The sequence below is a fragment of the Phyllostomus discolor genome, chromosome 1 (assembly GCF_004126475.2).
Source record: "Phyllostomus discolor isolate MPI-MPIP mPhyDis1 chromosome 1, mPhyDis1.pri.v3, whole genome shotgun sequence".
Classification (NCBI taxonomy): domain Eukaryota; kingdom Metazoa; phylum Chordata; class Mammalia; order Chiroptera; family Phyllostomidae; genus Phyllostomus; species Phyllostomus discolor.
In genome coordinates this window covers 160,668,630-160,956,987 of record NC_040903.2, presented here as the reverse complement: position 1 = coordinate 160,956,987, position 288,358 = coordinate 160,668,630, and the positions used below count along the sequence as shown (strand labels likewise).

Genomic DNA, 288,358 nt, shown 5'->3' with positions numbered 1-288,358 from the left:
TTATCTTTCTTTCTGTTACTTTGCCATGAGGTCTGTCACACTGTAGCTTTTTTACACCTTTGTTGAATGAATAAAGAAAAGGGGTTGTTACGGACTTTTGAGTCACTTAACTATTCCGAGGACTAATAGAATTAAGATTCAGAGAAAACTGAACAAGTGCATAAACCTGAAAAGAGATTAGCAATGGGAGAAACTGAAGCAAAGTAAAAGGTATCCTAGCACAGACCAACAGGTAATATAGAGCAAGAGCATCCTGGAACCCAAAGAGCAGAAACTGACCAGAGCGGCATAGAGACCTTTCCCTTGGCTTCACTGCAGAGGCTCATTGCCAACTCTGTAGTGCAGCGTAATAGGAAACATGTAAGAAACACATTCCAAATGAGTATGTATAGTTCACTGAACTGACATCTACGTGTCAGTTCAGTTGTTTTAACAAGTCTTTATGTGCTCCTGGGTAAGTGTGAATTAATGAACCTCTTGATGGTTATGTGCTGGGGATATCTACATAACCAGAGTGAAGAATCTTGTGAGTGAAGCTGAACTGTCCCTTACTCCTTAAAGCATTCTGTTGGAGGAATGTGTGTGCAACTGCTGTGTTGCTTAATGAAATGTACTGGTGGTGAATTGAATAGTAGTATGATAATATATCAAAATAATAAATGAATAAAGCCAGCGTATATTGAATGCTTACTATGTAGCAGGAACTGTGCTAAGGACATTATGTCATGTAATTCTTACAACAACTCTGGAAAGTTTTAACCACAGTTTTTTATTTTTTACTGTTGTTCAAGTACATTTTGTAGATCAGAAAAGTCAGACTCAGAGAGAGTAACTAACCAGCTCAAGGCGGTACAGCTCGTGCGTGGCAGTGCAGACGCAAACCCAGATCTGTCTTCCTCCTCAGCCTGTGTTCTTAACCACTCTGGCAAGGGGAGTGGTGACTAATTGTCTAATCCTTTCCCCAGCCCTTAATTATTACTTTCTGCTTCTTTGTGGCCTGAGCTTTATTTTAATTTTTCCTGTGGTTGATGGTCCACATTCATATACTACAATTGCAAAAAAAATCATGTGGATGGCCAAGAAAAACTTCCCCTTCGGATTGCAATCACTGGGAAACATTTGCCTTTACTCTCTAAGCTCTCATTTATGGTTGGAATGCATAAGTAGTCCTAGTTATTCTGCTTATTCATTTACTTAAAATTGTTTAGTGCATATTGTGTGTCAGGCAGCATTCTAGACATTGAGAATATCATCCAAGTACCTTCTCATTGAAGGAGATAAACAATTAAATTTAAATTCAACATATATAATATGAAAAGTGGTAATGAGTAAAATAATAAGGAAAGCAATTTTGGGAAATAGTGATAGCTGTATATGTATGTCATTGTGTAATGTATTTTTTCTAGGGCGGTCAGGAAGGACTTTTATGACAGGATGACATTGAGCAAGGACATTAAAAAAATGAAAGAGGGAGAGAGTCCTCTGGGTATGTGTGGTAGCATTTTCTAGGCTGAGGACCAGCTGCTATAAAGGCCCTGACATAGAAGTGAACTTGGCTTCTTTGAAAAACAGTAAGGAGGTCAAAATAAGTGAAATAAAGTGAGTGATGGGGAAATGATAAAGATAAGGGCATGAAACTCTAGGGTCTTATGGGACTTTACCTTTATTCAAAGTGAGACATTATAGAGTCTTTATCAAAGGAGTTGTATGATCTGATTTACTTTTTTGGAAGGATCACTCAAGTTGCTGGATGAAGGCTATAAAAGGGAGCAAAAATGGAAGCCATGCCATAGAGGAGGCTGTGGCAGCACACCACGTGTAATAGGGATTCGATTAGCATGGTGATGGTCGAAGTGGAGAAGAGGTGGGATCCTGGACACAATGTGAAGATCAGCCTGTAGGGTGTGGAGTTCAGGTGAGTGGACAGAACTGGAGATATTTAAGGGCAGTTGTTGCATAGAGCTGGAACTGAATGAGATGTCTAAAGAGGGAATGTAGACAGAAGAAAGAAGAGATCCTAGAGTCAAACTCTGGTACACCACAATGATTATAGGTTGGAAAGGTGAGGTGGGGTCAGCCAAAATAACTGAGAAGGAATGGACAGTGATGGACAAGGAAAACCAAAACACTGGCATCTTGTAAAGAGAGTGTTTCATGAAGGAGAGAGATGAACTACATCAAATACTGCTAGGGATAGAGTAGGATGGGTGGGATGATTGAGGATTAACCACGGGATTTGACAATGTTGCAGTGGTTGACAGTTGGTAAGAGCTGTTTAGGGAAGTAGTGGCATTGAATGAATGGGAGAAGAAGGCATGGAGGTAGCAAGTAAAGGAGCTCCTTCTTGGGGTTTTACAGAGAAATGGACTGGAGGAGGATATTGATAAAGACATTTCTAAACTTGGTTTTTAAAGAGAGAAGAAATATAGCATGTCTGAGTAGGGATGATCCAACACAGAGAGAGATGTTAGCCTTAAGCATAGGAGGCAGTTTGTCTGCCTCTGAAATGGGAGGGAAGGCAATATCCAGGGTCATAAATGCAGGTGAATGATAGAGTTAGTGAAGGGGTGCATGTAGATTTACCTTTTTGATAGCTTTTATTTTCTCAATAAAATAATGACCAAGGTTAGCAAATAAGAGTTAAGGACACAAACCATTGCAGGTTTGAGAAGAAAGGAGAAAGTATGGAATTGAACTGAACAGGAAAATGTAGGGGTTCTAGGCAGTACTGAGGGCTCAGGAATTCAAATGAAAACAAATGAATATGGTGGTGTGATTTTCTCCACCTCTACTCAGCTGCTTGGGTGCAGGCCTGGGGGAGTAGGTAAAGAGATGGATTTGTCAGGATTGTGGTTAGCCAGGCAAGCACATGAAAGTTTTCCAGGCAGAAAACTTACAGACAGACAGAGCGATGGGAGTTGGAGTAAATGTGAGAGAATAGTTATAATGATTTTTCCATGGTGTCCAAACTGGGTAAGAAAGGAAATAAGTCAACAGATTGATGGACAGTAAATAGGTGACAGGGTCAATAGGTTGGATGTCTGGTGGGGCTGAAGAACTAACAGAGTTGAGGTGCTAAAGAGACAGAGGGAAATATGGGAATGTGGTGGTCAGAGAATAGAATGCTGGTGACTGAGATTATAAAAGGACCCAATTATTGGTAATGGTTCATACTTGTCTAAACTGCAACCTGGCTGTTCTTGAACAATGGCCCATAATGTTAAAGTAGTCAGGCATTCCTTGGTTGCAGATAACCTACTACTTAGTTATTAAAACTATTACTTTATGAAATATATTATGAAAATATTATTTTCCAAGAGCATGAACTTAATATGATTGTATTACTAAGTCTTTTTTCAAAAAATTTTAATTAAAATATTAAAAAAAATAATGGCTTCCTTTTGACCCAGGAATTCCATATTTGGAAGATAATTAGAGATGTGTACTAAGATGTATATTCATACTATTCAGCACAAAATTAATTATAATAGCAAAATTTGGGGAAAAGCCTCTTGGGCTTTAAAAATATTTTATGCCATATATTGATTAAACATATTATGGAATGTTTATACAGTGGAATATTATAAAGACACTAAAATACTCTATGGAAAAATATTTTTTGGCATGAGATATACTCCTATTCACCATAAATCACTAAAAAAAGCAGGAGGTATATTATGAGATTTTTTGATAAACCATATAGGTCTGTTTACATAAAAATACTGGACAGAAATAATAGCAGTAGTTAACTTAGGTTGGTGGCATTTAGAAGATATATTTTTCCTCTTTGTGAAAGAGGTCATCTTTGATATTCTAGAGTTTTGAGCATGCACTACTCTTGAAATTAGAAGTTAAAACAGACAATAGTTGCTATTTTAAAAATTCTATGTTTGTAGTAAACTATATCTATTAACAACAGCCAATTTATAATCTGTTTTTTCCCTTAAGCTTGAGCAGAACAATTTATCCCAAGTTATCCTTAGTTTGATTAGGGCTCCTAAGCTTATCAATAGCTAAACTTTACATTTTTAGAATAGTTATTCAACTCCTATTTCACCTGAGAGATTTTCCATGGCAATGAACTTTTTCACTCTTCTAATTATATCTGTTTCCATCTATCACTTCTCATGTGGCCTGAAAAAAATAATGGAGCAATATAGATTTCAAGTAAATTTTAAAGTACATCTAAAGAAAGAAATCCTCTTACTCCTCTTCTGGTCATAAAAATGTGTTTTTCTTCTCAAAAGAAAACCCATCTTATTTCTAGCCTCAGATATTTAGCTGATCAGTGTTTACTGATAGATTTCCTGATTGTGAATATAATGGGCATCTTTGCCAACGGTGATTGCAGGCTTCCAGACCATTTCCAAAGCAGGCTCTTTTTAAGAGATCTATCTCATTGTCACTTCTGGAAACAAAGTATTTAAAAACCATATTTAATCAAAACCAACCATAGTTTCATTTTTATTTAAAGAAAATCTAACAATGTCTTAACAACCTCATTGGGTTGTTATAAGTATTCATTGTTTTTTTTTTTTTTAATGGCCTGGTTGTTTCTGATTTCTTTGTTGCTTAATATCCTGGGTCATAGAGCCAAGTACATGTTCTCAGCATTCAACTATATTCTGTATGCCCTAGGAAATGTGAAATGTGTCAAATCTACTGAAGGACTGTACCTTCACCATGGAGTCTTCTTCATTTGAACATCTACTTTTGTTTATCAGTGTTAAGATTCTATTTTCTTTTACAGTCTAAGGTAGGTAGAATAGTTCCTCTGAGTCCCTTATTTTAATATTGGGTTTTCCAAACTGAACTTGCTCTTACCTGTGTACACTTCTAGATTTAAATATGATGTAAAAATTTTACTGTTTTTGTGGTTTGGTTTGATGTTTTTTCTGTGTTATAAGCAAGGTTGAAATGGCAGAATTTTCTTCCCATCAGTGGCTAGTGGACAAATAATGAAGTCAAATTTACATAACACTTACTGGATGGCCATCTACAAGAAGACACTGAATACTTTATGAAGATGATGCCAGATTAATAATTATTTTCTTTGGTTTGACAATCTGACTAACCCTCGACTTCCTTTGTGTACATGTGTGCATGCACACATGTGTGTTTCTTTCTGTGTGTGTGATTTCTACCACCAGCTGTACATACTTTTCCAACTATAAAAGGAATTGCTAAAGTACTAAATGTTTCATTTCTCTGAATTCCCTTTGAATACTTGTCCAGATGTATTAATTTTAGCAGAGCTACAATCATATGCATACATCTTCTCACTTCAACCTACACTGTCATCACTTAGTGAAAACAAATTGTGGAAAAGACAATCCTGAATGAGTGAAAACTTTAAATTGCAGAATATTTAAGAAACTTGTTTCAGAGGCATTGAGTCAAGGCTGTTTAGTGGTGCTCTGCAGGGTTTTTTCTTCACTGAGTAACCGAGTTATTTATAATCAATTTCTCAAGTGTTAATTGTTCTCAAAGTGAGCAATGATGCTTTAAAAAGTCTGCATTTCTTTCTTTGATTTCTATTGGCTCTCTAATGTACTTACTAAAATGCAACTTATACTTCCAGTTTAAGCTCTGATTGTAAAGAGCTTAGAACTTGTCACTCCTGCCTTTACAACAAGGAAAAGCTGAAACAAACTAAAAATGAGCACTTTTTGGACCCTCCAGAAAACTTGACAAATCACTACCTTGAAATCTGAAGAGGCAGGCAAATCCAGAGAGTCATGGCTGAGATCTGCTTATCTGGGGAGCTACTGGGATTATAGACTGATATGAAAGTCTTAAGTGGTCATTTTGATTTTTGAGCTGGAGGCTGACTGTGGACTATGAGAGTTAAAACCTCTTTGAGGGTATAGTCTTAAGAAGGGTGTCTACATTTTATGGAATGTCACCATAGTCTCATGGTGAAGGGCCAGGAAAGGTCCCCTTGTAGCTCTAACAGGGAAAAGGGAAAAGCAACTATTGTGAAATATGATCAAACTTTCTCCATCACAAAAGCCTGTTCTCCAGGGCAGGGAGAAACATTACCAGAGTCTTAACGTACCTGGAGGAAGGGCATTTCTTTGATGATATAACTCCTGCTGTCTATCTTCCCTGTGTCACCTAAGCAAGATGGCAGAGATAGGAAATGAACGTTGGAGAAGGTTCCAGCGCAGGGACACAGGCCTGCTGAAGGACAGACTTAATCCCTTGGCCATCACACCATTGGGGCTTCAGTGGATTATGACTGAAAGAGCTGTAAGATTCAGAGTCTATCTGAATGGAAGTTCTTAGGAAAACCCAGGACAGACATAAACAAAGACTCTCAAAGAATTGGAAGACCTTGGCATCTATAGCTACAGCAAACACTAAACACAGTCCAATCCTAGCCAGATAAACATAAAAACTCACACTAAAGGCCTATGTACCTCAGTTCCCAGTACCCAATACTGTATGCTTTCAACACAAAATTATAATTTACAGTAAAATGCAAGAAAAACACTATCTGAAGAGACAAAGCAAGCATCAGAACCGGACTTAGGTATGACACAAATTTGAAATGATCAGATAGGGTATTTTAAATGACTATGGTTAATGTATTAAGCACTCCAGTGGTAAAAGTAAAAAAAATGCAAGGACAGATGGATAGTATAAGCAAAAAGAGGGAAGCTGTAAGAAAGAATAAAAAAGAAGTGGAAGTAAAAAACACTGTAATAGAAAAAGAGAATGCTTTCAGTGGACTTAGTAGTAGTAGACTAGACACAGATGAGGAGAGAATCAATGAGCTTGAAGAGATGGCAATGGAAATTTCTCAAACTGAAATACAAAGTGAAAATAAGAATGGAAAAAAAAACAATGAAAACATAGTATGTCAAACTTGTGGTACAATTTCAAAAGGTGTAACATATGTGTAACTGGAATATCATAGAGCAGAAGAAATATTTGCAGTAGTAATGACCAACCATTTTCCAAAGTTAATTGCAGACACCAAACCATAGAATCAGAAGCCCAGAGAACAACCAGCAGGATGAATGCTAAAAGACTAACTTGCACATATATTCACACGGCAGACAAAGAGAAAGCCTTTTTTAAAAATCCTCACCTGAGGACATTTTTCCTTTGTTTTTAGAGAGAGGAAGGAAGAGTGAGCAAGTGATAGAGAGAGGAACATCAATGTGAGAGAGAAACATTGATCAGTTGCCTCTTGTGTGTTCCACGACTGGGGGCTGAAGCAAAAACCCAGGTATATGCCCTGACCAGGGATTGAACCAGCAACCTTTTGGTTTATGGTGTGACACTCCAACCAACTGAGCCTCACTGGCCAGGGTGAGAAAATCTTGAAAGAACCCAAAGGAAGAACTCTTTACCTACAGAGGAACAATGACAAAAATTACAACAGACCTCTTATCAGAAATTATATGAGAGTGAAGTACTTAAAAGTAATGATAGAAAAAAAACACTCCACCAATCTAAATTGTATATCCAGTGAAATTATCCTTCTAAAGTGAAGGAGAAATAAGGCTTTCTCAGGAAAACAAAACTGAGGGAATCCATGGCCACTGGAGCTGTCCTACAAGAAATTTTAAAGGAAGTTCTCTAGGGAATAGGAAATTGATATTGTCAGAAACTTCACTGTATATAAAGAAAGGGAAAGCATCAGAGAACGAATAATTTTCTTTGAAAGAAATATAATTGATATGTAAAGAAAATAAAGTGGAATTATACAAAATGTTCAGCAAATACCAGAGAAGACAAAAAAAAGAGGAAAAAAGAACAAATACAATAAATCAAGACAGTTATAAACATGATAAATAAATTTACATTATATGCCTTCGGTTAAAGTGAAATATGTAGAACTTGCCCTTGCCTTTTTTACATGGACTTTTTTATTACCTTCCAGATCTCAGTTTCAAACAGGCCAGGTGTGAGTGCACCTGCGCATGTGTGGGACACTTGGAGTGACAGTGCCCTCAGTTTGGGTTCTTTTGCCTATTCCTGGGCTTCTTTCTCCTCTGCTGCCTCCTTTGCACAATTGACTTGAACAGAACCCCATGTTAGACCAGAGGAAAACCCTGGACCAATTTTGGAGTTCTTTCTGCCAGAATTACTATTCTATTCATTCCTTTGCCCGACAGAGCCCTCAGGAAAGATGTCTCACTCAGATTTATCTGGTAAGCTAATAGATCCTCAGGGAAATAATCATATGATTTTATATCCTGGAATTCCATGACACCATTGACTCATGAGAATAACAAGTGAGTTCTGGCTCCCTGCCTCCCCCACTGGAATAGTTTAATTTCTAGGTGCATTTATCAAATCTCAGTTTTGCTGTAAAGCACATACCATAAAGACCTGATATTGATCTAATAAGTGCTCATTGGATAACCACGGTTAGTTGACATAATGGTATTCATACAGAGGAAGTAAAAGTATTCTCAGCATGATGTGACCTTCAGAAAGATCTTGATGCTATTTCTCATCAGGCATATCCTTCCAATCATGCCTTTCCACCTACCCTTTCTTGATGAATATTCTATTTTAATCAATTTTTACTGTGAAATTAACATATGCTTATTTTGTCACAGTAAAAATATGCACATGATTCACTCTCATATTTATTTGTCACTTATTTGGGTCCATTCTGCATGCCTTATATAAAATTAGCATTTAACTTGCTCACAAAAAGTGTGCTTTCTAGTACAGAAAGATGAGTGCCTAGTGTTGTAACATTCCTGAGCGACATAAGTTCCAGTTTTCACCAGTTTTTCCTAGGGATTCCAAGAATGGCTGTTAGGCAAAAAAAAAAAAAAAAAAAAAAAAAAGGATCTGCCTTTATCACCCATTTAACAAATATTGGTTAGTTTATTTGCCTTCAGGGGTCCATCAAATGTTTATCATTGTAAATTATTACAGCTTCAAGTTCCTTGGAGGACATTTTAAATATTTTCCAATATTTTAATATACTCAGATGTTTTTATACAATTAGACTAACATTTCCTAAATCAATGTTCCATGAATGTTAATAGTTTGCAACAAAAGTTTATTGCTAAAATATTTTTGAGATATTGTATTAAAATAACTTTAAAAGATTTTAATATACTAATATTCATAATAAATTTATGAAAAGTGGTATATTGTTAAGTACTTGGGCAGTGTTTAATAGGACACTCACTAGAAGTCCCTGAATGATTAATTTAGCAATAAACAGGGAGTTTTATTTTTAATTTTTAGTAGATAAACCATGATGTTATATTAAAATTCAAGAAGTCTGAGCACACATGCAAAACTCCCTTAGTGGTCTTGTTTGTGTTGTGTTTGTTTTGTGCATGTGGCACTTACCAGTCTTGTAGGGATTGAGCTTGAAGATAACATGGTAAGGTTTGTGATACAACCATATTCTGGCCTATTAGAAGAGATGAAAAGATTCTTAGGACAGATCAGAGTAGGAAGCTGGGGGGTTTTGGAGGAGATGGAGATTCTTGATGAAGAATTTGGAAGTTGGAAATATGTCAAGGGATTGTGAAAAGAAGAAAAGAAGAAAAAATGACATGACTGAAGCTATGTGGAAGATCAGAGAAGCTGGATCTGTAGAGAGAACATCCAGAAATGAAGCAGGAGCATCCATGCTTGCTCAAAAACATTAAGGTGCCTTCCCAGGTGTTGGCAGTTTATGGAATTGTATTATCAGCTCAGAGAGGAAGAGACATATCCATGGCGGTTGGTGTAGACTCCTTGCTGAAAAGAAGGGAAGTGGCCAGAGGGAGCCCACATGTAGTAAACAGGCAAGAGTGTATTTCTCCTGGAGTCTGTTTCTAAAACAGGATGGCCAGTGCTAACCCAAGTTGCTGCTGTGCACTTCAGCAGGTCCAGGAGGAACAAATCACGTTGCCATAGGGCAGACACATGTGCTGTTCATCGTGGTTGCACTCCTGAGAAGAAGCTAAGGACATGTAGCAAAATATGAACTTTGGAGTGAAAAATCTGGGTCCCAATCCTATGACATGCTTACAAGTAGTATGATTTGGGACATGTTACTTATTTAGCCTTCCTAAATCTTAGTTTTGTTCGTTTCTAAAACAGGGGTGATGTCTGCTTCTTCGGAACATATGAGATGTCTGTAGTAGAATTTTGTACATAGAAACCTCTCGTGTAAATACATTTTTAAAAGCTCCATATAGCTTTAACTTAGCTTTAATTAAAATTAAAGTGAGGCCCATAAATTATTTCAAGTAAGAAACTTTAAGATCAAGAAGCAGCTTGTTAAAAAGAAATAAAGCATGATATTCTGGAAACAGAAAAACTCTGGGATAGTTAAAAGATCAGTGTTTGACAGTGAGGACAGGTGACAAATTAGCAGAGCACAGAGGATTTCTAGGGCAGTAAACATACTCTGCATGATACCATTATGGTGGCTACATGTCATTGTATATTTGTCCACATTGCTAGAACACACAACGCCAAGAGTGAGCTGCAATGTAAACACAAATATACCGTGCTGGGGTAGGGCCAGTTAATGGTGGGGAAGGCTATGCATGTGCCGGTGGGGGTATTGGGAAATCTTTTTACCTTCCCCTCAATTTTGCTGTGAACCTAAAATGGCCCTAAAAATAAAGTCTCAATAAAAATATAATCAAAGCACTAGGTCAGTCATTAGATTTTTTTTGAGAAAAGATAGCAAATATTTGTATACCAATTACCTCAAAATTTACTTCATATCTTGTTATTGTAAAGTTGAGTTTCTATTTACATCTGTTTGCAAAAATATTTTTATTTTAATGCTTTAAGGACTATTGAATTGTGACTATAAATGTTTGTTATGGGAAATTATATTTGTTAAAATGTATGTGGAAAACTGTTCAGTTAAAATAGTTACCATGTCTTAAGAGGTTGATATCACCCACCACAGCAACCTAGTGAAAATCAACCCACTAACTCCATTTTGACTGGTTTGTTGTATAAAGTAACTGCATGGTATATGACTGAAAGCCCTTTAGGCATTTCCTGTTTGAAAAATTTGCCTAACATATAAAAGTGGCTAAAACATATTAATCTAAAATGCAATGCAGAAACACAATTTTCCTCAACATATGTAAATATTTTTCTTAATCAGTCAAGTCTGCAACCTCTTCCTTATATCTTGAAACTCAGTTTCCACATAGCTCATGCTCTGGCCAAACCTCAACAATTCTAAATTAAATATTTTAAATTCTAAATAGAGGAGGACAACCCTACTTTTTCTCATTATATCCTTGCTTCCAAGGTGTTATAACCTACCTGTTCGGCTGTTCACTGGTTTTAGAGCCATTCTAACTTACCTGGGAGAGGAAGGACAAGGGGGAGCTTATATGCAGATTCTGGGCAGTTACAGTCATCTTACTGTTACATGAAGTTTTCATTATCTCCGGGTTTGCTGCTGACTCTTTTCTGATAGGACTCTTCTGTACTGGGGTGTGTATATGTGTGTAGTGAGAGAGAGAGAGAGAGAGAGAGAGAGAGAATGATAAAGCAAACTGATGAAAATGTTAATAATTGTTGCACATGGGTATGTTTTTTGTTCTATTCTTACATTTTTAATGTTTAAAACTATTTCAAAATAAAAAGTTAAAAAAGAAGCATGCCCCAATTCCATGTGAGAATCTTCTCCAACTTCTCAGGCTGGCTGGTAGGTTGGTTCGCGCACAGAAGACCTCTAAGAGATATCACTGCCTAACTTTCTGTGTCAGCTCTGAGTCAGCTGAGGCACTAGGTACATGCAGATGAGGAGTCCGTGACCTAGAAAGAAAGATGACTTACCTAAAAGACCTACTACATCTCTGGTCTTCAAAAAAGCTGAGGGATATATCTAGGCTTCCTAATCCTGACTTTATGAAGGTTATAACAACTAGACAGGTCTGAGAAAGCCAAATGGACCTCTGCCATTCAACTTCAAACCCTAATGAAGTTTTCTTACAAGGAAGAGAGGAATAGTTGTGGTGTGTGTGTGTGTGTGTGTGTGTTTGTGTTTTGGTAGGGGTGTGGCCTGAACCATTTTTCCACAACAAGCCCAGTCTTGTTCTTTCGGTGCACAGTCTCAGTGCTCACGTTTTCCTCCTAGTCACCCTCATCCCTGACATACTTTCCTTTTAGGAATGGTTTCTGGCTCTGGAGGGTTCCACCTTAACGTGGCCCAGGTACTTATGCTCTGAATAGCCATGAAATTTCATCCAGGAGCATGAGTCAGCTGAGGCCCTGGAGGGGACACATGTTGCAACAGCCTGATGCTGGAGCCTGGGTGCAGCACAGGTGACCAGTGAGATGACAGCACAGCAGCAGGTGGCCTGGTGGACAATGTGGTTTTCTCTGTGTCCACACGTTTCTCAGCACCCTTCCTGGAGAGCTTCAGGCAGGACTATCTGCCTCCTTTCCTTAGGCAGTTCTATTAGTTGGCAATCAACCTTGGGCTCAAAATTGACTAATGCTTTAAAATATAGCATACTAATAAAAAATTGGGATATAGTAAGACAAATATATATGGAAGTGATTGCCATTGAAAAGATAGTTTATTACTCACAGTTCCCAAGAAGAGGGGGCACTCCACGTCATGGCCAGGGTGGGGTCGGTGGGACACATGGGGAAGCATCAGGGTTGTTTAAGAGGCAGAGGGAAAGGGAGGAGTTGTTGGCAGGAGCCTTTATTATGGTTTCCACAGGGATTTATAATTTGCATCAAAAGCATTGTCATGTCTTCCATCTAACTGGATAATTCGTGTTGTGTGCCCATCGCATCACTGGTTTCCTGATGCACCACAATATTAAACATAATGTAAAAGGTTCTAATTATAATAGAGTTAGCAGCAAACCCAGAGGCACAAGAAACTTTTATGTAAAGGTAGGATTGCTTTGATTGTTCAGAATCTGTTTAATGTCTAACGAGGAGGAGAATTCTGACCTTTCTGTGAAGTTAAAAGCAGGTGGAGTTCAGAGACGTAAGATGGCAGGTGACATACTTGTGGACCTCACAGAGTAAGCTATATATGAATGAGAGTTTGAATTAAGTGAACTCTATACCCTGTCCTGCTATGGGGACCATAAGATAGTAGATGGAACCACTCAAGAGGAGGAAACTATAGGCCAGCAGACTCCTCAGTCCAAGTTTTGCCTTCCATCTCATGAGTACCAGGCCACAGAGAGCTAGGCACCATGCTGGTCACTGTAGAGCCAGAACATTGGTTGTGTTTCCACAGAGATCAGTTGCTGCTGACAACAGCCCCGCCATGCCATGACTTGGGTGGCCAAAGAGCCCCAGACAAGTCTAGCTGGGAAACTGCAGGTAGAATGATCCACACTAGAAAGTGATCAGAGGCAATGGGACAACGTTGTAATAGGACAGAGGATCCCCAGACAAAGGGAGGGTTCTCGTGGTGGTGTCCCTAACATGGCACATTTCCCCCTGGTTTTCTGGCATTTATGTACCTGCTTTTACTTCTATAGCACTTTATAACAAAGAGAAGGCTGAATGGGTGGAGAGCACCAGTCTAAGCGCCTGCAGGGACGGCCTCTTCTCCTGACTCTGTGAGTCCTTGTCTTGGATCCTTCCCACTCCCTCATATTCCCCTAAAAATACCTAATTCATGGCTGGCCCTCTAGAGAGTCTGAACAACATTTTATACTAAATGCATTGGTCAGTTCTGTGAAATCAGTTGGGGGCTTTGCACTGTTGAATCATTTGTTTTCATGTTGGGCGACCTAAGAAGGCACTGGCCATACTGATATCTAAGTTTTCTCTTTCCTCTGTGAGGTCTGGCTTCACCCTTCTTGTGATACCTCAGAGTAAATGCCCCCTAAATTTCTTTTGGCCACCCAACTGCAGGCTAGAACCAAGACTTGGATATCCTGGGTGGCAAAATTTAATAAGTAGATTTTATTAATGCCTAGATAATAAAATGTTAAAGTGTCTTCAGTTGCACTTAAAAATGTCATGGATTTTTTTTTTACACATGTGAACTATGAAATAATGGCAATAGTGATGTGTTTAAAACCGTTAAATCATGTAGCTGGCTGAAAGTGTACCATAAAATAGAGTGGGAGTAATAACTGTAGGTCAAGTTGAATTTTGAAAGATGACCACACAGGGACTAGGAAGGCTCAAGAACGCAAATATAGTCTGAGGCAGAAATCATTTTAATGCAATTTCCCAAGGTTCACAGAGAACATATGTAGACAAAAATAGTATGAAGGTTCAGATATTTAATAATTGATGTAGAGGTCAAATAGGATGGCCTACTGTGATGGCCCTTCCGTAGTAAATCAGTGTTTGACAAGTCCTCTGTGTAAAGGAGTAGGGTAGGCACTGAGGAATTCAGAGTTAATTTGTTCTAAGGGTTTTTTTTGCATCCCATTCAGTTCTTTCATGAACCCTACTGAGGTATGCAGAGCAAATAGTTGTCTCTCTATCTCACAGATGAAGAAATTGACATTTAAACCTTGTGGTGCCTCTCAAATTTTAATGCACATATGTATGAAACAATTGGAACTTCTATTAAACTGCAGATTCTGCTACAGTAGGTCCAGAGTGAAGCCTGAAATTTCGCATTTCTAACAAGTTTCCAGATGATACTGATGCTTCTTTGTGTGGTAAGATCTCATAGGACATGAATGGTTTCTAATGGTGTTGGCAGGAAAAATCAGAATGTTTCAAGGCATAGTGGACAATAAATGGGCATCATATGTTTGCTAAGTTAGTATCCTGATGCCATAGGCTAATATTTAAAAGATATGTGGTACAGACCGCCACAATAGATCTTACCATGAGGAAATGTGACTTACTGAACACTGTGCTGCTTCCTTGAGCAGCCTGTAGGTTCACTGGGGAGAAGTGATGGTGGTGGTGGCAGTAAGGGGTGAGGTGGTCGTAGGTAGTGACACAGATGATGATCCTGATGACAAGAGCTAAAATTTATTGAGTAGGTTGCCTTGTGTCAGACATTGCACTAAGTCCTTCACATTACTGTCCTTAATGTTTACCATAGTTTTGTTGTGGGGTAAGTACTGTCATTCCCTAACATACAAAAGAAGAACTTAAGTTCTTCTTTTAAGTAGTTAAAACACAACTCAGATGTGTTTCATTCAAGACAGGGACCATATCTACTAGTCTTTGTCTTTTGAGAGTTGACATAGAACTGGGGAGGGGTAGATTTTGTTCCTGTGAAATGGTATTTTGGACCAAGAAGAGTTTGGGCTTCCTCATAACTGCTGCAAAAAGAGAATGAGCTTCCCTGATGGAGTGAGTGCCCTGATTCTAAGAATTCTTGATCTGGGTGGGCAACTGGACTAACTCAGTGGTTTTCAAATTGTTTTACAGATTTGCTTCAGAGGTGACCTGAATGGGGTTAAGGAATGAGGCCCAAATGGCAGCCTCTGGACCCTCCTCTGCTTTTACTAGACTAGCACTGTTTTATTAACTGATTTATATATTGGGGTTCTTTGTAAGGTTGTATTTGAAAAAAAGGTTTCTGATGATTATAAAATGTTTGAAGTCTTTGGATCAAGTGATCTCTAAGATCTCATTTAAAATTAACTTTGTATAATTTGGTCAAGGTCTCATTCCCGTGAGTGGCAGAGCTTGGACTAGATTTGGGTAAAGTGGCTCTCTCTTCTAAGTCATGCTATCCTGACGCCCAGACCTAGTACCTTTCTCAGATAAATCACTGTCAAAGTTATTGCTCCAAGGCCCAGTAGTTCAGGGAAAAGAACTAAAAGTTGGGTGACTTTGGTACAAAACCTGACTTCTCCACTAATTAGCTGTGAAAACTGGAACAGTCCTTTATCTATCCTTCAGATGTTTATTCCGCCCCACCATGGACCAGGCACAGTTCGGTGCACTGAGAATATGGTGGTGAACGAGGCAGAAAGAGTGCCTGCTCTCATCAAACTCACATTTAAAGAGGCGATACAGATAACAAAATAAATAGATAAACAAGAAAATATCTCCTTCTAGGGACCTCCATAAACAGAAAAAGAAAATAAAAGAGGTAAGAACAGACAGTGGAAGTAAGAACCTTAGAATGAGGATTTGCCTTGGGCTATAGCAGAGGCTCACAGAGTTTTTTTTTTTTTTTTTTTCATTTTCCAACAGGGGAGGAAATTCTCTCAGCTTGAAACAAAACAAGGAGATCCACCGCCCTTCCCAGTTGGATCCATCCTTTTGGTGTTGGCTGCACCACACTCAATGGGAAGGAGCAGATGCACTCAGATTATGTGACTCCATCTTCAGAAGGCCTGCTCAGGACACCAGGGCACTCAAAGATACTTCAGTAGGAACGAGAAAGCCCCACGTGTGGCTCTGAAGTGTTCTGGGTCTCCCTCCCTCTTGGGTTTCACAGCCTGCATGAGCTGTAAGCAAATTGCCTAAGAAGCCAACATCGGCTTCCAGGTGTTTTTGCTGTTTCCTCCTTCTTCCTTGTCTTATCAGGAAGTTCGCTTTAGTAAAAGGAACACTCCACCTGAAGACCTGAGTTCCAGGTAGAGATTTGTCACTAACTAGTTGGGTGCTCTTGGTGAGTTCTAAAATGTTAGAGCACAACCAGATCATTGGGGAATTCTTCATTTTATAGACAAGGAAATTAAATTCCAAGCAGCCAACCTTCATTCAAGGTCATTTGGTGTATGCAGTCAGGTCTAGAGCCTCAGATCTCATGATTTCTAGTGCAGTGTTCTATCACAAAATGTTCTTGCTTCTTCTCTGGGCCTTCGGTATCCCATCTGTAAACTGAGGGTTGAGTTGGCTCAGGGGCCTAACCAGTGAACAGATGAACTTGGTCTGGTCAGCATGGGGTTGTAAAGTCCTTTGATGTGAATCCTTGGGGTGGCTTATCACATCTGCAGTTTGACACAGATCCTGTCGTTCCCTTTCACCATATTCTCTGTCATCTGTCTAGCCTTTGTTTACATGAGATTAGGACCCTGGACCAGAAGATCTCAAAGATCCCTTCTAACCTTGAACATGCCTGATCTTGAGTCTTCTCCTCTCACACTTTTAGACAACAGGCTGCGTTTCTGATGGGAAGAGAGAAGCCTTTGGACTGACTTTGTCCCATTCTGGCAGAAATATCACCCATCAAATCAGAGAGGAGTGAGAAATTACAAAAGTTTAGTCATCTCAACCCAGAGAGGCCAAAGTCTGACTAAAGACAGCCTCAGCTTATTAAGTTTAACTCATAGACAACCACCCAACAAGATTAAGAGGGCTAACCCCATTAGACTTAGACATGAAGGCCCCCTTTTGGCTGTAACTCCACCCTTTCAGGGAGACCCCTGTATCACACATCCAGAAAGTATGTGAGGCTGGAACACTGTGTTTTCTGGGATGGCAGTGTCCCAGTGGATCCAATCTGAAGCTTAGTGCTGGGAGGAGCCATGTTGGCTACAGATATTGGCCTTGAATGAAACAATGACTATGCATGCTTTAGGGAATTTTACTAAGTATGAGATCACCCTGGCTGTGCTGGGCTTTCTTCACACAGCCTGTTATCTATAACAAGGGAGTTAGGAAAAACAATGATTTTAAATATCCCAGGGAGTCTTTCTCCTACCCTACAGAGCGAAGCTCCGTCTCTAGCCCTGCCATACCCCTGCCCACGGAACACTGGCCTTGGGTCCAGGAAGGATTACCTCATGTCTCTCTGCCATAGAAATGTGATTTGTGTGGTTTGTTCTGTCAAGAACCTGTGTGGCCCAGGCAACAAAACATCAGTTTTGTCATATCTCATCTACCTGATCTCTTCATTCATCCATTTACTCGTTTTATTCAACAAATATTTTTTGAGGGTTTACTATGTATTGCTATTATTCTAGTGCTTAGGATACATGAATGAACAGATCAAGAAAGAAAATCTTGTGTTCACAGTGCTTGCAGTCTATTTATGCAACAGGTGGCTATTCTCTATGGATCTTTAAAAACAGCTCAAGTTTTATGAGTACCTTAGTTACCTGGCAGTCTCTCTGGTGGCATATTAAGGGATCAAAAACATGTTTTCTCCCACTCACTTTTCTTCTCACACCCACAATGACTGTGAGGTACAAAACTATGATTTTCCAGATTCTATGGCTCTTTTCTTCCTCTAATCCTATAACCATTGTGGAGCCTCGAGGCTTAACCATCATCACCTCAACTCTCACCCTTGATCTCTGAATGCCAAAGATAGGATTTTTAGCCCCCCTGACTTATATCTGGAGCTTAAAAATACTTCTTGGATGCCCATGTGAATACTTAGGAGGTCCATGAACGAACTGGTCTCTCTACAACCAGCTATCCATCCTGGTTTTGATATCTCTGTTATCAACACTAGGTTTTCTTCTCTCATCTTGTACATTTGAAACCTTGTCTTCAGTCAATTCTGATATCTCTGATACTCAGTCAGCTAATTTACTGACTTCTTTCATCCTGTTCCTTGTGTCTGTTTCTGTCTCCCTCTTGTCACTGTCCCCCACCCCCAGCTCCTCTGTAGCTCATTCTTGGATCAGTAAATCGACTCCCAGGGAACCTCCCCGACTTCGGCCTCCCCTGCTCTAATCTGTCTTGCACGTGGACACCAGATGAGTGTTCCTTACACATTGCTTTCATCTTACCACTCCCTACTATCAAGCATAAATCCCTTGCCAGGTTTCTGAGGCCCCTCATGGTCTCACTTCCCTCTACTGGTCCAACAGCTTTTTCCATTTTCCTTTACACGTACTCTCTGCTCTCCATCAGGTGGGTCTCTGAATGCCCTTCAGGCTTCCAGAGCTCACTCCACGTACACTTTTCCTCCTCAGCCTGGATGGCCCATTCTTCCTTTAGCCCACATAGATCACACATCTGTCATTTGGAGTATAGTTCAGATGTCATCTCCTCCACAGAGCCATCGCTGACCAACTAAGAACTCTCTTCCTGTGAACTTCCACAGGTCTATAATTTGCCTATAGTGTTTAGCAATCACTTACATTCATCTTCAATGGTTTGTCCATTGTTTCACATGTTAATCACATCTCCTTAAATGAATCAGAGCCCCTTGACCAGGAACTACAGACTATGCTGTAAAATATATACTCTATTTTACTGCACTATTCCACACTGCATAACACTATGGTATCAAAAGCTTAGATACACTAATTTTGTATCTCAGCTTTTGAGCCTGAGGTTTTGGGTTGATTGTATTTAGGTAAATTCTACCCCACCCTACATTCCTCCGGGAAATAGGATGCTATTGCATTTCATTGTCCTCTCATAACTTCACTGTGTCAAAGTTAACTATTGATTTTTATTATATATAACTAGCCATGTTCATTCCATCTTCGAGAATCCTTACTTATTAACAACAAAAAGCACAGATGCATTATGAATTTTCAGGGAAAGGTTTATTCTGTTGTTGTTAGCCATATCTTTTATAGTCATTTGAAAATATTAATTAAATTAGTTGATTAATTAAACCCCTTACTCTTTTCTTAAAATCCACTTGTCATCTGATGTCAGAGGAGAAAAATAATTTCCTGTGAAGGAGCTAAGATTTTATAATCATTTACACAGAAGAACAGTCACTTTATGCCGGTCAACATGAAAATAATTTGCCTGGGAGAAATGGGAATATGCTTGTTTATTTTTTGGCAATATATGCAACTTCAAACTCAATAAGCTAAAATCTGTTCCTTTCAGAATATAAATTGACTGTCAAGAATCTGTGTACCAAATGATTATGTTGCTGCATATTTCTCTCTTAATTCATGCACACCATGTATTGTATAACATTACCTCATATGCTGTAATCATCATGTGTCACATGCAAGATACATAAAATACATCATGAACGTCCCACTAGATATCAAAGCCGTCCAAGTCTAATTAACTTATTTTACAGACTGTTTCTAGTTCTTGTCTCAGAACATACAAACATCAGAAATCAGAAGTCAGTCTAAATGTAGGAATACCCTATTGTAAATCATAATATCTTAGTTTGCTATTCTTTGGTTATCTGGATTTCTTCCAAACATACTTCTTGTTTTTTCTAATATCACTTTGGAGCAATTTAAAAGATGATACAAACAGCAACTCCTTTTTGTATTCATATTGAATACATTCATGAACTGTGAACTATTGCATGTGGATCGGTCACCATTTTAATCCACTATAGGTTTTTCCAGAGTCAAAAAGTCATACTTCCCCACAAAGCAAAAGTCATACTCCTTTTAATTGAGAAGAGTCCATAGGTGATTGATAGAAAAATCTACAAAAGAGAACAGAGCTGATTTTCTTCACAAATCTCATGGATATATTGAAATTCTAGCTGTTTGGGATCTGAGCTGCTTCGGAGGAAGTTAATACCCTGAACTTGGAGAGCACAGAAGAAAAGCGGGTGGTGTGACTCAGCCCGCATTATCTTTTCAGTGTGGGGTGATCGTATCCCCAGAGCTTAGACCACAGAGAATATGAGCTCTGACCCATGGCTTTGTGCATGTCCCTTACTCACCAAGGCACAGCCTTGTAAACACATTCCTCCACCCCACATGCAATTGCCTCTTCTGACATGCCTTCCTTACCCTCAACTTTCCCCATGTGCATTAGGGTCTGAACAACATAGGGAGAGTGTGGGCCTGGCATGTTGGGGAGACTCTGTGTCGACAACAGTTATGTGTCTCTTTCCTGCCTTGGGAAAAATAAAAAATTTTCCTCTCATGAAAACTTGCTGCATTCAAACAACAAGATGTAAGAATAAGAAGTAGTCCTTACTCCTCAGAGGCCCTTATCTGTTCTTATTTTAAAAAGCGGGACCTGTGCTTTTTGACACAAAACCCTCAGGTCAGGGAGGTCCAGGATGTCACTCAGACACCTGTTGCCGTCCAGGAATCAGTGGCTGTGTATCAGGGCTCACCGACCATCTTGCCCGAGGTAGCTGGCTGTCTTCATGCTCATCCTGGTCGGGCCTGCTAGAGAGATGCCCAGTCTCAGGGTGGAGGAAGCCCTGAGCCTTCCCAGAAGGCCGCAAAGGCTAGGAAAACGCTAAGAAATCCTGCCAGCTTGGATTGTAATTTCAGCACTTTTATGACAAATTCCTGTAATGTTTATTCATTTTTCCCAAATTTTCCCAGAAAAGGGTATATATCTGCCTCCCAGGGTTTCACAAGTAATGCTGACACATTTTTGTAGCAGCTGTCATTGAATGATACTTTTCTCTCAGTTTTCATCATGAAATTAGAATTCATTGAAGTGGGACATAGGAAGTTTTTTTCCTGTGGGTTTGAGACCATATTGAGGCAACAGCCATAAAGGAAATGGGTGGGGAATTGTTATTAACTGTACTGAACTTGAGTTCTCGCAAACCGAACACATTGTCTTTCTAGAAAGTTGCTCTGAGTTCTCTAAACACCACATTCTTTCCCTTTTACTTTCTACAAATTTTCTCTTCTGTTTTTAACTAATCTGGAATATGAATTATTTTCATAATAGAGTGTTTTTTAACTTCCCATTATATTGTCAGCATTTTCCCACATCCTTAATGGCATGATTTTTAATAGGCATATCATATAGTCATATTTATACATTTAACTGTTACCCTCTTGCTAGTTAACAAGATTATTTCTAATATTTCAGTATGATAAATATTGGAATAAGGATGCTGTGACCATTCTTATATATAAATCTGTTTTTAGTTCTGAGTGTTTCTTTAGGATTGATTTTTGGAATTGAAATCACTGGGTAAAGGTATATTTGCCTTATAAGGTGTATTCTTATTTTTAAAAGAAATGGCAGAATAGTATAGTGAAACTCATGTACCCATCACTCAGCTTCAACAATGGTCAACTTATGAGCATCTCACTTCTCCTCCACCACCAATCCGACCCCCTCCCCTGTTATTTTGAAGGAGATCCCAGACACCTGGCCATTTCATCCTAGAACTCATCTTTGACTTCTTGCCTTGGTCGCACACACAGTGATCCATCAGCATGTCTCACTGGGGCACGTTTCAAAATAACCCTTGACTGTGTCCACTCTCTCCATCTCCATGGGTGCTACTCTCATCCAAGCTACCACCATCCCTTGCCTAGACCACTCCAGTAATCTTCTAATTGGTTTCCCTACTCCTGCTCTTGCCTACTTATCTTAAGGTAAGTATCTAATACTTCCAATAATGATTTTAAGACTATTTTCTAAAAAACTCATAATAAATTGATCTTGTCTAATTCTTTAAACTTTCCTGTTGAACATATTTTTTAAAACGGGATTGTAAAATGTGTCCAACCTATTTCAAAGCGGTTAAGTGCAACAAACAACAAGTAACCTCTTGATAGAGAAATGGGGAGAATATTTATAATTATATGCAAGGTTTGTCCAGTAGGTATCCAGACTTTTAGTATGAAAAATAGAGATATTTATTGAAGAAGATACAAGATACAAGAAACACTGTATATAGGACAATGACACCACAGTCCCCTTCAAAGTAGGCACCTTGGGACCTCACACAGTTCTCCCAATTGCCATCACCTGCTCCATTCTATTTTCCTGAATCTCATCACTGGTCTGAAATCTCTTTCCTTTCAAAGGTGATTTTAGTTTTAGGAAAAGCTGCAAGTCACAGGGCACCAAATCTGGGCTGTAGGGGGGCTGAGTCACCTGGGTGATTTGATAGTTTGCCAAAAAACTTTGCATGAATGAGATGCATGAGCGGGTGCGTTGTTCTGATGAAGCTGCCAATCACCAGTTACCCATAGCTGTGGCCTTCTGAATCATCTAAATAGTTTCTGTGGGGAATGTTTAAGCTTAATGCAAAATATGATGCAGATTCATTGCTCTATTCACTCAATCATTTTGAATGTGATGGCCACACAGTACACATGCTCATTCAATGGCACCTACTGCCCCTACGGACTAGCCCAATGAAGTCGTCATTGTTTGCACATGTGCATTCCAGTCCACTCTCCTTGGCTGTCCGTTTACATCAATATTGTGCACACTGTTCTTGTTACATTAACAGTAACTAGACTTTTCCAGATAGATCTTGTATATCTAGACTATGGAAATAGATATATTGCTAAAATTAGTCACTATATGATAGCTAAGATTAGTATGTCTGGGAGTCTTCTAAAATGACACATACAATATATAATTATATATGTAATTATATGTAGATATAGATTATGAAAACAAATAGATGGAAATATATTGCCAAAATCAGTCACTAAGTGCTATCTAAATTTAGTATATCAGGAAGTCTTTAAAAATTATATATCTATAATACATATATATTAGTTTGAATAGTTTTGTCTGGAGAGAGGTAGTTAAATTAAATAACTCACTAAAATTTCTTCTAGCTACTAAATTCTTGGAGTCTATAACATTTCTTGATGTAACATAAATTTACAGGTAAAAATTGAACATTCGGTAGGAGTGTCCACCCTTCAGCCCATGGGCTACATGTGACTCAGGATGGCTAAGAATGCAGCCCAACACAAAATCATAAATTCACTTAAAACATTATGAGATTTTTTTGTGATTACATGTCACAATGTATCTAATGTGTGGCCTAAGACAACTCTTCTCTTTCCAGTGTGGCCCAGAGACACCAAAAGGTAGGACACCCCTGGTTTATTGCTTCTGAAGACACAATAAAGTTATAAGGCTAAGGCCAAAAAGAGTTCAATTAAGTGAATGATGGTGATGCTCACTTAACTGCTAAATAAAATATGTAGATTTACACCGTGTCTGTCCTGTGGTTATTGAAGCCACTGCTGTCATGGAAAATGTAGAGAGATTGAGACATGATAATTTGTTGTGGTTGGTGGAAATTTGACTGTGTTGACTCCTCAAATTAGAAGACAGCTTCTATTGCTTCCATAGATTTCAGACTATGTCAGACGGTTAGTACTTAAGTAACACTTGCAATATCTCTGTGTCCTTAATCTGCATGGCAGCAACTCTTAGCAGCCTCCCTTCAGCTTCTGCCACTGCAGTGGTATAGCCTCTCCATCAAGTGGGCCCCATGGCTGCTTCATGCCCCTCTCACCTCTTGCATACACCTACATCCCAGAAAAGTTCACTCTAAGCCCATTCTAGAAGAATAAAGGAGTTAATTCCTTGTGGGGCAAAACCTTATGGATTGTCAGGCAAAGTAGTTTCTAGGGCACAATGTGACCAATGCCGTCTTAGAGGCAAGTGGCTCTCAGTGGCCGCCAGTTCACCCCAGGAGAGGTGGGCTTGTATTATATGAAAAGGATGTTCCCACACAGAAACGTAGGCCCATGAAGTTGTTCATTGCTTTGGAACATACAGTGTTTAACAAGCAAGTGCCACTGGGCTACAAGCCCCTATCCTTTTCTCATGTAGAGATCCACCATCTTGTAGACTCCCAAAACTCTACTACTGTCCCTAAGTTCCCTTAATAAACACTCTGTTTGATTCTGGAGTTTTAAGCCTTTTTGTTCAGTCTCTCAGCCCAGTCCCTCTTTGGAGGTTGGTTTTAGTACACCTGGGGAAATTTTTTCAACATGGGTGAATGTTCTCCCTTTCTTTTCTTGGACACAGTTCTGAGAAGCATTTTGTGGTGTTCTTGTCCACTTGCTAACACATCTTGTACTGACTCTCTTTCCCTATGCTGTGCCCTCTCCCCACCCAAATGGCCTCCGTGTCCTGCCTCATGGTGTCCATGCCCTTGGGTAATTCTTGTTCCTGGAGTGTGGGCTGGACATAGTGACTCTTCTTTTTTATTATTTTAAAAAAATTTTCATTGTAGTTTTTTCCTTTACCATTTAGTCCCCTTAAGCCCCTCTCCCCACCGCAGTTACCACACTGTCGTCCATGTCCATGAGTTCAAACTACACGACAACAGTGGTAGAATTCTGAGATTAGGATATAAGGAGACTCTGACTTTGGTCTTGTTTGCCCTCTTTTGTTCTCTTTCTCCCTTGGAAGCCCTAGTTCTGGTGAAAGCTACCTGCCATATTGTGCGAGCAGCCTCGTGGAGAGACCCAATGGCAGAGAACCAAGGTTATCATCAATAGTTGGTGGAGTGAAGGCTACCAACATGCCTGTGTAAGGTTGGGAGCAGATTCTCCCCCAGACCTGTGTTGAGGTGGGGGACTACAGTCTTATGAGAGACCCTGAGATAGGGGCATTCAGCTAAGTAGCTCCTAGTTCTCTGACCCAGTGATACTGTGAGATAAGAGATGCATTGTTATAAGTGGCTAAGTCTGGGGCTATAATGTGGCATTGTAATACAGCAATAAATAGTAAAAGCATTCTACACCCAGTATTACCCCCAATCCTTCACTCTTGCTCTCTGGAATCACAATCCCCAATTAAGTGTCACATATAGGATTTTGATTCACACTGTGTTTTCTGGGGAACCTAAGACAATTTTCATGTTCTCTGGTATTTATTTGTTTATTAGCTCATTCTTTATGCTACATGCAAGCCTCTTTTAATTGTTTTTATTATTTAGCCTAAGATAAGGTAAATCCTTTTGATTTGCTCACTCCCTCTTTTCTCAGCCCAGGTTAATTTTTCTCAGCGGTGTTTTTGGCTGTTGTTTCTGTACCAGGTTCTCTCATTACTCTCCTAGGAACACTTACAAGTTTTTCACATGAATGTCCATTTCCTGCCCTCCCTGGCTGTTATCTTCTCTCTCATCTATCTTCTTTTTCTCTTTAAAAAAAAATTCCTTTGCTTCCTGAAGTAGGCCCTCATGTTGGTTTTTCATATTTCTGACTCAGTTTTCAACTAAGTTACTTATTTTCATTACTAGCTCCAAATGATGGTAACTTCTAGAATTGACAAAGATACCTTTTTTGAAAAACCTTTGGATATTTCTAACTAAAATTTATATTTCCTTGTGGTTTAGATAGGGAAGATATAGTAAAAGCCTAGAACCCTGGGGAGCTCAGAAGGGCAAATCAACACGGAACCACGTGGCAATGACTTAAGGACAGTGTAGAGAGAGGGAAGGGGGTGCTGTTCGCTTGCTGTAATAGCAAGCACAATTATATTATGTGCAGTCTTTGCTTCTCATGTGATTTCACCATAAGTGCCAGTTGGACAGTACCATCCACCTGTGTGGAAAACACCATCCACTTGCAACCCCTAGGGCTGCAGGTTGCCTTTCTGTGATTTATTGTCTCCATCGAAGCTACACTTGATATTCATTTGAATTAGGTTTTATTTACGTCAGAATATTTAGGGTGGGACCACACTACCATGATTTATTCCAGGTTTCACCCTTTCCCAGGAATGGCTTTGAAAGTAAGTAAGCAGTGTCTTTATTACCCAGCTGGGAAAAAAAGAACTGGTTCATAGGGAAGTTCAGAATTTATCCTAGATCAAAAATTGAAGAGAATGGCAATGAACTTTTTTTCTTTTGGCAAAGAACTTTTAACAGTCTCCTATGTGCAAAAATTATTCATTTTGACAATTACAGTTTTGAAATCAGGTATACTTGAAAGTTTTAAAGTTTAAATTTGGGTTGACTTTTGGTGAAGTTCTCAAAATTTGTCTTCAATATGTCCAGTTTAACATTTCTGTATTTTTCCTGCTCTTTCCCTCTTTTCCACTTCTGCCTATCTGTGTTGTTTCAACTGAATATCTTTTATCAAAACCTGGTCTAAGCAAAGGAGCTGAGTCTATACCCTCACAGTAGAGAAGTATTTGTTAATGTTTAAGGTATTACATCTCCTTAAAAGTGATGAATAAATGAATTTCTAATTGTGGAACTTTGAGACTCCAAAAATCAGGATTGACTTGGTTAGAGAACCAATGTGAAGAGTAGGGGAAGAAGTTTGAAAAAAAAAAAACATATTTTTTTGGTTCCTGGAACAGATGGAAGCTCTACTCATTTCTCTGGTGGTGGAACGAGCCTTGTGGTGATTAGCAGGGTGTGCCAGGGAGAGTACATCAGAAATAGTTACACTACTTGCTCAGGCTTACCTATATTTCTTTTTTTTTTTTAAAAGATTTTATTTATTTATTTTTAGAGAGGGAAGGGAGGGAGGGGGGAGACAGAGAGAGAGAGAGAGAGAGAGAAACATCAATGTGCGGTTGCTGGGGGTTATGGCCTGCAACCCAGGAATGTACCCTGGCTGGGAATCGAACCTGGGATACTTTGGTTCCCAGCCTGTGCTCAATCCACTGAGCTACGCCAGCCAGACCCTATATTTCTTTTAAATAGACAATTTTTAGAGAAGTTTTAGGTTCACAGCAAAAATGAAGGGAAAGTTTGAGAGCTTCCATGTATTTGCCAACTGCCACCATGTATAACCTCCGCCATTGTCAACGTCCTGCAGCAGAATGGGACACTTGTTAAAACTGAAGTTTGTTGTTTACTTTAGGGTTGCTCTTGGTGTTACACATTCTATGCATTTGGACAAATGTATAATGACATGTCTCGTTTATTATAGTATCATACAGAATAGTTTTATTGCCCTAAAAGTCCTCTGAGCTCCACCTATTCATCCCTCTCTCCCCTGAGCCAATGGCAGTTGTTGATCTCAAAACTGTCTCCATAGTTTTGCCTTTTCTGGAATGTCAATAGTTGGAATCATATAGAAGGTAGGCTTTTCAGATTGGCTACTCTCACTTGGTAATAACATTTAAGGTTCCTCCATGTCTTTTCATGGCTTGATAGCTCATTTAATTTTAGTGCTGAATAATATTCCATTATTCTAGATATACCACAGTTTATTTATCCATCCTACTAAAGAACATTTGGTTGCCTCCAAGATTTGGCACTAGGAATAAAGCTTTTATAAGCATCTATGTGCAAGTCTTTGTGTGGAATAAGTTTTTAAGTAGAGTGTGATTGTTGTATTATATGGGAAAAGCATGTTTAGTTTTGTAAGAAACTGCCAAACTATCTTCCAAAGTGGCTGCACCATTTTGGATTCCCACCAGGAATGAAATAAATGTTCCTCTTGCTCCACATGCTTGTCAGCATTTGATGTCAGTATTTTAGATTTTGGCCATTCTAAAATCTAGGTGTGCAGTGGTATCTCATTGATGCTTTACTTTGCAATTCTGTAATGACATATGATGTGGAACATCTTTTTTTTAAAAAATGTATTTTATTGATTATGCTATTACAGTTGTCCCATTTCCCCCTTTTCTTCCCCTCTGCCCTGCACATCCCCTCCCACACACATTCCCCCCCTTTAGTTCATGTTCATGGGTCATACATATAAGTTATTTGGCTTCTACATTTCCTATACTGTTCTTAACCTCCCCCGGTCTATTTTCTACCTACCATCTATGCTACTTATTCTCTGTACCTTTTCCCCCTCTCTCCCCTTCCCACTCCCCTGTTGATAACCTTCCATGTGATCTCCATTTCTGTGGTTCTGTTCGTGTTCTAGTTGTTTGCCTAGTTTGCTTTTGTTTTTGTTTTAGGTGTGGTTGTTAATAACTATGAGTTTGCTGTCAGTTTACTGTTCATATTTTTTATCTTCTTTTTCTTAGATAAATCCCTTTAACATTTCATATAATAAAAACTTGGTGATGATGAACTCTAACTTGACCTTACCTGAGAAGCACTTTATCTGCCCTTCCATTCTAAATGATAGCTTTGCTGGATAGAGTAATCGTGGATGTAGGTCCTTGCCTTTCATGCCTTGGAATACTTCTTTCCAGCCCTTTCTTGCCTGTAAGGTCTCTTTTGAGAAATCAGCTGACAGACTTATGGGAACTCCTTTGTAGGTAACTGTCTTCTTTTCTCTTGCTGCTTCTAAGATTCTCTCATTTTTAATCTTGGGTAATGTAATTATGATGTGCCTTCATGTGCTCCTCCTTGGGTCTAAATTCTCTGGGACTCTCTGAGCTTCCTGGACTTCCTGGAAGTCTATTTCCTTGGCCAGATTGGGGAAGTTCTCCTTCATTATTTGTTCAAATAAGTTTTCAATTTCTTGCTCTTCCTCTTCTCCTTTTGGCACCTCTATAATTTGGATATTGGAATGTTTAAAGATGTTCTGGAAGTTTCTAAGCCTCTCCTCAGTTTTTTGAATTCTTGTTTCTTCATTCTTTTCTGGTTGAATGTTTCTTTCTTCCTTCTGATCCACACCATTGATTTGAGTCCCAGTTTCCTTCCCATCACTATGGGTTCCCTTTGCATTTTCCTTTATTTCACTTAGCATTGCCTTCATTTTTTCATCTAATTTGTGACCAAATTCAACCTATCCTGTGAGCATCCTGATTATCAGTGTTTTTAACTGTGCATGTGTCAGGTTGGCTATCTCTTTGTCACTTAGTTGTATTTTTTCTGGAGCTTTGATCTGTTCTTTCATTCGGTGTGCCTGTTACATAGCTAGGGGTATAGCCTTAGGTGTTCACCAGGGCGGGGCAACCCACATTGCTGCTTTGTGACACTATATGTAGGGAAGGGGTTGAGAGGGAACAATGGCACTTGCTCTGCTCTCTGCCAGATTTCAGTCACTTCCCCTGCTTCCCACAAGCAAAGTGGGCCCTTCCGGTGCTGATTCCTGGGTGGGTAGGCTTGTATATGTTCTAGGACCCTGTGGGTCTCTCCAATGAACTCTCCTGTGAGGCTGAGAGTTTCTCCTGCTTCCACTTCAACATCCACAGATGTTTTCAATCGGTGGTTTGAGGCTTTATCTCCCCATGCTGGGACCCCAGGTTGTGAGGTCTGCCTCGCTCCCCAGATGTTCCTCCTGATTTATCCACACATGAATGTGGGACCACCCACTCTGCCAGCTGCTGCCTTGCCCACTCTGGTCCTCTACTGCCACTTTGCCTCGAGTCCTCTCAGCCCAGCTGCCCATCTCCGTCCCTCCCACTGGTCTGGATGGATGTTTTTTCTTTAACTCCTTGGTTGTCAGACTTCCACACAGTTCGATTTTCTGTCAGTTCTGGTTGTTTTTTTGTCTTTAAGTTGTTGTTGTCCTTCTTTGGGTTGTGTGAGGAGGCACAGTGTGTCTACCTACACCTCCATCTTGGCTGGAAGTCCTGGAGCATCTTTTTATATGCTTATTAGCCATTGTCTGTTCTGGAGTTTTGCCCATTTTAAAATTGTGTGTACCTATTTTTACTGTACAAGTTTAAGAGATGTTTGGTATATTTTGAATAGAAATCCTTTATCAGATGCCTTTTGCAAATATATTCTCCCAGTGTGTGGCTTGTCTTTTCATTCTCTTGAGGATCATGTTTTTACATATGGAAAATCATTTATTTTTTTTTCATGTTCATTTACTTCCTGGTTTCTGAGAAGCAGCTAACAAAGCTGAGATGGCATGAAAAGAACATCATGTTCTGGTATCCATGGGGTATTCAAATCCTAAAATGCGCATTTTATTTCTTGCCTGTTTTGAGCTGCTGCATTCCATACTAGTCACTAGTAGCTTATACAAAGGGACTGAGGAATGGAGTATGTGGCCTCTGAGATGGAAGTTACCCCTAGGATTTCTGTTACATATTCCTTGGAACTTCAGGGCCTTATTGCTCTTGGAAGTTTCAGATTCCAACTCTGTGTATAGGCATTGGCTGCAGGACCAGCCCAATTTCACAGGGTTACTTATTAATAAAGTGAATTAATTCCCCCAGTATGTAGTGATCAGGTTGTGGTTTTAATTTGCATTTCCCTGATAACTAATGATGCTGCATATCATTTCATATGCTACTTATATATATATTCTTTTGTGAAATTTAAGTATTTTGTACACTTTACAACTGGGTTGTTTTCTTATTTTGAGTTATAGGGTTCATTACATATTCTAATATAAGCCCTATGTCATATATATCTCTTAACCATTTCTTTTTTTGCCCTTAATTTTTTTCACAATGTCTTTGATAAACAAAAGTTTTAAATTATGATGTTCAAGTTATCAATTTTTTCTTTTCTGATTAGTGCTTTTGATTTCCTTGTCTAAAAAAATCTTTGCCTACCCAAAGTTCACAAAGATATTCCCTTATATTTTAATCTCAAATTTTTTAAAATTTATTTTTTACATAGCTCTGTTTTGAGTCAAATTTTTCATATGGTGTGAGATAAAGGTCAAGGCTCATTTTTATCCATGTAGCTATCAGTTTTCTGGCATCATTTATTGACAAGATTATCCTTTCTTTTTTGATTTACATTGGTACCTCTATCAAAAATTAATGGCTTACACACATGTGGACCTACTTCTGGACTCTTGTTTATTTCAGTTTTGTTTACTGTCTTGATTACTTAATTACAGTATACATCCTTTAAGTTTGAGATTTCTGTTTTGAAATTATTTGGGTGAACTTCTAGTTTGTCCAAGATTGTGTAGCCCCATTCCACCCAGGTCTTTCCCCTCACAACTAACAATTCCTGGGCATGACACAACCATGAGCACAGGGAGTCTCTGAAAGGTAGAAGGAGGAAGACGGGTTACCTAGAGACCTCAGGACTTAAGGAAGAACAAGGTGGTAAGTTTTGGAATTTCCCTATAGACTCTCATATATCTTGAACAGGGAACTCAGAAACCTCAAACCAAGAAACACCAATAGGCATAGACAAGGAAACTCTCCAAATCCCCCCTCTACAAAAAAAGCAAATAACAAATAACTCTATTCCCCTTTGTTGAAGAATTAAAAGAAGGGTGGCCTAACAACAAAAAGTGTTTTTTGGCAATGCCCACCCTACTTCATCCAAACACCAACAGAAAACCCACAGCCCACTCTCTCACCCCATAAAAACAGACTGTGTGTTCCAATTCCCTAGTCTGTCAGCAGGGCTGAGCAGGATGTTGATCTTCATTTCCCATCCAGTGGAAGCCAACAGTGCTCTGATTTCCACAACAGGGTGGTGTCTGCAGAGTCCAGTGGTGAACTGAGCCTTCATGCACATATAGAAGCAACAAGAATTAAGGAGACAATGGGAGGCAGTGCTGGGCAGCGCCAGGCAGTGCTCGTTACCACTAGGTTGGAAGGAGAGAGACAAATCCACATTTCTAGTTGGAGACTTCAATCACTCACTCTTAGCAATTCGTAGAATTACTAAACAGAAAAATATGTTGATTATTCTAGGTTCTTGGTATTTTCTTTGTAAATTTTGAGTCAGTCTTTCAGTTTCTGCATAATAGTCTACTGGGATTTTATCAGTTGCAGATTTATAGGTCAATTTAGGAAGAATTGACTTCTTAATATTGAGTATTTCAACCTAACATAGACTGTGATACCTTTCCATTTACTTAAGTAATTTCTTTTAGGGATATTTTATAATTTTTAGTATAAAGGTCTTGCATATATTTTATTAAATTTATTTTATACATTTTTAAAGATTTTATTTATTTAATTTTTAGAGAGAGAGGAAGGAAAAGGGAAAGAGGGGGAGAGAAATATCAGTGTGTGGTTGCCTCTTGCATGTCCCCCAATGGGGACCTGGCCTGCAACCCAAGCATGTGCCCTGACTGGGAATTGAACTGGCAACCCTTTGGTTTGCAGGCTGGCACTCCATCTGCTGAGCCACAGAAGCCAGGGCTATTTTATGTTTTTGATGGTATTTTAAATATCTTTTAAAAATGAAAGTGTGTTTGGCATTCAAGTTATTTTTGCTAGGTATAGAATTTTGGGCTGACAATTTTTTTTGTTTCAACACTCTAAGGATATTGTTCCATATATTTCTTGCCTCCATTGTTTCTCATAAGTCACTATTCATTAGTGTCATTGTTCCCTGATATATAATATGTAATTTCTTTGTCTTATTTTAAGATTTTCTCTTTATCTTTGATTTTCAGCATCAGTATAGTTTTCTTCATATTTATTTTTCTTAGGGTTTGCTGAGCACTTTTAATCTATAAATATAACTGTCTCCAAAATTAGGAAATTTTGGTCATTATTATTCAAAAGTTTTATGATCTCTCCTCTCTTTCTTCTCCTCTGTAACTTCAAATACATGCATGTTAGACCTTTTAATGTTTTCCCCGAGTCCTGGAGGCTCTGTAATTTTTTCCAGTCTATTTTCTTTGTGTTCTTCATATTGGATAATTTCTGTTTATTGATATTCAAGTTTCCTGACTCTTTCCTCTGTCATCTCAATTCTACTATTAAGCTCATCCAGTACCTTTTTAATTTCAAATATTATATTAATCAGTCCTAGTATTACTCATTGGTTCTTTTTCATCATTCCTATTCCTCTGCCTTTTCATTCATTATGGGCATGTTTTCATTTGCTTCACTGATCAGAATTATACCTGGTTTAAAAATGTTATATGCTAATTCTAACATCTAGATCATCTTGGGCTTTGACTCTAGTGATTGCCTCTATTCCTGAAAATTGCTTGCATTTTTTCTGTTTCTTTGTTATGTTGAGAATTTTGGAATGTATCCTGAACATGGTGAAAGTTAAGTTGTGAAGACTTTTGATTTTGTTATATTTCTCCAAAGAGAGTTGTGGTTTTACTTTGTTTGGTTTAATAAGCAATTAACTTTGTTGGACCCAAACAATGAATTCTGTCTCCTGGGCAGGAGTTCAAATCACAGTTCAATTTTCATATCCTTAACTGGGTTGTTTGCAATCTGTCCAAGAATTAGGCAGATATTTGGGATGAATACATACACAAAATGTGTGACTCTCCCTCTCTTGTACTTCACTTTTGGAATTCCACCCTCACTTTTCAGTGGTTGTGTTGGGCCAAACTTTGTGCTCTGTTTCTTCATTCCAGAAAGATTGTAGGCTTTTTTCTCAAAGTTTTAGTCACATTGCTATTTGCAGCCTGTCTTTTGACCCAAAGACGTAAGAAATGGGATACTCACCCTGTGCATTTCCTTCCTTTAGGTGACAACTTCTCTCCAGAATCTACCTGCTTTTGTTCACACTCCAGTCCTTTAGATAATTTTGTTGTTATTATTGTTGTTTTGTTTTTATATATATTTTTTCAGAGATTATTGTTATTAACAGTGGAGGGGTTAGTCAAGTAGGAGCCTACTCAGCCAAACTATTTAAGTAGACTACCATAGGATATTGTTTTAAAAATATTTTTTAAAAATCTATAATTTTTTCCCTGGAACATAGAATTCTAATGACCTTGTGTCCTGTGTTCTTGCTGAATTTACTTTATAGTTCTAGTCATTTTTTTGGGTAAATCCTTAGTGTATTTTATGTACATGATCATTTTATCTGCGTCGCTTTTACTTCTTCCTCTCCAATCTGTATGTCCATATGCTCTTCATTTCTTTTTCTCACCTGATAACACTGGGGTACAACTTCCAATGCAAAGTTGAATGCAAGTGGTAAGACCAGATATGCCTCCTTTGGGATATCTGGTGAGATCTAAAGGTGACAACATTTGGCCTTTCAGTGTTAAAGGTGATGCTAGTATAGGTTTTTCATAGATGCCCTTCATCAGGACATCCTCTTTTATTCCTAGTTTGCCAAAAGCTTTTTATTATAATTTGGTGTTAAATTTTGTCAAGTGCTTTTTCTACATCTGTTGAGATGATCATGTGAGGATTCTCTTTTAATCTGATAATATGGTTAATGACACTGATTTTTTAAAAAACTTTATTGATTTTTGAAGAAAGAGGGGAAGGTAGGGGGAGAGAGAAAGAGAAAGAGAGAAAGAGAGAGAGAGAGAGATTTGTTGTTCCACTTATTTATGCATTCATTAGCTGATTCTTGCATATGCCTTGTTGGTGATAAAACCCTCAACCTTGGATCACTGGGACAATGATCTAGACAACCGATGTACCCAATCTATTACATTGATTTTTGAATGTTAAACCAACCTTACCTTCTGGAATAAACTCCATTTGTTCATGATACATTTTTCTTTCTACACATTGTTTGATTTAATTTGCTAAATTTTGTTTAAGATTATTGCCCAATATTTTTAAAGGACACGGACTTGTGTTCTATTCTTTTAAAGTCTTTGTTTGTTTGGGTGTCAGGAGAATGATGAGCTCATAAAATTAATTGGGAAGTGTTTGCTTCTCTTCTGTTTCCTGAATGAGTTTTTACAAAGTTGTTAATATTTTTTCATAAAAATCTTATCCTAGTAAAACTATTTATACTTGATGTTTTCTATGTGCAAATATTTTAATCATGAATTTAATTTCTTCATTAGCTATAAATAGCTTCAACTTTTCTATTATTTTCATGTCATTTCTATAAATTTTTGGTAATTTATGACTTTCATGTATCTATGGGCACAAATTATTCATAATACCCTTTAATGTCTGTAGGATTTTTAATAACATCCACTCTTTTATTCCTGATATTGGTAATTTGTGTTTTCTCTTCTTTTATCTTGAAGAAATGTTGAACTTATATCACTCATAGCAGGCTTTTAGGAATGTTAAAAATATTGGACCACATCCCAGGAAAAGGTGTCACCTTGGGTTAGGCTGTTCCCTTCAGCCAGGGCAGTGTTCACTTAGGGACATAGCTGTTAGCAGTTAACATTCCCAGCAACTGGGGGATGGGTACATGAGCCTAGAAAAGGAGAACTTAGCAGAGAATAGCATTATTCACTTTGGAAGAAAAAACACAATTTGAGTATGAGAAAGTTTGAGCAAAAGCAAGGTGTTGAATAGCAAGAGACTTGCAGAGACAATATGGAATTTGACTTGGTGAGGGCCAAGGGGCAGAGAAGCAAATGTGGAAGGGCCCTGAACAGTGCCCACTATCTTGGGTTCCCTGAGTTCTAGAGACCTAGGAAACTCATAATGTCAATCGTAGGAACAGTGGTAACTGCCCAACTAACTATATCAACTTTACATCCTAATGCTGTTTATTTCATGCTGATGAGCAGCAGACTAGTGGAAATGGATATTCACTTTGCTTAATATAGAATAAAATCATTTAAAGCACAAGTCTCTGGTGAAAACTTAATAAAGGAAGCCATTAGTGGTAAAAAGTTGGAGGTTACTGGCCTGGAGCCTTAGGTGAAAGCATTTTGGTTTAAAATCAGCACTAGGAATTTAGCTCTAGGTTTCTGACCAAGAGAGCAATTCTAATGTATTCTCAATCTTAAGTACAGAGCTGCAAATTTGACTCTGGCAATGTAAACTTGTTATTGTGTATTATAGAAAGATTTTAAACAAAGATTTATATCTTAAAAGAATAAAAAATCTTTGCATAGCTTTCTTCAATTGATTATCCACTCTCAATTATATTTGTCATTCACAAATCATCCCAAAGTGAATGCGATACGTGGATGTAATTTCTTAATCATCTGCCAGAATTCCAACCACCATTCCTACTGGTGATGTGCAGGTCTTTTTTTCTGCTGGTGTTTGCCAGGAGCAGAGTCCCTTTCTGGTATTTAGAAGGTGTTCCTCATTGCCTCTTTAATTACTCCAAATTTCTACCCTGCTTGCCTTTAGAATCTCTTCCCAAGAATATATCTGAGATTCAAAGAACAAATGCTGGTTAACAAGAGGGTTATCCATCTCCTCCAGATTGATTTGAAGGTTTATTAGAAATCAAAACTAGCCTGTGGAAAATGCGATTTTAATTAGCTAGTGAAATATAATTTCTTACAGATGCTCCCAAATCTGTTAAATTCCAAGTGCCTCAAAGCAGCCCTCTCTGCATCTCCTTTGCTTACGGGCTACTCCACCTTGGCTGAGCTGCCCTCAGAGTTGCCGCATATAACAAGCATCACACTAGACATCCTCTCCCTTCCATATGCCAATTTCTTCCCCCCTTCCTCATTTCTGTTTATACCACATCCAATCAGTTTCACACCTCCATGTCATCTTTGGCTTCCCCCAGCCATGACCATTTTACCAGGGACTCACACACTAATTTTTCTATTCTGCTTCAATCTGCTGCCACATCCCTGGAGCATACCCTCATCACCAATATCCCAAGTTGGTACAAGTGTTCTACCTCCTTTCTTTAAAGACTTCTGTTTTTTGGTCCCTGCAGCAGGATGACAAAAAATCAATTTTCTAAATCATAATATTCCCATGCTCTAAAATCTTTAATGAGGTATATATTTCCCTACAGTCCTCAATGTTCTGGTCCCAACTCACTTTCTAATCTTATCTTACACTTCTTCCCTTCTACATAGCCCACTGGTTTTGTCTACCTTCTAAACAAGTTGTGTAATTATTTGCCTGTCTTTGGCCTTCCTTTTTCAAGAGCTTTTTATCCCTTGGGAAAGGAGGGCCCTACTGTTCACTTGTAAAAGATTTTCAGGTAGGAACAAGTTTTCAACCTTGGATGTTTATCTCCTGTCTTCTCCATGGCCTCTCTAGCACAGAGATCTCTTTTTTTCCTCTAAACAAGGAGAAATCCAATTCTCTGTTTACTTAGAATTTAGATATGTGTATATCTTAGATTGTTAGTTCCATTTCCTTAGTGTACAGGGTTAAAGTATTGTTATTAGCCATAACTAGGACCCTTCAAATGAAATGGATCCCAGGTTTTCTTTGGTAGAAAACAGTAGAAGCTGAGAGAAGAGGGTTGGGAACTCTACCTAACAAAGGTCTTGTGGGCCAGCGGGATGGGCTGAAGAATCCTAGGAGAGAGGAGAGGGGAGGGGAGGAAGTGAACCAGGTGAGGGCTGGTGAAGTGCTTGATTTGAGAGATTTGGAGGGAGGGAAAATATGGTTTGTGGGAGAGTTTTTATAATAGTGAGAGTCTTGCTGTATGTGATGTGGCACAAAATTCCCTTCACACCTTAAGAGAGCTTCAGGAAATTCTTACCTAGTTTTACTGACTTTTGTGTCAGATATTTTCTTATTTAGTTAGATTGTTTCTTTTTCATGTGCATGGTGGACTGAATGTTTGTGTTCCCTCCAAGTTCATACAGTGAAGTGCTAACCCCCAGTGGATGGTATTTGGAGATGGAGTTGTTGGGAAGTCATTAGGGTTAGATGAGGTTATGAGGGTGGGGCACCATGACATGATTTGTGGTTTTATAAGGAAACAATGAGCCAGAGATCACTGGCTCTCTGCCACGTGAAGAAACAGAGAGAAGACCGCTCTTTGTAACCCAGGAAAATGGCCCTCACCAGGAACTGAATCAGACAGCACTTTGATCTTGGACTTCCCAGTCTCTAGAACTGTGAAAAATACATGTCTGTTGTTTAAGTCACCCAGTCTGTGGTATTTTGTTATGGTAACATGAACAGACAAATACAATGTGACATTGTGTTGTGACAGGCCTTCAGGTGGGAATAAGAAGGCCTAGCTCTGTGCTCCCGCGCGCACACACACACACACACACATTCTTGTGTCATCTGTAAATTCTTTTGGAACAATAGCTTTTACTTCTGAGTATTCCATGCAATGCCAAGCAATACTGTGACTATAAGAAGTGCACCTAGCCTGACTGTTTGTCTTTGGTATTCCTGGACCTTTGTGTCCCTCTTCACCCAATTCCAGTACACCTGTCATGGCCTCCAGTGGCTCTCCCAGTGATGTGCATGTGTGTCCCAGTGACTATGCAAAGAGGTCCATTAGGGTTTGGGAAGAGAATAAAATGAGAAAAAAACCCCACAAACAACTCCCACACACATATACACACATGCACAAGTTCATCCTTTAATATCTGTTTTTTGTTTGTTTTATAATATACATGCAAAATAGAATTAACATATAATAGAAACTGTTTGGAAATTACAGTATTAGAATTTAAATATCCTTTGGCAGGCTCTAGTTCAATAATTCCATACCTGGATAAATTTCAAGAAGCTGGCCACTTTAGAAACAGATTTCTAAGTTCTATCTCAGACCTACTGAATCAGCATGGGGTAAGTTTGGGGCAAGAATCTGAAGTTTAACAAACTCCCAGTTCATCCTGAAGCAATCCATCCATGGTTCTGCTATCCATTGATATCTAACCCTCTCATTTTGTTGAAGAGGAAAGTGACTCTTAAAGAAGTAAAATGACTTGCCGAGGGCATAGCCAATTAGTAGCAAGGCCTAGACCAGGACCCACATCTCTGCCTTCTAATTCCATGCTTGTTCTATCCCACATAAAATGTGGTTGATTTTTCAAGCTATGGGTATAGTTTTCAAGTTTCCCAGACTCTTCTTTCTCCTATTCTATCATCTGGACACTTCCCAGGGGTTTGTTATCTGCAGAAAGACATCCAGGATGATGTCATATTCGTTACTAGCAGAATCATGCAGAAATTGAGACAGTTCAAGCTGTAGCATGTGATGTTGCACAAATGGCTTGATTTTCAGATAGAACTCACAGGGGGAAAATTTTAAGCTTACTAAGTTATATTGATTGTGACTGGAAAATACAAAAAGCTTTTGAACTTTTATAGATGCAAGGAACACAAATTAAGGGCCTCTAACAAACCTATTGTCAGCATGGGTGAGTGGATGCATGGTGGTCCTAGCAATTAAAATAGAGAATTTAGGGGGAGGAACAGGTTTAGGGAGTTTGCTGGTACATTAGTAAAGTATTTTTATGGAACAGATTACCTCAGAATTTAGCAGCTTAAAACCCCACATCACCTCACAGTATCTGTGGATCACCCATCAGGCATTGCTGAGCTAGGCGCCTTGGGCTGAGCATCTCTCACAGATGCAGTCAAGGTGTTGGCTGGGGTTGCAGTCCTGGCTGAAGACTTCTAAGCTCACTCATGTGGTTGTCAGCAGAATTTAGTTCACCCAGGGCTGTTGGACTGAGAGCCTTAGGTCCTTATGGGCTGTTGGCCTGGGGCCTCCCTCTGTTCCTTGCCATAGGGCAGCTCAGAATACGGCAGCTGGCTTCCAGCAGTGTGAGGACTCAGGAGAATAAGAAAGGGAAAGCAAGATGGAATCTAGTCTTTTTGTAAATTAATATTAAAAGAAGCAACACCCCTTCATCTCTGCCTTACTCTATCTGCTAGAATTGAGTCACTAGGTCCAGCCCACACTCAAGAGAAGGGTATTTACCCAAGGGTGTGAGTATCAAGAAGTAGGGATTACTGATCACTGGGAGATAACTTGGCAGTTGGAGGACTAGGTGGAGACACCCAGCAGGAATTTGGACATCTGTGTGAAGCTCTAGGGATGTGTCTACTGGAGATACAGATCTGGGAGTTAGTAGCATTTCATGAATAGGAGATGAAATCATGGGAATAGATAAGTCAGCCAGAAAGAACTTTTTTTAAAGGTATCCACTAATTACTAGTATTGACTAATTACTAAGTCCTTAGAGAAAGTTCAGATTGAAATTTAAAACAAAATATACATAGAAAAAGATAAATGTCACTAGCCACAGCCACTGGTTACTCCTAACTTGATGAGCTGCAGGGCATAATGAAATTTAATAGTATTTGTATAATAGGGTTACCAGAAGGAAAGGAAGAGGAGCAAGGGATAAAAAACCTGTTTGAAAAAGTAATGATGGAAAACTTCCCTAATTTGATGAGAGGAAAAGTTACACAAATCCAGGAAGCACAGAGGATCCCAATCAAGAGGAACCCAAAGAGGCCTACTCCAAGACACAACATAATTAAAATGGCAAAATTCAAAGACAAAGAATCCTAAAGGCAGCAAGGGAGAAATAGACAGTAACATACAAGGAAGCCCTGATAAGGCTAGCAGCTGACTTCTCAACATAAACACTACAAGCCAGATGGGAATGACAAAAAATATTCCAAGTAATGAAAAGAAAGGCATGCAACTGAGACTACTCTAGCAAAGCCCTCAATTAAAATGGAAGGTGAAATAAAGAGTTTTCCAGACAAAAGAAGGCTCAAGGAATACACCTCCACCAAACCAGCACTGCAAGACATGCTAAAGTGACTGCTTTAAGAAGAGCAAGAAAAAGAGTGAAAGAGAGAGAAACTCAGGTACAAAGGGCGTAAAATGGCAATGAATTAGTACCTATCAATAATAACCTTAAATGTAAATGGATTAAATGCTCCAATCAAAAGACATAGGGTAGCTGAATGGATAAGAAAACATGACCCATACATATGCTCCCTACAAGAGACCCACCTAAGAACAAAAGACCTACACAGACTGAAAGTGAAGGGCTGGGAAAAAATATTCCAAGCAAATGGACAAGAAATAAAAAATCCGGGGTAGCAATACTTGTATCAACCAAAATAGACTTAAAAACAAATGCCATAAAAAGAGACCCAGAAGGACACTCCATAATACTCAAGGGAAGAATCCAGCAAGAAGACATAAACATATAAACATATATACACCCAACATAAGAGCACCCAAATATATAAGGAAAATCTTGGAGGACTTCAAGAAAGATCTAGACAGCAACAGACTTATACTGGGGGATTTTAACACCCCATTGTCAAAAATGGATATGTCTTCCAAACAAAATGTCAACAAGGATATTGCAGCATTGAACAATGCCCTAGATCAAACTGACTTAACTAATATATATATATAGAACTGTTCATCTCAAAGAAGTAAAATATACATTCTTTTCAAACACACATGGAACATTTTCAAAGACAGACCATATGATAGTACACAAAACAAGCCTCAACAAATTCAAGAAAACTGAAATCATACCAAGCATTTTCTTGGACCACAAGGGTGTGAAACTAGAAACCAACTTAAGTGAAAAACTCAAAAACACTCGAATTTGCAGACATTGAATAGCATGATATTAAACAATGAATGGGTAAGTAATGAGATCAAGGAAGAAATAAAAAAGTTTCTGGAAACAAATGAACACACAACAGTCCAAAACTTATGACACACAGTGAAGGCATTCCTGAGAGGGAAGTTCATAGTGATACAAGCCTACCTAGAAAAGATAGAAACGTTTCAAATAAACAACCTAACTCTACATCTATAAGAACTGCAGGAACAACAACAAACAAAGCCCAGAGAGAGTAGAAGGAAGCAAATAACTAAGATCAGAGCAGAATTAAATGACAAAGAGACTAAAACAACAATTCAAAGATCAATACATCCAGGAGCTGGTTCTTTGAAAAGATAAACAAAATTGACAGGTCTTTAAGCAGATTCACCAAGAGAAAAAGAGAGAATCCAAGTAAACAAAATTAGATGTGAAAGAGGAGAGATTACAACTGATACCATAGAAATAAAAAGGATTGTAAGAAATTACTATGAAGAACTGTATGCCAAGAAATTTGAAAACCTAGGTGAAATGAACAAATTTCTAGAAAAATATAATCTTCCAAAACTGAGTGAAGAAGCAGAAAGCCTGAACAGACAGATAACAGCTGGTGAAATTGAAGCAATAATCAAAAAACTCCCAGCACACAAAAGCCCTGGATTGGACTATTTCACAGGAGAATTTTCCAAAACATTTAAGGAAGAGCTAACCCCTATCCTTCACAGACTATTCCAAAAAACCCAGAAAGAGAACTCCCAAACTCTTTTTTTGCATCCAGCATCATCCTAATCCCAAAACCAGATAAAGACACAAGAAAGAAAGAAAACTACAGGCCAATATCACTGATGAATATAGACACTAAAATCCTCAACAAAATATTGGCAAACTGCATCCAGAAGTACATTAAAAAATCACACACCATGACCAAGTGGGATTCATTCCAGTGATGCAAAGATGGTACAATATTCTCAAATCAATACATGTAATACATCACATAAACAAAAGGAAAGGCAAAAATCACATGATCATATCAATAGATGCAGAAAAAGCATTTGATAAGGTACAGCACCCATTTATGATAAAAACACTCAGCAAAGTGGGAGTAGAGGGAATGTGCCTCAACATAATAAAAGCCATACATGAGAAAACCACTGCCAACATCATACCCAATGGGAAAAAAACTAAAAGCTTTCTCACTAAGTTCAGGAATAAGAGCAGGATGTCTGCTTTTACCACTTCTATTCAACTAGTATTGGAAGTCCTAGCCACAGTGATCAGACAAGAAAAAGAAATCATAGGCATCTAAATTGGAAAGGAGGAAGCAAAACTGTCATTGTTTGCAGATGACATAATAGTGTACATAGAAAATCCTATAGACTCCACCAAAAAACTACTTGACTTAATATGTGAATTTGGAAAAACAGTGGGATACAAAGTAGATATTCAGAAATTGAAGGCATTTTTGTATATCAACCACAAAATATCAGAAACAGAAATCAGGAAAAAATCCCATTTGCTGTAACAACAAGAAAAATAAAGTACCTAGGAATAAACCCAACTAAGGTGGTAAAAGACTTTTACTCAGAAAACTACACAATATTGAAGAAAGAAATTAAGGAAGACAAAAATGGAAGCATATGCCATGTTCATTGATTGAAAGAATTAACAGCATCAAAATGTCCATACTACCCAAAGTAATTTATAGATTCAATGCAATGCCTATTAAAATACTAATGACATATTTCACAAATATAGAACAAACAGTTCAAAAAATTTTATGGAACCATAAATGACCCTGAATAGCTGCAGCAATTTTGAGAAAGAAAAACAAAGTAGGAGGGATCACAATACCTGATATTAAACTGTATTACAAGGCCACTGTAATCAAAGCAGTCAGTCACCAGTGTAAGAACAAACACATAGATCAATGGAACAGAATAAAGAGCCCAGAAATAAATCCAAGTCACTATGATCAATTAATATTTGACAAAGGGGACAGAAGCATAAAATGGAGTAAAAATAGCCTCTTCAACAAATGGTGTTGGGAGATCTGGACAGCTACGTGCAAAAAAAAAAAAAAAAAAGAAAAGAAAAGGAAAAGAAACTCAACCACTAACTTATACCATACATAAAAATAAACTCAAGATGATAAAAGACTTAAATATAAGTTGCAACACCATAAAAGTTCTATAGGAGAATATGGGCAGGAAAATCTCAGATATTACATGCAACAGTATTTTCACTGATATGTCCCCTGGAGCAAGGGAAATAAGGGAAAGAATAAACAAATGGGGCTTCATCAGAATAAAAAGCTTCTGCATGACTAAAGAATACATCAGCAAAATGAAAAGGGAACTAACTGTATGGGAAAATAGTACCTCAGAAAAGGGTTTGATCTCCAAAATATATAAAGAATTCACATGACTCCACTCTAAGAAGACAAACAACCCAATTAAAAAATGGGCAAAGGACCTGAACAGACACTTCTCCAAGAAGGACATACAGAGGGCTTAGAGACATATGAAAGGACGCTCAGTATCACTGGCCATCAAAGAGATGCAAATTAAAACCACAATGAGAAACACCAGTCAGAATGACCATCATAAACAAATCAACAAACAACAAGTGCTGGCAAGGTTGTCGAGAAAAGGGAATCCTAGTACACTGTTGGTGGGAATGCTGACTGGTGCAGCCACTGTGGAAAACAGTATGGAATTTTCTCAGGAAACTAAAAATGGAACTGCCTTTTGACCTGGCTATTCCACTGCTGGGATTATACCCTTAGAATTCTGAAACAGCAATTCAAAACCATCTACGCACCCCAATGTTCATAGCAGTGTTATTTACAATAGCCAAGTGCTGGAAGCAACCTAAGTGCCCATCAGTAAATGAGTGGATCAAAAAACTGTGGTACATTTACACAATGGAATACTATGCAGCAGAAAGAAAGAAGGAGCTCCTACCCTTCCCAACAGCATGGATAGAACTGGAGAGCATTATGCTAAGTGAAATAAGCCAGGTGGTGAAAGACAAACACTGTATGATCTCATCTATAAGTAGAAACTAATCAACAAAACAACTAAGTAAAATATACCCAGAGACATTGAAATAAAGAACAAACTGACAGTAATTAGAGGGGACTGGGAAAGGAATAATGGGAAGGGAATAAGGAAGGGTGTCAAGGAACGTGTATAAAGGACTCATGGACAAAGCCAAAGGGGAGTAAGATGGAGTGTGGAAGATGGGGATGGGTGGGGCAGGGGGCAGTCGTGGGGGGAAAATGGAGACAACTGTACTTGAACAACAATAAAAAATTATAAAAAAATAAAAATAAAAAACAATGAAAAATAAAACCAACCTCCCCCCCACCCCCACAAAATAACAACATCAAAAAAAGACTTCCAGATTGGCCCTAAACATTTGGGTTAGTTCATGTGGCATCTTCTGGTATGACTAGAATATTATTAAGTTTCTGAGAACAAGCTTATTCTCCACAACAATTCCTTAAAATAGGTGACTAATTGAAACCTGGAAAATCTCCTGATGAAGAAAAATAAAGTCTAGTTTGTCCTCCATTTTTAAACTACAGATCTGATGGATCTCAGTGTTTTCAACCAGTTTTGGGTGATGCATATTATAAATATTCATATAGCATGATTAATTATAGTCATTTAAAGGCCTATTCCCATGGGCCCACAATACTCCTCCCCTTCATAAATACCCAGCTCAGGGTGTGTCATAGAACCCTTGGAGAGCTAGAAGTATGTCACTGTAAAGAATGGTGAAATATCTCATGTTTTATTGGCCATGATCTTTCCTCCATCTGTGTCTTTGCCTCATTCTCATCACTTCTGCCTGGAATGTTCTCCCCTGACTGTTCCAGGCAGCAAGGTCCTACCTTCCCTTCAAGGCTCTGCTCAGATCTCATCTCTTCCATTAAGTCTCCCTTACTGGACCAGCCCACCCTACCTCTCCTCTCTGGACTCCTGTCTTGGTGCCACCCATTTTGGGGACAAATTCCAAGCCATTTTCCATTCTTTCCTTTGTCTTATTCATCAGTCCATGAGGCAAATCTGACCCCACTGCCAGCTGCTATGTGTCCTGCACGCTAAGAATGGTCATTACATTTTAAAATTGTTGAAAAAAAAATCAAAAGAAGAATAGTATTAGTTACAAGGGAAAATTATATGAAATTCAAATTCAACATCAATAAATCAAGTTTTATTTTGTCAATAAAACACTTGTGGAGATTTTCTTTCTTTTGCCTTTAGTCTCACAAAGCCAAAAATATTTATTATTTCTCACTTTATAGCAAGTATGCTGACCCCTGCTACATGCACTTGCTTTTCTCTTTCCATGAGGACACAGTACTGACACTTTCTGGTAGCTTCTGCAGGGTCTCTCATAATCCAAAGCGGAGCTTGTGTCTGGTGAATACTGTTGAATAGATCTGAGAGAGAATGTGTTTTTAATTTGTGATGGATACAGCGTTATGTCCTTTCTTGCTGTCCAGGCCTTTTTTTTTTATTTCCCTCTGCTGTTGGGCTGGTATCTGTTATGTCTGGTAGAAAAAATGACAGGGAATACCAGGGTGGGTCCCAAAACTCATGGAAAACACAAATGAAATAAAGTCTGGGAACCAGAGCTTTTGTTTTGGGTGGAGAGGATCTGTTTGCTTTTGGGGATTGAGGTAATGAAAGTTATTTCAATAACATAATTTAACAGTTGTACATGCTTTCTGCCAGAAGAACCACTAGGCAAACCTCACCCAGAAACCCCATCTGCAAAACGCAAAGGTCAAACACTGAAACACTGAGCAATTCTTCTCCCTGTACAGCAGAACACGAAGCTGCACACGCACCTTGGCTACACCATGTAAGATGCTCTGTATGGCTAAAAATGAGAGGGGGAACCGAAAGAATAAAAAGTTTTATTAGAATGATAGAATTATGGGGAAAATACCTAAAAACAACTTTAAGTAGCTAAAATATTTCTATAATAAAATATCTGAAAATGAAAATATTTCTTCTTCTCCAGCATACAAAATTTTTGTTTTTTCTCCACCTGTCCCCCTCACAAAACCAGAATTTTACATCAAAGTAGGAATTTCCTAGGATCTTGAGTGTAAGTACAGGCAAAAACATGTACAAATTTTCCCTAAAAGAAGTATCTATTTATGTCATTTGAAACTGCTCTTCACTGGGGAGGGGGGTGGGCTGGGATGGGAATAAAAGACAGAAAACTGTACTGGGACAACAATAAAAAATAAAAAAACATAAAAGAAACTGCTCTTAAAATCCACAAATAGTGTCTGAGGGTCCCTTTTCTCCACATCTTCACCAACACTTGTTATTTGTTAATTTTTTGATGATTGTCTTTCTGGCAGGTATGAGGTGATATTTCATTGTGGTTTTAATTTCTATTTCCCTGATGATTAGTGACATTGAGAATCTTTTCATATGTCTGTAAGCCATCTGTATATCTTTGAAGAAATGTCTATTCAGGTCCTCTGCCTATTTTTTTAATCAAATTGTTTTTTTATGTTCAAATGTATAAATTCCTTATTTTAGATATTATCCCCTTATCAGATGTATCATTTGTGGATATCTTTTTCCATTCTCCCAAAAGCATGTTGTCTAAACTGCTTTTCCTTAAACCTTAAACTCTCTAAAACTGTAAAATAAGAACATTACTAATGTCCCACTTAACACAGTTCCTGTACAACCAAAGCTTACTAATGGTCGTTGTCATTGTAAGGCACTCTTCCAATGCCCTAGACCTTGTGATTATTATTGGAGGAAATGACATCTCCTTGATGGTTCAAGCCTCAGCTTTTGACACACTATCGGGCACACAGTGCCTGGGTTTCCATTAAAATTGGTTCAAAGAGTAAATGAACTAAACAATAATGTTTTAAAAAAGAAATGGGACATCCATAGAGGTACTCCACTAGCAAGCAGGCAGCTTAATTTGACCTTGTGTTCTTTTTCACAGCTAAGACCAATTCATTCATACCACCTCCTAAGAGTGACTGATGGAACTTCTGAAGTACAATAAGATAATGTGATATACAAGGGGCACCATCAGTGGCTGGAGAGCTTAAGGCCTTTCTTTAATACACAAAGTGATAAGGAAGAAGAGGGTACATTTTTAAAGTTGCCATTATCATCATTTTGACAAATCTGTTCATTTGACAAACATTCCTTGAGTATCTGTTATGTATAAGGAATTGTTCTGTGTGACAAGGATGTGAATGGGAACTAGAAACTGAGGCAGAGGCAGGGACATTGTTATGATCCTTTCATTGCCTGGGGGGACTTAGTGACTAGAAAGTGGAATAAATGGGGCTCTCAAACAGGCTGTGATGTAGGTTCACATAGCAATGAAGGGTAAGGGATCGATTCTTAGCTCCCCAGAAGACACCAGAGAAGTGTCATGGATACTGGGAGGGGCTCTAGTCTACATCAACCCTGGGTCTTGACTGAGATTTTTGTGGCAGATGGATGAGGTAGGTGTGAAGAAATGAAAGATACTGCTGACTTGTTTTAAAGGCATGTTTTGAATCCAGCCCTGCCTCTAGCACTAGTTTTATGGATTTGAACAAATTTCTCAACTATTCTGAATGGGAGTTTATTCATCTCATAATACTGAGGCAGAAGTGTTTTCCTTCATAAGTTTGTATTATCTATTCCTGTATAACAGACCACTCAAATAATTAAGTGGCTTAAAATTATGATGATATAATTATTCTTTGGGTTTCCTGGGGAATGCTTCTGCTGATCTCCTGGACTCACACTTGGGGCTGCATATAGTGGTGGCTTAGCAAGGGTCTCAACTTAGATGAGACATGGTTTTTCATCCTGCACTTCTTCATGGCATGACATTCTCAGAGCAACATCTAAGGGTGAAGGAGGAAGCTTCAGGGTCTCTTAATGCCCAGCCTTGGAAGTCATAAAATGTCACTTCCACCATATTCTATTGGTCAGAAAAAGTCACAGACCAGCTCAGATTCAAAGGGCTGGGAAATATCTACTTCTTGATGGAAGATGATAGGAATTATTGTGGCTATATTTTTCTATCTGTCATAGGGTTGTGGTGAGGATTAAATGAGACTATGTGAAAACACTATTATTCTGACATAAGTAGGCATGGTTTCTGATAGCTGTTATGCATATGTTGTATTTTTACAACTGCAAAATTCTACAACACTCACTAAGAGTCAAGAGCCAGTTCTTGATGATATAGCTGATTGGATCATGAATGACCTATTTGCCACCATCAGTGGAGGGAACTGGGGATACCTGAGAGCCTAGTTAACTCATTTCATGAAGTAATGCTTTAGCTTGCATTGGAAAACCTAGAATCAGATTTTAGAGTATACTTCTTATGCCCTTAGAAGTGTTTTATCTCAGTAAACTAGACATCCTCAAAAGTTCTTGAGAGGTTGTAGTGGACATCTGGACATTTGTGTGCGTGCGTGCATGCGTGTGTGTGTGTGTGTGTGTGTGCACCTGACAAGAATCTACTCTCCAATTTTTGGTAATAAGAGTTTTGGTCATCCTTTATGGAAAAACCCCTTTCCCATAGCATGCATTCTTGTCGGGATCATACAACAAGATTCTCCATCACCCCCTGGCCAGAACTTCCTTAAACAAGCAAGACCAACTGGACCCTAGCCTTTGAATATGAACCCTGAGAAGGGTGGAAGAAGGACCAAATAGTTGGAATTGATTCACTCAAAGAGTATCACATTGAAGAAATTCTCCATTTGTTGTTGCTGCCTCTACTCGGAACTGAGCTAGTCTCCATTTTATTACAAAGCTAGGTCCAATGAGCCATCTTATGACCTGATAATACTTTAAGAAGTTTTTAGCTTAAATTGTCCAGAGTTAGTTTCCTTGCTTGTCGACAGAACCCTTGCTGACACAGATATTCTAGAGATCTCAAGTGGTGAGAGTGGTCTCGAAGCTAAAATGCCAGAAAATTCCAGTTGCTCAAACAACAACCAATTAACTAGTTATCTTTTGTAATAGTTTTTAGGAAACTGTATAAGTCTCCTTGAATAAGGAATGCAACCTTGCCCTCAAGGATCCCTAATCCAGCTAGAGGACAACAAGTACAATGACTGCAGAAAAAATAGAGTTCACTATAACAATATAATAAATATCCCAGGCGTCAGCACCCGAAAGTGCTTGGCACGTAGTAGGCATACTGTAATGATATATTACAATTAAGAAACTATTAAATGAACACTTCAGTTAATAAGTGCAATAAGAGAGAGACCTCATGAGCTAAAACTCCTCAGGAACAAGGAAGAATTTCAGCAGATGCTTTTAGAATAGATGGAGTTCTTTGAAATGAAAGGGAAGGATAAGGGTATTCTTGCCTATGAACTATTTTTGGTTATTTCATAGCCAAATGAACTGTGATAAGTATAAGACAGGTGGCTTCTGAATCAGCTGGCATCAATGAAATCTTATTGCGAAGACATGGATTTTCTTTGAACTTTGTTACTGGTAGCAATCTTATATATGTTGATTACCTAGATAATGGGAATATTTCTTATATATTTAAAATGCATTTCCCTTTCAGTAGTCAGGTTTTTGCCCCTTCCCCTTCATATCCTTTATTATTATGAGTAACGGTGGAAGTCATGAGACTTATTCCCCAAAGAAGGGAGGACATGGGCTACAGCTCCCACCCCAGGTGAAGAGGATGCAGAAAGTCTTTTCTCTAACAGAGGGAGAAAAGACAAGAAAAAAGGGACAAAAGGCAGAAGCAACATTTAATCTAAATCTCTCCCTTGGAGGTGAAATCCTGAAAGGTAATTTAGGAGTTAATAGAAATGTCTAGAAATATTGGACCGGGGGACTTGCAGGGCACAGGATTTGCTCTTTGCTTTGTGGGCAAAAGTCTTAGAAAAGGTCTGTGTCTGGTTGCTGCTGTCCAACATGTCACTGGGTGGAGGACTCTAAGTGAGTACAGAGTGTCTCCCACATTAGTGGAGTGTGGGGAAAGCAGGCCTCTGGAGTTTCCAGGTATCCCCAGAGGGTGCAGAACAGCCCAGACAACTGATAGACAGGACAAAACCTCCCTGGACCTCCAGTAGGCCTGCTTTTCCTGAGCCATGGTCCCTCTGCTCAAACCCCTTTCCCAATCTGAGTAATCCCTGTACCTCTTCCTGCTCAGGGAGGTTTTAAAAAATGCCCTAGCGAAGGCTCCACTCCAGGCTATTTAAATCAGAAGCTGCAGCGGTTGGGTCCTGGAGTCAGTTTTTTCTTGAAATTCCTAGGTCATTATACTGTATAGCCAGGGTTGAGAAGCACTACCTTAAGTGAAGTCTAGTCATGTGTTTGGAATTAAACATCACTTCCTCATGGAAGCCTTCCTTGATAGGCCCTAACCTAGGTCAAGTCCCCCTTCTATACATCCTTCAAGCAAACACCCAGTACATCTCCCTCTTGGCATTTAACAATTAGGTCATTATTTATTTCAAGCCTGGCTTTCCCTGCAGACTGCCTGGAGAGAAACACTTCTGCCTTGCTCACCAAGGAGCCTGTTTTGACCGTGCACCAACTGGTCCAGTCAATGCTCAGTAAATAACTTCTTGAATGAATGATCACCTTGACTCAAACAAGGGTGTGCCATTGAGGCTCCCATTCACAACTCTGCTAAGAGAATTTTTTAACCTTAAACTAGACCCCACATACAAGCAATTGTAGGACTATGATTTTAAAAGGGCTCATAGTTTTGACAACTTTATTGTTTTCTTCACCTTCATGTGTGGTAACACTTCAGCAGGCTCATCATCACCACTACAGTCCTGTGGTCCACATTGTCATTCCCATCTTGCAATTGGAAAGAGGCTCAATAACTTGCCCAGGTGCTTATACCCTATTATCTGGGCACAAACAATTGCAAATAAGGAAACCCCCCTTCAACAGGATTCCTGTTTGTGTTGAGCTGTGATTTCTGGCTTGACAACTGGTGGCTGATAGACGGGGATTTTCTGGGGGTCTCCAGTTCCAATGGCCAAGGCCAGGGTGTGACTTCCTGCCCTCCTAAACCATTACAGGGTGCAGACAACACCGGGCCTTGTCCATATAAAGATGCCATAAATACTATATTCTCCAAAGTCACTGTGCTTTGCTGTTCTGGAGAAGCAGCCAGTGTGTGTATGTGTGTGTAGGAGTGCGTTTGGGGGAGTCGAAATAGGTTCATCCAGGACAACTCCAGTCTTAGCTTTGCGCTGGACAAGAGAACCATCCCTTCGCGGCCCCTACCCCAAAAGTCCCAGGTTCCCACATTCACAGGCCTCTGGGTCAGAATCGCACTCAGTCTGCAGGAGTATCCCGGGTCCAGCCCGGGCGTCTTGAACCGTGCCTCAGGAAGAGCCGCGGCTGGAGCAGCCTCTGGACGCCGGGGCGGCAAGTGGCAGCAGCGAAGTCCCTCCCCCTCCCGCACACCAGCTCCTGTGGCGGCCGGCGACGCTCCCGGCCCCAGGCTCCGGGCCTCTAGCCTCCGCTTGGTGCCCAGCCAGGGAGGCGCAGTGAGGAGGCGCGGGCAGCGACAGGTCTCCTCCCGCGCCGGGGCCGCCTGGGCCTCCCGAGCCGCAGTCTCCAGCGCGCGTTCGTGATGCAGGTGGCACAGCTTTCCAAGCGGGCCAGGCTTACCAGATCACGGGAGAGGCTAATCTTGGGTCTTGATCTCCCAGCCCCAAAGCGGGCTAAACCGCTACTCCACTTCTTCCCATTCCTTCAACTCCTCACCCCCAAACGAACAATCCCAGGCCAGGCAGGACCGGATCACCTCTGCCTCCTCCCACTGCTCTAATCCTGCGAGCGAGGGAGGCCCCTGCGCCGAGGCGGTGGCTGGCAAAGGGGAGTGGAAAGGGGGGAAGGATGGGGCCGAGGGGTGGGGTGGTGATGAGGGGGATGTAGGAGGGGGTGTCATTTTCTTTTTCTTTCTTTTTTTTTAAAAAAGTATTTCTCTCGCGAGAAACCGCTGCGCAGACGATACTTGAAGAGGTGGGGAAAGGAGGGGGCGCGGGAGCCGCAGCAGAAACTGTGGGTGCCGCGGGCGGACAGGCGGCCACAGCTGGGACAGCTGCGGGCGGAGTCGGGCAGCGGCTGCCGCGGCCAGGACCGAGGGACAGCCGCCGCCGCCTCGGGAGCCGGAGCCGCCGCTTTTCCAGTGGGTTCAGCCGAGGTCCCGACAGGGGTCGGGTGGCCACAGGGGCTAGAGTTCCAGCCACGGAGGCGTTTGCGTTTGCGCCGCGCTGAGGACAGGGACGGGGGTGAGGGGCTGTCCCGGAACGTCCACAGCTGGCGCTGGCCCTCCCCTGCCTGACAGCTTCCTGGCCTGGGTCTCCCGGTGCCGGGCTCCGCGTCAGATGTTTGGGGGGCGGTGGCAGTGCCCGTAGCCGGCCGGGGACGGCGCGGCGGGCTCCAGCCCAGCGGCTTGGGAAGAGGACAGGCTAGGGAGCTTAGGGCGTTCAGAGCGCGCGTCGCGCGCAATTTGTGCCATTAAAATAAACCCAGTGAACTCGCCCGGGGGCTTAGGACCTCTCGGGACACGGGTGCTTTGCGGAGCCCTTTTCAGGCAGCGTCCAGTGGCGCGTGGGGTTGGCTGGATCCACCGCCGCCGGGGGCCTGGGTTTTTCAGCCAGCTGTGGACCAAACGGTCTTCACTTACCCAAAATAAATGCGCCACGCGCAGGCGGCGCGCGCGGGCTAGGCTCGGGAATGGGGACCATGCAGCTTCAGCATCCCGATGCACTGAATGTCTCCCCGCCTGGGCGATTTGTCTGTTGCAGCTGGCACGGGCCGCCTGAAGTGGGAGCAGCGCCTGGAGAAGGCGGGAGGAGCCCGGCCCGGGGGACGGGCGGCGGGAGAGCGGGACCCCGGCGGCGCGGCGCGCTTAAGGGCGCAGCGGCGGCCGCGGAGCAGCCCCGGGCGCGGCGAGAGGCGGCGGGAACCGGCGGCCGCTCGACAACATGCGGCGAGGGGGGCTGCTGGAGGTCGCCCTAGGATTTACCGTACTCTTAGCGTCCTACACGAGCCATGGGGCGGATACCAATTTGGAGGCTGGGAACACGAAGGAAACCAGGGCCAGCCGATCCAAGAGAAGAGGCGGTGGAGGACACGACGCGCTTAAAGGGTAATGGAACGGGTCGGCTCCTTCGGTGTGGGTCTCCCCTCCCTCCTCCAGAATCTGACCGGGTCGACGCAGGATAGGTGAAGGATCCCTGACAAGACCTGTGGAGGCACCTTAGAAGGGCAAGGGTTACCCAATCCTCAACACGTCCGAGGACAAACACTCTAAGGATTTCTGCCCCAGAGGCGAGGTCATGGTTAAAAGGAATCTTGGACCATTGTTGAGGCAGATTTTGGGAGGCCAGAAGGGTTCTTTGAGGAAGAAGGGGAGGAGCTGCTGCGACTGAGAGAAGAGGAAAAGTCCATTCCTTTCCCTTCACACCAATTCCGGTTGGGTTTAGGGGAAAGTGCTTTTCCTGTGGGCACCTTTGCAGATGGTCCATTTGTAAGGCAGCAAGGAAAGGAAGGGATTCCAATGGCAGACTGTCAAAGAAGACATACAGTTCACAGTTGGCTGTCCTCTACGTTATGCTTATTAAAATCAGGGACTGGGTTTTCTGAGTGGTTCTGCTCTTCAGATGTCTACACTGGAAGCACAGCAGGGCGAGAGTCTATGAGAACTTGTTTTGGGGTTGTAAGGAGCTCTTCATTTCACTGGGGCAGTAACCCTGCTGTGACCCACCGTTAAACGCGTGTTTTAAACCAGTGGTGGGTGTGTGTTATGTACATGCAATTGAGCATTTCACCAGCTGCTTATGCCCCTACTACAGAAAATGTTTCAGCAGGAAATACTTACTCAAATTAGGCGGATTGACTGTATCTGGATTGTCAGTTCCCTGAATTGAAGAAGGGTGGGAATACACTTCTTTTACAATTGTTCAGCTTGAAAAAGATATCTTCCTGAGATTAAATTCAAGCCTCCATAGAAGTAGGAGGATGGACCATAAATGACCCACTTTATCTCCTTGGAGGAGCCTGTGAAAAGAACTCAGACAGGAAATATTCAGAGGTTTTCTATTAAGTTCTTAGGATTCTCATTGTTGCCCTCTCTCTCTCTCTTTTGATTAGTTCTGTAACTTGATTGTAGGGCTTTGAGTGACCAAATGATGTTTGCTGGGCTATGTGGCTGAACATTACTACTACTACTACTAATACTACTACTATTCTTCTTCTTCTTTCTTCTTTCTTCTTTTGTCTTTTTCTTTCTTTCTTTCTTTTTTTTTTTGGTGCTATAAGCTGTTTTAATTATACATGTAGTGAAATTTGTGTCTGTATAGCCCAGGTGGGGAATTGAAAGTGCAGTGAACTGACAGACCAGGTTTTGAGTCCTGGTCTAGCCTGGGGACAAGATGATGGTCAGAGCCAGCTCTCAGGCTGTGGTAAGATATGCTTGATTTTCAGACCCTAGGAAATAGTTGTGATTGATTTGGTTCCACCTTGGCCTCTGTGGAAAGTAAACCTGGGATTCCTACAGTGTTGGGAAGAAAACTTGCGTATCACAGTAAGCCCAACCCTGATCAGGCCGCAGACATTTACTGCCCTGTGTGTGAGGCCTGTGGCAAGTTCATTGAAGGGACTGAAGCTCTGGTTTTCATGTGTTCTCCAAAGGACCTCATTTAGTGCAGCACTTTTCCTTTGAAAACATTTCTGCTCTATACAATATTATCTTAATATCTAAGCTTGCTGCCATTGTTGAGAGAGAGAGAGAGAGAGAGAGAGAGAGAGAGAGAGAGAGAGAGAGAGAGGAAGTGGGGGTTTAATTCTGCGGATGGAAATCTGCAGGGAAACATTAAGCCTGGCCAGACGTTTGTCTCATCTCTGTGTGCTATCGCCAACCAGTATGTTTCCTGGGGAGGCACAGACTCAGTGTGCAAACAGAAACTAAGCTCTGCTGCTTAACAGCATGTCCACACTTTTACTCACACCAGCACTTGCTTCTGTTGGGTTTCACATGTTTTATGACTGTGGAGAGATTACCCTCTCTGTTCTTCATAGCATTTGGTCACTAAAACAGATGTTACCCTATGGCAAACTATTTATAAAGCCTTCCCCAAAATGTGGTATTAAATACAACACCAATCATGACTATTCCTAATTCTCATGTCCTTTTTAAGGTTTTACATATATAAAGGCTTTTAAAATAATTACAATGAACCCTTGCAGTATATTATATGTTAATATAATGAAACTTTATAATGTAAGGATTTTTATTTTTATCATTCTCATATTATCTATAAGGTTTTATATAGATAGGTAAAAATGATAATTTAAAAAGATATACATTTAAAAGGATTTCTCTACTTACCACTCAGACACTATATTCTTGTGCATTTAAAAAAATATGGGCATATATGCATACATATACAAATACATATACACATAAATATATATGTATATGTACACACATATATACATGTATCCTTTTTAATACATGGAAGGTACCGTACATCCTGTTTTGAACCTTGTTCACCTTTAAATATCTTTAGTGCATCCATCTATTAAATCATATGGATATACCTCATGTATTCTCTTGGCATATAGAATTCCTTAATGTGGCTGAAACAGTTCCCTAATACAATCTTTAGATCATATTAATTTTTTGCAGTTACCAACATTCTTCTACATAACTGTGATATGTGTAATGTACATGTACAAGTTGACATGTGGTATAAATTAATAAAAATAGAATTACTGGGTCAAAAATTTTCAGATTCATTTTAAACAATTTCCAATTCTGATGTTAAATTTGAGTGGCATTTATTTAAAATGTATTCTCTCTGCTTATTGCTATTACAGTCTCACATGAATAAGTCTTTGAACCATGCCCTGCTGCATAAATCATCAGGGAGAGCAGTTGTATGTTACATTTTTTCCAGTTATTGCTGAAAATTTCTATTTTTGCTAGTTAAAATATTACCAGCTTTAAAACTAACCTCTTTGACTACAGTAAAGCCTGTTTACCATTTTGATGGAAGTGCACCATTTATGAAGTGAAAGTGATTTGTAACCCCTAAGTCTGCCTGATGCCCAGTTGGTGGCAGCAACTTTCAGCACCTCACTAATATTTCCTCTAGTTAAAAGGTACTTTAAGCTCATCAGTGTCTGCTGTGCCCTGGTCTAGTCTTTCCTACAAATACTGCCTTCTTGTCCTTCTGCGATGTGACAGGTGACTACAGAATCTGCCTTGGAGTTCGTTCGTCTTGGTGTACGTCTTCCTGTCCTGTCAGCTGCCCCACTCCACACACTAGGGAAACCTGCCTAGTCCTTCCCCGTCTGGATGTATAGTCCTAGCTTGTCTTCCTCCCCTCCCATCCTGTTGCAGGTGTTTTTTTTTTTTTCCCTTTCCCACTGGGCAGCAGAAGTTGTTCCACAGTGGAAATTTAAGCATCCTCAAGTTTCTTCCCAGTTTTTGCTGTGTTTTCTTAGAGAAAATCGCCAATTTCTGTTTTCGCAGGATTTTTTTTTCATGGAATGAGTGTGGTCCACTTTCACTCTACAAAAATTACATTTTTCTCAATTTTGAAATGAGAATTTTGCAAGTTTCAAAATGTTTTCAAGTAATAAATACATAGTAGTTTTCCTTTGCTTGCGTGTTGCTTTACATGGGTGAAATGACTTTATGAGAAATAATAAAATTTTAGCTTTATTGTTTAAATTTTACTCCATCACAAATTTTCTCAGCCAAATTCTTAACTTGTGTGATTAGGCACAGACTGTGGGAAATAATCCAATAAAAAACACACACACACACAACTCGACTCGAAGAGCAGTTGTTATGTACCATTTATTTATGATTGCCTTATTGCTTTAGCTTCCAAATACAGGACTATTATGGTTCCCTGTCAAAGGGAAAAAATAGTTACAGTGGAACCCCATTTCCCCAAATCTCTGATAAGATGGATTGAGAAGTTCCGTCCTTGTTGCCTGGTTTATAAGTGTATGGGACTGGTGGTATTTCACACAATTTGTCCCCTTGTGCGTGATTCCTTTTGGTCTTTGTTTATTTGTTTATTTTCTCCAGAGGTCTTGTTCCCAGAAAAATACACATGGAACAGTTCATACACAGGGTAGATTATGTGACGGCAAACTCCTAGGGATTAATTACACAGAAGCCTGTTATTAAAATAAAGAACGTTAACAGGGAACACAGAAAAAGTTCTGTAGACTTTATAAAGCCCATTTTACTTTACAAAGAGGACTTTAAGACTCCATCTGAAGTCAGATAGGCTAATAATTAAATGTCGGTAAAAGACTCCTGCAGTGCTATGGTTTATCCTTCTATTTATTGAAAAAATTATGTTAAAATGTTGAGACACCATTGAAAAAGATGCTCTTAAGTAGAAGCCTTCAGCAATCCCACATTTTAAACATGTAGATGGAGAAAAAATGTTTATTTATGTGACTCATTTCATAACATTTAAGACACAGAGGTCGTTTACCAAGATGCATAAGTTGTTGGTGTTACAAATTAATTAAAACATGCACCAGACTCCAGTGAGATGAGGTCAGGATGATGGAAATGGAAGTACAGATATCTCTCCAAGCTGATTTGGAATTTTAAAGAACAGTGAAACGTTTCTTTGTTGTCTTGTGTAGCAGGCACTTAAACAGATTATATTATTATGCCAGTGACTCTGAGCAAGCAAAACACCGGACAAATTATTAGGCTATTCATACACTAGTTTGCTTTTCCCTACAATCAACCAAACAACCAACTTACCTAATTTGGGAATGTTAGCCTTAATTTTCAAAGTGAAAATAAGATTTTAAATGTTTTCTTGAAAGAGAAATAAGTTCTACTAACAATTTCTCTGTTTCTAGAAATGAACCCAATAAATGGACCCATTCAAGCAACTTAGAACGTTTTTCCATGATTTTTTTTTTTGAGAAAGCTGAAATCAACAATATATCAGGCCTGAGCTATATGACAGGCATATGAGAGTTTAGTGTTTCGAGAGTGTCAAGGTTGGTTTTCCCATTACATTAGAAAATCATCCAAGGCAAGAAACCTATTGTAAGCATTTAACATTAACTTATTATTTGATGGGATTTCAAAGAGCTCATTCATTCAGGAATCCTTAATTGAATGCCATCCTGAATTTAGCTGTGTGGAGCGCCAGAGATGTACACCCCATGGCCTACTGGGGCTTAGGATTTGCTAGCAGAATCAGGTGCATTGTAGGAACCAAGAGTCGACCGAAAGGTTGTGGAGGGCCTGGGGTCTAGGATTAAGTGAAAACAAATAAGAATACAATTGTCGCAGTCACAGGTGACATTCAGATGACGCTTACGTACCAGGCACTGCTTTCAGTGTTTCGTGAATACATATGATACCTCACTGGGTGCCCACAACATCTCTATGAAATGAGTCCATTAGCTTCCTTTTACAGCTATAAGAGCTGAGGCACACAGAAGTTAAGTTTTAAAGACAAATTCTGAACATTAAATTTTATTTCTCCATCAATTTTAGTTATGGTTGTGGTTTTTCATTCCATGGGAGTAAAATGTGGGACTAAGACATTGTAAAATTCCACTTAAAATTCCTAATATTTCTTTGTTCATTAATCCCAGGCATAGTTACTAACATGAGAATATTTTGTCAAACAAGAATATTTATTTAACTTTTTCGCAATGACATAATAAAACAGGAGGAATGAAACAATGTCGGAACTGGTGGGGTCTTTGGATGGCACATATCCTGTACTTTAGTTTCACCCTTGACTGCCATTGAGAGTGGTAGGTGACCCTCACTTGGGGTCACCTACCACTCTTGGAGTGGTGTTCTCCTGCACCACCTGGGCTTCCGTGCTGTAGGTGTCTCTCATTGTGTAGGTGTCTCATTGTGTCCTTCAGAATCTCTTGCTCTCATGTGCCATGTGAGAAGTTTTTCTCTGAATAAAGTTGCAAGAGAGATTTCTCTTTCCAGGTGGGGCTGGTATGCATGTTAAGTCCTTAAGACACAATATGATGAGTTCTTTTTTAACTTTCAGCATCATTTTTAAGTTGATTGTCTGTGATATATAGTTTTTATATTAAATTGCTGCAATAATGGCAAAGAATAGCAAGCTCTGATATGTCACTCACTATTGCCCTTCAGATATATTAATTAATTTAACACATACTTCCTTGATGAGAGGGGTTATACTTTCTTGCCCATTTAACACGTGGAGGAGCAAAGGAATGCAGACTTTTAGAAATTATTCCAGAGATGTATTCTAGTAGGAGATAGAACTGGGAAGTCTGGCTTCACAGTCTGTGTTCTTAACTAATGTCGTAACAATCTGTTGTAATAAGTCTTATACCTGGTAAGTTTATTCTTCTTTGAAAGTATCTCTTGATACTTTCATTTCCCCAACAACTTCTCCTACCACTGTTGTGGGGGGAGACTGAACATTTATTGAAGACAGATGCAGTCACAAGGCAAAGGAAGCATCACTGTGGAAATGGGACTAATAAAAAAGACTTCTCAGAGAAAGTGTACCAGGGGTCAGCAAACGGAGGACCAAGCTTCTTGTTTTCAGGAAGAAAGTTTTATCAAGACAAAGCCATGCCCACTTGCTTACCGATTATCTGCGTGTGCTTTCACACTGCAGGGACAGAGTGGAAGAGTTGAGGCCGAGACTGTATAGCCTGGCAACAGAGAAAGTGGGCCGGCCTCTGGTCAGTGTGACAAATTGGTGCCCATTTATTAGGACTGAGAACTTCTTGAAGGCAGGGTTCTTGTCTGTTTTATTTATTACTAGGGGTACCTAGGAGCTGGGCACATGGTAGGTGTTCAGTAGACAATTTTTGAATGACCAGTTCTGATGGACTGTGCAACTGGAGAAGGTAAATTATATAAATTAGAACTTGGAGTAAATATATGAGAGAAAAATTTGAATGAAAAAGGCATGAAGTGAAAAGAATATGAAGTGTTTGCGATTGAGGGATGTTGAGTGCAGTAGGGCAGGATTTGCACTGCGTGCCACTTGGGGGCCCAGGTCTTCAAGTGGCCTGTGAGTGAGGCACCCCCGGAGTTGTACAGAATGCAACCCTGTGAGCCTGTCTGCAGGTAGGGACATTGTCAGGGCGAGAGAGGGACTGACAGACACATAGTGTTACTATCTGGTTGTTGTGGAAGGTGACAATGGTGAGTTATTAAAGGATTCTAAGATGGGAACACGATCATGTCTTTGCCACTCTGGCAGGGCTGTGAAGGGTGTACGGTTGAGAGAGTAGAGAGACTAGAGGCAGGGAGATTTGGGCGGCTAACAGGGGAGTCACGGTGGGTGTGGACGATGGCCTGAGCAATGGCAATGGAGGGGGAAGGAGAGGCCCACCCAAGTGGTGTTCCAGGAGTAACACGGGCAGTACTCGACCGCTAGGTTGTGAGAGGCAAGGGGGCAAGGCACTGAGGATGCTTCCACCTCCTTATGTTAAAACTTCCTACACATAAAAATATTAGAGCACCATTAATGAGAAACAAAATCATTCCTAGTCCCTCTACTATAAGGAAACAAGCTATTTTCATGTGTGAGTGTTTTGGTTATCTTATTGCTATGTAACAAATTACCCCCAAACTGAGTGGCTTAAAAGAACAACAATTTTATTATTTCTTATGATTCTGCAGGCTAGGAATTTGGACAGGGCCCAGTGGGGAACCTTGCCTCTGCTGCCTACAGTGTCACTGGGGCTGGAATGAGCGAGAGGCCTTCTTCACGAGTTTCTGGTTCTGTGATTGTGGACCGGCGCCCACAGGCCTGTTTACTTTGGTGTGGTTTAACTGAATGGGCAGATAGAAAAGGGAGTAAAGGAAGCCAAGGGTCGCTGGTCTGACTCTGTTGGGGGACTTCCAGGTTTTAAAGCTCTGTCCTGTGTGATCTCCTGCCTGGGCCTGCCCCTGGGGATGGAGCCACGTAGTGTGTCTCTTCAAATGGGGAAACTGAGCCACAGGTGCAGTGAACAGGCCTTGCTCAGGGTGTCTGTTGGGGCTGGATCTCGAACAAGAGCCACATGCTTTAACCTCATATGTTGGCTGTAGAACTGACTCGAATGGCTGTAAGCTGGCTGAAAGGGCTCAGCGGGCTCATGTGTTCATTGTTCGCCGCAGCCTTCAGTTCTCCTTCACGTAGTCTCATATCGCCCCCCTCTCCACATGGCCTTGTGATATGGAGGTTCCAGCAGCATAGCCAGACTTTTTACATGGTAGCTCAGGATCTCAAGGGCATGAAAGTGGAAGCTCCCTGACTTTCCTTAAACTTAGCTTGGAACTGCATGCAAGTCATAGGCCTTGCCCAGGTTCAAGGGTGTGGACAAAAAACCTTACTCCTATTTATCTATTTATTTATTATTTAAAAATCTTTTTTATTGTTCAGTTACAGTTGTCTCCACTTTCCCACATTACTCTCCCCTGCCCTACATACCCCCTACCTTCTACTTTCAGTCCTGCCCCCACCCCCCAATGCATTGACTTTGTCCCTGGGTCCTTCACACACGTTCCTTGACTTGACCCTTCCTCTTCTTTCCCCCATTATCCTCTTCCTCCTTTCCTCTGGTCACTGTCAGTTTGTTCTTTATTTCCATGTCTCTGGGTCTATTTTGCTCACTTGTTTGCTTTGTCGATTAGGTTCTACTTATAGATGAGATCATATGGTATTTGTCTTTTACTGCTTGGCTTATTTCACTTAGCATAATGCTCTCCAGAGCCATCCATGCTGTGTCTTGAAGGGTGGGAGTTCCTACTTTCTGCTGCATAGTATTCCATTGTGTAAATGTGCCACAGTTTTTTGATTCACTCATTTACTGATGGGTACTTCAGCTGTTTCCAGCACTTGGCTATTGTAAATAGCACTGCTATGAACATAGGGATGCATAAGTTCTTTTGAATTAGTGATTCAGGATTCTTAGGATATATTCCCAGCAGTGGAATCGCCAGGTCAAAAGGCAGTCCTATTTCTAGTTTTTTGAGGAAATTCCATACTGTTTTCCACAGTGGGTGCACCAGTCTGCATTCCCACCAACAGTGCACTAGGGTTCCCTTTTCTCTACAACCTCCCCAACTCTTGTTTGTTGATTTGTTTATGATGGCAATTCTGACCGGTGTGACGTGTATCTCATTATGGTTTTAATTTGCATCTCTCTGATGGCTAGTGATGCTGAGCATCTTTTCATGTGTCTCTGGGCCCTCTGTGTGTCCTCCTTGTGAAGAGCAGCATGTGCATGTGTCTGCAGGAAGGGGAGGAATTTGTGCAGACATCTTTGGAGACTGGCTATCAAAGTGAAGGAAAGGTCTTTGGAGAAGGATTGATGTTTTCAGTTTTAATTCTAATTTGATTAGCTTCGTTCCCCACTAAAGATCCTTCATGGTATTTTGCTACTGTGACCTCATAATGAAAAATGAACAATGTCTCCATGTTCTGTTAGGTCACAGGTGGCAAACACAAGGCCCGCAGGCTGATTCCAGCCCTCCACCTTGTTTTATCCAGCCCTGCACCTTGTTTCTACCCAGCGGCAGCACAGAGCTCTCACTTAACTGTTAAGGAGCAGTTACATTTGTACAGTCCTAAAATTCCATTCAGCCCTTTGAAGGCAACTGCGAGGCTGATGTGGCCCCCTGTGAAAATGAATGTGACACCCCTGTGTTAGGTGAATGTTAAGGGTGCTGTTCTTAGCTTGTCCACAGTTCTACATTTAAAGAATTCACAAACCCTAGCAATAATATTACAGTTCTAATAAACTGGCCAGTTTTATTTTGTTTATATGTAAGAATCATGAAACTCCTAACTTCCCCCCTTGTCCTTTCTTTCTAAGAAACTCAGGAAGAATGTTACTTTTTAAAGTATATTTTATTGATTATGCTATTACAGTTGTCCCAGTTTTTCCTCTTCTTTATTCCCCTCCACTGTGCACCACCCCCACCAGCATTTCCCACCCTTACCCTTAGTTCATGTCCATGGGTTGTACATGTAAGCTCTTTGGCTTCTCCATTTCCTATACTGTTCTTAACCTCCCCTTGTCTATTTTGTGCCTACCAATTATGCTTCCTATTCCCTGTACCTTTTCCCTCATTCCCCGCTGATAACCCTCCATGAGACCTCCATTTCTGTGATTCTGTTCTCAGGAACAAATTTAATGCACAGTCACTTTAACTTATTATTTTAGGTATTTGGTTTGTTTTGCCTTCCTTTTATATGGGATTTTACTTTCAATTTCTATTAATAGCCTAATTTTTATATATCTATTCTTGTAATTTATCTCAAAAGTGTTTTTTTAGAATCAGGGGTTATCATTAATAAAAAAACAGTTTATAGTTGCCAATGAAATTGGTGTTGTAGGGAGCTAAAATCTATTCTTTTTGTCATAAATGGAGTAGCCACATTGGTAATAGAATAAAACTGGATTAGGAATACAATCAAGTTTTTATCGTAGATCTAGTACCATTGAATTCTAGTTTGCAGTCCTTGTGACTTTAACACTTTCTCAAGTGGCGTTTTTGTTGCAGTTATTGCTGCACCATTTATCAGCACCCTCAGGTTGGAAAGGAGAGAGGGCGATTCCCAGGCCAAGACGTATTCCGCATGTCAGGTGGGCTCCGAGCGGGAGAGCTGTTCAATTAGACAAGTTACTTGGTTCAGAGTTCTGAAGGGTTGTAAATTCCTAGACCATCAGTCATACTTACATTCAAATATAAGTATCCAAACACATTAAGTCCAAATATAGCGCCACCATTTCATGATGTTGGTGCCGGGAGACAGGATTTATGTCTGCCCTATGGACACGTTATATCTGCTGTTGAGTTCTTAAGTTCATGGTTTTGAACTCAACTATTCTGATATCTCTATTAATAAAGAGGATATATTCTGGAGACAGGCTTTTGTTTTGTTTTCTTTTGTTTTTCTTCTTCTTCTTTTCCTCTATTTTCCTCTTTTCCTTCTTCTTTGTTATCAATGCTTTCTCCTTTGTACTCTGCTTTATCATCATCATCCTATCTCATCTTTTCTGTCTTCTTGAAACTTTATCAGCTGAACTTCAAATAAAATAGGGATGATAGGTATATCAAATAAGGGTAAAGCATTAAGAAAATTAAATTCTAAGTAAAATGTTAAATTTTCACCTGGGGGTTCTGGGGTGTTCAAAAAGAAAAAAATAGGGGTCAGGTTGTTGTTAGGGGAGAGAAGGAGAAAGATGGAGGGAGGCAGCTGAAGATAGTTGGAGAAAGTTCTGGAGTGACACATCTGGTCAGCCAGTGACCTGGGCTGGACACCGCAGGTGCTGGGGTGCCTACAGATACTAATGACAGCTCCCTCACTCCTGGCAGGCTTAGTGCTAGGTGACCTGTGGCCTTAACCTGATTGTTCAGGGGACCAAGGGCTTTTGGAGGAGAGTCAGGGCATGAAAGAAAGACGGACACTTGAATGCCAGAAAGGATTCCTGTAAACAGAAATTAGAGGAATTCAGTGAAAAAATCAGATCAATCCATCACTTATTATTATGCACCAGTGTATGTGGCACTACGTAAAGTTTGGTGCAACATGCTCTCCTCATGAATAATGGTTCATTGTCTGCCATTTCCCTCACACATTTGATGCTAAATTATTATTGTGTAATCAGACCTTCATAGGTGCCTTTGATGAATAACTTCTAAAAACTCTTCTTGTTTTTAACTTTTTTCGCATATGAAACATGACTCAGATTTTTCTCTATAGCCAGGCCATCCATCTCTGTAAAAATATTACAAGTTAGTACACTAGTAGGACAGACATTAAAAATTTGTAAATGCTGAAACCAAGGCCCAGAGAGAGTTCATTGAAAAGTGCTCGTTATTTTTTTTTTTGTTACTATGAACTAGAAAGGTGTGGAAGCTGAGTGACACAGTGGCAAGAGCTGATTTAAGTAGGCGTGTGTCGTTGCATTGGAGATTATGCCTCCTCTTCGTGTTCATACCCCAGAGAGGGTGATGGGTACCTGCAAGTCCTCAGCTGGGCTGCCAGTAAACACACCTGCACCCTGGGGGCACGGGCGTTTTCTTGTTCTCGCTGATTTGGCCATCGGTAGAGCAATCAGCCTCTCAGTGGTCAGCACTGGTGGGAGGCCGGGCACCAGAGTTTTAGCTCCTCAGTGCTACCTTGCAATCAGTGGAAGTCTCCAGATTAGGTGGAGTTGAGTGGGATGGGGCTTTTAAAGGAAGGTAGGTATCTGTGTGGGTAGCAGTGAGGGGGTGGGAGAAGGAGTGAGGGAGCCTTCTCTCAGAGTCTGAGGGGTAACTGCCCCCCACCTCCACCCCACTGTCTCACTTCTGATTAGCAATTAGAATAGCAAATGTTCTGAGGTGGGCCATGGCAATTCTAGGTCTGTACACTTGGACTCTTGTTAAAACTTGCTGACTCAGTTATCCAAACTACTAATTGACACATTTAGGTTCTGTGTAATAAGTGTGCCAATGAAGAAAAAGCTCAGATTCTTGTCTTCTATATCATCTCTCCCAGTAATTTTGCAGAACATCTGCCTACTATAATTGACAACTCTTTATTGAGCATTAGCCGTGTTTGAATTGGACCTGATGCTTAATTCTCAGAGTGAACACCCTGACTCAAGCCTGTTGATACTATGATCCTCTTTCCAACAATTGTAGACAGAACCATATTGGTAATATCTTTCTATGCTTTTGCTGATGAGGTGAACATCTGAGATGATGTGGACAAGTGCTCTGCCAGGAAGGACTTGATATGCAACCTTCAGGTGGACAAAAAGTTTTGAATCTCTCATGGGCTGCTGCTGCTTCACACCCCAAAGTTTAGGCCATTGACCTCAGGTTTGCAAATTTTATATCCCATTACCACCCTGTGAGCTCTGTACTCTCCAGGGCCACATAGCTGATGTTTTAGCTGGAATCTGAGTAAGTGTCTGAACATTTCCTGAAGAGTTGGCGAGGAGTGATTTGGCAGGTCAGTCATAAAAACCCAGAGCTAGTGGCTGGGGTATACGTTCTAATTACTGTGCACTGTTTCCCATTTGAGCCTGGTTGTGGGTGGCTGGGTAGTGTGGTATGGCTTGTGGGACCGACTGTATTTTAAAGAATCGAGGAGTCATTTTCAATGAACGCTAATAAGCATTGGCCATGTTTTCAGAGAAGCTTGAGAGTGCAGACATAGGCATGCTTGGAGCTTACTAGGATGAACCTCAGACAAGTGGCTTGACCTATCTGAGCCTCAGTTTCCTCACTTGTAAAACAGGATTGTAATGCCTTTCTGTGTTGTCCCGAGGCTTAATGAAATCATACATTTCCAGTTCCTACTATAGTGCCTGGTGTGTTCAGCTGTGGTGATGAAGTTGGTGATAATTTTGATGCACATCAGGAAAATGAGGGATGGAGTCATATAAAGAGGCTGGATTTTTATGGCCAATGCAAAAAGTTAGATGATCATTAGTATCTGGATACCACAGTCTCCACTTCCTCTTCTTGGAACCGATTATTTTCAGAAATAAAAGGAAGCAAATATGAACTTCAACATTTAAAAAAATGTAATTTTAATGGAAACTTACTTTGTCTGTGGAGCTCTGGTTATACCTAAAGGCAGTGTGCACTTGAGGTTTTTATTTTTAAATGTCCCCTCCCCCAGATTGTGTTGCCTTCTTTGGGAAATAAACTTACTAAGTAGTATTCCTTATTAATATGCCCATTTCAACTCCTCCAAAGAAGTTTGCATTGTTTTATTGGCAGATGTAGCAAACAGGCCCTGTCTCTTTCCTAAGGGACACTTTTTTTTTTCTCCAAGAGCCTTTGTGAAAGGAATTTGTATTTTAGGAAATGGAAAGACTGGCCCCAAACCATTTTCTTTGGCAGTAGTGTAAAGAGCACCCTGAAAGATAATACTGTTTTGCGGTGAGGTGCTTGGCCATTTTTTGAAATGTGCTTTCATTGGTTACGATCAAGTAGATAAGAAGCCACACTACCTTTCAGCTCATGATCTCAGAGGTACAGAGGTGCACTCTTTCCCAGCTTCTACACATCCATCCCCAGGAGAAGTCTGGCACTGCTCCTGTTTCTCTGCCCATCCCTGTGGCCAAGGAGATGGGGCACTTGGACCGGCCAGGTCTGAGCCATGTGGAATGAATTCCTCTTAGGAAAGAGGAGTTTGGCCAGCACCGAAGAGGAAGGAATGCTAGGTGGGTAAGCAACACATCTGCACCCAAACCAAGAAAGCTCTCTTTTTCATCCACCCAGCACTTCTTCAGTTTGCTCCCCTATTACTGTTCTCTCTGGGCACTTTGTGGGCAGGCCTTGCTTGCGTGATTTGGTTGGGGTCAGGCTGACACAGATTGGCCACCCCTGAGAAGAGCCATGGCCTTCACTTTCCAACTGAGCATTCCCTTTCTTTGGCTTCACCCTTTGTAGCAATGTAATGCTCACTCAGTACAAAGGGATTCTTATTTGTTGTTGTTTTACTTCTGTGCCTTATTTCTCTTGAGAAATTGGAAATATTTTTATTTTCTTTTAATGATTCTCATTTTGGTTTTAATGAGAGTTGACTTTCAAGAGATCTTAAACTATTGAACATCCGGGAAAGTGGAACAAAACATACATTATCTTAATTGAGGCAAAGCTTTGGCAGAGTTCCTAAACCCCGCCCCCTTACATACCATCCCTGGTTAACTGATGGGCAATAAACTCTATGAAGTTGTGGTTGCTTCATACTCATTCACAGCCTGTAATAATAAGAGTGCTTTAAGTAAGGAATGGTTTCAACAGATAATATGTATTTTTCTAATTGTCATTAAAAATGTTCAAATTATCTGATACTTCTCGTCCCCTTTGGGTAAATAAGACAACCACTAATACAATCAAAGTTTACAAAGAAGCAAAAATATAAAAAACAGTGCAACAAATACCAGGTACTTTCTATACTCTACTAACTTCTCAAGAAAGAAAGAAATCTCAAATAAGAAAACAAACTTTTGAAAGTTTTGAAAACTTTCAGGAATTTTATAACAATATGCGAGCCATTTTTTTCCTTCTTTTTTGACTTAATATTAAGAGATATTGTTGACCATTCAACAGAATTCTAGACAGCAGGGTTTCCTTTGACCTTGGGTTGACTTATCTGTTCATTTGCCTTTGGGCCCTTCCTTGAAAAGAGTTTAACACATACTCTCTTATAGTGAAGAACTGGAAAACATACCAGGATTTCTTGCTAAATGGTTTCCCTCATTTGTTTCATATACCCCATGACTATAAGAATTCTTTCATTTGTGAATAGAAAAACCAAAATTCAGCCCTTTTATAGACCTGATACAAATCAACCCCTCAAATTTATTATTATTTTTTGTTAATGGATGTTAACGTAACTTTTGTTATGTTTTTTTATTAAGAAAGTTAAAGTATTCTTATGAAAACGAATCATGTCAAAAAGTGGTTGTAATGCCCAAGGGAGCCCGTTTCCTGGGCTGACATGCTTAACTATTTGTACAATGTAGTTAAGTCATTTGCTCTTGGATTCCTTGTCTAATGAACAATAACCTTATTTTAGTCACACACTTGAAATTTGTGCAAGCACTTGAGTTAGTTTTTGCCTCTTATTTAAGATGGCAAATGTGTTGGAAATGTGTTATCACCTCTAAATGGAGAGTCCCATCCCTCTTAAGAATGTTGAGTTAAATAACAGTAAATGTGGCTCTTTAAATGCATGATGTCATGATGGTGTGTAAGAGAGTGCGGTGATCAGGATGGATGGAGCCAAATGCAGTTCCACAGTTGTTTTTAACTTTCTTTTTAATGTGGAGAGTCCAGTAGATGTACAGATAAAGCTCCAGCTTCTGCAGTTACCTATTAATGGTCAGTCTTGTTTTATCGATTTCCTCCCTTCCCCCAAATATTTTGAAGCAAACCCTAAAAAATAATTTGGTGAGCATTTCAATATGCATTTTCTAAAACATAAGGAATATTTAAGAAACATAAACATGATACCACCATCACATTTAACATTAACATTAATTTAAAATATCATCAGATCTCCAGGATTTAAGTTTTACTGTTAGGTCATACATTTTATTTATTTATTTATTACAATTAGTTCAAATCGGGATTCAAGTAAAGTTCATATTTTGTAGCTGGTTGATATATTTCTTAAATGTTTTTAAATATGTAGCTTCCCTTTGCCATTTTACCTTGTAATTTATTTATTGAAGAAATGTTTTCATGCTGTAAGACATGATTTATATGTGGAATCTGAAAGTCTGACAAACTCAGAGTAGAGTGGTGGTTACCAGGGACCGCTGGGGGGGGGGTGGAGTGGAGAGAGAGTGCCCAAAGGATATAAACTTATGGTTATAGGATAAATTTGGGGATCTAATGTACAGCATAGTGATTATAGCGAATAATACTCTTATATACTTGAAGTGCTAAGAGAGCAGAGATGAGATGTTCTCACCACAAAAGGAAGTAGTCACTATGTGACGGGATGGACATATTACCAAATGCTATGGTGGTGATCATTTTGCAATATATAAATGTATCAAATCAATGCATTGTGCTCCTTAAACTTATACAGTGTTACATGTCATTTATATCTCACTAAAGCTGGAAAATAAGGAATTGGTTCATGTCCTGTAGAGCACTGCTACTTAAAATGCCAGTCCATAAACCATTTATTGCCAGTTTGTAACAAGATGAGAAGCATGTGCCAGAGTGGAAATTCAGTATGTCACTAAGCACACTATTTAGCTCAGCTGATATTTTTTTCATAGCAAGACTTTCTCCATGAAGGAAGCAGTGGGGTAATTTATTCCATCATAAGCTCCTTATCTCATTATAGACCTGAATACATAGTGTGTGGACCAGCACTGGCCAGCCCTGGGACCACGCTTGGAGTGCACTGCTGTTGAGTTTCTCAGGCTGCTGATGACTGCACTGCACTCCAGTGGTGGCGGTACTTACTGGGTTCCTCTGTCTCCTGTGTTTGCTGTGACTTGCTTGTTGGCACTAGAGGCAGATCCAGTTCAGAATCATTCTTTTGGCAAGAAGGCTTTGTAACTGGTATGTGTACTCCTATTAGGAAGCCCTCCATGCCTGCTCGTATCTCTTTTTGTGATGTTAACAGCCATTGATGATCACTGTCTAGCTCCATTAATTTTTTAGGGTAGCCATATGGGCATATGTGAATGTCGTCATTTCCTATTTATTATTAATACTGTAAAGTTCTACACATGGTTTTGAACTTATACTCATTGCTTCACAGCCAGCAGTGTCTATGATGCTGCCAGGTCTGATTTTTCTGCATTCATCCAAACTGACCCATGACTTTGAGAGTTTGGAAAAATTATTTACTATCTAATACTAAGGGTTAGCAATTATTAGGTATAAAATTGTGGAAAACTTATACAGAGGAACCCAGCACTAGAGGGGGCAGAAAACAAGGATATAATTATGCAAGTGTCTATTCCTCTCCCCTTACCCAGTGATTTTTGTTTAAATGTCAAGATGGAGAAACTCGGTGTGTTACTTTTATTTCACAGTAAGAGTTTCAGGCCAGGGTCTTATGAAAAGATGGTAAGATTTTTGGACTATGGGTGGAAAGCAGATGTTTGCAGATATCTTAACAGTCAGGAGTGAGTACTTGTATTCTCATTTCATCATTGCTTTCTCAGGAGTGCTCCTTTTTTATTTAAGAAATAGTAACTTTTAAATAAACTTATTGTGGTAATCATGTCACAATAGTTGTAAGTCAAATCATTATGCTGTTTACCTTAAACTTATACCATGCTGCATGTCAGTTATGTCAACAAAACTGGAAAACAAACAAAAAGAAACAGTAAAACTTCTTTAAATTTTTACTTTTTTAACATTTTTAAGTGTTATTCCATTATAGTTGTCCCAATTTTTCCCCTTTTGCCCTCTTCCACCTAGCCCGCTCGCTCCCCTGTTCCCATAGTGAACCCCCACACTGTTGCCCATGTCCATGGGCAATACATACATGTTCTTTGACTAGTTCCTCCCCTTTCTTTCCACCATTATCCCCCTCCGCCCTCCCCTCTGGGTGCTGTCAGTCTGTTCCATGTGTCTATGCCTCTGGTTCTATTTTGCTCATTAGTTTATTTTGTTCACTAGATTCCTCTTATAGGTGAGATCATATGGTACTTGTCTTTCTAAAGAAACCATCATCAAAATGAGAACTGACTGTGTGGAGAACATATTTGCCAATGATACATCAGACAAGAGTTTGATCTTCAAAATATATAAAGAACTCATCTGACTCAATGCCAGGAAGACAAACACCCAATTAAAAAATGGGCAAATGACCTGAACAGACACTTCTCCAAGGATGACATACAGAGGGCCCATAGACACATGAAAGGATGCTCAGTATCACTAGCCATCAGAGAGATGCAAATTAAAACCACAATGAGATGCCTCACATCAGTCAGAATGGCCATTATTAATAAATCAACAAACAAGTGCTGGTGAGGATATGGAGAAAAGAGAACTCTGGTGCACTGTTGGTGGGAATGCAGACTGGTACAGCCACTGTGGAAACAGTATGGAGTTTCCTCAGAAAACCAAAAATGGAACTGCCTTTTGACTTAGCACTTCCACTGCTGGGAATATGCCCTAAGAGTCCTGAATTCAAAAGAACTTATGCACCCCAATGTTCATAGCAATGTTATTTACAGTAGCCAAGTGCTGGAAACAGCCTAAGTGCCCATCAGTAAATAAGTGAATCAAAAAACTGTGGTACATTTACACAATGGAATACTATGCAGTAGAAAGAAAGAAGGAACTTCTACCTTTTGCAACAGCATGGATAGAACTGGAGAATATTAAGCTAAGTGAAATAAATAGTTGGTGAAATAGTAAAACTTTAGTGATGAAATGAGATTTTTGAAAAACATTGGTATATCCAGATCCCCATGGGGAAAAGTGCAGCGACAAGAGCAGCTCCAGCAGCTTCCTTCTGAACATTCGTGGGGGAAGTGTGTGTGTGTTTGTGTGTGTGTGTAAGTCACATTTCCTGTGTGAGTTTCAGGTCAGTGAGAAAGGTGTGCACAGTGCCTGTGGACTGATGTATTTTTACTGCCTAAAGTCAAACTTGCAGGTAAACCGACAGGGTTTTAGATCAGAGGCTTTGTCCTTGGGAGCTGCTGCAGAGACTTGGAAACCTTTCAGGTACGTTAGGAGGCAGAATGGGTGGACATGCTTCACTGCTTTGCCTGCCCATCTCTTTCTCAGAGGCTGTCACTATGCTGAAGTTTTGTGCTGACAGCATCACCCTCTGTGCGAAATTATAGCTTGAAACATGAAAACTGTCACACCGTGCCCAGATCTCAGAAGGTGTTGCAAGGATGGTGCTGGCATCACTCAGGCAGAGAGAGAGATCTTTTGGGTTGAATTTCAGGGAAGTGCTGTGCTGGCATTTGGAATGAGCTGCCACTCTCCCTGTACATTGGACAGAGTGCTGGTAGCCTCTTCATTGTCACAGAGCTGTGACACTGTTAGGGATTTGCAGAGCATCATCTTGGTCACCTTGGCCTTTATGCACTGGGTCAGATATTTGTCTGCATGACCTGATGATTCTGCTTCAAGCAGCTTTTCAAAAGACAAGACATGCCCCTGTTGAGTGTACATACAAAACACATTCCAATGGAGCTATGAGTAGGTTTTGAATTATCTACATTTTGAATCTGCACATTGCTCCCCACCCACCCATTCCCCCGAACACGGAACATGTTAAGAGCCAACTGCTATTTCTTTTGTCATCATTTTCCTTTTCCAGTCTACTTTGCAAGATTGGTCTTCAAATTTTTTATTTTGCATACCTAAGAAAAGAAAACCAGAATGTAAAAAATGATGCACAAATTAGTTTATATGAAGGTATGCATTCTTTTTGGGATATTTGTGGGAACACCTGTCTAATTGCTAATCTAAAAAACTTCAGTATTAACCTTGGGATGTCTTATGAGTAAATTCTTTTGTTTTTTAATTAGTGATTTCTGACATGCTTCCATTGTGTAGCCTTTGGACAATTACTTCTCTCAATTTTAGTCTCCTCATCTAAAAATGAGGACAAAAACACATTATCTTGATAGAATTTGGGGGAAGGGTCACATGATTATTTTGTAAATTATAAAGCTCTCTAAAATTTGCTAATAATTTTTATTCTACAGTGTGATTTCACATGGGCTAGATAAATTCCTTAGTCAGATTCCCTTAAATTTAAATTAGACTATTTTCGTTAAAAGTTTTCCAATATGTAAATGTTTAGAAATAAATACTTACACCTTTGCTGCAAATGTAATTGGAAAATTAGAAAAATAAACTTCTCAAGCTTTTGACCCCTAATGTTCTGAACTGTTAATTTCTATGAAATAATCTCAACAACTGCCTGCTTTCAGCTAACCTCCTCTGACTTCTTAAAAACCTAAACTCTGTCAATGTTTTTTGTTGTTGTTGTTCCTTAGGAACAATGTTGTCTCTGTTCTCATGCAAGAGTTGGGGAGAGAAATGTTTTGAGAGACTCACTGCCCCTTGACTCCTATGAAGTAGAATTAGAAATATAAGACCTCTGAAACTTTGTAACTATAAAGTGTTTCTAAATAATACATCTGAGACATGGGGAAACCTAACTCTCTACCCCATGAATTCCACTTATGAGTATCATTTGTTATGTTTTGGTTTTTTAGTTTAATTTTTTATAATTCAAAAGAGTGAATGAAATTAATTTATTTCTTAGTACTAGTTATCCTTTTCATTCCTTTATTTTATTATTGAGTTTCTTCTAAGCATATTTACATTTTCAGTAAATTCAATACTACTCTGACAGAATTCTAGCTTATGTTTTCTTCGTTAGGTGTACATTTGACACTCCACACCTTCATTTACCATCTGAGATTCAGGTACCATGCTGGGTGGTGAAGATAAATCTGAACTTTCTATCTTTAAGGAACTCACATTGCAAAAGAAAGGGTAATTTTTTGGTTTCAGGGGATCTGAAATGCTCGAATAACTTGGGTGTAAAATTAAAGCCACAAAATAGAGTTCAAATCTGACTTGCTTCCTTGTTTCACCTGGAAGCTACTCCTTCTTGGAAATGGCTCACTGGACCCTTGTACTGTGAACCAGTCCTGGGGATTGATTTTATTGTGCCGTAGTTGGGGCTGGGGTGGGATCCTTTGGTCTCTAAAAGAAGTCAGGTACACTGAGAATTAGAGTATCCAGTTGTTCCACAGTTGTTAAGTCCCTACTTTGTGGATGTACAGGCATCCCATACTGACCCTAACGGTCTCTTGTGCTGGGGGCAGGGGCCGGCACTGGGCCCAGGGCTGAGAGAGCTCAGATTCTGGCCTCGCTCTTAGAGCTGTGTGGAGTGGCCTGAGTTTAAGGTGTTTAGTTCTCGTTGTTCTCTGGGCAGCTTATGATAGCTGCAGGGACCATGGATTCGAGTGGCCAAGTTTCCCTCTGGTTGCCTGCTGTGGAATGTGTTTTCCCATAGAAACAACATTTTAAGCTGTGGTCAGGTTCCCAGACCAGCCTATAATAGCCTATTTAGCTGATAATGTAGCACAGAGACTGCTATTTGACTAGCCTGGGGACCAAACCACCACCTATTAACATTGTTTCTATTGGAAAAGCCATTCTGAGTTCTAAATACCAATATAGAAATGACATTTTTGGAGCCCTTCCTGTTTGTCAGTTGGGAGCTGCCAGGGCTCAGAACTGGAATATCGCATCACCCTGCACTCCCAGCTCCTGAAGAACCCCATTCATTCCCCTGAGCCTGACCCCACTGGCTGGTCTCCCTGTCTTTTCCTGGGGCTGCCAGTACGTTCAGAAGATATCACCGCCCTGGACAGAGCTCTTGCTTTGAGAATTTCTGGGAAGCAGCAAGAGTCAGGGTTTCTGTCCCCAGTTTCTTCTGTGGGTGATGAAGAGGAGGGAAGGAGGTGAGGGAGCCGAGGTGAGCAGTGAATTCTGTAGACACAACCCTGAGCCGACCTCTCACTAGGCAGATCTGGACCACCTCCTTAGTTTTCCTGTTTGTGTTTCAGTAATTTTTATAATTTTGCCAGCCTTCAGGAGAGTACAGCATTGACTTCAGCTTGAGTAGCTGGAGCAAATATCCCAGCAAAAGAAAATGCTGGGCTAGTCCTGGAAGTCATAGGTCAAGCCAAGGGGTTGCAGGGTTCTGGGAAGCAGCACTGTAGAAGCTGTGCGTTTGCATGGTGTCATTGGACCGACCCTCTCAGATGCTGGGGAGATGCACATTTGAGGCATGCTGGTCTTTAGGTTTTGAGGAAACCCTTCCTCAACTATATAGGTTCAAATAGAAAAGTCCAAACTTTGTGAACAGATACACCCCTCTCCATGTTTCGATGGGAACACCTTTTACATAACCAACCAGGGGTGGGATGCCGGTGGGCCAGCACAGACCCCTTCCCTTGAGAGCAGTAGGTCCAGTGCAGACTGTGACAGCAGGTTAGCCAGGTCATTGCCCTTAGAAGTCTGGGGGCCACGTGGCTGGTTTAGTAGTTTGTGCAGAGTTTGGTGTTCTCAGTTTTGCTTAATCCAGAGCACCAGAGGCAGAAAGAGCCCAGAGCTTCAGCGGGATCAGGACTTGCTGCACATGGCCATGTGCTTCCGGTCTTCATGGTTCCTTCCTGTGACATTGCACCCGGTGGCTTTAAATCCCTCCTTTCTTTTTTTCAAAGACAATCACATCACACACACATGTTTTGGTCACCTATAAAAGGTTTCCACAGGATTAAGTTGGCTGCCAGTCTAAAATGACCTCCAGATTTGGGGAACTGCCTTTGCTGCTGTTTCTTCAGCTTCTTAGGCTGTGTGTGTGTGTGTGTGTGTGTGTGTGTGTGTGTCTTTAATAGTGTGACCTAAATTCTTTGGTTCTTAAGTTCTTGGGCTATTGCTTTTGATCAACACACAGTTCCCTCCAAAACACAGTTTGGGGCAGACAGCAAATGAAAGTGTTGGTGCAACAGCCTCTGTGTGCGGCCTGTACTGTGAGTTACCCCACTCAGCAGTGGGAGGAGCCTCTGTCCAAACAGCACATCCAGACAGACCTTCCAAGGCTGCCCTGTGAATGTGTGATGGGTGTGGTTAGTGGCTGGCCATGTATGGCAGCTTCCATCTATGGCTTTGGTCAGTGGCACCAACCTGCCAAAATAAAATGTGCACTGATTTTGTGAACTGAAAACTTTTGTTTCATTGCTTTTGGGATTTGGGGGTTTCTTTTGCCAAAGAAATAGGTAGAACCAGATATTCACATATGATTTTGTCTACATTGATTTTGTATTTTTCTCAAAGGAAATGTATTGAATCCTGAGTTGTAAACACTGATAACTTCACTGATCAGAATGAATTAATGATCAGCATGCCAACAAAGTAACCAAGGCATGAAACCATTATATGCTATTGTCTAAATGCCTGTTGCCTTTCAGATAGGCATGAAGCCTTCTCCCTTTAAATAGATTAATTTATAAGAAATAGTTCTCACCATTAGACATATTTCTATGTTGGTGGCGTTTATAGGTGGCCTCTATATGACACCCAAAGGGATAGTATTCATCTTTGTTAACTGTACTTTATATTTAATAATGCATTTAGTTCTGTGTGCTTTTAAAAAGATTCCAGGATATTCTAGACATAACAGACACTGTTTCTTTGCTTGAAGAACTGTGAGTCTTGGACCAGAGTGGGTGGGGGCAGGTTTCAGGGATGAGAATGTAGACAAATAATTCCTTAAAATTTATAATTACAATATAGGACATGTAGGTTTTTGAGAGGTATGTCCGGAACTGTGTTGGTTGGTTGCAAGGTGGACGGGATTAATCAGAAAGTAGGGACTAACACCATGGAGAGAGATGAAATGACGCATTCTGAGGGAACAATGGAAGGAGAGTTCAGACTTAGCATGTGTGTGTGATGGCGTGGGGCGTGTGCGGGAGTGAGGGCTGAGACGGTGAAGAGGAGCCCCGTGGGAGGGTGGAGATTGGTGAAGATGAGAGTGACAGGTAGGGTAGGCCTGCCGGGTAGAGATCTGCAGCTAATAAGATGTTTCACATTTTGTGGAGGGTGAAGGTCTGTCCCCAGATCATAGTACAGAATTAATCAGGGTGACTATGGGAACATACTTAGCTACACTGTCCTAGTGGGATGGAGGGGAACTGGGGAGTCAGGAAAATAAATGTGGTATTGGTCAACAGTGAAACACCAGAATTTGGACAAGGGATTTGCTAATGGAGTTAGAGAATTTAAGGGAAATTTTAGCAGTGGGATGAAATAAAATGAGTGACTCCTCTCAGCAGCTGGGAAACATTAACTCATAGCTCAGATGGTCTCCTTCTGAGGCTGCTCTGGGTTGGGCAGCTGGTCCCTGCTCTGGACTCCTTCCTCTCCTGGGCTGGCCTTAATGTCCATGTCCTACCTTTTCTGTCGACACTCTGTGCTGTACTGACATACGTGCCCATGTTCCTTCAGGAGCAAACACTGTCTTAGTCATTTTGGGGGGCATGGTAACAATTTTTTTAGTGATATCATGGTTATGAATTATTATTATTTTCTTTCTTAATAAGCTTTTCATTTTAGATTTCCAAAAATTCACCAGGGTGCTACAGAGAGTCCTCTTATACTCTGGACACATTTCCCTCAATTGACATCGTATACTAGTATAATTAATGAACCAATAGTGATACATTATTAACTATAGTGCATTCTTTGATCAAATTTGCTTCGAATGCCCAGGATCCCACCCAGGATCCCACATTACATTTAGTTGGCATGTCTTCTTAGGCTGTGACAATTTCTCAGACTTCCCTTGTGTTTGGTGACCTTGACAGTTTTGATGGATATTGGTCAGGAGTTCTGTAAATTGTCTCCTAATTGCAATTCCTTTGGAAGGAAGTCACTATGCACAGCCCACGCATAAGGAATGGAGAGTTCTTCTCGACCTCCTTGAAAGCAGAGTATCTATATAAATTATTTGGAATTTTCTAGCACAAGAGATTAGTTTTTTCTCTCCCATTTGCTTATTTATCCAGTCATTTATTTATCACTATAGACTCATGGACAGTTATTTTATATTTTGGATTATAATCCAATACAACTTTTGTTATTTTGTTGCTCAAATGGTTCTAGCTTTGGCTTTTGGGAGCTTTCATTTGGCCCCTGTGTCCTTTAACATGCCTCTATTGCCGTGTTTTTGTTTGTTTGTTTAGTACTTTCTCATTTTCTGTTACTGCAAGATGCTCCAGGCTCATCTTGTATATTTCCTGTCCAGTTCTAGAATCAGCCATTTATCCCAGGACAAATGTTCCTCCTACTGGAAAAATGGTATCAGAAACCAAGATCTGGGAGATAGGTTTGCTCATCTTTGTCATTTTTCTTTCTTATGTAATAATAGAGTGCCTGGCATATAATAGGTTCTCACTAAATACTGCTTAGCAGCTTTGTACTTGTGGGCATGGTGATTAAATTATGTGTGCTGTTGCATGCCCAACAGTGAACTTACTGGCTACACAGGAAGATGAGCTGTGTAATCTTGGTTACATTGAGTTTGAAGTAGAATGCTTGGTTTTAAATGCCCTGAGAGTAGGAACTAAGAGAGGGAAAAAGGAAAGGAGAAAAGGAAGGAGGGAGGGAGGAAGGAAGAGGGAAATAGATGGATATTGGCTTTAGAAGAAAAGGTAATGGAGTCACTAATCTACTGGGGATGGAAGAGAGCAAGAAGAGGTTAAAGGCTTGCAAACCAGAGTACGAAATTGTTCTTTTTTTTCTGTTCTTTTTAACTGCATGAAGTAGGTCAGAGAGGTTGGCTGGCTTGTGTCTTCAAAGAAGGAAACCTGGATTGTCCATATGCCAGCCAGTGTTGACCCAGACAATCCAGAAATGAATCCCTGGGTCTGGATTGCCCAGCTGAAGCTTGAGGAGGCCATGGAAGCTGTTTTCATTACCAGGGGTTGAAGTTTCATTACTCAAGTTGTTGTGACTGGCAGATGGGCTGGAACAGTCACATGTGGTATTCAAATCACTTCTGGGAGATCTGACCTCTCTCTTCAGTGAAGAGGGCCAGAGTAAAGGCACTAAAATAAGGAGGAGCCTTTGCAAAATTATTGGAGCAGTGGTGGGGTCCTTTCATCCAATAGTAAGCATGTTTTTCTTTCCTTTTTCCTTTTTCTCTTGATAAAAATTTTGTCAGAGAACTAATACAACCAATATGTGTGGCTCACAATGTATGTAGCTTATTTGTATATTATTGCACTATAATTTTTCATCATCTATCACATTGTTGACACTGAAAATTAATTGCTTGTAACACTGGAGAACAGTGGCATGTTAGGATATTGCCTTGAGGCATGTCACATGGGTGGTTGGGCCTTCTTCATTATGTGGGAGCAAATGCCTTTTGATATCTCTCCATAATGACACTCAAGGGGACTGAATCATAATTCTCTTCCCCAAAAGTCAAAAAACCAGGCAACTCATGGAGGTGTCCGCCTCATTCACTGTTATCTAATGTTTAGCATCCTCCTTGCCCAAGGATTTAATCACTTCACAGCTTAAGAAATGTATGCATATGCAGTAAGAGCCCCCTGAACTTGGTTTTATTTTCCCAGTCTTGTCTGAAAGGAGTTTGCACTGGGGAGAGGAAGCAGAAAGGCTATCTTACTGTCAGAGGGGCCAGACTTGCAGAAGTGGGTTCTGGCTAAGGGATCTGGACACACTGCAGACATTTTGCACAGAGGCCAATTCCTGCAGTGATGTGGTCAGATGTGGTAGAGCCCAGCTGTTTGCTCCATTGAGAGGGGCTTTAGCTAGCCCACACAATCTTTGAGTGCTGCGTCTGAACTGGATCCAAATATCCAGCCTGCGGAGGCTCACCCATCCCCCAGAGTGATTGGAAGTGGGCTGCTGCAGAGCACAATATTCACAGCAGTTTATAAGAGAAGTTACTGATAAGGACTTAGCAATCTACAAAATGTAATGTACAGGGATGATGTGGAATATAAATGTATTTTCCCCTTTCCCCCACGAACTATTAGAGTACAGCTAGAAATTGTTTATGCTTAATCTTCAGTCTACTGATGGACATTTTGTGATTTTTGTTACTCATGCTACCATGAATGCTACTGGGTGAAATGTCATCTTGTTTCCTAACTACATCTGTGCCTTAACGTAGGGGTAAAGAGGGCATATTTCTAGGTATGGTTTCCTGAGTTCAAGTCCCCATTCTCTACCTCCTAGCTATGGGACTTTGGCTAGGGTATGTAACCTTCCTAAACCATAGTTTCTTTAGTGTTAAGGACAACAATAATAGAACTTACCCATGGGGTTGCTACGAGGATCAAATGAAGTAATGTGTCTGTAGCATTTAGCGTGAAGTTCTTTTCCCTTTAATTTGCCGAATACCACTACTGCCACTTGCATGGAGCTTTAACTCTGAGGGTTTTGTTTTGTTTTGTTTTGTTTTGTTTTTGGCGGCAGGATAATGGATACGGCTGATGCAGTGAAAAGGAAGAGAAAGAGGTATAAGAATCCTTCACTTCCATTTACACAGAAAGGGAACTTCATTAAAAAGACTTACCTTCTTTGTTAATACTTTTTGTGCTGAAACCTTAAAGTCTTTTACAATGGAAATAGTCCAATATGTCTACTTTTGACTTTACATGTCTTGGTGCTTTCCAACTTAAATAAGACATTCATCTATTTCCAGAATTAGAGCTGTTTTTTTTCTATGTGTAAGTAGAACAGATGCCACCCAGCTTGTCTGAACGAGCTCTGTTAGTGTGCAGTTCTCTAGACCAGAGTCATCAGAGGAGAGACCTTACACCTTTGTAATACTTTGCATGTAGCCGTGGAACCTAGTAGTGTTTAGTGGTAGAGGGTGAATGGTGAGACTAAAACAGTCATCCTGGGAGGATGTTAGTTGAAATAGCTGAAGTTAAATTATAGATGACTTATTATAAACTTGTGAATCTCACAATAAAAAATCAGAGCACACCAACTAAATAAGTCACAATTCAACATTACCCAGAATCTTAAGAAATGCAGTGGAATAAGATGTGATAATCAGTGAAAGGGACTGTGATAACTGACTAATAAAGCAGAAAGCACCCTGTTAATGAGAGAAGATCTTCATACTTTTAAAGTGAGTTTTTGCTTTAAATAAAAATGATGATCAAAGTATAACAGTGTATATTTAAAAATGAACAGTTATGGTGGACTTTAAAGTGAGAAAGAGAAAGAATTCTCTCTGCAGAAAATTCTTCCCCAGATCCTCAACTCTTAAGGCAGCCAGTTTCAACCATTTGTTTTTCGTTTTTATATTTATCTGCATGACACCATCTACTCTGCTTGCACCTCGATGCCTGGAATTAAACGGTAACCACTGGCTTCTTGCCATGAAAGGTGGGGACATAGCTCACTAAGATGTAACTGCTACCATGTTTTGTCTGTGGGTTGATTTTAAACACTGCAAACACAATAAAGAATGATGATATTTCTATGATTTTTAAATATACCTTGGAAAACGTTTTGAATATCATGCTTTGTAGGACTGAAATGACTGATTCTGGACTCTTTGTTTCTCAACTTCTCCCTGTTAGGTGTGTTGTTACTCCATGAATACACTCATTCTTGTCAGACAGTTTGCCCTGATTTTTGTTTGAAAAACACAGTGATCCTGAGCAAAGGACCCCCTGTCCAGGCGCAAGGGGCCTCTGCAGCTATTCCAGGGTTTGGTGTGGGATTGGGCTGGGTGCAGTGGGGTTCTTGGAAACGGGTCATTGGTGGGGAAGGTTCTGAGGTGGCTGACTTTAGCCCAGATTGTCATTTTAGATCAAGAGAACATTTATGACATTTGGAAAGGTGGAGTGCCTCTCCCCACCCCACCCCAGCACAGCCCCTTACCTTCTCTCTTCTCTCACTCTCTTTCCAAGATTTTGAGTTGCCCTAGGAAATTCTTTGCACTCTGACCTGAAGTTTTGGGCACTACTTTGTCACAGGAGGGGTGGGGTATTGACAGCCGTTGGTTAAGAATTCTTAATAAAGTCTTCCTTCCTTTATTTCTTATGGTTCCTTTGCCTGAGTAGGTACTATAAGTCAGAAGATGCTACATTGTATTTTCATTGTCCTTTTCATGTATGAAGCTTTTCACATCCCTTATTTCATCTAATGCACACACACAAACATGATGTATACCAGGCAGATATTTTATTATCCCAATGTGTAGAGAAATAAACTAAGGCACAGAGAGGCCTTAAAGTCACGTAATATACATACATCAAGTCTCTAGTCAATTATTCTCTGTTTACCCTCAGAGAAGCCCTGGGCAGTTGGGTATGGATTTAGGACCATTTGCCTGGCCCTTCCGTCGTTCTTCCTACTTCTCTTTCTGACCTCAGCGTCAGTCAGTCTGGTGTATGCATTTTGCTCTGCAGAGTGTTCCAGGTTCTCTTGGGCTGTCAAAGGAGTACAGGACGGGGCAACAACCTCACCTTTGTTCTCAATCCTGCATGTGGTCCATGAAGTGAGTTCAGAGGAAATGCAGTAGGGTTCTGTCCAATTACAAATGGTCTGCATGTATAGGGAGAATGTGTGAGTGCACCCCAACTGAAAATACATTTTAGCCGTGCATTTTAAAAGGCTTATGCTTATGGGACTGTTATACCAGGAAGCCTTGGAATAGCTCCTAGTTTGTGAAATTGATTGCAAAACATTCGACCTTCCATAGTCATCTCTGAACTCCAGGAACGAGCATTAATGTGTAGGCCTGTAGATATGGTGAAGTAAAGGGAATGGTTTCTTCTGGGTCTCTGTGTTCTATTCTCTGCCTTAGTTTCCACCATAGAAGTAGCTAGACCCTTACCCAGTTGGTCCCTTAAATTTTTAAACATGGGTCATCTGGATTTTGAATGAAGGCTTTGGACTAAGACGAGTGGTGAACTGTCTGTAAACAAGAAACCCCAGAGGGGTGTTGGTCTTATTTTCCCGTAACTGCTGGTATCAACCATGTTTCCAAACTTTGGCTAAAGAAATATTTATGTGTTTTGGCTTTTATTTATTCTGACTAATTTCAGGATTTGCATTCCTGTAATTCTAGTGAAAGGAGGAATGTGGTCATTCTTTCTTTCAAGAGGTGAGCTGGGCCACAGGAAAAAATATACCAAACTTCAATGAATAGAAGTTTAAAGCCTTACATGCAATAGATTTTTGTGATGACCTTTCTTAACTAGATTAGTAGGAAGTTTGTTGTTTAAATTTCAGTCATGTAGCTACACGAGTATTTGTACTGTGTCTTGTGATAGAGGTCCCTGCAGCTTGCATCCCTGGTTTCTATCTTCCCGATGCGCTACATGCACAGGTGACATGAAGGAATATCCTTATTGATACCATCATGTTAAAGTGTCTCAAACTAAGAAGCCAGCATTGAGTCCCATGAGTTTGCTTTTCTCAAAGATTCATCTTGTTCTTATAACTCAGGATTTTTTGCTTTTATTTGGTCATAAGTTATGTTTTTTTTTTAAAAAAAAAAACCTGTGGACTTCTTATAATGGAACTTTTTTTTTTTTTTGCTTTTGTTTCAGACCCAATGTCTGTGGATCACGGTTTAATGTTTACTGTTGCCCTGGGTGGAAAACCTTACCTGGTGGAAATCAGTGTATTGTTCGTAAGTAAATAGACAATCTGTCATTCTGCATATTCTCCTTTTGTTGTTTTGGTTGCACAATGATTTTTAGTACTTGGTCCTTTGTAACTGCTTACCAGTAATGTGTTCATTGAAGAGCATTCCAGCTCTAAGATTTTCCGACTTTCTCTGAATTCAGGTTGGGAAATATATTGACATGGTCAAACCACTGTTATACTTTAGTCCAGTGACTTCTTTTAGGATATTTCTGAGCTATAAGGAAGAGGGCCGTAGAGCACTGGGATTCTTTGGTCAGCGTTGCATGTTGTTACATATGCTGTGCCTGGCTGCACAGATGATGGAATCACTTTGGGGGATTTTGAAAAAAATGCTACCATTGCTGCTTTCCTTACGGTAACCTCTAACTTTGTTGGCCACCCACATGCCTACCCAAACCTTGTACATTGAATTAGGGTGGTCAAGGCCAAAGGCAGACATCACTGTTAGACAAAGGGGAGAGGAAGCAGAGAGGGCATCAGATGATGACCAGTGGGAAGACTAGGGGAGAATGCAAATGATCCCAGAGATTCTTCTCTGGACCCCGCCACTGTGGCAAACTGCCTTATTCTCAAAATATCCCCCAAATGTTGAGTGACACCTCACATACCAGACAAGATATATTTAATGGAGAGACTAAGCTCACTTAGTTATGGCATCTGTCCTCCTTGAACATTTATAGTCATCATATCTATGAAATAATCTTCAGTTTCCAAAGTACTCTATTAGTATAACAGGCAGAATTCGGAGCTGACAGGACATTAAGGAGTCACTTAACCCACCTTCTCACTGGGCCAACAGTGATCTGTGGAAAAGGATAGATTATTCCAACCAATATTCTCTTGGTGACCCGAAAAAGTTTATCGTTTTCCCAATTCTTGATTTTGACCAAAGGCAACTTATTTGTTTGTAACATTGTGGTGTATTTCAAAATCAAAGTTGAGTCAGTAAGAAAGGGGTATAATGGTATTTGGAGTTTCCTAAATGAACTTAACGACAGAAACCTTTCCTTGGCATTCTGTAGAATCTCTGAGAAATGCTGTCTTCAGGTATTTAAATAAATGTTTATAGGGTCCTTTGACAGCTTCTTTCTTAATAGTTTTCAATCTCCATCCATAGGTATGTTAATGTTTCAGTGAATTTTCTGTCAAGTGTATTATATTTAGCCTTTGCTCATCTCATTTGCCTCTTGCAAGGTTGTGTAGGAGTTTGAGGAAAGGGCCATGCCTATGAACATAAAAAGTAGTGACCAAGTCTTAGTTTGATGATAAATATGAGTCATTTGCCATTTAAGCTTACTCCTTTGGCCACTAGCAAAGCATTTGGTACCAGTATGATATCCGTCTCCGGGTGTCATGAAAATGTTAATAGTTCTCTAAAAGTGAGCAGCTTTCCGACTGTGGAATCAGGACAACCGCAGTGGATTTCAAACATCCCTCAGACTGGCGATGTAATTCACGGTTGGACTAAATGTAGGATAAAAGCTGTTCCATAGGTCGTATGTTCTCAACTAGCAAGATCTGAAATAGAGAAGTAGTCTTAGCAGGCTACAGTGTTTTCATAAAAATTACTAAACATTAGGCATTCATGATAAAAATAGTTCCATGAACACTGTGGTAATTTTTATATCATTAAATCTTAACGTTAATGTAAAAACAGAATGCTTTTAGATGTATAAATACATTTAGGTGCAGGATTTTTGACTGTTTTGTTTTCCCTTCATAGGATGTCTGGGGCTTCTGGAAGGTGGAGTGCTGTGGAATAAGCAAAGAGAGGCCAAGCAGCACTGATGTGGTTAAGGGAGTTAGCAAATTTTACAGCCAGGGTTTATTTAGCCCAACAGATTTGTTTTGTAAAGTAATAAACCTGAGGTCTAAGGTCACATAGTCGTGATGGCAGAGTTAATGAGGAGCCTGAGAGGAGCCCAGGTTTCCTCACTTGAGGACTCGGTCCCTGTCAGTCACCGCGCGCCAAAGCCACGTGCTAACAGACCTCTGGTTTTATTCACAGCCATTTGCCGGCATTCCTGTGGGGATGGATTTTGTTCTAGGCCAAATATGTGCACTTGCCCATCTGGTCAGATATCTCCTTCCTGTGGCTCCAGATCCAGTGAGTATAACATGTCATTATATATAATATTATTTTATGTGGTTACACCCTATTTTCTCCTAAATTTGCTTTTGGTTTTTCTCTTGCCTGCAATACATTTTTCACTAGAACATCTGCCTTCTCTGTTTTGCCCAAAATATTTGGAATGACTTTTCTCAATCTGGCCTCCCATTTCCCTTCTTTACTCTTTATAGGGAAATTGCTATATGGGACACAGTTACTATGAGTAATATAAAGATTATGACTTCCTTCTGTGTAGGTATTGCCTTATTTATCTTTGTGTCTCCAATGTAAACACCATAAAAGGTGCTCAATGAAATGATTGTTTAATGAACATATTGGCTCAAGAAAACTAGGCAGTCTTCCTTGTGGTACTGAAATGTGAATCTTATTAAACACTTTTTGAAAATTCAAGACCCCTTCCTTTGCAAGAAGAAAATGTAAGAAGTCATCATGGCAGCTCCTGGGGATGATCTGTCATGAAGCACAATGATTTTTCCCTTCCAGAATTTTCCACCTTTGTTCATTTTGTGAGCCAAGCAAGTGTTTACAGTTCTTTCCTCAGAACCTTTGCTTGCTTGTTCTCTAACTGTGAGGCCCTCAGCAATGAATTAGGGAAATGTAGGGGTTGGAAGCGAGTTGAGTCATTATTGGTTATTAACAAAGTTGAAGTTCATGTTCTTCAACACCTTGACTATCACCAAGGCAAAAAACTTGGGTTCCTTTCCAATTTCCCATTTTTATTGAGAGAATACACTCCTCTTTGGTGTGTTCTGTTTTTGACAAGGTTTTAAGGAAAAGTATTGTGGAATCTATCAGTAAGAAAAGGATATAATGGTATTTGGAGTTTTCTAAATGAACTTAACAGTAGAAACCTTTCCCTGGTACTCTGTAGAATCTCTGAGAAATTCTCTCTTTTTGTCTAATGCAAGTAGAGGCTTCAGTGTGGTCAATGTTCATTACTCATTGAGTCCTAACAGTTAAGCATGGCTCTTAGAAGTCATTTAATAGGACAAGGCAACTAGTACTTGGTAGCAGACCCTCTTGGTGCCTTGGCGTTCAGGGGTGAACATGGATGACTCTGCCTGAGACCATTGTAAAATTTTCCTGGCCAAGGAGCATGCCAGGTCTGCATGCAGGGCAAGATGGAAAGGCTGGGGGTGACGGGGTTGTTTAAAGGTCCTAGAAGCAACTTTTAACCAATGACAGATGGAGAGTGCTGGAAAAAATGCCCTCATTTCCTTGCCTCTCAGTTTGCATAACTATGAGGTATGTTCTGCACTGCCTCCTGGAGTTTCCCACTTGCCCACAGTAGGAATAGGCTTGATAATGTACTTTATTAACTTCCTTCTCTTTCCTGGCTCACTTATCTTTTCCCACTCTCTTATCAGTGTTTCCTGAAATTACTTCCAAAATAAACTACTCACATTCAAATTATTGTCTCAGAATTTGTTTCTGGTGGAAACCAAACAGAAACAGTCTAGCACTAAATACAGACAGTGTAGATTGGGGTAGAACCCACCCCCACTTCCCCCAGGCTGGGACTCATTTGCTTACTGCATTGAGTGTGTGTCCTCCACACAACAGAAGGTTCATTCCATGCATCAAGGGCACCTGAGCTGGAGGAATAGAAAGAGGCAGAGGAGACAGCTGGCAGCACAGGGACAGGTTGGATGTCTCCATCCCCATCAGGATGACCCTCAGGCTGCTGCTGAGGAGTGAGAGCCTTGGGGTGGGGGGAGGAATTTGCATTTCATGTTGGGAATAGACCCATGTCTTAGATTGGTCCTTCAGTCCTCTGGGGGAAGAAAACTTAGCCAGGTGGCAAAACTGAGTATCCAGCTGGGAAGGTCTTCAATGATAGTGTGAGTCACTAGTGATTTCTCAGCCAAGTAATGACATATCTCTAATGAGATGTGGCCATAAGCTCTTAACAAGATCAGAGGGAGAAGCTGTGGTCCTAGCAGACCTCAAGCTAGCAGTGAGGTGCGAAAGTGGTAAAGTCCAGTGGCCAGGTTTAGGCGAGAGATTGAAGTTTAAGACTTGTGGATGATGTTCTCTGAAGAGGGCTGGGTCCGTTTATGATGCTGGGACACTGGAAAAAGTCCCCAAGTAGCTCTTGGATGAGAGTAGTGTGAAGAGGGGGATTTTGATCATCAGGATCTTTGAGGCATTTGGAGCCTTTAATGTCATCGGTTGGGACTTTATATGACCTAGTATTGTCTAAACAACTTGCAGAATTAAAGATGGCAGAACATTTTAAATTAAGGGTACTTAAGGGTTGATCATAACTCATTTCTCATCTTTTGAAGTGATGTTCTAGGGAAGACCTATACCTTCCTGTAGATCTTCTGGCCATGGTGTAGTAGACAGCAATTGTGGGTAGACCACTTTTGCTAACTCCCTTGCTGGCAGAAGGATAACTGAATTCATCGAAATGTTTGCATTTACTACCTGTGGTTCTATAAAAAGAGGGTAAATTTAGATCACCTCACCACTGTTTCCTATTAGAGATTTTATGCTTGTTCTGTGATAGGCGTCAAGGAAGTCTAGGCAAGTTGTAGGACCTCTGAGGCCTTAGTTTTCTCATTTGAAAATGAAAAGAATGAAAGAAGGATTGTTATTTTAAAGTTGTTTTTGAGTTGAATATCCTGTGATTCTGAAAATAGGAAATGATGTCTTAGTGGTCTGAATGAGAGATTGCATTTCCAGAAGGTCCAGAGTGCAAGTCAGCCATTCCTTTAGAAATCAGGAGGACGTGGCTTCCCTTAATCTACTTGGAGTCTTCCCACTGGCACTGAGGCACTGGGGCAAAAAGAGAAGATTGGTTAGATCAGTGGGTTTTCTAGACTTTAGTTCCAGCTCTGTTAGGACCCTTCTCTACTCTATTAGTCTCTGAGGCCAGATGGGCCCTAAGTGATCCTAATTCTCATAAACACTTGTCACAGTTGACTGATCCATGAATTTACTCAAACTCCTCATAAATATACATAAATATAAAATAGATTATCTTCTTAAATGATATATTATTATAAGGTATGTTCTCTAAGTTTTATATTTTAGATTTTGGAGATCAATTTCATGTTCATATTGTTTTATTCTTTATGCTGTTAAAAATTTTAAAATTAAACTTCTTATTTTGAGATAAGTATGCATTCACATCAAGTTGTAAGAAATAATACATAGAGATCCAGGGTACCTTTTGCCCAGCTTCCCCCATGTTAGCAACTTGTGAAACTAGTGCAATATCACAACCAAGATGACATTGATATAGTCAGGATATAGAATTTTTATCATCACCAGGACTCTTCATGTTACCCTCTCATGCACACTTCCTCCTGCCTCTATGTTCTCCTGAATCCTGACAATCACTAATTTATTTTCCAATTCTATAATTTTGTCATTTCAATAATGGGGTTTTTTGTTTGTTTTTTTAAGATTTTATTTATTTATTTTCAGAGAGGGAAGGGAGGGAGAAAGAGAGAGAAACATCAATGTGCCATTGCTGGGGGTCATGGCCTGCAACCCAGGCATGTGCCCTGACTGGGAATAGAACCTGCGACAGTGGTTCGCAGCCTGAGCTCAATCCACTGAGCTATGCCAGCCAGGGCTTTCAATAATGTTTTATAAATGGAATGATATAGTATGTAATCTGTTGGGATCGGCTTTTTTTTTCGCTCACCATAATTCCCTGGAGAACCATTCTGGATGTGTGTATCAATAGTTTGTTCCCGTTTATTGCCGAGTAGTATTACATGCTGTGCACCGCAGTTTGTTTAGTCATTCACCCACTGAAGGACATCTGAGTTGTTTACAGTTTTGGGGTTTTTTTTGTTATTTAAACAAAGCTGCTATGAACATTCATGTAAGGTTTTTGTGTGAACATAAGTCTTCATTTCTCTAGGATAAATTCCCAGGAATGCAATGGCTGGGTTGTACATTAATTGCATATTTAGCTTTTTAAGAAACTGTCAGACTGCTTTCAGAGTGGCTGTAGCACTTCACATCCTCACCAGCAATGTATAAATGACCTAATTTCTCTGCATCCTCACCAGCTTTTGGAGTTGTCACTATTTTTCATTTTAGCTATGCTGATGGATATGTAGTGATATCTCAGTGTGGTTTTAATTTGCATGTTCCTGCTGGCTTATATGTTGAATGTCTTTTCATGTACCTGTTTGTCACCTTTATATTTCTTGTGTGAAATGTCTCTTCGTGCTTTTGCCTAGGTTCTAATTGGATTGCTTGCTGTTTTACAATTTTGAGAGTTCTTTGTATATTTGAAGTACTAATCTTTGTCAGATTTGTGATTCGTAAACATTTTCCTCCACTCTGTAGTTTGCTTTTTCAATTTTCTAGTAGTTTTTCACAGAAGTATCAAAGGTTTTAAATTTGATGAATCCAGTTTATCAAATTTTCCTTTAATAGATTTTGCTTTTGGTGTCAAGTCTAAGAGCTCTTTGCCTAGCCCTAGATCCTGAAGGTTTTCTCTATTTTTTCCCCTAAAAGTTTTAGGGGAAAAAATAAAGTTTTTTGTAAGGCTTACAAAACTTTGTAAAGCTTACAAAACTTTGTAAAGCTTACAAAGTTTTACATTTTATACTTGCATTGTGATCCATGTTGAGATCATTTAAGTGTGAGGTGCAAGGTTGAGACTTAATGATGTCCACTTGCTTCAACAACATTTATTTCTGAAAAACTATACTTTATCCATTGAATTACTTTTGCCAAAAAATCAGTTGGCCATATTTATGTAGGTCTATTTCTGGGTTCTCTGTTTTATTCATTGACCTGTATGTCTGTCCCTTCTACAGTACTGTACAGTCTTGATTGCTGCAGCCATATGATGTCTTGAAAATTGAGCAGACTAATTCCTTTCACTTTATTCTTCTTTTTAAAAATTGTGTTAGCTCTTTTGGTTCCTTTGCCTATTCACATAAATTTTAGATCAGTTTTGTCCATATCTAAAAAAATGTTTCTAGGATTTTGATAGGAATTGTGTTAAACTGTGTGTCATTTTGGAAAGTATTGACATCTTTACTATGTGGAACTCCTTGTTACTTTGTTTAATTTTGTCATTCTCAATTTACTTCAAATTCAGTGAGAATTTGGGTTGTTTGTACTTCCAACATGAATCCAACTGGGAAGGTTATAGAAGGCCAGGGTAACAGCTCTAGAGCAGTGTGTTAGTGCATCTGAGCGAGTGTGGTGCAACCACGTGCTAAAAGTGTGATCACTCTCCAGGCATGGGAAGGTGCTGTAGCTAGTCTGCAAGAAGTGACTCTTTGAAACGTTTTTTAGGGATGTGTGGGATTTATATGGACAGGGAGAAAACGAGTGAGAAGAATCTTCCCAGACTGGTCTGCAGAAACAGCTGAGTTCTTTCCTTTCTAGTCTGCCTTGTGTGGAAACGCCTTTATCACTACTATCCTATAACCTGCCTTTCCAGCTGTGCTAGGGTTTTTTTTTTTTTTTTTTTTTTGAGATATTTTAGTTAAGCTGCTCTTCTGAGTGGTGTGTCTTTAGGCAGCATGGGATATTTATGCATTTAAGAAGAATGTTATTGCTGTCATCTCTTCCCATGAAAATCTTTTCATCCTGCAGTGACTGTGGTTGCCCTTACGTAGTCTCAGGTGTGGAGTTCATGAGTTAGCCCCGTTCTTTAATTTGTCTGTCTTGTGCTTTTCCTAGTTCCTAAATTAAAATCATCTCTTGCCATATAGATGCTTATTTGCAAGTTGCTCCCAATGTTCTGTCTGCCCCTTGTGCCTGCCAAGATAATGGCAGGTCTTTAGAGTAATTGTAAACCTCATGCATCCCAAAGAAAATCACTGCCTGGGTACTTAGACCTAAGTGCAGCCCTGCAGCTCTTGTTCCAGTAGTATGCTCACATTGTTCCCTTCTGAGTGGTCATTTTAATAAGTAATCTGGACCTCCAGTCAAGACGGCAGTGTAGGCAGCCATGGCTTGCCTCTGTGCACAACTATATCACAATTACAACTTAAATATAGAACAGTCATCTCTCAGAAATATCAGAAATCGAGCCTGATGAGTAAGGATTAAAGAAACCACATCTATCCAGACTGGTAGGAGGGGCTCAGACATGGAACAGGCTGGTCGCCTACCCACGTTTGGTGGATAAAAATTCAGGAAAGATATCTCAGGCGCAAGGAGTCCCAGCCCCACACCAGGCCCCCAGCCCAGGGTTCCAGTGCCAGGAAGATAAGTCCCCACAACTTCTGGCTGCAAAAACCAGTGGGGATTGAGTTACTGGAAGAAACTTCTGGAGCCCCAAAAAGTTCTTCTTAAAGAACCCATACATGGTCTTACCTATTCAGACTCACTCTCTCTGAGCTCCAGCATGGGGGTAGCAGCTTGAAGGTACCAGTGGCATACAGGAAGGAACTGAAGTGTCTGGCATCAAGGCAAGCAGAGGCCATTGTCTCTTTTATGAGTCCTCCCCCGACAGAGGCAGCAAGCTGGTGCCATATCTGAGACTCCATCAACCTGGCTAACACTATTTGACCCACCTTGGAGATCCCCAGAGAATCTGCCCCATCCAACCTATGGGCCCACCCAAGCTGCTTTTCCATATGAATGGCTGGTCTTGGCTCAAGCTTCACAACATCCTAAATCCTCTCAAACAAGCAACAGCTGGCCTCATTGAGCCCTAGGTTGGGCACTAGTGTCAGTTAGGTTCACGGTTTGGCTTTGCCTGGAAATCTCCAAGCCCAGCACAAGTAGCAGCCATCTCAGGTTGCTTTATAAATCAGCCAGTGTGGCCCCAGGAAAAACACAGGTGGGGGCTGAACTTGACCTGCAACACTGGAAATCCTAAGGTCAGTGTACCCAGTGGACAGCAACAGACTCCAAGACATATTATAATTAAAATGCCAAAGATTAATGATAAAGAGAGAATCTTCAAAGCCGCAAGAGAAGTTAATTACCTACAGGGGAGTTCCCATAACACTGTCAGCTGATTTCTCTAAAGAAATTTTGAGGGCTGGCAGGGATTGGCAAGAAATATTCAAAGTCATGAAAAGCAGGGATATACAGCCAAGATTGCTGTACTCAGCAAAGCTGTCATTTAGAATCGAAGGGCAGATAAATAGCTTCCCAGGCAAGAAAAAAGCTAAAGGAGTTCATCATCACCAAGCCATTGTTATATGAAATGTTAAAGTGACTTATTTAAGGAAAAGATCAAAACTATGAGCAATAAAATGGTAAAAAATATGTATCTATCAATAATTGAATCTAAAAAACAAACTAAGCAAGTAAGAACAACAGAGACAGAATCATGGATATAGAGAATGTTTTGATGGTTGCAAGATGGGAGAGGGTTGTAGGGGAATGGGTGAGGAGGTAAGGGGATTAAGACATACAAATAGGTAGCCACAGAACAGCCATGGGGATGTAAAGTACAGTATAGGAAATGGAGTAGCCAAGGAACTTACACGCATGACCCATGGACATGAACAATGGTGGGGTGATTGCCTGAAGGAGTGGGGGTTGCTGGGGGGAGGGTGGCAAAGGGGGAAAATCAGGATAACTATAATAACATAAGCAATAAAATATAATTAAAAACAAAGAATTAATCTGTGCTGGGCTTTAATGTAAAGAAAGTTTCCACAATGGAATACTCCTCAGCCATAAAAAAGAAGAAAATTTTACCCTTTTCAACAGTAGCTGAAACTACTTTACCTGGAGAACATTATGCTAAGGTAATAAGCCAGTCAGGCAAAGACAAATACTATGTGATTTCACTCATATGTGGCATCTAATGAACAAACTGAACTTAGAAGGAAAATGAGGATAGACTCATAGATAGAGAGCAGGATGACAGCTGGGGAGGGGGGAAGTAAGGGGGTGGAGGGATTGAGCAAAAACGAAAAAGGACTCATGGACATGGACAATAGTGTGGTGATTGTTGGGGGTAGGAGGGTATTAAGGCGACTAAATAATAATGGGAACATACATTAAAAGTTAATAAAAAATTTAAAAAGCAAAAAAACCCCAACAAAAGTAAAAAGTATAGTTTGGAAATGTGGAAAAAAAAGAAGAAAGTTTCCTCTCCTCTTCCTGAAGTCTGTCAAATAGAAAGTGTTTTGGTCAGTACTTGTTGAATGACTGCAAGACTGACAGACATCTGGAACAAACAAAATTCACTTGGGATCCTACATGGATACAGGTTAATGGCAACATTTCCTGGTAGTTCTGGGATGTTGAGCCTTACTTGAAACCCTTTGAGGGGAAGTCCTCACTGGAGCCTCAGACACTTCCTGTGGGAGTGTAGGCCTGCATGCTGACACTTGGACTTCTCCAGCATTTTCAGTTTCTGTAAAATCTCTACACAGACTGAGTTTAGGAACACATTCTGACTTAATGTAGAGCATCCAATAAAGTTACAACATCTTTATGGGTTTAAGTAGAGTTCTTATTTTTCAATTGGCCTTTTTAGAGACATTGAACTTGTCTCCAATTGTCAGACATCTGGAATTCTTGTTGACATCCAAGTTAAAATATGCATCCATGACAGAACTCAATCAAAAAGAAAACCAATTTGTGTATACATGCTCTCTAAACTCCGAACTGTTCCTGCTGTGCAGTGAAGTCTTGAGTACTTGCTCTCCCCTAAAGATCTAAGACTCAAAGAATTCAGTGTTTTTGGTGAACATGTTTATAGCAAAGCAGGTGTGATTAAGATCCTATTATCTGTTGATGAGCTTGCTCCCCTGGGCCAGGAACCCCTGATTCATTAGCCTTTTTAAACCACTGGACTAGCATGCCTTATTTTTCATAAGTCTGACCAAGTGATATTATGTTTTAAAGGAAAAAGAATGTTTTATGCTGGAAAAGGTTCACTTGAAAGGCAGGGCAGAAAATATATAAAAACAAATTAGAGACATTTTTATTGTACTTATTACATTTAAATATAAACTTGCCATTCTTCCTGGAAAGAATAATTCATTCTATTTTTTAATTTGAACAAATAATGTAAAGTCACTATTGAAACTACTGTTAGCTTTTTTATCTCAAAGTAGCTAAATGGCGTTGTTGCTCATGTGGGAATGGAAATTAGCTTTTGGCATGGGCCGCTTTAATTGAAATCAGTTTGTGGGTTGAGTTCCAATGCTGCTTGACAGATGACATCATTTCCTGTGCTTTTCCCAGTCCTCTCTGTTTTGCTAAGATAGGATGGAGCTAAGTTTAACTTCAAATTTTAAAGCAACTATACACCTTTTCCTGACCTACTTAGAATACTATCCAAATTTTTCACCAAATCATTTCTTTTGTATACTTGAAGATAATTTTTTAGTTAAAAAGCATTTTGGCTGAGATGTTTTAATAGAATCACAGGAGCCTCAAACTAATAGTTTGTTTTCATCAGTTTCCTGGGTTTCTTGACTTCTGTAACAATTCTCCAACAAAGGAATTATTTCTGCATTCATACATGGAGAAATGAAGCTAAAAATATATTTAATAGCAACCCACTTGGGGCTGTGTAAGTGCTTAGGATACAAAGGGCACATTCTCAGTCTCAATTTTTGAGCATATCTCTTGATATCATTATCAGGTAGTGTGATTTACATAAATAGATGTTAATTTAGTAAAGTTTTATAGAGCATCTACAAATAGGCAAGGGCTAGACTATCTGAGCACTTGTTGAGGATATAGTTAATAATCTTGATGCTTCCCACTCGCAAGAAGCTTTTAGACAAATGGGCTGAGGATGGGAGAAATAACTTTAAAAAATAGGTTTGGATATATAATATACATTTCCAAAGAGATGTATAAAGTACTCTGGAGTCAGAGGAAAGAGGGCTCACATCTAGAGGGAGGTGAGAACAGAAATCAGAAAAGATCAATGGGAAAAAGACATTTGCAATGGGTCTAGGAGATAAGTAGGATTTCAGTATTTGGTGAGAACTGTGTCTGTTTTATGTTGGGAGTTGAGAGTTAAAAGAAACAAAGAAACAGGTTAAAGAGGAGAGTCCACAAAGAGACCAGCAAAAACAAAGTGCCTGGCATTTTGTATGGCACATAGTAGGCACTCAGAAATATTGGTTGAGTGAATGAATAACTGATGAAATAGATCAGGGGCTGAGTCATACGACATATCAGGTGTTTGCAAAGGAGCTCTTAAAGGCCCATGGGATCCCCTGCGGGGGGGCTTTGAATGCTGAGAGATGGAGGTCGTTCTTCATACAGGAGGGATAGTGAGCCTTTGATGGTGTTTCAATGTGTGTGTGACATGTTCTTGCAACGGTGCATCACTTTCTACTTGACTTAACTCTTTGGTGCTCTGGGAGGGTCTAATCAGTATTGAGTTCTGGCACCTTCCTTTTCCTGTTGTCATGCTGAGGTTTGTGTAGCTCCTTGTGGAAATGTCCCTTTCTCCTGACATCAGCAGCCACAGCAGGCACTGTGCTGAGCATCCTAACAAGAGGTGCCAAAAAAGGTGGCTGCTGGAGGAGTCTGCTGTCTGCTCCTGGGAGGAGACTTGGGCTCTGTGCTCTGGGAAGACTGAGCAGAGGAGCAAACATAAGGAGCTGAGTTTTGGTTTTGCACAGAAGAAGAGATTCTCTCCTTGTGAAAAATTGTGGAGCCTTTTTTCTCTAGGAATTTATGGCCACAGCTTGGAGGACAGGGCAGCATAAGCCAAACCTTCCATGCCTGGTCCTGGCTTCCCTGTAGAGGGATGTATCAATGAGTATTAATGATGAGTTCAATCAAGCCTTCAGTCTTCTCCAAGGGGGGTTAGTTACTGTTTCTGCAGGACTAAGGAACAGCCTACAATTTTGAAAGTGTTCTTATGCCTGAATTACTGACATAGATGCAGCCTAAACAATAGAGAAGCAAGAGCCCATGCCTTGCTGTCACTCTCATAAGTAGGTGTCTTTTACTCAAGCTTCTTCTAGGGTCTCCTTATTTCAGGTCTACCTATCTGCCTGTGGTCTTTCAGTCCTGGGTCCTAAAGCCCCCCTTCTGTAGGTGACAATGTGATAAAGAATGAATTTCAAGCACTGCAGGTCTTACTTGGTTTAAGGTTGCGATTGAAACAAGCAGCTCTCTCTGAGCCAAGTCCAGCCATCTCCACTATTAGGCAGTCTTTTACTAAATGATGTTGTAGGTCTTTTCCCTTCTTTTTTGCTGCCACCAAAATGTCTTTTAACAAAGATCCTTGGAATTTGCCACTCTGACTGTTCTCTTGGGCACCTACCTGGGATTCTAAATCTTTTAAAAGAAAAATTATTATCATGGTAATCTTGGCTCATATGGTTACTCAAAAACACTACTTTCTGGGTATAAATTACAGAAATGCTATTGAGTGATAAATTCTGCTAATCAGGGAAGTCATTGAACATGATTAGAGTAAATATCAAAGAAAAAATTGCATGCACTGTGGGGGGGCTCTGTCCGCAGAGCCCCCATCCACCACAGATTAGAACAAGTCTACCAAGACCTGATCTGCTTAGGGAGGAAAGGTGGCCGATCTCTCACAGGAGAAGGACCAAGAGCCTTTTCCTCAATGGCTTTTATTGGGTTCATTTACACAGGAATTCAGGTAAAGCTCATTACTCATTGCTGGGAAGTAAAGATCAAATAACAAGGAACTCTGAGGGCCTATTTTGAGTCAGGGTCAGATAGCTAAAGAGCTGTAAAAAACTTGAAGAAACAAACTTACTTCTTCTTTGGACCCTTATCATTCAATTGAGAGCATTCTAAACAAAGAAGGTTCCACAGGATTTTACATATTCTTACTTAGGCCTGATCACCCAGGGAACCTGCCCTTTCCAGCACAGAGCTGCACCACCCTCTGTCATTGTTTCAGGCTTAGGTGGAGCAAGAAAAGTAAGGCAGCCAAGAGATGAGGAGATTTTCTTGCAGACAATGAGGACTCAGGCTATGTCAAAGTGAGGGGCGAGGGTCTATCACCAGCTTTTGCTGTAGTCCCCAAAGTCCTTCCTTGGGGGCCTCCCACGTGATCGTGCCTGTCTTAGGTTGTTCCCCTCTTGGGGAATCTTACCCATCATTGGCTAACTGACCAAGCATTGGGGGCCAGTTATGGATGAAGTAGCAGAAGCAGAGCTCCTGCCAGGGAGATAAGCTTGTCACCTTGGTGGTTTACCGTTCCAAGGTCATTCCCTCAGCCTTAGCCTTGGCAGGGGTTACAGCTTCTGATACCAGGCAGGTCGTTCCCAACAATGCACTGTAAATTATTTTATACACACAAAACATAACATGTTCAGCATTTCAATTAAGTCACTTCTGAATAAATATATGAATCTTGATAAATCATTTTATTTTCTCTTTAAATTGCTACAAATCAACCCATGTGTACTGTTGCAATCTATGTACTTAAATTGCACAATTAATTATTCTTTTTTTCTTTTTCCTTTTCAAGTCCAACACTGTAATATTCGCTGTATGAATGGAGGTAGCTGCAGTGATGATCACTGTATATGCCAGAAAGGATACATAGGGACTCACTGTGGACAACGTAAGTAAACCATAGTTATAAGTATTCTAGATGTTGGTCTATGTAGACAAATATATAGACAGATGTGTAGACCAAAAGAATGCAGAGATAAGCACTGATGAATTTTATTTGATTACCTGGGACCTGATATTTTCACAGATGTCCAGAGACTCTTACAGGTAAACAGGTCACTTAGTCAACACACTTCGCACTGGATTTCTGACAGGAATATTGGGAATGGGCTGTTGGATTCATTTTTCATTGGTTTATCTTCACCACCCCACGTAGCTCATCTTTTTGATTTACAGTCACCACTGAGGGTGCAGAATTGTTCATTCCATCTATATACCTTCCACTTGATCACTGAACATCTCCACCTGCATTTTCAAGAATCATCTCAAATAAAGTATTTCAAAAATCAGTCTCGTCTTCTTCTCAAACGTGTCCTTTCTCTTCATTAATGGTATCTGCACCTCTCTAGTTTTCCAGTCTTGATTCCACTACTGTAGCAGGTATGATATGTATGGTGTTCAGTTAGTTGGTTTATTCATAAGTACTGTTCACTGAGTGTTTGTTCTCTATTAGTCCCTGTGCTTTACAGAAGCCCCAAATTTCTTCTTAAAAGCTTTTTTTAAAAAAATTACACCAAGATAAATATATATACCCTGCAGAAAATTTGGAAAAGTTAAAAAATATAAAAAATGAAATTATCCATAACTCCATCATTTCAGATATTACCTTCTAGTCTTTTAATGCATATTTGGTACATGAGATCTTATCCTTTGCATGCTGTTTCATACTAGTTTTTCCCTCAGCATTTTATTAGAAGTATGTTCCATGTTATTAAGCATTTTAAAATACATTTTAGTGGTCACATAATACTCCATTATATGGATGTTTTACTGTTATCTAATGAATTCTTAATGATGAGCATTTATTCACGTTGTTTCCAGTTTTTACCATTGTGTATATGTATAGTTGGTATGAGTAATAATGCTATTAAAAATAAACCAAAAATAACGCCCTCGTGACCCCCACACACTGCAGTGACTGAGCACTGTGCAGCTCACTGGCGTGGCCTGGAGAGGAGAAGAGGCAGGACGGCCTACCCAGTGCTCGAGACCGACTGGGCCTCAAGGGTCAGTTAAGGGTACACTTGTCAGATGATGGAAGATGGGCCTTCTGCACAGATGGCCAGCAGGGGCCAGAGTACTGGAACATGACATAGCATGGATATTGAATGTGGCAGGTGGTTGGTGTTGCTAGAGCTTCAGGGCAAAAGGAAGCGATGTGAAGAGAGGTCAGGTCAGAATGGAAGTCGTGGGCCAGGTTTTGAGGGTCTTTAGGCATACCATATTTTTGTCCAAAGTGGAGCCAGGGAAGGGGAGTGAGATAACAACCACCAACAGCCAGAGCAACAGCATTCATCTATGGAGTTATTTACTCTATGTTTCTGCTATGCTGAACACATTTTAAAACTCTTCACATGTATTAACTCATTTCCAATAACAACAGCCCTTTGAGTTCCAGGCCTTTATTACTTTCTAACGGATGAGGAAACTGGGGCACTGGGACTTTAGTAACTTGTCTAAAGCTCCACAGGAAGTAACTGGCAAAGCTGGAATTTGAAACCCAGCAGTCTGACTTCACAGCCCGTGCATTCAATGCCATGAAACACTGCCTGCACATTTAACAAAGGTTTGCAATGAGAAAGATCACTGGGTCTGGAGTATGGAGGGGAAGAAGCAGGAAGAAGGAAGATTATTGTCAAGACCATGGCTAGAAAGAAGGTTGGCTGGGAATGGTTTCAAAGGCATTTTTGGAAAAAGGATCAGAAGGAGCTGCTATCCATCTCCTCTGCTCCCTTTGGTGTCCCCGACAGAGTTTAGCCCAAAGCCTAACACACAACAGGTATTGCAACTGGAGGCTGTTGGCCAACAAGCTCCTTAGAGTGGATTCTCTTGGAGGGAGATCTGAGTGGCTCAACTGCATGACTGCCACATGGGTATAACAAAATGCATGGGGCTGTATGAAGGAGGAATGAACTTAAATGGAGGTATTAGGGAAGCCTCATGGATGAGTGAGATTTGATCTGGGCTTTGAAGAGCAGGTGGGACTGGCACATTTGGTGGGGAAGAACGTACCATCTATGGAAACGATGCCTAGGGGAGGCCATGCATGAAAGCGTTGCAGGAAATTGTAGAGAGAGAGAGAGAGAGAGAGAGAGAGAGCTGTTCAGGGCATGGGCTTTCAGTTCCTACTTTAATGCATCTTTTGACATGTAAAATGTCTCTCTCTCAAGCATCTCTGGACTTATTTCACCAATAGTTTCCATAGATTCTTTTATAACCCTCATTGGGTCTCCAGGATGGTGTGTAAATTTCTGATTGTCAGTATTACTGGTTTGTCATTTGCAGTTAGTTGTGTGACTTGACTGTGCCACCTTTCTGCAGGGTAACAGCAGAGGGGCCAAAGTTTCCCTTCTGGAAATTAAACGTAAATCTTAAACAAAAGAGTCAGCTTGCTAACATACAGTTTCCATTCAGTTATGTCTTTCTTAAAAGATTAAAGATTTTTTCCAACTACAGTTGACATACATAGTTGTTGTATTAGTTTCAAATACAACAACAATTACACATTTGTAGGACTTACGGAGTGATTCCCCCAACAAGTCCAGGACCCATCCGACCCCACACCGAGTTATTACAGTGTGATCGACTGTATTCCCCGGGCTGCACTTCACATCCCTGTGACTGTTTTTGTAGTTTGCAATTCCCCCCGTTCAGCCATCCCCTCAGTTCCCCTCCCATCTGGCAGCCATCACAATGTTCCCTGTGAGTTCAGGGACGCCCTTTATAAACCACCACTTTAGATGCAGAGCTGAAAGTATTGCTCACATGCTTCCTGGATTGAAACTGTTAGTGTGAACACAGCTACAAACCCACCTATTCCAGGGGGTGTTACTTTAAGAGTTTTGGAGGGACTTCGGAGGAGCTGGGATGGTAGAGTAACTGTTGGAAACACATACCAGGGTGATTATTTAGGTTTTTTTATCGTCCTTTTAGGGGACTGTACGTATTATTTCATCAGCATCTCCTCACAGGGAAAGGTGTTCAGCTTCTCTCTCCTTGTTTTACAGCGGTCTGTGAAAGTGGCTGTCTCAACGGAGGCAGGTGTGTGGCTCCAAATCGATGTGCATGCACATATGGCTTTACTGGACCCCAGTGCGAAAGAGGTAAGTTTTACTAATGAATCAGTGCAGAGACCTTCTGGTGGCTGAAGCTGTTACTGGTTTAATCCCACACTGGGTTCATGCGGCTACTTCAGGACTTTTGCTGAACTTTGAGGGGCTTTCTGAATTGTCACTGGGAAGGTTCCCAGAATGACAAGACAGTGGCCTTAAATCTATGTGTGTTATTCAGTAATTCTTTCCAGTGGACTCTGGGACTCAGTAGTGAGCATGTGCATAAGTATCCGTTGGCATCAAGATCAAAGAAGGAGACTTTTCCATCAGGGTAGTGATTGAGCTCATTATTATCCTAGTAAATTACAGAAATGGCTCTAAACAAAACATCTGTATGGAAAGGGAAAACTTTAGAGTGCAGAAAAACATACCTAAAGATCTGTTAGGACCTATCGGGGGCCGTGGTGGCACACAAGCTCCACATTCAAAATTCATGGTGGAAATACAGAGTGGCCGCTGCTGCCACGTGTGTGGCTTGTCCACACTGGCTGCAGCCTCCCGAGGCGTGCAGTCACCCTCACTTTTGCATTTGAGAAGGTCGCACACATAATAATACACTTTAATTTGAATGTGGATTTTCTGTGTTCAAGTCTAATGCTTACTGCTGCTCCCAGTTAAAACGCATGTTCCACCTAGAAATGCAGCTACGACACCGAGATGTGCAGAGGTGTGCAGTGTGCTTGGGTGTCCACCCCACCCTCTGAGGTGGGCTTTTCTGCTCGTCTTGTCTCCACTTTCACAGCCATTTTCTTATCGTTCCTCATTTTATAGTGAACTCTTAGAAGGTTCATTTCACACAAAACTGCAAAAATACTCATGAAAAGTATTCATGGGAAAAATACTCATAAACCTCTTAAATGGCAGTCATCACTTTTATCCAATATTATATGAAGACCTTTTCATTCTAAGATGGGAAGTAAAGACTCAGTAGTAGATGTTGAATATATGTTATTTAGAAACAAAGAGCATAAGGTGGTATGTGAGAAATTATTCTGTTTCTAATTTTATAAGTTTGTTTAAATTCAGTTAATTGGTGATAAAGCAACAATACATATTTTAGCAAGTAACTCTAGGTCAATTGCTATGATCACTGGGTAAGTTACATTGTGTCTGCGTGGTACTGAGGCGTGATGGACGCACCATGGACTCTTGGCCTTTACGTTGCATTTGGAGTCCTTTCAACCACGTTGGAGTCCTCTCTTAAAACTGTTTCTCTTTACAGCTTGCACAGATGTATTTTTATTAACTTGGAGCTAATGGCATCCAGAGTAATAAGGACAAATATTTCCATTAGGTAGTATCAGTCTGTGGCCTCATTATTTACTCAATGAAGATGCTGTAGGATTTAAATGGTTGAGATTAAAATTGTTAATGTATAACTTGAGACATGATGTGTGAAAATAATTCTGAGGTAATACTAGGTTCAATTTGTTTTAGAAAAGTCACTAATAAGATGGAATTATAGGCCATTTTACATCTAAGAAAGTGATTAATAATTTGCTGCAAAGGGTATTGATACCCACAGTTCAGATATTGATGATAACACAATAAAAAATAAAGAAGGCATGGTATTTAAATCTTTCCACAGTTATTTCTTTGAAGACTTGATTTTTGACCAAAATTAAGAAATGATATGAATGGCTTAAGTTACTAAACCAGTTAAAACTGGTGTATTAACCAGTTTTAACCTTGAGGAGACTCAAGGGTTTATCCAACTTTTGGAGTGTCTTTAAATGCTTCCCTCCTGAAATTTGCACTGAGGTATAAGTATATGTTGGTCCCATAGAACCTTCACAGCATCTAAATAAAATTAATCCCTAAATGGCAGGTTTTCAGGTGTTTGCAGTAGCTGAGACTGGGGATCAGGAAGCAGGCTCTCTTTAATCTTTACCTTTTGCCTGTTCCACCCATGAGTACAGTCCCAGACCTTTGATGGCAGAGGGGATATGTAAGTACAGTTTTCTTCACCACATGGGTGAGGGGAGTCTTTTGAACTGTATTTCTATTTGTAGAATCTCCACTGTTTTCTGCTCTTGTGAGAGTCATTTGCTTACTCCTTTAAAGAATTAGAGACAATATATCCTTTTACCCAAATGTATGTTTGTGATTTCAAGAGTCATTTATAAAAATGTAGGACTGAGTCAGGACAAATACATCCAAAAGTGTAGGGAAGTGTTCAGTGTGACTTTGGGTGGTCAGTTAGCACACTGATTACCTTGTTTATTACCACGGCTAGTTTATTACGTTAACTCCCTAGGCTAGTTGCCATATATTTTAGTTGTCGTATATTTTAATTGAGATGTGACTTTTTATTTTTAAAAATGAAGTTTCGGAAGGCTTTCCTATTTCCTGGTGCTCCTTGTGCGTTCTTCCTTAGTGTTCTCTCCGCGCCCCTTTTATAGGACGTGCCACATGGTGCTGAAGCAGCAGGGGTGTTCGTGTGCTTCTGCCCCAGTGGAGAGTAAGCCCTCCCACAGCATCTGTGGTTTCATTGTTTTAACTCCCACACTGAGCTTAACGCCTGATGCATAATAGCACCTACCCAATATGGGTCGAACTGGACTTATTTTAAAGTACCAGAAAATCTGGAGATAGGATGATCGCATATGAACGAGAATCTCCTGGGGGTAGTTGCCGCTTGCTCACTTGTGCCAGTCCTGGATATTTTTTATTCGTTTTACTTTGAGGATGGCTTACAGTCTTGATGTCTACTTGAATTCGGCCCCATCTTTCACAACTATGATATTTTAGGGCCACAAGACTGTCATTTTTTAGTTGGCAAGGATGCAGAAAAGAAGGTGTGTTTTGACCCAAACCAAACAGCAATGGACAAACAACAAACCAGCAACTTCCTGCCATGACATAACACACAAGGAGAGCAACACTTAAAATGTCAGTTACAAGTACTTCTCAGAATAAGCAGCTTTGTTTTTGGGAAATCTTCGATATACCTGCGACTATCTCAAAGAGCTGATACGAATGTGGGATACCCTTTGGGGATGATACTGCCAGGATCTGGCTCACTTTAAGCCAATAAATGAATCTTAATCTACAAACATAGTGGTTTGGTTTGTGATGGAGACAAATAGTGAATCCGAGCTTGAATTATGAGTTATAATTCATTATAATTTTCATTCAACAAATACAATTAGGTTATGAAATAAATTTGTCTTATTTGCAGCTTTTAGCCAGTAAAATAAATAGGCTTAAAAATTTTCTTGGCTAATCAGTCTCATTGGGCAGGTGACAATAGCATTATTTCCTATCTCGCTACCCTCAGAAGAAGACAAGCAAAGGCTTGTGACTTGTTTGGCTTGCGGTGTTTACTTTTTACAAAGTGAATGTGTATACCTTTAGTTACATTTTTCAGTTCACCACAGCCTCCACCACTCCCTATCATGATACATCCTGCCTATTTAATGAATTTAGCTTGCTTGTTAGCCCTTGCGAGCACTTGACTTTCCCACTGCCTGCCATATTCTCTATTGAAGATTGAATCTCTCGTGTTTTCTTTTGTACCCTCAGTTTCTTCCATTGCTATTCCTCTTGTAGTTATTTTCTATACATTTACACTTATGGTTTTCCTGATTGCTCCCTCCTTTCCCCACTACCCGCAGACCATTTTTATCTTCTTTCTGCGTGGGCCTTGCGTAACCAGTAAGACTGTTCATTGCATAAACTCAGTGGTGCATTAGGTTAGCATTTGTTATTAGTATTCAAACCAGTTCAGTGTCTGTTTTGGTAATGACAACACAAGCTAGTTGTATATTACCATAGTTACTATCAACAAGACTATGTGGAATCACACTTTCTCTTGCTGTCTTGCTTCAGAATGCAGAGCATTTAAAATCTTGTTAAATTCTCTTAAACACAGTGCATCATGTGCATGGATGAGACTTCTCAAGGTAATGAAAAAAGGGATAATGAGGGAGATAGACCTGAACTTGGAGATGGGGAGGGATAATGATGAATAAGCATGGGGAAGAAGGGAATAAAAAAAGGACATTGAGAAAACACAAAGAGAACCAAGAGAAACAGGAGAGCACTGAGCTAAAGAAACTAAAGGCAAGAAGGAGTTCAAGAAATAGCTTGGCAATTGTTCGACTCTTCAAAGGGTCAGAAAGAATACAAATCTCAAAGAGGCCCTTTGTCGTAATAACAGGTGGTGTGTACTGGATACTTGGGCTGTGCCAGGCAGTGTGCTGAACTCTCCACTTTGGTGATTTGCAGCAGCTTTATGAGGAAAGTCCTATAATGCGTCACACTTTATAGAGGTGTAAACAGGGGCAGAGGGAGGTCAGATAGCTTGTTCAAGGTCAGACAGCTTATAAGTGGTGCAACCAAAAGCTGGACCCTGCCAGTTTGGCTCATAAGCCTGTACATGGAATCACTGTGCTATACTTGCATTTCACTGGGAAGGGGTCACTAGTCACTGCAGAGAGTTTTCTGGAGAAGAGTGGAAGAAACCTAGAACTATGAGTTTTAAAATGGAAGTAACAGATTTATAAAAAGCCCCCCAAGAAATTTGGCTAGGTACAGTAAATCTCTGGTAGAGTTGAGCTAAGTTGCTTTTAAATTATTTTAAAAGCCAAGGGAAGGGAATCTTGATTATTGCTTGGGTGCATCTAATGCAGGCTTTTGGGATATTTTTCTGTTTGATTGAGTTCAGTATTTTAAAGATTAACAATCCACTCATGGGAAGAGCATGATTCCTGTCTGTCCATAGTGCATGTAAATGGAATCTAAAGGCCTGAACTAACGTTCTTAAATGTAGACATACGACATGAATATTGTCACTTAGTGCAGTTACCATGGAAGGTTATGTAGTTGTCTACCATATTACAACTGTTCGAACCCTATTTGGAACCACATTTCTGGGATTACCTTTGCAGAGTCAGCAATACATTCACATGAGTATGTGACCTTTTTAATTCTCTTTCTGGGAGGCATTTGTGTTTTTAGAAACAACCTAAAATAGTGCCAGTTCTACTGACTGTGGTGGATAGTCAAACACCTCAGTTGTTTGGGGTCAAACACTGATTTAGATTAGAAAGCAGTGAAAAGAATTGTCTTGCATGACTCTCACAGCACATGGAATTGGATTAACGTTTTCATGTCAAACTTTATGTGAACCAGACGATGAAGCTTTTTGGAAGCATAAATGCTAATAACAAAAAGTTTTCTCTCGTGACTCCATCTGGAGATCTTCACATGTGCCATCTGAATGTAAGCGTGGACACAGATTCTTCTAAATTCCAATTCATTTGTCCAGTGTTAAATTTCCACCCAAGTCTAAACTGTGAAGACAATATTTGGATTTTTGCCAAATCAAGAAAGTCTGTTGGCTATTTTTCTAGCCATTAGTTGATAAAATATAGGGGAAAGCATTGTGGAACTGATAGCTTTAAGAAAAAGAACAATGGGGCAAACGTGTGGTAGAATAAAAATGAAAGTATTGTGATAATTCTCACTCTTCAGAGAAGCAGAACAGTGGAAGGGGACCTAAGTTTTCTTCTTCACATTAGCCTCCTTTATGGAATTCTGGTGTTAATGGAGCTGGACAAGGTTTATTTATTTATTTATATGTTTATTCTCATATGCAGAGTTGATTTTTAAAAACTGTAAAAAAACCATAACTTAGATTCTCTGATGATAAAAAATGATGATTTTGCAGAGATCTTTTAAAATGTTTTATTGAACAATTTTCAAAAAACAGTTCTTTAACTATTGGTAGGCATTTATTTTGTAAGTCCGGGAAAGCTTCATTGTGTCTATTGAATGGGGAAGACTAACATATAATGATCCAAATACATAATAACCAGGTAATGCATTTCAGATCCATTTACCTCATAAAAAGAAAGTAGAAACGTGACCTTCTCACAGAGCACTGTACAGAATGCCTCATGGAATCAGGAGATGATTTTCTCACAGCTCCCCCCCAACCCCCGCAGAAGGCATTAATGAAATGTAGATTTCTCTCTTTCTTTCTCTGAAAGTAAGTTTTACAGAGCTACATTTCTGACACTAATTTTACATTTTAGGTGGCTATTACTTAAGTCCCCAGAGTAAATGCCACAGGCCAACTCCGGTTCTCAGTGTGCCTTTGGAGGGCAGAGCTCTGTGAACTGGGCAATTTTTTCTCTTGAAGGTAACAAGCTGTAAACTGTTGTTACTAAAGTATGTGGAGGCCCTCTGTGAGCCTCACTTTTTGTATTTAGTTAAATGGAAACTTAATACCAATGTGCAGATATCAGAGACAGAATGCCCTTAAATGTTACCATGCATCTAAATTGCAACATTTGGCAGTTGGTGGATCATTGAATAAACTTGATTTTCCTAGAATAGTTCCAGGAAATACATCTGTTGACCCAGACATTCAGTTTTTGTGGTTGAGTAACTGTGCACATAGGGAACATATGCTACCAAGCCTCTGGAGGCTGCACGTGCCTGGTATCAATATGCAGGACTGGTGGGATGCTGTTGTAAAGCAGTTCCATTTTTGTCTCCCACTCTCTGTCCCTCTTAGCCCACTCAGTAGGCAGTTATTCCTCTGCTGGTAGATAAAATTTTTTGGTTGCTTTTGGAATTTCTCCCTTGTGGGATAATGTGAGCAAAGATGCCTAAGTTCTCATCGGTGGTTCACGGTTTCTTTCGTCCAGTGGTAAAAGGTCTAAGCCCACACCACATCAGCTTTCCCTTGCAGTGCCACACAACTAGTTGGCAGAAAACACGTGCATTTTTTTGTCACACTATATTGCTGGAATACAAACCAGCTTGGACAGTAGCAGCCTCTCCCTTGTACCATGTCTGAGCATCTGGCCAGCCAGTTTCCACCATTAGACAGTCCCCAGGGGTGTCCAAACTGCAGTGGATACATATCACATAGTCTGAGCAGTCTCCTGGGAAACCCCAACCCCTGGCCTGCATGGCTCATTGTCATAGTGCGGTCTTCCCCCAGTGTCTCAGAGAGAGCGAGTGATAGCTCAGCTCTTGCCCAAGTGACCCTGTTTCCATCTCTTCCTACCTCAGACACTTTAATACTCTCAGTATGCATGAGGTTTTAAGAGCTCTGTGATCACATTGTCATCACCTCCTTTGCAATTTCTGATCATAACATCACAGATTTAGAATGTGGTATCTGTTTTCTTGGTGCATCCATGGAAGTTTCTATTTTAATATCCTCTTTTATTATAAAAGAATTTAATATAGCTATTAAACTTGATTAAAGATTTAGGATCATGGTTTCAACTTGAAAGACAATTTGTTTTCAATTTTATTTTTTTTTAGCGCTATGAACTTAAAAAAATGAAACTAGTTTTTATAAATTAGTAGCCATGTTTAATATTTGGATCATTTTTTTTCTGGACCACTTTTTAGTCTTGGGTGCTCAAAACACTGGAGCAGCCTTGACCAACAGAAATGTAATGTGAGCCACATAAATAATTTTAACGTATCTGGTCGCCATGTGAAAACATAAAGAGAAACAGGTAAAATTGATTTGAACAATATATTTTATTTAATCCAATCTATCCAAGTTTTATTTTGATTGCTCCTCTGTGCTGAGAATTATTAATGAGATACTTTGCATTCTTTCTTCCATACTAAGTTTCTGAACCCCAGTGCATGTGTTACTCCACACCTCAGTTTGCACCAGCTGATAGCCGTGTAGGGCTTTGTGGCACAGCCCTAGAACTTGGCTTCTAGTGAGATCAACATGTCCCCTGAGGTCTCAGTGAAGTCTCCAATTTTCCTTTTCCCTGCTGCTTCTCAACTTTTTAAAAAAAGATTTTATTTATTTTTAGAGACGGAAGGGAGGGAGAAAGAGAGAGAGAGAGAGAGAAACATCAATGTGCGGTTGCTGGGGGTCATGGCCTGCAACCCAGGCATGTACCCTGACTGGGAATCAAACCTGCGACACTGGTTCACAGCCCGAGCTCAATCCACTGAGCTACGCCAGACAGGGCTGCTTTTCAACTTTTAAGAAAGCAACATTTTAGAGAATCAGAACCTGTATTGATATTTAAAAATAAACCAATAAAAAAAAACTAGAGACCTCAGAATTAGAGTCTAATTTCTCAGGATATCGAAATGGAATTCTGTTCAAACATAAGTGATAAGCAAAATCTTTTGCAGTCATGTTATTTAGATATAACAATGATAGCAAATATTCATAAAGGATTGGTGCTGAGCTAGGCAGTGTGGTGGAACCAAGAAGAATTAATTATATGGTTTTTGTCATCAGTGTCTTCAAATAATTTTTTGGAAAGATAGAAGTGCACATAGGAAATAATAAAATAACTAAACATGGTGGAGATTTAACTGGACAGGGTGCAGGAGGGAAAGTACAGGTGAAGGGAAAAGAGAGTGTGAAGGTACAGAGGCTGGAACTGCCTGGGGAAAAGGGAGCCACAGGCACCCTCAGGAGGCCCTTGCCCTGCCAGCTTTCTCCGTGTCCGAACCTCCCATGGGCAGGAGGGGAAGCATGGTGGCACCGTGCTTGTTTCAAAAACCGAAGGGCATATTTCAAACTTCTCTGTGGTGTCCTTCTATTCTACTGAACTGTGCTTCAACACAGTACCTGTAAGATCAGAATGTGGGGATTTAAAGAGTTCTCTTTTGTGTATATAAATTAGTGGGTGAACTGGTCTATTTCTGAAATTGCTTTGGCTTAATCCTGGATAGCAGCCTGGAGACCCTTCTCAATTTTACATGCTCAGTTGAGAGTCCTTGAGAACATGCAGTGTTTACGTTCCCCAGTAGTTATGGCCTCTAGAGAGTCTGCTGTTTGGGTTTATGAATGTATACTGAGCAAATATGTGAGACTTTGTGGCTCAGATGATGTACTTTTTGGAGAACATTAGACCTATGGGGATTCCATGAAATGAAGTTTCCGTGGTCAATAGCATTTTGGAAACTCTATACCATGTCCTGTTCTTGGAGAGGCACTAGCACATCAGCTCTTGGGAGCCGTACAGGAAGGTAACTGTTTTCACTTAGTTTAACCCAGCACTTTCAAATCAATTAATTGTATCACTCCCCCTACCCCACCCCCCCACCCACACACACCTTTCTCCTTCAACTCCTTTAACATCCTTATCCTAAAGATCTGGATTCTGATTTTGACAGTTACTTTAAAAGTCATTTGTCATTGCTATGACAACCTCTGTATTCTAGATAGGTATTTTAATTCTCATCTATAGATGAATATTTGTCCAAATGTCTAGAGGATTTGAAGGAAGATCTTCATCATAGGGTAACTCACTTTTTGTGTTCCTAAGAGGATGCATTTGACCATAAATTAGGACAATAGGAAACACCCATTCTCTGGGGTTCCGTTCTTTAATACTCTCAAGTGTCACCAAGGCAAGCTGAATTATCTCATTAAATAGCGATACATTCTTAATTCTGAATGGTTTAGTGTAGTTGGCATGTATGCTGTCTATTCTCACCAGCCCTTGGGCGTACTACTTATGAGAACTGGGAGTATCAGATATTCTTGGAGCTAGAGTTCCCTTTTCTAGATTGGTTATTTTTCTTTCAAGGTCAAGCTGAAGGCTTATTCCTTCCTCAATCCTTTCACGAAAGCCCATCAATTTCCATGTAACTTCGCTGACATCACCACCTCTGGCTGCCTGGACCCCATCCACATTTCTATTTGACAGTCAATGCATACATTAAACATTTGGTCTTTGTCGTTTACTTTATGGATTACATCAGCTATTTCAGTACTGTTGTTCCCCTAATGAATTCTTGTTCTTCTTGCATTGTATTACATTTTAAAATAACTGGGTGATCCAGTCCTTGTCTTTGGGGATGATGGTTTTTAATGATATTTACTAAGAGGTAAGGAATGAGTATATTCACCTTTTTAAGTGTACATTCAGTGATTCTTGTGTTGAAATACTTACATTGTAATAAAATGGTATAGAATCAATCTGCTTTCATGGCTTTTGGGAAGCCTTATAAACAAGTTATAATATTTTAAGTTTCCTTAAAAATATTTTCTTCATCAAATGAAATACTAATGACCTATTAATTTAAAAACACAAGTATATGTAGTTATGTACACGTGAACATGTACACAAATATGAATAGATCCAAATATATATGATATATGTTTTTTCAGTATTTCTTCTACAAAGTAAATTTGGCCTGTGAGACCCCATGATGGGAATTATGAATGTGGTTAATCTGGGTTTAGTTTGGGGACCAATAAAACATTGATTCTATCTAAGTCTTCCTGCCAGGCTGTGGCGCTTCCAGTAGACCAGAAAACTAAAGCTGCATCTCATACTTCTTCCTGTGTCATGAGTACCAAGCCTGATGCTGTGGAGAGAGTAGTTGTTTCTTAAACCTCTGTCAGTTTACTGAATTTAACTGTGGGATCTGGAGGTCGATGAGAGATAGTATTTAAACGTTAAATATATTTGTACAACATTTTTTTTCAAAAGGTACTCTTGAACAACAGTACCTGCACATATGCCTGCATTTCATAAGGAAACCTGAGTCTAGATATTGATATTTGAAACGTGTGGGAAGTGAATTCTGTGGGGCACGAGAAAAGAAATGCTCTCCAGCTTTCCTTCCGTATTCCCCCAGCAGCAGTCCCTTCTCTCTGAACTGTTTCGGAAGAGCTTTATAAGTAGACAGAACACTGGGATATTTATTTCCTCAGGTAGTGAAGGATGTTCTAATGGTGCAATTCATGAAATGGGCCCATTTCTCTCTGTGGAGAGGTTCTCTCCCTGGAGAACCTTTATCTTCTTGCAGCCTTCCCCTCGAAGACGTTGCCGACCTTCAGCTGATGTAGGACACTCAGCCAGGCCAAAGGGGAAGGCTTTCAGGTTTGGGGACAAACTTTCCCCAAATTGAAAAAAAATTTTAAAGAGCTATGCATTAGCTCTTAGGGATCATTTCTTCCCTAAAGTCCCAGTGAAAAAGCTCATATTTTATTAGGGATTTCAGTGATATATTCTTTAAATTATAAACTAGTGAACCTTCATAGACAAAGGCAAAGCCATAGCCCTCCAGACGTAAACTTTGATTTATTCTCTGTATAATGATTTGAAAGTGTCGCTTGAAGAGTTGGGGATATTTTGGAACTTTCTTCCTGTACTAGGGGAACAATGAGAAGCAGAGGTGTAGATACATTCAATGACATGAACTCGCTTTGCAAAGCAAGACGTAGAAAGTTGAATTACCCTCTTTGAGGAAAACGACCCTTAAACACCATAGAAAAGTCTCTAATTTTTAAAAAATAGCACGATTTGGAATGAGATAAAACTGTTTCTTTTCAGACCTTATTTAGGCTTAATTTCTTTCTGCAGTGTTGTTCCACACTGCCAAGCCGAACAGCTATCAGAAAACCAAACAAAAGGCAATGATTCCGAGAAGCCCGAGAAGCCGTTGCTGCCTTCCACTGAGCAGCCCTGAAGCGTGCGCAGGGCCCCCTGTTCCCATGACTCCTAGGTTGTTATTCTTTATTTCCTATGAATGAGAGGAAATGGTAGGGAAATTGTTTTCAAGACTAAATTTTATAGCAAAGGAGTCCTTCTCCCAACTTGTCAGTATTATATGACAACAATTTTAATGGTTTAACTCAAATGCCTAATTAAGAGACACATTAAAAAATTACCTGACAATTCCCAGGAAACTGGTGAAGAAGCCAGACTCTGAAGAGAGTCCTGGTGTTTGTCGGCAGTGGGGCAGTGACTGTGCGGGGCTCGGCCAGCTTCCTTCTCTGTGCGGTGGGACGGCCCTGTCTGTCCAGTGAGGCTGCTGCAGAGATTGGACAATATAATACACAAAGCGCCCAGTACAGGACCTAGCACACACATAGTGCATATTTGATAAGTATCTGCTATTAACATTCTCACTCTCATGAAAGTGAGAGTAATCTTGGTAGAAAGTGTTGTTTCATAAATGGTATTTCAGCTGCTGCCAGCGTTAGAGCTAAACCAGAGGCTTCATTATGGCTTTGTTTCCCACTGAAAGGTCTTGCTATTTTACTAGAATAGCACAGATTTTGTTTCTCCCATTCAAGTTAAGCCCAACATTTTTATTTGGATATCATATCCACCACATGCTTTTCTTTCTTTTAAAACATATTTTATTTAATTATTTTTAAAGAGAGAAGAAGGGAAGGAGAAAGAGAGGGAGAGAAACATCAATGTGTGGTTTCCTCTTGCTCACCTCCAACTAGGGGCCTGACCTGGCCCGCAACCCAGGCATGTGCCCTGACTGGGAATCAAACCAGCAACCCTTTGGTTCTCAGGCTGGTGCTCAATCCACTGAACCATACCAGCCAGGGCAACCACATGCTTTCTTTAATGCACACCCAATTATTGCACTTGTTAGAAAGGCTAAAACTGCAAAGGTGCAAATTGTAATAAAGGAAGGAGAAAGTGAAGGATTGAGTGACAGCCATTTCCATAAAACGTAGTGATGACTGTAGCCCAGGGAAACATTTGTTGTCACAGCAACTCCCTGGAGGAGATGACTGAAAGGCTTACCCATGCAGCCCCAGGTACAGACACAGGAGGGGAAGCAAACTTGTCCCTTCAGAAAAGGCCTGCCGTGAAGTGTAAAAGGTACTCAGCTATTTTAGAAGCGTGGCATTCTAAAATCAACAAGAGATCATAGAAACTTAACCATCAGCAAAATAGAATGAACACCTCTATAAAGTATATATTCAGCTTTGTAGATTAGTGTGAGAGCTGTGTCTATAAATATGGCATAAGGCAGTTTAGGGATATGTGGAGTGGTGCTTCTACACATAAAATCCACATGTCGTGGATTGAGCGCGGGCTGGGAACCAAAGTGTCCCAGGTTCGATTCCCAGCCAGGGTACATTCCTGGGTTGCAGGCCATAACCCCCAGCAACCGCACATTGATGTTTCTCCCCCTCCCCCCCCCTCCCTAAAAATAAAATAAATAAATAAAATCTTTAAAAAAAATCCACATGTCATTCTTTTTTATGTATCTATGTATCCATCTGTACATAAATTTATCTTTTCTTTTTTACATTTTATTTTTCAATTACAGTTTACATTCTACATTGCTTTGTATTAGTTTCAGGTGTACCATGTAGTGATTAGACAATGGTGTACTTTACAATGCATTTCCCCCAGTATTTCAGGTGCCCAGCTGGTGCCGTACAGAGTTGTTACATTAGTGACTGTCTTCCCTCTGCTGTGCTTTGCATCCCTGTGGCTGCTCTGTGACTACAATTTGTACTTCCTACTCCTTCGCCTTTTCCACACAGTCCCACAACCCCCGTCCTCTCCGGCAGCCATCAGTCTGTTTTCTGTGTCTAAGAGTCTGATTCAATTTTGTTTGTTCATTAATTTTGTTCTTTAAATTCTGCATATGAGTGAAGTCACATGGCCATTCTTGAGGCAACTTTTGTAAAAAAGTGCTCGTCCCAGAGGACTAAAGCTAGAAAAGCCTAAATGATGGGGTTATTTTAAACCCATAAATTTCAAACCTCACTCATTAGAGTTCATTTTATTAAATGTATCCATAAAAAGGATATACTAAGCTGAAAGAATGTTCTTTTTAAAAATATATTTTATTTTTTATTGTTGTTCAATTACAGTCATCCCCATTTCCCCCTCATTAGTCCCCCGTGAAATGACATTGTTCTAAGAAGATGAGAAGAGATGCAAGTCTATCCATGTGCATCTGTTATGTCCCAGGCACTGTGCACGTGAAACACACCCCCACCTTCTGGAGTTACATTCTAGTGAGGGAAGCAGAGAGTGAACAGGTCAACTCAGAAACACCTTTGTGCCAATGTGGTGCTGAAGGAAGTGAAGGAATGTGGAAGGTGTGAGGGCAGAGAATATGGGCACACATGGGCCTGTGTACAGGGAGGCTCTCTGGAGGATGAGATGTCACCAGCTGTGTGAATAGTGAGAGGAAGTTTTCTGAGTAGAAGGAAGACTGTGGGTAAAGGTTCTAGGATGATGCCAGTATTTGGGGAACTGAAAGAAAGCCTGCTGGTGTGGACAGAGTTCACGCAGTGAAGGAGAGCAATGGAACCTGAGGCTCAAGAAGCAAGCCGTCAGGACTGCACAGCACAGTTGGACAAGCACAGTGGTGCCAGGATGCCACTGTGGGGAGGAAGAAGCGCACTGCAGATTTTTTTACGGAGCCTTAGGAGCCTGATGGCTCATGTTGTCTGCGAGAATCTGCCATAAAGAGCCCCCCAGTACTGGCTCAATGAAGGTAAAAGAGTTCTTCCCGTAGATTTCCAATGCCCTTCAAAACCAGAGGGATCTTGTGAGTTTTCTGTAACTAAACACTGCTTTCTCTGTAATCCTTGTGTTTCTATAAAGAATCAGAACCCTAGCTTTCCTCCAGGAAAGTGACTAAACTGGAACTTAGAAACCCTTAAAATACATAAAACAAGTACACCATAAAAATGGTTTGCTCAGGCATTAAGCATTTTGAGATAATGCATGCTTTCGAGTGGACGCATGCAGACTTGTCCCCAAGGAATGCCTTTGGATGTCATAATAGCCATTCTGGTATCAATAAATCATTTACTATTTGGATAAGTCATGGCTACCACGTCCATCACTAGACACATTTGTAATGGTTTTTATGAACAATAACAACAACCACCTAGCAACATAGTGTTTGGTCATGTCATTTTTATAGTCACACGTAGTTTTGTGAGCTTTGGTAGGATAAATTCTTACCGTCTCTAATATATCTTGAAAATTAAACAGCCAATATCGTTGGAGGCCCACTGTGCACGATACGTGGAATCATGCTGCACGGTGTGAGAGATACCTGAGAGTGATACTCAGTGTTTGGGGCTGTTTTTTTTTCTGCCCCATGAGGGGTGAGACTGACCTGTCTTGGTTTCATTTTGTCTGCAATGTTGGGGACACAGAGTAGCTCAGTAAGTATGTGTTGGCCAGATAAGTGAATAAATAAACAGTTTTTAGGCTCACTTTATTTCTTAAATTTCTTGTAAGTCAAATAAGAAATGAATGATCTTCCATCTCTACTTTCAATGGATAGCTTTCCCCTTGATCTTCTAAAACACGCATAGTTTCAAACACAGCCAAATGAATGCTGTGCAGTGCTGATACCTCTGAGAAGCCCAAGCTTCGTGATCCCTTCCACCTGTGCAGTGCTTTGTAGACATACACACTGTCTCTGTTGGTCCTTGGAGTAGTCTCAAGAGAATATATTTTGTAGTTAAGGAAACTGAATGTGAAGGGACCCTCTATGTTTCTTCTAAGACAGGTGTCTACGAGTGAGGTCTGTGCCTCTTAACTCAGCCTAGACTATGGTGCACCATATCCTCCAACAGATATTTGCCTGGCTTTTAGAGCCACAGTCAGCTCTGGCATTATTTTTTAGCTGTTATTACTTATCCTTTCATTTTAGTTCAGATTTTGTTCTTTCCTCCTCTCCATCTCACACACCCCTTTGATTCTCTTTTGGGCTGCTAATATTTGGCTATTGCCATTCTCTGTGTCTCTTAGTCTCTAGATCAAGTTTTGGAATTCTGAATTTTAAGTGACTGAGCCAATCTTTTTGATTGAATTTGTTGGGGAGCTTGTCTTTAATTGTAAGTAGATATTGTATGGCGAGGAACACTTTTGCCCAGGCTGTGTTGAGTGTGCTGATGGATGTGGGAACCTGGCTGACCCTGAGCTGTGAGTAGAATAGGAAGACAGTGGGGTCCTGACAGAGCCTGAGAACATGGAGGCACCAAGCGTCTGGATGTGTGAATGAATGTTCTGTTGCTGTGTCGCTCTGCCTAGGATGCCCTCCTGGTGTAATTTCTGTAAGTGTGAATTAGGTCAGGGTATTGGAGTGCCTGTTTAGGGAAGGGCTGAGAATTGGTTTTCTTTTGTGATCAGTTTGTTTTACTGACGTACATGTCAGGAGATGTGCAGTTTCACTCAGAAAGATGCCTGGGAGTTCATGGTAGGAGAGTTGTCTTTTCTAGAGCATGAGGTCCTCGAGAATAGGAACTTTGGCCTGTTTGTCTCAGTGCCTAGGATTATACCTGGCACACATTAGATGCTCAGTAAGTATTTGTTGAGTGAAAGAATTGTTCTAGCAATGGTTCCAGGCTTTCACTTTTAGCAACAGGACCAGGTTCAGAGTGGACCACATGATTTGCTGGTGCATCGGTCTACCAGAGTTTTGAGCTAAATCTGCCTCAATTACTTAATGACAGCAAGCTCTAGCCGAGCTGGAGTTGGCATTTGAGTCTTTTCTGTGACACTGTGCATGCAGTTCTGTTCACTGTTTCAGTGGGTGGTTTCCTACCCCTTTGATACGTTATACTTGATTATGATATTGTAATTGGCTTTAGTTTAACTCTACAAAATAGAATAGTGACTGTAGCTTATCTGTGGCTGAAAATAGGGGTATAAGAATGAAAAGAATTAAAGTGGATTGCTTTGGGTAGCCTGAAGTGACATTGATTAATATGCTATCAATTTTCTTCCCCTGAGAAACATTTGGTCACAAGGAGATCTGGCTTTCAGAAGAAATTTAAATTTGGGTGTGAGGCTTTTGGCATAGTCTAGTATCATTAGAATGGCCAAAGTAGATTTTGTTTCCTTTTTCCCATGCCTGACCAGGGTTGCTCAGAAAGGCTCAATGCAGTCTTCTGACTGTAGAGTTATCCGTTTTCCATAGGCTGCACATGATCTTGCCAAGTTCCACCGAAAAGCCAATTTGTAGAGCGCACTTGGGAAGAATGTATTACTATGTGGAGCACTTCAGAAAGCCTGGAAAGCTAATGTCAGAGGGGTTATACTGTGGAATTTCCAAGGAGAGGCTAAGAAAGAAAGAGACTGATGGATTGATCTCCAAAGGGCAGGAGGTATATTTCATGTTTCATAGTGCTAGGAGACTGCAGACTTTTAACGGATGCTTTTCAATTGCCTCAAGAAATACAAGTGTCATGTTTGTTATATTTTTAAGAACTAATGGTCCAAAACACTCTGTGTGTATTTTTTTTTTAGTCCATCATGTGTGCATAGTGGCTTTTTGTTCTTCTCTGATGGTGTCACAGTGGGTAGGTATGAGGATCCGTCAGCTGAAAAGCAAATGAAAAAACTGGTGAGGAAGAAAAAAATCAAAATAAAATGTTGGATTGAGAAATACAAAGAAAGATGGATGTTTCAGGTTTTCTTTCAAAATGTCAGTAACTGTAAACAACAACAAAAAAAGATAAACCGAAATGTCATTATCTATCTCTTCAATTTTAAACTTATATTTTATAGTTATCCACTCACTGATTCTCATTTCTTCTTGGTGTTCTCATTATACAATAGTCAACACATTACAGAAACTTCCTCTTCACTAAATAAGTAGAAAACTCTAACATGAGATTATGCTATCACAGCAAGGGTTCTCATCCAAAATATTTCAGAGAAGTTACAGGGCAGGCCAATTACTGCCTTGGGAAACGAGGAATAGCTCGTTCCTTCACCCCTCTCGATGTATCCCTAGGCTCTTATTATTCGGGCTGTTTTTACCCTGTTATCTTTAACAAGTTCATTCCATCTTAGAATAACATTGCTTTTAATATAGAATGAACTGATTTTAGAATAAATAAGTTATTTATTTAATGGACTTCTTTTATTTTGACCTTGGGAAGTTAATACTGATAATAACTTAGTCTTAATGGTTTCTAAAAAGATGTATACCCTATCACACTTAGGACACTTTAGATTGATAGAGTCTAAATGTGCACAGATTTGTTGAGGTATGGAACAGGTATTTATTGAATGGGAATACTTCCTGTGGTATAGAAGCCTGAAAGAACCTGATATATCACTTAATGTTTTTTCCGTGGTGCTCTGTGAAGGGATAGAACACTGGGTGCTCTTTCCTGATGTGGCTCTTCTCTGGGTTGGTGTGGACTGAAATAAGACTTTGACACTACTTCAAAGAAGTCACATCTGAGGCAGAAGATTGCCAAAATATTCTCTTCATTGTTCTTCACAGTCCTGAGCTGTTCCAGATACCCAGAGGTTTCAGAAAGCTAGCCTCTGGGAAATTGAGCTTATATAGAATATTAAAAAATAAAAATACCAACTCTCTTCCTCCCCTGATGTTTTAAGAAGGTGATAGAATGATAGGTTCAACTGTATTGTAGCTGAAATTACAATATAAAAAAAGAAGGGCCTTTATTAAAATTAAGCAACTGGCCTAGCAGTAATCATATAACTGGTTTGCTTAGTACATGGAATTATGCCTCAATGTAATTAATGTGGTATTTTTAAGAATGGATTTTTGCCAAGAAACTACCCATTATGAAAATGTAAAGAGCAACTTCTTATCACTCTATTCTGTAATTGCCACATTCAGACATTTATCATGACACCCAACGAGACTTGGTAGTGCTCCTGGTAAAATCTCTAGTGCTCACATCACGTTTGCCCTTGCCTGCCCTCCCTTCAGATCCGTGTTCACCCCTTGGGTACATGGTCACTGAAAGTATCTACAAGCTTTAAGAAGTTGGAGGTGCATTTTGCAGCTGACATATTTTACCTAAAAATAAATCACAGGATGCACTTTGGAGAGCACAGGTTTAGGAATGGAACATTAACAAAGGGTACGTCAAACCGCAAATACTTCTAAGTCCATCCAATTCAAAGTATTTCCACACAAGCCTGAAAAAATAACATGACCAGCAAAAGTATTGTCTTGTCCATAACTTTCTGTCATTACCCTGTGAATTTTCTGAGCATACACATGGAGGTAGGTACCCTGTTCTGTTCACCTTGGGAGTTGAATTTCTTCCTTATTTTCCTCTTTTCATGAATGAACTGAAAATGAATTTGAACCATGTGCCAAGCTTAGAAGGTATGATTTTAAAATATTTATTCCTCCTCAAATACTTGAAGAAATAGAATCACTTTCGATTCCCTAATCCCATTCCTGGCCAAAAATACACATTCTAATCTTCAAATTATTTTTATAGACAGAGTGTTCCAACATTGTTTGTTGGTATAAATAGCAATATTATTTTAGTAACAAGTCCATGGTAACAGCTTAATTTCATTTTGAGTTGAATTGTTAAGCTACACAAATCAATCATTCAGTGCCAACTGAAGATGGCTTTTACAAGATATATGTCATAAATAAACTAGTCTCAATCATATAGGCCACCTTAGACCTTATGGGAAGGGGTTGCAAATTGGATGACCATGCTGTGTTAGCCAACTCACTTCCCAACTTTCATAATTTAACTCATGTGTTATGGAGAGTCACCAACACATGAAATATAAAAGTAAAAATCACACTGTTGAGTAATCACAAGCTGTTGACTAATCTCCAGGGAAGGAGGAGCAATGAGCATTCTTTCGACCACTTAATTTAAGAAAGAACAGGCTCTGTTTGTTTAAGAGGCTAGTTTGTCTGTTTCCTGATTGCATTCTTATTGTGAAAATGCCAGAAAGTATTACAATGGATAAAATGAGGAAAAAAATAACGATTAATTTAAGAGGGCCAGGAAAGAGTGGTGGTAGGTGTTGGAATGTTTCCTTGGAGTTAATCAGTGGTTCATAAAATACTTTTTTATCTTGAGAACTGAGTTTCTGATTCAAGTTACACAGGAGAAAATATTAGCTGGCCTGAGAAAGGAAAAACCTTGGTTCACATAAATTTGTGCACAGATGCCTTTATCATGGGAAAATTGTAATTGGAGGTTCCAATCTTGTGCACATGATTCTGACCCAGTTATTTCTGTACTGCGAGTGCTCAGAGGAGGTACTGGCTAGACCTGAAAATAATGAATTAAGAGATTCCAGCTGGGATATGATGAAAGCATTTTTGTGAATCTCTGTATCTTGGCTGGACCACATGGGTTATAACTTGGAGAGGCCTAAACTAGTAGTAGTATGTGACAGATTTATAGCCCAATTGATGTTGGGCATCAGAAAAAAAGACTGAGGTTAAAAAAATGACTTGAGAATTATGACTTTAAAAGAGTTGCCATTGGAATGGATGCTGAAGAAGGAAAGCATGAATTCCTTAAAAGAAGGGAAATAAAAATAATAAAGATTGATGATGAGGTATTAAATGGGAAGCAAGGTAGTTTGTTTTTCACAGCAACTGCCTCTCCAAGACCCCTTGTCCTCTTTCTCTGCTTCATAGTTCTCCACGCCACTTCTTCCATCCAACACATGTATAGCTTGTGTTGGGTCTAGCTCTCCTACTACATTGTGAGGAGAGGGATTACTTTTTTGGCTCCACCCACCTTCAGCTCCTTTGTTGCATCTTCAGCTACCAGACTTGTGTCTCATACATAGTAGGCTCTCAAGAAAAAATTGTTGAATGAATGGTGTGAATTTAGCCAAAACTTTCTTTTAGTTTATCTTTCTTTCATCCCTCTCTCCCTCCCTCCTTCCCTGGCTGATTTCAGCAATTACTTATTAGGATGTGCTAGGTCCCAAAGACCAATCAAAACAAGATTCCTGAACTCCTGGAGTTTGTAGTCAACTGGGACAAATGTAACTATGTGAACTGAACAAGAAAGCAAATGAGTGAATGAGGGGGCCTGGTACAGGGTGATTAAATGACATAACATGAGGTGCCCTGAGAAGAGAGGGAGAAAACATGTAAATCAGACTGAGAAGTGAAGGAAAAACTTTTTAAGAGGAGTGGAAAATAAAGGACTTATAGAACCTAGAAGGATTTAGGAGTTAATAAAGAAAAAAGACTTGAATGAAAGCACAGGCCTAGAAGAACAAAAGAGCATTTTCAGGGAAACTGTAGGAAGCTTGTTAGGAATGGAGAGATGATACCAGAGTATACGGAGTTTGGAAGTAAGCAAAACAGAGTGATTTAAAAATCATTGGTTTTATGAGGTGTTTTGGTGTTTTCATTGGGTGAGTCAAATATTCGGAGACTTTATAATGTTTCAGACAAATGGGTGAGATCACTCAGTCATTTTGGTCGGCTTACCTTCTTATTTCTCAGCTTCCCATTTGCCCCTTCCCATCTTGACATCCTAGGCTAAGAAGTAGTAGAGCTCTAAAGCAGCATTGCCATTTCTCTGCCAGCACATCCTTGGGAGTTTGGAGACTTGTTTTAGTCTATAATAACTTGTTGCAAAGCTTTAAAGTCTATGTTAGACAATGGCCCTTTCAGCCTAATTTTGTTATTTGTAATTGTGGTCAGGGGTTATGCTCTCACTTTTCCTGAATGAAAGAGTGAATGAACGAAGTTGAATGAATGAAAGGATGAATGCACATGCATTTTTTCTGATCTCTGATCTCCACATGTTCTCTTCTGGAACCTGTCTTCGTGTTTAGTTTCTAGGGAGGCCTGGCTAGCTGTTCATTAAAGTGGTGGTTCCCTGTTACTCTGATCTAATATAACTTTCACATTTTAGTAGTTTTAGTGTTAGTATCTTTACATATGATCACTTTGGCATCCATATTTATTTATTTAAATTGATGTTTTAAATGAAATGAACAAAACAGTGATTTTCATCAAATCAGATGCTGTTTCGTGTCTTACTTGAGTTTCCAAATGGGACTCTCACAATTTTCCTGATCTGAAGTTGTGTAGAAATCACTCTCAACCCTTCCTATGTTCTTAATTATTTTGTTAACATTTCTTTAGGTATTTTCTAGATCATTGCATTTACATTGGTCTTGTTTTATAATGATAAGAAAAAATTTAGGGTGTAGATGTATCTGAAAATGATGCCTGCACAAAGTAGAAGCTTAGTAATTATTTGTTGAATGGGTGAATAAGTGATATTTTTACAACGTACATTTGATCATTAGCAGTTCCTCACTGTCTTTAAGAAAAAGTCCAGACTCCTTTGCAAGAGCCACCATACCCTTTACAATCTGGAACTTGCTGATATACTTGGCTTTATCTCTTGCTGTCACACATGGTAATTCATGTTCTGCAATACTAGTTCACAGTTCCATGCCTTTGTTCATTCTGTCCCTTCTGTCCAACAAATTCTTACTGATTCACCAGATGTGAAAGCTTCCCCTAGTCATACTGCAGAAGAGGAACTTCTTCAATATTTCCAAGACATCTTGGATGTACTTCCATGATTATACCTGTTGTACCATTTTACATTATGTATTTAACTCCTTATCTAGCTTGTACACTCAAGACAGAGGTACTGTCTTCTTACCACTGTGCCTCTGTGGTTTAATATTGTGCCTCTGATCATAGAAAGGACTCAGTAATGTGTTTTGAATGAATAAATGGGGTTAATAGGCTACTGCTAAGGCCTGAGGATGACCTAGTTCCTGTAGACCCTGCTCCATACCATGAGGACAGAGCCCTGTGATCAGGACTAGGCAGAAGAAGCCCAACCCAGAGCTGCAGCATCTGTAGGGAGAGTGACCATTGCCAGCTTCTAGAAAGCCACATGGTCCTGGCCTGTCTGCTCAACTGGCCCTCTTGGAGGAGTCCTTGAATGGTGCTGCCATTGGTTAATCATTGAAGAAGCCTTTCTCGAGTGATCAGGATCAGTCAGAAGCCTAAAGTCTAGTCCCCAGGCTTTCTTTAGTTGCTTGCCAGGCATCTGGTTAAAGGAAGTATGACAGACTTCAAGGGGCTGAAGACAATCTGAGGTCACACCATAACTGAGAGCAGTGCCTTAGGAGCATAATGGTGAATATTTTCCTTAGAACTATGATTTTACATTTGCTGAAGCTTATTTAATACTTAACTGTCTGTCCTCTTAGACTTGTAAAAGGTGTCTGTTTTATAACAACAGGCACTGTGCTTTTATTTTTATTACACAATAAGCCACATTGTGAACTTATGATTTATTAGACTCTGTTAGGATATAATGAGTTATGGTGGTGTTGAGTACAGAGGCATGATCAGATGTCATTCATGTGCCATATGAGATAAATGTTCTTCTCAGGAGCTGTAGACATGCAGTTCCAACATGTAATTTGAATTGTATTGTATATTCTGGGCCATAATTGTCACATTACTCAGACTATGTAGATATAAATATATATGCAAAAATACAAACTTTAAAAGTAATTTGAGATGACCCCAAGAGATCTCAAAGAAAAATTCCTTTCTTTGCTGAAATGCTTTATTAGCTGTGTTTTCAGACAGTGTTCGAACTCCTGAGCCAGCAGGTGCCCTGCATTTGTCTGGGGAGCCCTGCCCACTTCCTGCCTTTGTCCTGCTGCCACACAAAAGGCTTTTCCAAAACTAGTTGCTTCCTCCCCTTTCAGTGCCCTTTGCCTATTGTTTTTTAAAATGTATAAAACATAGAAAATTCAGAGACTAATACAACAACTGTGTGTAAACTCTCCACCTGGGATTAACTAATGTTAGCACTTCATGAATTTTGCCTCAAACTAAAATAAACCAACCATAACATCTCAGATAAAGCTGACATCTATTTTTTCCTCCCTGGTTCCTTTGCCGTTCTTTTTGCTCGAGATCACTGCCATCATGAATTTGTCCTGTAGTTTTTCATCTCAACACATTACTGGACAGATGAGCTCATGGCCATCGGTAACTGCGTAGATTTTGCTATACACGTTCTCTTCCAGGCTTCTAACAGCATATGCTAATTTAGAGAATACCTGTGCTGCCCACTGGGGGCTCTTTGCTTCCTGTGGTTTGAGGGTTCTTTGCTTTGTATTGTTTTGTTGTGTTTGTGTTTTAAACAAATTCAGTTGCTTATTTTTTAAAAGCTTTCTAAAATTTCTGGTCTGGAGCTCCTTCACAGGTTTTGTGAAAGTCTTGCAAATTTTAAATTTGATTCTCCACTTTACTGGAAGGTTGATTGACCGTTCCTCATCTAATCTGCCCCCCAAAATCTAGATACTAATTATATATAATTTCTTTTTTACAGAAATCATATTACCTTTTCACTAAACTGGTAATTTTAGCAGTGAGAAATATTCATTTATAATGTTCATAATTTTTCTTAAAGAGTTAAAAATTTAATTCTTTACTTAAAAAGTATATTGATATCAGAGTGATACATGTTCACATAGACAATGTGAAAAGTGTTTTCGAAAAGTCAGAAAAGTGAAAAGTGGTTGGAAGAATACTCAAAGGTCCCTGGGAAACTACTATGAACACTTAACATGCTCATTTAAGAAAATTTGGAAAGCGAAGGGAAGGGGAAAAAACTACCTACCATTCTAATATAATCACGGTTTGTATTTGCTTGCCTTTATTTCCTTCTAATTTTATGTTTTTTTACATAGTCATTTACTTCAAAATCAAGACATAAATATGCTTGCAGTATATGTTTATCCAAATATATGTTTAATATATAATATTAAAAAATATATAACCATGTGTTCAAATTTTGTTGAATATTTGGCCTCTACCTCTGGTTTTTAAATTTTTTTTCTGTTATATCACCATGTGTAATATCTTTGTACTTAGAGCTTTCTCTGCATTTAAAATGAAGTGAAGTTGTTGGGGCTGGCTGCGGGCACTTTAGAGCTCTTGATACGTATTGCCAGCGTGGGCAAGTGTGCCTCCTCTGCGTGTCTGCGTCCTGGTTTCTCCTCGTTCTTGCCAACGTGTGTTTTTTGAAAAAAATAATCAACAAGAAATTAAATCTTTGCTCATTCCTATCCATAAGCATCACCTCTTTATAGAATAAAATTCTTAAGTCTTTGATGATCTTATCTGCTTTAAATATTTTCCCAGATATGTTTATTGTTTATTAGTGTGTAGATATTATTTAATATGACATATGGACATTTTCCTTGTGACTTCACCTATGGCTTTTTTTTTTAGATTTATTTATTTATTTATTTATTTTTAGAGAGGGAAGGGAGGGAGAGAGAGAGAGAAAGAAAGAGAGAGAGAGAGAGAGAAAGACATCAATGTGCGGTTGCTGGGGGTTCTGGCCTGCAACCCAGGAATGTACCCTGGCTGGGAATCGAACCTGGGACACTTTGGTTCCCAGCCTGCACTCAATCCACTGAGCTACGCCAGCCAGGGCCACCTATGGCTTTTTATTTATTGATTTTAGAGAGGGAAGGAGAGAAACATCAACTTGTTATTCCACTTATTTATGTATTCATTGGTTGATCCTTGTATTTGCCCTGACCAGGGATCAAACCTGCAAGCTTGGTGTTTGGGGACAACACTCTGACCAACAGCTACTTGGCCAAGGCCCATCTAGGGCTTTTGAGAGTAAATAGCCCTCTTGTTTCCAAAGATCTGATAAATATTTTGATTTATGCTTTCTTTTTTTAATGGCTTGATTTGAAAATATATTTCATGCTTTAGTTCAGTTTGAGGGTTTGTTGTAGGCTTAAAACACAGGCTGTTGAAGTGCCATTGTCCTGCTATGCCTAGTTTAAACCATGATGAATGCAGTGGCTGGGACGTAAATCCCAGGGTTCATCTCACATTTTTTGTTTCCTGATTCTTATTAGAAGTGTTATTTAAATCATGCCAATGGGTGTTATTAAAATGTTGGGCTAACTTTGGACTTCCTGTACTCATACTGCTCCTCTGTGGCTCAGTGGAAAGCTGGCATTTATCCCTGAAGGCTGTATTGCCCATGTTTTCTGATTGTTCTCCAGCTAGTTCATGCTGAGTCTTTGGCCTTTTTCTTGGACTTGTAAACTATACCTTCCAGCTGATAATTTACACTCAGCATTAGTCAACTAACCCATTTTCCTTAGGCCCTGGGAGGTCTAAAGCATAGGGTCATCCGTCTGCAGGCAGACCTTTTCCAATCACCTTTCCTCCAGGATCTACCCACCCATCTGCGTGGCCTGGCCAGCGGAGGCCAGTTTGCCTGACAGGGCCAGCACAGTCAGGCCAGCTCTCCCTCCTTAGCTGGCCAAAAGGCTTGCTTTTCTAGCTCTACCGCTTCAGAATAAACATAAACTCTGTTTATAGCAACAACATTGCCTGTATTTTTTTAAGGAATGAGTATGGGGCAAGTGATTAAATAAATGATCAAAAATTGACTTTAAAATAAACAAGACTTTGTGGGTAGAACAGCTTTTGGAATTACCCAGTTTAAATGTAATGAGCTCCTTATCACACAAAATATTCGAGATGGGAAAACATTTTAAGAACAAGAGGGCTATTTACTCTCAAATTACTATCAGGGAGTCACATATTTCATGGGGATAACCTTCTCAATAACCTTCTCACTGTAAGGTTCTAAAGTTATACAAGCATCTCATTTGCCACCTCCTTTTTTTTGTCCCTCAAAGTCCTTTGTACAACATAGGAGCAGAGACTCAAAACAAATTTTCAAGTTCTAGAGTCAGTTTGGAAAAAATAATTCCAAAATATGTAGGATAAATATGATTGCAAAATGGGTTAGTTATCTGCCCCAAGTGGTTAGAAATACAAAGCTTACTTGTCTAGTAAGTAAAGCAAGCAAACAAACAAACAAACAAGAGTAGTGAGTCCATATAGCTAAGATAGAACTAGGATATCTAACTGCAGTCTTACAGGTTTTAGTATATGGTTTTTATAGTTGATAATATGTGCATATTTTAGGTAAATAAACAATTGATAAGCTGATTGATTCTAAAACAGTCTTATGGAGGTATAATTTATATACCATAAAATTTACTCATTCTAAATGTTTATTGATTTTATTATATTCAATAACCTCATTTATTAGTTATAGTAATTTTTTGTAATTCCTTAGTATTCTCTACATGCAAATAAAGATAGTTTTACTTCCTCCTTTTTAAACTGTATGCTCTTCTTTGCATTATTGCACTCGCTGGAACCTACGATCCCAGGTTTACTAGAAGTGGCAGGAGAGCAGATGTCCGTGCCTTTTTCCTGATCTTAGAAAAAATATTTATGATTTTATCATTATTTATGATGTTAGCTGTAGGTTGAGGAAGTTCACCTCTATTTCTGCTTCTGTTTTGCTGAGAATTCTGCTATGAATGGTTGATGGATTTGTCTAATGCAGTTCTTGCATCTATTAAAATGATCATGTGTTTTTTTCTTCATTCTATTGGTATAATGTATTTTATTGATTATCAGATGTTAAGCCAACCTTGCATTCCTGAAATAAATGCCACTTTGTCATGGTGATAATCTTTTTATATGTTTGCTAGTATTGTGTTGAGGGTTTTTGTGTCTCTGTTAGTAGGAGATGTTGGTCTGTAATTTTCTTGTGATATCTTTGTCTGGCTGAGAATAAATTGAGAAGTGAGCCGATTTTTTTTTAAACTAGTCTTAGGAATATAGTATAGTGTAGAACAGTGTTTTATTTTATCTATGGTGAAATTCCATTAAAAAACCACTTCTAATCTGTTGTGAACTGGGACTTTTATAAAATATAATGAAAGTAAATCACTAGGAAAAATATATAAAATATACAAATATAAGTTTCATTTATAAAATAGATTCAGTTTATATAAGATTCTCTATCAAATTGATAAAAAAATTAAAGTCTTTTAACTCTTAATTTCTGTGCTTGCCTCTTCACAGCCAGGGCACGGAGAGTTCTTACAAATCTATGAGCCAACTTTGAGGTAGCACTAGTGTAGACTATGCTTCTCAGACTTTAACATGCATAGAAACCACCTGGGGATTCTGTTGAAATGCAGATTCTGATTCAATAGGTCTGGATAGAGCCTGAGTGTCTGCAGTTCTGTCAAGCTACCAGGTCGTACTGATGCTGCTGCTCCACAGACCATGCTTAGAGCACTAAGGCTATGAAATACAGTGCAGGTGGTAAAGTAAACATGATCTGTTTTATAACCCCATCATAAATTGCTTTGGGGCATATTTTGTTTTTTCAAAGATTGTTGGGTTGTTGCTCAGTGGTCACAATTCTCTAGAAATCAGTTGTTTTTCTGGGCCTCTGACCTTTTTAGGCCTCCAGCTGCTCATCTGTAAATCAAGGGTTTGAACTAGAAGATATGTGAAGTCCCTTCTCCATCTCAGCCTGTGGTTTTAAGCATCCGCATCAAGGAACAATTATGACTGCATTTGCATTTTCTTATTATATAAACCTAATAAAACGTGAACTCCAAGTCTTATTTTACAACAGTTCTTAACATGATGTTTAAAAATAACAGTAAACATACTTTGCTAAGTTTTGGATGATTCAGAAAGATTACTATCAACATTCAAGAATTTTTTCATGTTGAAGTCTTAATAAAAGTGGGTGGGAGTCTCGCTTAACCTTATACTGAGAAATCCAATAAAAAAATAATTGACTTGCCTAAACTGTGGAAAGACAAGTAAAATAGGTGTTTATGTTATGAAATTCAAATTGACACAAACTAGCTGAAAGGCTTCAATTTCAGCCAAGTTAAAATGATCTCATTTTTCTTTATAATTTCATTTTATTTACTGAGACACTTAAAATATTACCTCCCTCCATCCCCACTACTTAAAAGCAAATAAAGAGGGTGGTAAATCAGTGGTAGAAATGTGTTGTCAAAACCTCCAGGGGCGGTATCCTCAGTCTTCAGCACATAGCACGGTGATTCTGCTATTCTTAATACAGATGATTACAGCAAACTCTGCAGTGAAGGGTGGAGGCATTTGGTCGGCCTCCAAAGCAAGTGACTAATAATTGACCTAATGTACAGAGCACATGAATAACATATTCTTCGGGTAAAAAATATATATATATGGTTTATGGGGTATGCAAGAGTTCACATCCCTTTTTCAGTTCTTCCAAAAGATTTTAAAACTCAGCTGTTCTATTAACATTTTGATCCATTAGTCTCAAACGCAGGCCATACGTTAGATGCCACTATGTATTACAAAAGCAGACTTCTGCCCCGAGGAGCTTCTTACCATTGTGGCTTAGAACTTTGAAGAGAAATAATATGGATTTTGTTACATTTAAGTTTGGAGCGGCCTCATACCGTAAGACAGTTCTATTTATTTCAGTATTTTACACCATCGAGCAATTGTTTCCATCGGTGAAGAGATTTGACAACTCCAGAATAGTTCTAAAGGAGTTTTTACTTGCTGAGAGATTAGTCAAAAGTTATAATTTTCTTTTCCTTTTTTTCCATTTAACACACTGGACATCACATCAATAATACATTTACTGTATTTCTGTTATTTTTGGCTTGTCTGAAAGATATTTTACTTGGTGGATTTCCTTTTATTCATTTAGTGATAATGGGGTCAGCTAGGCAGACATTTTTATTTTTAATTGACTAACCCTTATTGTGTTACATGATACATCCATTAATGTTAGGAAGGACATCTCTAATTCTTTGTATTTTTAAAAATAGTCTACAAAGTCCACATTTAATTATTTTTTAATTAGAAAGGACCACAAGTGTAACACTTACCAACATCTAAGAATTCTAGCTTTATTTCTCTCTAAAGAAAGGGAATGTTTCATGAATCTATGTAGCACATATGTACACCTTCTGTGTGCCAGGCACCTTGCTGGGTCTGGGGCGATGAGGCAGATGAGACTCAGCTGTCATCCTGGAGGAGCTCAGGCTCTGGTTCATCATCACACTGAAGTGTGGTCACTGGGGAACCAATAAATGGTACCTCCCAATAAATTATTACCACTTGTAAAGTGGTAATGTCATTGCATGCCTCTTTTCCTGGGATTGAGATTGTGTAAGTAAAGTGATTGGTCTGATAGTAGACACAGAGGAAGCTTTGGTCGTGGTTACTGTGCTTGGCACATTCGTGGGACTAGGGAACTCACCTCCAGAGGCAGCTCAGTCCTTGTTTGGAGAAAGTGAGGCCTTCTACCCTGCCTAAATCTGTCTCTCAGGAGCCTCCCCACTCCTGTAGTTGTTGATCCAATGGCATCCCATTACACACGGACTACTGGCAGTTTGACCTACTACCTTCCTTCCTTTCAAGGCATGTTACAGTTAGGATTTTTCTGAAACTGCATCTCTGCTTCATGAGGGATAGTGAGAAACTAGGATTTATATTGTAGTTAGGCAACTCTACATAGTTATTTCATAGATATGTAAGGGCCTCCTGGGGATTTTGCCTTTTAATTAACTAAATGTTTTCTATTATTAATAGAAAATAAGCATTTGAGAAGAGAAAGATAAACTAGGAAAAATAGGTGCTGGATCATCTAAAGCAGTTCAGAAGAAGACATGGAGTCCAGAAACTTCAGATCAGTTGCCTCCCAAATGCCTTGTGTCTGACCTCACAACAAAGCACACACAGAGCCCCACTGGCTTCGCGTCATAGAAATGCTTCCCTGTCAGGTCAGATTATTGCAGTAAGTTTGCGTAATTGATCTGGTTGCAAAGGGCGCTGTCCAACCAGTAATCCTATACCATAAAAAGACTTCTTGGGGGATCTTCTAACAGGGTGCCATTGGTGTCTGTGTGATGACGAGGATAATGGAGAGCACAGTTCAGCTAATCACGGATTTATTATTCCGCAGTTAAGCAGCCACAGCATCACTCTTGAGCTTTCCAAATGCCTGCCTCCCATACCAAACGTTACAGCCGTCCCCTAAAATTTCCAGACCACCCACTGTAACAATATATTGTGTAAAAGGATCCAGATGCTCAGAAAGAGCATGGGTGAGGTGTAGAGCATGTGTGATACCTTCTCAGCTGCCTGTCTAGATTTTGAGCACTGTTTTTTTAGAGCTGGCTTATTACAGAGATCACATTTCATCTCCAAGTCTTCTTTTCAGAGTACTTTTTTTTTGGAAATGTATCAGGATAAACTTCATCACAAAAATGCACACTTTTAAGAGTGTATTTGATTCAGGGGCCTCTGTGCCTCTCCAGCCTTTGCACCTCTCCCCAATATTCCTTAGAGAAAGAACGTGGGGGCGTCATTTACCAGAGTGATGACTACCAGGCAAGAGTCCCAGGTACAGGTGGAGCTCCTATTTGCAAAATGGGAGAAGAGAACTGGTTAAATACAGACAACTTATTGTAGTTTAAGCCTAATTGCTTAGAGGTTTTTAAAATGCTTCATTTTATACATGTTTTGGAAGTGAATATATATTTGGATCTCAAACCTCTTGGCAGCTTTGCAGTGGTTCAGCTGGTGGTCTCTGGCTTTGTTCAAAACAGATTTCATAGATGTGGCTCCTCCTCTCCCCCCAAAACTCCACTCAGGACAGGTGATTTATGAGAAGACACCTTCTTCATATGAGACTTATTAATTCATTTATCATAATCCCATTATTTTCTTTCACCATCCTGTCTAATTGTGTTGCTCTAGTCCCTCTTTATCACATTACTATAATAAAAAAATACTTAACCTAAAGTTGTATCTTTTCTTCTAGAAAGTTAGCCTCAAAAGAGCAGAAGCTGGTCACCTGTTTTCTGCTATGTCATCAGGGCCAAAAACAGTGCCCAGCATACTGTAGGTTCTCAATAAGCATTGATGATATAACTTGGCCCATTAAGGAACTCCCAATGGGACTATGAGGGGAAGATCTTCTTGGTTAATTAATTAATTAATTAACCCCACAAGCATTTATTGAGGACCTGGCATGTACCAAGTACTGGGCTGCTTACTGGGTGAACCTGCTCTAAAAGAATTTACAAATAGATAAAAACACATTTAACTACAATGTCATACCACTTCTGCATTAAAGAAAGAGCAAGCTAATGAACACTGGATTTAAAATGTTTCATTAAAAATTTTAGTCTTTCAAAATATTTGTTAATCTAGTAAATAGAGTTTTTCTTCTAACATAAATGCTTCAGAGAGCCTGTGAGTACAGACCTGTGTGGGCCCCTGTCTTTGCCTGACTCAGACGGGGGACCCCACGTGCAGGGAAGATGCTTTCCCCAAACCGTGGGCAGAACGTTTTCTGCCTGCTTGCAGGCTGGCACGCCAGGGCTGACGTGGTGATCCACCAGGGGACCATCACCAAGTGCCATCTCTAAAAATAGCAGAACTTTATCCTTGAAAATGAAAATTCTTTGGCTTTAAAAATATGTTTCTGTTTCTAATGAATCCAAAGCTTGGGTTTATTTAAAGGCACGCACATTTTCCCGCTGCTGATGTGAAAAGCAAAATGTTCATGCCTATGCGTGAAGGGCTGTCTCACTTAGAGTATCTTAATGTTGACTCAGTTCTCCATTTGTTGGGCGGTCTGGGCCCAACCAGACCGCCATTTGGCAAATCAATCAATCAATCAATCAATCAAGGAAAACCATAAGTTACTGTGTTGCATGCTCTTTTAGAATATATAGTTTCTTTGAACTAGATACATCATAATAACCCAGTGTCTTTGTGGCCTACTCTCCATCAAAGTTGTCTAAGATGTCACAGCATCACAGTGTGGACCTCCAAAGGGGAACTACTTTATTACCTCCTAGCCCCGTGTCTGCCTTTTGTAGAGGATGCCCTGAAGTTCCTTATCAGGGGTCATGCAGCTCACTGATGGGAGCCCAGATGTGAAATCATTTTTCTAACTTCCAGCCCAATGTTCCCCCAAATGTGGTGTGCTGATTACTCGCATCATAATTGCTGGGGTTGCTCAGTGAAAAGTGATTTCTGGTCCCCAGTGAAATCAGAACTGCTGGGAGTTCAGTCCAGGATTTTGCATGTTAATAAGCTCCTCATTTGGGCTTACATCAAGCAGTCTGCTTGCCCGCAACTACCTGCTTTCATATTTTGCTCCTCTGAGTAACTTGGCTGTATACCATGTAAAGATGAGCTTCAGTGACCCTAGAGCACAGGTGGCAAACACAAGGCCCAGCTCACCACCTTGTTTTATGCAGCCTGGCACCTTGTTTCTACCCAGCAGCAGCGCTGAGCTCCTTGCCCCTAGTTAAGGAGCAGCTACATTTACACAGTCCTAAAGGTACATTCGGCCTTTTGAAGGCATCCACGAGGCTGATGTGGCCCCTGGTGAAAATGAATGTGACATCCCTGCCCTAGAACATTACTCTAGTTTAAGAGGTAAAGCCTCTAATTTAGAGATAGATTATTTTCCCATAGTGTAACAGTAGAAGAATTTTCATTTGAAGGTTGTTGAATCAGTGGACCAATTGGGAATTGTTGATGAAGTCTAAAAAGATAGATGGAATTTTTTTAAAAATTTGAATTGAGTCTAATGGAGCTTGAGTTGGCATTTAGTGTGTTCACATCTGTTTGTTTTATCGTGAAACCTCTCCGGATAGGTGTTGAGAGCATTAATAAAGTGGTTACCTGTTTTGTGGAATGAACTGAGCAGAGGGTAAATGGGGGAAAATGAAAATTTGTAATGAATGTTTTCTATCTTCTTGGGTTTTGAACAATCTGAATGTCATTGCCTATTCTAAATTTTAAAATTATATAAAAGTCTAAAGCATTGATACTCCCTGTCAGACCTCAGCAGGTGATTGCTCTGGCTCTGCCCAGGCTCCATGAACACACACTCTGGAAGCTGATCTTTCTGTAGCAGAAGGTAATGAGCATTTCCGAAGGTCAAGGTCAGGAAGGGAAAGCCTGCAGATTCAGCTAGTTTTAAGGAAATCACTAATGGGCTTGAAAAGATAAGTCACACGTATACCCGCGTTCTTGAAGCTCCTCCACCCCCACGGCGCACTCATTACTGGGAAATGTGGTGGCCTTGGGCAGATTACTCAACCCTCTTGAGACTGAGTTTTCCAGTCCATAATAATAATGGTGAAAACTTAATGCTTTTCAATTTACCAGCTGTTTCTGACAACTTTATTTAGCCTTCAAAGCAACCCTCAGGGCAGATAGTAAGGCACCATCTCTATTGTTCAGATAAAGGGAATCTTGGCCCAGAGAGGTTCGGTGATATAGGGTTACATGAGGGTAGGATGTCTAATGTCAACTATTGGATTCTTTTTAATGTGACATGAGGTGTCATGGATTAGACAATTTTCCAGTACCTTTCCAGAATTAAAGTCTGTGAGAATAAGAGCTATGCAGGACTCAGGTGACTGCTGTTGGAGCCTTTGTGAGAAATCCTAAAGAAACTGAAACCATGAGTTTTCATTTGTAGGAACTTGCAATGTCTTTAGCGTTTCAGAACATGCTCCTCTGAAGAAGACCAAGGAATACTTACAAATCCAGTGCATACTGAGTGCAAATCATACATATACTACAAGTTCTCCTATCACAGCACAAACTGTGCATCTGAATACCCAGAGGGTGGGAAATTCCAGTTCCCAGGAAATAACGTTTAACTCTCTCTTCTTCTCCATTATGTAGTGACTGCTCTTTGAGCACCCACTGAGGAAAGCATTTGCTATATATTATCTCATTTAATCCCTACCACAACCCTCAGGAAAATGTTCTTATTTACTTCTATAGATAAGGAAGCCCAGACTTAGAGATGAAGTGATTGAAATAACTATCTTGCAGGTGGCAACGCCAGGTTACTAACTGGGATCCTATGTTGGTTTCAGGCTTGTGAACTTCAGCTCATGCCTGTGCCATCTTCATGTTTGAGAAAGCCAGTTTCAGATAAGGGTATGTCTTAGAGAAAACTGAAATGACCCCTGCCAACACTCAGGGCAAGTTTGATTTCAGACAGTGGCAACGTAAATACCCTTTGGTGTGACCATCAGTAAAGAAGGGCCCGTGAATTCTATATTCTTGCCACAAAACTCTCTATGCTATGCACCTGGCTTCTCCTGTGTAGTAGCTATTACCTAATTTTGCTTCCTGCATATAGGAACTAGAAATAGAGAAACTTACTCTTCCAGATTATAGCTGATTGAAAGCAAATGATGGGCATACTAAACAATTTGACAGGCTTTATCTTCAAAAAAGAAAGGCTTGGTGGATTACATACTTTAAGTCTTTGTTTTCAATAAATTTTGTCCATTATTTTTCTGCTGATAGACATGATAGCTTTCCTCTATCACCCTCGTCTTTTCGTATGCCATTCTGTCTTTCAACCGCTTGCCCATTGCCGGAGCGGGTCCATTCTGCTATGAATGCAGCAGGAACCTCTTGGCAGTTCAAGGTCTTAGCGTTTACTCAGTCATTCTGGGAAGCAAGGGGAATTTCCATCATTTTCTTAGTGCACAGGGACACAGCGAGGTTCATAGCTTGCCTGGGTTGGCAGACGGTTTTTGCGGATTGTAAAAACTGCTTTGCTCGGGACCCTGGCTCCTTGCAGAGGTCTGCCGGCCTCTCCTTGGTCTGTGTCCTCAACAGGCCTTTTACTGGAGTCAGACTTCTATAATGAGAGCGTTCTTGGGTTTCAGTCTGGGGGGAACCCAGCCTCCACCCGCCAGACTTCCTGGAGAGCTCTCTGTCGATGCTGAAAGTGCCTGGAGCCTTGAGGATTGGATCGAGCTCCCTTTCGAAGGGGTCTCAAAATTCCTTACACATAATATATTTGTGGCTACAATTTGTTAAGAAAGGAACAAGGCTGTTCCAGCCAATAAATTGTCAAAGGAACACATACCTAAGATAGAGAAACTGGTTTTCAGTACACAATCCTCTTACTCCCTTTTCTAGTGCTCTGCCTTCAGTATTTCCAGTAACTTTGAGGAAAGCCTATTTCGAAGCAGACCTTTGGAGTCTGCTCTTTGCATTTACCAACACTCTTGGGGCGTATGTTGAGTGAGGGCAGGCCTGTTTATTCACCTGCCTCCTCGTCTGAACTTCAGATACTCAGAACTTTTTGTTCTCAGTATGAATTCAAAGAGCTCTGAAACAGCGTTCTTGATGGGAAGTCAGGTAAGTGGGGAGTTTCTCTGCGAGGATGGCCTATGAATGTATGTGCCGCGCTCCGCAGCTCACTGAGTACGCTCTAGCCAGAACATCACAGCTCCAGAGCACCGATAGCTACTCCCACGTTACTTCAGAGACTGCAGTGGCTTTATAAAAATTAGCTCTCAGAAAAACAGAGCTAGCCCTGTTGCCCCGCAGGCTTTGATCTCTGAAAACACATTTGATATCTATTCCTACATAATCTTCTCTCTAAATCTGATCCCTCCGCTATTCATACATGTCTGTTTTTGAATTAAGATATACTGTAGCCAGATATTTTGCTAATTTATATGATTTTTTGACTTTTCATAATTCTCCCCAATTTATTAGGTATAGAATTTCCAAAGCTAGTTTGTCAGTGTGCCAAAGTAGCCTTTAGTTTAGCAAAATAACTTTATGCTTTGCTTGACTGCGCTCTAAGATGACTTAGATAATTTATGCTCCCCTTCTCCACACTTGAGGGAGTACTTGCTTAGGAAGGGTTTGCATCTTGGCTTGGAATAGGTCTAATAATTTAAACCCTCCTTTTTGGAATTAGCAAAACATCAAAAAAACCCCCCACCAACTTTCCACCAAAACTAAGCCTCATGTTAATCATGTTGAAATGATGTTTAAAATGATACTCAGGTATTTATAATATTTTATATCTTAAACTATAGTATTGAGATAAACCAGGGAAAGATATTCTGGAAAGTATTGAAGAAAACAAAGGTATATGCATGGAAATATATATAATGTGTTGTAGGATCAAACATTGAGCAGTGTAGATGAAGCAAAGAGAATTTGAATAGGGAGGCTGGGAATGGGGTTGGACGGTAGGTTGGCCTCGCTGCCAGGACTTGAGCTGCTAATTATTATTTATGCCCAGCTTGCTTAACAGTTCCTTTCTAGAAAAACATATTTGAATGGAGAAAAAACAGTCTGACTTTTGACTTAGCTACTAAAACAAAAGCTTAGTTATTCAAATCTCAAAGTCTTAATCCTGATAAATTCATCTCTTGGTGGTGGCTTAATTATATTTAATACATAGTGTTGAAGGTGAGTGAAAGTATTTTTAAGTGAAAATCTTATAAATGCAAATATATCAAGTGATGGCCAATGTCATAGGGACCTTCCACAAATGGCTAAGTTGGCTGAGAGAAGCCGCAGGGGAGGAAAGAAGCTGTAAAGGAAACCCGGTCACCTAGTACCTTTCCTTCAACCTTCACCTAATCCTTTTCTCTTCCCTTCCACAACCTGGACCCATCTAGCCTAGCCTTCTCAATGAATACTTGGCTTGAACTTAGTTCACTCAAGTTTGTCGCTGACACACCCGTTGTACTGACGGAATCCTGGCTTGAATGGAGCTTGCTCAGCTGTGCTTTAGACAAATCCTTCTGGCTGACCTGGTTTAAACCTGGCTTTTTTGACATCATCTCTGGCATGTTTCAAGGTGAAAAAGGACTCGGCTGCCCCTTTGATTGCTCCCCTAGAGGGGAAACTAATTGCCACTTGGCACCAGAGTTTATCAGGCCTGCTTCCAGAGTAGTAACGTGATTCGGTGAGAATAGTACTGGAGCAGGAGGCAGGAAACTCGAGGTCTGGTGCTGGCTCTGCTTTTCAGCAGTCGTGTGACCTTGGGCAAATCACTTCCCTGCTCTAGCCTCAATTTGTTTGTTTTTTGTCTGTAAAGAAAAGCGAGAGCTTTTCTGATCCTAAACGTCAGGAATTCATGTTACATTAGCAAAATTCTGGAGTGACTAGAGATTTGGGTTCCACGTGCTAATCTTTCTGCCTGCCCCACACTGCGTCTTTCCACATGGAAACACGGACCCTCTCTGTTGTAGCTTTGTAGTGTGCACTCACCCCACCTCTCTAGCTTTGGCGTGGGAACCTCAAAGTCCTTCCTTCTGCTACAAAGAAGGGTATTCGAAAGGTTGGTTAGTTGGAGTAGGCGATTATGCTTATTAATTTGTCTCTCTTGGATATTTTACATTATTTTAAGAAGGTTTTTCTTAGGTTAAATCATCTGCTATCAATTCCTTACTGGGTAATGATTTCACAAATATCACTGATAAGAGCTAAGTGCTGCCCTGGCCGAGTGGCTCTGGTGGTTGAAGCATCATCCCTGTACACCAAAACCTTGCAGGCTTGATTCCCAGTCAGGGCACATACCTAGGTTGTGGGTTCAATCTCTGGTCTAGGCATATGTCAGGCAACTGATTGATGTTTCTCCTTCACACTGATATTTCTCTCTCTCTCTCCCTCTGTCTCTAATCGATAAACATTTCCTTTGTGAGTATTTTTTTTAAAAGCTATATACTTAGGACACTTCTCAGTATTTTTTATATACCAGATGGGGCAAAAATAAGTTTATAGTTGTGAGTACACAAAACACAGTTTATTCTTGTATTGTTATGTATTAATTATTTTGTTATTTGCCATATGAATCACTGTAAACCTACTTTTGCACACCCCTGTGTAATATTTTACCTAAACCTTAATAGCCCTGTAAGGAAGGACTTATCATCTCCACTTGACACAGGAGCGCACTGAGTCTCTCTGAGGATCACATGGAGACTCAGTGGTGATAATGGGCAGGGCTGGAGTTCCCATCAGACTTACCCGTCTGCACCCTGAGCTCAACCATTCCGTTTGCTATGGAAAGTACCTGCCATTGACACAAGAAGAACCTGGTGCTTTGTGCAAGAGATCTCGGGGAATGCCTCTTGTTAAGGTCTCAAAGAAAATTATCTCTAACTGCATTTCAGATGCTTGGAATTTATGCTCTGCCAGGCAGTTTTCCACTTAATTTTAAATCCATGGGTATTTCAAGGGGAATTTAACCCATATGTTTCTGATTCATTTGTGCTTAACTCATCAGAGGATTGTTTTGTAAAAGTCAGCCTCTTCTCACGAGCACTTCAGAGCTCCTATTTGGCTGGCATTGGCTGGATTTCCAACTTGCCATGCTTGATTTTAAATCCTTCTCTCCAACCACTATTTTATGGTGGTTTCATTCTGTGAGTGGATGGAGACTGAAGGTGAGTCATAAAGACTCTTCCAAAACTGCACCAATATTCCATCGATGTAAAAAGAGAGCCACTAACCACATGGGCTTGTTGTGCTCATCTACAACCTCACCCCATTACGCTGTTGAACCATGTGTGGATGTGCTCTATGTGGATAAAAAATTAAATTCTTACCTGCTGCAATTTTTCCTAGAATGGTATAGAGCAAAATCGTCTTTCAGAGATAAGGTATTTATAGAACTTAGGTATATCACTACCTTGGCAAAACCTTTTAGTTTAGAATCTTCTATCTGGAAGCAACTTGAGTTATGTGGCTGGTGGAAAGTGTTTTTCAGAGACCACCATTTGAAGTGCGGAAGGCAAAAACCTGTTTATTATCTCAGCATGTAGATGAGTTGGATACATTCAGTTCTGGTAACCTGCTGAGTTGGAGAATTAATCAACTTCACATGAGTTCATCTGAGGAATGTGTATACTTGTTGGTAGTTGTGCATGGCCCAAAGGGAAGCAAGAACAATTTTTGTTCCCAGTTAACAGTTTGGTTATACAAATATATATAGTGTCTTCTGTCCCTGGCATTTAGACATAGAGGGTGAGAGTTCTGAGTAAAACAAGAGACTGGGAATTTACCATTCAGTAGGCTGTGTGATCTGTATGCTTGTATCTACACCATAAAGCCCAATGGTATAGCAGTGCACCATGGGAGCTCAGAAGATGAAGATGTTTATTTTGGTTGATGAAGTTGGACAGGTTTTCCCCAAATTGAGATATTTAAATTGGGGATGAGAAGTCTTTTGAAGGGGGAAGAACATTTGGGATGAGACAACCCGACATGTTCTTGAGCAATACCATTTCAAACAGTTATCCTAGATCTCTGCCCTGCCTGTGGAAGTGGGCTGGGGTGAGTCTGCAGAGGTGGACTGGAGTCCTGGAAGCTCCTGCTGGGCTAGCAGGGGTCGTGCACACCTCTTGGTAATGAGCAGCTGGGATTGGCATGACAGCCCTTAACTGGACACAGGTTTGCGGTGCAGGGAGAGTTTCTTAGTTTCGGATCAAGAGAGGACACTGGAAAGAGACCAGGAAGGGAACAAGGTGTGAAGGAACAGTGTGTGAGATTTACATAAAAATTAACATAAACACCATAAACATATAAGGGAAATTAACATACATTATATATGGCCTTGTATTTGAATAGTGCATAAATGTGGGTCAGCTCTATCCGATGTAGAAGAAACCAATCAGATGATGCATCTTATATGAAAAGATCTATTCACAGTATCATTTCCATAGAACAAAGAGAGCTACTATTAGAAACAAGATTAAATGTTTTACATGCTTTACCTCATTTTGTTCTTACAAATACCCTGCATATTATTGTCCCTATTTATAATTAAGGAAACTGAAGATCAGACAGCACATAATTTGCCCACGATCGCACAGGTGTATAAGGTACTTCCATCTTAGTTTGCAGATACCATGTGTGTGTAAGGACATGGCTTAGCCTTTTCTACTTATAATACTTTTTTCATTGCAGTATATGACAGATATAAAGAATATATGTCACATATGTATTAATCATGAAGCTAATAAAAGCATATCCACTGCTCCGCACAAACACTAGAACAATGCCAGTAGCTGTTTGAGCTCCCCCACCCCACTTCCTACTTCATTCCACAGAGGTAACTACCTCTGTTGTAAATGTTAATACACGTATTTTTAAACTGACATTAGAATTACTTCTGTGTTATCATGGGTTAGGACGAGTATACGCGTAGGCAAACCAAACTGAAATAATTTGTGTTTCATGCAAACATTTCAACATTGCAGCGGGCATTTACAAGTAGCTCGAGGTTTAGGAGTCTGAGAAGTAGGGCCCTGCTGCTGACACGGACAGCGCTCTGACCTTGAGTGCCAGATCAAATCCCGGGGTACTGGGACAACAGACAATGAAACCTGAGAGAAGGTAGGAAGTAACAGGGCCCAGTTCAAGATTTGAGAGATCCAATGCTACTTGCCATTAATTGGCTTTGTAATGTCTAGAAAATTACTTTGCCCCTCTGAGTTTTAATTTACCCTTATGTAAATTGTACGCTGTCTTTGAGAAAGGAAAAGTAGTGGGAAAGACAAAGATTTTTAGCTTTAGACACACCAAAATAGAATTTTCACTGTGCTACTTAGTGTTTGTATAGCCTTAGGCAAGTATCTTAACTTCACTTCCAGCCTCAGTTTCCTGCTCTGTAAAATGGGAGGAGAAAATGTCCCTCAGAGAATTATGAGAATTGTTATAAGAGTTAGGTGAGAAAGCATGTAAGAGTAGCCAGTACAATGCTCCACAAATGTGTTTCCATTTCCTTCTTCTATAAGTTTCTTTTCAATTGCAAGAAGAGAGATTCCAATGGTTTTCTTATACGTAAACTTTTGAAGCACAACCAGCTCATAATTATGGAATTTCCTGTATTAACAGGCTAAGAATAAGCATTTCTCTCAAATCAGACTTGTCATCAGAAGACTATCCAAGGTCTGGATAAATCTTTTCAAATCAACAACAGCATCTGGGATTTAAACACACACATACACAACTCCTTTTATACACACACCAGTGAGGGAAAGAAGTGAAAAATGTGATAAAAGTTCTTTTGCCACCCTTTCCCTCCCCCTTCTCTGAGTCAAAACAATAGATTATAAAGCTAATGCTTTTTTTTATTGGTTGTATAGGCCTGTGTTTGCATAAAATATCACTACTGTTATCATATTTAAAGACTGAATAATTCTCCTTGCTGATTTGAACGCAGTAGTTACCTTTCCATGACCTTCCAGTCTCTCCCTACCCATAAACTTCCTTGGCATTTACATAGTTCTTTGCTTTCTCCTCAGTACATTCTTATTGACATATAGTTTGAAATTGCCACTGTTTGGGAGTAACTCCAGAATTCCATTAGTTCCAGATGTCCACTGTATTTGTTTATATTTTATGATTGTTATGGTAACAAATCAAATACATATAACCTTTGGGAATCTCGGAGAGGAGATGGTGGGCTTTTTATTTTCAAGTTAAGTGTAGTGTATGGGACATATCACATTTAAAAATATCTCTACTGTTTAGAAAATAGAATGGAGAAACATGGTCTTCAGAGGTATTAGTGAGCTAATTTAAAAAAAATGGAATGCATTTTACAAGTGAATGCTGGCAGTAGCTCTTGTGATGGCGATGGTGCATTTGGCCATGCCTGCGCTGATTAATTTTTTAAAATGTGTGTACATCAGAGAGCAGAGTATTCGGGCAGATTAGCAGAGTCTAGTCATGTCCCAACATCAGACACCTTATCCAGTTGCCAAAAAAGAAAATTAAGCTGATTTTTAGAATATGAGTTCATGAAAGAGTAATATCTGAAATTCTCTTTTGAATTTAGGTGTTTATTTATGCACTTGACCTGCTTTGCTCAATCTTTTTGCTCAAATCTTTAAAAAATAAATGCTACATATAACAAGTCCCCAAATAAAATATTTTACTCTTGGGTCATTCATTCTTATATGTCTGGTGACCACCAAATTCATGCACTTGTTGTCTCAGGAATGAGTTTAGGTGAAGTCATAGAAAACCCAACCACAGTGTCATAGACAAGTAGGGGGTTAATTTTTCTTATGTCACAAATGAGTTTGGAGACATAAAAAGTGTAATTAAAGATCAAGACTCTTTCTTCTCTCTGCTTCACCGCCCTGAGTGTATGGACTTTTGTCCTCATAATTGCAAGTTGACTGATGGACTTCCAGGCACCACATCTGCCCAGAAAAGGGAAAGGGGTGAAGAACAAGAGGGTAATCCAGATCAGCATGTCCCATGATAGCAGAAAATGGAGAGGTTTCCTTGGTTATCCACCCTGCAGATGTCTACTTGTATCCTATTGACCAGACCTGGGCACCTGTCCACTCCTAGCTGGAAGTGGCCAAGGACAAAGGGATTCTGGAGGACAAAGGTGGATCAGCCTTTCAACTTGCTCAGAGCAAGGGCTTCATTAATCCAGGCTTGGACTTGATCTGTATGTCGACCTTTACCTATGTTCTACTTTCCAAATCCCAACTATTGTTCACGAGAGGGCAAGCAACAAAGTGGAGATGATTTAGAACAAACCTGTCAACCCTGTGAACAGACTGAACAGTACGTGTCATTGTATAAACTGTCGGTCAATGACATCATCTATTCTTAAGAATTGCAGAATACACCAGTGATCTGTAGCGATGCTATGTGTGGGAGGAAGGGAAAAAGGGAAGAGCTAGTGACCCTTGTAGGCATATCACATACATGTTTTTTTTTACTACTCATGCAACCCCAGGAAGTACAGGGAACTGACTTGGAGGGTAATTACAGTTCACTGTCACACTGATATTTAGAGTTTTAGGGTTCAAATCAAGTGTGATAGATTCAGGGAATCACAAGCAGTTAATTATGGCTTGGGAAAACTGAATGAATAGTGCAGAAGATTATGGATTTAGATTAAATTAAAGATATGTGATTTTATTTCATTCATTCATTCATTCATTCATTCATAAATGCTTGTTTGTTTATTATGTGCCCACAAACTATATCTTTAAGACTCACAGTTTGATGAAAGACAATTATAGAAATCAGTGATTACCATGGAGCTTAATTACTGCTACAGAGGAAGAGGAAAGTGGGCAGGGAAGACTTCCAGAGGAGGAGTTTGCTGCGTGTATAGATTGGAGACAGCCCTGTGAGTTGAGGAGCTGTACGCAGCTCGCTCAGTGTTGCTACAGAGGGACTACACTCAGGGGAGTGACAGGAGGTGAAACTGGGTTGCACAGTTTCACAAAGTGCTTTAGGATCTAACTTAAGTTCACGCCTGCAGGGTTAGAGGAAACGGGGCTCTATAATTGAGCAGCGACAGTTGAGTGGCAGAGCAGAGGGGCAGAATAAGAAGCTGTTGGGGTGGTAAATTTTACAGGGTTTTCAGTGATGCTGGAGTGTGGAGTGTGAGGGCTTCTGTAATTCCCACAACCAAGTTTGTAGATTTGATGATCTGGGCTGTGTGTGATGATGCCCTTCACCAAAATAAGAAGTGTGGGGGAAGCAAGTCTGGTAGGAAAACAAGCTCCTATCAGACACACCTTTCAGTGCACACACTACCTTTCTTGGGCAATGAAAACAACCTTTTCTCCCTAACCTGGCTGCTGCTGTTCTGGCTCAGGCCAGTGGAAAGGCCACCAGGGAATCTTGAGTGGTTCATGGTTTAGCCGCTTAGTGTCAAACAGGTGGAGTGTCTGACTCCAACACAACAAATGAGTTGCTGAGCTGCGAATGGAAAGCAGCCCTCCTGACTTTTTAGGGCTTCTGCCTTTCAATTCTACGCATGTGTGTCTTCTACCTGAATAGGTGAGGCATACAGCAGTACATGCCTGCTGCTGCTGGGGTAGGGGGAATCAGCTAAAACTTTGTGTGCTACTGAGATCTTTGACTACTGATTTATATCTCTCTGTGGCCATTTTCCTTCAAGTTTATCTGTTGCCATGTGGTCCCCTCTTGAGTTTCAGGTGAGGTAAAAGGATAGCTTACTGAAGCGGTTTTTGTTTGGGCTTCTATTATTAATTGAGAGGGGGTTTATTTTTTATTTTAAATATTTTATTTATTTTTAAAGAGAGGGAAAGGGAGGGATGAAGAGAGGGAGAGAAACATCAGTGTGTGGTTGCCTCACACACATGCCCCCTACTGGGGACCTGGCCCGCAATCCAGGCATGTGCCCTGACTGGGAATCGAACCATCAATCTTTTGGTTCTCAGGCCAGCACTCAATCCACTGAGCCACACCAGCCAGGGCTGGGAGAGGTTTTATATTTTCACTTTTTTCTGAGAATGAAACATTACATATTTCATAAAATGCTTTCTGACAAATCTGGACAAGTTATCTAAGTAGTGCCACACTCATTAGTGACTCACTAAACATTACAGAGGCTTATTACTTTTTTTGAGCAATGGGTACTTTTAAGAATCTGATGAATGCAGTGGACTCTCTTCCTCCAAAAAGGTGCAAATGCATACATATTTTTGGATTAGATCCATTCAGTTGGTTGCAAGTAAGGAAAGTGGCTTAGGCAGAAGGGAGATTTATTATGAGGAACCTGGAGTGTGCCAGGAACTCAAGGGCAGTTGTGCACTGTGGCTTTATTGAGGGCTGGAGCAGGAGCCAAGGGCTTTCTCAGCCTTACCCTGGAACTACAAGCTCTATGTCCTTCCTGCAGACCTTGACCCTATGGCACATAAATGGCCTTCTCTATGCTGCTGCTTGTACATACTGGCCCACAGCTCCTGAGGTAACATTATCTGAGGTTCCAGACACCTTGAAAGAGTAAAGCCAGTGTTTCTCAATCCAAGTTCCAAATTTCTGGACGAGAATGTGTGATTGCCCCGCTTGGATCTGGCACTCAGATCCCAGGTCCATTTTACTGTGCCCAGATCTATCATATTGGGCACCTGACTTACACATGATTTCAGGGCATCTTTGGACCTCCTGAGTCCTAACTGTGAGCTTCAAGTTAAACACCTTGGACTAGAGAAATTTCAATGCCAATAGCCCTGCAGCACTACTGTTTAGCCACAAAACCATTGCAGAGAATAGAACATGCATTTGCGTGGAAGGTATTTATACAAGCGTGGAGCCGAAGAACACTTGCTGTGTGCAGGGGCTCTGAATTTTGAATGTCGGTAGTTACATCCCAGGCTGGTGAGTATGATGTAGATTGAATTATAACTCTCTCCAAGGTTGTTGATATTATATTCCTAACTTTTACCCTTAAGTGTTTGGAAATTCAATTTTAATTATTGTTAACATGCTTTGTAAATATCCAAGGGAATACAATATCGACCTGTTCATACATCCAGAGAGCCAGAATCTGGCTCACGTTGTTTTTTCTTCCACAGTTGGAGAAAATTGTGGTGTTCAGCTTGCCTCTTGGGGCATGTTAAACCACTTTTAATGCTGTCTCTTATTTTCTAACCATATGCAGTTTCCACACATATCTAACTAGCTGCCTCAGATGAAACCCCAACGTCTGGCCAAGCTGGTATAAATCTTTAGTAAGTGGTAAGAGAGAACAGAGTAGCAGTGCCCTTTTAACATTTAGACAGTTCACGATTTAATAGTTGTAGACCTCGGCAGTCTCAGGAACGACTTTAGATTTTTTTTTCCAGTTCTATAGAATGGAAACTTCTGAGCTGTATGCCATTCTGCCACTGGCTGCACTCGGCAAAACTTCACTGAAACTAGATTGGCCTATCTGCCTGTGTTGTAGGGTATTACATTCAGCTCTTCAGATCATTATCTTGGGGTGGGTGGGGCATAATTATTACTTCCAAAGGGCATAGTGCATGGCTGTTAAATTGCTCTCCTGTGCTATACAACAGTAGTCACCTAAAAAACATACGCATGTCCCAGAACATCAAAACCTATACTGCCAGGGGAGCTGCCAAGAGGTCACCATGATTGTCAGGCTGTGGTGATGCCCTCCCCCCAAATAAGAAGCGTGAGGGGAGCAGGTCTGGTAGGAACACAAGGTGCCTCCCGTCAGACACACTTTTCTGAGCACACACAGGTGGCATGTTCTTTGTTCATGTGGTAAGTCCTAAGGATGGATGACCGTAAAATACAGCGAAAATGCGGCTTTGAGGTTCTGATACTTTTAGTCTTTGGTCTCGGGAAATCAGTGTTTTGTAGTATTTTGATATCTGAGCATGCACAGAGTTTTATCGGGAATCTTTTTGTTGATTAATTAAACCTATGCAATCGGGTTTTGGTGCTCCTGCCTCTCCCACCCCCTCGGCTTCTGTGCCTGTCTTCTGCACGGTTCACGCACGCGTTCTGAATGACACTTGCACTTTCTTCTTCCTGGTCCTGCAGTTGAGTTCAAGCACCAGCCCCTGAGCTGGAATGAGCCTCAGGAATTTTTTATTCATCAAGCCATTTTCTGCCAAAGAAAAATTCTGAGAATGGGAGGGTCACCTTGAGAACTGCTTGATGGTATATTAGCATAGTTCAATGGTGTGTCTGTGTATGTCGGAGAGAGAGAGAAGCAAGTAACCTTTGTATCACATACCCATATGCAAATGAATATTTGTTAAAAAGCCAATTATAGAAATAACACTTCCCAACCAATATGTGTAAACAATCTCATCATCATTTTTCTGTCTTGATATTACAGAAAGATCGTATTTATATGAGGCCTTTCTCAGTTGTGGTTAAGTGACTGAACTTTGGTCCTTGCTTTAATTTTCCCACCAGATCTCTGACAGTTGATACTATCACTGGAATGTGGTGCGTATCTCTTCCCTGTAGAGTGAACTTAGACCTGGCAGCTAGAGCGCAAGTGGTCTTGGATTCCCTTGCCCTGTCATTTCACAGAAGCAGCAGTGAAGTTCCTCTGGAGGAAATCCCACCCACCGCGCCAGGATTCCGTCACATAGTGTTGCTCTGAGCCATGTGTACTTAACACTCAGGTTTCTGTGAGAACTGGCCAAATGTGTTTGAAGTAAGAATTTTAACCATGAAGTTTATATATAAATATCTGAAAGTGATACGACTAAATGCTCGCTCACAAAGAGGAAGGGAAGTGAAAAAGCTAAAGAGAAATGTAGTGAAAAAGCTAAAATACCCAGACTGAGATATAATGCATTATACATAGGTTTTGTTTTATTTTGATAGCACCCAGGTTTACAGGTACTGTTGCTTTATGCAGGACCAGCCTCATCAATTCAAATCACATGTCCGATAGATACTAGGTGCTTGATTGTGAAAGTGTGAAGAACTTTCGTACTGATATTGGTAGTTAGAGCTTCATCTTCCCACAGATACTCCATTTCAGTAAGTGGCTGGCCGTAGATCTAGCTACCAAAGCCAGAAGCCCTGGAGTCATTCTTGTGTTTCGTTTGCCTCACTTTCATATCCAATCCATCTTTAAGTGCTGTTGGTTCTCCTCTGCCCCCCAAAGACATCCCTACCTGCCAGCTTCTCTCCATTTCTTTGTGCCACCGTCTTTGTCTAGTCCATACCATCTTTCACCTCAAATATTTCAGTAGCCTTGTTGCAAGCCTTCCCATTTCCATTCTTGAACCTTCTATGCAGCACTCTTTAAAAATAACACAGTGGGTTTTCGGTGGCTTTCTGTTGAACTTGGAGCCAAATCCAAACTCCTTACTGTGGCCTGGAATGTGCTGTGTAATCTAGTCCCTGCCTGACGTTCCAGCCTCATGGAGTTCCCCTCAGCCTTTGGTCTGTAAGCTCTGGTCACAGGGGCCTTCTTTTGTTACTGGAGAAGCCAGGCTGTCTCCCAACTCAGAGCCATTGTTCTTGCTGTCTCTTAAACATGGAAAGCACTTACTATCACTTTGCATATACGGCTTCCTCTCATCCTTTAGGCTCCAGTTAAATGTCACCTCCTCCAAGAAGTCTTTTCTGATAACTCTTATGAAGATAGGTGTCCCCAGTTATTCTGTATTGCAGCAGCATGCTTACTTCATGTGCAGACTGACTCACATCTTCAAATCCCAAATTACTTGAAATGTATTAACCTATTGACTCTCTCCCCAACTGGATTGTAAACCCATGTGGTTTAAGTACATTCACATTTTGCGCAACCATGAGCCACATCCACCTCCAGAACTCTTTTCATGTAGCAAAACTGAAACTCTCTACCCATTAAACAATAGGTCCCATTTTGCCTCCCCCCAAGCTTCTGGACACCACCATTCTACTTTCTGTCTCTATGAATTGACTCTTCCAAGTGCCTCATATTAGTAGAACCTGCAGTGGAATATTTTTAGCTAATTTATTTTTATTGCCCCTTTACTAATATAGGCCTTTACCCTCTATGTAGAAAAATCTCATTCAAAATAATGATTTTCCAAGTTTAATGATAAAACATTCTATTATGATCTTTCAGAAATTTAATTCACTTTTGGTAGAATTTATGTTTGGAAATTAAGCAATATTAAAAGGCACTTTTAAGATATAGAAGTTGATCTAATATCATTGATCGTAGGGTCCATTACTCTTATGTCATTAATCTTGATTTTGGATTGTAGAGAATGTTTCTTACTTGGTGGCTTTGAAGAAACTATAAAAGAACAAATAAATCAAATGGCTATATAATACTATTGTTTTTGTCTCACTGTTCAATGGCTGACCCTCTGTGGTGAAACTGCAGTTTGGTTTAATGTGGCGCTCACACAAGCCATTTTACAAGTGAATAAATAGGAGCCAGCTGGTTCTTTGGAATGGAATTTTCAAACCATTAAAAAGGAAGGCAATCTCTATCATTTTATTATATTGATGGTAAATATATCACAGGCACCAGAATTTAACTTCTATTCACCTTCCACCTATTTTTCCCCCTATTAAAGGTAGTTTAGGGATGAATTTGGTAGGAAAGGAAAGTTAGCAATGACGTGTAGGATATACAGTGAGGGAGCAGATAACATCAGGTAAATGATTATTCATAAATGAGGTATTCTCTTCTGTGAACAAGATCGCTTACAGTTTTCTTCATCGAGGAATACAATAAAACGTGGTACCGATTTTCGGTAATTGAATCGGGTCTCAGAGCACTGTGGCCTGGGTTTGGGGAAGTGCAGAGGATGCATTTTAGATTAGATGGTGCACAGTAAGTCACATTGCGTCTGCAGTTTTGGTGTTAACATTTATAATGGTAATGCTTCTAATTTATGAATTAAAGAAACTGAAAGTCAGGGAAGATATTTACACAGAAGTAGTTTTGCTTTATTTCAAAATGCTTTTTAAAAATCATTATAATTAAGCTATATCTCAGATACAGTTGCTTAAAGATCAGTATTTTGTGTATTGTAGTTTAGTAAACTTTTTTAAAAGTTCATATTCTTTAAGTAACATTGTGCTAACCACAGACCATGCTCAATAGGTAATCTTGCATGTAGTATTTTGTAGAAATGTACAGATTGGAAAGTATATTTGAAATTTATCATCATTAAAAAAAAACAACAACACATAGCTTGAACAAAAAGGGAGAGGCACTATTTCCTAGTGAAAGTAGTCCAGAAAGGAATTCCCTGTCCCCCAAAATGTTTATTCTGAAAAACTTCAAACCTAAATTAAAGTCGAAAGAATAATGTAAAAGTATACCTATATACCTGTCACCTACATTAAATATTTGATAACATTTTCTACTTTTATACACATAATACTCTCTGTATGAATGTAAGTATGTGTACATATATTTCTATAAATATATATTTATACATAATGTTTGTATATACAGGGTCCAGCACAAGTAACACCCCTTTTTTATTACATAAAAATCTTTTATTACAAAATTATAAACATGTCATCTATAATATAAGAATATCACACTCAGGCACACCAATAAGACATTTTAGGTGAAATGTTCAGATTGCTGTCCACTTTGTGTGAGACATTCACTTTCCCTACCAACCACACTCAATGGCGTTACTTCTGCCAGACCCTGTAGTGTTATATGTATACATTATTACATACCCTATGTTATGTAGTACATAATATACATTACATATCTATGTATATGTAATTATATATTATGAGTGTATATATATAAAATTGCATTCTGTTTCTTTTGCTTTATCATTTGAAAATTATGTTGCTTACTTCATGGGACTTCATCTCTGAGTGGTAAAGACCATGCTCATGCATAGCACAGCATCATGAGTGCATTTAAGAGACCAGTGATTTCACAACATCATGTGATATCAGCCCACATAGAATTTCCCCATTGTCTCTTCTCGAAACAGTATCCAATTAAGATGTGATTCTTATATTTTTTTTAAATCTGAAATAATCCCGTACCTTTTTTTTTTATGATGGGGGTAATTTACTTTTGGAAAAGTTCAGGAAAGTTGTCTTTGAAAAATCACAAATTCTGGGTTTTCTGATTGTTCCCTCATGGTGTCATTTATCTAGTTCTTCTATCCCTGTGTGCTCTTTTAACTGGAAGTTAGGTCTGAAAGCTTGCTTTGATCAAAGTTTGGCCATTATGGGAATAAAATTCATAGATAATGCTTAGCACTTTATATTTCATCAAATCAGTGGAAGGATTTCAGTGGTCTGTGACAGTGATAAGAAGTTAAAGTTAAATTCCAATGTTATTGGTGCAAAGGTTGGTCATGGTGTTAGGAAGCTGGTTGAAGAATGGCCCTGGCATTTCATTCGGCTGTCAGCTCCAACACTGGGCGTGGAGGCTGGAAGTGGGAGTTCGTGTCAGTGGAGTGACGTCATGTATGCAAGTGTGCTTTCTAACACTGTGAGTTCAGTTGACTATTAGCGCAGCGGAGTAGTGGCTGATTAGTCTTCTACAGTTTTGATTTGCTATTTGGTTTAGTGAGTTTGTGCATAGTGTAATTGATAAAGAACAGGATACTGTGCCCCATAATCAGTCAGCACTATGGAAGTGAACACTATTTTGCCGTGATGAGAAGGGTGGTCCTGGCTGAGAAATAAGGGGTTATGTTGAATGACAGTGATCCCAGGTTGGGGGCTTTCTCACATTTCTAAGGTTAAACTTTTAGGTAAGCAGTCAGCTATCTTGCATATACCTCTAATTAGTGATGGAACATAAGGACTCCTCAAGAAAGTTTTAAAAAGAAATACACATTCAACTTAGAGAGCTAGAAGGCAAAATCACTCTGGAGGCTGATGCAAAAACACGGATGCCCTTAGCCCATGCTGCATCTGCTGACTCGGATTCCGTGGGGGAGCCTGTGAGAGAACAGGGTGAGGCCTGTGTGTCAGTATTTCGTAGAGCCTCCCCTGGTGATTTGGCGATGTCCTAAGGTTAAGAATGACCAGAGAAAGAAGAAATAGCAGCAGTTAGGGGACTGATTGTGATCATGGGACTTCTTGGCTTTAATTTTCTTCAGACTAAAAGTTCTCTGAACGCCTTCCTTGGAAGTTTGTGTTAGAGTTCCATATATTGGAAACCTCAGCAAACCAATTTGTCCCAGGGCAACCTACCTGGAAGGAGGAAGCATGCTGTGACCCTCTCTGTCATGAAATTGATATTATATCCTTTTGTTTGTAATTTTTATGAAAAGGATTTAAAGTAATTGGAGCCTAGGGCCCCAAATTACATCCTTGTGCCTTCCCTGCAGTTTGTGGTTTAGTGACTGGGCAGGAGTGACAAGAATTCATTGTGCCACAGAATATTCTTTGTGAAAGGTATATTCGCTGCAGGTTAAGTCTGATTACAAGTGAAAGTGAAATAATACCTTATGTCACAGTGTTCTGAGCTGCAGAGCTGGGAAGGAGCTGAGGATGGAGGCTGCAGACAGGCATTGGTTAGATCTCAAGCCTTGAGGCCAAATCTTTTGGGACCAGGGAACAGTCCTTGAGCCTAACCACTCAGAATGGGAACATTTAGATGCAGAATTTCCCATGAACTAGCTATAGTAGGGAAGCCAGTTAAAAACAAGTAAAATTGCATTTTAATTTTGGAAAGGCTTGGCCTGTTGCCCCAGTTCATGGAGGTCTTATATGGAAGTGATTGCAGAGCAATTTGCAAGCAGAAAGTATTTTTAATACTATATTTTAGCGGCATTAGGAATAATGATTTACATTGAAGGAACGTGTCAGGTGTTATTCAAGCATTGAATTAGGCACATTCCCTGTCTAGTGCTGGGACTGTTCAAAAAAAAACAAATAAAAAGAGTATGTAAATTTAGTCTATTATCAGTGCTGTGGGAATAATTGTACGTAATTGGATTATTAGGAAGGAGTTGGGAGTGTGGGCAGACCTTTTTTCTGTGGTTGGAGGATTGCACTAAAAACAGCATGACTTTGGCAACTTAAGTGAAGTATGGGACAGAGAGCACAGGCTGCCAGACAAGAATGGCACTGGAAAACCACGTTAATACAGCCTTGACCTTCCAAGAGATGTTTAGATTCAATTCTGTTTCATCCAGGTTATGCCTCACCCTCTGCAACCAACAGTTTTTATTGAAAATATGACTCTACAAATACATTTATGTCCACTTACTAATCTTCACTGGCAAATGAGCTGGGTCTTTGTCCATAGTGATAAGGATCTAGAGTGGAAATGTGTTAAGTCTATAAATTTTGTTATACACACTCAAGCTATTTGCCAAATATCCAGAATATTTAATAAAGATTGGTCCCTATGGGCTCTAGGGATGACTAATAAATATTGTCAGAATTAACAAGTGCCGTTTCTAGTCCATGTGTTTCATATTGAAATGTGAGCAAGATATTGTTGACCCTGGAAAAGTCTTAAGGGTTATTTTTCTTTTTATGAAGACCTTCCAATGAGGAATTCAAGTCTGAAGTCATGAGCCAGTGTTAGACAAGACTGAATCAGATTTTCCTAGCCTTTTTGTATTGTGCCCTGATTTGGCTGGTGTCACTCACAATGCACAGTGTTTGCACCTACCCTGAGTCTCTGCAGTCCTCATATATAAGATAATTCTGTAACATATCCTTGGCAAAATGAAAAGGGAAAACAAATCCAAGGAGAGCTGAAGAGAGAATTTTAAATTAAAATTCATGTTTCATTATGTTTTTTAAAGATTCAAAATGGCATGCCAACACGAATCTGATTAAAACATTTGCACTTGTCTCAATAAATTAAGAGGAAAGAAAAGAAATAAACTTAAATTTTCTTTCTTGTCATCTAACATGGGGGCTTTATTTATTTTTTAAGTAAAAGATTATGTTGCTGTGATCTTTCTAGTCTCAGACTCAAGATGTGTAGAGTCATAAAAATCTTGATGGCTGTTGCATGAGACTAAACATTTTTCATGCCAAAGGAATTCATCAGTAATGTACCCTGAATGTTGTGTATAATAATGAGGAATTGGGAGCAATTTAAATGGCACACAGTATGAACATTATTGAATAAATTATTCTATAACTTGTTGGAAAATTATGCAGCTATCAAAATCATATTTGGAATAGTATTTAATTACATAAGAAAATGCTTTTGGCAATGTCAAGTGAAGAAACAGCAGGAGTTAAAGTTGTATATTTAGCATAATTAGTATAACTCATGTTTTATGATAAAAAACAAAACACACACATGAAATTTTGTAACATAATATAAACAATATGGTATAAAGGGTTTCTTTATGTGCAATAACATGTAAGGGCTATAAGAAGAGTTGTAAATAATTAGATTTTTATTTTCTAATTTATATGTTAATGCCTTTTCCTAATAATTATTTTGAATAAAAATATGTCATAAAATATTAAAATAGACAGAGAAACATTGTATACCACAGAAGTAGTTATTAAATGCCTATAGGCAAAATTTGGAAGAATTGATCCAAGTGAAGACAGATGACTTTAGCATTGCACCTTGTCCAAGGAGTTACTGCATTTAAGAGCAATTTTGTTGCAAACTGCCATGGTGCTGAGTGACTTTTTTTTTCCTGATAGAATGAAATGAAGGCAGAGATTTTATTCAACAGCTTAAACATTTAATTCTTGTATTCTTGTTTGAATTTAGTATCTGTGGAAGAAGATAGCATATTTTCAACAGATCTGGCATTGTCAAGAATATTAAAATATACCTAGTATTTTACTATATGACAGCAAAAAATAACCGGTAGGGTAAAAAAAAAAGAAAAAACAAAACACATACACAGTAAAAAGACAAACTGAGGAAGTGTCTGGAGACAGGGCTAGAAAGGTGGGCAGAGCCAGGGCACATAGAGCCTGGAGGGGAACAAAGGTCTAATGTTAGTCCTGCTGATGCTGTAATGAAGAATCGTCCATAATACATTGCACGCATATGTCCCATGAGCTCCTTGGAGAAAGAAAGAAGAAAATAAAAATGAAAACATAACCCATTGGTTTCATTGGCACATCAGTGATTTTCATAAAACTGTAGAATCCAGTGGTGAAAGGAACTTACTGAGGTCATTTAGTCCATCCTGAGACTCACAGGAAACACTCTATCTGTCTCCGCACTTGCAAAATTGACACAAGGAAGCAGGCAATGGTGTGCAGTGGATAGGAGCCACTGAGTCTTGCCACAGCCCAGCCTCCCTTATCAGTCGAGCCCACTGTAGAACAGAGATGGTATTATGGCCCTGATTTTTCTCACAGGACACTGAGGACAGCCTGGCTTTGGTCTTCTGAGTTCACTACACCTTATGCTTTCTTTTTTATTGGTTGCTAAATCAAGGTGGACTTTCTCCCTTTAGTAAAAAAAAAGAAAAGGCAGATCTTGTATTGTATTTGATGAGACTACTTGGAAATTCTCCTGTGGCCTCAGCTTATTCCTGTTTGCTGTAAGATGGTTCTTTTGCCCAGGGATTGCAGTGATTTCAGACCAGTGTCCTTACACATTAGATTAAATACCTAATGTCTTTTATGTGGCTAAATTAAAAAAATTTTTTGGTTGTTTACTTATATTTAAAATAAGGTGGACTCAATCCAGAAGAAATAGGAAACCAATGATTTTGTTTAAGGAACGCCGAGGAAGAGGGTGACATGACTTGCCTCATTGAAAGTTTTGAAATTCTTTGCTTTCTCCAGCCTGAATATTAATCGACTGTAAGCTCTGACAGGGCAGGGGTTTTGTTTGCTGATTACTGAAGCATCTACATCCAACATGAAGCTGATTCACAGCAAGCACTGAAACATTTTCTTGAGTGAATGAATATGTAATAATATTATGATGTTGTATTTATATAGCAGATTACTGTTGTATTATCTGTTAGCTCATCCAATCCTCACAACAGCATCTTCAAATGGGTAGGAGCTGGTGTTTATGTGTCTGTTTTGTAAGTGAGGAAAATGAACTTCGGGAGTAGAAGGGTCTCCCCAGGGCTTCATACAAAGTCAGTGGCATGTGGTTTTGTTCCTCAAGACCATTCCCCAGTTTGGAGTTAAGCAAGATGAGGCACAGTTTTTCTTCTACATGATGGTCTTGGTTTTCTGGGCTCTCATGGAATTCTCCTTCTTTATTTTCAGATTACAGGACAGGCCCGTGTTTTACTGTGATCAGCAACCAGATGTGCCAGGGACAGCTCAGTGGGATCGTCTGCACAAAAACGCTCTGCTGTGCCACTGTCGGCCGAGCCTGGGGCCACCCCTGTGAGATGTGCCCTGCCCAGCCCCACCCCTGTCGCCGTGGCTTCATTCCCAATATCCGCACAGGAGCTTGTCAAGGTAAACCCCAGGCTTGTGGAGTTATTAATGGCTTCATCTTATTTGCTCTGGAGAGCCATTCTCTCCAACTAATGGAAAAGCAGTGTCAGAGACTTAACTTCACGATTTCGCTGACGGCATGATATCCAACTTAGGCATTAGAAGGATGGCTCACCAGAGAGCAGCTGGTCCTCCTGGATTTTCCCTTGCCAGTGGTTTCTCCCTTGGACCCCAGAGGTTGCCACGAGGTGCTATGATTCTGGTTACAGCGATACTGTGCTTTATTGCAATGCTGCACCTTATAGCAATGCTATGGATAAACACAAAGCAAAATTTGTGAACAAGGTAGTTTGTTTTTCTTGACTTTTTCCCCTTCATTTGAAATCATTGGAGTTCTTCTCTCTTACAGGTTGTACTTAGTTGACCTGGAGAAAATGGTCTCTCTCCATTTTACATGCTACATTACGATTTTTTTATAAGTCAGAAATACATTAGGATTTGTTTCACAGTTTTAAATATCCCCAGATGTCGCCTGCTTGCTTTTTCTCCTGCCTCCCATAGAAACCCTTACTCTGTTTTTGGCTTTTACTTCTGTTCTTCCAGCTGTACAAATTCTTTTATTGTCTGGCTGTCTGGCAGGAAGCAGGAGGAAGTGAACAGAGGCAGCCCTGCACTAAACTGATGGGATTGAAAACTCCCAGGCTGAATCTGTTTCCTCTAGACATCTTCAGTGCTTTTTTAGCAAGTTGCAATATTTGCAGAAAATTCAGGGTATGTTTTCTGAGGCCAACAGAGACCACTTTGGTTTTGTTCTATGTGTTAATTTTAAGGATAATATGCAATAAAACAGAACTTGAGCTTAATCACACAGTTCTGTGGGTCTCCATTAAATTATACTTTCATAAATTACACTCCCGATAAACACCGCCAGTGCTGGCCCCTGGCTTCCATGTACAGCATACAACTCCTTTGCATGCCTTTGAACTTGACCTTCTCAATGTGAGAAACAGCAAGAAGTCACTTGGAAACCCCAGAATTACAAAGGAGTCACTTGTACAATTTTATAAGATAAAGAGTCAATTTAGTTCCCTTTCTTGGTGCCTTCTAACTTTTCTCCTCCTTAGAATGTCCCAGTAAATTTTGAGGAAATTCTTGGTCTTGGTGCTCTGCAGTCACCTAACACCCATGATCTCACTGGCTGACGGGAGAGCCAGGTTTTGAGTGCCCAGCTGCCTCTCCGTGAGTCAGTGACTGAGGTGCTAAGATAATTGGGGGATAACAGAATGAGAAGGGAGAGGAAAGAGCTATTGCTCCTTAGCTTTGCTTGTCATTTCATGCAATCTGGACTATTTCAGCATTTTCTTTCTGGCCCTTCCTGACTCTGCTATTCAACTTCCAAGAAAAATTTGTGAAAAGCCATGGAGTCCAAATGGTAGCTGTATTGCCACTTTGAGAATAGAATTCTTCATTTCTTTTTCCCTTGAGGGATTCTGCTGTCAGCTCAGGGCTGTCTCGTTGCTGGTGTTTTCAGACCTTGGGCAGGTGTGAGGGGCTGTGTGAAACTCTGTTCATCAGGGACCTTACTCTGTTTTAACTTTGGACTGTGTGGTCAGTAGAGAAGTGCCCTCATCTATATCTCTTTTTGGCCAAAAATCATAATCAACAAGATTATCTCATTTTGCTTATATGTATAATCTTAATTTTAAATAACATTTTTTAACCCTCACCTGAGGACATGCCTATTGATTTTACAGAGAGAGGAAGGGAGTGGGAGAGAAAGAGAGGAACATTGATCAGCTACCTCTTGTATGCATTCTGACCAGGGCCCAACCCGAAACCTAGGCATGTGCCCTGATGGGGAATTGAACCCATGACCTTTTGGTTCATGAGACAGCACTCAAGCCAATGGAACCACACTGGCCAGGACTTAAGTAATATTTTAACAAACATATTCAGCCTATCAATTGAAAAGAATAGTCTTGTCTAAGACAAAATTGATATCAACTAGTAAACATAATTTAATTATACTTCACATACAGTCATTAATTTGTGGGTCAGGACATCTCATGCAGAACAGGAAGTGTCACTTTTTTTACCAAAATAAATTATTGTTAATTTAATGCCCCTTTTCCTGGGTGCCAGCTTTTTTCAAGAACATAGGATTTAGAGGTCTTAAAATTGGCCATTGTTTTCTCGCTTCACACAATGAAGAGTAAAACTGAAGAGTATACTAGGCTTTTAGATTTCTAAAATAATACCTGAAGCAGAGGATGAGTCCCTAGACTGCCTCCCTGGGGTTCTTTGCATGTTATAGATAAAGAGATGGAAAGAATATACATCACGTTCACCATCTTTCCAGCTGAACACAATGAGCCTGGAATGATTACCTTTATTTCTGGGAGATTCATAGTTGAGGTTCAGTGTAGGACCCACAGGTTTATCCCTGGGGTGTGAGGGCTACCGCAATGAATAAAGTGGACAGGGAGCCTGCACTATTGAAGGCAATCAGTTTATAATCAAAACAAAGCAAACCTAGGTATTAGGCCACTTGATGACTCGTCCTACAGAGAAAAATAAGCAGAGTAACTAAGGAGGGTGGTGATGGACGGGGGTGTTGCTACTGGACTGGTCAGGAAAGGACCTACTTCTGAAGTGCCTCTAGAGCAGAGACCTGATGGATGGGACAACGTGATATGCACAGCTGTACAGAGGGAGAATAGTCCAGGCAGGGGGGCCACCACCACAAACCCCACCCCGGACAGGTGCACCCTTGGTGTGTTTGAGGAAAGGCAAGGAAACCACTGTGGATGGAGAAGAGTGAGAGAGGGAGGAGGTTAGGAGATGAGGTCAAGAGTATAGGAATCAGGTAGAATTTTGTAGGGCTTGATGTGGGTTTGACTTTTGAGCTGAGGCGGACATGATCTGACTTGAAAAGGTTCTCTCGTGCCACTGCTCTGCAAGCAAGGTACATTCATCTGGAGGTTTCCCTCACTTCTTGGCCTAATTTCCTGGGTTGTTTAATTTTTATTGTGCAAAACAGCTCTACAGAATGTAAGGTGAACATTTTGCACTTCATTTGCATAAAAGCATTAGTTGTCTTCTGTAGTCTGAGTAATCTGATTTAATTCTTTTGTAACTGAATTATTCAATACAACTCAAAGACAGTTTTGTTATAGAAATGTGTTGCATTTTGATTCTAAGGATTTCTTGAATAACCCTAGTTTTTGCTGTTAACCACTATTGTCATTGTATCTTTGTGCTGTGCAGCATGCACGATAAACCCACCACAGTCAGTGTAAATATTCTTATTTGCATGAGGGAAGGTGGAAGGTGGAAAAATAAAGAATGATTGTAACTTCTTAAAGGAAACAGTATAAGAATATTTTATATGAGTCAGTGAATTTTGTATAACTCTATCTCTCTGTCTTTGCCCCGCCTAAAATCTGACAGATGTGGATGAATGCCAGGCCATCCCTGGGCTCTGTCAAGGAGGAAATTGCATTAATACTGTTGGGTCTTTCGAGTGCAAATGCCCTGCTGGACACAAATTTAATGAAGTGTCACAAAAATGTGAAGGTAAGAAACATCAGGCTTTGCAGTTGGGGATGGGGGCAAGTGGAACCCAAATCAGTGACAAGCTTTTTTGTAAATTGTTCCCGATTCCTCTTCTGTCTTTGTCATTCTTGTGAATGTGTAAATATAATATTCTTAGCAGGAATAATATGTCTTTGTGCTATTGAACTAGAAAAACCCTGCAGCTTTTTCCACTTTTATGGACCCAAAGTACGAGATCCATCTGAATTGAATTAAATATTAAAACATGAAATATTTTTGAACTGATATTTGGGTTAAAATGTTCAAGACATATGTTTTTGCATAGTTTTGGAGATTTAAATTTGATCATTCCATATAATTCAGAATAGCATATCTACTGCTGTTTTCTAGCTAAAATGCGTTGGATTCTTTTTAAAGTGATCTATTAACTCATTTGTTCTCCAAGTACAAGTTTAGGATTTTCTTTCCTGCCTATAAGATGGGCACCTTTCAATGTTAATCAAACAAAAATAAATTGAGGTAGATTGATTTATTTGCATTTAGTTTATAGATCGAGTTTCTAAAAATATCCATACAAAGAATGTGTTCATATTCACCACTTCTGCTATATGCCAAAAGGTGGCCTGGCTTCCATGTGTAATAAATATGTCTTTTAGGAAAAGGAAACATCCAGGAAATAAGTAGGCAGCATTGAACCCTCTCTTCATTGGTGAGGGCATGCACACACCTTATATATAACATCTGGCGATGGTGGGACGCCAGTCTCAAGGCTACATTACATCTCTGATCAAGCCCAGCAGAGAAAACCTTTTCATTCTCAACTGACTCTACCTGGTGTGACATGAGGCCTTATTTAGAAGGATGCAGTCTTGCTGAAAGCATTTGCTGTCATTTCTATACGCCCAAACCCTCACAAGGAGAAATAGTTCATCCTAAGTCATTTGTCTAGGCCCGGATCATTAATCTTTCTTTGCTGATAGCTGTGGTGTATCACACAGATGAGAGACAGTTTGAAATTTGAGGTGCGATTCATAAATTATATATAAGAAGTTTGATATCTGCTTGCCCTGAGAGAATTATTTCTATGTGTTTGAGTTGTTTTTAAGTTATTAATCATCATAGAATTTAGAATGATGTATTCTTCAACATGCTATAAACAGTTTCAATAACTGTGGAAAATATCTGTTCTTTCTGACAAGTAGGACTTCTTAAAAACATTGTAAATTAAGAAAAAACAATAAAGTTGACTCTCTGTGGGCAAGTGTATTTCAGAAGTTTTACTGTAGATGAAGTGAGAAGAGAACATTGTTACTGAAAGGAGCAAGGACCTACCTAGTTCCGCCCTTTCACATCGTAAACTAAGGATCTGTACCTTGGGTATGTTAAGTGCCTTCTCTGAGGTCATTCCGAAGTGCTAATGTTTACTTTTTTTTCAACCTGGAAATAACTTTTATTTATTTATTTTTTAAATTTAATCTTTACTGTATTGTTTCCATTACCATTTAGCCCCCTTATACTTTGCCCCCAGCAATCACCACACTATTGTCCATGTCCGTGAGCCCTTTTTCCTTAACCCCTGAACACCTCACCTCCTCCCTTTCTGACAGACTGCTCCAGCACTTACATTGTCCTTTTTCCTAGATGTAACCCATCACCTCTACCTTAACAACTATGTTTCCTAATATTTAAACATATTTAAAATATTATGGTATAGATTTTAGTTATTGTCATACATGTCCTTTATGGCATTAATATGCTATTAAGATTTATCTCATGCAAAATCCACATTGACAATGGGCTGTGTCTTACATTTTTAGGCTTTCTCAGCTTAGTATATTCAGCTTCAAGAGACGGAATCAGGTTTAAGATAGGGTAATATGGTTCACAGGACTTGTCCAGGCTGTTTTGTTTGCTGGCGTCATGGTAGCTCCCAGCCTGGACTAGAATTGTTCTCCTGCATCTCTTACCTTTCACTCCGCCCCATCAGGTGACATCGGTCAGGACTGATCACCTTCTGCCATTGTAAACTAGGAAGGAGACACTTAGATTTAATATTCAGACTGAAAGAAAAATGATTCAAAATCTTTTTTTTTTAATGCTAGCAAACCTATTATAGTGGTGTATCTAATGGACCAAAAATTCAGACTGAAAATTACTTAATCCTTTTCCACAGATATTTCCCCCCCGGCTACATATTGAAGTCAGTAACAAGATAAAAACAGAATACTTTTGGCTAGACCTTTTTTTTTCTGTCTGTGCCACCTACTGTTACATTAAATTCAAATGATGGGTTTTTTCCCTTCCTTTTTATTTTTCTACACAAAATTGATACTGGAAGATAATGTCCTGTCCGTAGTACATGGTTGCTGTGGGCACTGGTGCCCTGCCTCATTGTGGTAGGAAAGGAATCGGGAGTCCTCTGAGAACGCTTGGTGAGCTGGGTCCCTGCCAGGTTCCCTGCAGTGCTTCCCTGCAGTGCTTCCTGATGGAGATGGCACAGCTCTGGGCACAGGATGATTTCCAGATGGTCACCAGGGGGAGTTCCAGAAAATCCGGCCACGTTGCTGAAAGGGTGAAGAGACCATCCATGAGCCCTGGGAAGATGGGCAGACCACAGCAGGATTCTGTGCCCTTGTGAAAATTGGGCCAGCATATTTATCATTATTACTTCAGGTGACTTTTAAAATGTATCTTCCTCTGGAGCTGGAGAGGAAGGAACTAGGTACCTTTAGGTACCTTTAGCCCACAATAATAATAATAATAATAATAATAATAAAGCTCTAATTCAATAAAAATATGCTTTAGCAAACTTACAAAATGCTAACCTTCACTCCCTCTGTGATGGTAAAAGCAGTTTTTCATGAGATCTTCCTTTGGGAGAGTTCTCCCTTCTTCAAATATTCTCCTTTCCTCAAAACTTAAAAAAGGGTACAGACCAAGTCTTACATCAACACACAATTTAGGTACATTTGCAATGTAAACTAACTAGCTGAAGTGATTAAATAATAACTATTAATTTTTCATAAATTTAAGAAAAAGATTGGGAGTTAGAGCTGTGATTTGAGCAAAGGGAATCAGAGTTCACGGCCACCTCCGTTGCTAACTCCGTCGATGACTCTGCAGTCTGCGCCCTGGAAGAACAGAAGCGTTTTCTTTGTGGAAACCAAGTTCGTATTTGCATAGGTCGCTGTGGGAGGAAATCAAGAAGTAAAAAGTGTAATTAAAGGATTAAGTTTTAGTTCTGGAAGAAGTCCTTTGGATTCCTAATTAACCACTAGTATTTTAGGGTTTAGATTATCGCCAGCACAGCCTTTAATAGTTGTAACAGCACTGCATGATGCAAAGGACTTTTAAAAAATGTAGCTGTTAAGTTTGAGCACTCCCTAATATGTGAGCCAAAAACCTGAGGCTTCTTTCTGAGATAATGGCATATTTATCTGATTACTACCTGCTATTAGGGGCTCTTATCTCTTAGGCACCAAGGAGAGTTCCTGGGGCTACTCAGCCCATTGCCACAGACAGGGCTCCGCCATAGACAGGGCTCCGCCATGGACAGGGCTCCATCTTTTGCAGCTGGTTGCAGGCCCTTGACTCTCACTGTGCAAGGTCTTTGGCTCCCTACACAGTTGCTGAACGAAACCTCTATGGCAGAGACCTAAGAGCCCTGGGAATAAGGTAGACCTGGCCCTCGTCCTACTACTGCCGCTCATCCTCTGTGTGATCTCGGAGAAGTCATTACCAGCTCTGAGTTACTTCAACTTTCAAAGGAGGAGTTTGAACAAGGTGGTATCTAGGGATCTTTCCAGTTCTACCATCTGGGCTCCATCTTCATGTTTCCCGTTATTTTACAGCTGTGCTCAGACTGCCGGTGCTGCATGCGTGAAAAAACAGGCAGCTGACTTACCTGGTGCCACCGTAAGAGAGTATGGCCCATGTTTTCTTCCACATGACTTGAAGAAGCAGCTTGTTTACTTTTTAGTCACATATTTCCCACTGGATTTCATGTGTATAATAGAGCAAAGTTCATCTCTCAGGCTTAGTGACATTTGTAACTATTAGTGTCACATATTGCCTTTAAACAGCTGCCCAAATTTTTAGGGATTTTTTATCACTCATTTTTTCTCACTCCATCCATGACCTTGGATGGAACCCCTGAATAGCTGAGTGTCTCAATGATACCTATCCCAGAACCTGCCCCCACCTTCCTCCCCTCCTGCAAGAGAAGCCCCAGGATAGGGAAGTGGCTGAGGGACAGGAAGAGTATACCCAGGGAGAGCAGATGAAACAGAGGGAAGAGAAGGAAGACCAAGAACAAAGGACAGGGCAGCAAGTAGGGAGGAAAGGGCCTATCATTTGTGTCCTTTCTCAGGTTCACAGCAAGAAGCCAACGATGGCACAGACAGCTCCCAAGGAGCAGCTACTTCCCAGCAGCTCTGCCTCTCCCTCCTGCCCCAAGAAAACAGGGAAATGTCCAGAGCACACAAGTAGCTCTTCCCAGCCAAGCCACACTGCTCACCAGGTCCAGAAACTGATCTACTTTTATGGCTGGCATTTGACACAGACTGACTTACAGAAACCAGAAAGCCACTGTTCACACACTCTCTCCTACTTGGGATCCCTGAAACTCTATCGAACGGAGATAAATGCAGAGTGATAAGAGCCTGAAGAAGTACTAAATTAGTGTGAATGAGTTTCAGAGTGTAAGTGACTCCAATTCAAACACTTTATCCCAGCCTTTCACTGTCAGGGACTTCCACCACAGCCTGGTTGTGCAATCAGAACTCTTGCTTCCTTTGCTGTGAAGCAGTGGGACTGAAGAAGCAAGGTGGTGCGGGGAAGTAGAAAGGGCCTCAACACATGACAGAGAAAGGCTGTTCATTGAGGGAGGACCCTGAAGGGAATTCAGAGCCATTTACACCTTTTCAAACTGAACAATATGGCCTGGTAGTTTTACCTTGATCAGTGTGAAAATTCGGGAGGTTGTACTACAGTGTGTTTTCTAACCTGTTGACCTTAGAGGACATGCACCTCACTGGAAGCCCTGTCCCCTACCCCCTACCCTGCCTCAGCAGTGGAGACTTGGGTTTAATGTCACTTTATAAATAAACCTCTTTGCTCTAATTGGGGTTTTACTCATGCCAGTTTTACTCATGAAGGCCTCCTGGGCACCAGAATTATAGAAATCAGGTCTTACGATCATAACTCAACAGTGAGAATGAGATGAGTTGACAGACGCACAGCACTTGGACAATGCCCTGGCACTCAGTACATGTTAACTCATTGCTGTTATTGTTGTGACCATCTTCAGGAAAGGTCTGACTCGAACCTGGCCAGCACGTATCTGTCCTGCCGAATTAGTTCTGTTTGTAACATAGCTTCTTCTCTGATACATGCTGTCACGTAACCTCTTTGGGTATCGATGTGAGCTAGCTCTTCTTAGTAGGAATGGTAGCAATCATTTATAGTGACAGGTAGAAAAATATTTATTTTAATAGGCACTATCTCCCTACAGGATCTTTAATACATATTATATGACTTAGACATGAACTTTTAGGGACACTTTGGGAAAGGTACATTCTTCTTAATACCTTTGTGTTAAGTGATATCCTCCCCTATCCTCAAATGAAGTTGTTAAATCCCCTACACTCTTTGATATACTTGTTCGGCTTTTGTTGATTATAAGTAGGAGTGTGGCTGATAAATACAGAAGAATCAAAGTTAAAGAAGTGCTTAAAATATGCTTTGAGATATTATGCCAGTTCTGGAACCTTCAGCTCTGTCCTTGGCTGTTTCTCTGCTGGACTTTCACCAACGCCAGTGAAATATATATCTGTGGGAATAGAGTATTCACCTTTACCATCATACCACTTTGTAATGACAATATCATTTATGTTCTCATTGGCTCTAATAGAGGCAGTGAAACATTATTTGGTTTAGCCTCTAACCCAGCTTAGAAGAAACGAGATTTTGCTTTTAAAAAGGTGAAACTGCATATAAAGTGTCACTGTTGCCTTTCTGACTAACGGGGTGAACTTGAGTCAGAAGATACTTGAACCTGGTTCACTTAGAACTCTCTTTAGCTTTGTAACTGCAGAGAGCAGTACTTAAACTGGAGAATAAATGTTCTTATTTTCAAACTTGAAGGCTTTCTGAATGCCAGCAGTGTGAGTCTGGCCATTGCAACACTCGCAGGAGATTTGGGTCAAACCGCACCTCTCCCTAGGTCAGTGCAGAGAGCCCCACTTCCCTCAGAGGCGAGGCCCTGCCGGTATGCTGTGCCCTGTGTTCGCCCGCAGCCTGAGCAGGAAGTGCTCAGCTTCTTCTCATCCCTTGCTGATGCCACGTCTACTGACACCTGTCAGTGTCTGATTCTGGCTCTTGAAAAATCTCTCCTTGATGGAAATGATCAGATATGTCCGAAGTAGCCACTGGCTCTGGAGGCTAACCCCAGCTCTGGCCTCAGCCGACCCCACAGGCAGTTGGGGAACTGGAATGGTTTTCAGAGCTGTCCCCATGGCGCAAGATGAGCAGACCATCCTCTCTTGTCCACAGCTAGTCATTGGGTGTGGGCTCCTGGGGCAGATGCAGCCTCGGGTGAGATGTCTTCTGTGGCTCAGGCAGTCCGGGGACAAACCGAGAGCTGGAGGCCACCTGCTCATGCCACCCCTCTGGGTGCAGCACCCCAGTGGCCACAAAGTTCTCCAGCAAAACCCTCAGAAAAGCACCGGGTGGCAGCCTGAGGGACCCTTAGAACACCAGCTCAGCCAAGTGTCAGTTAGCACTCAGACCACATGGTCTTCTCTGTAGGATTTAGTATCTGCTTGGGGAGAGATCAGATTGAAACACAGTGCAGGAACTGGTACAGAATGTAGATCGCATAGAAAGGAAGCTTAATTCAATGCAAACCATGGAGAGAGAGGGGAAAAGAGAATTTTAGAATAAATGACATTTGGAATGTTAGCATGCTGTAGTCACTTGCTGAAACAAAATTACATTTTTAGATTTTTAAGGGGAAGATTCTTTTATTTTGCTCTAATAACTTGAATTTGGTAAATCCCTTGGGTAAGCCTGTGTCTGGAGGAGAAGCATCCACTCTTTGAATTCACTATTTTATGTGTGGCTTTTATTTTTAAAAGATTGCTGTTTCTGGCAACATGATTTGACTAATGTTATATCTGAACCCTTGAAATGACAATTTATATCGTGTTCCATGAGTATTGAAACTCTTCTTTATGTTCTAGATATTGATGAATGCAGCACCATTCCTGGAATCTGTGATGGGGGCGAATGTACAAACACAGTCAGCAGTTACTTTTGCAAATGTCCGCTCGGTTTCTACACCTCTCCTGATGGTACCAAGTGCATAGGTAGGTTTAATTAGAAGCACCGTGCATGGTTTCTGTAAATCAGTTCCATAATGAACACCTTTCTAAACAAGTCTGTTGAGGGGGACATACAATTTGTCACTTAATGTAAAATGTACAATTATGGAAATCTGTTCAACAGTCAAGCACCCCCTTAAAGTACAGAGGTAGCCTGTGGTCTTGTTTTGGGGGTTTATGCCTCCCATAAAGAGGGATGATCCAGGAGACCCTGTGGACATCCTCAGTCTCTAAGTTAACTTCAAACCGTGAAGCCATCCTTGACTCCTCTCTCTTTTGACCCCTCCCTTCAGTCCTTTCCTAGGACCTATGTTAATTCAGGTCTGAAGTTTTGCCATAATCTTTTAATTGCTCTCCCTGCTTCCTGGCTTCTCTATAATTTATCTGGTCAGATTTATCTTCCTAAAATAGTGCTTTGGTTAAATAACTCTCTTGCTCAGAAACCTTTGGTAGTTTTCCATTAGGATTTGGAAACTAGTGGTTTTCAGCCCCGTGGACCCTCCAGAGCTGCTAGGGTTGGAGATGGGGGTCATGAAAGTAGGGAGGCTGCGTGGAAGGGGCTCCTGTCCCCCAACCCCCACATCTACACCCTCCAGGCAACTCTGCTTTTATCTGGTTGGATGCTACTTCTATGAAAAATGTCAATTAAATAAGGGGTTCTGTTGTTTAAAAAAACAGACTCGACAACTGCCAGATTTAACAATTGCTAAGACTTTCTTCAATTCTAGAATGAAGTTCAAGTTCCAGAGTGTGCAGCCTAACAGCTAAGAAGCTTCACTCTCTCACCCCTCCCAGCCTTGCTGAGTTGTCAGCACAATCCCTGTTTCTCATCCTCAAACAGGCCATATGCTTTTTAAAAAAGTTTTTATTGAATTTATTGAGGTGACATTGGTTTGCAGATTCATACAGGTTTCAAGTGCACAGCTCAATAAACATCATTCCTTCCTGCCTGAAATCATACACGTTGCACCCAGCACTCAGGATATGCTTCTTCCCAGCTCCAGCCCTGTTTCCCACTTCTTCTCAGGTTCTCTGTCTTTGAAGATGTCCCAGATCCGCTTACCTGGAAGCAGTTTCTCCCTTACCTGAGGACATGCTTTTCATCAACGGCCTTATAGGGAAATTTTAGGTCTGCATGTTTTTATCTCCCTAATTATGCTCTCCTTAAAGACCCGGAGCTGCTGTCCTTAACTCCCTATGGTTCTCAGCACAATTCTTTGTGTGTTGTAGGCACTCAGTAAGTACTTGCCGAGTATCAGAGTGAGCGAGTCTTTACTAGTAGGACAAAGCTAGGAAGCCTGTGGCATATGGCTTTGGAGAAAAGCGAATGCGATCTTTTGATGTTTGTTTCTGGCCATATTTTTGAAGACACTCAACTTCACATCCTCACCACAGGCCATGGATTTCAGACCAAAACAAAATTGCACTTGAAATTCTGAATTCCTTTTTACTTAGTCACATATAATAAAAGCCGAGGGCAGTCTCTTACTGTTGACATTTGGATAAATATCACTCGTGGGGGAGGATATCTGACCTTTCCTTAGAATCAATGGTGATGCCCAAACTGCTTGATTTTCCAGGATCAATCTGTAGGTGCAGGGACTGCAGTGAAAGATGGAGAGTGTGAGATACACATAGCTCCTTTCCCGCCCAAACGGTCCCAGTTAGTGTGTGACCTCCAGTGGCAGTGCTTAGCAGAGAGGTAGATCAGAAGTTCTTTCCTGGCCAGGTAATAGGTAGATTTTTGTTTTTAATCTTCAAAGAGAGCCTCAAACTACATTAAAATGATTAAAATCCACTTATGTATCAGATTGTTTACATTTAAGATAGTCTTATCTTTTTACTAAAAATATCCATACTTTGTGATTTTTTACAGAGGAAAGGGAGCAGGGAGGGAACTAAGATTTATGGGTCCCTTCCTCAGAATGAGGTCTTTTATGGAAATTACCTGATTTAATGTTCACAGCAGTGCCTAAATGGGAAGAAGCTGAGGTTCTGAGAGTCCAGGTAAATAATTTGGTCCGGTCGTTTCAGTGACTAATAAGGGAGGGAGCTGGGCTTCCAGCTGGGCCTCCATCCATGGCCCAGACTCCTCCCCATGCTTCCTCCCAGATGAAGCCCGATACAGTAACTCTTTCTTGCCATATCTCTGGGTGAGCGCTGTTTCTCCATTTTTGGAACTTTATCATACCCATAATTAGCAACTTCTTATATAAAATTATCCAGATGAAATTTCTGCCTTTGTTAATGCTAATATTTTATACCATGGTAAACCAAAGAGATACCACCCTTCCCTCCCCCACTCCAAGTTATCCTTATTGGCAGGAAAATGCATATAATTTCCAACTTATATACAGATCCAAGGTTTGTTGGCAAATTGGTTGTTTGGAATTAGTAAATCTAACCAATAAAAAAATCCCATATGGAGATGTGGTATGTAGTATTTCCTTATGTATCTGTTCTATGCAGGAAATTCTGTTACCTTCTGTCACGGCATTCCGAGACTCTTAGACCTCCTTGGCCCCAGTGCCCACTTTGTCCTGTAAGCTCTGGCAGTATTACTTTATTTTATTTTGTGTTCTGTGATTATTCTTTGGCACTTCATAATGCTTTGTATAGGGTTGTCTTTCCCTATTAGTGTATCTATTACATCAGTTGCAGGGTCCTGCACCTGGTTTAGGCCTCACTGCTCTTAGCCCCTGTTTGGACACAACAATGTTAGTGATTGGATAGGAGAGGTCTATTGATAGGCTAAAATGACCTGCCAACACCTATTTATAATAATAAATGTGTTCTGATATAATGTATCTTCTGGGTCCTGAGAGGAAGAGCCAAGGGGAGAAAGGAGGAAAGTTTCCTATTCATTTTGTGCCAGTTGCCTTGGCCAGGGCAGATTTAACATAGATGGTGTTGCCTATGGTCCCCCCTACCTCCCTTTATCTCCTCCAAATCCTAACGTTCTTCTTCCTCGGCTCCCGTAGGTCTTCATATCATCCTAAAGCTGCCCCTTCCCCTCTAGGCAAAGTGGTCCAGCCCCAGAGTGGTTTCCTTCCCACTTATTGCAGCGCGGCTGCCCAGTGACATGGGAAACTTTGGGCTGGTGTGTCCAGAGGTCAGCTCCTCCACACACTTCCTGGTTTTCACACTTTTTCTTTTCCTTTACCTATTCTATTAGCCCATAGGTTTACTTCAAAATTTTAAGTTGTGTAAATGTGCATTTTAAACAAAGGCTCTCCTTTTTCAAAAAAATAGAGCAAAATGATCATTGTGTGTGCAGGTGCCATTTGTAAATGAAGGACTGTGGCAACCCAAACGTGTCTGATAATTTTTTCAGCATCCACCAATTTGATCAAGAGCCTCAGACCCACTGATAAAACATATAAGTCAGCCAGCTGGGCAGTAAAATAATGTCATAGTTAATTTGCCTAATAATAGACATTAGCCCATTAAGAGTTTGCTGTTGGCAGTTGCATGTGCCAGTTTTGCTCTGTAAGATAGCCTGTGCTGAAAATAATGTACACACGTTTTGGTCAAGTCTTGATACTAGGTTTTGACCACCAAATTCATTGGAAGCTGGGACATAAGCCAGTTTTGAACATCTCTTTCTATTCTTAACAGCCTTTGGTTTCTGTGCCCCAAATATTTACTAATCACTGAATATACAAAGTATTAGTGTCTTTCAGGCAAAGCAAATCAGGATGTAGGAAATTCTGTTTCTCCCCCTTCTTCAGGCGGAAGTGCCACCCTAGGCTTCACAGAGCATGCCTTGTCTGTGCCCCTGCCCAGCCCTTTACCCTGGGCCAGGCTGGGAGGAAACTTGCTTTGCCTCTTTGCTGAGAATGCTGGTCTGACCAGAGGTGTAGGAACTGGGGCCACAGAAAGTTTCTGGAGAGCACATGTGTTCTTGCTAGTGGTTTGAAGTAATTTTTGGAAATAATCTTGTATCCTTTAAAGCTGACTCATAATTCTATGGTTTGGCTAGCTTTGCTGTAGCCTTCTTCACGTGATGTGAATAATTTACCAGTTTCTAAGATAGCCTTGTTTTTTAATTTTATTTCACTTTATGCATTTATTGCAACCATTAAAGTTTGAAGCCTTTGTGTTCCTAAAAAGGGTGTAGATAAAAACAATTATAGGTATACCTTTCTTTGGGCAAACTTAATATTTAATATTTAGACTCATAGGAAACATGCAGATAGATTTTTGACTATTAAAAAAGTCTGTACTTTACAAAGGGATTTACCACTTACATTCTTTTAAATGACAGGCATATTTAAAATATTATTTATATTTCAAAACTTTCTTTTATATCAACTGTCTAGAGATGTGTGTACTTGAAGAGAGACATACCCTCTCATACCATATCTCACATGTGTTAGATAGAGCAAGGTGCTCACTGGGCTGCTTGCCTCCTCTGTTTGCGGTTCTACCTCAAAGGCCCATGAAAAAGTAGGCTTCTCCTATGTCACGGGCTCTTGTTTTGGTAGCCCAGAGTTGTACTTCAGTATGTCATTGTTGTCATGACAGTCAGACATGATGTAACCCAATAAAAGTGATATATAGAAAGAAATATGTCTTCTCATGTTGCTTTGAGATGATGCCTTCTGCCAAAGGAAAAAAAATTCTTCAAGAACCATTGTTTCCTATAGGGCTAAGAACTTGGAATCACGTGCATTTTGAACTTGTAAATAATTAGTGCCTTATAAAATCTGTTAGGGCCCCAGAACAAAAGAAAATCTTGATTAACAAGCATTGAATCTGACGACAAAGTGGCTCGTTCTTAAAAAAAAAAAAAATCTCACAAGTCTGACTCACAGTTTCAGTCTGAAAAATAAGAAAGATCTTTTAGAAATGTAGACTATAGTACAGACTTAATGTTATTTTAAAATAGATTTATATCAATATTTGCCTAAAGTGGCTCGAATTAAGTAGTTTGAAACCAAGGACAACACAGTCTCCCTTCAGTAGAGAGACATGTCTTTATAACTAATTAACTGTCACCGCCAGTGATTTTCTTAGTCTCTCTTTTCCTATGGCGCATATGGTTGTAATCATTCATTCCCACCTTGGGATTGGAATGTGGGACTTTGGCCAAGTGCACCAGCTCACAGGGGCAAAAGGTGTGAGCTGAAGAAGGGATTTCTGACGGAGCATTATTCCTCAGCGGCACACGCAGCTTCCCTTCCAGGGGACAGGAGCATCTGTTCCTGCTGCCAGAGCACAAGTGTGAAGCGTGGAGGTGATGGGGCAGCAGAGTGTTGTTACAAGTTTGAACTCAGTGATATGTGTGTGTTTTTTTTGTTCTCTCAGACGTTCGCCCAGGATACTGTTACACGGCCCTGGCAAATGGGCGCTGTTCTAACCAGCTGCCACAGTCCATAACCAAAATGCAATGCTGCTGTGACATGGGCCGGTGCTGGTCTCCAGGGATCAGCGTTGCTCCCGAGATGTGTCCCATCAGAGCAACCGGTAAGAGCCTTCCCGTTTACTGCAGGGTGTCCCAGCTCAGCCCCACCTGCCTCGCAGTGGTGTGCATGGTGCAGATTTAACGGGTATCCAGGTAGGTACGATTCCCCACAATAAAAGAGACAACATTCAGGGAAATTTCCCTGGATAACGAATAGGGAAACTACCAAGGGCCACACAAGTAACACTGTTTCCAGGTACTGCTTTCAGCTTAGCTTGCTTATGACTGCTGAATAGCAACATTTTCAGGAAGTACTTGTTCCCTCTTATTCTCATCTATTTTTTTTGGCCTTCATGTCTTCCTCAAATGCTCAGGAGAATAAAACACAACTCTCTCAGAGCCTTTTGGGTGAGTTACTCTGGATACACATTTCCTCCTTCCCTAACATCTGACACTTTCCTTTTCCTAGTCGCCAAGTTCTGTTGATTTTTTTTACAATGTCTCTTTTATCTGTCATATTCATTTCCATGTAATGTCCATTTTTTCTTGCCTGGTCTGTTGTGGTAGCCTCCTAACTGGTCTCAATGAAATCCACAGCTGCCACATACATTTCCCAAAGCATAACTCATCTAAAATTTAAAAAAAAAATTATGTCTGGGGGAAGTGAAGGGAAAGATGTCCAGAAATTTTTTCCCAGGATGCTCTCAGGCCACATATACTGGCCTAAGTCACTTTATTTCTTGAAAATAAAATTTTACTACCTAACCTAGCATTTAGAGTCCCCAAATGTGATGATCCCAGTTCATCTTTTAACCTCATTCTTTCTAATAGCTTTATATTCTAGTTAAATTTTATGATCAAGCTTTTCTCGAATGTAGTCACAGGATTTTGGAACTCAAGTGCTCTTTTTCCTTGATCCTCCTTCCCAGTTCAGGCCCTCACTCCCTCTTCTCCACCCCTGCCCCCCAGGCCCCTCGTACATCCTCTCAGCTGTTAAGGACTGGCTCAGGGATGACCTAACGAGCGGGAAGTGCTGCTGCCTTTGTCCTCAGTGCTGTGGTGCGAGTCCCATCAGCTCTGCTTTGTGTCTGTGTGTTCACAGATTGTTTTCACTAGTCAATAAGTCTTATTAGGAGGTCTCATTCATCATTATAGCCCCATATTCCTTATGTGTTTTTTAAAACAATTCCACAGAACTTAGTGAAATCTCACTTATAGGAGGTATTCAGGTGAACAATTTACCAAGTGACATCTTTCCCACCAGTTCTAAGTAAAAACTGAGGTTATAACTCCTTCTCAATCCAATTCCTGGAAAGTGTGTTTAAATCAGGGAAATTTAGGAGAGAAAACAAACGTGAGGATGGATAATGCTGAGTTAATGAAATACTTCAGAATATGCTATTCACAGAATGTGCATTTCCCATTATCAGGGGTTATATAATTGCTCACAGATGTTACTATAAAATTTCTGTTTATTGCTGAGAATTATATGTGTGGGTTAAAAAAGCAATAAAATCTTTCAATATATTTTTACATATACCAAGTCATATATTTTGTTCGATTTGCTCACTGTCTCTGGCCTAAAAAATATAACCCACCTTCCTTCATTCCCTAGGGGGACCACTTAGTAGGTCGTTGTTCAGACACACATGACTCCTGATTGAGACATATGGCTTGGGTACCAGGAAAATTGCTTTTTAAATACATATGTTAACTTGGGAATCAGCAGCATTGATGTGCTTGTCTTCCTATGTGGAGGCCTTGAATAGAGGGGAGGGAACACTAGAGCAGGTTTGGGTGCCTGAAGACCTATTTTGGGACTCATGGGGCAGAAACCCTGGCACCCTTGTGTAGCTTTGCAGGGAGCTGCTCTCCCAGGCATGCCATGGAAAGGTGCACAACCTGGTAACAGCCCAGAGCAAAGCAGGCTGATGGAGAAAACTAGTTTGTAGGTAGGTTTGTTTGTTTGTTTGTTTGCTCAAATGTTCTAGTACCAGTGGTATAGAGCTTGGGCCTCCTATGGAGAGTCATGATACAGAAGGAATATTTTAGATTGGCCAGCTTTTAACCCTTCAAAAAATAAAATCAGTATTACCTCTGGGTTTAATGGAGATGGGAAAGATGGATATCAGCAGAACAAAATTCACCCCAGGTTGCTGATCCTGAATGTAAAGGCACTCAATGGAAAGTTTTGAGGCTGGAGAGAGTAGGAAAGAGTACAGGACCCAGTTTGATATACTTTCCTAGAGAGGGCAAGATGAATTTAGTGGCATGCTTAAAGCAGTATACCCACCTAACTAGCAGATATTGTGATAAGCTATGCAACTTCTTTTAGATAAATGCTAAAAGACTAAAAAAAAGGCTAATTGCTTAGAAGGAAAGGAACTCCCTTAAAATAACTGGCATTCAATTAAATCCAACATAGTCAATGAATGCCTCTTATGTGCCAATGTAAGACACAATTTAAGGGCTAGACTGAGAGTGGAAGGTTGCCCTATGAATGCATCTCATTAAGACATTTTATGGTGTCCTAGAATAAGTAAGATTTCAATCCATAAGGAAATGAAAGATTTTGGTCTAATTTCCATTAATGGATTAAACTAACATAGAAAGCATCTATGGGAGAATCTCTGTGTGACAGTGATAATAAAATTATCATTATTCTGGCAAGAGTAAAACTTCATTAAAAATCACATTGTTATTTACTTATAGAAGGTAACTATGACAAAATATTACTATTTGCAAGAAACATGAAAGAGGTTAGTTAAGTAAATACATCTCTGGGAAACTGGGTACCATTTAAAAATCCCTCTTGGAAAGCCCAGGGAAAAATGTGTCACAAATCTAAAGATGATTTCTCCTAATAAAGACCCAGCATTTTCAAAGATAGGAATCATTGTAAGTCAGGGTGTCCTAGTTGAGAGGACATTCTGCATGATCAACAGCTGAACCCCAACCCCACTTTGCCCCATGAGCCTCCTCTCCACCATCACTTCATTGTGTTTTACAGATAAGTGTTGCTCAGGGCTTTGTCTCCATCCTCCCTTTTCCTCGTTTTCCACACCTTTCTGAAATGATCTCATCCACCCCCATGGCTTGAAAGAACCCTCTCTACTGGTAACTCCAAAACCTCTCTCCAGCCTGACTTCTCCTCTAGGCTTCACACTCTCTCATCCAAATGCTGTGTAACATCTATTCAAATGGAACCTAGCTTGCACCCACCAAACCTGCCCCCACTGTACCTTTCCTCAGTAACCTGTGCCAGCAGCTACCCAGTTGTTCAACCAGAAAATTAGAAGTCACTCTTAATTCCCTGTTCCCCCTGCTCTGACATTACTCCTGCACCAAGCACTACCCATGTATCTCAAAAATATGCTTCACATTTGTCCACTTCTGTCCAATTCCATCACGGCCTGCCTGTCCAGCTACTGTTATCTTGTCCTTGGTTCCGCAACAGCCTTGGAGCCCTTCAGTGTATTCTCCACATGTTGTTAGCAAGAATGAGCTTTGAAAATGTTCGCCTGATCACATCTCAACACAGCTGAAGACCTCCAGTGGCTTTCCATTGCACATAAAATAAAATCCAGGCTTTTCAGGGTATTCTTAGAGTCTTGCGGAATTCACAGGTGGGACTAGATGGAGCAAATGACATTTGTGTATTGTTCCTTGAGATGAATTGTGATATAAGTAAAGACTGCCTAGGTTTAGGAGGGGCATTGGTACACTCCCTAGGGAGTTTGTTTTGGGTTTTGAATTATTGTTCGAGTATGGCTGCTGCTATAGGTATTGGGGGGGGGGGAGAATGAAATCAGTTGGCTTTTTTCCTTTTCTCCATTTGACACTATGCAGTTTGAAGATCAGTGTTATTTGAATGTTTCTTTGAAAAGTAAGGATGACCTCCATGGATCAATGACATATGCTACAGCTCAGCCGCTATGTTCTGTTGTGTTGTGTTTTTCCAGAGGATTTCAACAAGCTGTGCTCTGTCCCTATGTTAATTCCTGAGAGACCAATATATCCTCACCCACCCATTGGCCCCGTTCCTCCAGTTCACCCTGTTGTTCCTGGCGTTCTTCCTGGACCTCCAATTCCAGTCCCTCGACCACCAGTGGAATATCCGTATCCATCTCGGGAGCCACCAAGTAAGGATTGGACAGTCATCTAGCAATTTTTCTTGCATTAGTCAGATTAACCTTTTTTGTTGTTGTTTATGCTGCTTTAGACATTAAATTTACCAAATCTTGGATGAAATTTTAGATGACAAAGAATGGTATAAAAACTTTCTCAATATTCCTGTTGCTTAGAGGAAAATGGGAGGTTTCATATTCTCTAGAGATTAATGTCCTTTTGTTATTGATGTTTTTGGTCAACTGTGAGCAAGTTTTAGGAGAGATTTAAATCTGATTTACAGGATGAATCTGTATAGGAGGTATAAAATTATTCTTTGGGTTATATATCATACAAAACAGTTTTGCAAGTAAATGCCAATAACTCATTGCCCATGTGATTTCTCCAACCTGGAATCCTGACAGTGAAGTGTAGACAGAGATAGGGAGGAGCAGGCAGAAGAGCAGGTGACTGCCGGGGCCGCATGGCTGTGTACACCACAGCGCACATGCGAACTCTGCAGGCAGGAATGGACATCTGCTTTATTGGAGCCAGATAACCTCTGCTCAAAGAGTGTCCCCCTTCCTTTATGACCCAGCATCTCACCCATTATTACCAGATTAAGTGCAGATGAAAGATGCTCTAGTTATAATAATTTTAATGTGTCCTAACATTACTCCTTTAGGGGTGCTGCCAGTCAACGTCACTGACTACTGCCAGTTGTTCCGTTACCTCTGTCAGAATGGGCGCTGCATTCCAACTCCTGGGAGCTACCGGTGTGAGTGCAACAAAGGCTTCCAGCTGGACCTCCGTGGGGAGTGCATTGGTAAGTAACAGATCACTAGGTTGGTACCAAGAGGTTATTGCAGTCCTGTTCCTCGACTGTATAAGTTTTCTACTCTGCTGTTAGCAAATCACCTCAAACTTAGTCGCATAAAACAATACAAATTTACTGTTTTAGAGATCTGAGGGTTAGAAGTCCAACACAGCTCAAATCAAGGGGTTATAGCGCTGTGATCCTCTTGGAGGCTTTTGAGAAAATCTATTTCTTTGCCTTTTCCAGTTTCTAGAGTGTGTGCATTCCTCATCTGGGGGCTCTCCCGCCACCTTCAAAGCCAGCAGTGTAGCATCTTCAGATTTCTCCCTAACTCCCTGGTTCTCTTTTCCAATCCCCCTCCACTTTTGAGGACCTTTGTGATTACCATGGGTGGATCTGTGTGATCCAGGGACTCTTCCCATCTCAGATCTGCTGGTTAGCAACACGGATTTCATCTGCAGCCTTAACTCCCCTTTGATATACAGCATGTTTACAGGCCTGGGGATTAGGAGGACATGAACATATTTGGAGGGCTGTTATTGAACCTCCCATAGCAACTTTCCACTTCTATTGTAAAATATATTCAGATCTTTGCTGGGAACTCCAACTTAAGTCATCTTACCAAATGCCTAACCATTAAAACAAAGCATTAAAAGTTTCTCAAAATTATGAAAGCTTTGCACACTTTACTAATTTAAATGGCTAACTTACCAACTCTCTCTAGTTAGTCATCAAAACTTGAAGAGAGAAACTTTAAACATTTGACAAAGCATTTCAGCAAGTGAAGGGAGGAAATGTCTCATGAGTTCATTTTATTGGATAAGAATGCCCAATTGCCATCTAATATTTTTTTTAAATAAATTCCTCTCTCAGTTCCGTTTCAAATTCCAGTTCTATAATTATGAATCAGGCAGAAACAAGTAGTTCTTGATTTCTCATGCTATGTAGTTTCCTGATGATATGAAAGCCCCTCCTAGCAGCATGTTGGAGAGTCATTCAGTTCTTAGAGGTCATCCAGAGCTGAGAGAAGAGCTAGCTCAGGGTTCGGGAGGATGAGGTCTGACCTGCCCCTGCCACTAAAGCATGTGACCTTGGCCAAGTAGGTTATCTTCTATAAGCATTAGCTTATTCATCTTTACAAGTAGAGGAATATAAACCAGTTTACCTCTAAGTAAACAGATAGTTCTATATAACTGTAAAACTAGTGGAAGCCTATTCCCGGTACCTGGCAGAGGTAGGTGATAGAAGACTCCATAGTGGGTGAGAATTGCCCCTTACAAGACTGTGGTTTCATGTTTTGTTCTGATGTTTTCAGTGGAATTCAGCAGGTGATGCTGAGATGTGGTTAAACTTCTTTTTGTTTTAACTGAAAAATCAAGCTTTAAGAGATGCTCAGAATCCTAACCAGAAGCTACTTTTCAAGTGTTAGTCTGTTTGATTCTTTTGGGCCAGACTCAAGGAAGATAAAATGTTTATTAGCTTGGAATGTTTAGCTGCTATGTGTTTGGCATTTTTCTCTGAAAAATGACACAAGGAAATAATATACTTTAACTGCTCAACCAGTCAGTTTTCAAGTGGCTGGTGACACGGCACACTGCAGTGGGAAGAAAAGAGATCCTTTCATTTGGCTATTCACTTCTTAAAGGGAAAGTTTTTAACATGTACAGGAAACCAATAAAATGGTCTTAGAGTTATGAGTTATTACTAGTGACTTTTTTTACTAAAACATGCTGTGTTTTTCAGATGTTGATGAATGTGAGAAAAACCCCTGTGCTGGTGGAGAGTGCATTAATAACCAGGGCTCCTACACCTGTCAGTGCCGAGTTGGCTACCAGAGCACACTCACCCGGACGGAGTGCCGAGGTATGGTCCTCGCTTGGAACAGGGGGCATGTAAGCGGAGTAGGTGACTTGCTTTGAAGGAGCTCAATGGAGTTTCAATAACCTTTGTCAGGAGAGGCTAATATGGCCACACTGACTTTTGCACTTAATTCCAAAGTTACTTGGAATATTGTTACTTCAAAGGGTGATGTTGTAAAATCTGGTGAGCATTCAGATTATTTTAAAAGATGCTTCTGTGCCTGCAGGAATGTCCTATTTTCACTACCTTTTGGCCTCATCATTATCATCTGTTAAATTTTAAATCTGACAGTTAGGGAACTGGGTTTTCTTTTATTGACATAAAACCAAGGCAAGTTTCAGGTGAAGTTGGGTGTGGTTAAAGGATGAGGAGGTGGCCTCTAAGTCCCAGCTGCTCACTAGTGTGGTCAGCAGCTACATCGCCTGTTTGCTGGTGGAAAATGCAGAATGTCAGGTCCCACCCCAGACCTGTTGGAGCAGAACCAGCATTTAACAAGATCCTTCAGGGACCCATATGCACATTAAAGAGTTCGAAGCACTGTTATAAATGTTTCCTCATAGAAATTTCCCTTCGTGTTTGTTTATTAATTAATTTACTAAGTCACCCAATATGCTTTTTATTGAATGACTGTGATGTACCAAGTTCCGGGAACAGAAATAAGTAAGATGTATTTCCCACCCTCAGGGAAATCCAACATCTATATCTTTATAAATTTGGCACAAATGAGCTGTAGCATTGATCCTATAAAGTCAGATAATAGAAAGAAAACTCCTTGTTAAAATTAAATACAAGAGCCCTGGCTGATGTGGCTCAGTTGGTTGGAGCATTGTCCTGTAAACTAAAAGGTGGCTGGTTTGATTCCCCAAGTTGCAGGTTCGGCCCTGGGATGCATATGTAAGGCAACAAATCAATGTTTCTCTCTCACATCAACGTTTCTCTCCCTCTCTTTCTCCTCCCCTTCCCCTCTGCATAAAATCAGTAAGCATGTCCTCAGGTGAGGATGAAAAAAAAATTAAATACAAGGAAAGATCAGAAGTTTGTATGACTTAAAATTTGTAAGCCATTAATGAGTTAATTTTATGGCCTCTTTTAGCAAAAGCTTTTTGAGTTGAAGATATACAGAAGTTTTATTTTTAATCAGTGACTCCTTTCAAAATCTTTAAATTTGGTTCTGACTTAGAGACTTTTTTTCCCAATGGTGTATTTTAGTACACTACTTGGAAGTGGCAGTTTTGAGCAGAAAAAACTGGAGTGTGTCATTTCAATCTGCTAATAGTTCTATTAATGGCCTACCTACTAAATTGTAAATTGGATAGTCTGAATATTTATCTGATTTTAGAGCTATTGTTTAAAATAATTAGCACATACAAACAGTGGACTAGACATTTTTGCAATAGTAGAAAATAAACTGAAGCCAGTGTTTCAGAAGACTGCACTACTGAATGAGCCATTTGAAGATGTTATGGAGAGCACTCGGCTAGGGTGTGGGCCAGGCAGTGTAGATGGATGTTGTTGTCATTAGTCTGAGGCTGAGGAATACCTAAAAGCCGCCAACACCGTCTTCTTAAAGAAACTAGTGCTAAGCTCATCACAAGCATAAAACGTTGATAACTTGCTCACATTTTGGGGTAGATGAAACTTGCCACAGGTTGGTCAGAAAGGCTGTGTGCTTAACTGACAGGCACATGATGGGCTGAATAGAGGCGGCTGGAAGAGACAGCTGAAAGTGCAGAGGAGAACTTTGAATGGCAAGCTTTTCATTCATCTTGTAAACCAGCAGGGAGCCTGATGGGATTCTGAAATTAGTGAGGAGAAAAAACGCTGAACTCTTTATCCTCTTTATTTTATTCTCAGGGCTCAAAAGATTATAGAATCCTAAAAAAAAAAAAGTCTTCTCAAGAATATGTGAGTTTTCCTATTTTTTTTGGAGTGTGCAGCAAGTTAGATTTTAGCAAGGATTAAGAAATAAATGAAAGAGAAAAAGCTCTTAGGTTGTTGGCACGGAGATCAGACAGAAGAGAAGCCCAGACTGCCTCAGCTAGTCCAATGACTCGTGTGGAAACCGCTGCTGGCCTGCCCAGAAAGAAAGTGCGCCCGAGGGTCAACCACAAGACACCGTGCAGACACAGGGTAGACAGTCCGAGTAACCGCTCTCCCATGAGGGCACATTCTTGTCCTCCAGAGGAAGTTTAGAGCTCTCATAATCAGGCACAGGTGGTCTCAGCTTTGCATAGGTGGGTCTGCTCCCATCTGTTTCCACACAGGTCCGCAGTCTCTGTCTTCTGGGGAGCGAAGTGCTGGCAAAGACTGTGTGCTATGTAGACAAGGCAGTTTGTGTTCATCCTCTCTGATGTTCATCCAGGTATCTAGCCTGGAAACCGAGGCGAACAGATAATCCGGAACACCATGTTGTACAGTTTAGGTTGATGATTAATCTTTAAATGAAAACTCAGATATAAAGGTCATTCAAGTTATTAACACTTCTATATCTAGCTTGGTTGTTTACTTTGGCATAATAGTTAATACAATAGAAAAAAAAAAGGAAATGCCCTACAGTACCAATATTTTGTTTGGTAGATAGACTACTCATAAAGTTATAAAGGCTACTAAGAATAAACAAATAATAAAACTGTACTTGGACCAGAACTGCTATCAGGAAGGTATTTCAGTCATATGATTGATGGTTTTCAGACAAAATTAAATATTTTAAATGGCATCTCTGTTTTCTTACTCTATATAGCTGTAAGATCTGCCTTTTTGATCATGTACAGGGTATGGCAAAAGTAGGTTTAAAGTTCTGAGTACAGGAAACAGTTTATTAATTATTGTATTATTTCCCATGTGAACAACTATAAGCCTAGTTTGTCCTACCCTGTATTGAAAGATGCCAGCCGAAGTCCAACCTGACTAGTGGTGTATACTGGCTCATTAACTCAGCTAGGAAAATGGTGAAGACAAATCTATTTTGTTTACAGAATTAAGGTTTAAGGAATCTTATTAGAAATTAGAGTTTGATTGAATGTTATTATGTTAACCCTTTTCTTCTGCCACATGTCATTCAAACTCTAATTAATAATAATTCTCACATTATTTGATACCAACTTTGTGTTTGAACAATGCTATTTTGTAATTAAAAACCAAGATTAAGATCATGGATTGGGAGATGGAGGGAGGGAGAAACAAACTAATTCTTAATGCCCTAACTAAAACTATTTCTTCTGTTTGAACTCTGGTTTTAGACATTGACGAATGTTTGCAGAATGGCCGTATCTGCAATAACGGACGTTGCATCAACACAGATGGCAGTTTCCATTGTGTGTGCAATGCGGGCTTTCACGTTACACGAGACGGGAAGAACTGTGAAGGTAACACAGGCGGATGATAATAAGCCTATGACCCTATGATTTCCCTTCTTCAGTGCAGTGCAGTGTCAGAAGTCTTCAACAAGACCGACTCAAACACTGAGTGAAAGATCAGTATCACATATATTCACAATTGTTTTCTGGGAGATGAGCGTAATTTTCAGCAATATTCATGCCTTTAATTCACATTTCTGTGGGCCAAATACATTTTAAATCTATGAGGAGAGCTTTCCATTTAAAGATCCCTGGTGATGATGACATTTTGGTGGCATAAATCATTACTTTCTAATTTTATACAATCGGAATTTGTACATTTTTTGAAAAAAGGACACACTTAATCCCATTTACTCTTTAGTCATATATGACACTTTTGTTTAAAATGTCTGCTTAGTAATAAAATACTACTAATGGGTATCTGAAAATGTAAAATTTGATTGAGAGAAATTTTGACTACAGAGAGTAGCCATACTTTTCTGCTGCTTCTTGAATTAATCACCTCATTTTGGATTGGGCTGTTTCAAATATTTTGTCTTTTTCCCCTTGTCATTTTTTCCTAAATTGAAACTATGACAATTATTGATGAGTTTCCACTTCTTAGACCTTCAGCAAAAAATGAAGAATGGCCCTTATCTTTCCCAATGTCTTTGGGAAAGATCCCAAGAATCTATTCATACATTAAAAGAATTTCAAAATTGTTCTTAGAAACATTTTTGGCAGAATATTATCTCAGTGATTCAATTCAAAGACTCAATGCCAAAATTCTCGGTTGGGATAGAATCCTGTTAAAAAAATCATAAATTACATTGGTCTGACTAAAAGCCTGTAAGTGAAAACACACCATGTCTAGAAGATCAAGTGCCTCCTAAGGCAGCTTTAACATTAAATAAATAACACATTGATGAATTTAAAGAAATATTCCTTTGGTCAAAGGATCCTAAAAGTTAGCTGACATGGCTATAATCCATAGGTAAGTCTTAAATTTTAAACATACATTTTCCTACCTGATTTGAAATTGCTTCAGACTACAAGATGTCCTCTTGTTCTCTGGTTTCCCCCTTTTCAAGAGTTGGGAAGCCGTCTAAGTACATTTCCAACTCAATCATTTTTAGTTTTGATTTTGTTTTTATTTTCAGTATATTAGAAGTAATTTGGATCTGTGAAATAAATATAACCATTAGGCTGTTAATACACTGTTCAGTATGTTAACTACTGTTTCTTAAGAGAGTGCTGGTAGCTTCTATTGGGTTGCCTTTCATGTATATGTAGGTAATAAACACAAAAATTATATATGAATTTCATATACAAGGGGGGACACCCAAACGAATGGCATTGTCTTCTGGAGGGCAGGCCCCTTGTAGTACAGGCTTCCTTCCCACCAGGTGAGTGTTCTAGGAACCCATCTGCATCAGTGTAGCAGCTGGTGTTGTTGTGAGAGGCCACGTTCAGCTTCAGTGAATTTTGTTAAGATGCTTTCAACACTTTTGCCCATTTCATGATGGGTGATTTATAAGTGCACCTGCCCACACTGCACTGAGTGTTCAGCAGTTTTTGACCAAAAAATGGTATGAACCCCATGCCCCACCCTCCCTATTCACCCGATCTCACCCCAAGTGATTTTTTTTTTGTTTCCATGAATGGACAAAGTCCTCAAAGGGAAACATTTTGCTGATATGGAAGAGGTGAAACAACAAACGGAAGAAGCACTAAAAGGCATCAAAATAAATGAGTTCGAAAATGTTTTGAACAGTGGGAAAAGAGTCTTGATAGGTGTATGAATGTTGCATCAAAGGGAGAATACTTTGAAGGTGACTTTAGTTTAAACGTGTAAGAATAAATACACAATTTTTAATAAATAAATTCTGGAGTTTTTTGGATCCCTGTCATACACATGTATACATGTTATATATGTGTGCTATATATATGTCATGAAATAAATTTAGCCTTATAGTTTGTGTGCATCTGTCACAACTTGAGAACCTGAGGTACATGTTCCCCAAAGGCCCCTGTTCTCCTTGTGTGCTATACTATGGATGGTGATTAGCCTTAGACTGTAATAACAGAAAAAGGAAGAAATGGAAAGAAACAAAATTATATTCATCTAGTTGGCTTCCTTGGTAAGCTTACTCTTCCAGTTGTAAGAAAATGTATGTTTTGCATTTTTCAGATATGGATGAATGCAGCATAAGGAACATGTGCCTTAATGGGATGTGTATCAATGAAGATGGCAGTTTTAAGTGTATTTGCAAACCTGGATTTCAGCTGGCATCAGATGGGCGTTACTGCAAAGGTTCGTGCTATGGAACGCTGTATCATATTCTTCTGCTGCTCTTTCCTCTTCTCTGCTTACTTAGAGGTATCATTTTTCCTTACTGAGTCTCCTTGTTTAAACTACACCTAATTCTGGTTTAGGAAATCTCACTGGAATACCTTCTGAAGTCCAGCCATCCAGAGACCTACAGTTTATGCCCAGAGGCTGTTCTTATTTCAGAAAGAGTGTTTGGGGTCTTCTCAAAGAAGGCTGAAGGGCTACATAGCAAATGAATGAGAAGCCAGACTGCCAACAACAGATGAGACAGTGCCTTTTTAAATAAGCTGAGTTCTGCCTTTCCCTTGCAGTTGGGGATAATGGCAGTGAGGCTTCTTGATGGCTGCCATTTGCCTCCTCTTCCATCTTTACCTGCACAAAATAACAGAGACTTGTTGTAGTGATCTCTTCTTCATAATTGCCTCCAGATATTTTAAGGAACAGAAAAATTTTAATGGGCCATTTACTTAGGCTTTATCAAGTCACAGAAGCAAAAGGGAAACAGTATTAAGCAGGAGGAATAAATGAACCAAGAGCCATTGTTTAACTTGGTAGCTTTGGGAATCATCTCACTGCTCCAGGTATTGAAGCAAAAGTAAAGATTTTTATTTGTGCTTTTGGATATTGGGGTCCTAGGAAAACTCATTGCAGATCAATTTGTGCTTATTGTCTCTTGCCTTTTGTAGTCAGGGATGAGTGGTTATTGAATTTGGGTTCATGATATGAGTTGGAACCGGACTTCTTGAGGAACCTCATACTCAAAACAGGTCCAGGATGTCTGCTAAAATGCTGCACGCAAAGCCCATAGGTTCAGATGCAGAAGCATAGAGTGCCAAATTCTTCAAGATTGTGAAAGCTGGATAAAGTCCTATGACACTTCTTCTCTAGCTGTCCCTGGTGGACAGCTTTGGTGAAGGAGTTATGGAAGAAAGCCTTGTATGAAGAAGTCTTTGGCAAGATATACGTTTTCTATAGGCCTTAAAGAGCTTCTAGCTCTTGATTATTTCCCTACATCCTCCACGACCTTCATAGCACTGGTTTGTAATGTTGGGCAAGTCTGTCTTCATAGCAAGAGAAAACATTAGAGTTTTTCAAATTTGAAGTAGGAAATTGGTTTCTGTACTTCTGAGCCCTGTGCAGGGAGAACCTTATAGCTGGGAAGACAAGATTAATGTGTGGAACTATTCTACAGTGTAAGACAGCATAACAGAGTGCCAAAATTTGCAGATGAAGTGCTGTACAAGTGAAAAAGAAATGAAAAAAGAATGGGTGCTGGAATACTTGGAACTAGGCTTCCAAACAAAGTAACAGAAGGAAACGTGAAGGCCCTTTGTGAGCAGCCCTTTTGCAAAAACCATATTCCTCTTAGTTGACCACAGAGCACTCTTAGGTTTGCTTTCAGGCCTAGGGGCTGCTAGTGACCCAGCCCACAGCCTCTCAGCATTTGAGTATGGCCAATAGATAATGCCGATGGAATAGTTTCAGAAGACATTATGATCTCATAGATGATTCTGCAACTATGTGCAACCAGTGCAATAGTATCTTATCAATAAATAGATTGTTCATTCATTTGAAAGTGCCTAACGATTTGGAAAGTTTGCTCTGACTTTAGCATTCTGGCTTAAGAATCAGAGTTAGAAAGAGAGAGTGGGGAGAATGCTTCACGTTCTTACCTATATCCTCTTTTTTTCTGGTGTATAGAGAACATGGAACACACACACTGTTATAAGAATAAATACAGAAAAAAATCTGTTGTATGCAGGATTTCTTCTTTCCCGTAGTTTCTCTCTTGACATCATGAGATAAGATTTTTCTCTTAGTGATGAGTGCTTAGTTTTGAGCCCACAAAGATGCAACTGTTCAAAGCTGAATGAACGGCAGTAATTTAATTTCTGTAGCTAACTAATCTGATCACCTTTTGAAAGTTGAGACTGCGCACTCTGAGCAGTGCTTCCTGTGTTACAGCTGTGTCCCCTGCAAAGATGCCTTCGTGTTATTTTTCAGGTTGTCGCTGCCTCTGTGTTACTGTAGATCTCATCTTGAGCAAAAAGGTGACTCAAATAACTGAACCCATCTGAGTTTATGTATTTAAAATAACTGCTGTTTTAAAATATAAATTGTATACAGAATCTTGGATTGTCTGTGTATATTTTGTGCCAAATAACACGAGTAAAATGCAGAGGTGTTTCAGTCTCAGTTTGACTTTTTAAGGTCAAAAGAATGTAAATACTCACATACTCCTTGTATATTATAAAATGAGTTGTTATAATATGACTCATTTCTAAGTATTATATATTTTCCAAAACACAATTTTGGACTATTTCTTCTCCCCTATATTAAGGGGGGACATCTCTACTATTATTAGTATGTCTCTACTAAAGAATTTTACTAGGCTTACCTAAGTATACACACGATGCTATGAAATGTTTGTAATACCTGTAAAAGATTTTTCTTTCCTGGGTTCCAATTGCTGCTAGTGCTGTTGCTGGCCAAGAATAGTCATCAAAATCATCTATATTCTTTTCTGTCCCTTTTCTGTGGTGTGTCTCCAAGGCTTTAGTTGTGTGTCTCTTAATGCCATGCTAATTGTCACAGGAAGCTAAGGCATGGGTGGTACTAAGGCATGGGTGGTACCAGTCTGGATATTGGATGCAAAATGGAAAGGCTTTCTGCCCAGGTCAAAGATGCTATTTATTATCAAGCTCCATTTCCAGCAGTCCTGAAAAGAACTTGCTGTGTGAAAGATTACACAAGACACTTTGTATTTTAGCCATCACTTCATCCAATCCTGTTTTTGCCTTTGTGATTCTTATTTTTTAATCTTTATTGTATTTTTTCCATTACCAGTTAGTCCCCTTAAACTTCCCCCCACACCCCCAGCAATCTCTATACTGTTGTCCATATCCATGAGTCCTTTTTCCTTTTGGCTTAAAAATATATATCAAGAAAATATTATCAAAATAGCTTTCCATGGAAAAGAAATAAACTCAGCCAGTTTATTTCTCCCCAAAAAATAGAAAGAAAATGCATCTCATTGAGCTTTCATTGTTGATGCTGCAGAGTATTTTTCATGGTTTCCATTTCCAAATTCTGTAACAGAATTATAAACAGTTTATGGTTTTCCATAGAAGCTACTTCATTTTTAATAAGTGCTTTTCCACCCCACAGATATTAATGAGTGTGAAACACCAGGGATCTGCATGAACGGGCGCTGTGTCAACACCGACGGCTCCTACAGATGTGAATGCTTTCCCGGACTGGCCGTGGGGCTGGATGGACGCGTGTGTGTGGGTAAGATTAAGCCACAGCTAGATGCAGATAAAGATCCATGCTTTGCTGATCCATATAACCCACCAGTAACAAATGTACTCTACTGCAATAGATACAATATCATTAATATTTATGGAGCAACAAACCAACAGGGTCAGTTCTCTTCTTGGATAAATTGCATATTAATCCAAGTGCTAGAAAGATGAGCTGAGATCAGTGAAAAGCAAGAGAATCCTCACCTCTTCTTCCCCCTTTTCTTTCCTAATCACATAGCTGTCCTGAATTTCCTCCAGCCTGCCTTTGTTGAGAATGGTTTTTGAAACTGGCCTGTACGTGCTCACTATCTCTTGGCAGACACGTTCGTGGACTATTGATGTCCAAAGGGAAGTGTAGAATGTGAAGGAGGATATGAATAATCAAGAAATTTGCATGCTAATAGTTTTATGCAGCTGTATAAGAAGTTTGAGTTTTGTTGAGAAATAGATATGAATTTTATCCAAATTACTTTTAAGAAAGCTGGTTAGGAAGCCCTTTGGATTGGGAGATGATTGGGCATAGCTGGAAACCCCTTCTCTGATGGTGACACTGTTTATGGACCAATATCTACAGATTTATATAACGAACATTGTACAGATCAAACTTCCTTTTTTGAAAGTACGTCTAATCCAGACATTCAATAATTACATGTCTATATTGAGGTAGGCCACAGTTCACAATGATCTTATTTATCATGAGGTGAGATTCAACAACCATCCATCATTCAGTCAGGATTTATTAAGTGTCTGCTCTGTGCAGGCCTGAGGAAGACAAAAATGAATGAGATACAATTCCAGCACTTACATGCTTCACAGTTGGGTAAACCACAAAAGTCCCTAGAAAACGGGACTCTGGCCATTGGTTTCCAGTGCTTGGAAACTGAATGTAGTTTGTTTTGTTTTTATGATATTTTATTGAGACCTAACACCAGAGGCATTCTTCATGAGTTCGAACAGGGACGATGGCTAAATAAAGCTAGGTCCAACTTTGACCCGGGGGGTTCTCATCTGTTTGAAGCGATGGTGTGATGACAGTTGCTTCTTCCTGTTTAGACACACACAGACGGAGCACATGCTATGGTGGATATAAGAGAGGCCAGTGTGTCAAGCCCTTGTTCGGTGCTGTTACTAAATCTGAATGCTGTTGCGCCAACACTGAGTATGCATTTGGAGAAGATCCTTGCCAGCCGTGTCCTGCACAGAATTCAGGTAAGTGGGGTCATGGGGGTGCCTTGTACTGCCTGCCTTCTGCCACCATTGGCAGTCTTGCATTTACAGAATTTATAGACGTCATAGGGAAAGACTACATATGCTCTCCAGGTATATACCATGTACCTTCCTGGGGCCGTGGCAGGGGCTAGTTGGGGTCTAACCCACATCGCTCACCCAGGTCTAACAGCCAGTTGCAGCAGGCGGCACATTTGTGCCTCCTGTCAGAACTCTTCCACCTCAGTGATATTCATGCTCTTTGGAATGCATGCCCCTTACTTTGTTTTCTAAAGTAGTTCCACAGTGTTTGCATTTTGCAGGAACTCCCTCAGAGCAGACTATTACACAGTGTAAAAGCAAATAATTTTCAGGTTACCTGAATATTTCCAACTTTTCTCCAAAAGGCCTAGTGAATTTTGTTGAAATCCCTCATGTTGATATAAGTGTGCTATTCCTAAATGATTTTATTCAACCCTAGGGAAAAAGTAATTACTTCTGTTTGAAACAACATGGTGTAGTGAAAAGAAAACTGGTCCCTCAGTTACAGATCTGCCCCCAGCCACAGGCAAAGTACTTAATTTAGGGGGGTTAGTTTTTCTGTGGATTTTTGTTTATTTAGGAATTTTTCTCACCTACTTTCAAAAAGACTTGTGATAGCTTACATTAGTAAACATAATTACAAATTAGATTAATATGAAAAAGGGATTCTTTAGTTTTCTTATCTGAGAATAACTTGTTTTAGGTAATCCAGTTGTAAATTATTTCTATTTGTAAGGCAAAAAGAGTCTGTTGAAATTAATACAATAGACTATCTACATTTGAATACAATTTTAAAGTAGCTTGGCTGTTTACTTCTAATGTCCTAAAATAGTGTTAGATGTGAATCAACCAATCAGAGCTACATTTTCAATATCAGATCTAAGATTCAGTTAGTTCATTTCTGACTAGACAAAATTAATTAATGAAAGACTAATGCACAATTTTAAAACATTTGTCATTTTGAAAATGATGATATTTGAAATTATGAGTTAGAAATTAACATATTTTATGAAAAATTAAAGTTAAATAGGAGACTTGAAAAGAAATGAGAGATACTAATTAAAGAAAGAAAGCTTTATTCTGGCTAATTACTTTACCTGGTGACTAACACACAAATTATCATTTTATATATGGTTACCAATCAGTTAAATATACATTAACAATGCTTCAATTACATAATAGGCAGAAATACTTTCATGTAGCTACACAGTTGTATATTATTACTGTCAGCCTTTTGTGTGTTACTTGAACTTTTCAAAGTATTTCTGTTGCATGCTTCGAATTTAGAAGATGGATGAGTATCACGAAAACGGGTGCACAAGACTATAGGTGACAGCTCACATGTTAAGTGGACAGAAGAGCCAAACTTGGAATCCAGGACCCTTGGTGCATGTGGTTCTTAGTTTTCACCTTTTCCCTCTGGACCGAGTACACTTCCAAAAAAATTTTTATGATACATAGGAAAATAAAATGGGCTTATAAAAAGATGACTGAAAGAGACCAGATTTCTTTAAGCAGTAAAGCTTAGAGTTAAAGTTGAAGTCCAGTTTCACTAGCCTCTGTTCTGTATTTCAGCGGGTTTGCCGAAGAGGTCCACATGTGGAAGTGCTTTCATTCAGTTAGGCTTCTCCACCTCTTCGGTAGATGACAGTGCCAAATCGTGAAGTTCCTGGATGTGGGACTCCCTCATTGCAGGACAGAAGGGGGACTTTGAAAAGTATTGCAAATGTCCAGAATGAGTATCGTTAGTTAATTTAATGAGAAACCCCAACTACACAACATCTAAAGTTCATCTTTGTGCTCTGGAGATCAAACAGGCTATATATGAAGCTATTTCTCACTGGCTGAGCTATGAAGCTATTTCTCACTTCCTCCTAACAGAAATGGGTCAGTTAAATACACAGGAAGTATACTTATTAAGACATTGCTCGTCTGTTTTCATACCACGCTCTCCATGGCACATGCTGAGTTAGTTCAACAATGCCTGCCATTTAAGTGCTTGAGCTGTGCCAGGTGTCATGCTGAGCACTTCATGCGTTCTGTCATTAAATCCATAGAACGACAGTGTGAGTTGGGTATCACTGGCTCCAATTTATAGAAGAGGAAAACTAACAGGGGGAAATGCCATGTTCCCAAGACCCCTGGCAATAAGATTGCCATCAGCATCAAACCCATGCTGACCTGAATTCACCACAGAGAATACTGTAGTGCCAGATCTTGTCCAGATGGCAAAGAATGAGGACAATAATGTACCTGCATTTAGGCCAAGCGTCAGCTAATTTAGCACTGCCTGGAAAAGTACTTCTCATATAGCTGGTATGATTTTACTTTTCCTTTTTTATCACTTGCAGTATTTCTCTGCTTTTTGGTAGATGTTTCAATTAATTGCTGATGTGAGACGGAAAAAAGAGGGTATATGTCTTTCTTGCACCCAGTTAGTTCCTGTCTTTCAAACACACAGTGGTAGACACCTTCCATTTGTTCCTCTTTTCACTCCCTTTAAGATGATTTAAAAATTAAGAGATTTTCCCCATTTTTCTCAAATTACATTTGCTAGAAGGCACAGTCTCTGAAGGATTCAACCTTCAATTTTTCACTGTACAGTATAACTCATTTGCATCGCTGTCATCAGAAAAATAATTTTCTAGCAAAAGTTTAAGGACTCTTTGCTTAACAGTGAGGTGCAGTTGGCCCCCATAAAAAGGTCCATCCCTAGTATCCAGCTTCCCTAGTATCCAGTTTCCTGCCACTTAAGTACAAATGACTTGCATTTGACCATGAAACACTTACGTCCCTTTAAATATTATTGGATAGTATGTAAAATATTGTATCAGTTTTAACCAATAAGTTTAATTTTAAAAATAGAAGTAGAAACCGGATTCATCACAAATTTGGGAATACATTTTATAAACTTCAATTTCTTCAATAAGATCTCACAGTTTTAATAGCATGCCATACTTCTCCTATAGACTTATCATGTAGAATGAGTCTAGTACCCTGGAAAATAGTCATTTTAAAAATACACTTTAATGCAAGCACAGATACCCTGCTGTTCTTGTGAGTGGAGGCTAGAGAATTTACAGAGAGAAATAAGAAAATGTTAAGAACTGGGTACTGAAAAAACAGCTTGCACTGAGAAACAAAATTATTCCCAAGATGGTGGGAGAAAGTTTTATTAACAGTGAAGAAACCACACTTTAACAGGCACATTTCACTGTAAGTGTAAACTGTTCCCCGGTGAACAAAATCAAGTTATAGGAAAAACACCTTTTCCGAAAGTGCTTTGCACAAGGAATTGCTGTAACTTGCTTATAGCCTTAAAAGTTGTTTTCCTCCTTGATGCAGAGCCGTTAAAATGGGAGCTCAGTGTAATGAATGGCGACTCCCCCCAGGAGATGCTTTTTTTCCGTTGCCACTTATTTCAGTTCCACTCACTTAGGAGGAAATGATGTGTGCAGAGCCAAAAGCAGGATTGACCTGTTCTGCAAACAAGGGAATCATTTACTATCTGTTAATTTATTGCAGCGGAATATCAGGCGCTCTGCAGCAGTGGGCCAGGGATGACGTCAGCAGGCAGTGGTAAGGACCTGCTTCAGAATTTACTACCTTGAGCATGTGCAGAGGCAGGATCAGGCCTTCCTGTGGGTTTCTAGCTGGTCCCTTTACACCAGCCCAGCTGTCACTGCGTGATGTACCTGGGTCGCCTAGAAGCCCCCCAGCAGCAGAGCAGCCGTGGCACAGTGGGTCCTGGAGTTGCTGGGTGTGGGTGTGGTGCTTGGAACTGCGGGCTGGGTACGCTCCCGGGGGGTGTGGGAAGACAGATTAGGTACAATGACTGTGATGCTGGTGTACGACGAGGGTTAGCCTCGCCTCCCTTTGGGTCTCCCACTGTCAAGTACAATTCAGGGTCATGGGCTCAAGTGAACTGTAATTTCTTAACTGTCTAGTGCTCAGTCATTATGAGATGACAATTGGGAGCCATCTTATATTTTATATTTTTTATCTTATATTTTGTAGCGTGCAGTGACAGCAGTTAACCAAGTTGAATGAGAATGAAGTATTTAAGTGTAGGAGTAAGAACTAGAGAAATATCAGTGCTATAAAAGGAATTACAGTTAAAAGGGAGAATTGGAATAAGTATAAAATGGGTGGTATGAAAGAGGAAGGGATTCTTTTATTAATATAAAACTAAGTAATTTGATTCAGGAGAGATCTGAATAAAGTACACGGGCTGAACTGATTGTCAGTTCATTCAAGTTGACTGATTTCATCATTTTGTGTGGATGAAGATGGGGACAGGATATTTAGAGGAGAAGAGAGGAAAAGTAAGGAAATTTATAATTAATAAAGAGTTAGTGGGGAGTAAGTAAGTTGTGCTAGGGACCTGCAGAAGTGAACAAAGGTCAACCCTGATTTATAGAAGAGTCACGGACCAAGGTTTGAGACTGCCGTTCACTGATTGTCATTTTGCATCACCTTTGACTGTTAGAGCTTTCTCCTCAGTATGAGAGAGCACAGGAGAAGGGGAATGCAGCTTCCTCTGGACAGAGTGACAGAGGGTTTTCCAGAGCAGGCGGTGTTTTAGTGGGCTTTGGACCGATGCGTGGGTCTGCTCCAGACACTCTTGACACAGAGTGAAGAGGGTGTTTTATGTTCACGCAACAGTGAGAGTTTAAAGTCAATAAGCAGAGTTTATGTTTTAATTCGAGCTTGAGGATATTACTGAACTTAGAAAAGTTTGAACCGTGCAAATGACACAATCAGCTGCTGGCGATGTGGAAGGTAGATGGAAGATGGATAGCTGGTGGCAGAGAGACCAGTTGTAGGGCTCTGAGCTCTGCGTTTGACCCACTTTACCATTTGGTGTTTGGAAGAGAAGTTCAGGGGATCTCCTTCAGCTTGATGGAGGGTTGGTAATCTTGTAGGTCCAGCCTCAGATGCCAGTTCCTCTCAGGGACTAAGGGAAGGAAGATATGACTCAGAATTTCTTGTGCTGAGAAAAAGGGGTCAAGCTTTCTTATCAAAATGTAATCTTCTTTCGCAAGGTCCTAAGGTCATTGCATTTATTGTAATGTTATTTTTTGACAGTTCATTTGGTGTTTACTTTAGAATGTTACTGATTGTGAATTGTTTTTGTGGTGCAGATATAAATGAATGTGCATTAGATCCTGATATTTGTCCAAATGGAATTTGCGAAAATCTCCGTGGGACCTACAAATGTATATGCAACTCAGGATATGAAGTGGATGCATCTGGAAAAAATTGTGTTGGTGAGAACTTTCACCTGTTTTCTGAGACATTTCATGCATATTGCTTTCCTTTTGATGCATGGACCAAATTGCTCTTTTAGGACCTCAAGGACTGGGCAGATGGATGTGCTACACTTTGGGTACTTCTAAACGAGGCTCCACTGAAAACAAGTTTTATTATTTCATTTTTCTATGGGGGCCTCTCTTCATTGGCAGACACAAAAACATCACTATTTATTTGGGCAGGCCAGAGAGAACAGGGATGTTTTAACTTCATCCAGAAGTCACCCCATGGGAAGCAAAAGGGAGAGTCTGAGAAGCTGTAGGGATTTTTCCTTTCACGCTTTGGTACATGCTCTAAGTTGGACCCATTATCACCAGGTCAGAAGTATGTTCAGACTTCTGATTATGTTCAGAGGTATGAAGTGAGAACTCAAAGATCCACTCCAGCCATTTCCCACACAGGGTCCTAGGGACTGGCTATTTTTTTTTTTTTAGCTTCCTCATCAATTGCTCAATTTAAGTTTCCCGAGTTTTCTGACATTATCGGTTTAAGAATTGCAATATGAGCCTTTTGGACAGTGTTAGCATTTCCTTATACCATTTTGACAGAATTCTCAGTATGCTGCCTGCTCAGCCAATAACACAACTTCATACTCATAAAAACTTTATAAAGATGTTGCTGATTTAAGGCATTTAATGCTGTGACCCATGCAGCTTCCAGTGCTGAATTTGTATATCCTTTATGTCAGGGCTACTAGCTTGTCAAGTGATGATCTAAGCAGAATCTCTCCATGTCTAAAAAATTCCTTGTGAATGTATTCTCTGGGCTGGATAATGTTATAGCCCAAATGGATACTTAAAAAAAAAAGCTGTATAATTTCTATTCTTCCTAATTTAAGTCATACATATCAAAAGGCAGGTTTTGCATTAGACAGTTACTGTCTAATTAGAAAACCCCATCTGAAAACAAGGGGTTTTCCTCAGCTCTCTAAATCTTGAGGCTAAATTCCTCATGACAACTATAAACTCTAGAGATTGCCTCATAGTTGATACACATTACCAAAGACCCTTTAAATTATTCAAAAGGAGAAACACACATCCTGGAACTAACACATATCGAAGATGGACCATGCTTTCTAAATATTTATTTCGTTCCTTAAATGAATAGGATTAGACCTTTAAGTTCTGGTACAATGAGGCAATTAAATAAAGATTAGTAGTGATTTCTAGTAAATCCAGATTTTCTTTCTGCTAAAGAAAGAAGTGTATTGCATAATGTATGGTGAGTCTAGACTCTGTACACATCAAGTACAGATAATCAGGCCTTAAAATTAGGCAATTTAACCAAAAACCAATGGTACAGAAGTTTTGCCTCTTTGTTTGAATTAATCATATCATTATGACCTGAAACCCTAACTAAAAGAGCAAAGATGTTGCATGCAAATGATGAGCTCTTTAAAAAGTTCATTTTTGTTGGTTTTCCAGATATCAATGAATGTGCATTGAACAGTCTTCTCTGTGACAACGGGCAATGTAGGAACACTCCTGGAAGTTTTGTCTGTACCTGTCCCAAGGGGTTTATATACAAACCCGATCTAAAAACCTGTGAAGGTAAGCTATAATTTTTGTTCTTATACTATGTTCTTTGCTGTTTTGTGGAATGCTGCTAAAAAACCATGAGAATAAATTAGAGTTTCTTCTATTTTAGACAATTATGCCCCTTTTAGATGAGCTTCTTTTTCCTATACAGCATTTGTAGACACTTTGCAAGCTGCCAGTGGTACTTACCTACAATTAGTATATTATTTGCCATTTATTTTGAGTTCAAGTGCCATTTTAAAGCATTCATTTTGCATTTGCCTGAAATTGGCATTCTATTAACTATCATTTAATAGACAGAGAAAACATTACGCATATGCTGTTTGAGTTAGTTATTCAGAAGTTACACTTACATTTGCTCCAGATTTTCTGAATAAAAAGATTCGTCCATGTACCAGATTCTGAACTATAGAGATGTGCTTAATTATTATCTTGGCATTCCATCTAGCCTAGAAAAATTCTATTTAGGCCAGCTTTACTATCTAATGAAGAATATGTGGTAGCAGTTGAGGCCAAAGTTTAAATATTCATTCATGCCCGAGTCTAGTTTGCAGCAGTAATGTTGACCCGTTCTTGTTTCAGACATCGACGAATGTGAGTCAAATCCTTGCATTAATGGAGTCTGCAAAAACACCCAAGGCTCTTTTATTTGTGAGTGTTCTTCTGAAAGTACTTTGGATCCGACAAAAACCATCTGCATAGGTATTTATCTTTCTGAGAATGGTTTTCCTGTGTTTATCAAGGCTGCTGTGCTTCAGTGTCTAGTAAAGATTCTCCTCCGTGCCCCCCACAGAAACCATCAAGGGCACTTGCTGGCAGACTGTCATCGACGGGCGCTGTGAGATCAACATCAATGGAGCCACTCTAAAGTCCCAGTGCTGTTCCTCCCTTGGTGCTGCCTGGGGCAGCCCCTGTACCCTATGCCAAGTTGGTAAGAGATGCGGCTGCTGTGGCTCCTGTGCCATTCCTGCTGCTCGTTTTGCTTAGAAAGGGGAAGCCTAGTACTTTGTACATTTGGGTCATGTGGAGGATTTTAGAAAATTTAATTCTGATGACCTCAATGAAGTGTATTAGTGAATAGGAAACTAAGAGAAGTATCAAAGGCAATGGTTTCAGGGAATTTGGCAATTTATTGTTTCCTGTCACCACATTGTAATACAGCTAGCTGGTGCGGCTTTCCTGGGTCAGCAATTCCTGCTGGCTCTCTGCAGAACCTAAGGATTAGGGGTCCTGAGCTTTTTATAGGTGCACATTTTCTTCCAAAAAAACTGGTTAACCTAAAGGAAACAGTATTCATGACTAAACTTCTAAATCTGTTGTAAAGTTGAGGTTTGAGAGCCTTGCTGATGATTTTGTTGATTCTGTGTTTGGGTATATAAATGTGTTAATTTATGTACTGTGAACACTGCAGGGCATGGAAGCTCGAAGTTCTAGAATTTGTTTCCCAAATCCATGTCACAGTAACCCTATAGGGAGATTCCTGTTTCAGGGCTATCAACAAGAGGGAAATCTAGTCAGTTTCTTTCTTGGTCATCAGCTTAGCGTGATCTTTAGGGTACCTTTGGGTCTTTTTGGATATCTCAGAGAAATTGGGCTTTTATTATTCTTTTTCACTTATGCAATCTCAGAAACACTTTGTTATCTCAGACTTATTCATAGCAACAAAATCCAATTCATGTTCCAGGTCCCCTTTCATGTTTCTTATAGTAAGTCATAATTACAAAGTCTGGATATTGTTATCTCAAATTTGTTTTTTGTTTGTTTGTTTTGATTTGATTTGTTTTTACAGATCCCATATGTGGCAAAGGCTATTCAAGAATTAAAGGAACACAGTGTGAAGGTATTTATGATTATTTATAAACATCAGTTTTGTGTGCTTGAAGAATGCTTGTGTTATTTTGGGCTGGGTATAGATGTCCCATAACTTCACAGTAAGAAATAGACAGCAGAGAAAAAGAATAATGGGAACTGTAGAGCATGACAGATGTTAATTTCACCAGGATATATACGCTATGGCCAGTTTCAGACTTCTGTGGCCGGGATGTCAGGTAGTTGAAAATGTTTTAGGCTGACCGTGGTTTGAATTGACTGCACTTTCCAAATGCTATATATACCAGAAGATAAAATAGGAGTTTTTAAATGAGGCTGCAAATTTTGCCTTTTTCTTGGTTTGTCCTGGTTTTTGTTTGTTTGTTTGTTTGTTTCATTGTCATGGGTGATTTAGAAGGACACACTCTGCTGTGTTGTTTCTGAAACTGTGTGTGGATCATCTTCCATTTGCTGTGGTTCTTTCTCACGGAGTCCCAGATAGGCACAGGTCAGGGTGACAAACACAACCTGACATGACACAGCAGCTGAAAAATTTTAAAAACAGCAATTAGTCCCATATGTGGGATGAAATGAAGTTTTTTCCCTGCTAAAATAAAGAGGAACACTGTAACCCCCACCCAGGGTCTTGCTTTCCAAATGATGACTGAATTCTTTGGCCTTTCTTTGGTCCAGACCCATTGTTAATAAGTTATCTGACCTCAGCAGCACATTTTGGTGTACAAGTGGCCAGCACAACAACAACAACAAAAAAACCCAAGAAGGTAAATTTTTCCCTTTCCATTTATCTCTCTTACAAGGAAATTCTGGAACATTTTTTTCCCCTAACATCCCTGGTTTGGGAAGTTATTTCTTCTAAATACAGACCCAGCATATGTGAATTTCTTAAATAACACTCCATTTTTTTTTGACATTGACAAGTATGTTCCTTTCTTTGGATTTATTTGATGGTGAATATTTTTCCAAATTAAGTGCAGAGAACATACTGCTCTGCATGAAGCAAACTGTGATGAACCAGCACATTCGAGAGAGAGTGAGTGAATGATAAGTGGATGAGCATGAGTATCTTTCGACTCTCTGCAACTCAAATGGGGACCACCAAGGTTTTGACAGAACAGTCTGAGATCATAGCTAAGTTAGAAATAGTAATACGCTTCTAGGGACTTCTTGAGCACTTCTCAAAAGAGAATCTTTTTGCTGGCTCCACATATTCCTTAGTAGGATTTTGTGTGTGTGTGTGTGTGTGTGTGTGTGTGCTTAGTTTCAAGTTCTTTATTCTTTGGTAGTTTGAAAGACCAGGTTTCCCTTTCTCTACTGATTTCCAAACACCTGGACTCATAAAGCTAATTAGATGGCTCCTGGGAGCCTTACCTGGATAGCCACACTGCCCAGAACTGTCCCCAAGAACTTGCACCAGCTCCCTGTCTCCAAAACTCAAAAGTTACTCCCTGAGTCCATGGAGAAACTCTTACATCTTTGGTGGCAGGTGAGCTCTCTTTGTTGCTATTCGGATGCCCCAGAAATTCTACCTAAACTGTTGGGAGACAAACTAATTTTGTGAACTTACCAGGTTCAAATGGCCGTTTCTATTATGAGAATAATTATAACTCCAAGAATGGAATAAATAGAATGATGTTACAGAGATATATTAATTCATGCTTTTCTCTCCTTCATAGATATAAATGAATGTGAAGTGTTCCCTGGAGTGTGCAAAAATGGCGAATGTGTTAACACCAGGGGATCATTTATATGTCAGTGTCCCAGTGGGATGACTTTGGATGTCACAGGAAGGATCTGCCTGGGTAAATACTGAGCTCATTACTTCCCAAATGATCATTTCTTAAAGATTAATAAAACTTCAGTTGATGAGATAGAGTTGAATATTTGGTTCCCAGAACAGACACCTACATCCCGAATTCAGTATTTCCATTAGAGTCCATGGTGGTTTCCTGGAAGAAGAGCCTTCCTGATTTAAGCTCTTTGTTTATTCCTTGTATGAAGAGCAGAGAACATGTTATAGAAGAGAAACGGTAATTGATATGTAACTATTCCTTAAATCACTGCCATCATAGTTATTAACCCAGAGCTCCTAAATCCACCCCCCCACCGCCACCATATGTCATGGGCTACAGGGTGTGAAGTGAATGGTAGGGAGAACAATTTCAGTTGGAAACTGCTAGGCATGTCCTACTGTTGGCCAGAATGACAGATCTTTGCAGAAAGTTCTTGTGGGTATCAGGAATGAAAAGTGCCACAGTCTTGAATAGTGAACCTGAGGGAGCCCAGGGCTGTTGTCACTGTCAGTCATGATGGGCTTCTCCAAGCCAACGGCTACAGCCCAAGTGGCAATAGTGCAGAAGAGACTGGGCACAGAACCCTGAGTTCTTAGAAAGCTGCCCTGTAGATCTGTAGTGGCATTAGGTTTCAGATCCCATCACCATTCTTGTGGGGTCTGACAGACTTATTCTGATGTTAATACCATGGCTTCTGACTGCTAGGAGTATGTCTCTTGGATCACGGGTTTCTGAGTCTGTGACTATGGAAATAAGGCTCTGCCTCATTGTGTATCTGCAACTTTACTACTCTAAAGAGCATTCTTAGTGAAGGACCACTGTAAGTGGTTAAAAGACTGGTATGCAGCTAAGGGATTTGGATCACTTACCAATTAGAATAAACAAACCTTTAAATATAGAACTTTTTGGTTTATAATGTAAGCAATATGAAAGAGAAAAGTTGGAATTCAAAGGCTCGAGTCTTTGCGTAACTATGGAGGCCTGTTAATGCCATTCTGAGTCTTAGCTTCTTTGTTTAAGAGCAGTCAACATATAATGAAAAACTTCTTTCAGGCTCTTTAGCTGAAAGATGCTTTAATATTTAATTTATAAATCATTTAAGAAGTATCCATCTTAATAAAGGCAACTCTTGTGTAAAGTTGCCCAGAAGGCCTCAGAAGCTTCCTAACATTAAAGGAAGCTTGAGCACTTAGGTGAATGGTTAATAACCACCTTGTGAAGGAGAAAGAGAGGGAATATCATGCCTTATGTTTTAATTACACTTTACCATGTTCAGATGCATAATCTCATTTGAGCTTCATAGTAACCCCCTGAGAGATGGGTAGAACATCATTTTACAAATGTGGAAATTCAGGTTCAGGGTCAATAATTGTGTAAGACAAGCAGACTTCTTAGTCACAGAATAGGACCAAATTCTAGGTCTTCTGACCTCTGGCCTGCCATTCTTTTTATTCTTCTTCATAATCCCCTGAATTTGGGGTCGGAGCTAGAGGTACCCCACGTGTATCCAGAAGAATGTATATATAAGCACAAGTTGAAGTGAAAGAAGTCATTGAGAAGAGGAGTGAACGGCTCTTCTTTGCTGCTTTTCCTCTTTAATCTCAGGTGGGGTATTCCTCTCCACAATGACATGCATCTGGAAAAGGGGCTGGAGCTAGTTCAGATGTCCTCCAAGGATAAAGATTGCAGTTTGCTTTTTAGCTACAGATGAGATGTCAGGACATTATGGCGGGCACACATTGGGAGCAGACAAGTCTGTGAAAACAGCTCCCCAATGCTCATCACCACACTTCTCAGAATACTGCTCCTTATGCAGGATTATCAGAAAACACCTCACGTCAAAAGGAAACTTTGCACAGATAGTAGGTGCAAATATGTATGAGTTACCCAATAGAAGAGTCTGTGTTAGGCAGGAATACCCATCACAAAGCCTGGGTTTCTTTTGAGGACAAAATAATCCTAGTCAGTAAGTATATAGAAAATCATTGAGTGTACTGTACTTTGCCTAACACAACACTGGCACTTCGGGGTTGTGGAACCAGAGTTGCTCTCCTCAGCCTCCCTCTGCTCTCTGGTAGATAACCGCGTGGAAACCTGCTTCCTGAGGTACGATGACGAGGAGTGCACTCTGCCCATTTCTGGCCGCCACCGCATGGATGCCTGCTGCTGCTCTGTGGGGGCGGCCTGGGGCACGGAGGAATGCGAAGAGTGTCCTGTGAAGAACACACCTGAGTATGATGAGCTCTGTCCCAGAGGCCCCGGATTTGCCACAAAGGAAATTACAAATGGGAAACCTTTCTTCAAAGGTAAGATGGTTTCAGTAGTTGATTGCTCTTCTTTTCGGACTGGCAGATGCATTTCCATGAGTCTAGAGTTCTATTAATGGAATTACGACGAATATCATCAGTGCGGTCATCCTTCCATCATCTCAGCATACATTCTTTGCCTTCTGAACTCGCTGTAACCAAACATTCACTTTCTAATAGATTTTCTTTTTCTCTATCTCAGGATTTCCTGAGGTCACTTGCCTCTCCCATGTAGCCATTATTAAGTGTTAAAGTAGGTCTTAATGCCATCCTAAACCAAACATAAATGAAAGGAAATGGGAAATTTTTCTGCCATCTGCTAAAGCCACTATTATATGACATTTTATCCACTGATTTGAGCACCCAGTGACTGCAGTGTAGAAAATGGGGGTGAATGGCATGCGACACTCAGTGGCAGGTCCTGGTTGTCCAAATACAGTGAAGTTCTCTCCTGTGACCGACACACTCCAGTAACATGATAGTTCAAATATTATTTCAGTTTTTTTATGCTATAATCTAAAATCCATGCAAAAACATAAGAAGTCTCAGATTTAAACTAATTCCAAAATTAATTTAAGTTTTTATGCACAATGAAACAGAACTTGTTTACTTCAGCATATGGAAAATCGTAATTGGTTCCTCAGAATTCTGATCATTCAGAGAGGCTCAGCTTATGTTCCCAGTATGGAGTGTTCTGTTGGTTGCCCGTTGTGTCTGGTCCTAATCCAAACTTCATAACTAAATCAAATGGGAAATGAGTATGTAAATATCACTTAACTATCCTTATAGAAAAATGTGTAGACTTTTTTTTTCTACTGAGCATTTGGTCCAAGAAGCCTTGGGGTTTTAAATTGTTGTGTCTAGAGAGATAGTTTCTAGATGGCCCTCTTAAATGTCTCTTAAGTTAATTTTAAGAAACTTGAGTGATTTGCTTCCAAAGGCTGTGGAAATCCATTGCCACAGAAGGACTTGATGTTCTTGAGATTTAATCTGCCAATTCTGTCTCTCATGGCACTATGTAGCAATGAACTTGTATTTCTTGAGCTTTAGGTCTTACTCTGGAAAGGACCCTAAAAGGAGAAACTCAGATTCCATGTTACAGATGCTATCTCCTAGTAAAAAAGGACTCTTTTAATTACATTAATGAAACTTTCAGGCTATACAATATTTGAAAGTCTTGTATTTTAAGTGTATTTTTAAAAAGCATGAAAAAGCATAAATGAATATCTCATTTCTCTACACCAGTGATTTTCAACTGGTGCCACAAGAGGCACACTGGTGCGTGGCCAGGGTCTTTAAAGCATGTGATTCCTGACGCTTTAGTTGGGGGCACTGACCTCTTCCCCCTTAGATTGTCAAATGAAGAAAATGACAACAGCCCACACAACAATTTTTTTCTAGTGTGAATGAATCAAAATTATGCCTAATTTTTGTCAGATCAGCAAAAAATAATAGTTTTTGGTGTGCCACAGAATTTTAGTAATTTGATATGTCTTCCACGAGCTGAAAAAGGTTGAAAATCACTGCTCTACACAAGCAATTGATTGCTGTGGGCAATATATTCTAATAATCTTCTATGTGCTTAAAGTGTAGACACTAATGATCTAGACTCTTCATTCAGTAAATAGTTAAATGTTCATTATGCCTCAGACAGTGTGCTGGATTCTACAAGTCTAACCAAATGCACTCTTTACTTCTCTGATAGTGCTTTCTAAAACAGAAGTTTCAAAGACTAGAAATGTTTCCACAGTCATATTCCCTGTGGGTTATCACATATTCTTTAAAGTGAATATTGCCAATACCTTATATCAGGACCCTTCAACCTCCTGAGTTTAAAATGCTGGGCACTGAAACCTAATTGGTTTCTCACAAACTTTTCACACATTTTATTTTTCTTGAAGATATCAATGAATGCAAGATGATTCCCAGCCTCTGTACCCATGGCAAGTGCAGAAACACCATTGGCAGTTTTAAGTGCCGGTGTGACAGTGGCTTTGCGCTTGACTCTGAAGAGAGGAACTGCACAGGTCAGTGGAGGGGCTCGCCTTGGAGGGACACCCTTTGGAACTCTTCATCTTTATTCCACAAGAATGAAGGCTATCCTGATATTCACTTGCTGCCACTTGCTGCTTTTGCATAGACATCGATGAATGCCGTATATCTCCTGACCTCTGTGGCCGTGGCCAGTGTGTGAACACCCCAGGGGACTTCGAATGCAAGTGCGATGAAGGCTATGAAAGTGGATTCATGATGATGAAGAACTGCATGGGTAAGTGTGTGCCCATGGGATCATCACAGGAAAAAAGGGGTTCCAAGAAGCTTTGAGGACTCGTAGCCTGTGTCCTAGCGTCTTCCTGCTCCCCCAGTGTTTTGGTCTCACCAGTGCATTGGGAGTCAGTCTGTGGCAGAGGGAGACTGACATGTGGAAGGGGTGAGGGAATTTTTGCTGTGGGGTGGTGGGGGGCCCTGGACACTGGTTATTGGTCCCTGAGGAGTGAGTGTGAAACCTAGAATAGATACCCCAGGGAAGAGAGAACAAGTTGAACATATGCTATACTTAGGGTTACAGTGTAGAGTCTCTGTCCAACATTTCTTGAGAAGGAGATTAATTAAGCTGGTTGCCTTAGATTAGGTTCTCCGAGAAAGAGATCATTTTGAGGGAATGCTCTTAGGAGGAACCTGTAACAAAGTGAGGAGGAGACAGGTTAGGGAAGGAGAAGAAGAGAAGCAGAGTTCAGCTGCATTTTGGCGTTGACTGGATTCCACAGGTGACTCAGGAGTGTGAACGGTATCAGAGTATTGTTCCACCCTGAGACAAGGAGGCCAAGATCTTGATTTCTACATCAGTTCAACCAATTATTGGCCATGGGTAGCCCTCTGCATGGGAGGGAAATATAATCTCTCATCTCTCAGGTATTTCTGAATGAAATGGACAGCAGTTTTTCAAGAAGGGCCCCTGGAAGTCATTAGCAGCCAGGACACCCCAAAACCGGGTGATGAATGCATTGGCCTGGTCGTGGGGACCTGGGCAGGACACGACCACTATCTTCACCACGGGCCATTTCCATTTTGCAGACATTGATGAGTGTCAGAGGAATCCCCTCCTATGCCGAGGAGGCGTTTGCCTAAACACCGAGGGAAGTTACCGCTGTGAATGTCCTCCTGGCCATCAGCTGTCCCCCAACATCTCTGCATGTATAGGTAAGGAAGAAGACTTTCAGACCACTTACTTGTGGTCAGTCATTTGACCCACATCTCTGCCAGAGTCAGAAGCTGATGGCTGGATGTTTGCCATTCTTATTTTCTGCACAGACATCAATGAGTGTGAATTGAGTGCGAACCTCTGTCCAAATGGCCGATGTGTGAATCTCATGGGGAAATACCAGTGTGCCTGCAACCCTGGCTATCATTCAACCCCCGACCGGCTGTTTTGTGTTGGTAAGTTCTATATCGAATGTTGGTTTATACTTTATTTTATTAGTCTCTTTCCAAAGCACGCAAGCCGTATTCTCTGAGCTCTGTTGCCATCACTAGTTACTTTTACTTAATCTTTCTTGTTCCCCTGTAAGCAAAATTCTTTTCATAGTGGCGCACAATCTTCGGATCTCACCTCCCTTGTGTGTTTAAAGAACAGTTAAATGAGAGGTGTGGAATATTTTAGCTTTAACAACTGTGATTTGACCCATGCTGCTTTAATGGTGAATGGTAGTGCATGGTTTCCTATGCACATGCATAGCTGGGCAGATCAGCCAGTGATTGCTAACTACCTGAAATAAATGAAGCATGGTGAGGTCCATGCAAAAGACAAAAAACATTGGGTGCAATCTCTGCCCTTAGGTGGTTTAGATCAGTTTAAATATTTCAAGGAATAATTATTGGAAGGAAGGCCATATCTTACATTGAAATAGAGGCTAGGTCTGGCATTCCCTAAAGATGGGGTTTTGTGGGACAAGCCTTGTGCTTTGTGGCTGGCCCTCTGTAGGTTTAGTCATGCTGGAAAGAGTGGCACAGAAAACGCTGTGGCTTTACTGTGCCCAAAGTCAAAGTGAAACTTTGTAGAAACCGCCAGTTTTGCCTGGTTTGGGGTGTACATCATGTGGAACTGCCAAGTCTCACATGGTTTCTACCCAGAGTCATAAATCAGCTCAGATTCTTCTGAAACATGGCCCAGGACAACTCAGAACTCCAACTCAGGTTCTTGAAAAGGTTTAGAACTTCAGCCAATTAAGCTGAATGTCAAGTTTATAACTGAATCTGTGACCCGGAGAATCTCACCTATGTGGCCATTGTCATGTATGTTCTCACAGCACCCTTGCATTTCTGCCATGGTGCATGTGGTGCACTGTGTATTGTGTAATGAATTGTTCCTCTAACTCTCCAGCTGTAGTCGACCATTATGAAGGCAGGTCTTGTGTCTATCTCATTCACCATTAGATTCACATCTCTAGCACATAGTAGGTGTGTAGTTCATATTTTTGAAGGAGTCAAACTATGTAGTGCCTTCCAGTTGCTCCAGGATGCTCTTGGTTTGTTTGTTTGTTTTTGCTTTACTTGATCCATACCTAGAAACTATAAACACATGCCATTATCATAAACACAGAGAAATGTAATATTATTTTTATTTTTCTTAGACATTGACGAATGCAGCATAATGAACGGTGGTTGTGAGACCTTCTGTACAAACTCTGAAGGTAGCTATGAATGTAGCTGTCAGCCAGGATTTGCACTAATGCCCGACCAGAGGTCATGTACTGGTAAGCATGTTTTAGCCTCTTGTGAAATCTATCAGTAACAGGTCCCTGTGTGGAGTGGTTCAGGGCCTGGGCTTTGGAGTCAGGTAGTTCTGAGTCCAAATCTTTGGGTTTTTTTTACATATTTTAGTGGTGGGTTCTTAAGAGAGTTCTCTTTTATAAAATGGGGTTTAGATCCCTGTGTGGAAGAGTTTGTGTAGCACTCAGTCTAGTACTTGGTACACGCTCAATAAGTGGAGTGTAAAAATAGTTTCTCCATGGACTGGAGCTTTGAAGACGCTGCTCTCTTGGCTCACTTCAGTGCTCCTCAGGGTGCGCTGCCTGGAGCTGCAGCACCAGCCTCACCTGAGAATGAGTCAGAGAGGAAAAACCTTGGGCCTCCCATAGCCCTACTGAACCAGAAACTCCTGGGGGCTGAACACAGGAATTTGTTCTCACAAGCCCTTGAAGTGATTTGGATGTGGCCTCAAATGTGAGAAATGCTGGTCTGATTTACACTTCCTGTTGAATCATTCTGGGGTAGAGAGCCATGTAGGCAGGTAGGGATGAAAAATGAATTAGGTAATCTAGGTATTGATTTTGGCTTGGGTTAAGAAGAGAACTTAACTTAAAAGAATCTCTCTTAAAAGCCCTAGGTGTAAATTAGACTGTAAAAACTGAATGTTGAAAATAAATATTTTTACTAAAAATGCATCTAAGTAGATATGCTTATTAACCAATTTTCACTTCAAAATATCAATAAAACAGGAGATGATAGATCTTAGGCATCTAAATTTGATGAGAAATATAAGATTCATAATCATTTTTAAATGATAAATTCACAGCACAGATAAAATTGCTAATTAAATGATGGACTTTTAAGTGGATATGGCTCTTGACCTTGAACAGTAGGTTGTGAATTTTGAAAATGGTCCTCTCCCTTTTCATCTGAGATAAGCTGATGGGATATTTTATGTAAAGCTTTATTTGGATTTGAGAACTAATGATCTTATGTCAGTAGACCATGTTCATTTGACTTGGGTCAGTTAACTTTATCATCACTGAATTAACAGAACCAATATCAAGCTGTTGTTGGTTTCATTCTCTGCAGACATTGATGAGTGTGAAGATAACCCCAATATCTGTGATGGTGGTCAGTGTACCAACATACCTGGAGAGTACAGGTGCTTGTGTTATGATGGATTCATGGCATCTGAAGACATGAAGACTTGTGTAGGTAAGCAAAGAAAACACAATTTTCCATTTTCTCTGGTTATTCACAAGTACTGTTAAATTATATAAAGATTACTTTGGATAGCTGATAGGTTCTATGTGAACAGTAAGGATACTTAGGAATACAATGCTAATGTTCCAAAACTAGCATTTCAAAGAGCCACTTTTTTGTGATCATGGTACAATGCCCTCATCAAATATGTTATGTGGACTGATCTACCATTGGTCAACTCTAGATAGAGTTTGTTTTGCCCATACGTTATTTATGTCTACTTTGTCTTCCTCCTGCTGTAACTAGAGTTTAGGCTTTTGTTTAAAGGTAAACAAAACTTATTTCTGACAGAAGGCAATAAATTCTAGAACTGATTGTATTTGTTTTAGAGTTTCTATTGCTATGTATTCAAATTTGCTGAACTTTTCTTCTGCAGTATCTAATCTGCCTTTAATCCTGTTGTCTCAGATGTTATAATTTTCATCTGTAAGAGTTCGATTTAGGTCTTTTTTTTATACTTTGGTGTCTCAAGTTAGTATACCCAGTCATTCCTCTAGCTTTTTGAACATACAGAACGCAGTTGTAATAGCTATTTTAATGGCTTGCTCTACTAATTCTGTCATCTGTGTCAGTTCTGAGTCATTTCAGTAAATTGACTTTCCTCTTCATTATGGGTCATATTTTCCTGCTTGATGGAATGCCTGGTAATTTTTGATTGGATGCCAGACAATATAAATTTTGAGTTACTAGGTGCTAGATATTTTTGGATTCCTAGAAATATTCTTGAACTTTATTTTGTGACCCAGCTATTTGGAAACAGATTGATCCTTTCAAAGTCTTGCTTTTATGCTTTAAGCAGCAGTTAGTCTTGGGCTAATTTTGCTCCATTACTGAGGCAAGACCCTTCTGGACACATTACTCAAACACCTGTGAATTATGGGATTTTCCAAACTGCCTGGTGGGAATAGGCACAGTTCCAGGCCTTCTGTGAAGTCTGATGATTGTTGCCTTGAATTCTTGTGGATGGTTCTTCCCCAGTTTTGAGTAACTTCCTTATGCACATCCACTAATCATTACTCATCTGAACAGTTGTCTGGGACCTTTTGCAGATCTCTGTAGCTTTTTCTCTGTGCACCTCCCATCTATCCTTTGCTCTGTCCTGTGACCTCCAGTGACCTGGGCCTTTCAGGACTTTCAGCTTTATCTGCTCAACCCAGGATGCACAAACCCTGGTTTCACCTGCCATCCCTTTCCCATGTCATGGCCTTAAAGCTCTCCCTACATAGTCATCTGAGGCTTTGTACAACTCATCCAGTTTGTTTTCTTTCTCTCAGGATCACCATCTTTTTTGCCTATATTGTCCTTTTGTTGTTGCTTCAGGTGGGAAGGTAGATTCTATGCCTATTACTCTATCTTGGCCTGAAGCAAGAATTTAAAATGGAAAATATTTAAACTGTATCACATATATATATTAGGAAAACCCTTACTGAATATTTTTGAAGTCCCAGAAATTCAAGTGAATGTCATAATTTTTTTTTTGATTTGGGAAAGATGTGAAGTTTGTAACTACCTACACTTGAGAATAGTAATGTATCTGTCCTTTCCTTTAAAATATGGAAACTAAATTGTTGGCATTGTGCAAATTGAATTAAAAGTTTCATCTTGCAACATAATCTGCTGTTTTGAAAAGTTTTCTAGACTTCACATAAACAGGCCCTATACTTACCTGGAGTCAGTCAGTTTGATTACTTGACCTCCTGCTTAGGGTCCAGATAAGATGCCAGTGCGCATGGGTAGCCTGCAGTGTAGAAAGCACATGTGAATTGAGCTCCACAAATGATACATTTTTTTTGAGTGAAAGTATTTTACCTTTTCTGATTTGTTTAGCACAGTTGTGTTATCTCGGGGGAAAAGTACTCACTGACAGAAACAAATGGTTATTCGTGTTAATGATATCTCTGTTTTACAGATGTTAATGAATGTGACCTGAATCCAAATATCTGTCTAAGTGGATCCTGTGAAAACACCAAAGGCTCATTTATCTGCCACTGTGATATGGGATATTCAGGCAAAAAGGGAAAAACTGGCTGTACAGGTACAATTTTAAAAATTGGACAATAAGACATTAAATGATTAAGAGACTGTGACCACAGTTATAGATTAATACAAGTTTTAGGAGCTGTTAACATTTTAATGACATTATAGAGCATTTTGTACAACATTTTTCATTAACTTAGCTGGCACTTTTTTGAAATTTGTGATACTTTAGATTAGATGTACACTGAGAATGTGTTTTCTTTACCTATGAAACAAGGCATATTGGATAAATTACCACCATAACTAACACTATCACGTTTGTATGAGGTTAACGTCACATTTTATCAAAGTGGCTAACATGCTATTTACCAAACATTCATAGCCCTTTATAGTCACGTGCCACATACTGATGTTTAGGTCGACAGACCACACATCCAACAGAGGTCCCATAAGATTATAATGGAGCTGAAAAGTTCCTGTCCCTTAGTAATGTTTTCACTGTGGTAACATTGTAGCTCATCGTGTTTGTAGTGACACTGGTGTGAACAAATACCGCACTACCAATTATATAAAAGTATAGCATACACAATTCCCGTAGCAGGCTGTACCATCCAGGTCTGGGTAGTGCACTCTGATGTTCGCACAATGATGAAATCGTCTGACTGTGCATTTCTCAGAAGGCGCCCCGTCATTACGGGGCCCGGGACTGTATGAGAACAGGCCCTTCCCGAGAACCTCCATCACCAACACTCTACTTAAGGCCTTTTTAAAGAAGCAAATCCTGTTGTACGATTCATATGTTTCATTAATTCTCATCAGTCTCCTAGTTCCTTCAATTAGTAGACTTCTGAGGTGTTAAATTGCATTAGCCCAAAGAAGTCTTTATTCCTGAGATTTAACAAATCTTATTTAGTGGTAACTAAGCCCTTCGTAATTTTGCTTGTCTAATGCCAATAGCACTAATAATACCAGTAAGAAAATCTTTTCACATTATTTCTAGATTATCTGTTAAATGTCAACTAAAAGAAGTCATTCTGTGTGAGTGATATTGTTTTTAAATGTTTAGTTGGTATTTTCAAACTTGGGGCCATGCTGTTAAGTATGTGGAATAATAAATAAAGTTTTACTCTAATTACATATAGTAATATAATAGATTGTGGCATATAACATAATTTAAAACATAATAGAGACCGTGGTGAGCTTGAATTAGGTAACTGCATAATTTCTACACAAATAACAGACTTTAATTCCAAAAGCCAATTTGGAAAGCCTCCATGACTTAAAATGAACAATAAAATATTTGCAGATTGGCAACGTGGTAAGTGTGCAGATCCTTTTCTAAATTATATCAGCATTTTTCAAGAAAACCCCCAAGTATACAATCATTTTAAACCGTGTAATAATACCAAGTTTCAAAGTCACATATATACAGAATACCACCAATACTATAACTGTGGGTTCCAAAATGTCAGATTCTAGTCCAATTATAAAAATAGGCATGAAGCTGGAATGCTTTCATCCTCACTGCACTGCCCGTCATGTGAAGCATGGCGAAGGGTCCATCCACTCTAACGGCACAGTGCTTAAAGTCTCACCTCCTCCTGTGGTCTCCGGGATACAAACAGTGCTCGGCTCACTATATCTATGTTCAAACTTTATTTTTAGCTTGCAGCCTAAATATAGAACTTGGAATAAAGGGCAGTGGTCTGGCAGGAATGAAGGGAAAGGTAGGACAGTTCCATATTGCATTTTATTTAATAGAGGCTAATACCACTGGCATTTGGCTCAGTTAAACTCACTAAATTCACCCCAGAGAACGGTGATGTTTAAGAAGGGAGAAGTTAACCTAATGGGATGGTCTTCAGCTATAAGAAAAGGAGATCTCTATAATTTTATGCTCCAAATTCCAGCTAACAGAGGTATGTGCAGAGGCCAATTATTTTAGGCCTTTTACCGTGAAGAAAGCTTAAATTTTCATGCAACATTAATTTCACATTAGGTAAATGAGATATAATGTATATAATGCCCCTGGCACAGTGCTTGGCATTCAGTAGCTTCGTCAATAAATAGTAGCTACCGTTGTTATTATAAAATGAGACACAGACACCATGTCTAGAAGCCATTTAATTGAAGACATAACTTCTAGTCGAGCAAAATTTTATACTACTATTTACTGACACACTCTTGAACTCGGTTTAAAGGAAGAAACTCAGGCTCTGGATATTAAAAGGTTGCTTTAGAGGCTGGTTTTGATTGAGTTTGCACAGACACTGAGACTGAGGTGAGGAGAGCCATGTCCTCCATGCTGGATGAGATGACACCACTTTTACTTTAAGAACAGCAACCTTTCAGTGAATGATGTGACCAGAAATATAGGTCTCAAGTCCAAGAAATACTCTATCTTTCCCAGGGGCCAGCATCCCCCTGCTTTTAGATACTAGTCTAAAATGATTTTTAACTGCGTAAAACCCAGGTAGCATTGCAGGGAGAAGACCGGTCTCACGGCCCCTTGGACATCACAGCAGCATGGCATGTGGTGTCCTCACGCAAAGCAGTGGAACTCTGGATTTTATTCCTAGTTCTTCCACTGGTTCATGAGCTGGAAGAAATCACCAGGGTGCTCTGCAGTCACACAGTGTTCCGCTGGGGTAAGAACCCTGCAGTGAAGTGTGGAAGTTGAGGATGCATTAGGGAGCAAAGGAACAGAGGTCCTCTGTAAATACTGTTATTAACAACCAAGGGCATCACACTTGATTGAAAATGACTTCCACAAACAGGAATTGGCAGCCTGTCTGGTATACTTAAAAACAAGTTTTGAAAAATCTGAGCCAAAACATTTTTTAATCCCATGTAACTAGGGCTCTTTTAGCCTGCTTTTAGTTTAAAATTAGTGTCACTCACAACTTAGAATACCAGCAGGTTACCTTGGTGATAGCCATATTAAAGACAAGTTTTTATAATGGCAACTAATACAAACACAGATACTATCTTGCCTAATGGGATAAGCAAGTCACACAATCAATAACAGTGAAGAACAGATCTGGAACTATGTTTTGAGGACAGAAAAAGAAATATCCTACACATATTTCTATGCATGTATAATATATGTAATATACCTACATATTATGTAGGTATATGTATTGTACATATACATAAAAGTAGGTAGTAATATACCTACTTTTTAAAAATAAGTAGCCTGTAAAGGAATTATAAAAATATTCATGCTATTTCATAGGGAGGAACTTTGCTTCATAAGAACCAAAAAAATGTCCTCTGCATTCCATTACAACTTTGTCTAAATATTTCAGCTCCCTTGTCATTGCTGATTGTTTCCATTTTAACAAATAAACATGTTTTTCCCCCAATCACTTTAGCACTGTTCAGAATCCACCCACTGACTTACATTCCCAGCCTACACAGATGTTAAGGGCTTTTTTTTTCTCCTTCGGCTTTGTCCAAATCTTGGATTGAGGGGAATGTTCAATTTAATGGAGGGAGAAAGTACATTTGTTTGAAATCTAGAACACAGCTCTGTCCTTGGCTTAAGGGAGCGAGCTGGGCCACAGTTTTTCTGCGGCCCACATGCAAGGCTTCTGCTGCTCACTCCCCCTTACTGCAGTCAGACGGCCAACTGGGAGAAGAACTTGGTTGCTGCTAGGTGCCATTCTCGGTGGGCCCTGGCTTTCACAAGCTGATTTGTAAGACCCTCCCACCCACTATGTGCTAACTCAGTCAGTAAGGTATACCATTAAAATCAGAGTTGCTCTCAGTTAAGATAGGAGGATTTCTTGGTAGTTCCATTTCTCAAACTGTGTGCTTCTTTTCACCTGAGAAGCGTTGCCATAGTCCATGAGAAAGAATGAGAGACTTCAAAACCACCTGCACTCAATGAGGATTTGCACCTATTTCCTTCCAACTTCTTATCACTGCTAATTGTCCTCCCCTGGCTCTCAGCCTGTGAAAACTCTTTGGGTGTTCAGTTAAATGGTTTTGGCTCAAATGTGAATCTAAATTAAGAAATCCAAGCAGCCTTCCTGTTTGGCCTCTCCACTCACTCCAATGTCCTCTTCCCCAATGCCTAGTCAAGGAGCTCTGCTGGGTTTTAGTCCATGTAACTGATGCCAAGGTGGTGGGAATAGAGGTGTTCGTGTGGGTTATATAGCCGTTCCCTGTATGACTGTTGGAGGAAGCCAGAGCTGCTCAGAGCACAACTCTCATTCGTGTGTCAGTGGAACTCACCCAGAGCTGTGCCTGGGGTCTGCTCAGACCACACCCTTCCCCTTCAACAGAGCCGTGCACATAGGGCCTTTGAGTCTACGAGGGAGCTTGGTGGGTTTACGGAGGTTGCAGTATCAGTCCTAAATTTGAATTTCTTTGCTTTTCTTGGCCTGTGCTTATTCTTAATCTTAAAAAGGAATTTTCTGTCTGGAGCAAACTTGTGGAGGAAAGAGAACATTTGTACAGAAAGAGATGTTCTTGGCAAGCGTGTGCTGTGTTTCCTTCACATTATTGAAGACTACAGTGTTTGAATACAGCATTTTTGTTTGCTTGTTTCCTTATGGCTCAGGTTCCCCGTCTTTTGTTTTCATAATGAAGTGCAGTCATACACACACACGCAGAAACTTTTTATTCAGATATGCCTTTACACTTTATGACCACATCTTTCTAATTCACTTGTCACGTACTGAGCATGTAAGGCATTGAGATAATGGCTTATACAAGGATTCACCAAGTGGGGAATTAAATATTGGCTCCTGAGCTGCTCCTTCCTAGTGTCCTAAAGCCCATGATATGGGGCCTCTTGCAAATGTAATTTCTTCTCCCCTTGAAAAAGTGTGGTGAAACTGCATGTATTTTCTTGAATTAAAAATTCACATTAGCATATAATTAGTGATGGAAAAGGAGGGAAACTCTCCTTTTAAAAGAACTTGTAGTTTCCTTAATTGCAATACTACATATGGAAGGTAGAGAAGACCTGTATAAAAATCAGGTAACTTTGGTCATTAGAAAACTGGGAAGAGAAAGATTACAAAATCACTAGGTTGAAAGGCTAGGATAATCTCTGAAAATCATGCTCAGTAGAAAGATTAGTGAATACTTCTATGAGTCTGTTAAGCTCACCAAGATTTTGAAAACTCCATAAAGCAGGACTTAAAGTCCTGATGTATCTAAACAAATCAGCCCCATTAGGCAGCTGTGGCCTGAGGGAAAGAGTATTATGCAATGGACAGGGAAAGTGAGTTCGTTACTGGTGGCCCTGGCTCTGCCCCTCGCTGACTCCCAGGCTCTCGAAAGTCCCCATGCCTTTGGGAACCTCTGTATCCTCCTCTGAGAAAGTGAGGATTGGGAAAGTAGAATTCAAAATTCTTTCCACTCAGAAAATTCCTTGATTTTGTAACTTTTGGAGGCTTCAATACTTAGACAGTTGAAGCTCATTATTTCTACGTAAGTCAGAGATCATGACAAATCAAGGGGAGAAATTAAAATGACTGCAAAAGTGCTGGTTTGCATCAGTGCCTCTGAGGGGAGCTATTCTCTGAGGAAGAGACAAGTGTTGATGGCCCTGCTTGGGAGCCCATTAGGTTAGGCTTACTTTCTGGAATTCCCGTGCCTACTTACCACTATTATACCTGGACCAGCCTGCCTCCTCATTTCCTTGGAATGTGCCATGCTCAATTATTCAGTTGGTTAAACCTCCCAGTCACAAGTCTAAAGCTGCCTGGTATGTGCTTCCCTTGACCTGCCTTTAATAACTCATTAGGTTCAGGTGGCTGCCAAGGTTGCATTAAAATTTACCCATACAATACATTATAATTGTAAGAACACTCTTTCCGGCATGTTTTCACTTTGTGATTATTAGTGATATTGCAAAATGTTTTTGTAGGAAAATGTTATAATTTTATTTTGTGTTCTAAAAGTTTTGAAGAAGCCAAAGATCCTGGGACCATTTCTGAGCTTCAGATAAATTATTTGGCAAACAGCAGGTTTCCAAACACTTTCAAATTATTTAATTGGGCTTCTTAAATAAACAAAAGGGTAAACATAAGTTACTTGCCCAGTTTCTTTTTCATGCCACTATTCAAGCAATCACTGAAAACTCTTGCAACATTTTGTAGGCCAAAATTATCCTTCTTCACCCAAGTTTTGTGTTAGACATTGGTTTCCCTATAAGGTCATAATATCCATAACTATGAGTTCTTGTTCTTAGTTTTAAAAAGTTTATTATGAGGTTAAATACCAGGCTTTTATTAATAACAGGTTAATTTTAGGAAATAAGATTATATCCATAACTAATATCCATAACTATTACTAAAATAATATCCATAACTATGAGTTCTTGTTCTTAGTTTTAAAAAGTTTATTATGAGGTTAAATACCAGGCTTTTATTAATAACACGTTAATTTTAGAAAATAAGATTATGATACCAATTCCAATTCTGATCACTAAGTACGTGTTTTGTAATTCAACTAAATTCTGACACTCTCTTCTGGTAGTTAAGGACTCAGTCCCACAAGACTGTCCTTGTTTCAAATGCCAATCCCAAGTCTAGGTTTGTTACCTGTGCTTCTAACATATTGGTCCTAACTCCTATAAATCAGAGGTTTCCACAACTGCTTCCTTGGGTTTGATTAGTTTTTGAGAGCAGCTCACTGAACTCAGAGGACCACTGCACTCAGTATATTACCAGTTTACTATAAAAGGATATAATTCAGGAACAGCCAGATAGAAGAGATGCACAGGGCAAGAAATGGGGAAAGGATGTGGAACTCTGTCCCAGAGAGCACATTCTTGCTGAATCTTCACTGAATCTTCATGTGTTCACAAACCCAGAAGCACTCTGAATCCTGTTCTTTTGGAATTTTCTGGATGCTTCCTTACAGAGGTATAAGTGATCAAATCATTGGCTTTCTATTGATTCAGCCTTCAACCCTTCTTCCCATAACTTGCCCTAAGGGCAGGGAGTGGGACTGCAAGTTTTAACCTCTAGTTGCATGAGTGGTTCTCCTTACAAATAGCCCTCTGCTTAGGTGAGGTCCAAAAGCCATCTCATTCACATAATGAAAGATACCTTCCCGGCTCTCATCACTTAGGAAATTCCAAGGTTTCAGGGCTCTGTGCCAGAAATGGAGGCAATGACCATATATATATATATATATCTTACTATAAGTAACAATTTTGCAGAAAACAAACATATTTCACTTCATACTTTACATCTTTATTATAACACTTCTATATTATACAATCTATCTTGGCTAAATTTGGAAATGAAATTGCAGAGAATGGAGAATTTTCAAGAATGTGGTCTTTTAGCAGTGTGACCCTAACCTGGTACTCCTTTTACAGATAAATATCCAATGGATTGATTAAATTTCATGTGAACTGTGCAAGAAGGCTTGGGTCTCCAACATGCTAGGACTCTAAGAAGCTAGAGAAAAGAAGGTTCTCACACTGCCTTAAGGACAATTCTCTGCAAATGCTTAAATTAGCAATACCTACAGTAAAACTTTCATAAGAAATAGAGCATAATTAAATAATACAGTGTTTTATATTTAAGAATAAAATATATTTAATATATATAGAATATGAGCAAAAAAGTTTTCTTATATGCCAACAACATTGTATTCCTTTGTCTGTATGGTTGACTTAATAAAAATATTGGCTATAAAAACATGTGACCATGCGTTAATACCTTAGACCACTAGGCAACTCACTTTTTAAGATCATCCACTGGAAAAAGGTTCCTTTTGTTTTGCAATGACTAGACACTTGCACAAAATAATGGAAAATAATTAGTTAATAATAGCAAGTAGCATCACACTGTTGTTTCTTTATAAATTAAAATTTGAAGCTATTCTGTATATGTCGAGTATACATGTGGCTGCTAACCCAATCTGTATTACACTATGGGAAGTGTGAAAGTGAGTCCACTTTTGATGGTACTAAGTTGCTATTGTATGTTCTTTAGAAGACCACAATGGCATCTGTGCCGAACCTTTTTTAAACTGCTGCTTATCTTTTCAGACATCAATGAATGTGAGATTGGAGCACACAACTGCGACAGACATGCTGTGTGCACCAACACGGCAGGGAGCTTCAAATGCAGCTGCAGCCCCGGGTGGATTGGAGATGGCATTAAGTGCACAGGTGCGTTGGGAATAACAGACTGTGCTTCTCAGGAACGGCAGAGATTATGAATATGAAAATATGAATTCTGTAAAGAAAAATTTAATTTGTGTATGACTGATACAAAATGACACACTTTCTGTTCACAACGATGTGATCTGTTCCCTGAAGATCTGGACGAATGCTCCAATGGAACCCACATGTGCAGCCAACATGCCGACTGCAAGAACACCATGGGCTCCTACCGCTGCCTCTGCAAGGAAGGGTACACTGGTGATGGCTTCACATGCACAGGTGGGTTTGGGTGGGAACAGCTGTGTAAACAGCAGTCGGAGAAGCAAGCTGTGCCCTGTCTTTCAGACCCTCAATTCTTTCTGAGGGCTGGGTCAGTTACGGACAACGTTAACATAAAAGATTAGTTATTGGAAACCAGATCCTTGTGGAATGGAAATTGGGAACTAGGTCAATTAGGGAAACCACAGAAGTCAATTAATTATATATGTATATAGTTAATAGTGCTCTATATATCTCACTGTATGTCATGATGCCATTAATTTAAAACAAGTCACACACTGCCTTTTATAATCAATCCTTAGCTTTATGTTTTTGTACCTATTTCTCACTGTTGACTTGTTGTCCATCCCACACTTGGGAGTGAGGTTGCTGTAGGAAGCTGTGAAAAGAAAAGGGATTAGATATTCTGGGTCATGATGACAGTATTTCTTTTTCTCCCACTGGCCATCATCATTTGTCATCCCACATTGGCATAAGCAAGAATTTTGTACCCGCTTTGCTGGGAATTCATTCACTTCCAGGTTTACAATATGTCAGTGACTTTTTTTTAGTTATAATTAATAGTCATGGAATTAACACGAATGAATTGCTACCTATATTTGAATATATATGATTAGAAATATGATTGTGTAAATAGAGGTAGACAAAAGTTGGTTAATAATATTAAATAATTTAAAATAATAAATAAATAATACAAGAATAAATTACTTCATGTACTCACAACTGTAAACCTACTTTTGCCCACCCCTATATGATACATTCACTTACGTGAACATGTATGCACAGAGAATTCTTTTTATGTAAGGACTTTCATGTTAAATAAGATACTGACATCCATCCCTCATTGGCCATTAGGTAGCATAGCTGCTCACATAACTAGGAGCATTCATTTATCCGGAGTGTGTTTTGCTCACAAGAAGTCTTTTTTTTTTTTTTTTTTACTGGGAATCTTTTTTTTTTTTTAATATTTTATTTATTTATTTTTAGAGAGGGAAGGGAGGGAGATAGAGAGAGAGAGAGAGAAACATCAATGTGCGGTTGCTGGGAGCTATGGCCTGCAACCCAGGAATGTATCCTTGCTGGGAATTGAACCTGGGACACTTTGGTTCCCAGCCCGCGCTCAATCCACAGAGCTACGCCAGCCAGGCACAAGAAGTCTTTTAAACATAAGAGGCTAAGGCCCAGTAAATGATTTACCTGGATATTTTTTTTAACTCCAGGTAAAGTGTTGTGAGTGTTATCATATTTGAAATTGTTTTTTGCCTAACCTGGTGAAGTTTTATCATCGTAAACCTCCCAGCACTTTTCAGAAAATATTGAGTGTGTCATGTATTAGGCCCATATGGTTCTTCTGTTTGATATTTAATGCCCATGATTATTAACAAAACTCGGTAAGATTAAGCAGACAGGAATTTTTGGAGTCCTCTATAGTTGTTGTTCTAGTTCTTTTCCTGCCCATTAGAGCAGAGACTGAACTTTGAGAAATCGGCACAAACCACGGTGTGTTATTTCCTGACATGGATGTGTCCTCATGTGGATGAGTCTGCTTGAAAAAGCCTTAGTTTGATGGTCTGTTTAAGTTATTCATTTTACATCATTAGTGATAATTTAGCATCTGAATACTGTGTTCATTGGATATTCAATATTAGCATTACAGAAAGAAAAAAATGTCTTGGAAGCTCTTTATCTGTCCTTCAATTCTAAATGATAGCTTTGCTGGATAGAGTAATCTACTTAGTAGGTCCTTGTTTTTCATCACTTTGAATATTTCTGGCCAATTCCTTCTAGCCTGAAAAGTTTCTTTTGAGAAATCAGCTGACAGTCTTATGGGAGCTCCCTTGTATGTAACTAAAAGCTTTTCTCTTACTGCTTTTTAGATTCTCTCTGTGTATTTAACCTTTGTCATTTTAATTATGATGTGTCCTAATGTGTTCCTTTTTGGGTTCCTCTGATAAAGAGCTCCCCAGACAAGAAAAATCTAAAAGAGTTCATCACCACCAAACAAGTATTATGTGAAATGTTAAAGGGTCTTCTTTAAGAAGATCAAAATATGAACAATAAAATGGAAATAAATATGTTTCTATCAACAACTGAATTAAAAAAGCAAAATAAATGAACAAGCAGAACAGAAACAGAATCATAGATACAGAGAATATTTTGATGGTTGCCAGATGGGAGGGGGGCCTGGGGGATGGGTGAAAATGGTAAAGGGATTAAGAAGTACAAATTGGTAGTTACAGAATAGTCATGGGGATCCAAAGTACAGCATAGGGAATATAGTAGCCAAAGAATTTATGTGCAGGACCCATGGACATAGACCATGGTATGGAGGTTGCCTAAGGGAGTAAGGGGGCTGGGTGGAGGGGAGCAAGGGCAGAAAATTGGGACAACTGTAATAGCATAAACAACAAAATATAAGTTAAAGTTAAAAAATAAAGTCAAAAAAGCATCTAATTTTTATTTTTAAACTGAAAAGAGAGAGAGAGAGAAAGAAATGAGGTTGAAGATGTCAAGGAGAAAGTATGACCAAACACCACAACACTCAGGAAGCTGACAATTGTAAAAATTGTTGCATCTGTGGAATGGGAAACCCCCTAACTGAGAAAGAGTAACTTGTATTTCTTTCTGGCTGTAGACCTCGACGAGTGCTCGGAGAATCTGAATCTGTGTGGCAACGGCCAGTGCCTAAACGCCCCCGGAGGGTACCGCTGTGAATGTGACATGGGCTTTGTGCCCAGTGTTGACGGGAAAGCCTGTGAAGGTAACTGCATGCCTGATGACATTAGGTCGTTTAAACAGTCCTGATTTTATCTTTTAACCGAGGTGTGTTTTGGCTGCAACCTCATCAACTCAGTTTGTGGAGGGATTAGGTTTCCAGTGAGATCATTCATTTCTCTTTGTGCAGAGACAATCTTCTCTGGCCATAAACTGTGCATCCGGCCTTGGCTAGATGGTGTGCAAGAACACACCTGTTGGTCATAAACAAGAGAAGGTCGCCAAGTGTGGTCAACTCTTTTCTCCATTGCTGGGGGAAAGAACTCTTAAGTGCTGGTCCCCTGCTGATGTCCTGTCGAAGGCCTGTCTTTAGATATGGAAACACAGCTTTGAGTCTCTGCTCTGGTTTGGTCTCTAGAAACCAAGGCTTTAGATTAACAGAGCAGATAGTCTTTCCCACATGTAGAATGATGTCCTGGGTACTTATGTCTCACATGGTCTGCAAATATGTTTTGCAAATCGGTCCAATAGGAAGCCTTTTGGGATAATGCCAAATGTCATGACATCTCCCAGCTCAGGACTCTGTCTTTCTGATAAGTGTTGGTCAGACAGGAAGAGTCCTGGGAGCCCATTGGCCAAGGACGTGCCCCACTAGGAGACGTGCCTCTCCTATATCCTAATGCGCCTCTCATTATCCCTCATTGAAAGGAATTAATGGCTACAATGAACTAAAACAAATTGCAGTAGAAATAAATGATAACAATTGACAGTAGAAATGTAAACAAGACCCTGATTAATGTCCTAACTAATAGTTGCTACTTGTTAATAAGACATTAACTTAAAATCAGTCCTTAGCTATGACATCTATACTGATTCCCTCATATAGTTCTATAAATACTTTTCTTTGTTATGGAATCATTGGGTGTTCTTTATACAGCTTATATTAAATATGCAAAGTTTGATATAAAATTCCTGAGTCAAGAAACCAGATTATGCTCTTGATCCTGAGCCTAATGCCTTGTTTACTTTTGTTCCCCCGAACATCCAAGGAAAACAGGTACTGTGCCACTTCTGGGAACATAAATAGTTGCATTGAAAGTTTTGCTTCTCTGAATGCTACAAGGGAAGGTTCTGTTTGTTTGTTCTTAATATAAATCATCGCTGGCAGAGTGGTCATGGCTATTTAAAGCCAGTCTGAAGGCCGAAAATGCGCCCACGTGTCAATTACACAAGCAGAATGCTAATGTGGGGCGGGGCCAGAGGCCTGGAAGAAGCATCTGCAGTTTCTAGATTTCCATCCACAGTAGCAAACAGACACCACAGTACCAGGGACACAGGGGTTATAACATTGATTGTAAATGTTGCCAGAAAGCCTTGTGGTTCTTCAAATATTAACCCACAACAAAAATAGTGAATGTATAGGCTAAAAAAATAATTTAAGCTAATGTGGTCTTTTTGGCCCTTACGAAAGTGATTTGGACCTGTGTGAGACACCATAAATGAGATACATATATGTAAAATGCTTAGCCCACTACTTGATATGTAATAGGGGCCGAGAGAAAGTATGCTGTCACCTAAGAGACTTCCCTATATGTAGCGAACTGTCTAAAAGTCTATAGGGGAAGTGCCTAGATTGACATCTAGTAGTTGTCATTTTCCTGATAACATTAATTGTCTAATTACATTATTCAGTGTCTTTAACAAAAAAAAATAAATTTAATGTCTCCCTTTTTTTTTATCCTTTTTCAAGATATTGATGAGTGTTCCCTTCCAAACATCTGTGTTTTTGGAACTTGCCACAACCTTCCCGGCCTCTTCCGCTGTGAGTGTGAGATAGGTTACGAACTGGACAGAAGTGGCGGGAACTGCACAGGTAAGGTATCCGTTTGCATCAAAATGTGCTCCCAGGGGCCCCAGGGGACTTGGTTGTTGGGGGCCTGCTGGATTCCACAAGGATATTCATAGAGTCACAATCAAAAGGCCAGGGTGAAACATTAGGTATCACAGAATAAAATCTCTGAGACCTGGAACTGATTAGATGTGAGGATGCAGAGGAAAGAGTTGAAGGCAGCTGAAGGAGCAGAGTTTGTAACCTTAGAATCAAGCTGTGGCTACAGAGGAATGTTCCAGGGATGCTGCAGTTATGAGGCTTCCCAGCCATTGCTTTCCTCCTTGGGGACATTTTCAGAGGGTTTCCTTTGGGGATCATGGGTTTTCTCCTTGTAGCCCTCCATAACAGTACTCACTGCTTCCCACCCTGCCCTGCCAGTGGTCACTAGAGAATGTGGTACATAGAACTCAGCTGCCCATTTCTGGGATGTCAGTCATACTCTCATAAAGAAAGGGACTCTCCAGGAACATGTGAAAAATGTTAGAAAAGCTATAGGCATACCCATGGACTCTCTTCACTTTGGACTGGGTGAGGACTTTGAAAGCCATATGCCATTGTCCATGCTAGTCCACACTTCCATTCAAGGATACTGAGGAAACAAGTTCCATTCTGTATGGGCTTTTCAGGATGTCAGGAAGAAAGTCATTTTCCTGATGGCTTCCAGGTTGTTTCCTGATGGCTTTCAGGTTGTTTCCAGCAACCTGAACAAGCCACGAATCAGTGGCTCTCCAGATTATGACCATAAACTGCATATATAACCTTGGCATATCCCCCAAACTTCTCTGCACTAAGCACTTATTCTTCTCTTGACTTGTCTAAAGAATATCATGATGCCAGGCTGGGCCTCTAGCATCCCACAGAAGGTTGCCTCTCCATGTACCATACCCTCTCCTTACTGCCCCAAATTGCCATCAGCATAAATCCATCTAATCTCATTTCTGTGATTCTGCCCTGTCCCTCCCAATTCACATGAGATTGGAGCAAAGTAATTTTCTGTAATTGAACCTATAGGTTCCTGGTCCAAGGGGCTGGTCCCAAGGGAAAGGTATCACCCTCGTTCTTCAGTCTCTCCCCTCTGAGTCAGTTTACCTGTTCTTGAGTATTTTGTGAGTGTTCAACACAAACCAAAAGACTATATACAGAGTCAGAATTTGCCAAAACACGTGTCATAAATATCCGGAATTCTGTACATATATTTGTACTAGAAACTGACAGGGAAGTACTCAACCTTGCCTCAGTGGCAGGAGAGAGGCTCATAGCAGGCTTGGGGAGACATGTGAAGCCTCAAGCACATGCCCGTGCTCACCCTTGGCTGCTCTTGGGCAAGCACACCCAGTGGGGGAGCAGCAGCAGCCACCTGCTCCCGAGGGTTCCCTGAGACATCTTGCTCTAATTTGAAGAAATAACAAGCCACACATATTAAATATATTTTCTTAAAACCTGTGTCTGAAGTTTCGGTTGGCTGAGGTCACAGTAGTGTTTTGCTTTCAGTTACCTCGACTGGAATATTTCTCCTCGTTCCAAAGTCATATTTTCTCCTGATGACAAATCTGAATGCTAATGTGTTCCAGGGGGACCAGACCAAAGGCTGTGACATACTTCCTTCCTGAGGGGTTTTATTGCAGAAGTGGAAGACTGTATTTCTAGGTGTTATAACAAGTGACTCTTAAAAATTCTCATTGGGAGCCCTGGATTTTGGTGCTACTGTGTTATGGTGGTACCTTCCCCACATTGGCTCAGGTGACAGCTCTGCCCCTTGCTATTTGGTTTTAGATGTTAATGAATGTCTGGACCCGACCACGTGTATCAGTGGGAACTGTGTCAACACACCAGGCAGCTATACCTGTGACTGTCCACCTGATTTTGAGCTGAATCCAACTCGAGTTGGCTGTGTTGGTAAGATCTTAAACACTTTCCAGGGAAGCATACTGTTTGTTATTTTTTAAAATGTTTTATTTATTTATTTTTAGATAAGAGAAGGGAGGGAGAAAGAGAGAGGCACACATCAATGTGTAGTTGCCTCTACTGTGCCCCCTACTGGGGACCTGGCCCGAAACCCAGGCATCTGCCCTGACTGGGAATCCAACCATTGACCCTTTGATTCGTAAGCTGGCACTCAATCCACTGAGCCACAGCAGCCAGGTGGTTGTTATTTTTAAAGCATTACATATTCATCCTCAAATTTTAATAAATTAATAATATGAACATATAAACATTTCCTCAATCTGGTTTATACTTCTGGGTTCCTTTTCTGTAGGTAAATTCCCAGTATATTTGTTTGGGTACTTTTTAGTTTCTCAGTAAAAGTCAATTTTGGTTTTTGAACAGTTTCTGAAAGAGTTTCTGAAAGAGTTTCTGAAATAGGTTTACATTTTCAATCATCACATAGAAAGAATCTGCCTGACACTTTTTTGTTTGTATATGGTAAATAGATACCCGCTCTGGAAATTGCTATCTGGATGTTCGACCTCGAGGAGACAATGGAGATACAGCGTGTACCAACGAAATTGGAGTTGGTGTTTCCAAGGCTTCCTGCTGCTGTTCTCTGGGCAAAGCCTGGGGTACTCCTTGTGAGCTCTGCCCTGCTGTGAACACATGTAAGTGGACATCCTCTTATTTGTTATTATTATTCCAGCTCAGGTCAGGCCAATTCTCTTGCTAGATCACAGGATAGAAACCACAGAGCAGGAGGAGTTGCCACTGGTCTCTGTCCTTCAATCAGGGAAGGGAGATCAATCCTCTCTGTCTTGTTGAGGGATTCTGCTCTCTCTCTCTCTCTCTCTCTCTTTTTAAGATTTTATTTATTTATTTTTAGAGAGAGAAGGGAGGGAAATAGAGAGAGAGAGAGAAACACCAATGTGCGGTTGCTGGGGGTCATGGCCTGCAACCCAGGCATGTACCCTGACTGGGAGTCAAACCTGCGACACTTTGGTTCGAAGCCCGCGCTCAATCCACTGAGCTACACCAGCCAGGGCTGGATTCTGCTCTCAATCTGGTGATCAGAAAGTGTCACCAGAGCAGGCCCCATCACTTCCATCTGAGTGAAAAGTGGGTTGCATTATGTTGAAGAATACCTTCCAGGCCAGGTCACTTTCATTGCTTACTTTTCAGGAGCACATTGATTGATCTCTCCTTTCTCATCTATTGGCTAGTTTCAGAATCTCTAGGACAGACTTAAGTGTCCCTGTAAACAAATATGAGATAGAAGATGATTCCATCCTTATGGTATGACTTTAAAGAAAACTCTAGATGTGATTTTAAGGACATAAACAACATCTTCTAAAAATTAAAAGGCTTCCAGTTTTTCTCAGTAGGCCCCTATTATGATTCAGAGTCAGATGTGTCTTCCTTGGCAAAGATCAGTGATTGCTACTTATGTGGTATATTGGGATAGACACTGATTCTTCCTTGCTGAAGGGTCATCTATTCACTTTTTCTGAAAGTATTTTCTGAGTGCCTAGAGTGTGTACTTTGGGTGCGCAAAGATGAATTACACTAGATCCTGCCCTCTGAGAGTATACAGTCCAGTAAAATATGGCCCAAACATATAATAAGTCAGTGTAGGCCTCAATAAGGGAGAAAAGAAGGGCAAACTCAGTGCCCTGAGTGGCAGGAGCAGCACACCTGGTTCCAAATAGGACTCCATCATATGCCACTCACGTTCGTTGGGCAAGTTACTTGGCAAGCCTGAGTTTCCTCATTCATAAAATGCCTCATAGGATTAAATGAAATGACCTAAGCAAAGCACTCCACACAGCGATGAATGCTTAGCAGACCTCTTCTTTCCTCTCTTCAGAAAGAAAAGTCAGTCCTGATTGGCAGAGGGTGGTGATGACTGTGCATATTTTAATCGGGCCTTAGAGGAGGGTCGTGATGTGAAAGTGGGGACTTAAAAGGAGGGGGAGAGAAAAAGCAAAAGAGGACGGTAGTTAATTTCATTGATGATGGAGAGGAGCAAACCAGTATGTTTCAGCGGGGGGAGTCAGCTTTATTGACTAATAATGATTAGCAAATAGAGGTCCAGCCTACCCCAAACTGGATATGAGTTAAAACTGGAATATATACAAATATAAATTCATGCATATATGTACATAGAACTTCAGAAATCCAAGAGGGGTATTATCAGATTTGGGAAGACCACGATGACGATGAAAGGATTGATTCTAGTAGATACTCACCAGCGTGACACAGCAGGTCTTGGTCATTCTCGTCCACGTCTTCCTGTGTGTATTGCTCTGCCGAAATAAAAGTTTTTGAATGAAATGCTTGGATGACAGAATGAATGGGGGAATCCAGGGACACTGTAAAAACTTGGTTTTGGAAAACAAGGGCATCAGCATTACTGTCAGTGAAACAGCAGAGATCTCTAGTTTAAGGGGAGAAGTAGGGTGGGAACCAAGAAAAAGTGGCTTTTCCTAAGGCTGTGTTTGGAAAGGATTTTGGAAGCAGGCTGGTTAACATTACTAAGGGAAGCTGTAATTCCCAGGATGTAAGACTGAACAAAACCTAAAAGTGGAGGAGGACTCTGTTAGAAAATAAAGTCTTTAAGAAGGAATAATGATGGAGATAAGGGAATAAAGCAGTTCTTGAGAATATGGGGCCAGAGGAGCAGGTGGAGGTCTCAGAGCCCGGGGACAGCAGCCTTACGTTGGCAGGTGCAGTGGAGGTCTTTGAGAATGACAAGTATACATGGAGGTATTCACTTGCTTTGGATGGGTGGGGGTGACTGCCAAAGATTCCTTAAAATGGATATTTTCAGTTGAATATTTCTCTTGAGGATACCATTGCTAGAAATTTTATATGCAAAAGAACTCACTTTGATTGGTTGGTTTGTTTTTATAGCTGAGTACAAAATTCTTTGTCCTGGAGGAGAAGGTTTTCGACCCAACCCTATCACTGTTATCTTGGAAGGTAATTCTGTTTCCTTTATCATAAGGTGCATGCATTTTGAACTGCCTTGGGTTTATTTATAGTGCTGAAGAAACACTGTTGTTTTCACTCTGCTAGATATCGACGAGTGCCAGGAGCTTCCTGGGCTGTGCCAGGGCGGGAAGTGTATCAACACCTTTGGTAGTTTCCAGTGCCGCTGTCCAACGGGCTACTTCCTGAATGAAGACACCCGAGTGTGTGATGGTAAATGGTCCTTATAGGATGACGAGTTCTTTCCAATGCTGAGAACTGACCTCAAAAGCCAGGAAAACTGAAATTTAGCAATAGAACACAATGGTTGAAATATGAACATAGGTAAACAGGACATGTGGCAGCTTGCACTAGAATTTCTGACATAATGTCATTGTCCTAATGCCAGTACTCTCTAAGTCTGCCTCTTTGCCTGAGAAAAGTATAGTTTTATTATGTTGGGTCACAGTCCCATTTATGCCCACAAAGAGTTCTCTGTGCTCTTCAGAAAAGCCATGTAGAGTAGCACAGGTTTCATTTCAGTGACTTCTCTATTCTGGCCAGTTCTGGGCTCTCCTTCTTCCTGTCCTTCACCACTTATCATTGGTAGTAATGCATTTAAATGAGCTTCTTCTAAAGGTGGCCCCTTTGGTTTCCTGATGTGTTGACTCCTGTGCATCTGTGTTACTGGAAGATGGAGAATATTGACCACTTTAACTTTCTGAGGGCTTGGATTGTAGACCAAGCTGAGAGAGATGGTTTTCACTTACACAGAGGAGTCACATGACTAGTTAGGGAAGATACTTCTTGCATCCTAGAGGGAAAATAGTACTCTGGTTCTCCAAAAGGCTTATTATGTGACTCAGTGACAGCCTTGTTAAGTATCAATTGAGCATCACAGTGTGTATGGTGCAGCTCTAAGACCCACGGAGCTCACAAAAACTAGAATCAACCCCTGTGTTTGAAAATAGGCAAGGGGTGTGAAAGACCTAGTCCATGCTCCCTGGCCAGTGCAGATCCGTGAATCCAGCCATCGATGGCTTCAGGACACATCACATCGGCCTGCAGATCTTATGAGCATGTGCAGTACCACATACATACTTGTCTCTCTGAAGGACACTTGAAAGTTATATTTTCTCCACATGTCCATCTCTGTAAGCCTCTGGGGATGTTATGGACTCAGTTATTAGGAACTCATACCAGAAAGCAAAGCTTCTACGTTTAAAACCTCCTTTTCTAAAAATGCACATACATATCAGCACAGATAAAGGACACACATGAACTAAACATCTGTTTCTCTTATCCGGATTTCAAAGCGCCCTGTGGATTTTCTCCTTTATTGTCATTATTCATAGTGACACTGAGTGCCAGGCCATTCCAAAGAGTGAAGTTTCCATATTCACATGCCACTTTCACTTTGGATTATAGATGTGAATGAATGTGAAACTCCCGGAATCTGTGGTCCAGGGACATGTTACAACACTGTTGGCAACTACACCTGTATTTGCCCTCCAGACTACATGCAAGTGAATGGGGGAAATAACTGCATGGGTAAGTCCGAGCTTCTCTTCATACTGCATGGTTGGTCCTCATCTTCAAAGAGGGAACGAGTGGACAAGCCCAGCACTCAGTCCTCAGTGCTATGTGATCATCAGGCCCAGTGCTGCCGCCTTGCCACTGTCTTTGTGAGGGCCCCTCCCCTGAAACTGTGAGCTTGGCCTTTTCTCACCACCTCGTGTGGGTGGTTGGGAGTTTTCTTTAAAATGTAATGTTGGAAAACCCCAAACAATGATTTCACAGTACTTCTTTTGTTTGACTTTGGGTGTATCTTTATACAAGTATATTTACGGCACTGACCTACAGTATTAAAACATCATGAGTCGGAAATGAGAAAATGACTGCCAAATAGCAGTGGAGAATTGTTACTAGGAGACGGGGTGGAGAGTCATGTAAAGTTTATTAATGCTGCAGCTCCATAATGACTTAGTTCTGTGGCAAAAAAAAAAAATACCAGGGAATGCATTTCTCAAAGGTTTTTCTTCTTACAGCAGCATGGATAGATGGAAAGCTGTGTAAGAGCAGGCTTTGTCCTGATCAAAGTCAAGTTACAATACAGTTCAAAAGAAACTCACTCCTTCAGTGCCCCCTTAGAAATCTGTTGTGATGTCCCCACAGCATCACCAACCCCTTCCTCCTTCCTTCCTTCTAGATATGAGAAGGAGTTTGTGCTACAGAAACTACTATGCTGACAACCAGACCTGCGATGGAGAGCTGTTGTTCAACATGACCAAGAAGATGTGCTGTTGTTCCTACAATATTGGCCGAGCCTGGAATAAGCCCTGTGAACAGTGTCCCATCCCAAGCACAGGTGAGTTTTAGTTTCACCATTACCAAAACTATAGGTCAATAAATGAGCCTTAAATTGCTGGAGAAATGAGTCTCAGCCAGGGAGGAAACGGGTGCCTCATTTATCTTTGTAAGAAAAAATGAGCTCACAAATGCAAATATTTAATTTCACAGTTGGGCCTGGTCCTTCCAGCTGAAAATTAAGTTACAAAATATGCTTTCTAATTTTTATACTAGTTCATTCACCAGACTTACAGATTCAGCATATCACAAAAGTATAAATATTGTTAGCATTATTATGGAGTTTGCCATGTAGCTAGGAGACTAGGAACATTGTGCAAAGCAATATGACAAATAAGCAAACCATATTCCTATTATTTTAATTTATTTATACTAGTCCTGCTCCAAAAAGAATTTAAGGCAGCCCACAAAGACTCAAATGTAAAATAAGAAGGCCTAAGGCAAATGGCAAACAAGGGCAAGAAACTTGGAGCAAAGAGCGAGGCTAATACACAGAACCCAAGCCAGGAATTCCTATGCACTTTCCAGAGATGAGCAGTAACTCTGGCTCCAGACTTTCCAGCAGCTCACATGGAAAAGGGAGGCACAATCAAGTCTGAGAGCCCTGATGACCTTAGAGCACACTCAGCACTAAAGGGAACTGCAACTCGTCCTGACATTGAGACCCGGGAGAAATTTCTTTTTCTGTTCTCATAGAGAAAAATCTATATAATGTTATTTGTATTTTTTTAAGTATAATTTATATCCTTGGAGTAAATGAAGTGAAAACTTTGGTGCACTGTTCTTATATCATATGCTAGATGATATAGATCGTATCTGCCATGATGACATCATTTACTGACATGATGATTTAGACGGAATGAACCTTCATGCAGGTGTTGATTAGAGTGTTCTGTGGGACCTACGCCCCTCCCCAGAGTCATCTGTAATATGGTAAATCTATTGTCTGGTGCTACCTGACAACACATGAAACAGATTTTTTTTAGTGAAATATACCACTTCACCCATTGTTTACTCCAGAAATAATGTGATAACTATCACTTAGAATTATGAGTCACCTTATTCTGTGGGACATCGCTAGACCAGGGTTCATGAACTAAAGCCCATGGGCGAAATTGAACCCACCACTTATTTGTGTATGGGTCACAAGCTAAGAATGAGTTTTACATTTTGAAATAGTTAGAAAAAAAATTTAAATAGTATGTCCTGACCTGAAAATTATTTGAACTTCAGATTTTGGTGTCCATAAATAAAGTTTTATTAGCACCCAGCTCACCAATTTATTTACATATTGTCTATGGCTGCTTTCAGGAGATAGTTGAGTAGTTCTAATAGAGACTGTACAGTCTGAAAACCTAAAATACTTACTCTTAACCCCTTCAGAAAAAAATTTGCGGATCCCTGATCTTGTCTGATCGTCTTGAGAACCTGCAGGCTACGCACACTTAGTGTGTGTGTTTAATAGAAAAGTATATCTGTGTATGTCGCCATATATTTGTTTTTAATTATATTGAAAAATGAATTTATTTTATGAACTTTTCTATTATAAATATACATAAAAATAGTTTTTAAATTAGATTTTGCAAAGATAGAAGTTCTAGTATTTTATTTCATTTTATTTTATTTTATTTTATTTGTTATTTTTTAATTTTTTATCTTAATGGATTATCTTTGTGTGTTCTTTTGGAGACCACTTTGGAGACACCCTGATAAACCTATCATTTGCTTTCTGAAATGTCTAAATTTAGGGATCTGTATACTCTAAATATAAAATGTAAGACTTCTTTATGTGGAATAGTGGCCAAATCCAACCATGCTTTCCGGTAGCTATGCAGTCTGCATACATTTCAGGAGTCCATGAAAATTGTCTGGATGACTAGCATCAGTGGGTGTGACACTGGCTGGAAGTGGACACTCACAGATTAAGGAATAAAACACTACTGGAAGAACACACGGCATTTACTTCTAGAAACCGCAGTGGGTTTGACCAATAAGGCAATGGCCACCTTGAACTTCAATTTATATCATGCCATATCAGTTACAGTCATGATCCAGAATGACAAAACCTCAGAAGGAACTGCAAATGACATTTAGTTCCTTCTCCATTATCAACTTTGATGAACTCATGTGACAGGGAAAGGTAGAGGGTCAGGGGAGGGAGAGAGAGAGAGAATAAGAGAGTAGCACCAAAAGAAATCCGTCCCTCCAAATTGAAGTAATGATGTAAGTTGGTTATTTGACCTGAGTTATTCATTAATAGACCTGATGTCAAGAACTTGACTATGGTCTCTCCCAAACTGAGGAAATGGCTTTTGTAAGCATTCCCCTTTGTGCAGAGTAGAAAGAGACACTCTTGCCAGTCCTTGAGTTCAGCAGTGAACATCCTTATAAAAACCCAAATTCCTGCACTGGCCAGGTTATTCAGCTGGTTGAAGTGTCATCTCATTCACCAAAATGTTGTGGGTCCTATTCCTGGTCAGGGTGCATCCTAGATTTTGGATTTGATCCCCAGTCGGGGCACGTCTGGGAAGCAACTGATCGATGTTTCTCTCTCACATGGATGGTTCTCTCTCTCTCCTCCTCCCGTTTCTTCTCTAAAATTAAACAGATCCTTGGGTGAGGATTAAAAGAGACACCACATTTCTACAGGCAAACTCCTACAAATGAGTGTCATATGATATGGAGATTCCCTCCTCTTCTCCCTCATTATTATGTCACCATGAGGTCACCCTTCCCTCAATATTTGTCGTAAGAACAAAATGATAACATCTGTAGGTATTTTCAGATTTATTTTTCATTTTAAATTCTTCAAAATACAGATAGCTGCCTTTTCAGAATGTTTACAAGGTAACTCATTTCAGCCCAGTCATCGCTCTTTGCTGACCCCCGTTCCCACCCTGCTCACCCCACTTTTGTTTACTCACTGCAGACGAGTTCGCTACACTCTGTGGGAGTCAAAGGCCTGGCTTCGTCATTGACATTTACACTGGCTTACCCGTTGGTGAGTTATGACGCCACAGGTGGAACTTTCTGGTTTTGCCTTTGTGTTAAGAAAAGAGTCTACACATTGTTATTTTCTCGGTTTGATTTCTTTTTCTTCAAAGGAAAAATCATTAAACAATGTCATTTCACTTTATTGAAACACTGATTCTTAGTTTGAAACGAACTGTGCAAACACCCTGGGCAGCTCCGCCTAATTGGCACCAGCCTAGGCATCAACAAAAAGAGAGATTCTGGGAGTAGGGCCAGTGACATTTGATTTGACTGTAATTCCCAATCTCTCCTTCTAAGACATGAGTTTAATATGACTTTGCATGCCGATCCTCATGTGCAGGGTGTTCGCATAAAGCCCTTCTTGTGGATCAGTTGTATCTTTTGTGGAATCTCTTCTGATCATCAGCTTTGGGCATTTCAGATATGAAATTTAAAAAATATGTATCTTTCCAATCTGAGGTCCCCGTCTGGTAGCTGGAGCAGGGACCACTACAGTGCTACAGATGCTGGTACAGGATTCAAAAGGACTGCACAGTGGTCAGCCAACAGAGGCAATGCTTTTGTGGTTTAAAACCAAATAAGATAAAAGTAGAAAGCTCTTGCATTCTCTGAGTTTTTCCTCCATGTGATTTATATGCATCCTTAGACGCCCCTCTTCGGTCTGAGCAACTGAGTGGAGTAGCAAACATCACCCCTTGCTTTGTTCCACGTTATTCCTAATAAGTAAACTGAAATCCACATCAGCCTTTCCAATGACCTTGTTTAAGAAAACAAGGGTCTGGTCCAGCAATCAGCCTGGCTCCCTTAGTGCCAAATCCATATGGCTCCACAGTCTAGTCTCTAGTCAACGTCCAAAGAAACTTCATGGTTTGGAAAGAAAAACTACTAAACGACTGGCGTGAAACACCTGGCCCTTGCTGCTTTGTTTTTCCCCTTCCTGAAACAGATTTTCATTTCCCTAGAATCTCTGATCCGAAGATAAGTCGTCTTTAATAGTAGTGGGTCTCCACTGTCGGACCAAGCATGTACCCCAGCAAGGCCTGCCCTCCAAGGTCGGCAGCGGTCAGACTCGAAACAGCATCAGCATCGCCCACGAGTAGAGCTGGAGAGGTCCAGTCCAAATGCCTAGCTTTGCAGTTGAGGGGACAGAGGCCCAGAGAGGGGAAGGGACTCTGCCGAGGTCACCTAGCTAATTAATAACAGAGCTGGGACCAGAATCCAGTCCTGATTCACAGCTTGCTTTGCCTCTAGCTCTTGAAAACTGGAAATGTGATAGTGAGCAGTATACTTATTGTACCAAATTCCACCATGACAAAATATTTAGATGACTGGGAAACTTTGTTTTATTTAAGCTTTATACTCTCCTTCTGAAAGGCCTTAAGATTGTTGGCATATAGAGCCCATTCACATGGGGTTAAAACTATAGCAAGTTTATTAATCTTGTCTTAAAATATAAACTTCTCCAAGTTGAAGTTCAAATGAAATCCAGACAGGAAAAGAAAATATAAATTTTTAATATTTCTCTTTGTTATTTTATGCCGAACAATGGCTAGAAATTTGGCCCCGCCTGTTATTGTTAAACATGATAGTACATCAACTTATATTTCAAAGAAATAAATGTGAATATATACTATTTCATGTTTTAACCCATACTACAAGAATGTCATCTGGATTAGTTTTTATTTGTTTGTTTGTTTAACAATCAGACACTGTTGTACTCTCACTTTGCATAATTTTTTAACAATATAAATAACAAAGGTGTGAAAAATCTAAGAACATTATTACCTATATTCAAAATAGCAATATACCTTTTGAGATTTTAAGCTTTTTTTCTATTAAAGATATCAATTTGCCTTCTTACAGAATCAAGCCTTTTAGAAAAGGGTCTAAAATAAATTTACAGCCTGTCAAATTTCTCCTCTAAAACAGATGGTTTTAGACTGTGATGCTTCCAAAATTACAGAATCTTTTGTAGGCGCCACTTAGGTCTATGGCCATCTTCTTATAACTTAGGCTAAGTGCCTCACAGGGCTCCTGACTACAATATGTAAATAAAAGTATCTCAACAGCAGTAACAGGAACCCAGTGAACTGGAGAGGTTTGTCATGCAGATAGACCAAAGCTTTACATCCCCTTCTACCTTATGTTTTGTGAAGGTCAGCCAAGGGGCCGGTGGCAGGGCTCTGCAGGATAACAGGTGCTTTGATAAAGGTTTTGTGAGGATTCTATGACTGTGATGTGAAAAACCACTAGAGAGGCAGGACAGCTGGTTAGAGGATTCCTGGTATCAATCCTGACCCTGCTTCTTATTGGCTGTGTAGTCTTTGGCAAGTTCCATCCTCTGATGGGACCTCAGTTCTATCATCTGCGTAGTGGAGATAGTTGTAATACCTAGAGACCACCTGGTAGGGTAACTGATGATTCAGTGAGTAAGTCCAGGTAGACTGCTTGAGACACATACCAGGCATGTAGCAAGTGAGACGCTGCTGTTATGCTATTAGTGTTATTATCCTAGACAGCATGGAATGAATGGAAGTTGGGAGCAGGTTACACAGAGACTAGACCAGCCAGGCTGGTGGGAGTGAGACCTGCCCGGATGGCCAGTCCTGCTGAGACCTGAGTGTGGCTCTGCTCTCCTCCTACTTTGGTCCTGTTTAAATGCTCACCAGCTCCACTTCCAAGTACTAGTTCCTAATTTAACAAATTTTAATGGACACTTAACATTTGTCAGAGAGCATGCTAGGGGCCTGTACCAGTGGTATCGCAGCTGGGCCCAGCCCCTAGCCTTAGGAAGCCACAGCCTATTACAACAGTCCTTCCTCAGTGCCAGCTCCACCTTCTCAGTCAGCTGGGGCCAGATTACACCCCCAGACCTAACCCAAAACCTTGTGAAAAAAGAAAGGGGGCATTGAAGTTGAAGTTGAAAGTCAGAGTTGGCTGTGACTGTGGGCCACTCCTCTGTTCTTTACCAGCTCCCCTCTCCCATCCTAATTGAGCATTACCACTCACTTTGGGTAGGGAGGCTGCTCACTCTCAGCAGTCACCTCTTTCTACTCTCTGCGCGGTGTCCAGTGGGCACAAAGATGGCTCCTACCTAGACAAAGAGGATGTTTTGAAACAATGTGAAAAAGACAGACAGTAAATCCAGTAGACATGTGAATGTCTGGAAAGTGGTTCAGTTACTTCAATTTGACAGTCATTGACATCCCTCACATCCATCAACACCACTCCAACATACCCCTTAACACATGCACACACACTCGTGCACACACACATGTGTGTACATTTTCTCTCCTTTGGTTTTACACTTTTGTTGAACATTGAGTTAGTAGTAGCTGCCTTTCAAACCTAATGGACCCTCCACAGGGGCCAGGTGCCCATACGCTGTCACTCACACATGGCTGCTCTGTTTCCAGATATTGATGAGTGCCGGGAGATCCCCGGCGTCTGTGAAAACGGAGTGTGTATCAACATGGTTGGCAGCTTCAGATGTGAATGTCCAGTGGGCTTCTTCTACAATGACAAGCTGTTAGTTTGTGAAGGTAAGTGATGTTTTCACTGTATCATGTCCAGAAGTGAGCTAACTGGTGAGCTACTCGCCCACACACTTGGCCAGTTTCACCACACTGGAATTTCAGAAATCCATCAAGCTGTAACATAGTGAAGGGCACCATTGGGAACAGCATGAAATCTCATGCAAAATAATTCAGTAACTCCCAGCCGGAGAAGCAGGGCGTACCCCACCCCCAACACACACACAATGTTATTAGATTTCCCAGCTGATATGAAAAAGCCTTGCGTTCCTGGGTGTGTCAGGTAGATTGCTTTTGTTTCTCATTGCCTGAGAGTGAGCATGAATGGTGGGCAGTCATCTTGAGTTGAATCCCAAAATCAGTGTTCTCTTTCACATGGAACCTTTGCTGCTCCCAAGGGAAAACAAGGTCGATGCAGATATTCCAAATGCATGAGAGAATTCCAAATGACAAGAACAGCAAATTCGATTTTATATGAAGAATGTTGGCATGCATGCAAATGGTCCTTTCTTCATTTTCAAATTACCCTCCCGGCCATGTGACTGTGCTGTGATTCTGCACATTCCTTACAGCACTTCTTCTTTTCCCTGCATCTGGGGAAGATAGTGTCCTTTCACACTTTAGTAAAAGGAACGACATTACTGGTTATTAAATATACCGTGTGCCCTAGGATAGCTGGGATAATTTTCTATTTAATATTTAAACTTGGAGCCTCTAGCAGAGGTTTTGTTCACGTTTGAAAGTGTTATTATCTCTTAGAGCATGGATTAGAGCACATATGTCAACATTTCAATGTTACAAAAATGTTTTTCTCCTAGACTGGGGACAATTATAGACCATGAGTAAAGTTATAGTTCTAAGCACATGCTTGTTAAATTCTCCTCACCAGGCATTTGTGACTGTAGCCAAGTCGGCGCATGTCCTTCACTCAGCCTGCTGGGCAGGGGAGTGGGAGTGGGGTGATGGCCATTCAGAGCCTTCCTAAGGAGATAGTTGTTTCAGACCTTGGCCTGGCCCTATCCTGGGGAGCCTGTTAAGGATTAGGTGTCCAAGGAGGAGGCATGATGCCAAGAGAGGGGAAGCCCATAGCAGATGATTGTAAGGTGCTAGGGTTAGCTGCCTCTCTCAGAGCCACAGTCTCCCACCTCCCATGCAGGCATTGGGGTGTTGGCCACCTCCCTATGGCATCTCCCCTTTGCTTTCATTCAGGGATCCCTTTGATGGTTCCTTTATCCAGGTGCCTCTTTAGCACTTACATTTGCTGAAGTGGCAGCCCATGGCCAGAACCCATAGGCAAGGCCACCCATGACCACCAAGTCAGCCTAGACCTTGATTCACACTTAGGGTTGGAAGCCTACAGCTGGGCCAGTGTAAGCCGCTTTGCTGTCAGGGCAGCACTCAGTGGCTACTGAGATTACAAAGAGCTCCGTCTTTGGGTTTCCATTTCACAGGATATCCATCTACAGGATGAGTATTTAATCCAGGGTCAGCTGCTTCCCAGCACACTCTCAGCTCTCAGAATCAGAAAATGAAGGTTGATTCAGGCTCAGCAATGGTGAAGCTGGAATAAATTCCAGAAGTGATTTAGAGGGAGCTACTATGGGTCTGCTCCTCCCAAGTATGCGTATAGTCAGATGTTAGGCGCCTGATGCCTCACCAAAATGCTTGTCTGTGACACCATTGGGCTTCTCCGAGGACACAATCTACCCTCAATATTTCTGTACACCCTTAATTAAGAGCAGGGTGGATTTGGTGGGTGAGAGGGTACTGGGTGCTGGAACAACCTGAGGCAAGCATACTTCTGCTCTTGTATCTGCTGCATGGAGAAGCACCCCTTGCCCCCCACCCCAAGACAGAATTCCCCCCACTGGCAGTAGTTCTAACATTTTCCCCCGCCACAAAGCATAGGCCTAAGAGGTAGATGTATTTGCCGCCCCCTTGTGGGAACTGCCTGAGCCAAGTTTTGTAAAACCCCAGTACTGGTGCTGAGAACTGCCTCCTGCCTGTGTGACAGGCTATTCCTTTCTTGGACTTAGACTGAACCAAATTATTTCACTGGAGCGGGAACAAGGAACATATATTTTGCCCCATGGTAAGACTGGACCGTGCAGTAACTTTTGTTACGCCATGAACTTGAACTCCATTTTAATTACATTTACTACATAATTTGAACTACATAATGACGTTTACATGAATTTAAATTAAGTGTTTAAAAATATATATAGGCAAACAACCCCCTGAGGGTAGTCAGAGCTTTGAAGTACACAATATCCATTTTATTCTTTTCTTTGATAATGTGAATGGGGTTGTTTTCAGTAGTTTTATATGCAATGTGCTACATTTCCTTGACTTGCCTGCCATGTGGCAGCAATTGAAGCAGGAGCCTCCACAGCCCTGCGCTCGAAGGGCCATCTGTGGACTGGGAGCACCAGCCTCACCTGGGAGCTTGTTGGAAATGCGGGATGTCAGGCCTTTCCCCAACTCACTGAGCCAGAACTTGCCTTCCAAAGAGATTCCAAGCAGTTCGTGTGCACACTGAGGTCTGGGGTGCTCTGTGCTCTCCAGGTCCTTTGGCCGTCCCGACAACCGCAGTCTGATTGAATCATGAGACCCCGGAGCTCTGAGCAAATGCAGGGTTTCCTGGCACCATGTCTGTGTGCGTGTCAGGTCCTGACCATGGCAGTTGAGTGTCATGACCGATTTCAGACGTGAGTGTCATTAGAGGCCACATGTGGTCATAGATCAGGTACTCGCATTTATGAAAAATATCAGTAAAGTGGAAAAATCGGAAAGTGGCTTTTCAGGTTTACATCATTCAATAGAATGGACTGAACTAAGAAAATATAAATTTATTTTATGTGAGAAGTTCCACTGACTTGATACCAGGTTCTTTTCTCCATTTAATGAAGTTCTCTTCTGCTGGTAGATATCGACGAGTGCCAGAACGGCCCGGTGTGCCAGCGCAATGCCGAGTGCATCAACACCGCCGGCAGCTACCGCTGTGACTGCAAGCCGGGCTACCGCTTCACCTCCACCGGGCAGTGCAACGGTGAGTCGGTCCGATGGCCGGGCACACCCTCCCAGTGGGTTATCTCCTTCAGACTGCTGAGTTCGAGTAACTAAACCAGACAAAAAGGAAAATTGTTGAAATGTCTAAACACTTACCTCTTTCCTTCTTTATAGAGATGTTTTTGAAACAATAAATAAATCTTGTATGTACATAGATTTCATGGTTACCAATCTGCTACTCTGCCTCAAACAGCCACAAATACACACACACACACATACACACACACACAGTTCCCTAACCAGTATTCAAGACCAAATGCTTTTTTTAAAAATTTTACATAATCCCCCTTAGGCAGGTGAGGCTGCTGCCATCTCAGCCACACACCCCAAATCTAGACAGGGCCGCTCTCCTAAACTGTACAATATTGACCTGCCAAAATGGACACAAGAGAAGCAGCAACATCACTCTTCCCCCTGAACAATTTACAGATGAGAGATCACTCATTGAGGGAGGCAGCATCCATTCACAGCCTTTTATTAGCTGGAGTCACCTACAGTGGAATGGGAAAGTGTCTTCCAGAGGCTGGATTTCTCTTATGGCTCACTCTTGTCAGGGCTGTGGCAGAAGCAAGGAGAAAGAGTGTGTCTTCAACTGAAAATGATGGTAAGGTTATGGAGTATCCGACAGTACTTTGTAGCCAGTTGTGTCAAATTGAAACACTGGTATTTATTTCAGCCCAGAAGCAAAATAATATTTCAGAATGATTTTCTTGTACGTCTTAGAGTAATTATAAACCATTATATATTTAGCAAAAAGGTCAGGAAGAATGTGTTGTTTTGCTTATGGTTCATTTCACAGGGAGTTTCCTGGATATTTCACGGTTTGTGAATGAAACAACACAAGGGAGCCCAGTCAGATTTTCCCTGGGTTTCCTTGCCTACCAGTGATTAAGTGGTAGGAAGTACTGCTCTCTGTAGGGAATTTTGCATTGTTTTATGAGACCTTGGTGGGAAGAGGGTGTAGTAGCAGAACAGAAACTCACTTAGAGAATCAAGACTTGTTTTGTTGAGTTTAGAGACACATGTGCAAGTGTTTAGCATTTTGTCCATAGAACTGTTTTTACCCGTGTATTTAAAAAAACGACAGGAAAAGTGGGGACGTCTCTGATAGGAGCCACAATGCCCCAATGAAACTTGGCACTGAGGCCACTTCCTTGCATTTTGCTCTTAATTTATATTTCTTTGAAAATGGGTGAAATAATTCCAATGAAAATAAAGAATTGCTGATAATATAGAACATGTCATTTCACACCATTTCACGTTCAGGCAAGCAGTTATTTATACATCAAGGCAGCATGTCCAGCCAGGGCTTGCTGGGGCTTAAGCCCTGTCATATTTTCTTGTAGAACATTAACAAATGAAACTCATCAGGCATTAACCAGCTATAAGTTCTATGAGTGAGTTGTTTGTAGCCCAAGCTCAATTTCCTCATTCACTGAAATAAAAAAAAAGAGAATGTACTTCAATTTTGCAATTCTTCAGTCTCTAAGGTTGAAGACTTCATTCTGGAAATGTTTTCATTTATATCTTACTTTAAAAATCTTCTGTCTTTGAATGCTGTCCTATACATGGCATTCTTTTAGACATAATACAAAATACTGCTCTTTTTCTGTGTTTAAAAGGAGAACTGAAATTTTTATTTGAATTCCTAAGTACATCATTTCAAACTGCAAATCATAGCTGGCCATAATACCCACATCGTTGCTGAGAGACCTGAGACAACAGTTAGATATATAAACCTGGGATACTTGTCGGGCTTCCGGAGCTGCATAGTTACAGCAACTGCAGCCCCTACTGAACTCTCTAAACCAGCTAAACACAAGAGGCAGGTTCCAGCCACTTTCTTGTGGTCTCTTCTCTCTCCACTGACTGGGTGGGTCCCCCACACCCGCCCAGACCATGTTTAAATCTCCTATCTCAACCTCAGACAATCTCCTGGGAGTTCAAATCTTGATGCTTGAGAAACCTAGATTTCTGGTCCCAAGACAAAGTGAACTTCACAATTAAGTTCTATAGAATTATAACTTTCTGTTTCACCCATAGAATCTCAAAATACATAGTCCATATTTTATTTTTTAAAAATCATCATGAAGAAGGCAATGTAGGAAAGAAAATTCCTGATTGGGGATCCACTTCTAAGATCCTTAATGTTCTGTTTCCCATGGGCCCTGGAGATGGGACAGACCTTGACCCCTCTCACACTCCCAGATCTAGCACGACCCGAGGGCACTCAAGCTTTGGGTCAACCAGGATAGGCCTGAAGACACACTCCTTCAGAGTCAGCTTCCTTTACTGAGCTTGGTGGTGAAAATTGGTTTCCTCTGCCTATCCCAGGGAGCAGTTTGCTCACTTTAAATCCATTTTCTCCATGGGAACAATACTATTTTTTAAAAAAAGATTGTATTTATTTATTTTTAGAGAGGGGGAAGGGAGAAACAGAGGGAGAGAAACATCAATGTGTGGTTGCCTCTTGTGCACCCCCTGCTGGGGGCCTGGCCCACAACCCAGGCTTGTGCCCCGACTGGGAACCTAAATGGTGACCCTTCGGTTTGCAGGCTGGCACTCAATCCACTACGTCACACCAGCCAGGGCAGGAACAATCATAATTTGTTAAGTTAACTAACATTTCTGCATAGGCTAGCAGTAGCTCCTAAATTGCTCTATACCAATTCCTCCTCTTAATGAAATATTCGACCTCATCAATATGGTAATTCATCACAACTCTGAATGCTCTGTATCCTGGCAGAAAGCACTTGTGAAAATGGAAGCCCGAGGGGTTGAAATGGAGGGGATTCATCTCTGCTGAGCACAACGGTTCTGTGCAGCAGAAAGCGCCCCTTCCCAGTTGCTGTCCTCTCAGCAGACAGGCAGGCAGCCAGTTGGCATCATTCAGCCGGGAGCAGGGAGGGTGCTGCTCTGCTTTATGGCATCCACACCCAAGGGGGCAGTCTGCTGTTTGCCTTCTTTTGTGACAATAGGAAAAGCAGGAGGAATCAGCGCTCTTAAAATTATATTTGCCTTAAACATATCCTGAGAAATTTAAAAATTAAATTAGAGACATAAGTGGGCATGAAATTATGTCATGTGTGGACTCATGCAATACATTGTGCCCTGCAGATTACCGGATTGCAGGAGAGCAACAGAGATTCAGCTGAGAATCAAGATAGTTTAGAGCTTAAAGGCTGGCAGAAGCAAGATGACAGTGTTTTCCTTTGAATGAGTATGAATAAAAAGAAAGAAATATCGTTAGGATTGTCAAGTGCTAAAGGGAACCACGTGAAGACATGAAAACTTGGTTGAGCTGGAACAGAAGGTCATAGGAATGAGATGCAGCAATGAGGTGAAACTTGAACGAGGGACGGTGTGGGCTGTCCATCAGGAAAACCTGTCTTACTGATGAGATTTGACTTTGATGTAAATATCCAACGGAAGCCATGAGGGGTCAGTGATTTGAGGCACCAAATTTTGACCAGGCAAAATACTTCAATTAATTCCACGGTCTGTGATGATGCTTTTAGTCAAATAATCAAATGGATTATCTCCCAGCTTGTGTTTTTCTGCCCCCTGCTGCTTCTGTTTCTCATTGTTCAGAACCTTTGTTAGATGCTACCCCTGGTTTTCATTTTTTTTCATGTAGTGTTAACATACTCTGGATATGCCCAGTAAATGAGAATAAGTTTGAACTAACTTTCAGGCAAAAAGAAATACAATGCCGGTTCTTGGTTTACAGGCTTAGTTTATAAAGAGCTTGGATTAGTCCCGAGAGCAATACCTAGGAGTAAATTACTCAATTTGATTTTGTCTTCTAAGGTTCCACTTAAGATGCTAAAAATGCTTATTACCTACAGATCGCAATGAGTGTCAAGAAATCCCCAACATATGCAGCCATGGACAGTGTATTGACACCGTGGGAAGCTTTTACTGCATTTGTCACACTGGCTTCAAAACAAATGCTGATCAAACCATGTGTTTAGGTGAGTGTGTGATGATCATTTCATTGTTTTCTTCATGTCGCATTGAAAGAGTCATTTGCATCTGAATATATACAATAGTTAATACTAAACCTTTCAGTAGTTGTTTTGCCATTTATAAAATAAAAACACAAGCAGGCATGTAGCATTAACATCCTTTGGTATTTAATCTTTGGCGATCTGAATATCGTAAACTTCTTCCTTGATATTCATTTGGCTGTCAGTTCAGAAAAACTTTTGATGAAGGGATAAATTTAGAAAGCTATTTAGATAAAAAATTACTTTTTATTAATATTAATGGCCTATTATATTTTATGATATTTATGTGGGTTTGCCTAGTTGGAACGGAGTGCAGCTTTTGAGTGTTTGAGTATGAACGGCTTTTGAGACGAGTCTATAGTTTGTACCAGATACTCAAACACACATTTGCAGTTCCTACACAGGCATAAAAAGTAAAGAAACATTTTCCTAGAGGAAAAGAGCTCAAGATTTTAAATCTCTTCCTTGGTTTCAGTACTGAATCAGGATGTTAATTTAGAATAAACTTCAAATATGTAGTCAATTATTTTCTCTCTTTACCTTCTTTCTTTTTCTACTTTAAAGCAATGTCCATTAAGTCTTTTGGGGACTTCATGAACATGAATGAGTTTCACAGCTGGAAAAAGAACAATCAAGAGAGTAATGTTTAAAGTGCTTGCCTTTGGCTATAATTGGATTCATCCATTAGGGAACATTCTCATAAAGTTTCCTCTTCTTCAGAGCAGAAACGTTTTAAATTAAAGGAGTATAATCAGCCCTGCTCATCACTGGAGAGCTAACCTCTGCATATGAATGTGACTCTGCCCAAATTTCTTTCAGTCTCTTTCATTGGAATTATCTGAAACCCCTACCTAAGCACCTGCCCTACCAGAGTGTGGCTAAAAATGAGTTAAGGCAGAAGCTCTTGATTGCTGGCAAAGCAGCTTCTCTGGATGCATCTGCAACCACAGGCACACAGTTGGAGTCACTTTGGAGCCAGCAATAGCTTCCTGGTTTAGGATCATAGACAATATATCTTCCTGTTCAAAATTTGAAAGGAAAGGACAGCCTAACCCTGAACACTGCACTTGGCTAACCTGAGGTGTTACCTTCCACTCCCTTCCCTCCCTTTGTCCTTGCCTTCCTCATTCTGCCCCACTCTTTCAAACCAGCAGGACCAACTTTGTTTCATTGAAATTCCCTATTTCTACCTTAGCATGTAACATACATCTACTCTTTGTAAGAAAGGTGTCAGCTGCTGTGATGATATGTAAAGACAACACAGCTTTACAAAATAGTCAAAGAGAAAAGTCCCATACCAATGAAGAGACAAACAGTAGTTCATGAGTGTTTGAGAAGAGCCAAATTCAGTCCCATCACATTGGGATTGTTCTGGAGAACGCGATAAGTCATTTTTGGTAGGAACACTGGTGGGTTTTAGGGGTGGACTGGGAAAAAGGGGAAGATACCTACAATGCCAGGTGAGGTAGAAAGCTAATTTATTTGGTTGCTGATTGCAGGGTAATATCAGGTGACCCTCAGCTTTCTGGGAAACTGGAGTGAGACTCTTAAAGGCTGAAGCTTGCCAAAGGTGGCAGCAAATCAAGACCCAGATGCGCACAGAATTTTCCATTTGCAAGTGAAAATATTTGAGAAAAGTGGCAAGGGTGGAGAATTCTAGAAGTAAATAGAATAAAATGATTCTTGTCCAGTTCTCACGTCCTCAGCTTGCCTCCTTTCACAAGGCAGCCAGGCAGTGATTTGCTCCTGTGGTTTAGAACCTTGCCTGGTGCTGGATGCTCCCAGGGAGTGCCTGCTGCTGGGTCTAATGCCAACACCAAGAAGTCCTCAGCCTACGGATGGCATTTTGTGAGCTCTAAAATGCCCATGAGCCCAGGCAACAGTGCAACCTTTTCTGTTAGTGATTATGTTTCTATGTCTCTTGCTCCTACCAGACATAAATGAGTGTGAAAGAGATGCCTGTGGGAACGGAACTTGCCGAAACACAATTGGTTCCTTCAACTGCCGCTGCAACCATGGATTCATCCTTTCTCACAACAATGACTGTATAGGTGTGTGTGCAAAGTTGTTGGTCCCCAGGGAAGTCAGTTTTATTTGTGTTCTTTGTAATTAGCATCATTGCCAGTGTGCCAACTGTCTTTGTAAAACACAGGCCATCTTACGTATGACAGTCGGTTAAAAGATTTGTCAACTGTATAGCATGTGCCAATTAAATTTCAAATATAGCAACTACATCCATTACTTTTATTAATATGCTTACTAGGAGCTATAATGTTTATGTCTGCCATGCTATAAATTAAATAAATTTAAAAATAATTGAATTTATTACATTTTAAAACATATAAATGTGATTCTTTATATACAAATTACATAATTTATGAATCATGTGGGCCTGTTTGTCCCACATGATTCTCTCTCTATAGCCTCTTTTAAAAGAAGGAAATTATTGACTCTATTAAAACCTTTTATAAAACATGCTACATTACTCATAAGTGAGGGTAATGAATCAAATTTGTATTGTTCTTGAGGCTAATTTCATATAATTCTAATTATGGGAATACTTAATAATACCCTCAGCTGTATTATGTGTTAGTATATTCAGTTTTAGCCATTAAAATTAAACCTAAATTAGGGAGATTAAGGTAAACTCATATAAAATTCTAGTATAAATTGTCAACCTCTAATTAATAGAATTGTGTAATGTTGTTAGGTTTTGATAGGTGCTTAAAGCCAGGTCTTTTATTACAAACTAGATTTTCATTGAAATGTCTTATGTTTGGCTGAGCCTGTAAAGGCCACTGAAATTCAGAACAAGTATTTTTCCCTTTAAAGGTTTTGCTCATTGCTGGGATTATGACCTTTTCTTTGGAATATATCAAAGGATATTTTTTTGGCAGATGTCGATGAATGTGCGACTGGAAATGGGAACCTTTGCAGAAATGGCCAGTGCATCAACACAGTGGGGTCCTTCCAGTGTCAGTGCAATGCCGGCTACGAGGTGGCTCCGGATGGGCGGACCTGCGTGGGTGAGTGCTGCCTCGGAGAGACCCTCCGGAGAGCTTCCCTGGGGGCCACTCAGAGAGTCACGCAGGCTCCGTCACACCCTTCCTTCCGGAAGCCTGAGGGGAAAAGTGGAGTACAAGGGTAGTAATTCTGCCTTCTCCACATGCATATACACAGAGAGACATATATACAGGCCACACACATAGGCGCAGAGACACACGTACTCAGAGGCACACACAGACACACACAGGCACTCATACAAACACATATACCACTTTCCCCCCTCAGCTTTTAAAATTAAGTTGTTATACTCACAGAGAACAGTTAGACTGTGAAAGAGACAAACTGTTCTATTAGCAACTGTAACTCCCTTTCTTACATTTGTCTTCAGAATAACTTTGTAGTAAGCTCTCATATGATTTTTTGGCTGCTCTCAGAAATCTTCCCATCCACTGACTTTCTACATGCCACACATTTCTGATTGCTGTTAAAGCTTTTTTTTTATTGAGTCATTAATTTTTCCCTGTGATATAGTTCTGTGGACTTATTTGGTTTTATTTATTTCTTTGATTTGATTCCAGTTCCTTTGAATTTTAATTGTTTGATGGAAATTATGCAAGTAGAAACCTCTACCTTCTTTTTTTTCTTTGCAGATGTCAATGAATGTGCTCTAGAACCCGGAAAATGTGCACCAGGCACCTGTCAGAACTTGGATGGGTCCTACAGATGCATTTGTCCACCTGGATACAGTCTACAAAATGACAAGTGCGAAGGTAGGAGGGATATCAGTGTTTGGAAACAAGTGGTATTAGTTACTGCACTGGCTCGTCAGAGTCAAAACTTCTGTGATGGTATGATGGTGTCTTCATTTTGGAATACTTTATCAAAAACAAATCCAAGAGCAGAGGGTGTGACTTATGGCCTCACACTTAGATGGTGAGACAAGGGCAGCTAATTCTCATGCTAATCCCTGATGAAGTTATTTGCTCCATGCATGGGGGTGGTCAGATGACCCTGACTCTTTTCCAGTGTGCTTTCATGCAGCTTGGAAAAGATCTCGGATTCCATGTTTTTAAGTGCCAATAGTTTGCAACTGAAAGTAGCTTCCTGATTCCAGTTAAGATATTTAAATGATCAATGAACCAAGGTTGGTGCATGAGGCTGTTATTTATCTATGCTGTTTTGACCTATAGAGAGGGAGGAATGTGTTACTACAAGTAAATTCTTAGCAAATTTTTAGCACTACCTTCCTCAATGCATATGTCATTGCATGAAATGAAGGACATTAATTGTCAGAACTTTATAATAACTAGGGTTGAAAGGATTCTTAAGAAATCACCTAGCCTACACTCCTGCCTTTAAACAGGACTGCATCTATATAATCCATAATGAGTGAGAGATTTCTCCATTTTCAATATCATCCATGAGAAATTTTATTATATATCTAATTTAAATTGCAGTCAAGTGATAACATCATAAATGGAAACATATAATCAAAATTAGGCCTAAATGCAAATTATTAAACATGTTATTTTACTTTTAAAGATCGGCTTCATTCACTCCACAATTAATGCAAACTTCCCCCAGAAGGAACAGCATGGAAACGTATAGACAGAAAACCAAGTTCCCCAACACTCACTAAATGTGCCCACCCTACAGAGTTTGTCCCCACTTTTAGGAAGTAACATCTACAGGTTAATTTCTGCTATAAGAGAAAGAATCATAACAGCATAACAGTAGCCAAAAAGAAATGTATGAGCATTTTTTCCAAAGTTGCCCTTTAAGGAAAGGTGTGGTGTTGCAGTGGAGAGAGTGTGGGAGAGAGCAAGGTGGTCGTCAGCAGCACAGATTTGTTCATAAACCATAGGAGACGTGCTGCAGTTATAAATGCCATGCAATAACGTGGAGTGATGAAGAGCTGGCTTTACATTGTATAAGATAACCACTTTGCATTGTACCTTTGTAAAGTATCTTTTGTGTGGTATTTACAACGTTGAGGCAAGATGAAGTTCATTTTCTAACTCCCCTTTAGTTGGACCTAGTGGGAGTAGTGGTGTAATGCAGATACACTTCAGTGTGGGTAGAACTCTTGGCACAAGCATGAGAATAAAGAGTCCCAAGATACAAGATATAATGTGTTTTCCTGGGGAAAAAAGCATTTTCATAAAAATAATATGGGTCAGAATCAAGAGTTACCTTTTTTCATGACAAATTTCTGCTGAAGGGGGAAATGATAAATAAATCTCTTCCAAAGAGGGGCTATACGTTTTCCATAAATAGGGTGATCATGTAACCTATTGACCAAACCAGCACGGTCTTGAGGTGGGCATCATTAATAAGGAGGCCAGGTCAACAGGTGCAAGCTCGTGCGCTCCCAGGCAAACTAAGGCATATGGCTGCTGGAGCTATTCAGACTTTACCTTGGACCACCTTTAATCACCCCTTTATAATAACCAAGATGCTGAAGGAACCATGACACAAGTCTCTGTGTGTCAGATTCCTATTGTCTGTATGATGAAGGAAAAGCTACAGGAAGATATTTTTGTGTTTTCAGAAAAACAAACCTGCATGTGAGAGTTCAGAGCTGCATCTTCTGTGATCTATTTAGCTCACACTTTATAGGATTATGTTCCTAAGTATCAGTGTCTTTGTAAAATTCACAGTGTGAGGGCTGTAGTGTACGATACTGAGCAAAGCGCTGTGGATGAGTGGAGGAAAATAAATTTGGTTCGAAGGCTTGGATCTCTCACTGGGTAACTCATTGTCAACACACTTAAAATTCCAGAGCTTCTGCTCAGTGCAGAGGGGTAAAGTCAGACTGGAGTTTGTTGCTTGTTTCCTAGCTGAGGGTAGAATGAAATTACTCAAACTTTTCTAATCAGCCAAGCAACTCAGTCTGGGTAAGAGATGTTTCTCATTGCATCCCTTAGAAGATACTTGCAAATTTATTTTTATAGCAAGAACTGTCAAAGCTAATTTTTTAAGAGTCATCACAGCCTAGAAGACTACCTATAGCATTACAATATGGCAAAATATCCTCATAATTGGGAGAATTTTGAAAGTCAGTTGCACTTTGTATCCCCACATTTTACATTTAGTACCTGACCGTGTCTTCTTTGTGTTTTGCCTTTGTTTGACACACGTAATTCTTTTAGATATTGATGAATGTGTTGAAGAGCCAGAAATCTGTGCCTTGGGCACATGCAGTAACACTGAAGGCAGCTTCAAATGTCTGTGTCCAGACGGGTTCTCTTTGTCCTCCACTGGAAGAAGGTGCCAAGGTAAGAACGGCCTTTGAAGGCTTTAGACTTTCATTACCCTGTGTTTATTTGTTGTGGTTTTATTTTTAAAATATGGCAAAGCTATGATCCTTTGTGAAAGAGAAGATGGAGAGTTTTTATTCACCCGAAGGTCTAATGATTACCATATGTGAGAAAGTTCGTTTTTACTTTTAAGGTTAAACACTCATCCATCAAGCTATGGTTGCTTGTGCAACAACTGTCCTGGCACTCAGACCTCTGTCTCCCCCTAAGAGCACAGACTCGGGGAGGTCGGTGTGTGGGGATGTGCCCTGAGCCACTGAGTGGGGCAAAGCCTGGGGGCATCAGCCATCAACCACATAGTCTCTGTCTCTGAAGAGGTAACGTAGATAAATATGGGCCAAAACCTAGAGTTACAGACAGAAAAATGCAGATTACCCCACATATTCCTAGGATATAGTGCCCATCCCTTATACCACAAGTTTTCTAAGAAAACAGAAGAATGAATTTGAACGGACCAGGATTCTTGCTGGGCCACATGCACTTAAACACAATCAAAAGGGAGCCTGGCCTTCAGCATAACACAGTGTGCCGTGTCCCAGAAAACAGGTTAGATCTCACTGGACAATGCAATTGTGTGCATCTGTCTACTCTCACAAAGCAGTTTAATGAATTCAGGACAACACACACATGCACACACACACGCGCACACTACTTTCCCCTCTCACCCGCCCCAGCGCCTTTTTGTTGTTTGTTATTGTTCTGTCAGGGTTTTTTTTCTGTGTGTGTGTGTGTGTGTGTGTGTGTGTGTGTGTGTTTTGCTTCCATATTACCAAATGAGAGGCAATGGATATCATTTAAAATTCTAAAAATTGTGTTTGAAGTCTCAACCCTGCAATTTTTAGCCTAGGGAAAGACATTTTATCTTTAGTAAGGTCAGCATTCTCATTTGAAACAACAATTAATGATACCTGCCCAACCAATCTTACTGAGTGTGTGACAAAGCTTCATCAGTTCCTGAGTACTTCTGGACTTGTCATTCTAATGGGTCAATTTTTTACTTTATAATTGGTGATTTGGTGACCTACTATTTAAAAGTGAGAAAGGGGGCAGCCGAGAGTTCTTCGGTCAGCCTGACCTTACAGGTCACTATTGGAGGCCCATGTGGGTTTGGAGGTTGTGGGTGGGGTGGTGCTTGATTCAAGCAGATGCTCGGTCTGTGTGGTTCAGACCAGCCAGACACATTCTCACTTCTACTCCCTGGTTTTCGTGTGCCTTTGGCTTGGCCTGAGTTTGGAAAGAAAGCAGTGAGAAACCAGGTGTGAATCTGCCGATGTGGCAGGCCAGAGGAAACTCATAGGCTATTAATTCAATTTGCACTGGCCTGTCACAGAGCAAGCGAACGCTGCAGGAAGAATCGGCCCAGCTGTGAGCAGCCCTGCCACATGCTCAGCTCCAAGAGGCAGAGCCAGAGTTGAGGAATGCAAGCAGAGAAAGTGACTGCTGTAGTTCTGATGAAATTTCAAAGGTCATTAGGGGCTCTCTGCAGAGGGACTGGTAAACAGGCATCCTAGCGAGCCCTAGTTTAAGTATGTGGGCAAGCACAGTTCTCTTTCCCAATGCAAGGCACCTTTGATTAATAAACCAATTCTAGAAAATCACCACAAGCAAATGGAAATCTCCCACAGAGCACAGATTTTGCTGGAGCCAGGGAATTAAGACTGGGGTTTTTCTTATAAGATGACAAATTAGGAGTCAGGCTTCTATTGCCCATGAAATGAGAAAGCTCCACAGAACTACAGATAATGTTTTGAAGGAACAAATGTGATGGGTCTTGGCACTTGAAGGTCGCAGATTAAATGAACCATAGGCACTCACAAAGTGCAGTGCAGGGAATTTGTCACTTAGGCTCACCCAGACTTCATGCGTTGGGGCCTCTGTGCAATGCCTGCGTTTGTTTTTCAGAGGTTGGGGTGATGGAGCGGTGTGAGGGAGGCTGGGCTGGGGAACTGGGTCGGTGGTAAAAGGAAGAGAGAATGAGAATTTTAACTCGCATTAGAACACGCATGTGCCTAGGTTTCAAAGAAGCATTACAAGTCTCAAGACAAACGAAGGAATTAAATTTTAATATATTTGTTGAGACATTTTGATGAGTGATCACTAAATTATATCTTAAGACAGATGTAGGCATAAATAATAAAAACAAGACCAATAAACACAAAACTTCATATGTAACAGTGAACTTGAAGAATGAAGCAAATCAAAAGGCGTTCTTTAGGAAACTGTAGTTTGTCAAATCCTGAAGCTTCTCAGCAAAGCAAACATTTGGTTGGCAGGACAAGGGCTGGTCTTTAATTGCTCTTGACCTTCCAAAGAGTAGCTGACTGAAGGGTGCCTGCGAGGTCCTACCCATAACAGATGCAGAAGGGAAGTGGAAACCGAGGAGATAATTTATCCGGAAGAGTTGATTAAAGAAGTCGAACAAGTGCACTGAAGGGGCCAACTGCATTTGACTTACCAGAGCCTGGTGTAAAACAGGTAGATAGATTAGAGAGATAGATAGATATTTTTACTTTAATTCAAGAAAATTTTTCTGCTATGATCTTTGGCAACTCAATTATTCTTACATTGTCTCATTTGTCATGAAGTAAAAGCTGGCAAAATTGTCTTCACAGAAATGCAAAGGCGACTATCACAGTGTGCTACCCGAGATGGGGAAACAGTGATGGGCGAGAGCAGAGCAGATCAAAACTAGAGCAGGGGAATTGTGCAAAATGGATGCGAAGCATTTCCTTGAAACCTGCAGATAGTGCCTCTGTGTAACCTGAGAGGCGTTCACAAGGCTTTGGAAGTCAAGTTTGAGGGAAAACACACTCCAGGCTCTTGGATGAGCTCACTTTTTAGAGTCACCCAATTCTCTCTATAAGAAATGGAAAAGTCCATTGCCAGAATTATGTCAAGCAATGTTGGAGAATTTTGTAGGAACTAGATCCCATATTCCATGTGGAAGTCACCAAGAAATAATCAATATTAAAAAAAGATATTCTTTGAAAGAAAGATCATTTTCCCTCTCAGTCCCTCATCTCCCTGCTCCCCTTTTCACCTCTCTTCTCTCTGCAAAGCTAGCCAGGCTTCTGTGTGTGTGCATGTGCGTGTGCGTGAAACCTGCAGAAAGCTCCACAGACACTTGGGAGACAGTACCCGTGTGGGCAGCTGCTTCAGTAAGTCTCCATTGTGTGTGGGGTTCTTGCCAGTCCGAGAAATTGTCACATTTTTGTTTGCATTGTACCTGGAATCTGGAGTTTTATTTTGGTTCCAGGGCTTAGAGAACACAAAATAAACAGCACAGTGTGATACTACAGTAAGTGCTAGAACTGGAAGGTCTGCCTTTACCTCGTGTGCTTGCTAAATGTGATCCAAAACACGTGTAAGCAGAATTACCAGGGAAGGGATCTTGTGAATGAGTCCATTTCTTGATGTCCCCGTCCTGAAGTCACTGATGATGTCATTTTTGAAATGTGACCTGGTGTTCATTTTTATTATTCACATCAGCTTGTTTTGGAAAACTGGCTAAAATGAGAAGTAATATGGTAAAAGTCACATAGATTTGTCCATCAGCTTTCACTACAAAAGTTACCTATGACTTTACAGATGTCAGCTGAATTACCGTTATACCCACTTGAGGAGTATTACTATCACAAAGAGAATGCATTTAACAGGATGGCTTGTTTCTTATTCACTATTACACATTAACGATTTAGTAAGAAAGCAACCGAAGGTTCTCTCTTGACTTTATGCTGCAGATTTGCGAATGAGCTACTGTTATGCAAAGTTTGAAGGAGGAAAGTGTTCGTCACCCAAATCCAGAAATCACTCCAAGCAGGAGTGCTGCTGTGCCTTGAAGGGAGAAGGCTGGGGGGACCCCTGTGAGCTGTGCCCCACTGAACCTGATGGTATGTTCACTCCACGTTTCTCACTGGGCGATTCAAGGTGTGCACTGGCCATGAGGTAAGGCCAGAGGCCTTTGGGAAAATAAGAAAATTTAACTTAATTTTAAGTCTAACCAAAATGGTCATTAAAATTTCCTTATCTCAGGAGCTAAGGTGGTTATTTTCTTCTAAACTATGTTATGAGGCGGAGCCGCCCGAGCAGTAGGCACACCAGCTCTCGGAGCCTCGTTAACTGTATCTGGTGTCTGGGCCTCTCTTGTTCATTGTTTCCCCTTACATGCAGCACGTGGCCATCTGGCCACCCCATAGTGCTTGGGGAGGGGCCTGTAGCTGTTGCCACTGGCCTGTCCGTTAATGAGTATGCCTCCCCACCACAGAGGCCTTCCGCCAGATCTGCCCCTATGGAAGTGGGATCATCGTGGGACCTGATGATTCGGCAGTTGGTGAGTGGCCTGTGCTAGATTCTCAGCCTGTCTGCATACCAGCTAGCCTCATCCTTGCCCATTTCTGGTTGTTCTTATTTCTTCATGCCCATCTTCAAAAATTAAGCTCTATTTCTTTGCCTTTTCATTTAGATAACCAATTATATTATTGTATTGTATATGTAACATTGTGTTATAATAGATACTTCATGGATTAACACTGAAATGGTTACAATTTACTTCTGTGTTTTTTAAAAAAATACTTGTTATTCACTCTCCTTTCCCCCTTTGCTTAAGATATGGATGAGTGCAAAGAACCTGACGTCTGCAAGCACGGGCAGTGCATCAACACAGATGGCTCCTACCGCTGCGAGTGTCCCTTCGGGTACATTCTGGAGGGCAACGAATGTGTGGGTGAGTGATAAAGCGGCTCCTTCCACTGCGATGGTACAACTTAAAGATTAAACTTACAGCATTCACACGAGGAAGTATAAGTTCCAAGATGGAACAGAAATAAGTTTTGTTCATTCCTTTATATATATATATATATATTCCTTTATTCCTTTATAATACTAAATAGCTGAGGCCCCACTATGTGCCAGATGTTTTGCTAGGCTCTGTGGGCACAGCAGTGAACCAAGCCAACACGGTCCTTCCTTGCGTGGACCTTAAGGCTAATGGGGAAGACAGACACTGGACACATTTGAAGAGAGAGTGGAAAGTGCAAAATTATAACAACAGTCTTTCTGAAATTTAAAAAAAAAGTTTAATGGTCATAGTCTTATTCTCTCAGTATGTAAAATACAAAACGTACCCAGATTTTACTACACTTAGTTATATGCTATATTCCACTGTAAGAAATTTAAGCTTCTTATTAACCTTCTATGGCTGACCTTTGACCTTTTAATCCACACTAACTCCAAATGGAATCCAAGTGTTACGATTATTTATCTAGGAAATCCAGACCTGAATTAATAATGGCACGAACATTAAGAGTTTGTCTGTGTACATTAGGAAGTGTTCCTTCCACACAAGAATTCAGAGCATGAGGGTCTCAGCCACAACGGTGGCTATGGGAGCGAAGCAAGTTCTTTAGGTCTCAGACTGTAATATTATGCAGATGGACTAAATTATTTCTAATTAGCTTATAGCTCTAACAATCAATGATATTGTGATTTTTATTAACTTGAAGGAGATCTAATATTCCTGACAGTGAAGCGCAGTTTCATAGCAGAACAAAAGCAGAGTTGTCAGTGTTGCCTCTCTGGCTCTTCCCTTAGTGCTACTCCGAATGTGAGGCAGGAGCCTCCCTGCCCAGGCTCTCGCTACCCTATTCTCTCGTCTCCACTTGCTGAATCTGAAACCCATCTAGGCCATTACTTTTCTGCGCCTGACATAGGTGAAATACAATGCTGCTTCTCAGGTTTTTCCAAAGGAAGATATTCTCCCCCAGAGATGCTTCAGAATGAGGACTCTAGGTGGATGGGTTGGGAGGCATACGTGTTCTTTGGACCTCCTTGGTGAGACTGGTTCAGTCTCCACAGTTATTTGGAGAGAGCATACCCTAAACAGACTTCTTTCTAGGCTTTCTTCTGCCTAATGTGAACCATCTGGTTTCAACAGAATCAACAAAATCTACATGAATCTTGATTTTATCCAGTATATTAATTTTGCTTAACCTCTGGTCTCTTATTTTGTGTAAGTTTAGTCTTCTATTTTATATCTGGCTGAGATCCATCATGTTTAAGGCTTCTTGGAGAGTGATGTAATGTAGGGCCAAGCTGGAGATGAATTTTTAGCTTTAAATAAGGGAAAACTTTTGACTTGTGAGAGAAGCATGGTTTTAACCCTTTGAGCATCAGTTCCCACTAGAAGATTTACTTCTTTGTAATGTGGGAGGTTGGAGAAACTCATGGAGAGGAGCACTGTCAATGCCACTGCCACTTAGCAAGTCAGATTTCACAGCTACAGGCCTGTGGTAACAAGACATGTGCCTTCCTTCTTTGCAAGGACAGAATGAGAGTAAAAGAAGAATAACAGACAGAAGTACTCTGATAGAATGAAAGTTATCATCTGAGTGTAAGCCCATTTTGTCTCAATTCATCGTGTTTTGAATATACTCCTGGTCACTTGCAGATACTGACGAATGTTCTGTGGGCAATCCTTGCGGAAATGGAACCTGCAAGAATGTGATTGGAGGTTTTGAGTGCACCTGTGAGGAGGGATTTGAGCCTGGTCCAATGATGACTTGTGAAGGTAAGCCTCTTAAACACAGAAGAGTTGGTTACTTCTTCTGGCCTTGGGGACAACAGTTGGTTGATTATAATTGTCAATATGAAATACCAACTCAGGATGTATCAAATAAAGAACACCTGGGCCTGATGGGCTGTTCCATCATTTCTTCTCTGGGTGGCCTCCTCTCTGCAGGGAGTATCTGAAAAAGATATGGGTGGCCCGTGGCCGAAGTTACGCTGCAAATCACGCAGAGTCCTTGGTGGCATCTCCCTACTACTAATGTTTGGATACAGCTTGTGTCTTGTCTACTGCCTTCTCCCTTATATTTCATTTCTTCTTCTTTTTTATTTTCATGTTGCGTGCTCCCTTTCTTTTTTCTTCTCCTTTTCCTTTTCTATTTACAGAAGCATCTGCACACTGAGATAACCACCAGCACCCTTTAGCCATCGCAGCAAAAAAGATTGCCTATATGCTCTAAGTATCTACCAGGGTGCCTGGAAAAATGTATGGAGAGAAAGGAAAGCCGGGAAGTGTCTAGCAGAGTGGTTCTCAGAGGGTGGTCCCTGGGCCAGCTACGTCAGCATCACCTGGGAACTTGCTAGGATTTCAAATTTGTAGGCCTCACTCCAGACCTCCTGAGTCAGCAGCTCTGAGACTGGGGTCAGCAGCCCTCCAGGTGGTTCTGGTGTGTTCTCAAGTTGAGGACCACTGGCCTGAGAAAAGGATGAAAGGGAGATGAAAGGAGAGGACAAAGCTGGTATTATCATGAGCTCTTCCTTAGAGCATGACTCATTGATATCTATCGTTGAAGTTGTGACAGAGTCTTTTAAGCTTGTCACTAACTCGTGATCTGGGATCTCACTGATGATCTCAGGGGGCATCAGTGGGCTCAGGGAGAAACGTGATAATCAAGATGGTCTGTTTTAACCCTGATTTTCCAAAAACACATCATGATGGTTCCAAACTATGGTATCTACAGAGATCACTTTGATCCATTAGCAGTAAAGCCATTATCATCTATTTAAGTTTCTCACCTGGTCATCGCTGGGACCTGAGGATCTCTGAAAGTGGTACCATAATTCAGAACACGATCTTCTTGGGCATAAGAATTATGTTATCTCTCTGAAGCCTCTCTTCTATGGGGAAAAGGAGGTGGTTAACAATATTGGAGGGTCTGCTTCTGTTCTGACAGCAACTGGCTTGGCATTTGCTTTGGCTGAATGGGGTAAAACTGATTGCCACCCCATGTCACTTTGGGAGTGGCAAGTAATCAACTTGAGGCCTCAAAGGCAGAATTTTAGGCTTTCTCGCAGAAGTGTTCAACCTTTCTGTGTCTCTGGGTCACACTGGAAGAAGAGTAATCTTGGGCCACACATTAAATACATTGGAACACATAATCGCAAAAAGATCTCATAATATTTTAAGTAAATTTATGATTTTGTGTTGGGCCACATTCACAGCCATCCTGGGACACATGCGGCCCATGGGCCATGGGTTTGACACCCCTGGACCGGGTGACCTATAATTTCTCATATCCACCTAAACAATGATTCATCATGCACAAGAATGACAAGCTGGGAGGATCAGGATATGTGCTCACCCTACTCATTTTATAATTCCCTGAAAACCACAGAAACCCCTGAAAAACATGCTTGGTCCATCCATGTTTATAACAATGGAGCATTTCAACTGCTGGTGAAAGCAGATTCCTTCTTTTGGTTGATGGCCTTGATCCATTGTTTTCTTATTACTTCTGCTGCAGATATAAACGAGTGTGCCCAGAATCCTCTGCTCTGTGCTTTCCGATGTGTAAACACTTATGGGTCATATGAATGCAAATGTCCTGCTGGATATGTTCTGAGAGAAGACAGGAGGATGTGCAAAGGTGAGACATCTATGTTCAAGGTCATCCAAACTAGGGAGCTCTCACACTATCTCTGATGGGAGATGTCACTCCAAAGCTTCCAATGGTAGAGGGGGACTGGGAATTGGGAAACACTGCTATAGTCCATGGGCATTATGAGGGTCACCATTGCTACCTTTCCAAGGAACTTGTAGCTTGAGGCATCCAGCTGAGTCAAGGGCTGCGTGACAGGTCCCCGTTAGTTCACTCTGCATTGCATCCCAGCCATGCTGCAAACGTGAATATATAAAGAAGACATTTCTCACCTTCAAGAAGTTCAACATGAAGAGGTTGAGCCAGAGATATTCTATTCATCAAAAAGGATTAAAAAGCATGCCTCCTGCTTCTGAAGAAGTCACTAGTTAGGGAACAATTTCTTCAAGTTCATAGATGGTTAGAAGACATCTTCTCATTCTTAGGAGGCCAAAGAGCCCAACAGTGCAAAGGGAAATAGGTTACTTAATACCATTTTTTGTGTGAATGGCAAGAAATTAATGCAGCTTCTTCTGTACATTGTGGTGGCACTCCCTTTCCAGATGAGGATGAGTGCACAGAGGGGAAACACGACTGTGCTGAAAAACAGATGGAATGCAAGAACCTCATCGGCCTGTACATGTGCATCTGTGGGCCTGGGTATCAGCGGAGACCTGATGGAGAAGGCTGCATAGGTAAGAGAATCCCTGCAGGCGGCTTTGCGTGAGTCCAAAGTGACATAGGATAAAGGGACTTGGGATTACTCCTGATGAGCACGGTGTTCTTGGCCAGAGCCATTTTACCTCTCTTAACCTTATGGCATTGCTTCCTGTGGAGGTCCCCTTGCCTTGTGATTATCTAGGAATCCCACCAGCACTGTCATTATCTCTCTCTGAGCTGGCTCTTGCCTACCTTCTCAGCCCGTTTTGCTGCCAAGATTGGAATATCAGGTATTTTCTCTATGGCACAGGTGGCAAACATAAGGCCCATGGGCCGAATCTGTCCCTCCACCTTGTTTTATGCAGCCTGCCACCTTGTTCTACCTAGCAGCAGCACTGAGCTCCTTGCCCCTAGTTAAGGAGTGGTTACATTTATACAGCCCTAACATTACATTCGGCCCTTTGAAGGTAACCATGAGGCTGATGTGGCCCCTGGTGAAAATGAGTTTGACACCCCTATTCTATAGCCTGCCTTTACTTTTTTATCTTCACTTTTTTATACTCCTTTGCATTGGGGTCAGTTCTGTTTACCACACTGGAATTCTATTCTTACCTATTGACCCAACTTTGCTACTAGTACTCTGACATTGAGTTTTGATACCAGGTCCCTTGGAACCAGGAATATCACTAAATTGGTGAGATCTACCTCCAGGGCATCTGGAATTGTCTAGAGTGGGTCCTAGGCAATGGTACTCTATAGTTCCCCCAGGTTTTATAATGTGAATCCAGCATTAAAAACCACAGCATTAGACTAGGGGTTGGCAAACCACAGTATGAGGTTCAAACCCAGCCTGCCAGCCCACCACCTGTTTTTATAAACAGAGTTGTATGGGGACATAGCTCTAACCATTCATTCACTTTTTGTCCATGGCTGCTTTTGTGCCACAGTGGCAGAGCAGAGTAGAGCCGTTGCAACAGAGACCACATGGCCTGCAAAGACTGAAACATTTATTATATACTGTATAATAATATAATAATACTATAATATTACTATTACCCACAGAAAGTTTCCTGACCACTGCTTTAGACAAAAAAAGGAGAAAATTACTAGAAAACTCCTACATGCATCCTTTTCCTTTTTAATAATCACTTACATTAGCTCACATATTTTATGTTGTCAATCAAGACTCTTAAAAACCTCACTGTCCCCTTACTCTTTAAGATGCAGAATGAAATAGTGATAAAAGAGCAGACTTTGAAAGCACAGAAAAAGTACTATGCAGACTAATGAGCACATGCCAGTTCTTCTGGGATCTGCAGCTCTGATCCTCAGCTGCATGTTGGAATCAGCTGGAGAGCTCAGCATCCACCCCAGATATTCTGGTTTAATGGGTTTGGGCATTGGCAGTGCAAACCTGTTTTAACACTCTCTGGATGTTACCTTCCAACTCCCTGCCTCTCTTCTTGAGATCTCTGCCTCAGGGGTTTGGGACAATTAGAGGGATACACCTGTGCACATTATTTGTGATCTTTCTAAGTAATCTTCAGACAATTCTAAGAATGTACAGGCACCTTCGTGCTTTTCTCTAAACCTGGGAGACTAAATTATTTCTTAATAACATTGTCCAAGTATTACAGTAAACATAATCTATGTTGAATTGGAAAGTTAGTCTAGACAAACTCCCTTAGGTCACAACTATTGCAGATATTACACGAATGAAGTATTGCAGTATTTCTTTAACTTGTTGATTTTAAAATTAAGAATTTTCTTCCTTCATTTGAAATAATCCTTTGAGAATCTTCTTTATGTACAGATATGGAAAGTTTTAAGTTTTATTAAGTAAGTGTACATAGAGTGCTATTATCTGTGTTCTAAGTGCAGGAAGGCACCATCAGTCATGTTGTTTAAAGGTGCACACATGCAGACATGTGTGTCTGTGTGTATGTGTGCGGTGCACCTCTGGGAAGGCTCGTTGGAAAACTGGCAGTAACACAGCTGACTCCCCAGAAGGGAATTTCGTGGTTGGGGGATGGGGAGAAAGGGAGAATTTTTCTGAGTACACTCTCATACCTTTTGTATTTGGAACCATGTGAATAGCTTAACTAGTACTCACAAACTGAATGTTTTTTAAAAAGAAAGAACCCGTGCTTGTACAAAGTGGTCAGATGACTCCTCTTGTTTTCGGCCCTGCGCTGAACCCACGCAGATGAGAACGAGTGTCAGACCAGGCCGGGGATCTGCGAGAACGGGCGCTGCCTCAACACCCGGGGCAGCTACACCTGCGAGTGCAACGACGGCTTCACGGCCAGCCCCGCACAGGACGAGTGCCTCGGTGCGTACGGCCGCAGCCCGCCTGCTCTTGTGGCCCAGCCTCCGTGCAGGGAGGCTTGAAACCCAGATCTCTTGTTCCCAATAACACAGATTGTCAAAATTTGAGAAAGGTTAAAAATGTTCATATTTTGGAGATGACTCAATGACCGAATGTCCATTGGGCTTAGCACCACCCCGCAGCTCAATTCTTCCTTTGCTAATTGTATCACTGAATCACTGGTTTGGAATGTCTTTCTCGGCTGCCTTTGGGAACCCCTGGTGCTCAGGATGTTTCCTTGTGTTTCTCTGTTTCTCTCTCTCTCTGTAGCATGACTATTCCCCCTGCTTCTGGGAGCAGATAGAGTTGTAACCTTGGCTAGACCAATGCCTTTCTGCCTACTTACTGCATTTCGTGTTTGTTTCCTCAGATGCCATCCTTTCTGTCTTACTGCAGTTTCCAGCTTCCCCTTCTCGCTCCTTCTCACCCAGGGTAAAGTGTTACATCCCTTTGGGGCTTCATATCTGAGCAAATTTTTGATACCTTGCTATGCTCATAAAATGTCCTAAAATCCTGTTTGTAATCGGATGTCCCCTCCAGACAACCGGGAAGGGTACTGCTTCACGGAGGTGCTCCAGAACATGTGTCAGATTGGCTCAAGCAATAGGAACCCTGTCACCAAGTCCGAATGCTGCTGTGACGGCGGGCGAGGCTGGGGTCCCCACTGTGAGATTTGCCCTTTCCAGGGGACCGTGGCGTTCAAAAAGCTCTGCCCCCATGGCCGAGGATTTATGACCAATGGAGCAGGTACTGCATTTTGTTCTGATTTATGGCCATTAGAGCAGGGACTTCATTCAGTTCAAAAATATTTGCAGGGGATTTGTTTGTTTGCTTTATGAAAAACAGATGAGAATATAGAATCTATGAATGAACCTAAGCTGAGCTGTACAGTTGAGGCTGACAAAAATTCTTCCTTATGGTATTTTAGACTTCCAAGGCCATGTTGCTGAAGTGCCCCAGGTCCCCCCAATTCAGTTGGGTGTGCTTGGGTCCCTGCCTCTGCACTAGAAGGATTCTTCGACATTTTAAACAAAAGCTTGTTATATGTTGTTGGTTACTCAGAATATAATTCTTAGATGAACATTGCAATACTGTTCATTAAATTCCTTGACTAGTATACCAATATGTACTTCAGCTCTTAAAATGGACTAAAATATATACAATCCTGATATGCAAAACACACAGCAGCCTCTAGAAAAGCACAGCTGCTTTCATGTGAGAAGGAGGAGGCTGTCAAAGCACCCGAGGCGGACTGAAGAAGACTTCTGGGTCTAGCCATAGTAATTGCAATTGTTTCTAGTTTCATAAAAGAGAGAGGAGACATCTTGAGTTCCTTGGAGGGGGAGGGGATTGGAGGAGAGAGGATGTGTGTTGGAGAGATGTGGTTGAAGGTTAAGGAACAGGACAGGATGTGATAGATGCATAGGTTTGATGGGATGACCACAGGAAACTCGTGGTTCTTTGAAGGATAAAATGAAGTGGTGGGAACAGCTCATTTCTTGAGACCAAATGAAAGTGTGCTAAATTGTATCTCAGAGTAAAGTGGAAAAATTCAGGAAAAACATCAGTTGTTGGTATGAAATGGTTACTTGGCAATTCAAAGTCTAAGAACTTCCTTGGTATTGGCCCCCACCAAGCAGAAAGGACTTAGAGGGGTCAAGGTGGGGAGGGTAGTGGCTTTAATGCTGGACAGTGCATATTGATCGACTCTTTCTCCCTGGGTGGAGCAGAGTGAAGGTCTCTCTTCCTTCGCAGGCCGCGTGGCAGCCTGGGAATCCACCTGGAGCCTCCCTCACCAAAGGAGTGGAGTTTAGTCAATTTCCCCAATAGAATGCAATTTGGTATTTTGGGGGATGAACCTTAAATGCAACAAAAAGAATACAAAAGAACTTTTCTTCTTATTTTGTATATGCAATGTCAGAAAAAAGGTGGAATTTCCTTGTTGAAAGGATTCACTACTGTGATTCGCCTGTGGAATGCCAGCAGGACGAAAGCCTCATGGCATGAGACGGGCGTGGAGCTAATGAACGTGTCTCGACGGGGCAGTTGTCCTATGGACTCAGGAGACAGGGGGAATGAGTATCAATTTAGAAGGAAAATTGTTTTTAAAGTTTTCTCCTATCCTGATTAGTTTATTACTGCAGTCTGATAAAGTTGTTCTTTGCCTTTCAATATAGTTACCATTACATGTAAAATGTATGCTGTCATCCTTTTGGTTCAGTTTCTTAGGTTCATAATATAGTAACACAGATTATCGGTGCTTGCACTGACGTGACCCCTACATGTTAAGGTTGTCCATTTTAATGCCTTTCTTATTTTAATTTCTACTTATTAAATTACAGATATCGATGAGTGCAAGGTTATCCATGATGTTTGCCGACATGGGGAATGTGTCAATGACAGAGGGTCCTATCATTGCAACTGTATAACTGGCTACACCCCAGATATCACTGGGACGGCCTGCATAGGTGAGTGCTCTGTTTCTGATGGTTTATTAACCCAGGTAGAAATTGTAGATTGTGGCACAAAAATAAAATCCTCAAGCTAAAGATAAAACAAAACTAAAAAGCCTATATAATTTCATAGGAAAACATAAGACAACGATCAAAGACTACACAGAGTTTACTTTTCTTTTCTCAAAACAAAAATTCTTTGTTAGCCTTGTGGGTATTGAGTATTTATGTATCCTTTTAGACAGACATTCACACTGCATCTCTTTGATCGTAGATCTGAATGAGTGCAACCAGGCTCCCAAACCCTGCAACTTTATCTGCAAAAACACAGAGGGGAGTTACCAGTGTTCATGCCCCAAAGGCTACATTCTGCAGGATGATGGGAGGAGCTGCAAAGGTAAAGTAGAATGTGCCTTCACCCACTCACCTGCCTTCTGAGCACAAGGTTGCTGAAAGACTCTACAGCAAGAGGTGCTTCCCTAGGTTGGTGCCTCCATGGAGGCTCCCCGTGCTGGAGGCAGGGAGGCTGAGGCCAGGGAGATGCCAGAGGACCAGTGATGGTCCAGGAGGCATCGGTGGGCGCCATCCCTGAGGGTCTCAGAGACAGCAGGACGGGTTCTACACGGTTCGGCGTATGGTGGATCCCTACTTGATTACCTCCTTTCTGCTTTCTGTTTACTGCGTTTGTGTAGTCGACTGTTCAACAACTAAATAGCCTAGGTCTCCAGCACAGTCCAGCCTCCTACTAATCAGTGCCATGATCCCAGAGGACATTGTACCTAAGTAAGTAAGCAAGCACTTTGTCTAGGCTTTTGTTCTGCAAAATAGGGTCATTCCTGTCCTTTAGGAGCTTATCTGAGACATAAATTTCGCAAAGAATTAAGAAACAGCCAAAGTCTATGCAGAAATCCCTCACCAACCCAGAATTCTTGCAAAATTCTGTTGAAGTAAACAAACTCCTGTTACCAGATTTCCCAACAATGAGAACTTCATATGCTTTGTGACTAGCACATGGGAGTGACACTGAAGAACAATTTGGAAAATGAGGGATTCGGAGGAGGTAGACCAGATGGCAGAACAACAGTTAGAGTATTCTGACATGAAATGTTGAAGGAGGAAAAGGGAAATAAAGGGAGTCAAATGGCGGAATGGCAGGATGGCGGAAGTGGAGTGCGGAGAGAAGTAGGGCCCTCGTGCCCTTCCCCAGGTCTGCTGGAAGGGAGAGGGTTAAGAAGCCAGTGACACAGGATCATGGGATGGACAATAGCCCAAGGTTGTCCTGTGCAGCATGGATTTTATGTGCTCCTGTTATTTGCAGGAGATGAAGTTGAGAGACCTACTCAAAAATGCTGACTGCCTTAAAGGGAGAGCTGCCCATAGCTTTGCTCTTCTCAAACACAGAACTTACTTTACATCTGGGCTGCACAGTGAGCTGTGGGTGGTGCGAGGCTGTCACTCAGAGCCATGAACATTTTCATGTGAATGAAGAACCAAATTCAGGGGGAAATTTCCTCTCTGTAACAAGCAAAACAAATTTATAGTACTTTTCTAAGCCACGAGGGCAGAAAATCCTCAAAATGTATAGCAATTAAGAGATGCGACATGAAAATTAAATGTATGGTAGTGATTAAGTTCTTTCACAAATCATTAAAAGCATCAATAATTCTCTTTTTGTGGTTTTAGAAATGTAAAAATAGCTGTATGATTTTTTACAGATCCACTTACAACACAAATCCCTCTCTCCTGTTTTTCTTGTGAGGTCTAATTCTTCTACATACTTGACATATAGAACTAAATTTCAAAATGAGTGATGCAGATACATGTACTATTGAAATGAGAGGAAAGAGGCTTGAAGGGTGGGCCTGGGGCAATATGGGACCAGTACTTCCCCCTGAGAGATGGGTAGGATCCAGATAAGAGGGAAGAGAAGATGTTCTTGGAGGCGAGAACAGCCAGTGATGCTGTTCTGAATGTGGCATAGCTATAAAATAGCTATGTAAGAAATCACTGAGTCGTCTTCTTCACCTATTTGCAGGTGAGCCTCAGCAAGCATGGGCTGGTGCCCTAGCAAGGCCCCTTGGGTCATACCAGCAGGGGGCACACAGCTGTCAATAATACAGAAACTGGGAAAGCAGAAACAGCACCCGCGCCACCTGCCCCAGCAGTGGAGGGAGCACCAGATTGGCTCCATTTTAAGAGAAGTCAGCACTGGGAGACATATGGAGGGGTTCTGTCACTTGAGGTCCGCTCCAGGTGTTCTTCTAGCCAGGAACTGGTCTGTAGCTCTAAGCCCAGCTCTGTGTGCAGTGATAAAAGATCATAAGAAAGGCAGGAAAAGAAAGAGGAAGGGAGGCAGACAGGTAGGAAGGGTTCTGAATTTACAGCTATTTTTTTAAGTTAAAAATCAACTAAAACTTGAGACATACTTTGAGACATCTCCTGACATTAGTAATAGCAATGGAGCTGAGAATGAGCCTTGAAGTTCCAGCAGCAAGGACAGAGTCCTGGTCAGAGCAGAGGATTTTATGGAGGATTTTTGGGGAATAATGTTGGAAAAATACTGTAGGCAGTTTTTTGAAGTGCTATTAGCTTATCGGAATAAGTACTTTTCTTTCCTTTTGTTCCTTCCTGATTGCTCAACTTCGTTTTATCCCGAGGAGGATCTCTAAACAAAGAAGTCAGTTTTGTTTGGTTTGGTTGACCACCTCATTTGAACAGAATAAAAACAGCAAACAGAAAAGAACTAAGTGAACAAATTTCCATCCTCAACATCTCTTTTCATATTTCAACTTGAATAGATCTTGTCAGTGCTCCGGAAATTTTTGAGAATCCCTAGTCTTTTATAACTTTTCTGAAATTCTTATAACTTATCTGAAATTTCTTTCCTAAGGAATTCCCACATTCCTTAGGGAATTCCCACATTCCTTAGGAAAGATATAACCAAAGGGAATTGGCTTTTCCTTGGGTCCCTCAGAGAGCTACATTTTTTAATCTAAATTGAGACCACATATTTTTCAAACTTTAGTTCCTGGGTTCTTCCCAGCCATTTGCTGTGGCTCTGTGCTGGCCAGGGTCACTTGAGACCTAGATATGAAAACTCAGGGCTTCTTCCTAGGACGGCTTCTAGGTACCTGGGCTGTGTCCTTGACTCCAATGCCCATCTTGCATTTTCTTGTAGATCTTGACGAGTGTGCAACTAAGCAGCACAACTGCCAGTTCCTGTGTGTTAACACCATTGGCAGCTTCACGTGTAAATGTCCTCCTGGCTTTACCCAACACCACACTGCCTGCATTGGTAAGTGGGAGGGGAAAAGACCCTCTGTGGGAGGGAGCTGTGCCTTTAAGTTCTCCTGCTGTTGAGATAAGACAAAAACTCAAAAAACAAAATAAAACAAAACATGGGAGTACATGTATGTGTGTATGTGGATGCGAACATGCACATGTGAAAAGTTACAGGCTTTTCTTGGTCTTTTCTATGTGAATCATCCCCCTCTCTGCCTTTTAAATAACACAAAGAGAGCTTCGAGGAATTTTAACACCACCCCCTTTACCCACTCTGTTCCTTATAGATAACAACGAGTGCTCCTCTGACATCAACCTGTGTGGCTCGAAGGGCATTTGCCAGAATACTCCTGGAAGCTTCACCTGTGAATGCCAGCGGGGATTCTCTCTGGATCAGAGCGGTGCCAGCTGTGAAGGTGGGTAGGGCCCTCAGCTTGATGCAGCTGGTGGGTCCTCGTGAGGTGGCCTGTGTGACCTCAGTACCTTCATCATCGTCCTCTAGGTGCTCACAACTGAGCACAAGGGGGACACCCAAGTGAGCATGGGAAATGTTTTGCCTGGTTTGCACAGGCCGCATACCTTAGAGACTCCATCTTTTGTTCTTATGCTTGATCGTGTCTATAACACATGCCTTTCCTAGGTATTTCTGCCCAGTTAGTAATTTAATCTAATAAGGAATGACCTAGTCAAGAAAAATATGTAGATTCCTGAGTTTTATTTATTAATTTTCTGGTCACTGAATTCAGAGTCATAAAAGGATTCTCCCAATGTGGATTAAACATATGAGGAATAAGTCTTCTGATAATGTATAATTGAAAGTTTAAATTATTTTTTTAGCATTTTACCTTTTGATTGACATTTTTTGGATTCTAATTCTGGCACAAGTAAGCAAATATAAAGAATTTACACAACTTAACCATAAAATGCCTTTGTACTTTACATTAATTTCTTCATCATTTTTATTTGTAGACTTTACTATAAATAAAACATTCAGAAATATCTGAATGTTTTTTTCTCCCTGGACTTTCTAAAATCTCCAGAGTAGATATTTTTAAAGTTTTGGTTGAAAATTATAGAATAATTTTTTTTATTAAAGATTTTATTTATTTATTTTTAGAGAGGGGAAGCAAGGGAGGAGGGAGAGAAACATCAATATGTGGTTGCCTCTTGAGTGCCCCCTAGTGGGGGCCTGGCCCACAATCCAGGCATGTGTCCTGACTAGGAATCAAAGTGGCAAACCTTTGGTTTGCAGGCCAGCACTCAATCCACTGAGCCACACCAGCCAGGGCAGAAGAATAATTTTTAAAAAATAAAAACACTAATGGGGATGTAAATTACAGCACAGAGACTATAATCAATAGTATTGTCATAACTACATATGGTGTCAGTGGGTTTTAGACTTAGTGGGGTGACCACTTTTTGAGTTATATAAGTAATAATCATTATGTTGTACACCTGAAATTAATATAATAGTGTATATCAACTATAACTGAAAAATAAATTTTAAAAAACAGCTCAGAAAACAAAAATCAATAATTTTTTAGGGATCAGATTTGTTATTAAAATTGCCTTTCACTTTAGCATGCATAAAAAAGTTGCTTCAGAGAGTGCAGCTGAGACAAGTGGGGATGTGGCTTAAAGGTGGCTCCACCTCCTTTTTCAGACGTGGATGAATGTGAGGGAAACCACCGCTGCCAGCATGGCTGCCAGAACATCATCGGGGGCTACAGGTGCAGCTGCCCGCAGGGCTACCTCCAGCACTACCAGTGGAATCAGTGTGTCGGCAAGTACCTTTACCTTGTTAACAAGATGAACTGCTGTAAGCACCTGTGAGTCAAAATGCTGCTTTCTTTCTGAAAACTTACTCATCATGAAAGCAGCTGATACCATTTAAAATTGCCCTAACCTGGTTGAAACCAGAGGGAAGTTACAGCCTTTGTACAATAACAAAGTAAGAAAGAGAATAATGGTAGAGTACACATCAGGGCATCTGAAATAAATCTTCTAAAGCAGGGGTGTCAAACTCATTTTCACCAAGGCCCACATCAGCCTCGAGGTTGCCTTCAAAGGGCCAAATGTAATTTCAACTCCTTAACAGTTAAAGAGTAGTTACATTTATACAGTCCTAAAATTATTTTGGCCCTTTGGAGGCAACCACAAGCCCAATGTGGCCCCTGGTGAAAATGCGTTTGATACCCCTGTTCTAAAGTTTGTTTTATTGACTGATTTTTAGAGAGAGGGAGTGAGAGAAACATAATTTGTTGTTCCATTTATTTATGTATTCATTGGTTAATTCTTGCATGTGTCCTGACCAGGGATCGAACCCACAAACATGGCATATTGGGACGATGCTCTAACCAACTGAGCAACTTGACCAGGGCTTGAAATAAAAATTTTCAAGTCGATTTATTGACTCCTAATATCCCTCCCCCACACCCTTCTGTTGCATCACTAGTCCTCAGCCCACACTTGACTTCTATTCACATCAGGGGCTAACTAGAGCTTACTTCTGACTGAAAAATATCAGCCAGCCAGAGGCTATTACGAGTGACTTTTGACCTGAAGACGGAGAAGTGGTTTCATTCAGCTCTACACATCTTTGGGGCAAAGGGCAAGCAGCAGACACAGCAAGTTTTTTTCAGAATTGCTAAATTCTTTTGAAAATTAAGGGAGACACACAGGCTCTCTCATTAAATTGAAATTATGTCATTTTTGATTGCACAATGTCATGGGAAAATAACTCCTAAAGCACATCAGAGAACCAAAACATTGTGAGTTTAGCAGGACCCCTGATCCATCTAGCAGCCGAGCTCTCTGTTTTCCTGTTGAGCACCCAGAAGACCAGGGTGGAAAGTAATCTGTCCTGACACCAGTTCTCTTGTGACATGTCTGGAACTAGAGCCCCAAGGCTCTTAACTTCCTGATGTAAGACTGCCTTTCCAGCATCACAGTCACTTGTTTTTCCACTTCAGAATTGGGGCACTGCAAGCATGGTGCTCAGGTGACCTGTTCTTGCTGCCACACTCTTGGGTACAGAGTCCTCCTTGGCAGAGACAAGAGAAATCCTGTTTCTGGGCTGGGGGAGTAGAGGCGGCAGCTCCGCATTGCAATGCTTCATTTTACTCCAAATAAAGACGCATCATTTGGGGTGTTTCCATTGATCAGAATTGTGTCTCTCTTATCTGGTTTGATACCTAACAAGACACAATTTTGCAGAAGTGAGTAGCGTTGGCGAAAATGAGCACAGTGCTAGAGGAGTTTAGACCACATGTCTTGCTGACCAGCTGTCTGGTCTTAATAAAAAGTAATTTTGTCATCATCAACTGAGGGAGGTCTTGGACTTTAATCAACAGATTTTGACACTGTGCACAAAACTTTCAGAGTGAGCTTTGTTTATTGTCTACCCTTATTATGTAGGTTCCTTGAATAAAATTAGAGGTGTGGAGAAAGGATAAGACAGGTGAGGTCTACCACACCTGGGCTTGCCCTTCACTCCCTACCCTCAGTCCAGGCCATGCCCTAGTTGCTCAGGGGTTCTACTGTGGCCCCACGAATAGTGTCTCCTGACTGGGAGTTACAGACAAATAAGTTGCTTAAGAAGGAAGAAGAAGTTTGGGAATTTTTGATGCCCAAAAGATACTAGTCCAAACCCAGATAAGCAAGTATAATTTAAACTTTATTTGATTCTCTAGGAGGAAAAAAATTAAAACAAATAGAAAAGGATGTGAAAGGGGAGAGGAAAGTTCTTGGCTGGAGTGGATATTTATAGTAACATAGATAGGTGCTCCAAGTTAAAAAGAACCGTAGAGATGATCTAGTCTGACCTTATCCCGAACATACAAACCCTTCTCCTACCTCCTCAGTCATCCAGGTTTGACTTAAATACCACCTTGAAGGGCACTCACTTTCTCCCAAGGTAGGCCAATTTATGTATAGGAAACTTGAATTCTTGTAATGTCTTTTTCACGGAGAATGAACTTTTCCTCCCTCTAACTTTTAACCATTGGTTCTATTTCTTCCTCTTGGGAGGGAAAACAGGATAAACCTAAGCTCCGTATTGACAGGTCTTTCCTCACATAAACCTATGCCTTAGAGATTGTATCAGTCCTAGTCCCAACAGGAAACAAAGGGCTGAGCCCAACCAAAAGCACAGGACCAGGGAGGGGAGCCTGTCGGCACTCTATGCACCGCCTCCTGGGACACGGTGCAGGTGGGAAGTCTGGAGATGGACACGAAGGGGCAAGGCGAAGACAGCCGGGCAAGGCAAAGACAGCCAGGCCAGGGACACCCTTTGCACCAAAGTACACATGCACAGTTCTTCATTTGCTCTTTGGTGTCCCTGGTCTCCATTGGTCTCTATCTCACACCTCATCTCTAACTTAAAATACGGGGAAGAGAACACAGACAATGGCATATTTCATAACTGTGGAGCCTAAGTGACCTTGAGTGGGCACTTGAGAGTCCTCGGATACAAAGGATCCTCAAACAGATTCAGAGCCAGGCACCGAGCCATAGCAGGCCACTAAATGAATGGCTTTCTTATTGTGTATCTACTCCTTCCTGTAAGCACACACAGGAAAGATGGAGGGAAGGAGACAGGAGGGAGGGAGGGAGGGAGGGAGGGAGGAAGGAAGGGAATATGAATATTATATATACAGGGGTGAGGAAAAGTAGGTTTACTGCTGTTTGTATGGAAAGTAATACAACAAAAAAGAATAACACAAGAACTGTGCGTCACACACTGACCACAGCAAGCCCACCTCCACCCGGCCCCATCTGTGCAAGCACACTGCCCCCAGCACTTCTACTCATCTATTTTCCTCATTCCTAAGATTTAAAGTTTTCTGTGTGTAGCAAATAAGGCAAAGCTAGCTAAAGGAGAAAGAAGTACCAGTTTAAATGGGGGCAAGTCTCTTGAGAAACATCGTGGCATAAAGAAGGACACAGGATGGCTGCTGTGGTCACACAGACCTGGTGTGTGCTCCGCACTGCTGCTGCTGCTGCTCTCTGAGCCTCATTTTCTTCACTTATGAAACAGGGCTGTAATACCCACATCCCAGGATTGCTAGGGAAGTAGAGGAAATGAATGTGAAGCACCTAGTGTCCCATCTGTCAGGCAGCAGGCATCTGATAAATATGAATTACCTTTTCCCTCCTCCTTTTCATGGAAAGTATTGATATTTGCTAAGTGAGGAGAAGGCTAGTCTACCTGCATTGAAATGAAATATGCCTGAAAATGGGCTGCAGCAATTAACAACTGTCTTACCAGCAAGCTTCCAACCTGCCCTACCGAGGCAGGTCTATGAAAATATACTGGATATTTCCAAAAAGTATAAATTAGAAATAATGAGAAACTCAAGACTCTCTCCCTTCCACTTTATTTTTTCAAAGGCAAATTTTTTTCCCTGTTTATTACTATCAGACTTGGCAGGTCCCTGTGGGTAGCCAATCTGCACCATCTGTCTCTCTCATGGGTTTTTCAGAATTATTGCTCACGAAGTTTGCACGAATCTCTTCCAGCCGCCCTTAGCTTTAACATGGCCCAGACTCTCTGGATGGGAGGCTGGTTTGGACAGGGAGGCCCATTCAGAGATGGGAGTAGACATACCAAAAGATACTATTCATCCCCAGGACAAGCACCAGGGGGCTTTTGCAGATTTTTGAAAAGGAAGTCCAAGTGGGGCACTTTCTGCAGGATGTTAGCCCTTGCCAGCCTTTCACATCCTGAGAGAAGACTGGGAAAGCAGCCTTCAGGAATGCGGTTGGTTTTTGCTCTGAAGAAAGTCATTCCACTGCACAGAGAATCATTGCATGATTCCTTCCCTTCCACCCTGAACCCTGAACCTTAGCTACGAACCAAGCCCATGGTCTTCCAGGGATGCCCACATGGAGCAGAACATACTACTGTTGGCTTCAGATGGAAATTGGAGTCTGTTGGCCCTCAGAATGCCATCCTCTCTTGTGCTCCACCTGATGCATTGCACCTTGTCGGCCGCATTTGTTTGCCACTTGACAAAAGCCTGTGTCCATTTCCATATCTTTCTCTCTTTTTCCTCTCCCCATCCCAGCCACCTCTACCTGCCTTACTTTCCTGAGAGCCTAGCGAGGGCCAGCTGGCTGGCAACAAAGGGCCCGGCCCAGACTCCTCACAAGAAACCTCTGGCCGAGATGATATATGCCTTGTTCTCTGCTTCTTCCTGCAGATGAAAACGAATGCCTCAGTGCTCACATTTGCGGAGGAGCCTCCTGTCACAACACCCTGGGGAGCTACAAGTGCATGTGTCCTGCTGGCTTCCAGTACGAGCAGTTCAGCGGAGGGTGCCAAGACATCAACGAATGTGGCTCTTCACAGGCCCCCTGCAGCTATGGCTGCTCCAACACAGAGGGCGGCTACCTGTGTGGCTGTCCGCCAGGCTACTTCCGAATCGGTCAAGGGTAAGCACTGCAGTGTGTGGTCCTGAGTGGGGGCTCTCTCATTGATAATAAAGTCAAATATACTTCACTCAGAATGACCTCTCCTCATAGAGGAGAATGTTACATTTTTTAATCCTTGAGTCAATTATAGTTAGCTATGCAGAAGTTTTGGGATATCTTACTTGAAAGGGGACATCTAGATATCTGGAAATTTATAGAACATCAAACAAAATAATGAAACTGCACTATAAATGCCTCAGTATATGACTTCTCTATTTCATTCTCTTCACCTTCACGTCTTGTTGGAAAGTGATTCATTTCCCAGGAAACGCGGCAGCTGACCCGTGAAAGCGCTGGGCTCACGTAGGGCACTGTTAATCCCCTTTCTCCCTGGACAGGCAGGATTCTGTCCCCACCCAAAATGCCTTCTTGTCCGACTCCTGTTAGGATAAATCAAAAAGATGTGTTTTGTGAGGTCCTTTATGGTTTTAAAATATGTTTTACATTTTGGACTTAAATTTACATTAAAATGACCAAAAGAGTATTAAACTGAGAGTTAAAATAGTTATTATATTTTCCAGGTAAATTACTTCACTACATTGTACATGTGTGAGTTGGGACAGAAAAGACCTATTTTTATTTTACTCAGTGTTTAAAACATTTGGTGGTAACTTGTCAAAGTTTAGGCTTTTTGTGTGGTGAGTTAATCTAGACTTGGATATCTGTTGAGTTTTGGCTATTCTGCGAAGGATACAAATTTTAACTTTTTAATTAGGAGCACACAGACATTAAATATACATACAGACATGCACTGCCTCACACACACGTCCATCCCACACACCAAGCTCCGTATCTCACAGCAGTCACACATATGTGTCTGTCAGGACTGTTAATGTAGTGGTCTTTGATTTCTTGACACAAACGTCCAGCGATTCATTTTGGGTCTGTGTGGACTTGAAGGTGAAAAGAATGCTTCATGGGAAACACACAGAATGCCAGCCACAGGACACAGAGTCCCAGATGTCTATGTTGGCTCCTAGGAGACTCATTCTTTATAAGTTTAATGCCAGAACCCTTTTCCCAGCAAAAAATTGTGACACTCCACACTGGCTTCTGGCCAGTGGGGCTTCGTAGTCACGCTTCTTGTAAGTGGTGTCTCAGGGACATGAAAATGCTGGGAGGGAGTTCTGAGGAAGGAACCAAAGCCTGTAAATTTGGGGTTTGCCCTTCTATAACTGAATCATTGTGTGTGAGTGTAGACGCACAAAGGATGAGCAGTTGCCATTTCATCCATTTTTAAAAATTCTCACCTGAGGATGTAGTTATTGATTCTAGAGGGAAGGGAGGGAGAGACGAAGGGAAGGGGGAAGGGGGAGAACATTGATGTGAGAGGTACATCTTGATTGCCTCTCCTACATGCCCTGACCGGTGATCAAACCCACAGCCTTGGTATGTGCCATGACGGGGGATTGAACCACAACCTTTTGTTTCATGGGATGATGCTCCAACCAACTGAGCCACCTGGCCAGGGCTAATTTGGTCCATTTCTATTGTTTCTACACATTTCAAGTTGCAAGGTAAAGGAAGAGGAAAGGAAATATATTGGGCTCTGGCAGAATTACAGAAAATAGTAGGAATCAGTAAACTGTAGGAAAATATTTTGTAAAATATTCTGCTCACTGGCATTATGTATTGAATCTTAAAGGCATAAAAGAAAGATGGGTTATAAATAGTAAACCAACTAATATAGAAAAAGAGATAAGTAATATTTGGTCTACACTTTGACCCATAGTAGAAATCTACCCATTTATAACCGTTTTTAGCTTCTCTATGAATCACTAGAGTGTATCAGGCCCCAAAATAAAGATTCTTTTAGAGTCATTCAAATATTTCAACACATTTTGAAAGGGGAGCCTAGTAAATACATTCCAAGTGGCCTATGAAATAGTAAGCAGAATAAGAAAACAAGGTACTTGTGAAATATGCAAGCCTCCCTCCACAACTTGGCTTTGATAGCTGAAAGGCAAAGAAAAACAGCTGAATTAGTTCTCTCTTGGGCAATGGGTTTGTTTGTCCAGCCTAACATGAGTCAGAGCCAAAGGCCCTAGTTGTTTTAAATGACCTGAAACAATTTCCCACAGTTGGGTAAGTTCCCACAGTTGGACATGTGTTTTATAATTTCATATCTTCACAATGGATTTCTAGGTCAGCCCCAGGTATCACCTAGAGGTCTCTTCAGCAACTTCAGCCAAAGCGAGAGGTCAAATAATAGGAGAGATTCCACAGAAGCGCGAGTTATGAGGGGCGGCAAAGTGTCAGTGGTGGAACTGGAGGCGGCAGTGATGGTACTCATTTCCTGGGAAGAGGACAGGGACCGAACAGGGATGCCTTTCTCATTCCCATGGAGCATATTTCATACAAAGAAGACATTTGTATTTAACCTCCCAATCACATGGGCTTTCCTCATTCCCTGTTCCTCTCTTGCTTCCACTCCATGTCCCTTTCCCAGTATAAGCACAGCAAACCGCCTGCCATATTAGGTTTGGGGAATGAAGTGGCAAATCAATATGCAAAATAGGGCCTTAAGAGATTAGAGAAAAATTAACAAACTCAGGGAACTGGGAAGTAGCGGTGAAACACAGAGGACTTCAGTATGGTTCCTGGAACCAGCCAGTCATCCGATGGGCATACAGTCAAGGTCTGACTGTGGCCAGGCAGGCTCCAGGCCTCACCAGAACTCTCACACCCCCTCCCTCCTGGCCCCCTTCTAATGACACATGTCTGTGCTACTCTCTACCACAGACACTGTGTTTCTGGAATGGGCATGGGCCGAGGAGGCCCAGAGCCACCTGTCAGCGGAGAAATGGATGACAATTCACTCTCCCCAGAGTCTTGCTATGAGTGTAAGATCAACGGCTACCCCAAACGGGGCAGGAAACGGAGGAGCACAAACGGAACGGACGCTGTCGACATCGAGGTGGGTCAGAAGTGGCTTCCCCTGATGTCACCTACTGCAGAAAGCCCTTCCACATTCCTGTGGTTTCCTCCAAAGGTGCTCCAAAGGGAGAAAAGTCACCCTGGGGAGAAAATCCAGACATTCCCTGAGCTCCAGGCTGCATTTTACCAGAGTCTGTGGGGCACTCTGGAGTTTCTTGCTGCCTTTAGGGAGTGGCCATTCAAAGGTTTTCACTACATGCTCATTTCCTCTGTCTCGCCAAAAAAAAAAAAAAAAAGTCAGACGTCCACCCAAAGTCTGCTGAAAGGACAAGGTCTAAACCAGAACAGCAGGTGGGCAGAATAGTGAAGTGACATGGTGCTCCCGGCCCGGGGACACCCAGTTCTACAACGAGAGGCTCCTCTCCTGGAAAGGGCCATGTGGAGTGTGAGGGAACTTGGATTCCAGACAAAAACAACATGGAGCTCAGGCAGCCTGGTTTTCTTTGCCTACGGCTGCTGCAGCCTCTCAGTCGACTCAGAAATGCACAGATACTCACCCAGACCTCTGGCTCCCGGCCCAGAGAATCCAGCACATCTGGTCCCAGAGAGGCAAGCAAGAAGCCAGGTGTAAAGCATTGAATATTAGCAGATCATCAGAGTCAGGAAGTAGGTTCATAGGTGTGTCCTTCGCAGGAAACAGTTTCACATCCATGAACAAAATTGAAATAGACTGGTTCTTTCTTAGCATCGGTGCTGCCACGCATCCGCTGCGGTTTGGGAGATCAGATAAGTCTTTGGAAAGAAAATAATCTTTTAAAACAGTGGTTCTCAAATTTGAGTGTGCAGCTAAATTGTCTGAGAGGCTTGTTGAAGTGGATTTCTGAGAGCCGCCCCCAGGCTCTGGGGTGCGGGTGATCTCGGTCCGGGGAGGCAGCAAGGATCTGCATTTCTAATTGATTCCCAGGTGATGCAGATGCTGCCGCCCAGAGACCATGCTCTTAGACTCCCTGAATTAAAAGGCCTCTACATATAAGTGACTTCAACTTGCCTCCCTTCTGGCATAAGTTTAATGTTTTTTGATATCATAAATGTGTACCAATTTCACACGTTTGTGGCTTAAGCAAAGTGTTTTATGAACGTGCCCTTTCAACATGGTTTATACAACCCAAGAAAAAAGTTGTGTTAGTGTGAGAGTCAAGTCACTGTTTTTTAACTATGGGAAAGAAGTGGCACATACACATTTTAGTTAACACCTCACTGTGTGTCTTTTCAGGATCAACCAGAGACAGAAGCCAACGTGAGTCTTGCCAGTTGGGATGCTGAGAAGACAGCCATGTTCTCTTTCAATATTTCCCACATCAGTAACAAGGTCCGAATCCTAGAACTCCTTCCAGCTCTTACAACTCTGACGAATCACAACAGATACTTGATTGAATCTGGAAATGAAAACGGCTTCTTCAAAATCAACCAAAAGGAAGGGATCAGCTACCTCCACTTCACGAAGAAGAAGCCAGTGGCTGGAACCTATTCATTACAAATCAGCAGTACTCCACTTTATAAAAAGAAAGAACTTAATCAGCTAGAAGATAAATATGACAAAGACTACCTCAGTGGTGAACTGGGTGATAATCTGAAGATGAAAATTCAGATTTTGCTTCATTAATTCACCATCCAGAGACCAAATAATTAAAAAACAAAGATAGATAGGTAGAACTGAATTTTTTCCCCAATCAGAATTTTAATATCATAGGTACAATCTTTCACCACATCGATTTCTATAAATAAGCACTATTCTTGTATTATGAAAGCAAGGTACAGGTGATTACCCTACTTCAAAACAACCACTTTCTCAGGCTTCTCATGTGTGTAGCTAAGCTACCTTGTCGTACGTGTTAATTCTTGAAAACTGGGATGTGTATTTCCACGGGGGGCGGGCCATTCATGCTCATGTGCCGTCCTTCTAGCAGATGCACAGGGGTATGCTTCCAATCGATGGACTATTCTATTTTTATTTTCAGATTTTTAAACTTTGCTTCTCCAAATAAAAATACTAGGTTGGCCATTTCTAATATCTATTTGGTGCTAGTAAATTCTCAAACTAGATTCATAAATGCACTGTAATATTTACACAACTTAGAAACCAAATTTCAAGTATTCAGCTCAAATACTTCATTAATTTCAATCAACCAAAGTTAGTTCAGTAGCTTATCTCAGTTATGAGTATAATACATTACATGTAAATTAAGAGTGTGTATACTGTAATCGTGCTATTTTTTATCATTGAAACATTTATAAACTAGAATAATAATGCCCTTAATATGAGGGTTTGTAATGGTGCTTATTAAGACCAAAGACTTGTTAAACGTGTACACCGAGTGGTATTGAAGTTTCTGTGACTGTCCCGCGCGTGCATGGAGGCCTGGGAGGACCGGGAAACAGCCTCAGCAGCCAGAGGACCAGTGCATCCTTCTTCACACCTGCGCAACCTGCCAAGATTACCCTCCACCATTCTTGTCAACAAGGGGTCCATGTCATAAATGTCACAATAAAACAGTCTCTTCTTTTTTTTAGTGTCCCCCTTGGCTCTGTGTTCTTGCATGGATGTGGGATTGGAGGGGCCATTTGGAGGCCAAAGAAAGTCTCCTGAATGTGAATTATCTTGGGTCTGTTACTTGCAGCTGCTAAAGGTGCCAAAGGTATAACCTCTATAAGCAAATTTAACAAATTTGACTCACTCTCTTGTTTTATAGTTCACTAAAGACAGCATTATTTCTCACCAATAAGTAATTTAGATTGTAGCATTATTTCTAAAGCATGGCCTAATTACTCTGGTGACTTTTAAACTGTTAGACTTAAGTGCTTTAAAATATCAAGTTTAGTCGTTGTCTTAGAGCACATGCATTTCATTACACAAGATTTATCATGCCCCTTTCTCTCAAATATACACACAGTGCTGGCAAGCCTTAGGTGTTCCATCCCTCCTTCCCCGCTAAACATCTGTTGTTAGTCAGTGCTAGTCTAATTACAAAGGGATAATTCCAAATTGAATCCAATGGAAGGCTATACCTCTTGTTTTCTGAATGTTGTATCTTGAAAGTGCAGTTTTATTTTAAGTACAATATTGAATATTTAATAGTTAAGCTCATTCAAATGATATGAAATTATTTTTAAAATCCTGAAGGCCAGTAAAGTAAAGGGCCATAAAAATAAAGGTGAACGAGATCGCTGCATGCGGGACACAGACAAGCCCTCCCAAAATCTGCAAAGAGCTGAACTAAAGAAGATGGAGGGGGATGTTCTGGAAGACAAAGCCAGAGTCAGTTGGTGTGGAGCCCTGTTTAGCACATACGTGCCTAGTGAAGGAGCCACCCTCTGAGAAATCGGGTTTCCTTGCAATGCGGGGACTTCCCTGTCACTAGCGGGAGGGTTTCAGTCCAAGCATGATGTAAGCCAGTGGACAAGGATGCTTTCTTCTCTCTCAACATCTTCAAGTATTTTCCATATCTCTTATTTTGCCATCCAGAAAATCTTGCTCATAATAGGTGCTCAACAGAGATGAGTCAAATGACTATTTTGGAAAGGATTTGTACCTTGGTCAGGAAGTTCAAATCATGACTCAAAATTTCCTCCTAACTCTGTGCTTATGGTTCTGTGATGGAAGTGCACTGAAATTGTTAGAGAAGAATATACAGCATATGGTAAACGACAGTTCGCATAGACGGAAAATGTCTTTGATAATTTAACCAAAACTGCATTATATTCAATAACGGATTTTCTTTATAACAAACAACAGAAGAAAATAGAGTTGGCACATAGTGGATCACTTTGATATTTTTAATAGTCTCAGTCTGGATTTTATTTATTTCAGAGCCAACAATTTTCAACGGCATATTTTCCATGTTTCTGACTGTAACAAAACATTTTCCTCATTGTTCCATTGTAAATATTCCTCTTATTGGAACCCTTTTAATCCCGAGACTTAAACCTGTACCTTTTAATTGTTTGTCACCTCTTGATTTTACTTTCTGTGGTTGAAGAACTTGGTTTTGTAAATCGCTCAGAAGCTGGAAAACGTCTTGTCTCTACCCCCAACCCATTTTGTGTGCCAATAGTTATTTTGTAAGTAGGGTTGAAATGAACTCAGCTGGCCCTGTGAAATGTTAAACTTGCACAAACAACTACATTTTTGTTCAACAAATAGCACTTTACTCAGCCAAAATTGCTCTGGACATTGCCATTACAAATACTGTTAAACTTCAGAAATCATGTTTGTAAATTAGATGAGCCAAATAAAGGACAATTAAGTTGAGACTATATTATACACTGAAAGTCATATACCTATAAACTCAGAAATTTTAAAATCATAGTCAGCTTTGTCCACAGAATGTACTTTACTCTGATTTAACTGTAGTTCTTAGAGGTTATTTCAGAAATGTAATTATTAAATGGTGTAAGGACATTGTTTTTAAATGCTAGCAGATTATTACTGGGAGAAGGATTTGTTTTCACATACATAGCTGAACACACTTATTTCCCTCTTGCCAATTTTAAATGACACTTTTGTTTCAAAAAAAGAAAAAAAAGCAAACTAATTTGCTTTGATACACTTTTTGAAACCCAAGGTGAGCCTAACATTATGTGCTGTTAGGAAAGGGCTCTCAGTATTACTCTGAGTTTAGAATTAGAAACAAGAAGACCTTGAGTTTTGTTTTGCAAATTTCCATATGTATCCATGACTGGGTTCACTTCCAGGGCTGGGTCTCAATGAAAGGTTCTGACTTTCTCACAAATGTCTGTGTAAACATGATGGTCTTGTAGGTTTGACATCCTGCATACATTTGGCAGGACCTGGCAATGTCACAAAATCTGTTATTTCTACTAACTGCTAATGAATCCAAAATGGGTTTTTTGGCAAACAACATCATAAACCTCTTTTTAGGACATGGGCTGTTTTGCATCCTTGATTCAAGCCTGAATTGTGACCTCTACAAATGGATGTCAGTTTCATTTTTACCCGTGGACAGAGGAAGCTGCATCCTCTTTAACTGCATGAAGTCATAGCTCAACTCTTTGCTTTGCATTGTCATTTTTGTCCCACATAAAAGAATATGCATTGTTATTTTTGATCCCTGTGACTATTCCCATTTCATAAATAAATGTAGCATTAACTTCTCTCTGCTCCCTTTTGCCTTTTAGGGGTTGGTCATAGTGTCAGCTAGAAGGCATCACACTCAGTTTTTCTAAAATCCTACCTCAGGTTCGAAGTTAAGCAGCACCAAGGTAGAACTGCTTAGCTGAGAACAGCTGCTCCCCTCAGCAGTTCCCAGGTAACTTCCATAACCCACCTGGTGTGGGCTTCGCAGCTGTGCTGGGAGCTGCAGAAATCACAAGAGATCTGCTTCCTTTTTAACACAAAATTCCCTCTGGGGGAGAATTAAATCAAACCCAAATGATTTGTCTTCCCTTCTCCTAGAAATGGAGACATTTGAAAACACCCTGATAATAGTCACACATGCCGTCGAACCCACCAGCTATTGACAGAAAGAGGTCACAGGCCTGTGTTGTTGTGGTGTCTGCACAGTGAGCTCTGGTCTGGGTGTCCCCAACAGCTCTGCAAGGTAGAGGGCCAGACCTACCAGGAAAGATTAATGGGACCTTGACATGTCAGAATTTCAAAGTCCCAGCAGGCTGGGCTGGGTTTGTGTCTGTGTGTTTTTCTTGATACAGGACCATGTAAAGTCACCATCATGTGTTGTTCAGCCTTTCTGCCTTTAGCTGCACCAAGATTATTCCCCATCAGCATATTCACTGCTCTTCTCTAGGGCAGTCCTGGGATTTGGCTCCAGGGATCCCAAGTAGGGTCACAAGCTTCTCCAAGACCCACTGCTTCCTACACGATTGTAAATCGACCATAGCAGGGTCTTCTGTGGGTCATTCATAAAAAGCAGTAAGCCTGAGAGTCGGTCTGCTGCAGATCCAGCTTCCCAGGAGCAAGTGGCTCCTGGTCGTGCCCACCCACACTGGCCTCATATCCCCTGGGAAAGGGTGTAGAAGCTGGGGCGCCACTCCTAAAGGCTGATGCTCTGATGTTCTGATGCTCTCAGTCTCAAGTATTTTTCCCTCAGGGTCTGTGATTCCTGGTTCACAGAATTTTGACCTCTTCTTATCTTGTTAAGAAAGTTTGCTGAGAGTTCAGTCTGGTGCCGAGGTCCTCGGGAGCACCTGGTCCCAAGTCCTGACACTGCAGGAAATCTGTGGTCAGAACGCTGTGTTCAAGCCTTAGCTCCCTTTCCAAATTATTCATCGAGGGCAACTCCTGGATGTTTATGAGCCTTGTTCTCCTCATCAGGATTTTGGGATTAATAATAACACCTAATAACACCTTAATAATAACACCTATGTTAATAATAACATGCTCACAGGGATCAGTATGGCCTACAATAGATAGATAAATAGACAGATAGATGTAAATATTTTTGAAATCTGACACCTCTAGTTCGAAAAGCACTTGTGAGAAAAATCCCTCTGAATCTCACCTCAGTCCTGAGTAATTATGTTCATTGTTTCACGAATTCAGTTGTCTTGCCTAGGGTCTCTCACCTTAAAAAGGTAGAACTGAGACTAAAAACCCCAGGCATTCTAATGACACAGGTACTTATTTCACCAAAGAACAAGTAAGATGCAATATATGAGAGCAAAATAGGAACCTGTAAGGCTGCAGATTACATTTCTGATTCAAGATCTAGGCTGCTCTCTGCTCTTCCAGCAACCTGGTGACAGCCAGGCAGAGAATGAGCCAGACCCTGCTTGGCCCTTTTGCTTCCCCCACCTCCCTAGACCCCCAGCAAATGCTCATCATGAACCTGTCACCCACTGCTGCCTTCCTTATGTCATAGGAGCCTCTGATGGCAAGAGTCTGCTTTATTCTCACAGCTCCATTGTGCAGCTTGGTGTCTGGCACATAGCAGACACTTAATATGTGTCGAATGGATCAATGACCGAGATTGGAGGAGGTAAAAACACAAGTGAAAATAGGAAAAAAAAACATTTCTTCTCTCTCTATGTGACTTCTTCCTCTCCTTCCTTTTCTTTGTTTTTCTCAACAAATATTTTTTGATCACTTTCCTTGTGCCACCTGCATGTAGCACTGGGGGCAAATGTTAATGAAGCCAGTGTCTAGCCTACAGGAACTTTAGAATAAGAGGTGACCCCAGCTCTCTCCCCCAGTTGTGTCTTTGGTGGGGACATGGTTAGACTTTGCAGGCTTCTGAAGGAAGGGGCCGAGGTAGGAGTCCAAAACTTCCTACAGTCCTAGGAGACAGGAATAGGATATGGTTCTGCAGTAAATTCACCTTTGACATCAAAAGACCCATGCCTAGATCTTTATGCATCACCAAAATTAGAAACATCATTCTAGCATATCTCCAGCACACAATGATGAAACATGACGATTTTCATGGGTGAGTGTGCTTTTAGAGTTAAGATTCCTGTGTTTAAATGAAACTCATCTTGAAATCTAGCAGAGCTGCTTGGGTTAAAGCAGAGTTGGACAGCCTGGGGTCTGTCTACTCAGTCCCCCCAAAACAATTTGTATTGAAATTACAACTGAAAGGTTCATGTGAGTTTCATTGATTCTACAATTGTAAGACAAATATAATTTATAAAGTTAACTTGAAGTGTTGACACAAACTCCAAGCCCATGGCTTTTAAATAGGGGCATCATAAACACATGCCAAATAATTGAGTTATAAACATTTTCATAGTATTACTATATGCCAGAGACTGACTAGATGCTCTCCAACCCCATTTTGTACTCTTGGGCTCATAAAAAGATGTCTGACTTCCTCTGGTTGGAGGATGGATTCTAACCATGAAGATAGCAGAAGTGCTATACCATTTCCAGGTATATATATATATATATATATATATATATATCCAGAAAGTATCCAGTCATGTAATATTAAAAATAGAGACATTTATTGTACAAGATACAAGATACAAGAAACATTGTACATTGAAGAAAGATGCCTCAGTCCCCTTCAAAGTAGGCACCTTGGGATCTCACACAGTTCTCCCAGCATCTCTTCCACTGTTCAAAACAATCTGAAAAATACTTTGTTGAAATCGCTATCAGCTGGTCTGTTGTATTTTTCTGAATCTCATCAGTGGTCTGAAATCTCTTCCCTTTCAAAGGTGATTTTGTTTTGGGAAAAGCCAGAAGTCTCAGGGTGCCAAAGCTGGGCTGGAGGGGCACCGAGTTATATGGGTGATTTGGTGCTTTGCCAAAAAATTCTGCACAGGATGTAATGCATGGAGGGCATGTTGTCACTGCCAATCACCAGTTGCCTATAGCTGCAGCCATTTTTGTCATATTGCATGTCTCAACTGACAAAGAACATTGAGGCAGTACCCCTCATTAATTGTTTGGCCCGGAGGGGTATACTATGATGGACAATACCTTCCCAATGAAAAAGTACAGTTAACATGGTCTTGATCTTCTGCAACTTCGCCACACTTTTTGGGGCTTAGAGAACCAGGTGACTTCCACTGGGACAACTGGGCCTTCATTTCCAGATCACAGTGATAGACCCACGATTCATCTCTGGTTATGACCTTCTTGAGGGAATCTGGTTCATTAGTAGCAGTTTGAATCAAGTCATTAACAATTGCAACATAATGTTCCTTCTGCTCTGGTAGCAGAAGCCGTGGAATGAATTTTGCCATGACACATTTCATGCCAAGATCCTGCATCAAAATCTCAGACAGAGTAGTTTTTGGAATCCCCACAGCAGCTTCTAGTTCTCGCACTGTCAGTTGCCAATCTTTATTGATTGCAGCCTGAACACATTCAACATTCTCAGGTGGTCTGCTTGTTTCAGGACTTCCAGAACATGGGTCACTTTCAACAGATTCTCAACCATCTTTGAAGCATTTGTGTGACACTAGTATTTGTACTGCACTCATTGCACCATCCCTGAAATCCTTCTGAATCACCCAAATAGTTTCCATGGAGGAATGTTCAAGCTTAACACAAAATTTGATGCAGATTTGTTGCTCTACTCATTCAGTCATTTTGAATGCAACGGCCACACAGTACACATGCTCACTCAACAGCATGTACTGCCCCCACTGACTAGTACAGTGAGGTTGTCATTGTTCACACATACACAGTCCAGTCTACTCTCCTTGGCTGCCAGGTTACATCAATGTCACACAAACTGTTCTTGTTATACTAACAATGGCTGGAGTTTTTCCGGACAGACCTCATATATATACACACATATATATGCATATATACACACACACATATACACACATACATACATATATGCAATCATTCACAATCACAAGAAGTAAACTATTGCATTAGCCACTGATATTTTGAGGTTATTTGTTTTATATATTTATTATATTTATAAATATGTATGTATATTTAAACATATGTATATTTGTTTAGGCTATCTAGAGTCATATATATATTTGTATATTTTATTACCCTAATACAATTATATATATATATATATGTTTGTATTAGTCAGGTTAATTCATATATATCCACTTTTTCACTACAAGGAATCCACATCAACATTAGCAGCACATGAGGATGACTCAGGGAGAT

General features: G+C 40.5%; 1 protein-coding gene across 4 annotated transcripts; it reads left to right on the top strand.

Moving 5' to 3' along the window:
- Window positions 1–52,505: 52,505 nt before the first annotated feature.
- On the top strand, window positions 52,506–281,311 carry FBN1 (fibrillin 1). Of its 4 annotated transcripts, XM_028505704.2 has the most exons (66): window positions 52,506–52,658; window positions 53,281–53,624; window positions 84,128–84,210; window positions 86,236–86,334; window positions 98,741–98,836; window positions 101,955–102,050; window positions 157,689–157,886; window positions 161,316–161,441; window positions 168,662–168,787; window positions 174,113–174,271; window positions 178,172–178,351; window positions 179,002–179,142; window positions 180,877–180,996; window positions 184,233–184,358; window positions 186,520–186,642; window positions 189,829–189,951; window positions 191,019–191,174; window positions 194,739–194,792; window positions 196,358–196,483; window positions 197,951–198,076; window positions 198,647–198,766; window positions 198,858–198,995; window positions 199,854–199,904; window positions 201,568–201,693; window positions 203,763–203,990; window positions 205,892–206,017; window positions 206,131–206,259; window positions 207,066–207,191; window positions 207,303–207,428; window positions 208,622–208,744; window positions 209,832–209,957; window positions 211,915–212,040; window positions 220,006–220,128; window positions 220,279–220,401; window positions 223,037–223,162; window positions 224,867–224,989; window positions 226,781–226,903; window positions 227,440–227,604; window positions 229,850–229,918; window positions 230,015–230,140; window positions 231,335–231,457; window positions 232,116–232,274; window positions 235,203–235,274; window positions 238,684–238,809; window positions 241,727–241,849; window positions 245,718–245,843; window positions 247,814–247,930; window positions 248,777–248,905; window positions 249,536–249,655; window positions 252,038–252,163; window positions 255,946–256,095; window positions 256,470–256,535; window positions 256,812–256,928; window positions 258,651–258,770; window positions 260,512–260,634; window positions 261,189–261,320; window positions 263,492–263,617; window positions 264,194–264,400; window positions 265,996–266,121; window positions 266,381–266,503; window positions 269,285–269,401; window positions 269,676–269,804; window positions 271,052–271,171; window positions 275,592–275,823; window positions 278,605–278,779; window positions 280,013–280,402. In XM_028505704.2, the coding sequence occupies exons 2-66, from the start codon at window positions 53,461–53,463 to the stop codon at window positions 280,400–280,402; spliced, it is 8,619 nt and encodes a 2,872-aa protein (XP_028361505.1). In that variant the 5' UTR covers window positions 52,506–52,658; window positions 53,281–53,460. The 4 variants fall into 4 exon arrangements, with proteins under 4 accessions (XP_028361505.1, XP_035889159.1, XP_035889164.1 ...); XM_036033263.1 differs by lacking the exon at window positions 52,506–52,658 and having other exon boundaries at window positions 53,461–53,624; window positions 280,013–281,311; XM_036033266.1 differs by lacking the exons at window positions 207,303–207,428; window positions 208,622–208,744; window positions 209,832–209,957; window positions 211,915–212,040 and having other exon boundaries at window positions 52,524–52,658; window positions 280,013–281,304.
- The last annotated feature ends 7,047 nt before the right edge of the window (window positions 281,312–288,358 follow it).

What these genes read in the sequence shown, in the direction of transcription:
- FBN1 (XM_036033263.1), top strand. Translation starts at nt 53,461, where the DNA reads ATGCGGCGAGGGGGGCTGCTGGAGGTCGCCCTAGGATTTACCGTACTC. An exon ending in CACCCGGACGGAGTGCCGAG is followed by an intron (nt 180,997 to 184,232) that starts GTATGGTCCTCG and finishes CTCTGGTTTTAG; the next exon opens with ACATTGACGAATGTTTGCAG. An exon ending in ACACCACACTGCCTGCATTG is followed by an intron (nt 269,402 to 269,675) that starts GTAAGTGGGAGG and finishes TGTTCCTTATAG; the next exon opens with ATAACAACGAGTGCTCCTCT.